This window comes from Scyliorhinus torazame, chromosome 7, assembly GCF_047496885.1.
Source record: "Scyliorhinus torazame isolate Kashiwa2021f chromosome 7, sScyTor2.1, whole genome shotgun sequence".
Lineage (NCBI taxonomy): Eukaryota > Metazoa > Chordata > Chondrichthyes > Carcharhiniformes > Scyliorhinidae > Scyliorhinus > Scyliorhinus torazame.
Window position 1 is genome coordinate 211,780,614 of NC_092713.1, and position 234,560 is coordinate 212,015,173.

Genomic DNA, 234,560 nt, shown 5'->3' on the forward strand with positions numbered 1-234,560 from the left:
AATAATGATTATTATTGTTATATTTTTCTTGAAACGAACTTGGCATGCCAGTTAATTTTGTGCCAGTTCGAAACTGGTGGAAAAGTAATTGGAGAAAATATATTCTTGATAAACATCTGTTTATTTCACAGAGTCTATTCACAGGAAGCACAAACTGTAAATGTAAAAATAAACATTTTCCGCTCGCGTCAGTACACCTAACATTAGAAACAAAAGTTCAACTCCAGCCACAAGATTCTACCGCAGCTTGCTATTCAGATCATTCCCACCTTTAGTGTCGAGGATCATGTTTATTACGGGGTTTGTCGCTCATTTGACTGCGCTACTTATTCTTTTACGTAAGTTTTAACATTTTAAAAATGAATTTTCTTACATGTGTATCATATTCATATAAAGTGTTTTGTTTGTGACTGACTGGCCTCCGAAGGGTTCAGTGCTGATTCACCAAGTGTGTTAAATTCTAAGGCTTTAGTTGCATAAATTACGTTTGCATTCCCTTGAGTTTAGAATGCCGAGGGATGAGTTGAACAATATATTTAAAGCGAGGAAGGGATTTGAAAGGGTAGATACAGATAAACCTTTTGTGTCGGAGAGTAAATCAGAACAAGGAAGCAAATTTAAATTAGAGCTAACCCATTTAAGAGTGTATTTAGGAAGAACTACATCGCGCAGAGAGCAGTAGAAATCTGGAAGTCTCTGCCAATCCTGTATCAGTTGACATTTTCAAGATTGAATTTGTTTATGTTTTATTAGAGTGCCACTTGTGTAAGATGTCCATAAACTTACTAAGAAAATGGACATTTTACTTTGAAAAAGCAGTTTGGACCATGGAGAATTTAGACAATATGTCAGGTGACCTCCTTTTGTGTTTTTGGCACAGGAACAGGGACTAATGCATATCTGGGCATATCGCTGGGTAACCGCTTAAAAGGCAAACAAACTTCCCAGGTACTAACTATCCTTCACCATTTCAAGTGGAGAGTGACAATAGTTGATATAGACTAACAGGTCTCATGAAGATGGAAATGCAAATAAAGGTTTCAGAGCCTGTTCATTATTGGAGTAATGGTAGTCTTATCAAACATTCCCTGTTGTTTGACGATTGTTTAGGCCATAAAGCCATTTGTGTGTATAATGGGAACAATGATATTGTGGTCACATGACAGAAATTGGTGCTGTCCTGATATCTTTTGCTGTATTGGTAAAATAAATATTTAGTCATAGAATCTACAGTGCAGAAGGAGGCCATTCAGCCTATCGAGTCTGCACCGGCCCTTGGAAAGAGCACCCAACCCAAGCCCACACCCCCACCCTACCCCTGTAACCCGGTCACCCCACCTAACCTTTTTTTTGGATGCTAAGGGCAATTTAGTCCGGCAAATCCACCTAACCTGCACATCTTTGGACTGTGGGAGGAAACCGGAGCACCCGGAGGAAACCCACACAGACACGGGAGAACGTGCAGACTCCGCACAGACAGTGACCCAAGCCGGAATCAAACCTGGAACCCTGGATCTGTGAAGCAACTGTGCAAACTACTGTGCTACCGTGCTGCCTGGTCTTCAATTTAAACCAATCAGAAAGCCTAACTTGTGTGTGTTCTTTAAACTTACAGTGCTCAAGGGTTAAAACACTTTTCTAAAAACAAATCCTGTTATGGCTAGCCAAAATCGGAACCATCCCTCCCCCCATCTTTCCCCTGTCCATAACATTAGGTTATGGAAGGATATGGGGCTAAGTGAGTAAATCGAATTGTGCAACAGATCAGCTTCAATCTAACTGAATGGTGGAACAGACTCACTTGCTGAATATCCCAGGTGTGTCCCTTGTTATATTGTGACAATGGCCCATAACTTTCTGGTTCCCCCATGTCTCATTTAGGGGTACCCTCGATAAAGTTCCTGTGTAAGGGTTTATCCGGCAATTGTCCAGAAGCGCTAATGTCCCCTGGACAATTGCGCTGAGGTGGGGACCACCCGACAGAAGCGATTTAATTTGCTAACTTGGATCTGCCAGTTTTACCCTGATTACTACTCTGAAAGAGTTAGAAGTCTTACAACACCAGGTTAAAGTCCAACAAGTTTGTTTGGAATCACTAGCTTTCGGAGCATTGCTCCTGAAGGAGGACTTCTTACTGTGCCCACCCCAGTCCAACGCTGGCATCTCCACATCATGACAACTCTGAACGTTAGAAGGGGAAAAAAAATCACATCTAACTCCAGAGTAACTATTTAAACACCCAGACTGAGCCTCGCACGGGACACTCTGCACACATACGACCCCCCAGCTGATCCCCCAAACCACCCCCATAAGCTACACGACCCCCACTCCCGGTCCAGTCCAACTTCCACCTACAACCCCATCTCCCCCTCCCACCATCTCCCTCCTGGTCTCCCACACCGCCCCCTCCCCCGCCCGCCCCTCTCTGTTGTCTGAACCACTTACATTTCAAACTTACTGTTATATTACATTAGTGTAATATCTTGTTACTCATTTGCTTACGTCCAGAACGGTCTGATGATTGATGTTCAGTAAAACTCTCAGTCTTCAAATTAAGCAAATGCTGTTTATTGAGTAACGATTATAAATTAACAATGAGTTTGTTCACTCTTCTACAACTATAACTGAAGATCAGATGAATAAGATTAAGTATATATAATGTTTAACTACATCTGCTCACTAAGCTATATCTCTAACACCCTGTTCACCCGTCACTCCTGATACAAAGAGGCGGGAATCGGCGCCGGAGAATGGGGAAGCCGGCCTCGGGGGGTGTCCCCCCCGGGGATTCTCCGACCCGGCACCAGGTCGGAGAATCCCGGCCCATATCTCCCAGGAATTCCAATGAAGATTGTGCAAATGTGCACTTTGCCTGATTCAGTTTGAGTCCAAATTTGTCGATTCGTTTAAATACTTTTCTTAAAAGTTTGATGTGTCGTGGACCAAATGGTGATGTCGTCAACATACACCCTCACACCTTCAATTCCTTCTGCCATTTGTTCCATGATACTGTGGAATATCTCAGATGTTGATATTATACCAAATGGCATACGGTTGAAGCAAAATCGTCCAAAGGGCGTGTTGAAAGTACATAATAGTCTGCTCGAGTCGTCAAATTACATTTGCCTAAATCCCTGTGAAGCGTCTAACATAGAACATAGAACATAGAAAATACAGCACAGAACAGGCCCTTCGGCCCACGATGTTGTGCCGAACCTTTGTCCTAGATTAATCATAGATTATCATTGAATTTACAGTGCAGAAGGAGGCCATTCGGCCCTTTGAGTCTGCACCGGCTCTTGGAAAGAGCACCCTACCCAAACTCAACACCTTCACCCAACACCAAGGGCAATTTGGACATTAAGGGCAATTTATCATTGGCCAATGCACCTAACCCGCACATCTTTGGATTGTGGGAGGAAACCGGAGCACCCGGAGGAAACCCACGCAGACACGGGGAGGACGTGCAGACTCCGCACAGTCAGTGACCCAATCGAACCTGGGACCATGGAGCTGTGAAGCAATTGTGCTATCCACAATGCTACCGTGCTGCCCTTGAGAACAAATAAATCTACACTATATCATTTAACCGTAATCCATGTACCTATCCAATAGCTGCTTGAAGGTCCCTAATGTTTCTGACTCAACTACTTCCACAGGCACTGCATTCCATGCCCCCACTACTCTCTGGGTAACAGGGGCACAGCATTCGCCATCTCACTTGTGATTTCTTCGCGCTTTGGTATGGGATACTGTTCCCTTTGTTTATTTTTATTTAAATCTTTCGGATCTATGCAGATTCGAAGATCTCCAGACGGTTTTTCAAAGCATACCAATGAGCTGACCCAGTCAGTCGGTTGTGTGACTCGAGATATAATACCTTGGGATTGAAGTTGGTTAAGTTCTATTTTTAACCTTTCTCGCAAAGGAGCAGGAATTTTCCTAGGCGGATGAATAACTGGTTTGGCATACTTTCTGAGTACAATTTCATACTGGAACGGTAATATGCCCATGCCTCTGTATACTTCAGGGTATCGTTGTAAGATTTGTTAGATTTCTTCATCCATACTTGGTGTAGCTTGAGTTGCTGTGTATATTCTTCGTACAAGCTGCAAGTCCTTGCATGCTTGTGCGCCTAACAATGAGGATTTTTCATTATTAATGATTTCAAATCGTAGTGTCTTCTTTATTTGTTTGTTGGTGACTTTCAAATGGCATGATCCTGTTGAAACGATCTGGTAGCCGTTGTAGTCCTTCAGTCTACATGCAGCTGGAAGTATTTCAGGTTCCCCTGGAATCTTACTGAGATCCAATCTTGACAGTAGATTTGCTGAAGCTCCTGTGTCAAGTTTAAACAGTATGGGATGATTTTGAACTTGAACTACAGAATTCCATTCAGTGTTAGTGTTGATTGTGTTAATTAGATGAGGATTGCTTGACGTTGCTTGAGGTCCCTCACTTCTTTCTATGATTCCAACGAAAAATGTATTTTCGATTGAAAAATTGTCATCATCTGATGAAAGATTCTCTTTGGCTTTTTTCTCCGCTGAATCCACACTCCGAATGTTTCTGTATTTTTGTTTAGGAGTTTGAACTTGGAATGAAGATCTACATTGTGATGCATAATGATTCAGTCTTCTAAATTTTGAACATTGTTTACCATAAGCTGGACATTTCCTTTTTAAATGGGCGCTTCCACATCGGTAACACGTCATGACGTCATCTTTCTGACGCATGAGACACTTACCGGTTTTCTTCCGCCTTGCATTTTCTGACGAAGTGCGCATGTGCAGGGCTCGAGTGCATGCGTGCAAGATCGCTGCCAACCAAAACATGCTTCTTCATCGATTGCGACACCATTTTAAACACTCAACCTTGTGGTGGATTTTCGCGCCTTTTTCACGGTTATAATATTCATTGTATTGGTTTTTACTTTGTTCATGTCCTAAGCATTTTTCTATGGCTGTTTGTAACGTAAGATCTTGCTGTCTTAATAGTCTCTCTCTGAAATTTTCATCATTTATGCCATACACAATGTTATCACAGATTAGCGGGTCATGCAATGCTGCATAGTTACAAGATTGTGCTAGTAATTTTAAATCGGTGACAAAGCTTGGAAATGATTCCCCAGTTTTCTGCAATCTTTTGTTGTGCGTGAATCTTTCAAAAATGTAATTCATTTGAGTTTTGCAGTGGTCATCAAATTTATTTAGTATTACGTTGAATTTGCTTTTGTCCTGACCTTCAGAGTATAAAAATGAATTATATATTTCAATTGCATGCTGTCCTGCCAGTGATAGAAGCTATGCAATTTTCCTAGCATCAGTAGCAGTGGTTAAATCAGTAGCTTCTAGGTATATTTGAAATTGTTGCTTGAACAATTTCCAATTGGAATTTAGATTACCGGTTGTCTTGAGTTGATGTGGAACTTATGCGTGGTCCATCGAGGTGGTTTTCTGCGAAGGATCTGATTGTGTGAAGCTTTCCCTGTTGAATAACTGCTACTAATTTCTTCTTTTCTTGATTTTCCTAAACTATTTAGTTAGTTTTTTTCGAAGCCAAGACCTGGTACCATGTTACATTACATTATTGCAATATCTTGTTACTCAGTTGCTTACGTCCAGGATGGTCTGATGGTTGATGTTCAGTAAAACTCTCAGTCTTCAAATTAAGCAAATACTGTTAATTGAGTAATGATTATAAATTAACCATGAGTTTGTTCACTCTTTTACAACTGTAACTGAAGATTAGATAAATAAGGTTAAGTATTCAAAACGTTTCACTACACCTGTTCACTAAGCTATATCTCTAACACTCTGCTCACTAGTCGCTTCTGATACGAAGAGGCGGGAATCTAATAATAATAATAATAATAACTTATTGTCACACGTGGGCTTCAATGATGTTACTGAGAAAAGCCCCCAGTCGCCACATTCCGGCGCTGTTCGGGGAGGCCGGTATGAGAATCTCCTCAGAGTGTAGCTTAGATACATAGATCTGGGGCGAAATTCTCCCCCAACGGCGCGATGTCCGCCGACTGGCGCCAAAAACGGCGCCAATCAGACGGGCATCGCGCCGGCCCAAAGGTGCGGAATGCTCCACATCTTTGGGGGCCGAGCCCCAACATTAAGGGGCTAGGCCGACGCCGGAGGGATTTACGCCCCGCCAGCTGGCGGAAATGGCGTTTGTTGCCCCGCCAGCTGGCGGAAATGGCGTTTGTTGCACCGCCAGCTGGCGCGGAAATGCGGCGCATGCGCGGGAGCGTCAGCGGCCGCCGACAGTTTCCCGTGCATGCGCAGTGGGGAGAGTCTCTTCCGCCTCAATCATGGTGGAGACCGTGGTGGAGGCGGAAGGGAAAGAGTGCCCCCACGGCACAGGCCCGCCCGTGGATCAGTGGGCCCCGATCGCGGGCCAGGCCACTGTGGGGGCACCCCCCGGGGTCAGATCGCCCCAGGACCCCGGAGCCCGCCCACGCCGCCTGGTCCCGCCGGTAAATACCAGCTTTGATTTACGCCGGCGGGACAGGCAATTTCTGGGCGGGACTTCGGCCCATTCGGGCCGGAGAATTGAGCGGGGGGTCCCGCCAACCGGCGCAGCCCATTCCCGCCCCCGGCCAATCTCCGGTACCGGAGACTTCGGCGGGGGCGGGGGCAGGATTCACGGCGGCCAACCGCCATTCTCCGACCCGGCGGGGGGTCGGAGAATGACGCCCCTGGTGTTGCCATCTAGTGATTGTCTAGCACTTAATTCCAGATATTAACCCCTTCCATACCAGCAGATATACAAATCATGCCATTTACCTTTTCCCATTAACTCTTTAAATAGTCCCTTGAAACATATCTTTTGAGGCAGCTAATGGCATGAAAACGGGCCGATCCTTTCTTCCCTGCCCCCCCCCCCCGGTTACTCCTCGCCAATGCTTCACTGCACTGCCTCACCCAGCCTGAGTGAGGAAGGTTGGGCGAGACGGGGCTTTCGGAATTCCAGCGAGGGTAAATCCATCCAGAATGGCAATCGACCAGAGACTTCCACTCTGAGGAAGTCTATGATACACACCAGCTAGTTAGTAAGCGGTATTCTGTGTACTGTGCTGTCTGCTCACTTACACTTTCTTTGCCACTGCAATGGACACTGGATTTTTACTCTCTTTATTTGGAAAGTTTCAGGTTCAGTCACCTTTGTAAGAGGATCTGAAGTGCGAGGATTCCTGGGACAGTCGGTCACACTGCTGTGCAGCTACTCTGTCAGAGAGAATGGTGAATCTGTGATGTGCTGGGGCAGGGGATGGTGCCCTGCATTCGGCTGTTCAGAGATACTGATTACAACAAATGGGAAAACTGTAACTTTTACAACCTCCCCAAAATACCACCTTGATGGTAAAATAGAGGAAGGGAATGTTTTGTAGTAAACCACTGTTGCACCTATATTAGGTGATGTACAGTAGGACCTGTACTGCAGGTAAGGCAGTAGTCCCTGCCTGCTGGCTCCACCCAGTAGGCGGAGTATAAATATGTGTGTCCTCCGTGCAGCAGCCATTTCACCAGCTGCTGTGGGAGGCCACACATCTTAAAGCAATAAAGCCTCAGTTGTATTCAACTCTCGTCTTTGTCCAATTGATCGTGCATCATGAATCGCTCACTCTGGACAATCTGAGTGAAGAAGGCAGTGGCTGGTATTGCTGCTGTGTAGACATTCCTGGCCATTTTAAATATCAAAAAATGCATTTCAATCTCCTGGTTTTGGAGGGTAAGTTAATTCAATATTATCTATTAATTGTATTTCTGACAGCTAAACAGTTAATCTAAATGTATTGTTGATATCACTGTTAAATATCGATGAATATGGTAAGCGTTTGAAGCCGAGATTTTCAGTACCCGTCCCTCCGATTGACGGTGGGTAAAATATCCAACCCGCCCATCTGCAACAATGCGGAAGGTGAGATTTTTCAGTTTATCTCTAACATACACAGAAGACTCTGCTGATTTTCTGCAGAAAATAGCTACACTGATAGAACATGGGCAGGGGAGATATTTTACACAGGGACAGCTAGGGATTGATGAAGTGGATCCCTGGGTGTGCACTGCATTCCCCACTAAATGTGGAACGGGATATAAATATTTGGGAGCAGCATCAAGTAACAGTGCATTACATATACCTAAAATGATGTGGTAGATGCATATTATGCTATGATATTTACTTTCTTCCCACATTAATATTTTCCGATGGGTGACTTCTGAATTCTCTGCAAAAATCAATGATTTCTTTGCTAATTCCATGTGAAGCTCTGATGTAGTTCCATACTAGCTTTGTTCAGAAAGCCAACAGGCGCTTGGTTTTATTTCCTTCCTGTTGGATGTATTTTAACTGATTTTGCTGGGTTGTCCTCCATTTATATTATTCAGTTTCTCTCTCTCGCGGTAGTTTTGCTTCATTTCTCTCAGTTGCTGCTAGAATTCCAGTTGTACCAAATACAGAGATGGAGATGGATATTCCTTTACGGATTCTGAACATGTGGAAAATTTATGATGGAGAAAACATGATGTGAGGGTTGATGCATGATCAATAACTCCCGAAGCGAGATTGTAGGAACATTGAAGGCTTTATTGAACTAGATGTTTCCCCCAGCAGCGCGGGTACAGAATGCAGCAGCTAGGGAAACACAAACTCTTATACTCTGCGTTTCTGGGCGGAACCAGCAGGCAGGCTCCACCAATGATCTTACAGTATCAGGTACCTCCAACCTCGGTACCATAATACCCCTAATACAGACGACCACATTCACCCCCTGTTAAAAAGGAGTCCGGCGGGGGTGGTAGTCTTGCGTTGTACAGTGGTGGAGGTTATGGCGGTACAGTATTTTGCCTTTTTACATGTCACACAAATTATTTACAGGTATTTATTTACAGCTACATTTCATAATGAAGCTATTAGTCGATCGGGGGCCCTGGTCGTCCTCTGTGATCGTTGCAGTCTCGGCGGTGATGCTGGCGCCGGCTCGGGCATCCGTGGCTCCGGCAGCGTGGCGTCTTCAGCTTCATCGCCCCTAGGTGGGACCAGTGGAAGGACCGATCCCCCTGGGAAAGGGGAAGCAGTGGGTTGCGCCGGTGGGAGGGTGGGTGGGGTTGGTGAGGGGGGTGTGGGTGAGGATCCAGCGGGCGCCAGGTCCCGGAGGGAGACTGAATCCTGTCGGCCGTCGGGGTACGCCACATAGGCGTACTGAGGGTTAGCGTGAAGGAGGTGTACCCTCTCGACCAATGGGTCCGACTTGTGTGCCCGCACGTGTTTGCAGAGCAGAATGGGTCCAGGAGCTGCCAGCCAGGTTGGGAGCGAGGTCCCGGAGGAGGACTTCCTAGGGAAGACAAGGAGACGTTCATGAGGTGTTTCGTTGGTCGTGGTGCACAGTAGTGATCGAATGGAGTGGGGGGACCTCCTGCCAGCGGGAGACTGGGAGATTCTTGGACCGTAGGGCCAGTAGGACGGTCTTCCAGACCGTTCCGTTCTCCCTCTGCACCTGCCCGTTTCCCCGGGGGATGTAGCTGGTCGTCCTGCTTGAGGCAATGCCCTTGCTGAGCAGGAATTGACGCAGCTCGTCGCTCATGAAGGAGGACCCCCTATCGCTGTGGACGTAGGCGGGGAAACAGAACAGGGTAAAGATGCTGTAGAGGGCTTTAATGACAGTGGCAGCGGTCATGTCGGGACAGGGGATGGCGAACGGGGACCGGGAGTACTCATCAATCATGTTCAAGAAGTACGTGTTGCGGTCGGTGGAGGGGAGGGGTCCTTTGAAGTCCATGCTGAAGCGCTCAAAGGGGCGGGAAGCCTTTACCAGGTGTGCTTTCTCTGGCCAGCTTGCACTCCGCGCAGATTTGGCAGTTCCTGGTGACGGTCCTGACCTCCTCGATGGAGTAGGGCAGGTTGCGGGTTTTGATAAAATGGAAGAAACGAGTGACCCCCGGGTGGCAGAGGTCATCGTGAAGGGTCCGGAGTCGGTCCACTTGTGCGTTGGCACATGTGCCGCGGGATAGGGCATTAGGAGGCTCATTGAGCTTCCCGGGACGATACAAGATCTCGTAGTTGTAGGTGGAGAGCTTGATCCTCCACCGTAAGATCTTATCGTTCTTTATCTTGCCCCGCTGTGCATTATCGAACATGAAAGCTACCGACCGTTGGTCAGTGAGGAGCGTGAATCTCCTGCCGGCCAGGTAGTGCCTCCAATGCCGCACAGCCTCTACTATGGCTTGGGCCTCCTTTTCAACGGAGGAATGACGGATTTTGGATGCATGGAGGGTCCGTGAGAAGAAGGCCACGGGCCTGCCCGTCTGGTTGAGGGTGGCCGCCAGAACTACGTCGGATGCGTCACTTTCGACCTGGAAGGGAAGGTGTCGTGTTGGGTGTTCCGCTATACAAACGAACCAACGCGGTTGTAGATGGCACAACTCTGTTTTCTTATTTTGGATAACAACAACTGTAAACTTCTGGCTGTGGTTCGTACTTCTCCAGTTAACCTGTGGACCCAGCCCTAGCACTATCTTAGTGAGGCACTCAGCACATAGTCTATGTCTGAGTGGCACGCTGTGAGCTCTGTGCTCTGAGCTCTCTCCTGCTGCAATGAGCGGGAACTGTGGTGTTCCCTGTTTTATAGTGCGTGTGCTCTCACTGGTGATTGGCTGTGATGTTGCGTGTGTGTTGATTGGTCCGTCGATCTGTCCATCAGTGTGTGTGTGATTGCACCATGATATGTTAATATGGATATCATGACATCTCCCCTTTTCACAAGAATATGCGCCTATATGGTAATAAATATTGGTGTAGTACTGAGTGCAGCTAAATATGTGTGTGCAATATTTACAACATGAGGCTAAACTATATACATAGGAAGGTGTCAGGTGCAACAGAGCAACGAGGTTGTACCACAAACAAAACAAGTGCAATCATCAAATATCGAAAGAGAAACTCCTGGAACGACAAAAAAGAGCACATTAACATTGTTGCACAACAATTCAGTGAGTCCAATGTTCAAACAGGCTCATAAGTCCAGCCTAGTAGGTGGGCAACGAATTCGGGTTGACTGCCTCAAGGGTGGGTCAGGATCCACCGGCTGAGGAATGGGCCTGGCCACAGGTGACAGAGGAATAGGCATAGTGGCAGGAGGCTCCACAAAGTCGACATCAGGGACAACGGGAGGGCGTGGCACCGGTGCATGATCATGTAGCGAGCACGGAAGCAGCCGAAGGGCCTGCCGATTACGCCGGCGAATGGAGCCATCAGGCATGCGAACCAGGAACGAGCGGGGAGCCACACGGCGGAGAACTTCGGCAGTTGCCAACCAGCCACCCTCTGGTAGGTGTATGCGGACGTTGTCTCCAGGCGCCAGGGCAGGAAGATCAGTTGCCCGAGTGTCATGTGTCACCTTCTGCTGAGCACGCTGCTGTCGCATCCTTTGCAGTACTGGAGCATGGTCGGGTTTGGGAACATGAATGGATGGTACAGTGGTCCTGAGGGCGCGACCCATCAACAGCTGGGCTGGTGAGATGCCTGTGGACAGTGGGGCCGAGCGATAGGCCAGCAAGGCTAAACAGAAGTCAGATCCGGCATCAGCAGCCTTGCAGAGGAGCCGCTTCACGATATGGACACCCTTTTCTGCCTTGCCATTTGATTGGGGATGCAGAGGGCTGGACGTCACGTGTGTGAAGACATATGAAGCGGCAAAAGAAGACCATTTTTGGCTTGCAAAACAGGGCCAATTGTCCGTCATGACAGTAAGCGGAATGCCATGGCGAGCGAAGGTTTCCTTACATGCTCTAATTACAGCTGATGATGTCAAGTCGTGCAGGCATATGACCTCTGGATAATTGGAGAAATAGTCAATTATCATGACGTAGTCCCTGCCGAGCGCATGAAAAAGGTCCACACCCACCTTTGCCCAGGAGGACGTTACCAACTCATGGGGCTGAAGGGTCTCAGGGGGTTGCGCCGGCTGAAACCTTTGGCAGGTGGGGCAGTTGAGCACCATGTTGGCGATGTCGTCGCTGATGCCCGGCCAGTACACAGCTTCTCGGGCCCTCCGCCTGCACTTTTCATAGATTTCATAGATTTCATAGAATTTACAGTGCAGAAGGAGGCCATTCGGCCCATCGAGTCTGCACCGGCTCTTGGAAAGAGCACCCTACCCAAGCACACACCACCCTATCCCCATAACCCAGTAACCCCACTCAACCAACACTAAGGGCAATTTTGGACACTAAGGGCAATTTAGCATGGCCAATCCACCTAACCTGCACATCTTTGGACTGTGGGAGGAAACCGGAGCACCCGGAGGAAACCCACGCACACACGGGGAGAACGTGCAGACTCCGCACAGACAGTGACCCAGCCGGGAATCGAACCTGGGACCCTGGAGCTGTGAAGCAATTGCTTCAACCCCGAGATGGCCTTTGTGCAATTGTTCGAGGACAAGCCGGTGCATGCTGTGTGGTATCACGATCCGGTCCAATTTTAGGAGGACACCGTCAATGACGGCCAAGTCGTCCCGAACATTGTAGAATTGTGGGCACTGCCCCTTGAGCCACCCTTTCATCATGTGGCGCATCACACGTTGTAGAAGGGGGGTCAGCCACAGTCTCACGGCGAATACGGGCCAGACTTGCATCAGTAGCCGGCAGATTGGCTGATGTGAAGGCCACATGCGCTTCGGCCTGACAGACGAACCCCCCCGATTCGGGCGGTGTGCTTACTGCTCTGGACAGGGCATCCGCGATGATGAGGTCCTTTCCCGGGGTGTAGACCAGTTGGAAGTCGTACCTCCGGAGCTTGAGCAGAATGCGTTGGAGGCGAGGGGTCATCTCATTGAGGTCCTTTTGTATGATGCTGACCAGGGGACGATGGTTGGTTTCCACGGTGAACTGTGGGAGACCATATACATAGTCATGGAATTTATCTATGCCGGTTAACAAACCTCCTTCTCAATCTGCGTATAGCGCTGTTCTGTGGGGGTCATGGCCCGCGAGACATAGGTGACGGGGGACCATGACGCAGTGTCGTCCCGTTGCAGGAGTACCGCCCCAATGCCGGACTGGCTGGCATCAGTCGAGATCTTTGTGTCCTGAGTGGTGCCGAAGAACACCAATACCGGGGCGGTGGTGAGCTTGATCTTGAGCTCCTCCCATTATTTCTGGTGTGCGGGCAGGCACTGGAACTCCGTAGTCTTCTTCACCAGGTGGCAAAGAGCCATTGTGTGCGAGGCAAGGTTGTGAATAAACTTCCCCAGGAGATTGACCATCCCAAGAAAGCGTAGCACTGCCTTTTTGTCTGCCGGCTGTGGCATGGTTGCAATAGCTGTCACTTTGTCTGCATCCGGACGCACTCCTGATCGGGATATGTGGTCCCCCAGAAACATTAGCTCAGTTTGGCCAAAAGAACACTTGGCTCGGTTGAGGCGCAGGCCGTGTTCCCGTATCCGGGTAAAGACACGCTGGAGACGACTGATGTGCTCCTGTGGTGTGGTGGACCAGATGATGACGTCGTCAACATAGACGCGCACCCCTTCGATGCCCTCCATCATCTGTTCCATGATTCTGTGAAACACCTCGGATGCCGAGATGATGCCAAAAGGGAGTGTTGAAGGTACACAGCTTCCTGCTGGAATGATCCAACTGAATCTGCCAAAAACCCTTTGAGGCAGCAAGCTTGGTAAAAATTTTAGCCTGGGCCATTTCGCTCGTGATCTCTTCCCGTTTGGGTATGGGGTAGTGTTCCCTCATGATGTTATTGTTCAGGTCTTTCAGGTCGATGCAGATCCGGAGTTCGCCAGAGGGCTTTTTTACGCACACCATGGAGCTGACCCATGGCATAGGCTCCGTGACCCGGGAAAGCACTCCTTGGTCTTGGAGATCCTGCAGCTGCTGCTTGAGGCGGTCCTTGAGTGGTGCTGGGACTCTACGAGGTGCATGAATGACCGGGGTGGCGTCCGGTTTGAGCCGTATTCTGTAAGTGTAGGGCAGTGTGCCCATGCCCTCGAAAGCCTCCTGGTTGTGGGCGAGGAGCGAGTGGAGCTGTGCCCTAAAGTCTGCATCTGGGAAATCGGACGTGCCTTCTGGAGACAGAGTGTGTACCCCCTGAATGAGGTGGAGAATCTTGCACGCCTGTGCGCCTAGCAGTGAGTCCTTGGAGGATCCAACTATCTCAAAAGGCAGTGTGACTGTGTATGAATTGTGTGTAACCTCGAGCTGGCAGGGTCCCATTGCCGGGATAACATTTCCGTTGTAATCGACCAACTGACAGCGGGATGGCCGAATCGGTGGTTTGACCTTCAAGGCGTAGAAGGCTGACCATGCAATGAGATTGGCGGAGGCACCAGTGTCTAAACGGAATGTGATTGGTGATCGGTTGACCGTTAGGGTGGCACACCATTCATCGCTCGGATTAACGCTGTGCACTGGCATCGGCTGGTGGGTCCTACTTGGGGACATCCGATTTCTGTCTATTACCGCGACGCGGAAGGCTTCCTGGTCGTCGGTATCACCGGTCTGTACGTCGTCAGGGTATGACTCGGTGTACGGAGGCTGAATGGCCCAAACGTTCCTGCGAGGCTGGCGGAATTGGGGAGCGTTGGCAGGTTGAGCTGCTCGACAGCAGGCAGCGTAGTGGCCCATCTTGCCACAGCGGAGGCATTGTCGAGTTTTGGCTGGACATTGCCGCTTTAAATGTGCGGATCCACAGTTCGCTGCGCCACCGCGCGTGCGCAGTTCGGTCCTGCGTAGAGCGCGCCTGCGCGTCACGTCCCTCTGCGTCAACGTCTCTTTTGGCGCGTACAAGCGCGGGAGGCCTCGGAAAGCGCATGAAATGGCCGCCCTCGTCTGGGCCGGGGGCCGGGAGGAACTCGATCGACTGGACCTGCTCGGCCTCGTAGGATCCCTGCCGTGCCGATTCGGCCGCCTGGAATTGGGAGTACCGGCTGGTCGCGTTTTCATGGAGGATGCAGGCTTCGATGGCAGTGGCTAGGGTGAGGCTCTTTATTTTGAGTAGCTGCTTGCGTAGGGTGCCCGAGGTGACCCCAAAAACTATCTGGTCCCGAATCATGGAATCGGAGGTGGCCCCATAGCTGCAGGACTGCGCGAGGATACGGAGGTGTGTCAAAAAAGATTGAAAAGGTTCATCCTTACCCTGCAGGCACTGCTGGAAGAGGTACCTCTCGAAGCTCATGTTAACTTCCACGCTGAAGTGTTGCTCAAGTTTTAGAAGGACCGTCTTGTACTTCGTCTTGACCTCGCCTTCCGCGAATGCCAGGGAATTGTAGATGTGGATGGCGTGTTGCCCTGCCGTGGAGAGGACGAGGGCGATCTTCCTGGTGTCCGATGCATTCTCCCTGTCTGTGGCTTCTAGGAAGAGCTGGAAGCGCTGTTTAAACAGCTTCCAGTTGACGCCGAGTTTTCCAGCGATTTGGAGTGGCTGCGGTGGGCTGTTGGTGACCATGGCACAGGATGGCGGATCTCTGAAGATGTGCAGGAAGGTCACACAGTTGCTGGGTTCCAATCCTGGTACTATGTAGTGTTGGGTGTTCCGCTATACAAACGAACCAACACGGTTGTAGATGGTACAACTCCGTTTTATTATTTTGGATAACAACAACTGTAAACATCTGGCTGTGGATCGTACTTCTCCAGTTAACCTGTGGACCCAGCCCTAGCACTATCTTAGTGAGGCACTCAGCACATGGTCTATGTCTGAGTGGCACGCTGTGAGCTCTGTTCTCTCAGCTGTCTCCTGCTGGAATGAGCGGGAACTGTGGTGTTCCCTGTTTTATAGTGCGTGTGCTCTCACTGGTGATTGGCTGTGATGTTGCGTGTGTGTTGATTGGTCCATCCACCTGTCCATCAGTGTGTGTGTGTGATTGCACCATGATATGTTAATATGGATATCATGACAGAAGGGACTCATCGATTGCGTGCATCGTGGCCTTTGCGATGTCTGCCTTTATGCAACTGAATGCCTGGTGGGCCTCTGCTGACAGGGGGAAAACCGTGGATTGGATTAGTGGGCGGGCCTTGTCCGCATAATTGGGGACCCACTGGGCGTAAGATGAGAAAAAACCCAGGCAACGTTTCAGGGCCTTGGAGCAGTAGGGGAGGGGAAACACCATGAGCGGGCGCATGCATTCGGGATCGGGGCCTATGCATTCTTCGTGCACTACGTAGCCAAGGATGGCTAGACAATCGGTGCTGAATACGCATTTCTCCTTGTTATAGGTCAGGTTAAGGAGGCTGGCGGTATGGAGGAATTTGCGGAGGTTAGTATCGTGGTCCTGCTGGTCGTGGCCGCAGATGGTGACGTTGTCGAGGTACGGAAATGTGGACACATTAGCTGTCCCCCAGTCGTCTGCAACTCTCCTGTGACCAGAGAGGATTTCAAAATAGCGTCAGCACCCCTGTAATCTCCTCGCGTGCCTCCCACAACAGCCTAAGATACATCTCATCTGGGTTTGGGAATATATCCACTTTTAAGCCCGCTAAAATGACTAACACTTTCTTGCTCTCAATACTAATCTGTTCAACTATATCACAGGTCCTCTCCCTGCTTTCTATATCCACATCATCCTTCTCCATAGTGAACACAGATACAAAATACTAATTTAGTTCCTCGCCTATGTTTTTCAGCTCCATCCACAGGTTGCCACTTTGGTCTCTAATGGACCCTATTCTTTCCCTGGTTACTGTCTTGCCCTTAATCTATTTCTAAAACCCCTTGGGATTTGCCTTTATTTTGCCCACCAATGTTTTTTCATTCTGCCTCTTCGCTCTCCTAATTTATGTTTTAAGAACCCCCCCCCCACCCTGCACTTTCCATATTCCTCTGGGGCATCCACTGTTTTGAGCCTCCTGAATCTGCCAAAGGCTTCCTGTTTTTTCCTTATCCAATGCTGATTATCCCTTGACATTCCAGGGTTTATGGACTTGTTGGACCCAGCCTTTACCTTTATGGGAACATGTCGGCATTGTTCTCACTCTCTTTTCTTTTTGAATGACTCCCATTGCTCTGATGTGGATCTTTCTACAAGTAACTGATCCCAGTCCATTTTGGCCAGATACTGTCTTATCCTATTAAAATTGACTTTCCCCAATTCAGAAACCCTGGGCGTGATTCTCCGAGGCCCGCGCTGGGCTGGAGAATCGCTGCAACCGCGCAACGCCGCCCCGACGCCGGCACGCGATTCTCCGAGGTGAGAACGTCTGGCGCGGCGCTGGTCGCTGCCCGCTATCTGTGGCCGGGCCGCCGATTCTCTGGGCCGGATGGGCCGAGCGGCCGCGCGTAATCGGCCTAGTTCCGCCAGCACCGTCCACACCTGGTTGCTGCTGGTGGGTACTCATCGCGAAGGCTGGGGGCGGCCTGTGGTGGGGGGGAGGGGGGCTCCTTTCACAAGGGGGGCCTCCGATAGGATCTGGCCCACGATTGGGGCTCACCGATCGGCGGGCCGGCCTCTCCCCCCCCCCCCCCCCCCCCCCCGGGCCTACTTCCTTGCACGCCCGGCCCCAGAACCCCGGCGCCATGTTGGTGAGGGGCCGGAGCACTCCGCGAGGCTACCGCGCATGTGTTGGTTGGTGCCTCGCCACTGCGCATGCGCGGGTTGGTGCCGCCCCCACTCCGCGCCCGGATGCAAGGCTGGAGCGGAGAGAAATGCTCCAGCGCCATGCTAGCCCCTTTGAGGGGGTCAGAATCGCTCCTGCCCGCACCCGTTCTGTGCCGTCGTGAAACACGACGGTGGACGCTTAGCACTGCGTGCGGAGAATCGCGCCCCCTATTTCTGGGTGGAAATAAAAAACAAGGGAAAAAACTTCTTGGTAGGGGTAATTTACAGGCCCCCGAGCAATACTTCCAACGTGGAGCATAGTATAAACCAAAAAATAATGAGGACTTGTGAGAAGGGCACAATGCTAATCGGGTGATTTTGATATGCATATTGACTGGACGAATCAAATTGGCAAAGGTAGCCTCGTGGGAGATTTCATAGAGTGTTTGAGGGATTTTTTCTTAGACCAATATGTTATGGAGCCAATCAGGGAGCAGGCTATTTTAGATTTAGTATTATGGAATGAAGAAGGGTTGATAAATAGACTTGTCGTTAAAGATCCTCTTGAAAGGAGTGATCCCAGCATGCTAGATTTCAAAGTCAGATTGAGCGAGAGAAGACAGAGTGTCATACTACAGTTTTAGTGTTGGGCAGAGGTAATTTTACAGGCCTGAGGAAAGAGTTAGCTGAAGTAGACTGGGCACAAATAATTGTGGGTAGGACAGTTGATGGATGTTAAGGAGATATTAAATACCTCTCACTTAAAGTATATTCCTGAGAGGAAGAGGAATTGCAAAAGGGAGAAAAACATTCCATGGTTAAACAAGGAAGTCAAGGAAGACATAAAGGCAAAAACTAGGGAATACTGTACAGCAAAGGCTCGTGGTAAGCTGGAGGATTGGGAGAACTTTAAGATTCAGAAAAAGGCTACAAAAAATAAAATCAAAAGAGCTAAGATGAACTACGAAGTGAAACTAGCAGAGAACATAAACACTGATACCAAAAGCTTCTAAGGGGAAGAGAATAGCTAAAGTAAATGTTGGTCCTTTAGAGGACGTTATTGATGAGGTAATAATCGGGAACACAGAGATGGCGGGGCACTGAACCAATATTTTGCCTATGTCTTCATGGTAGAAGATAATAAATATTTCCCAAAACTACAGTTAATGCAGAGGAACTTGGTGCATTAACCATCACTCGGGAGATGACATTGACTAAACTAATGGGATTAAAGACAGATAAGTCTCCGGGACCTGATGGCCGGCATCCTAGGGCATTAAGGGACGTGGCAGCAGAGATAGTGGATGCATTGGTTATGCTATTTCAGAATTCTCTGGAATGGTCCCGGTGGATTGGAAACACGCTAATGTGACACCCCTATTCAAAAGGGAGCAAGGCAAAAATTGGAAGCTATCAACTGGTTAGCTTGACCTCTGTGGTGAGGAAGTTGCTGGAATCAATCATTAAGGAGGAGGTGACTGAACGTTTGGAAAGACAAAGCTCAATCCACCATTGTCAGCATGGTTTTATGAAGGGTAAGTCATGCTTGACAAACTTGCTTCAGTTGTTTGAGGATGTAACCAGCAAGGTGGATAATGGGGAACCTGTGGATGTGGTATATCTAGAGTTCCAGAAGGCATTTGACAAGGTGCTGCATAAAAGACTGATCCAGAAGGTGAGAGTGCAGGAGATTGGAGTAGAGTACTGGATTGGATTGAGGATTGGATGACTGACAGGAAGCAGAGGGTCCGGATAAGTGGGTCCTTCTCTGGCTGGTTGGCTATAACTAGCAGGATGCAGCAGGTGTTAGTCCCCGGACCTCAACTGTTTACAATCTATATAAATGATCTCCAAGCAGGGACAGAGTGTAACATAGCAAAATTTGTGGATGATACTAATATAGGTGGGAAAGCAGGCAGTGAAGAGGAGATATAGAATGAACAGGGGGCTGTAAATAGGCTAGGAGATTGCGCCAAAATTCTGCAGATGCAGTTTAATGTAGATAACTGTGAGGTTATCCATTTTGGCTGAAAAAAATAAAAAGGCAAATTATCATCTAAATGAAAAGGAGATTCAAAATACGTCTGGGCAGAGGCATCTGGGTGTCTTTGTTTACGAATCACAGTAAGTCTGTATGCAGGTACAGTTTGTAATAAAAAAGACAAATGGAATGTTAGCGATTACTCCAAAAAGCCTCGAGTATAAAAGTAGAGAAGTGATGTTGCAATTGTATAGGATGTTGGTGAGACACATCTGGAGTATTGTGTCCAGTTTTGGTCTCCTTATTTGAGGAAGGATGTGGTGGCATTGGAGGCAGTTCAGAGGAGGTTCACCAGATTGATTCCAGGGTTGAAAGAGTTGATGTGTGAAGAGAGATTAAACAGCTTGGGCTTATAGTCACTGGAGTTTAGAAGGATGAGAGGATCTGATTGAGGTGTATAAAATACTCAGAGGGATTGAAAAAGTAAAGGTTGACCAAATGTTCCCCCTTGTAGGGCAATCAAGAACGAGTGGTCACAGATATAGGTTGAGAGGCGGTAGATTTAGAACTAAAATAAGGAGGAACTACTTCTCGTAGAGGGTGGTGAATTTGTGGAACTCGCTGCCCCATAGTGCGTGGAATCTGAGTCATTAAATGGTTTCAAGAAGGAGATAGTTATATTTCTGATTTTAAAAACAGGTTAAACGGATATGGGGAACAAGTGGGAGGTAGATTTGAGACCAGGAAGAGATCAGCCATGATCTGATTGAATGGTGGAGCAGGGTCGATGGACTGAAGTGCCTACTTCTGCTCCTAATTTCTGTGTTCCGATGTACTCTTCACACACACCACCCCCGAGCAGATTCCCCAAACCACCCTCATAACCGACACAACCTCGATCTGACCCCAACTCTCTCTGCAGCGCAACTCCCATTCCCGGTCCGCTAACCCCTCCCCAGACTGGTCCGGGCTCCCCCTTAACCTGACCCCCAATCCCAGTACAATGCCCTCCATCCTCATATTGACCCCCATCCTCCACTCTGATCCCCACCCCGTCTGACCCACCCCAACCGGACTCACTAACCTCCCGCCCAGACCGTGACCTCCCCCACTTTCCCCCTCCCCTTTCCCCCTCCCTCATCTCCCCCATCCCCATCTCCCCCTCCCCATCTTCCCTTTCCTGCTCTCCCCTCTCCCCCCTCCCACCATTCCCCATCTCCCCCTCCCCCCCGCCTCCATCTCTCCTCGCCCCCACTCCTTTGTCTGAACTACTCACCTTTGAAACTTACATTCTCCCTTCAAATTGTCCCTTGAAACATCTCCTTTAAGACAGCTAATGCCATGAAAAGAGACGGATCCCTTCTTCCCTGCCCTCCGGTTACTCCTCGCCAATGCTTCACTGCACTGCCTCACCCAGCCTGAGTGAGGAAGGTTGGGCGAGACGGGGCTTTTGGAATTCCAGCGAGGGTAAATCCATCCAGAATGGCAATCGACCAGAGACTTCCACTCTGAGGAAGTCTATGATACACATCAGCTAGTTAGTAAGCGGTATTCTGTGTACTGTGCTGTCTGCTCACTTACACTTTCTCTGCCACTGCAATGGACACTGGATTTTTACTCTCTTTACTTGGAAAGTTTCAGGTCCAGTCACCTTTGTCAGAGGATCTGAAGTGCGAGGATTCCTGGGACAGTCGGTCACACTGCCGTGCAGCTACTCTGTCAGACTGAATGGTGAATCTGTGATGTGCTGGGGCAGGGGACGGTGCCCTGCATTCGCCTGTTCAGAGACACTGGTTACAACAAATGGGAAAACTGTAACTTCGAAAATCTCCCTAAAATACCACCTTGATGGTAAAATAGAGGAAGGGGATGTATCGCTCACCGTGGACAATCTGCGTGAAGAAGACAGTGGCTGGTATTGCTGCCGTGTCGAGATTCCCGGCATTTTTAATGATCAGAAAATGCATTTCAAGCTCCTGGTTTTGGAGGGTAAGTCAGCTCAATATTATCTATCAATTGTATTTCTGACAGCTAAACAGTTAATCTAAATGTATTGTTGATATCACTGTTAAATATCGACGGATATGGTATGCGTTTTGAAGCCGGGATTTTCCATACCCGCCCCTCTGTCAGTGGATTGATTGACAGTGGGTCAAATCTCCCGCCCGACCGAAGGTGAGATTTATCTGTAACATACACAGAAGACTCTGCTGATTTTCTACAGAAAATAGTTCCACTGATAGAACATGGGCAGGGGAGATATTTTACACAGGGACAGCTAGGGATTGGTGAAGCGAATCTCTGGGTGTACACTGCATTCCCCACTAAATGTGGAACGTGATTTAAATATATGGGACCAGCATTGATTCTGTAAACTGCAAGTAACAATGCATCACATATACCTAAAATTATGTGGTAGATGCATATTATGCTCTAATATTTACTTTCTTCCCATGTTAATATTTTCCGATGGGTGACTTCTGAATCCTCTGTAAAAATCAATGATTTCATTGATAATTCCATGTGAAGCTCTGATCTAGTTCCATACTGGCTTTGCTCAGAAAGCCAACAGGCGCTTGGTTTTATTTCCTTCCTGTTGAACATAGAACATAGAACATTACAGCGCAGTACAGGCTCTTCGGCCCGCGATGTTGCGCCGACCTGTGAAACCACCCTGAAGCCCATCTACACTATTCCCTTATCGTCCATATGTCTATCCAATGACCATTTGAATGCCCTTAGTGTTGGCGAGTCCACTACTGTTGCAGGCAGGGCATTCCACGCCCTTACTACTCTCTGAGTAAAGAAGCTACCTCTGACATCTGTCTTATATCTATCTCCCCTCAATTTAAAGCTATGTGCCCTCGTGCTAGACATCACCATCCGAGGAAGAAGGCTCTCACTGTCCACCGTATCCAATCCTCAGATCATCTTGTATGCCTCAATTAAGTCACCTCTTAACCTTCTTCTCTCTAACGAAAACAGCCTCAAGTCCCTCAGCCTTTCCTCATAAGATCTTCCCTCCATACCAGGCAACATTCTGGTATATCTCCTCTGCACCCTTTCCAATGCTTCCACATCCTTCCTATAATGCGGCAACCAGAATTGCACGCAATACTCCAAATGTGGCCGCACCAAAGTTTTGTACAGCTACAACATGAGCTCATGGCACCGAAACTCAATCCCTCTACCAATAAGAGCTAACACACTGTGCACCTTGTTAACAACCCTCTCAACCTGGGTGGCAACTTTCAGGGATGTACATGGACACCGAGATCTCTCTGCTCATCCACACTGCCAAGAATCTTACCATTAGCCCAGTACTCTGTCTTCCTGTTATTCCTTCCAAAATGAATCACCTCACACTTTTCTGCATTAAACTCCATTTGCCACCTCTCAGCCCAGCACTGCAGCTTATCTATGTCCCTCTGTAACTTGTAACATCCGTCTGCACTGTCTACAACTCCACCAACTTTAGTGTCATCTGCAAATTTACTCACCCATCCTTCTATGCCCTCCTCCAGGTCATTTATAAAAATGACAAACAGCAGTGGCCCCAAAACAGATCCTTGTGGTACACCACTGGTAACTGGACTCCAGTTGGATGTATTTTAACTGGTTTTGCTGGGTTTCCCGCCATTTATATTATTCAGTTTCTCTCTCTCAGTAGTTTGGCTTAATTTTTCTCAGTTGCTGTTGGAATTCCAGTTGTACTAAACACAGAGATGGAGATGGATATTCCTTTAGGGGTTCTGAACATGTGGAACATTTATATGATGGTGAAAACATGATGTGAGGGGTGAATCATTGCAGCTCCATGACTATGGTGACATTTTGTCAATTCTCCTGACTTAATAGACATCCTCAGATGAAGTTTGACATTGCACAGGATGCTGTTGATCTCCTATTTTCTTTCTCTGTCAGTCTGGCCTCAATAAAAGTTGAGACGGATTCGCACGTAAACAGAAGTTATTTATTTAGCTTGCAAGCTTAACCATCTTACAGAATGTAACAGGACGTCCTGCCTCTTACACTCCAGAAAACGACTGAACTAACAGACAAAGGAATCTCTGCAAAATCAGTTCAAATGGTATCAAGTTTCACATACTCGACGGACATAGGTCAGCCTAGGTCCCTCCTGACCTGTTTAATCCATTCTGATTGGCTCACTTCCAATCCCTTTCTCTGGCCCCTATCAATGCATCCTCACTCTTATAGACACACCTCTTCCTGCTTTTTCCATGCGGTCCCAAATTCCTTTGTCCCTAACTGCAAAAATCAAAGTGGCTTATTTCTACATTACATTAACTAGTATCTCTAAAGTAACTATTTTATATCACATTCGTCATTCCCTCCTTTTATCATTCCATGATAACCGAACTATCCAATCTATAGCTACGGTTCCTCATCTAAAAAGATTCGTCGCTGCATTTCCAATTCCTGTCTTAGCCCCCTTCATCTGCTTCACCCTCATGGATTTTAACAGTTAAATTTTTTTCTCGGTGATTGGGGCGGTGATCTGATCCAGTGCACCCAGCATTCTACCCATCACACATTTAAGGATGGCCAGGCCCACAAAGATGCAGCCGATAGCTACCACTAGATACATGGCCATATTTATCAACCAGTCCTTCCATCCTCCAAATCCCCAGTTACCCCAAGAGCCAGGATCCTGCATCCCGTCCAAGTGATCCCGTATGCGATCCATAAATTTAGTAATGTTAGCAGTCAAGTCCTGAATCCCCATAATACACTTGCCCTGTACTATGGCGCATACCCCACCCTCACGGGCCAGAAGATAGTCAAGAGCATACCGGTTCTGCATTGCAAACAACCGTAGCTGAGACAACTCCTTAGTTATTGCCCCGAGGGCTCCCAAGGTTTCATTTCCCAAAAGGGTAAGGCCGCAAATAAAATAATTCCGATCACTAACAGCCAAGGAACCCCCCACACCGCCCAGTGTCAATACGCTCAGAATGCCCCACCCGGCTGAGTGGCCCCGGTTGGGTGCAAGAACCTGAGGTTTTTTCCAGTTCTCGCAAAATTCAGCAGAGACTGCCCGGCGTGCTAACTGATTATGCAGGTTCCACGCCGAAGGGCAGGGGACTGTGGTAGGGACTAGAGTCCCTATAGCAATTCGGCGGGGAAATGGGGGTGACAAAACGTTGGTCACCGTACCATTAAATAAAAAGTAGTATCCTTGTTCCGTGTGGAGACTAGCATCACAATCAGTATATCGGTTGCGTAAGGACCTCCCAGTAGCCCAGTTTATCCAATTTTGAAATGCCCATTCGGGCCGCCCAGCAATGCGGAAAGCCCTATTCCCGACAGTGATATGAGAGACATTCGCCCAGCCACAAAGGAGCTGGAGGCCAGCGTTCAATGGAACGCAAGTGGTGCTATAACAAACGCATTGGCCAGACGCCTGGGTGATATGGCACCTCCTGTCCGTACAGGTGGGAAACAGACATGTTATATTTGTGTCCACCTCTACCAGCAAACAGCCATATCCTTCACTGCTGAAGCAATTCTCGTACGACCGGGAATCCCTATTGGGAGTGAAGTGGCTAGGTATGTACGCCCTCCACCGTCGCAGCCTATCGTACTGTGAATGGGAATTATCCCGAGGGAGGGGAAGGCAAATAGCCGGTGGTGCTGAATCCGGATCGTAAGGAAGAGTGACTTGCTCGGGCAATGGCTCGGAACGCTGACAATGAACCACCGTTTGGGGAGTGCCCCAAAGCGGTGAAACAGAAAATAACCTAGACACCGCTGCGGGGTTTGGGTATCAGACAACCCGTCCCTGGCCATACAGACGGTGGTAAATCTGGTAGAAGAGATTCATACTACCCGGGTTTTCCTCAGTTTGGCCTTTAATTAACTTACGTGCATCTCCCGGTAACCTACGTTCCAGCTGTACTTCCCTTCTCACACGCCCCGTCCTCTCTCTAGTCCCTTTCTCTTTCTCATGGTCTCTTCCTACACTCTTCTGACAGCTTGATGTTACCTTTATTGTACCACTTTTAACACATCCAAAATCAAATTTACATGTATTCCAAAAACAAGGCAATGTCCATATAATGTTCCCTTCCCATCGCCGGGACCGGTGCAGCTGCTTCATGACTCCCGCATTCTCCTTAACTTTGATGACCTTCCATGAGTCGATACCATGTCCTCGTATATGGGGGCAGTGAAGAACATCACCTGTGCATAGGTGATGTATCCTTGTAGATTGGTTGGGGCTACACAGATACATAATATTCCCCTTTTCCATGTCCATCGCCAATAACACGCCAAGCGAAGTGAGGCCAAATATCAGACAGACGATGCGTAGCCACTCCATCATGCTCCACACCTGTAAAATAGCACTTCTTTTCCCGTGACTGTGGCTGTAACCTTGACTGGCCATTCGGTCTCAAGTAATGGCCAGTATTTGTCCTCCAACTCCCTGTTTCGTCCAATTCTGTCATAGGCCAGGGTAACGTGATGCAGTGATAGTGGCTGTTCAATGTCTAACGTCCACCACTGGGGGGTGATAGAAATATAGCACTGTTGTCTCATCCTCCTCGTCGCTGATCCACCCACCCAAAGTCACTATATTGGAGCTCCTGCTGGTAAACTACCATTTCTGCCGCTTGTTGGGATCGCAGATCATCCTTTTTCATTACATACTCAGTCTTAACCTTTGTAACTGAGCCTCCTTCTTGGCCTACACCCTCCTTCCAGTAAAATCTGACTGCCCTTGCCATCTGGGAAGGGTCGTTCTCTGTCCAATTCATGTTATTACATTTCCCAGCAGTAACCACAGAAGGTGGTAGGCAATGCATTAACATAGCACAGTATTGAGGGGAATTCTGACCATTTTGATACAGCAAATCGCCTGACTGCCCCCGGTAGATTTCATTAAAACGCCCCAGACATTCCTATGGCTCACCAATCTTCCTAGGTTTTAGGTCTAAGATAACAGAAAGATTCATGGGCCCCTGAAATGTGCTATTCAACGCATTCAAGATCTGTGTCCTTCTTTTCTCTATTTGCTCTCTTTTTTTTTTTAAAACTTCAAAATGTTTGAAAATTCAAATTGAATTACTGCAACTTGCAAGCTTAGCTCCGATCTCAACTCAGAACTAAATTTACAATTTGCTTAACACAAACTTGTATAACATTTACAACTTAATTATTTCTTTATCTTAACAATTTTTTCTTTTAACAAGTTTTTTTTTCTGTTACATACATACTGTTATTAGCAAAATCAACTATCATAAGTATTAGCAAAATCAATTATCATCTTCAAATTGACACTTTTTAAAATGGTGTCCATTATCTTCTTTAAGTTTCTATTAATCTCCAGATAAAATGAGATAAACCTTATTTCAAGTAAGGAAAATTTAAGATTCTGGCAATTTCAATCAATTGCTTTCGAAAATAATAACTTTTATCAAAGAGGTGGAGAAACCCACTGGTTTCCTTTAATTAATTCAAAACGTAACTTTGCTGGTGTTCACTGACTCAAAGGAAAGGTATCCGATTACACTGCAGACTGTTATCTCAAGGCCTGAGTGAGAAGCACTGTCTGTTTTCAACTCCGCCTGCTGCTGTTAACCCTTTGAGAGACTTCTGCTTCAACCTCACAATCTCAACTAGACCTCGGAACTTTACAGTCCAAGGAGACAATTTTAGCTTAATCAACTATATATTTAAAACACTCACACATAGAGTTGAACCATCTTCAGATTTAAAAACAGTTATACTGGACTGAACCCCCATTTATTTAAGTCACATCAGCCTCTGAACCCCGATAATAGACTGAACCTTTATTATTTAAAGTCACATCAGCCTCTGAACCCCGATAATAGACTGAACCTTTATTATTTAAAGTCACATCAGCCTCTGAACCCCGATAATAGACTGAACCTTTATTATTTAAAGTCACATCAGCCTCTGAACCCCAATAATAGACTGAACCTTTATTATTTAAAGTCACATCAGCCCAAAACCCTAACCCAAGCCGAAACAACAATATGAAATCCCATCAATTAAAGTGCTAATCCCCAGACTGACCTGTGATTTCGTCGAGGCGGTCTTTCTGTGCCAACCGCGAGTGACCAGACTAATCAGACGATAAGAAGAGGGGAACAATCAATGCTGGTCGTTTTCCATTTCTACATTGAGGGCCCTTTGTTCCCGTCCTCCTGTTCATAATCAGTCTAATTCTGATTTCGCAGTTGGAACAGGATCGCCCAGAGAAATCCCGGTTTTCGGCACCAAATGTTGATCTCCTATTTTCTTTCTCTGTCAGTCTGGCCTCAATAAAAGTTGAGACGGATTCACACGTAAACAGAAGTTATTTATTTAGCTTGCAAGCTTAACCATCTTACAGAATGTAACAGGACGTCCTGCCTCTTACACTCCAGAAAACGACTGAACTAACAGACAAAGGAATCTCTGCAAAATCAGTTCAAATGGTATCAAGTTTCACATACTCGACGGACATAGGTCAGCCTAGGTCCCTCCTGACCTGTTTAATCCATTCTGATTGGCTCACTTCCAATCCCTTTCTCTGGCCCCTATCAATGCATCCTCACTCTTATAGACACACCTCTTCCTGCTTTTTCCATGCGGTCCCAAATTCCTTTGTCCCTAACTGCAAAAATCAAAGTGGCTTATTTCTACATTACATTAACTAGTATCTCTAAAGTAACTATTTTATATCACATTCGTCAATGCGAGACGACACTGTCTCTGCTTCCCATGTTGGGCTGTAACAGAATTATGGAGAGTCATGCCACCCAAAATCTCTTGGTCTCTTCTACACAAGTGAGGTTAAGTCGCACTTATGTTGCAATCTTAATATTACCACGTGTTTCCCTGTCACTTTCTTGTGCTCATGTTGATGAAAACATAGAGTCAAATTCACTCAGTACCAGCACGGTAGCACAGTGGCTAGCACTGTGGCTTCACAGCGCCAGGGTCCCAGGTTCGATTCCCCGCTGGGTCACTGTCTGTGCGAAGTCTGCACATCCTCCCCGTGTCTGCGTGGGTTTCCTCCGGGTGCTCCGGTTTCCTCCCACAGTCCAAAGATGTGCAGGTTAGGTGGATTGGCCATGATAAATTGTCCTTAGTGTCCAAAATGGCCCTTAGTGTTGGGTGGAGTTACTGGGTTATGGGGATGGGGTGGAGGTGTTGACCTTGGGTAGGGTGCTCTTTCCAAGAGCCGGTGCAGACTCGATGGGCCGAATGGCCTCCTTCTGCACTGTAAATTCTATGATAATCTATGATAATCTATGAATTCAGAAACCCTGGCGCCGGGCCACCGATTCTCCGGTGACCGGTTGGGGGCCGCTGAACACGGCCCCCCTGGTGATTCACCGTGCTCGACGGGCCTAGTGCCCGCCGAGTCCCACCGGCACGTTTGCGTGTGGTCCTACCCGACGTGACCTCGGAGTTCTGGCTCCGGGGGCCGTCATGGTGGGGGGGGGAGGGGGATCCGACTCCAGGGGGGGCCTCCACGGTGGCCAGGCCCGCGATCGGGGGCTACCGATCGGCGGGCGGGCTAATTCCGGTGAGGGAGGCGGGGGGGGGGGCCTTTGTTCCCCTGCGCCGGGCCCCTGTAGGGCTCCACCATGTTGCGTGGGTGCCGGCGCCGAGGCGGCAACACACGTGCATCCCTTGCAGGGCTTTCTACGTGCTGGCTCAAAAAGCTCTCCTGGATGCACTTTTAAGAATTCTGTCCCCCCGTTTCACACTTTGCCTATCCCAATCAATATTGGGGAAGTTGAAGTCCCTTACTATTTGTCTACATATCTGCTCTTCTCTCTCTCTCTGACTCCCAGCAACATGATTGCCCCCTTTGTGTTTTAGGTTCCACCCATTTGGCCTCAATTGAAGATCCTACTACAGTATAATCCCTCTGATGCACGATCAATAACCCCCAAAGCGAGATTGTAGGACAATTGAAGGCTTTATTGAACTAGATGTTTCCCCCAGCAGCGCAGGTGCAGAATGCAGCAGCTAGAGAAACACAGACTCTTATACTCCGCCTTACTAGGTGGAACCAGCAGGCAGGGTTCACCAATGATCTTACAGCATCAGGTACCTCCAACCTAGGTACTGTAATACCCCTAATACTGACTACCACATTCACCACCCTGTTAAAAAAAGAGTCCGGTGGAGGTGGTGGTCTCGCATTATACAGTGGTTATGGTAGTACCCGTCGGTGGTACAGTGTTTTAGCTTTTTACATGTCTCACAAATTATTTACAGGTATTTATTTACAGGTACATTTCATAATGAAGCTATTAGTTGATTGGGGGCCCTGGTCGTCCTCTGTGACCGTCACAGTCTTGGCGGTGATGCAGGCGCCGGCTCGGGCATCCGTGACTCCAGGAGCATGGCGTCTTCAGCTTCATCACCCCTGGAAGGACCGATCCCCCTGGGAAGGGGGCTGCCATGGGGTGCGCAGGTGGGAGGGTGGGTAGGGTTGGTGAGGGGGGTGTGGGCGGGGATCCAGTGGGCGCCAGGTCCCGGAGGGGGACCGTATCCTGCTGGATTTACTGGATTTACTGGGCGAATGTAGTGTCCTTTCAACAGGGTCATCGCGGCCTCGAAACCGTCCGCATCCTCGATGAGCGTGTAGATTTCTGGGCTCACCCTTGAGTGGAGAATTTGCAGTTTCTGGTCCTCTGTGGGTGTAGTTGTGGCCGTCCTGATGTATCCATTGAAACACGCCAGCCAGTGTTTAAACGTCACCGCTGAGTTTGCCGCGTGGGGGCTAAGTTGCAGAAACTCCGGCTTGATGCGGAGGTCCATTCTCCAAATCTAGTTCAATAAATTGATGTACGATCAATAACTCCCGAAGCGAGATTGTAGGACAGTTGAAGGCTTTATTGAACTAGATGTTTCCCCCAGCAGCGCAGGTACAGAATGCAGCAGCTAGACAAACACAGACTCTTATACTCCGCCTTACTGGGCGGAACCAGCTGGCAGATTTCACCAATGACCTTACTGTATCAGGTACCTCCAACACCAATGATCTTACAGCATCAGGTACCTCCAAGCTAGGTACCGTAATACCCCTAATACCGACAACCACACTCTCCTCACTGTAATAATCGACTCCTTGCTCAAGATTACAACACCATCTCCTCTTTTATTCTCCCCCTCCCATCCCCACCTCCTGTTTCATCTGAAGATTGTTGACCCAGAATATTAATTTAGTTAATGACAATGGAGGGGTGGAACATTTTAGTTTATTTGGTTTCATACCAAATAGTTGAGAACTGGAACATTCTTGATATAGTTGGTTGGTACCCTCTACCTTGACCTTGTGACTCGGGCTTTTAAAACTTCTTCTATAGAATATGAATGTTGCTGGAAAGGCCAGCATTTGTTGCCCATCCCTAATTGCCCCAGAGAAGGTGGTAGTGAAGTCCTTGTGGTGTAGACACATCCACAGTGCTGATCAGAAGGGAGTTCAGAATTTAATGAGGTCAGGAGCTCAGTGGTCCTGGCGGAAACAAAACTGACGGCCAGTGAGCAATTTATGGCTGATTAAGTGCTGCTTCCATCACTTTGCTGATGATCGAGAGTAAACTGATGGTGCGGTAATTGGCTGGAATGGATTGGTCCTGCTTTCCATGAATAGGACTGAACTGCAGGGGACAAGTCTCGCTTAATAAATTGTAGCGCACAATGACTTATGAGAGAGACGAGTAGTGATGAAGTCGATGAGGCTTTATTAAGCGAGACTTGTCCCCCGCAGTTCAGCAACAGAATGAAGTGGCGGGGAGAAGCTCAGGTTCTTATACTCCACCTTCAGGGTGGAGCCAGGAGTCAACAGCCAACCAGGACCCGGGATCTGTCAGCCAATAGCATCACGGCTTCACAGTCCCACATGACCCCTAATACATACCACCACAAGGACACACCTAGGAAATTTTCCACATTGTAGTATTGCAGCTTTACAGGAACAGCTTGGCTAGGGGTGCGGCATGTTTTGGAGTGCAAGTCTTTAATCCTGCAGCCAAGATGTTGTCAGATTCCATAGCCTTTGCAGCATCCAATGCCTTTAACATAATATCATGCATAGTTAATTGAATTGGCTAGAGTCTGGCATCTGTGATGGTGTGACCTCAGCCAGAGGCCAAAATGGATAATCCACTTGACACTTCTGGCCGAAGATGGCGGGAAATGCTTCAACTTGGTTTTTGCACTAACATGCTGGCCTCCCTGACCATTGAGGACGAGGATATTTTGGAGCTATCTTCTCTAGTTAGTTGTTTAATTGTCCTCCACTGTGCACAACTGTAATGGCAGGACTGCAGAGCTCTGATCTGAGCTGTTGACCGTGGGAGTACTTCCCTCTGTTTATTGTGTTCTGCTTCTGCTGTTTAGCCAGGGGCAATCTATTACATACTGACAGGATGAAAGTGTACATTTTCTGCAGCTAGAAATGATCGGTAGTAAATTACTTTAAGGGAAGTCCCAATCCAGTTTCTAGTGCACAGCTGAAACCTATCTACCCATTAGCACAATTTAGCAATGAATGACAAACTGTATTCTGTCTTACTATGCATAAATTCCACAATTTCCCATCTACCGAAAATGCACCTGGCAAAAAAATTCAAAACTGAAGATGTGTGAAAACAAAGAACAGCATTTGCTCCATGGTTTTGAGATTTATTGTATTCTTCATTTTGAATATTATATCCAAACAAAATTCAGTTCAGAGGCAAGCATCTTACATTAAAAGAAGGAATAAGGGTAAAGAAGTTGATTTATCTTACTCTTTCACGACTAATTGGAGTATCAATTGCAATGACTTGCAGATTGATGCAATCTGTAGGCTGGATGACATAATATGTGGCTTAATACATAGAACATAGAGCATACAGTGCAGAAGGAGGCCATTCGGCCCATCGAGTCTGTATCGACCCACTTAAGCCCATCTAGCCTTTTTTGGGCACTCAGGGCAATTTAGCATGGCCAATCCACCTAACCTGCACGTCTTTGGACTGTGGGAGGAAACCGGAGCATCCAGAGGAAACCCACGCAGACACGGGGAGAACGTGCAGACTCCGCACAGACAGTGGCCCAGCGGGGAATCGAACCTGGGACCCTGGCGCTGTGAAGCCACAGTGCTAGCCACTGTGCTACCGTGCTGGTACTGAGTGAATTTGACTCTATGTTTTCATCAACATGAGCACAAGAAAGTGACACACTTTGTTCTATTACAGGGAACAGCACAATGACTCTTTCACCCTATGGTGTGTCCCCTACCCTGGGTTGGGTCGCGGGATGTTGAAAACGGTTCCCCAAAAATGATCCCCAGCGTGTGTCACTGTTTAGATCCGCCCCCACACACACGGTTGAATATCTAAAGTTGCAATGCATGTTTCCCCACTCCCCGGGTCCTAACCGATAAAATACTGCACTAACCAAATATTTCCTGAACGCCGTCACCACTGGCACAACTCCTCCAATTGAAGAAAGAGCTACATTCGGCCCAACACGCTGCCTCCTTCCTCATACCCTGTTGTGAAAGCAGAAAACAACGAATTGATGAATTGATGTCTCCGCTGTTCTATTGCTTATCCCTACCCCACCAAGACACACAGTGCCTAAATCTGCAGAATTTAAACTCGCCTAGGAAGGCTCTGTGTTTTGTTAATTATTTTCTCTCTCTCTTCATAACTGTGAGTAGACAAACAACATGGAAACACGTTTTACTGGTTTGTAAATAAACTTGGGCTAGCTCCTCTTTCTTTTCCCTCTGTCGTTGAGGGATCCTCCTGGTTTGGGGCCATTCGATTTCAATGCAGCTCCTCCCCGGGCCACTTAGTAACAACTCCAAGTGAATTTCCAATGTTTCCAACCAGTCTGCATTCATTCCCATTTCTGATTGAAACATAACACTGCAGAGCAACATTCTAATTGAACATGCACAGCCATTCCCATCTATTTGTGAATGCAGATCATATTAAATATCTTCATTTCAGTGCATACTGTACCAGTATTTAGAAGATCGACATTTTTTCAAAATACCATGTTACATAATTGTGGGTCACGAGGGCCGGCCATTAGGTACTAGTGGGTCACCAGATAAAAAGTTTGAAAAAAACCTAGACCATGCAAGTAATTTTTTTAAATCTCTAATACAAAAATAATTTCTATTAATTTGCATAGATTGTGATCAATCTGATTTTAGATAGATAAATGAGGCTTTCAAGATACGGTTTATAATCTGAAGAGTAGTCCTGACTTTAAATTAGGTCAAATGGGGCCGCTTGTGGTTAGCTGGTGGAAATGTCAGTGTTATTTGCTAAGTGGACATCTCTCTATTTCTAACAGCCCAGTGAACTATCTTTTGGAAAAGTAAACAGCTTCCTTTGTTGCTAAGACAGTCAGTAGCAGATTCTGTCCATTTAAAGTTGGCATTTGGAGCTTTGATCCTGCAAACTGCAATCTATCTCCTGAACTGTGGGTGCTGCTTAGCTAAACGAGAATGCTTTTGGAGTTGGGTGAAAACAGGGAGTTCAAGGGGTAAATTGTAAAGGGTAGGTAGTAATTCAACTGCATTTCAGGGCTAATTTCAAGATGAATTAGTACAGTCACTAAAAACTGCTCTTTTGATTGGGTGTAGTTTAGTTGCGTTTCTGAAACAGGAGTCGGCCGAGTCACTCACAACTGAAGCTGGTTAACTGAACAACTAGCTTTATCCAGTTTCAAAAGCATTGCTTTTGGGGCCCATAAAAAGGAGGCAGCCTCCGTGCTGCACTGAGTGCTGCTTGGCTAAACAAGAGTGCTCTTGAAGTTGGGTGAAAACAGGGCAAAGGTGAAACTGAAAAGATTGACTGCAGAGCTCAGTCTCAGTCCGGGTAGGAGGGGAGTGCAGCTGAGCTTTCTAAACACCACGAAGGAGCGAGAGAACTGATTTGGTGAGTATTGGGTAAGATTGAGCAATTGTAACTAGATGTTTTCTTGTAGTTGGTAAGATTACAATTGGGAGCAGACCTGTGAGGAAGCAGCAGGGCAGGGTGGAGCAGTGCAATGCAGAACAAAAACAGCAAGGTGAACCAGCAGCAGAGCTCAAAGTGATATCACTAGTCAGGAAGTGACGTGTAGCAGCTGATTGATGAGGAACTATCAGGTGGGTAATTCTTCCCATGTCTCTTTCAGGTACTATAGTTTTGGAATAGCTAGTGTTTAAAGTAGAGGAAGGTCCCGCACAACCAGTACTCCAAATTTAAGGGAGAAACTAGCAGCTCAGTTCAAGGGTATGACAGGAGAACTTATGTTGGAAACCAAACTTTGATTTATGAACTAATTCATAATCATCTGCCATTTCTGCTGCTAACCTCACAGTTTTAAACCTCTGCTCTTCCACATGAGTTCTCACTACATCAGGAATTGAATTTTTAAACTCCTCCAAAAGTATAATTTCTCTGAGAGCTTCATACGTTTGGTCTATTTTCAAAGCCCTTATCCACCTATCAAAATTACTCTGTTTGATCCTTTCAAACTCCATGTATGTTTGACCAGGTTCTTTCCTTAAATTTCTAAACCTTTGTCTGTAGGCTTCAGGCACTAGTTCATATGCACCTACGATGGATTTTTTCACCTCATACATCCCAGATACCTCCTCTGATAGTGATGCAAACACTTCACTAGCCATACCTACCAGCTATGTTTGAATCAGTAATACCCACATGTCTGTGGCCATTTCATTTGTTTAGCTACCTTCTCAAATGAAATGAAAGAAGCTTCTACCTCCTTCTCATCAAACCTTGGCAATTCTTGGACATATTTAAATAGATCCCCACCAAGCCTTCGACTATGACGCTCCTTCACTTTATCCTCATCACTATCCTCAAACTGTACGTTTCCCTTTACATCCGCCAATTTTAACTGACTATCATATTCCATGGTCATTTTCTGAAGTTCAAACTCTCTCTCTTTTTCCCTTTCCTCTCTCTCTTTTTCTTTTTCCTCTCTATCACTTTCTCTCTCCTTTTCTTTTCCCTGTCTCTCTCTTTTTCTTTTCTCCTGATCTAGACCTCCCTTTCTCTTTCTTTTTGTTCTGCTACAGCTATTCTTTCTTTTCTCCTCATTTCGTATTCAAGCTGTTTTAATTATTTTTCATGTTCAAGTTGTTTAATCTGTAACTGAATTTTTGCCATTTCTAATGAGTCAGACTGTATCTCAGGCAATTTTAAATGCTGAGCTACTGCCGAAAGTACCTCTTCTTTTCATATGCTGTCAGGTAATGTTAACTGCAATGTTTTTGCCAAATCTAAAAGCCTTTTTTTAGTCTTTGTGTGTAAGGTACTGCGTGTGACCTTCTCCACCCCCAAAATCTTCCAAACCTCTGAAAGAGCCACTGTCCACAACACACTCACTACTTAAACTGGAATACCACACCTGAAAAGCAAACACAAATATGCTCACCCTTCACTGTCTTTAAGTTCATTAAGCCAACCCAATCACGAAAGATAGACTTTTATCCCGGACGAGCCCCAATTTTTTATGGGCCAGGGTTTAGAGAACACCAAAGTATATCATGGGGTTCACCTGACCCACAACTTTTAATAGATTTTGGTTATGGGGAGCACAAGGGCCCACTTTACAGGTGTGATGCAACAGCGATCTAAAGTATTTTTAAACAAAACAATGTTTATTCTATGAATCCAGTTAACATTTTATAAACACACAGTAAACATCTTATCAACTACCAAAACTGATACCCCCCTCAAAGATACAGTCCTCTATAGGTAACCCTTAGTAACTTTCCGAACAACATCCATAAGTCAACAACCCTTTTTAACAAAGACAGTAGGTTTGCATTCCTTACAGAAACAGATATTACTTTGAAATCATCAAATGATCTGGAGACATTCTTTAGCAGGCAGAGAGAGAGACCAAAATACACCTCCATGGTTTGAATGCAGCTCCCCAACCAAAAACGAAACTAAAACTCAGAGCCAGAAAAACAGCTTCCAGCTCAAAACAAATGTAAAAAGCAGAGCCAGAGCCCAGCTCCACCCACACAATGACATCACTGCGGCCACTTGAGAAAACAAACATTTCTTAAAGTGACATTCCCATGACACTTTCCGTAACCACTCTCTCTCTCTCAGCCTGCTAACAGCCACGGCGCATGTTTCACAATTTTTAAAAGCACAAGTGAACTTCGTTGTCGGGAATTCGGCCCATTAGAGGCCGAGAATCGCGGAGGCCCCGGAGAAGACTGGGTCGGGCCCACTAATGATGTGCCTTTGGTGTTTACTGTACCTGCGTTCTGGAACGCATTGACACCGCTGTCGAGGTGACGGAGAATTGCGATTTGGCGTGCAATCGACGCCTGCCGCGAATTCGGCTCGGAACCGATTCTCCGCCCAATCACGTTTCCCGATTCCGCCGTCAGCCTACGGAGAATATCGCCCTTGATCTCAGGAACGGAGAATCTAGTCGTGCAGCTTTGTATGTCTGTGTGGTACCAGTGTTTCATTTGCTTCAACACCGCTGGGGCAGGGAAGAGGAAGTAGGGCAGTGTTCTCATTCCATATTGTAATTTACCAGGGCAATGTTCTCACTCTCCTGATTACAATTTAAGGGGAAGTGTTCTTATTCTCCTGGGGCAGTGTTATGTCTCCTGATTATAATTTACGGGGTAGTGTTCTCACTCTCCTGACTGTAATTTACGGGGTAGTGTTCTCACTCTCCTGACTGTAATTTACGGGGTAGTATTCTCATTCTCTTGACTGTAATTTACAGGGTAGTGTTCTCATTCTCCTGAATGCAATTTAAGGAGCAGTGTTCTCACTCTCCTGGGGCAGTGTTCGCACTCCTGATTGTAATTACAGGATGGTATTCACACTGTCCTGTTTGTTGTGGAAAGTCAGTGGCTTTGAGAGGTTCTATATATTTCAATAATTGCACTTTGACCTCAATTTTTAATTTAATTACATACAGAATATTTTTGTTGGTTACGAATGCTCTATTTATGAAATGCAAGTGTAATTTCTCAACTGTATTCCAGTTCTATGCAAAAAGACGAGTGTTGATCAAGAGAAGGAGAGTGAGGAGGCAACAGATGCATTCCCTTACCAGCTGAATTGTCCATGATTCTCTCATTTGATTACTGTTCTACTTAAGGCAACCCCAAATCTCCATTCTGTAACAGTCTCGCAGTTTATCATCCTTGTGTTATGGGCCATATGGTGTCACCTTAGCCACAATGCTAAAATCAAAGCCATCACAAAACAACTGATCCAAACAAACTTTATCCAACAGATCATTCAACATTCCAGGGCATCACTCTGGGCTGAGTGAGAGGCAATTGCAAAGGGGCTGGCAGAGTGGCAGTGGGGGAAAGATGAATGCCTTTATCCTGAGGGCAGCTAAGTTCCTGGTCCACGGAGCCACTGCCACTGTCCCAGGGTGACTCCTGAGCAATCGTAGTAATTTGATGGGGCGCAGACTGCTGAACTGCACTGACATGCATGCTGAAAACTACCCCGCACACACAGGGAAATTAGCTACATTTTGAGATGTGCTCGTTTGCTTATCCCAATGAATATGACAATTAAAATTCCTCATTATAACCACTCTGCCTTTGCTACATGCTTGCCTAATACAAGCTATCACTTCACAGTCACAATTGAGGGTCTCCATAAAACTCCTGCTGTGGTCCTTCAATTCTTTTCAATTTTGTAACTCTGCCATAAAATCTCCACTGGTTTACCTCTTATTATATCCAATCTTATAATTGGAGTGATTTTATCCTTGAATATTAAGGCTACTAGAGTCCCTTCACCTTTTCCTCTATCTTTCCAGGAGACCCTATCATCTGCCATGTTTAGTTGCTTAGCATCATATTTTAGTCAAATATGAATAATTGTGGTCGAACTGTAGCTTAAAGTTGTTGCTGAAATGATTCCCAATAATATTTTTTATCTATCACAGGTTCTTCCCCAGTAACAATTCCTCCATTTGCTGATGTGACCCATACTCCCGGCCACGGTAAGCATAATAACTTCAGTGAGATCAAATACATTGGGGGAATTTTGCACCCGCATTCTCTGAGAATGCAAATGACAACGTGGGTGCAAAATAATAATAACAATCTTTATTAGTGTCACAAGTAGGCTTGCATTAACACTGCAATGAAGTGACTGCGAAAACCCCCTAGTCGCCACACTACGGTGCTTCTTGAGGGAGAATTCAGGATGTCCAATTCACCTAACAAGCACGTCTTTTGGGACCTCTGGGAGGAAACCGGAACACCCGGAGGAAACCCACACAGACACAGGGAGAATGTGCAGACTCTGCTCAGACAGTGACTCAAGCAGAGAATCGAATCCAAGTCCCTGGCGCTGTGAAGCAACAGTGCTACCCACTGTCCACCGTGCGGCCCGTTTATCAGGAGAATCAGAAAACAAGATGGTGGCATGGATGTGAATAAATTCTAAATGGCAACCCCGCCATATGGTCCTTCTACATTAGAATTCCCCCTCACCGACATGATGTCACCTCAGTGAAGTTTACAACTGCTTTTTAAAAATGTGAAGCAGTTGTAGTGATCTCTGTATGTGCATGTACATAATGGGTTAATGTGTAATCAGTAGCACCACATGATCACTAGAGGGCCGGATCAACTGGGGTATAAAAAGCAACCACATTGTGTCTCTCCCTCTCTCGGGGGTGCACTGTGACCAGGGCAGTATCAGATTAGTTCAGATGGCTAGTGGAGTTATGTACAGTACTGTAGTTAGATCTTGTTAACCTTTTCACTACAATCAAAGTTAAAGTAAAGAACTCATGCAATTATTGTTATAGTCACTCAATAAACCTTTTGTTACTACTGTACGAGATTCAGAAGACCTCATCACTAACCAAGCATTGAGTAGCACATGTTACCTACCACATAGGTAACAAAACATGGTACCAGGCGTGTTGGCTTTAACAGAGTTAGTTAGATTAGGTTAGACAAGAAGAGAAGAAAATTCAGACCGGATATTTGACTGTGGAAGACTTCGCAGCAGATGGATCCTCGACAACTAAACGATTCGATGGACCACATTCAAGTATCAATGCAACTGAAAACTGACGGTAACTTAAGTAATAACTGGAAAATGTTTATACAAAAGTTCCAAGTATATGGCAGCTAATAATTTAAACACGATCTCTGAAGAAAGGAAAATAGCAATACTACTCGGAAGAGCAGGACATGAAGCTATAGAGATCTAGAACTCCTTTGATTTCTTGGAAGGTGAAGACAAAACTAAATTTAAAGTGATTATCGCAAAATTTGAAGAACACTGTAAAAGTCAGTCTGGTGAGATGCCGGAAAGATTTATCTTTTAGCATAGATGCCAGAGAAACGGGGAGCCCTTCACTGATTTTATTACAGACCTCCAGGTACTAGCACAAGGCTGTAATTATGCTGATTTCAGAGATGCTATGATATTGGATCAATTAATTTTTGGACTATCTGAAAAATATTTGAGGGAAGAACTTTCACAAAAAAAGTATTTAACATTAGAAATCGTTATACAAAAATGCCTTGCTTATGAACAAAAACAAGATTAATACTTTGAGTCTTTACAAAGACAGAATCATTGTCTAGAAAACAAAATCCGTAAAAATGGCGCGAATACTCACCACGAGGCAGAGGCAGAATCTCACTCGATGCAACAGCACTTTTTGATTGGCAGCCATCTTGAGCAAGACTGTTCCGGCCAGTCCGCACATGCGCACTCCCCTAAAAGATGCAAACCGGCGAAACAGTGTTCTACGCATACGCAAGAAGCCGCGCATGCGCAGTTGCGAAAAGAGCGCACAGTAAAGGAAACTCGGATTGCGCATGCGCAATCGAGCCCTGCGCATGACGTCACGAGCGGCATGACGTCAGAGGACCCGGACCATGCCTACTTAAAAAGGAAATGCACGAAAATTGAAAAAAAGAAATTTAAAGCTGCAAAACCCAATTTCCTTCCCTCAAAAGACAGAATAATGCCCAAACTTACACCAGCAGTTGAAAATAACTTTCACAACACCCTGGCACAAGCAATCTGCACCACCCAAAGTGAAGAGCAGAATGACAACTCCGAAACAAAAAGAGTTGATTTGTCTATCGAACAATACACACAGTACTACTCAGACATGGCTGAGTTATTCGGATCTGCTGATCACAGCATCAGCAACACAGTTGCACAGCTCAACACGACTCTACTCATGGTAGATGCCATGGCAGATCGTCGATAAATTGGATGACAGTAACCTGTCAAATACCCAAGAAGAAGACAACGCCACAGAGAGAGCACAGAACGACTCCGTTGGGAGAGCACAGATCGACGCCTCAGCGAGAACACTGCACGACTCCACAGAGAGAGCGATGAAAGACTCCACAGAGAGAGCGACGTAAGCCTCCACAGACAACTCGTTGGCAGATTCCAAAATGGAAACATGAAAACACTCCATAGCGAACGCCATGCATGAACAAGACTATGACGGTCTATCCACCTTATCTGAGCAACTAGCAGCAGACTATGAAAGTCTACCAAGCTCATTTAACCAACAATGAATGTCGACCCACTGTATGTGAGAATAGTGACAATGTGAATGTCTACCCACTGTATGTGAGAATAGTGACAATGTGATCACAATCGACATCCAAGATGTGCAGGATCACAGCGAGACTGACACTTCTCAGCTCGTCTGTGCAGAAGCACTCAACAATCAGAGGAGGGCTACTCATGAGTCCAGAGAGACCACGTCAAATGAAATCGTGAAGATTTTGATTCCAGAAGAGGAGCACCAAGAGTGCAGAGAGACCACATCAATGGAAATCTTGAAGATTTTGACTCCAGAAGAGGAGCACCAAGAAACCACAGGTGATTCAAATGAACCAGAAATAACTCCAGAAGAGGAGCACAAAGAAATCAATGATGATTCAAGTGAACCTGAAATGACTCCAAAAGAGGAGCACCACAAAATCAATGATGATTCAAACGAACCAGAAATGATTCCAGAAGAGGAGCACCAAGGAAGCAAAGAAGAGGAATCAAATCCACCACAAATGACTGATGTCACCAAGATCAATGCAACATCAGATCATTCTCACAATTCTCAAGAAGAAATGCTCAATGTAACAGGTACCACAACGGACACTCACACCAATAACTGTGACAATTACTCAAATCATCCACATGGAACACTCATTGAGTGCAACAAGAACAACAAACAACGCAAGACGCACAGCAGAAACAAGAACAACAGGAACAACAAAAACAATAAGAAGCATAACAGAAACAACAAGCACGACAAGAAAAACGACAAGAACAGCGACAAAAACAATAAAAACAAACAACACGTACGACACGAAAAACAACAAGAGCAAGAGCAACAGCGAAAACAACAAAAACAGAAACAACAAGCATGACAAAAACAACAACAAGAACGATAATAACAGGAACAACAATGAAAACAACAAAGACCGTAATGACAGAAACAATAACAACGAACCAATGACCTGTACAACATGGTACAACTCTGCACATGGAGGACAATGCCACAGCACACTGCAAAACAATGACAAGACTACAAACATGCCATGGCATGACAAAAAATCTCACAAATTCACATCTGCTCTAGAACAAGCAAGCACATCAGTTTTCAAGGCAGATGACACACTAGATCAATACTGCAAGCACAGGAAAGAGTCCAGGTCAGACAACAAAGATGACATACATAATCAATACCGCAAGCACAGGAAAAAGTCCAGATCAGACAACGGTGTAATACAGAATCGCTACCACAAGCATAGAGAAAAAAAAAGAAAGTCTAAATCAGATAACAAAGTGATTTGACCATTCGAACACCTCATGATGACTTGTTGGTCACTCAAACGCAAGAACACTGACGACGTTCACAAAGAAATGACGACATCAACATCACCACTTTGACAACAGAAGAAGAAAGCAACTCAACCAAACAAATTCATAATGTTTGGACTCACAAATGTTTAAATTAAGATTGGACTCATAAATATTAATTGACTTTGTATAATCATCAATATCATCACAACTTGTACATAACATCATTTGTCTACCTGTTTCAAGCAAACGAGAAGAAAAACCTAAGAGACTAAATGTATTAACATTTAACTGATTAACTCATTGATTTTACGTAATGCAGTTGCAAACTGCATCCATTATGTTTGTTCAATTTTCTTTACCACATACAGAAAATATGTAACACAAGAAAACAAAGGGGGATGTAGTGATCTCTGTTTGTGCATGTACATAAGGAGTTAATGTGTAATCAGTAGCAACACATGATCACTAGAGGGCCGGACCAACAGGGGTATAAAAAAGCAACCACATTGTGTCTCTCCCTCTCTCTCTTGGGTGCACTGTGACCAGGGCAGTATCAGATTAGTTCAGATGGCTAGTGGAGTTATGTATAGTTACTGTAGTTAGATCTTGTTAACCTTATCACTAGTATCAAAGTTAAAGTTAAAAACTCATGCAATTACTGTTATAGTTACTCAATAAACCTTTTGTTACTACTGGACGAGTTTGAGTCTTCATCGAGATTCAGAAGACCTCATCATTATCCAAGGATTGAGTAGCACATGTTACCTACCACACCGGTAACAAAACAGCAGTTGGAGGAAAGTCGCCAGGGCATACAAATAAGTATAGCCTCCAAGAGGAGGGGGGCATGGAGGGGAAAAGCCGTGATTCTGCCCCTGTCACTCTCCTGCCACTGCTCGGTGGTAGGACAGTTCCGGGGATGAACCATCTGGGGAGCTCCATTGGGGTGGTTCCCCTTATTTGTGTGTGGGGGGCGGCTTCGCTGGCACTTGTGTGTGGTTCCCCACATCCTTGCAGGGGAGGGGGGGTGTTCCTCGTATCTATGTTGGAGGGGTGGAGATTTCCATGGGGCGTGGAGTGGGGGTGGGGGGAGGGGGGTGGGGGGTTGCCTAGAGTTGTGTCAGGGGATGTTTACCCTTATATGGGGGGACTGAATTCTTTAAAGCGCAGATCAGGGCGCCCTTTAAAAACAGCGGCCCCATTTGTGTGGAGCCCGCGTTGCTGGTTCTATCAGGCCCCGCCTTCTACTGTGGCGATTTTCGCACCTCCCAGTCACCATGCTGTGCACCGAGTGGAAAACTCCCCCCACTGATTTGATTTTTATAAAATAGATATTGATCAAAGAATGAAAACAAAATTAGGCATTATATTTGAGGAGTCTGCTTCGATGCCGGACATTACTCCCTGTGAATTTATCTCAAGATATAATAATTTTGCAGGGTCAGAGGTTAATTAACAGCATGAATTTTAATCTTGTGGTTGAAAAACTATGAACAGGCTGGAGTATCAAAGGAAAGAGGGATGAATGTTCCAATGACTTAACGTGGGTGAGAACTGACCATTCTTGAGAAACTGAGAAGTGGAATTACTTTAAGAAAGGCAGCCAAAAGCTGCATTGGTGGCCATCCAATGAGTTTAAGTGATGTGACTCTATGATCCATCCAGGAACATGTCTACCTGCATTAAAGAAGAAGCTTATATTAACTAGATAGGTTGAGTTGAAGGATCCGTTCACCTTGGCTCTCTGGAATGGTGAAGAATAATCCTTTCAATTGACGGGTATGTTGACAGGAGCTGTCCCATCAAACCCAACCACGAGGAGATAAGGAATAGGAACGGGGCAGAAAGTACGACATCTCTAGCCTGCTCTGCCATTTAATAAGATCATAGCTGATTCTCCACTTTCTGGCTTAATTCCCATATCCCATTGAAATAATAACATGGTAAGCTTTCTACTTTCCGAGCTCCAGAGATGCTTGTTTGCTATTTTGATGAGAAGGTGGCAACTGTTCTGGATTGCTGGATAAGGCCGATTAAAACATTTCTTCTTTTGATCGGTTTCTTTCAGGTAATGAGATTTCCTCTTACTCTAACTCACTGACTGCTTCACCAACGACAAGAAATTCAACTCTATCACCACATTCAATGGTGAGCAGTTCTATTTTCTCAAAATATAACTGTTTTGGTTGCTTCTGTATTTCATAGAATCCCTACAGTGTCGGCGGAGGTCATTTCGCCCATTGAGTCTGCACCGACCCTTTGAATGACCACACTACCTTGGCTCAATCTGTGAATTTGTTTCCCTTCAGTCCGGATGAAATAATCAATCGAACACCAAGTTTCGTTAACATATGTTTATTCTCGGCCGGAGCTACACCACTGTATCTCGGAGAGCTACAACAGCAAGCCTAAGTTAATACATCCAACAGCAGTTTATATACATTTTATGACACTGTTTCATTTCTGAGAACAGCCCCCTGGCATTCTGTTGCTTTCAGTCTTAGCTATAGTTATCGTTAAAGTTAGGCACCATTCCCAAGGCCGTTACTGCAATTTGTCTGGTGCGAAAGCAGAAGTGATTACACAGCTTGCTACAAAGCCTGCCTTGACATTCCAGCACACAAAGCACTATTTGACATTTTATTTTCCCATAAAGTTCTATTCCACCTTGAGCCAAACTCTCATTCCCCCCTGTTATCATTTCATGATAACTTCTAATCCATAGCTACTCGTCTCAGTCGCTCCCATTCTATCTGTACTTCTATCATTTTCTTATGTTCCTCAGCACTTTCTTTCACATCCATTAACTCTTCAAGGCTCACTTCACGTTGCTGCATTAACTGTTGAGAAATTACTGCTGCACTGACACTTTTACACAAGCATTTCATTAGGAAGCTAAGCATAATAATTACAAGTATTACAACTACCAGGATTATTAATCCATGCACTAGGTAAGACCCCCATGATCCGGCAAACAACCAATCTAACCACCCATCTCTTGATATTTCATGCAGTTACTTAACCTCTTTGCGGATATGATCCACGAGGTGGGTGATGTTCTCCGAACTATCGGGGAAGTAGGTGCAACTTTCCGAACCGATCACGGCACAAGTCCCACCTTTGTTTGCAAGGAGCTAATCGAGGGCCATTCGGTTTTGTAGGGCTACGGTTCTCATTGTTACCATTTCATTATTTATCTCAGTCAATGCTTCAGTGGTGTCGTTTGCTACCTCCTCCAGGATTTTTGCTATCTTCCTTATTTCCTTTATTGCAAGAGCTACCCCGATAGGGGGAAGCAGGATCCCAAAGTATCGTTGCGTTTCGGTTATTGCTCTCATTTGTCGTTTCATCATTTGGTAATGGTCGGCTAAATTGGCGAGGTGGTGTATAAAGGGGACTACATACCCCAGATAACAGGATCCCGTCCAATTCTCTGGCAGCCAGGGATATGCCTTGTGGCCACAAATAAAGTACATCCCATTGTACAAAGTGAGTTTGTCCACATCAAACCCTTCAGCCATTAGGGAGTACTTGAAGGTACCTGTCCCGTTAGCGTAGGGGACGCCCAGTGTACACCCATAAAACTGAGGAGACGTATATGCGGGATAGACCTCGGATATGTTGGCCACTACAAATTTGTGCTCGCATTGACTAGCACCTACGAATCTTTAACCACATTCCTTACTAAACATATTATTCCCAGTGGTCTTCCCATGTTGGTGGTATTAGTGAGGGTAAGAAATGGAGGTTGGTGGGATCTGTTATAACTTGGTTGGTACCACATCTCAAAGGTGTTCATTGGATAGCCCCCCTCTTTCCAAGGTCTTGGGGATATGGGGAGAAATTATAAACTAGAAGTTGCCCTGCCGTTTGGGTGTCTTACCATAGATGCAATTCTTATAGTCCTGGGGGGATTGACGAGTACCATTCTGGTAAATATACCATTCTACTGTTTCTGACAGGTTAAGCGGAACAGGTCTGAGGGGGATCCCTCCCTTAGCATGGGTCGGGTTATGTGTACATACCCAGCAACCAGAAACATTCATCTCCTTTGCGTACACATATGACATATACAGATACGTGTTTACATGTAATTCCCTTTTTTTCCGCAGCCTTACCCTCCCTTGGTCAACGCATCCCAAGGGTAAAGTCTTATTTTTGTTTCTGCAGCTACAGTCCCATTTACAGTTGACCCGATGACAGGGTAGGTTGCCCTTAGTAACTCCACTGATGAGTATGGTCCGATTGCATCGTTGTACGTAGGCCGAACATCCGTCCGCAGGGGTCGCGTTCCAAGGTCCTTCTCCTGAGTTTTGACAGGTGCATTGTCAGGTGTCTCCTCGACAGAGGTGATGAGTCCGTCTTCCCTTGGGACCGCAAATTCTTCGCTTGGCCTCTCCTCCCGTTTCCAAAGGTCCCAGCAGGGTTCCGATAATAAGTGTGGCCTTCATTCTTTAAGTGATGCCGGAGTTATTACCTAGGGCCCGAAACAGAGGGTTATTCTCTATTGCATTTTCACAACTTTACAATGGTGGATGTGGATCCAGGCATTTCTGCCTTCCACTTTTACAGCAATGGGAGTAGTGAATAGGACCTGGTGTGGTCCTTCCCATCGGGGTTCTAATCCTTTCCTAACCCAATTACGAATCAGAACATACTCCCCCGGATTAATAGTGGCAGAACTGGACAAGGGAGGTATCTCCTTATAAGCAGCTCGTAGCCGTGAATGGAGGCCTTTTAGTACTTTAGTCAAGGCTATCACATAGTTGGCCATTTCAGTGGTCATATGGTGAAATTGTACTTCCTTATGTTTCCCTTGATCCCAAGGAGTACGCAAGGGTCTTCCGTATAAAATTTTGGCGGGACTCAGTCGTGTCTTTCCAGCTGGGGCTGCACGTATTTGGAAGAGGGCAATGGGCAATAATTTGAGCCAAGTGGCTCCAGTCTCTGCCTGGAGTTTTGCCAGTTTCGTTTTTAATGTCTGATTAGCCCTTTCTACCATTCCCGCTGCTTGGGGTCGGTATGCGCAATGTAATTGTTGTTTTATTCCCAGCTGAGTACAAAATTCCTCATTGATCTGTCCCACAAAATGAGGTCCATTATCAGAGCTTAATCGATATGGAATGCCAAATCTAGGAACAATTTCTCGCATCAAAACTTTTACTCCCGTGGAAGCTTTGTTATCTACAGTGGGGTAAGCTTCTATCCATTTGCTAAATACATCAACAATAACCAATACATGTTTATAACATTGGCATCTTTCCAACTCAATGTAATCCATCTGGAGTGTCTCAAAGGGACCTTCCGGTAGCGGGGTTTTACCCATTTCACAGGGTATTGCTTTACCAGGATTATACTGCTGACATACTAGGCAACGACTGCTAATGTTTTGCGCTATGTCCTGCAGTCTTGGATGGCACCAAGTCTTGAGCAATACATCACCCGTAGCTCGCGCACCACAATTAGTTGCAAAGTGAACACATTCGGTGACCCAGGCTGCTAATGCATCGGGCATACAAGTTTGCCCTGCCAGGGTGACCCACAATTTGTTTACAGGATCATAACAATTCTTCCCATAGTCTTTTTACACAGGCAGGAGCGTCCTCCTGTAACTGAATGACGTCAGTGATGGTCGGCATTGGTTTTTCAGAGGGAGACTGACCTTAAGAGCTTTTAGTCTGAATCATCGTTTTTTGTACCACCATGTATTTTAAGCGAGAAGTCTCTTTGGCTTGGTGATCCGCTTGCCGATTATCCGTGTCCACCAGGGTTTTGCCTGTTGTATGGGCAACGCACTTTATTACGGCTATTTGTTTAGGGAGCATTAAAGCCTGTAGTAATTGTGTAACTAACTGTTTGTGGGATATCTGAGTGCCTGCAGATGTAAGAAATCCCCTGTTCTTCCATATTTGACCGAAGTCGTGTGTGACTCCAAATGCGTATCTGGAGTCTGTGTAAATGTTTCTTTTCTTATTCTCTCCTAACACGCACGCTCGGATGAGTGCAAATAGCTCGGCTTTTTGTGCGGAGAACGGCGTTTCAAATGCTGCTGCTTCCAGGGTTTCGCCCTGCTGATTAACTATAGCGTACCCTGATAATCTATCCCCCCTTTCGCCGACGGAAGCACTGCCGTTGGTGAAAACAGTTACGTCTACATCGGGCAGGGGAGTGTCAGTGAGATCATCGCGCACGGAGGCTTCCTCTCTGAGGAGTGTCAGGCAATCGTGGCCCGACTGTGAGCATTCCGAAGGTGGTTCGGAGAGAAAACTTGCTGGATTGATAGTGGTGCAGTGGCGAAATTGGAGCTTGGGATGATTCAGGAGATAAATCTCGTATTTGTTCTGCCGAGCCATGGTTAAATCTTGGGTTTGGAGCTGTCCGAGCAGTGCCGTGACAGAGTGGGAACTGTAAACCACAATGTCCTGCTGGAAGGTAAGGTTAGCCGCTGACTGGAGGCTGTTGTAAATAGAAGCAAGGATCTGAGTGCAGGCGGGATAGTCAAGAACTGTCAACCAAAGAGAACTGTCATTATTCTGAATATTGCTTTATTAGTTTTAAGAAATTAACATATCTTGTTAGTTGTGCTTTCTTTAATAGAATCGACGAATTCATCTACAGAAAACCTATATGTTAAATAAGTTACTGTGTTTGATATTTTAAAATAAATTAGCCTGGAAATTAAAACTTCAAACAATGTGGAAGCTGGTTTAAAAAAAAACCCAAAACAACTCTGATTAAAAGCAAATCTCATAAGGCCGCGCAGCTCCCCCCCACCCGACCGGAACACCCGACCGCAACACCCGACTTGATGGCTGGCCGTCGCTCAGCCCCGAGGTTCGAGTCACGCGATGTGGAGGCGCTCCTGGACGCGGTGGAGCAGAGGAGGGACGCCCTGTATCCCGGGCACGGCTGCAGAGTTGCCCCACGCCACAGCCGGCGTCTGTGGAGGGAGGTGGCAGAGGCCGTCACCGCTGTGGCCCAAACACCACGGACAGGCACCCAGTGCCACAAGAAGGTGAACGACCTCGTCAAAGCAGGCAGGGTGAGCCTCCCCATATCCCCCCCTCCCCATATCCCCCATATCCCCCCTCCCCCATATCCCCCATATCCCCCCTCCCCCACATCCCCCCTCCCCCATATCCCCCATATCCCCCCTCCCCATATCCCCCCCTGCCCCATATCCCCCCTCCCCCATATCCCCATATCCCCCCTCCCCCATATCCCCCCTCCCCCATATCCCCCATATCCCCCCTCCCCCATATCCCCATATCCCCCCTCCCCCATATCCCCCCTCCCCATATCCCCCCTCCCCCATATCCCCCATATCCCCCCTCCCCCATATCCCCCCTCCCCCATATCCCCCATATCCCCCCTCCCCCATATCCCCATATCCCCCCTCCCCCATATCCCCCATACCCCCCTCATCATATCCCCCCTCCCCCATATCCCCCCTCCCCCATATCCCCCCTCCCCATATCCCCCCTCCCCATATCCCCCCTCCCCCATATCCCCCATATCCCCCCTCCCCCATATCCCCCCTCCCCCATATCCCCCCTCCCCCATATCCCCCCTCCCCCATATCCCCCATATCCCCAAATGAATCCAGCCCTAACCTTAACCTCTGCAATGCACGCGCAACCGATGGCGTGCATTCATATACCTGCCTAACACTGTTGCCTTTTACCCCTGCCACCCCCCCCCCCCCCACAGGAGAAGCGCGCACACAACAATAGGGAGCATGTGAGGACTGGAGGAGGGCCCGCTGATGAGAGGCCACTGACCGTACACGAGGAAAGGGCCCTGGAACTGGCTGGCGGACCTGAGGACCGGGAGGTTGCTGATGCAGAGGTCGGGGCCCCACGAGCAAGTGAGCCACCAACAGCCCGTCCCCATATCCCCCCTCCCCTATATCCCCCTCCCCCGTATCACCTGATCACTGCCTGATGTCTAACCATGCATGCTTCATTGTGTATCGCAGGACCAAACGTCCAGGCACCCATCCCCGCAGATGCACACCGCCCGCAGGATGCCCCTCGGAGACCACAGGAGACGGAGAGACCCGCGCCCTCCAGCATGCGACGCCCGCAGGATGCCCCTCGGAGACCACGGGAGACGGAGAGACCCGCACTCTCCAGCATGCGACGCCCGCAGGATGCCCCTCGGAGACCACGGGAGACGGAGAGACCCGAACCCTCCAGCATGCGACGCCCGCAGGATGCCCCTCGCACACCACGGGAGACGGAGAGACCTGGAGCAACAGGGAGACGACACCCCCGTCACGTGCGGGAGCGACCACCCAGCGATGAGGGGGGCAGCCACAGGCCCCCGTCACATCCGAGCCAGGACACCACTACCCAGGACACCACTATCCAGGACACCCCTACCCGGGACACCACTACCCAGGACACCCCTACCGGGGACAGCACTACCCGGGACAGCACTACCCGGGACAGCACTACCCAGGACACCCCTACCCGGGAAGACGAAATACCGGACAGTGACTCAGAGTGGATGGGTGCAGACGAACCCCCACCCCAAAGTGCCATGGACTCAGAGTGGGACGAAGAGCACGACACAACGCCACTGCTGTCACCAACACCCTCCACCATCGCAGAAACACTCACCACGGTTGGGCACTTTAGTGATGAGGCGTCTGGTACACTCACTGGTGCGCACAACACAGCCGTCCCGGTACAGCAGGTGGAGGTAGGAGCAGCAGAGGGACCGGGCGGTCGGAGGGCAGCCCAGGCCAAGCGAACATCTGCCGCCCAGATGGATCCCGGGTTCCTGCAGTTACCACACCCACACATAGATCCGATGCAACCACCGACATGGAGACGAGCGAATAGGGTGACGGGTGGCTTGCGGCGGCTGCGGTCGCAGGTGGAGGAGTCCACCCGCGTCCAGGAGCTGGGAGTGGTCCCGGTCATGCGTGCCACCCAGGCTGACACCGCACGGGTGGCGTCCGCGGTGGAGGCAATGGGTGCGACGGTGTCAGACATGGGGAACGGTTTGCGAGGCCTGGGGCCTTCCGTGCAGGCGGCGTCTGTGGCCCAGGAAATGGCTGCCCTCTCACAGGAGGCCATGAGCCAGTGCCAGCGCCAGATGGCAGAGGCGCTCAACGCCATAGCCCAGTCTCAGCAGGCCATGGCCCAGTCTCAGCAGGCCATAGCCCAGTCTCTGCAGGCCATGGCCCAGTCTCTGCAGGCCATGGCCCAGTCTCAGCAGGCCATCGCTGAGGGCATCGGCGCCAGTGGCCATGTGCGAGCTGGCGTCGCACTGTTGCAGACAGGGTTCGACAACCCCCTGGGCTCCATGGCTGCAAACCTGCAGACCCCTGTCGATACCAGCACGGGCCTCCAGGACTGGCAGCGCCAGATGTCGGGGGCGCGTCGGATGGCCAGTCCGTTCGCATCCCCCACCCATGTAGAGGCCTGGGGGCCATCGGGCACCCCGAGGGAGGAGGAGGTGGTGTGGTCCGTCCCGGCTCCCTCTGTAGGGGAGGTCCCGGTACACCGCGACACCTCGGACTCCCCCCCCTTCCGTCCCAGGTGCATCGGGTGGGCAACGGGCAGGACAGGCTGGCAGCTCGCCATCCCAGTCGCCCGGGCCGCAGCCTGGCCCATCTAGGCCAGGACGCCTCAGGAAACGGCCGCCAAAGGGATCCGGTGTCAGAGGGCAGGAATCACAGGAGTCCACCTCCAGTTCTGCTGTACCGTCTGGGGAACCACGTAGACGTAGTCAAAGGGCCCGTAAGGCCAAACAATTAGACACTGAGTAAGATGGCACGGGTGCAGGGCACAGATGAGTTTTAGGGGCTAGGGCACGTGCATGAACTCCTTTGATTATTAAAGTCAATGTTACACCTACCGAAGCTGCCTTTGTGCTCTGTCCAAAGTGTGCGGGCGTGTCATGTACGTTGAGCGCAAGTGTGTGTGTGACGGGTGGTCTTACCTCAGCCCCAGGTGAGTCTGCCCCCTTCCCCCTGGGCCGCCATCAACATCCCCCGGGCAGAGGACGGGACCGTGCGCTGCAGTGTCACAGCCGCATGCAGGGATGATCCGGGTGGATGGTGGTACTGTGGCCATGGGTCAGACATAGTCCAACGATGTAGAGCCAGGAGCTCATCGGAGGCGGGTTGTCATCATCCTCCATGGCCTGCGATAGACACGCGTCCACCCGCAACTGGGTGAGCCCGGCCCGTTGTGCCGCCGGTGGATCGGCAATTGGGGGTGGGGGGGTGGTGTGCATGCGGGTGCGGTGTGTGGGGTTGGGGAGGGGGGTGAGGGTGGTGGATGGGTGGGGGGTGTGGGTGGTCGGCTGTTGTCATGGTGTGCGGTCTGTGGCCATACTACCCGATTCCCACGCCCAGCTAGTCAGTGAAGCGGGCGTCTTATCAGTCTGTCCCGTGCCCGCTGGGCCAGCCGGTAACGGTGGACAGCCACCCGTCTGTGTCTACCCCGTCTGCCCTGACCATTGCCCCCATCCCCCTCATCTGGGGAGGACTGGGCCTCTTCCTGCTGCTCCTCCACTCCGCCCTCCTCTGCCTGCGGCACATCGCCCCTCTGCTGGGCTATGTTGTGCAGGACGCAGCACACCACAATGATGCGGCCGACCCTATCTGACCGATACTGGAGGGCACCCCCAGAGAGGTCCAGGCACCTGAAACGCATCTTCAGCACGCCAAAGCACCTCTCGATCACTCCCCTTGTCGCTACATGGGCATCATTGTAGCGGTTCTCCGCCTCATTGCGTGGCCTCCGTATAGGCGTCATCAGCCACGATCGCAATGGGTAGCCCCTGTCGCCCAGCAACCAGCCCCTCAGCCGGGGATGGCGTCCCTCGTACATGCCGGGGATGGATGACCGCGACAACACGAATGAGTCGTGTACACTGCCTGGGTGACGGGCGCAGACGTGCAGGATCATCATGCGGTGGTCGCAGACCACCTGTACGTTCATTGAATAGGTCCCCTTCCTATTAGTGAACACGGCCCTGTTATCTGCAGGTGGCCGCACGGCGACGTGCATCCCATCGATCGCGCCCTGGACCATGGGAAACCCGGCAACGGCAGAGAAGCCCATGGCCCGGGCATCTTGGCTGGCCCGGTCCACGGGGAAGCGGATGTAGCGGTGCGCCATGGCATAAAGGGCATCTGTCACTGCCCGGATGCACCGATGCACCGATGTCTGCGATATGCCGGACAGGTCCCCACTTGGTGCCTGGAATGACCCCGTTGCATAAAAGTTCAGGGCCACCGTAACCTTGACGGACACGGGGAGAGGGTGTCCCCCGCCAGTGCCACGCGGTGACAGGTGTGCCTGCAGGTGGCAGATGTGTGCCACGGTTTCCCGGCTCATCCGGAGTCTCCTCCTGCATTCCCGGTCCGTGAGGTCCTGGTATGACTGCCGGGGCCGGTACACACGGGGCGCCCTCGGGTGCCTCCGTTGCCATGGGGCCACGACGTCCTCCTCCCCCTCCTCGTCCTGTCGGTCAGGTGTCCCTCCAGCCTGGGCGGCTGCCGCCTGCCCCTCTGCGGCAGCCTGCGCCGCCTCTCTGGCACGCTCCTCCTCCTCCTCCTCATCCAGGGCAACATAGACATGAGCGGCTGCCACCACGGCGGCCAACATCGCTGGATGATCTGAAAACATGACGGCCTGGTGGGGGGGAGGGGAACGACGACATGTCATCATTGCCCATATCCCCTCCTCCCCCCAGCCAGGTGGCATGGACCGCATGGGTCCAACTGTTGGAGGCTGGCACCTGGCCAGGTGGACCAACTCATTTGCCCTCCCATCACCCACCCCGGCACGGACCCCCTCCCCAACCCCCAACCTCCACCCCAGCACGGACCCCCCCCAACCTCCACCCCGGCACGGACCCCCTCCCCAACCCCCAACCTCCACCCCAGCACGGACCCCCCCCAACCTCCACCCCGGCACGGACCCCCTCCCCAACCTCCACCCCGGCACGGACCCCCTCCCCAACCTCCACCCCGGCACGGACCCCCTCCCCAACCCCCAATCTCCACCCCAGCACGGACCCCCCCCCAACCTCCACCCCGGCACGGACCCCCTCCCCAACCTCTACCCCGGCACGGACCCCCTCCCCAACCCCCAACCTCCACCCCAGCACGGACCCCCCCCAACCTCCACCCCGGCACGGACCCCCTCCCCAACCTCCACCCCGGCACGGACCCCCTCCCCAACCTCCACCCCAGCACGGAACCCCCCCAACCTCCACCCCGGCACGGACCCCCTCCCCAACCTCCACCCCAGCACGGACCCCCCCCCAACCTCCACCCCGACACGGACCCCCTCCCCAACCTCCACCCCGGCACGGACCCCCTCCCCAACCCCCAACCTCCACCCCAGCACGGACCCCCCCCCCAACCTCCACCCCGGCACGGACCCCCTCCACAACCCCCAACCTCCACCCCAGCACGGACCCCCCCCCAACCTCCACCCCGGCACGGACCCCCTCCCCAACCTCCACCCCGGCACGGACCCCCTCCCCAACCTCCACCCCAGCACGGACCCCCCCCCAACCTCCACCCCGGCACGGACCCCCTCCCCAACCTCCACCCCAGCACGGACCCCCTCCCCAACCTCCACCCCGGCACGGACCCCCTCCCCAACCTCCACCCCGGCACGGACCCCTCCCCCCAACCTCCACCCCGGCACGGACCCCCTCCCCAACCTCCACCCCAGCACGGACCCCCCCCCCCCAACCTCCACCCCGACACGGACCCCCTCCCCAACCTCCACCCCGGCACGGACCCCCTCCCCAACCCCCAACCTCCACCCCAGCACGGACCCACCCCCAACCTCCACCCCGGCACGGACCCCCTCCCCAACCCCCAACCTCCACCCCAGCACGGACCCCCCCCCCAACCTCCACCCCGGCACGGACCCCCTCCCCAACCTCCACCCCAGCACGGACCCCCCCCCAACCTCCACCCCGGCACGGACCCCCTCCCCAACCTCCACCCCGGCACGGACCCCCTCCCCAACCTCCACCCCGGCACGGACCCCCTCCCCAACCCCCAACCTCCACCCCAGCACGGACCCCCCCCCCCCAACCTCCACCCCGGCACGGACCCCCTCCCCAACCTCCACCCCGGCACGGACCCCCTCCCCAACCTCCACCCCAGCACGGACCCCCCCCCAACCTCCACCCCGGCACGGACCCCCTCCCCAACCTCCACCCCAGCACGGACCCCCCCCCCAACCTCCACCCCGACACGGACCCCCTCCCCAACCTCCCCCCCCGGCACGGACCCCCTCCCCAACCTCCACCCCAGCACGGACCCCCCCCCAACCTCCACCCCGGCACGGACCCCCTCCCCAACCTCCACCCCAGCACGGACCCCCTCCCCAACCTCCACCCCGGCACGGACCCCCTCCCCAACCTCCACCCCAGCACGGACCCCCCCCCAACCTCCACCCCGGCACGGACCCCCTCCCCAACCTCCACCCCAGCACGGACACCCCCCCCAACCTCCACCCCGACACGGACCCCCTCCCCAACCTCCACCCCGGCACGGACCCCCTCCCCAACCCCCAACTTGCACCCCAGCACGGACCCCCCCCCAACCTCCACCCCGGCACGGACCCCCTCCCCAACCCCCAACCTCCACCCCAGCACGGACCCCCCCCCAACCTCCACCCCGGCACGGACCCCCTCCCCAACCTCCACCCCGGCACGGACCCCCTCCCCAACCTCCACCCCAGCACGGACCCCACCTCCACCCCGGCACGGACCCCCTCCCCAACCTCCACCCCAGCACGGACCCCCCCCCAACCTCCACCCCGACACGGACCCCCTCCCCAACCTCCACCCCGGCACGAACCCCCTCCCCAACCCCCAACCTCCACCCCAGCACGGACCCCCCCCCCAACCTCCACCCCGGCACGGACCCCCTCCACAACCCCCAACCTCCACCCCGGCACGGACCCCCTCCCGGCACTCCCCCGGTGCCCAGCCTACTCTAACCACCGCCCCCCCCCCCCCGCCGCACACACACACAAGCCGAGACACACCTCTCCTCACGCAATCAGTCTGCGGCCACGCCATTTCCTGCCCAGAGCCAACCCCCCAGGCCGTCACTCACCTCCTCGCTGGTCGGCGTGAGCCTGGAGCACCGGGTCACGCCGATGAAAAGGAGGTTTGATTCACGTCGACGTGAACGGTCATCACGTCGACGGGACTTCGGCCCATCCGGAAGGGAGAATATCGGCAGGCCGAAAATCGGCTGCCTTGCGCAGACCCGTGACATTCTCCGCGGCAGCGGCGCCATTAATGCCCCGCCGACTTTTCTCCCTTCGGAGACTTCGGCGGGGGCGGGGGCGGGGGCGGGATTCACGGCGGCCAACGGCCATTCTCCGACCCGGCGGGGGGTCGGAGAATGACGCCCCAGATCCTTCAAAGACATTTGATAATGGGAATTTGGCAGCAATCCAACTTTTACTCCCAGTCCATTTGAGTGACAAATGTTTAAAAAAAGATTAGAGATGGGAATGGCATCATTCAAAGCTATACGCCTCTTTTTGTCTCTGCAAGAAAATTAACCCTTTCAACAAGCTTTTGTGTATAATCCAGAAGATGTCAAATACTTGCCAAAATCGAATGGCACTTGACTATGTGCTAGCTGAAAAAGGTGGCACCTGCGCCCTGATTGGTGCAGAATGTTGCACTTTCATTCCCAATAACTCTAAAGAAGTTAAAGATTTGGCATTACATATCCAAAAAGAATTCAAAAAACTTGATCCACCCCAATTTATCTCTCTCTGGGATAAAATTTGTGGGTGGCTTGGACACACTGGAATGTCCACAATAAGAATAATCTTATTCTCCTGTGTAGCTGCATTCATCATTTACATAACATACCAATGTGCTAAGTGCATAAAAAACTATTCGCTAAATGCAGGGGACCAACTATCAGAATGATTTAAACTAACCCAACTGTACCCCCAATCGATGAATTTGAGCTGAAATACTATTATTGAAATGTTACTGATCAATCAACTGTTTGACTGTATTATTAACATATTGTATAATTTATTAATACTGAATCAGTAGGATCAAATTTGATTCATTTATTAATTATAATAATTATTTTGAAATGCCTGGTTGTTGGGCCCCGGGGGTTGGCAGGGCTGTATGCTATATTGGGAACTTGCCGGACGGGGAAGTGGCACCGCGGCTGATAATCGTCTGGTAATCAGGGAAATCCACCTCTGGTGCCCCCTCTTTTCCCGGAACTAACTCTTGATTCATCTGTGGGAATTGATTAGCACGGGTTTTAGAACGAGTGCGAGTCGCCGGACCTCCTTGCGACGGCGGAGGTGGTGGTAGTGGCGGTGGGAGCGGTGGATAAAGGGCTTGAATGTAAGGTGGAGGCGGTGGTAGTGGCGGGGGAAGCAAATCCACCATCCTATTCCTGCAACCCCACCCTAAGGGGGCAATTTAGAATGGCCAGTCCACCTAACCTGCACATCTTTGGACTGTGAGAGGAAACCGGAGCACCTGGAGGAAATCCATGTAGACACGGGGAGAAAGTGCAAAATCCATACAGACATTTACCCGTGGTCGGAATCGAATCCAGGTCCCTGGCGCTGTGAGACAGCAGTGCTAACCACTGTGCCACCGTGCTGCCCCCTTGTTACTCCTTTCTCTGATGGGCAGTCTTCGCACACAGTGTAGGATAAGGAAATGTTGAAGATAAGTGAGAGATTGGGGTGTTTGTGATTTAGCCTCGGTATTATACTGCCTTGGGAAATGATGTGAGAGCTGTCTGAGGGATCAAGGATGTGCGGTATATTCTGGGTTATTCAGCTGCTTCAGAAACAGTAGAGAGAGAGTTGATGAGGGAAAGGACTGAGGATTTATTTGATGCAAAGTTTTGAATACTAAAAGGACATATAGCTGCAATAAACAGCAGTGTGTGAAAGGAATGGATTAATGAGTATTTGAGCCTGTTTTTACAGATGAACAGCTTATTGCAGCTTTTTTTCCAGAACAGGATGTTTTAATTCTGTTAAAACCAACTAGAAATTTAGTATTCAGTGACGTATTGTTGCAATGAAGGAACCTATATCAGTAAGGCAGCTCCTTTTAAATTTCAGGAGTTTAAATTTATTTAAATTAAGCTAGAATTGTGCACTGTAGGTTAACAAGGGCTGCCCCACCCACTCACATAACTGGTTGGCAGTTAAGTGTCAGTCACTTAAATCTACCTTGATCTAAAAGCAGGTGGGGGAGGGGAGTCAATTCAGGACAATTTAAAAAGAGCAACTTGTAAACTCACTCCCAGTGAGTTCTCCCAGTGAGCCAGAGAAGACACAGCCAGAGTGAGACAGAACCAAGAGTAAGTTTGGGAATTTGAATCTAGGTGGGAATTCAAAGCTGGGTGGGGAGGAAGTGCTTTTTACCCCTGGTAAGTAGTGTTTCTGTTTTTCTGTTTCTTTTCACTGGTATATTTATTTATTTTTTTCTTCGTTGTTTATTTATTTATTCAATTTTTGGGGGGGAAATTGTAATTGTTGAAGTTAACTGAAGGTTTAAGACATGGCAGGAAATCTCAGACCCGTGTCATGCTCCTCGTGTGCGATGTGGGAGCTCAGGGACACGTCCACTATCCCTGGCTCTTTCACGTGCAAGAAGTGTGTCCAGTTGCAGCTCCTGTTAGACCGCTTGACGGCTCTGGAGCTGCAGATGGACTAACTTTGGAGCATCCGCGATGCTGAGGACGTCGTGGCTAGCACGTTTAGCGAGTTGGTCACACCGCAGGTGAAAGGTACTGAGGGAGATAGAAAATGGGTGACCAAAAGACAGAGCAAGAGTAGGAAAGCAGTGCAGGTGTCCTCTGCGGTCATCTCCCTGCAAAACAGATATATCGCTTCGGATATTGTTGAGGGAGATGGTTCACCAGGGGAAGGCAGCAGCAGCCAGGTTCATGGCACCGTGGCTGGCTCTGCTGGGCAGGAAGAAGAATGGCAGGGCTATAGTGATAGGGGACTCAATCTATGAGTTTAATCTAATGTGGCAGGGGGATGGGAACCGATGCAGGAAGTTGGAAGGTAGTAAAACAGGGACAGAAACAAAAGGCAGTAAGTGGGAAAGTGTAAGGCAGAGAAGCCATAGTCAAAAATCAAAAAGGGCGACAGTACAAGGTACAGTGACTGAGGGGAGCTCAGTGAATAGGACCATGAATACTAAAAGGAATAAAACGGGAAGTGAAAACATTAATGGTAAGCGATGCGACAGGTTGTTACATGAAGATATGGGTTCAACGACAAGGAAAATTAGGAGAAAGGTTAAGAGGAAATATAACTGGGAGAGGTTACTGATCGAGGTGTTAAGATTCAGAACAGAGGTAAAAAAGCCAACATAAGTGTACTTTACCTGAATGCTCATAGTATTCGGAATAAGGTAAATGAGTTGATGACGCAAATCATCGTGAATGACTATGATTTAGTGGCCATTACTGAAACATGGTTAAAGGATGGTCACGACTGGGAGTTAAATATCCGAGGGTATCAAACTATTCGGAAGGACAGAGTGGATGATCAGGGAGGTGGTGTAGCTCTGTTATTTAAAGATGACATCCGGGCAACAGTAAGGGATGATATTGGTGCTATGGAGGACAAGGTTGAATCAATTTGGGTGGAAATCAGGAATAGTAAGGCGAAAAGGTCACTGATAGGAGTAGTCTATAGGCCACCAAATAGCAACAGGATGGTAGAGCAGGCAATAAGCAAAGAAATAACGGATGCATGTAGAAATGGTACAGCGGTTATCATGGGAGATTTTAATCTGCATATCGATTGGTTTAACCAGGTTGGTAAAGGCAGCCTTGAGGAGGAGTTTATAGAATGTGCCCGGGATAATTTCCTGGATAGAATGTAATGGAACCTACAAGGGAACAAGCGGTCCTAGATCTGGTCCTGTGTAATGAGGCAGGATTGATTAATGATCTCATAGTTCAGGATCCTCTTGGAAGGAGCGACCACAATATGGTGGAATTTAAAATACAGTTGGAGGATGACAAGGTAAAATCAAACACTAGTGTTTTGTGCTTAAACAAAGGCGATTACAATGGGATGAGAGAAGAACTAGCTAAGGTAGACTGGGAGCAAAGACTTCATGGTGAAGCAGTTGAGGAACAGTGGAGAACCTTCCGAGCAACCTTTCACAGTGTTCAGAAAAGGTTCATACCGACAAAAAAGAAAGACGGTAGAAAGGGGAAAAATCGACCGTGGATATCTAAGGAGGTGAGGGAGAGTATCAAATTGAAGGAAAAAACATACAAAGTGGCAAAAATTAGTGGGAGACTAGAGGACTGGGAAGTCTTTAGGGGACACCAGAAAGCTACTAAAATAGCTATAAAGAAGAGTAAGGTAGACTATGAAAGTAAACTGGCTCAGAACATAAAAGCAGATAGTAAAAGCTTCTACAAATATATAAGACAAAAAAGCGTGGCTAAGGTAAATATTGGTCCTTTGGAAGATGAGAAGGGAGATTTAATAATAGGAGACGGGAAAATGGCTGAGGCGCTGAACAGGCTTTTTGGGTCAGTCTTCACAGTGGAGGACACAAATAACATGCCAGTGACTGATGGAAATAAAGATATGATAGGTGAGGACCTTGAGATGATTGTAATCACTAAGGAGGCAGTATTGGGCAAGCTAATGGGGCTAAAGGTAGACAAGTCTCCTGGCCCTGATGGGATGCATCCCAGAGTGTTAAAAGAGATGGCTAGGGAAATTGTAAACGCACTAGTGATAATTTATCAAAATTCACTAGACTCTGGGGTGGTCCCAGAGGATTGGAAAGTAGCAAACGTGACACCACTGTTTAAAAAAGGAGGTCGGCAGAAAAAGGGTAATTATAGGCCAGTAAGCTTAACTTCGGTTGTAGGGAAAATGCTGGAATCTATTATTAAGGAGGAAATAGCGGGGCATCTGGAGGGAAATTGTCCCATTGGGCAGACACAGCATGGGTTCACAAAGGGTAGGTCGTGTCTGACTAATTTGGTAGAATTTTTTGAGGACGTTACCAGTGCAGTAGATAACGGGGAGCCAATGGATGTGGTATATCTGGATTTCCAGAAAGCTTTTGACAAGGTGCCACACAAAAGGTTGCTGCATAAACTAAAGATGCATGGCATTGAGGGTAAAGTGGTAGCATGGGTAGAGGATTGGTTAACTAACAGAAAGCAGAGAGTGGGGATAAATGGGTGTTTCTCTGGTTGGCAACCTGTAACTAGTGGTGTCCCTCAAGGATCAGTGTTGGGCCCGCAGTTATTCACAATTTACATAGACGATTTGGAGTTGGGGACCAAGTGCAATGTGTCAAAGTTTGCAGACGACACTAAGATGAGTGGTAAAGCAAAAAGTGCAGAGGATACCGGAAGTCTGCAGAGGGATTTGGATAGGTTAGGTGAATGGGCTAGGGTCTGGCAGATTGAATTCAATGTTGCCAAGTGTGAGGCTATCCATTTTGGGAGGAATAACAACAGAATGGATTATTAATTAAACGGTAAGATGTTAAAACATGCTGCTGTGCAGAGGGACCTGGGTGTGCAGATGCGCGAGTCGCAAAAAGTTGGTGTGCAGGTGCAACAGGTGATTAAGAAGGCTAATCGAGTTTTGTCTTTCGTTGCTAGAGGGATGGAGTTCAAGACTAGGGAGGTTATGCTGCAATTGTATAGGGTGTTGGTGAGGCCGCATCTGGAGTATTGTGTTCAGTTTTGGTCTCCTTACCTGAGAAAGGACATATTGGCACTGGAGGGAGTGCAGAGGAGATTCACTAGGTTGATCCCAGAGTTGAGGGGATTAGATTATGATGAGAGATTGAGTAGACTGGGACTGTACTCATTGGAGTTTAGAAGGATGCGGGGGGATCTTATTGAAACATATAAAATTATGAAGGGAATTGATAGGATAGATGCGGGCAGGTTGTTTCCACTGGTCGGGGAAAGCAGAACTAGGGGGCATAGCCTCAAAATAAGGGGAAGTAGATTTAGGACGGAGTGTAGGAGGAACTTCTTCACCTAAAGGGTTGTGAATCTCTGGAATTCCTTGCCCAGTGAAGCAGTTGAGGCTCCTTCTTTAAACGTTTTTAAGAAAAAGATAGATACCTTTCTAAAGAATAAAGGGATTCGGGGATATGGTGTACGGGCCGGAGAGTGGAGCTGAGTCCACAAAGATCAGCCATGATCTAATTAAATGGCGGAGCAGGCTCGAGGGGCCAGATGGCCTACTCCTGTTCCTAGTTCTTATGTTCTTATGTTCATTTTGTAAAGAAAGTTCCTGTTCTCTGATTCTATTTCTCTGTTTCAGGCACCAAAAGTGCTCCTCTGCACCCTGATTTCTCCAATTCTGTTGGCTCTTCGTGTTTCAGTTTTAATCTGCTTCATTGCAATCAACGTGCTCCTGTGTCGATGGAAGTGTGCGATGCCACCATCCAATAAACTGCCTTAATCCTCAAAACACTGATAAGAATTCCTTTACACACCCATGATGGTTTTAGTGTAGAATAAAGATGCTTTATTTCACCAAGATAAGATCTTTAACTATTCTAGTTCATAGAAACTTTTATAGAAACGTATGGATTCCTCAATATCATTCAAATTACTGATCAGCCCTGGTGTAAAGGAATTTTCTGACTGCAGGGCTGTACTTGTCTTTTACGAGTATTTGTACTCCTATCGCCATACCCTTCAGTAATAGTTCAACAACAGAGCCAAATTCCATCAGATAACTTCTACTTTGTCGAAGACCACCACATGGTATTTTATAAATGGAGAATGTTGAATGCTGAGCAGGTGCTAGGGGAATGAAGGGAGGTGAGTAGAGCTGCCTGGTCATGTAGATGTTTAGAGCGTGCCTTTGAAAGCGTGGAGAGTGGTGGCAAGAAAGGTAGGTTTTGAAAAGAGTTCCAGAATGCAGAGTAATGATGGCTGAAATCTCTGTCATGAAGTGGCAGAATGGGGGGACATGGAGCCTCGAGTCGGAAGAACACAGACATTATGATGGACTTCAGAGCTGGAGGATGTTGCAGGGCTATGGTGGGATGTGTCCATGGAGAGATTTAGTTTTTATTTTATTTTTTAAAATATATTTTATTAAAGTTTTCAAACAGAATTTTTCCACTTTACAAATCAACATAAAAATAGTACAATAACTGATAAATAACATTATTTAAATAAAATAGTGAACTAACAAAGTAATAAAAAATAGTGCTCCCCCCCCCTTCCCTCTCCCCCCCCCCCCCCCCCCCCGCTCTCTCCCCCCCCCCCCCCCCCCCCCCCCCCCCCCCGGGCTGCTGCTGCTGACGATCTATTTTCCCTTAACGTTCCACGAGATAGTCAAGGAACGGTCCTGGAGAACCCCTGAGCCGATCCTCCCAGCGCAAATTTCATTCATTCTAGTTTTATGAACCCTGCCATATCGTTTATCCAGGCCTCCACGCCGGGGGTTCCGCTTCCTTCCACATAAGTAGGATCCTTCGCCGGGCTATCAGGGACGCAAAGGCCAGAATATCGGCCTCTTTCACCTCCTGCACTCCCGGCTCTTCCGTTACCCCAAATATAGCTAACCCCCAGCCTGGCTTGACCCGGACCTTCACCACCTTTGAGATCACCTTTGCCACTCCCCTCCAGTACTCATCCAGTGCCGGACACGACCAGAACATGTGTGTGTGGTTCGCCGGGCTTCCCAAGCACCTCCTGCACCTGTCCTCCACTCCAAAGAACCTGCTCAGTCTTGCTCCCGTCATGTGTGCTCTGTGTAGAACCTTGAATTGTATCAGGCTAAGCCTGGCACACGAAGACGAGGAATTAACCCTACTTAGGGCATCAGCCCACAGACCCTCCTCAATCTCCTCTCCCAGCTCTTCTTCCCATTTTGCCTTCAGCTCCTCTACCAGCGCCTCCCCCTGATATATTTCAGACACTTTGCCCTCCCCGAACCATACCCCGGAAATCACTCTTTCTTGGATCCCCTGTGTCGGGAGCAGCGGAAATTCCCTTACCTGTTGCCTGGTAAACGCCCTCACTTGCATGTATCTAAAATTGTTCCCCGGGGGCAACTCATATTTTTCCTCCAGCACTCCCAGGCTCGCAAACGTCCCGTCTATAAACAAATCTCTCAGTCTTCTAATGCCTGCCCGTTGCCAGCTCTGGAACCCTCTGTCCATCTTTCCTGGGACAAACCTATGGTTGTTCCTGATCGGGGACCACACCGAGGCCCCCGTCACCCCCCTGTGTCGCCTCCACTGCCCCCAGATCCTTAAGGTTGCCACCACCACTGGGTTCGTGGTATACCTTTTCGGGGAGAGCGGCAGCGGCGCCGTCACCAGCGCCTTTAGGCTTGTTCCCTTACAGGACGCCATCTCCAGCCTCTTCCACGCCACCCCCTCTCCCTCCCTCATCCACTTACAAACCATCGCCACATTGGCGGCCCAGTAATGGTCGTCCAGGTTCGGCAACGCCAGTCCCCCTCTGTCCCTGCTATGCTGCAGGAACCTCCTCCTTACCCTCGGGGTCTTCCCTGCCCACACAAAGCTCATAACGCTCCTGTCTATTTTCTTGAGAAAGGCCTTCGTGATCAGAATGGGGAGACATTGAAACACAAAAAGAAACCTTGGGAGAACCATCATTTTTACCGCCTGCACTCTGCCCGCCAGTGAGAGCGGCAGCATATCCCACCTCTTGAAATCCTCCTCCATCTGCTCCACCAGCCGCGTCAGATTAAGTTTGTGTGGAGTTCCCCAGCTCCTAGCTACCTGGATCCCCAAATACCGGAAGCTCCTTTCCACTCTCCTTAACGGCAGGGCGTCTATTCCTCTTCCCTGGTCCCCAGGGTGTATTACAAAAAGCTCACTCTTCCCCATATTTAGCCTGTATCCCGAAAAATCTCCAAACTCCCTCAATATCTGCATAACCTCTGTCATCCTCTCTACAGGATCCGTCACATATAGCAGTGGGTCATCAGCGTAGAGTGACAATCGATGTTCCTGTCCCCCTCTAACCACCCCCCTCCATTTCTAAGAGTCTCTCAACGCTATGGCCAGTGGTCCAATTGCCAACGCGAACAGTAATGGGGACAGGGGACACCCCTGCCTTGTTCCCCTATGTAACCGAAAATACTCCGATCTTTGCCGGTTTGTAAATACACTTGCCACTGGGGCCCCATATAGGAGTCTGACCCAACTGACAAACCCCTCCCTGAACACAAACCTCCTCAACACCTCCCATAAATACTCCCACTCTACCCTATCGAATGCCTTCTCCGCATCCATCGCCACCACTATCTCTGCCTCCCCCTCCGCTGGGGGCATCATTATCACCCCCAACAGCCGTCGAACGTTGACATTCAGTTATCTCCCCTTTACAAACCCTGTCTCGTCTTCATGCACCACCCCCGGGTCACAATCCTCAATCCTCGTCGCCAGCACTTTTGCCAGCAGCTTGGCGTCTACATTTAGGAGTGAGATAGGCCTATATGACCCGCATTGCAGCGGATCTTTATCCTGCTTCAGGATCAGAGATATCGTCACCTCCGACATTATCGGGGGTAGAGTGCCCCCTTCTCTGGCCTCATCAAAGGTTCTCGCCAGCAGCGGGGCCAACAAGTCCACATATTTCCTGTAAAATTCCACCGGGAACCCGTCTGGTCCCAGGGCCTTCCCTGACTGCACATTCCCCAGCCCTTTAGTCACCTCATCCACCTCAATTGGCGCCCCCAGGCCTGCCACGTCCTGCTCCTCCACCCTCGGGAATCTTAGTTGGTCCAGAAACTGTTGCATTCCCTCTTTTCCCTCCGGGGGTTGGGACTTATATAGACTCTCATAAAAGGTCTTAAACACCTCATTTACCTTCCCTGCTCTCCGCTCCGTAGTTCCCGTTTCATCCCTAACTCCCCCAATCTCCCTCGCCGCTATCCTCTTGCGCAAGTGGTGGGCCAGCAGCCGGCTCGCCTTTTCCCCATACTCATATCTCATCCCCTGTGCCTTCCTCCACTGTGCGTCTGCCTTTCCTGTGGTCAGCAGGTCAAACTCCGTCTGAAGTCTTTGCCTCTCTCTATACAGTCCTTCGTCCGGGGCCTCCGCATATCTTTTATCCACCCTCAAAATCTCCCCCACTAATCTCTCCCTTTCTTTGCCCTCTTGTTTCTCCTTGTGAGCTCTAATGGAGATCAACTCTCCCCCAACCACCGCCTTCAGCGCTTCCCATACTACCCCCACCTGGACCTCACCATCGTCATTGGCCTCTATATATCCCCGCACCCTTCCACAGACCCCTTCATCCGCCAATAGTCCCACATGCAGTCGCCAGAGTGGGCGCTGCTCCCTCTCCTCTCCTAATTCCAGATCCACCCAGTGCGGGGCATGGTCTGAAACGGCTATGGCCGAGTACTCCGTTCCTGCCACCTTCGAGATCAGTGCCCTACTCAAAACAAAGAAATCTATCCGGGAGTATACCTTGTGAACATGGGAGAAAAAGGCGAATTCTTTGGCCAGCGGCCTAGCAAATCTCCACGGATCTACTCCCCCCATTTGCTCCATGAACCCCCTAAGCACCTTGGCCGCTGCCGGCCTTCTTCCAGTCCTGGATCTAGACCGGTCTAGCCCTGGATCCAGCACAGTATTGAAATCCCCCCCCCATTACCAGGCTTCCCACCTCCAGGTCCGGGATACGTCCCAGCATCCGCTTCATAAATCCCGCGTCATCCCAGTTCGGGGCATATACATTTACCAGCACGACCTCCTTTCCCTGCAATCTACCACTCACCATCACGTATCTACCCCCGTTATCCACCACTATATTCCTAGCCTCGAACGACACCCTTTTTCCCACTAATATCGCCACCCCCCTATTTTTTGCGTCCAACCCTGAGTGGAACACCTGTCCCACCCATCCTTTCCTTAACCTAACCTGATCTGCCACCTTCAGATGTGTCTCCTGAAGCATGACTACATCCGCCTTCAGTCTTTTTAAGTGCGCGAACACTCGGGCCCCTTAATCGGCCCATTCAGGCCTCTCACATTCCACGTGATCAGCCGTGTTGGGGGACCCGCGCTTTCCTATCGGCCCTGCAACTCCCTCATTCCCCATCCCCATCGTGTCCCCCCAGCAAGAGGAGAAAAATTCCCTGTCTATCGTTTCAATACTATAAACCTCCCATTCCCCAATTTACATTTCTGTACAACAACCTCGTTGTCTCCCCCCTAACATCAGTCTCTCAGTTCTAGTCCAGTTTCTCTTCTTGGATGAAGGTCCATGCCTCATCCGCCATTGCGAAGTAGTGGTGCTTGTCCTGATGCGTGACCCACAATCGCGCCGGCTGCAGCATCCCAAATTTTATTTTCTTCCTGTGAAGCACCGCCTTGGCCCGATTGAAGCTCGCCCTCCTTCTCGCCACCTCCCCGCTCCAGTCCTGATACACTCGTATCACCGCATTCTCCCACCTACTACTCCGTACCTTCTTGGCCCAGCTCAAGACAGCCTCTCTGTCCGTGAAGCGGTGAAATGTCACCACTATTGCCCTTGGTAGTTCTCCAGCCTTTGGTCTTCTCACAAGGACCCGGTGAGCCCCTTCCACCTCCAGGGGGCCCGAGGGGACCTCCGCTCCTATTAGCGTGTGGAGCATCGTGCTCACATAAGCCCCAACGTCAGCTCCCTCCATTCCTTCGGGGAGACCTAGAATCCAGAGGTTCTTCCTCCTCGAGCTGTTCTCCAGGGCTTCGAGCCTTTCGATACATCTCTTATGTAGCGCCTCATGCGTCTCCGTTTTTACCACAAGGCCCTGTATCTCATCCTCATTTTCGGCTGCCTTTGCCTTCACCCCATGGAGCTCTATTGCCTGGGCCTTTTGTGTTTCTTTCAGCCCATCGATTGCCACTAACATCGGCGCCAGCACCTCCTTCTTTAGTTCCTCCACACACCGTCGGAGGAATTCCTGCTGCTCAGGGCCTCATGTCGTCTGGGCTCCATCCGCCGCCATCTTGCTTCTTCCTTCTCTTCTCTGCCGCTGCCCCAAAGGATCCTTCGCAATCTGGCCACTGCCACTGGTCTTTTCCATACACACCCAGGGGGACACCTTCCTTTGTCACCCCACACTGGGTTTGGTCAGAAAAAATTTCCGTTGGGGCTCCCGAAAAGAGCCCAAAAGTCCGTTAAAACGGGAGCTGCCGAAATGTGCGGCTTAGCAGTGCATCGCCGCAACCGGAAGTCCCCATGGAGAGATTTATAAAGAAGATTGAGCATTTTAATTTTAAAGTGACAGGAAACAGAAGCCAGTGGAGGTCAGCAAGGACAGGATGGTGATGGAGAGGAGCAAGGTATAGGATTGCATATGAGCAGTGAGGTTCAGTGAGGCTCAGTGAAGGGTTTAATGACCAGGAAGCCAGCAGTAGGGAGAACATAGGTTTTAATTAAAATAACTAAGTCTGCCCACGGCAACAAACTATTTATCCTTCACAATCCTCATTGGAACAACCAACGTGCTGGTCCCTGTTCGGGCCGGCTTTTAAGTTCAATCTTGCAAGTCCCAGCTGAGTGGGCCTTCGCCCACTAATGGAGAAGCTTGTATTCCCCGGACCCCATGGGGAGATTAATTGTAGCATACCCATAGGCCTCATGGGGGTTATTACATATTACACCCTCCGAGCTCCCCCTCTGCAACCATCTGAGGAAGCCTTCTGCACTGCTTCTCATATGGTCTGGCTCACAGAATCTCAGAATAACACAGTGCAGAAGAGGCCCTTCGGCCCATTGAGTCTGCACCAACATAAGAAAAATATGACATGTCTACCTAATCTCATTTGCCAGCACTTGGCCCACAGCCTTGAATGTTATGATGTGCCACGTGCTCATGCAGGTACGTTTTAAAGGATGTGAGGCAACCTACCTCTACCACCCTCCCAGGCAGCGCATTGCAGACTGTCTCCACCCTCTGGATAAAAATACTTTTACTCAAATCTCCCTTAAACCTCCTGCCCCTCACCTTGAACTTGTGTCCAATCGTAACTGACCCTTCAACTAAGGGGAACAGCTGCTCCCTATCCACCCTGCCCATGCCCCTGGGGAGATGGAAGGTCGGCACGGTGGCACAGTGGGTGACATGGTAGCACAGTTATTAGCACTGTTGCTTCACAGCACTAGGGACCCGGGTTCGATTCATTCCCGGTTTGCGTCACTGTTTGTGATGTTCTCCCCGTGTCTGCATGGGTTTCCTCCGGGCGCTCCGGTTTCATCCCACAAGTTCCGAAAGACATGCTTGTTATGTGAATTGGACATTCTGAATTCTCCCTCAGTGTCCCCGAATGTGGCAACTAGGGATTTTCATAGTAACTTCATTGCAGTGTTAATGTAAGCCTACTTGTGACAATAATAAAGATTATTATCTAGTACACCTCGATCAGGTTGCCCCTCAGTCTTTCTCTGCTCCAGCGGAAGCAACCCAAGCCTATCCAACCTCTTCATAACTTAAACGTTCCATCCCAGGCAACACACTGGTGAATCGCCTCTGCAACCTCTCCAGTGCAATCACATCCTTCCTATAATGTGGTGACCAGGATTGCACACAGTACTCCAGCTGTGGCCTCACCAAAGTTCTATACAATTCCAACATGACCTCCCTACTTTTGTAATCTATGCCTCGATTGATAAAGGCAAGTGTCCCATATGCCTTTTTCACTACCCATTAGCCTGCTTTTTTATCTTCAGAGATCTATGGACAAACACTCCAAGGTCCCTTTGCTCCTCAGAACGTCCCAGTATCAGGCTATGAATTGAATACTTCCTTGTCACATTACTCCTTTCAAAGTGCATCACCTCACACTTTTCAGGGTGAAATTCCATCTGCCACTTTTCCGCCCATTTGACCACCCCGTCCATATCTTCCTGTAACCCAAGACACTCAACCTCACTGTTAACCAGCCGACCAATCTTTGTGTCATGCGAAAACTTACTAATCCTACCGCTCACATGGTCACCTACGTCATTTATATAAATGAAAAACAATTGGGGAGACAATACAGATGCCTGCGGTATGCCACTGGTCACCGGCTCCAGTCGCAAAAGCAGACATCTGTCATCACGCTCTGTCTCCTACAGCTAAGCCAATTTTGAATAATAAATTCTGATTTAAATTCTGTCAGCATGTCTGAGTGATTGATGAACTGCGAGAGATATTGAAACTTACAGGATACTGCGAGGCCTGGGCAGATGGACATGGAGAGGATGCTTCCACTTGTAGGAAAAACTAGAACCAGAGGACATAATATCAGGCTAAAGGGAGGATCCTTGAAAACAGAGATTAATAGGAATTTCTTCAGCCAGAGGGTGGTGAATCTGTGGAACTCTTTGCCACTGAAGGCTGTGGAGACCAAATCACTGAGTGTCTTTAAGAAAGAGATAGATAGGTTGATTAATAAGGAGGTTAGGGGTTATGGGGAGAAGGCAGGGGAATGGGGATGAGAAAAATATCAGCCATGAGGCGGAGCAGACTTGGTGGGCCGAGTGGCCTAATTTGGTCTTATGGTCCTATAAACAAGCTCAATCCTGTCTTCAGCCAAAATCCACCTCCCTTTTCTATAAACAGATTTGTATGATTAGATTTTTATAATCGGGTGGTGTTTAACGGTTGGTAGGACGTCTTTTTCTAGCTATTCTCTGGAGGGTTATTGCTGGGATTTTGGCCCCGGACATGCCATCACCTGTCTGGGTGGGCCTTCAGTGTCCATCTCAGAGCCTCAGTCATCCTCATCTTGATGGTCTGGGTTTTGGGCCACAGTGGGTTGCACACCTTGGCTAAGGATTGGTTCCTGGGGCGGTGGAAGTATCGGTGTCCCTGGTCGGGCATCCTCTTTTGTGGGCTCTTGTTTCTTCAGGTAGTCAATGTGTGTGTGCAGGGTCTTCCCTTACGCCTTAACCTTGTAGGATATGGACCCCTGGGAGACAGAGTGCACCATGTCGGAAGTTGCGGATGTAATCAACGGCTGAAAGTTCTGCCCTGGTGTCCTCTGGTCATGATACTTTTGCAGCGCGTTTTTCCCAGATTTGGGAATTTCTAGTTGATAGGGTTCTGAGGCACCCGCCCATCAGCAGCTCCGCTGGTGCCACCCTTGCTGTGCCAAGTGACATGGTCCTATAGTTGAGAAGGATTCTTGCGAGTCGAATGTCCAGGAAGCCCACGGTCTGCTTCCACATGTTTGGACTGCCCATTCGGCCAGACCATTGGATGATGGGTGATACGGGGCAGTTCGGATATGTCTGATTCTGTTCATATGTGTGAATGTGGAGAACTCTTCGCTTGTGAACGATGTCCCATTATCGGTGACCAGCACTTCAGAAATCCCTTGAGCGCAGAATAGCACCTTAAATCTCAATGGTGGCCCTTGATGTGGTGGAGGCCATCCTATATACGTCGAGTCACTGAGAACCCAAAAGGGCTTCCAAATGGATTAGAAACATGGTGCATAAAAGGCCCAGCGAAGTCCACATGCAGCCTTACCCAGGAACGCCCTGGCCATTCCCAGATGTGAAGGGAGGCCGAAGGTGGGAACCTCGGGTACACCTGACAAGCTGAGCAACTTTGCACAACTCTCTCAATGTCCCCATCTATCTCTGGCCACCAGGCATAACTTTGTGCCAGCACCTTCATTTCTGAAGCGCCTGCGTGACGGTTGCGTGACTATTGTGTAAGTCCTGCAGGATCAATTCCTGGCGGTAGGATGACCACATGTGCTCCCCACAGGAAGATGCCGTCTTTGACACAGTTCCTGCTGCTTTTGGACATAAAGCTGTAGGGCTGGGGTGTTCCCCTGTATTCCGTCAAGCTGTAACACGTGGCGGGTTTCACCAATTTGGAATTCTTCTGCGACCATGCGCGTATCTGTATGGTTCTCACTGGCATATCCACAAAATTTAAAGTCACCATGACTTTGTCCGCCACGGGGGAGAAGGGGGACTCGTTGGCAGCAGAAGACATCTGAGGGTGTCAGTGTGGGCTATCTGGAGCCCTGGGCAATATTGAAAAAGTATTCATACACTGCCAGCAAAAATGACCAGAGCTGAATTTGGGACGAGGCTATGGGGGAATCCCCTTGTCCTCCTTAAAGAGGTTTGTGGTCAGTGATCATGAAGTGTCACCCGGAAACATACTAATTAAATCTTTTTATGCCGAATATCACCGCCAAGCCGCCTTTTTCAATCTGGGATGCGCGGCGCTCTGCATCTGCCAGAGTTCTAGATGCGAATGCTATGGGGTGCTCTACGCCATCGTCCCATACATGAGATGTCATAAGCGGAGGCGTCGCAAGTAAAGACGATCGGCCGGGATTGACCATAGTGGGCAAGCAGCTGGGAGGGTGACAACCGCTTCTTCACTCCTGTGAATGCCTTCTCCTGAGGAATTTCCCAGGCTGATTTCTGGTTCTTCCGTAACAAAATGTCAAGGGTGGCCAAGTTTTGAACGTGCCCCTTTTCAGTGCCCCCATAATGAGCACATTGTCCAAATACACCTCCACCTTGGGTAATCCGTGGAGTATGCCTTCCAACACCCTTTCAAAGCTTGCAGGGGCTGAAGAGAGCCCAAAACGGAAGTGAGTGTATTTGAATAGCCCCCTGTGGGTGTTTATAGACCTCTATGGGAGACATAGGAAAACGTACCAGGCGGGACGCCTTGTTCACAATTAGTTTATAGTCCCCACAGAAGCGAACAAACTTGTCTGACTTCATCACTGGGACCCCTGGTACTGCCCACTCTACAAATCGCATAGAGTGTATGATGTCCAAACTTTTCAGGCACTGCAACACAGCATCCACCTCGGTGAGCAAGGCGTAAGGAACAGGCTGTGCCCTTAAGTACCTGGGCAAACCTCTGGGCCCACACAGGTGCGAGCCTTGGCTCTCTTTATCATGCCAAAGCCCTTATGGACTACCTCTGGATATTTGACGAGGACCTCATACAGGTAGTCAATACCCATCCGGAAAACCTGCTGCCAATTGAAGCCAAACACTCGTAGCCAGTCGCGCCCCAACAGGTGAGGTCCCAGCCCTTGCTTCACGACCAAAGGTAGCCTGACAGTTTGTTGCCCGCAGGTTACCGGGGTCATGGTGGTTCCTATGATGCTCAATGTTTCACCAGTGTAAGTCAGCAATATGGCCTTGGTGTCACGCAGGCTTAGTGGCAAGATTCCTGTGTGGAGTTGGCGGAAAATCTGTTGACCAATGATGGAGATGGCAGCCACTGTGTCCACCTCCATCATTAGGAGGTGCCCATTCTCCTGCAGTGTGACCTGAATCGGCACCACCTTTGGGGCTGTGATGCAGTTTGGTTGTGTCAGGTTGTCCTCCTCAGGTGGGGCGATTTGCAAGGCCCTAGCTCGGAGTGACCTCATCACCTGTCCAGGGTGACGCACTCTCTGCTGATTCTGATGGCCTTGATTACCATGTGTTCAATGCCCACATGGCAATGTTGCTAAAATTACCTTCGACCTCCGGGGAGCAGTCCAGCTGCCCCGTGGCGGCTCCAGAATATTTAACAAAAAAAATTAATTTAGAGTACCCAATTTTTTTTTCCAGTTAAGGCGCAATTCCGCGTGGCCAATCCGCCTAACCTGCACATCTTTGGGTTGTGGGGGCGAAACCCACGCAAACACAGAGAGAATGTGCAAACTCCACACGGACAGTGACCCAGAGCCAGGATCGAACCTCGGACCTCGGCGCAGTGAGGCAGCAGGGATAACCACTGCGCCACCGTGCTGCCTGGCTCCAGAATATTAAGCCCTACTGTGGTGTTGTACCTTTGATTGTTGCTTTGGAGGTGACCTGGCCGTTCAGGCACTACCCTGGGATGCCACTGGAGGTCAAGCGACACTATTGACACTATAGTCCACGGAACCTTGGAGTTCCTGCATCCTTTTCCCACATTTTCGTGGGGCAGCGCTAGCTCACTGGCCCTTTTATATATCCAACGTGGGATCCGACCACAACTTCCTTTTGTAGGGCCTTGTGGTTAATTCCACACACAAGCCGAACCCTCAGCATCTCGGCAATGGATGAACCAAACTGACAATGCTCCACCAGCTGTCAGAGTTGGGTTAAGAAATCTGTTACCGACTCCCCCTGGAGTTTGTGCAGTCATGTTGAATCACTACCGTTGCATAATGGCTGATGGTTTGGATCATAATAATTAGACACCAGTGCATCTAATTCATCAAATGGAGCAGCCGGGTACGTGAGGCTTTTTATAACACCAAATGTGGGGGCTCTGCCAACTGACAGGAGGATTAACTTTTGTCGGTCCTCTCCCAAGATGCCATTTGTCATGTGTAGACTGGCCGACATGAACGATGCACTACAGAACGTCTAGTTTAATTAATTAATTATGAAACAACTGCGTGATAAAGATAACTAGAATAAATAAAATAACAAACTACCAACACGAACTAACTATTATCGAGCTCCTGCAAAATACGTCTATCCTCCAACATGACTTAATCACAACGCCCCAGACACAGACACAGGATCACGTGGTGCGTTTACACTGCCACCTGGTGGTCAGAGGTCATGTATAATATTATGCACAGAATTGCTTTATGCATATCATCAAGCCATTGGCCCTGAAAAAGTACCTCATCCGCTCTGTGTACTGAGTCCAATCTTCCAGACTGCCTCAAAGGGCTCCAGTTTCCCCAAAAGTGGCATTTTTGAAAGCTAGCTCCACATGCTGCTGCACAGCAATCTTCTGGAGTGGCTGGGGCATTCTTAGCTAGTGTTCAGATTTTCCTTTTTCCTCATCGCCAGTTTAATGACCAGGAAGCTATCAGTAGGGAGAGCATAGATTTTAATTAAAGTAACATAAAGTCTGCCCACGGCAGTGAACTATTTACTTTACACAGTCCCATTGGCACAACTGACATGCCGGTCCCTGTTCAGGCCGGCTTTTATGTTCAATCTTACAAGCCCCAGCTGGGTGGCCTCTGCCCACTAGCGGAGGAGCACGTATTCCACAAACCCAATGGGGAGATGAATTATGATTTCCTCATGAAACTTGTACGGGTTATTACAGAGGGAAAGGATGAACATTATTCCTTCTTGCATTAAAAATGGTCAGGATTGACTATCAATAGGAAATCAGGCCACCTGATCAAGGATAAAGCTATATTTTAGTTCGGGCTCCTGATCCCATTGGCTGTTAGCAGGAGGTCAGGTAAAGTATATCTTTCCAGAATAAGGGAAATGACTGGTGCAATCATGCTGTTGTTCATATTGTGCAGCATGGTAGCACAGTGGTTAGCACTGTTGCTTCACAGCGCCAGGGTCCCATATTCGATTCCCGGCTTGGGTCATTCTCTGTGCGGAGTCTGCACGTTCTCCCTGTGTGTGGGTTTCCGGTTTCCTCCCACAATTCCCGAAAGACGCGCTGTTAGGTGAATTGGACATTCTGAATTCTCCCTCTGTGTACCTGAACAGGCGCCGGAATGTGGCTTCACAGTAACTTCATTGCAGTTTTAATGTAAGTCTACTTGTACCAATAAAGAGTATTATTGTTATATTGTTTTGAGAAAAACACTGACTCAGTAATTTCATCAACTAACCAATTAAATAACTCCTTATGACTTGCCTTTGATGTAAGCTAAATATTGTGTACTGAAAGTTCTGAAGGTTTTATTTGGCACAGGATCTATCCTTGGTCGCTCCTATTTCTCCCCAACATGGTGCCCCTCAGAACCATCATCTGAAAACACAGTGTAAGTTTCTACATGTATGGTGACAACACCTAACGTGATTTCATCACCATCCCTCTCTACCCTTCCACCTTCTCTAACTGTCAGCCATCCAGTACTAAATGAGCAGAATTTCCTGCAATTGAAGATTGGGACGATTGATGTCATTGTCTTCAATCGCTCTCCATGACAACTGTCTGAGGTGAAATCAAATGATCTCATACTTGATCCCAAGAGGAGCTTATGGGCACATATCGCACCATCACTAAGAGTGCCTAATTCCAACTCCATAACATTGGGCATGGTTCAACTAACTATTTCTAAGTTATTTTGGGTGGATTGGTGGGCTGTTTCACGCCAGCTACAATGGCGAGATCGTGGCCTGTATTCATCTCCATTTAGTTCCAAAAATGAGCCGCCAAGTGAATCTCGCTATGCTTGGCCTCTTCAGTGTCTGATTTGCCTGACTCGCACCTCAGCTGTTTGGCGCTAACCAGGGGGAGATGTTTTTAAACACTCCCTCAGCACTCACTCCCCGTCAAGAAATGAGGATTGCAGGGCGGAGACCTGCTCCTCACTTTGAGGATGCCGAACTGGCCAGGCTTCTCGTCGCCGTGGATGAGAGGTGGGGCACCCTATTCCCCCAAGGGGTTCGGAGAACCAACAGCAGGGTTGGCAATGCCGCCTGGGAGGCAGTGGCAGCTGCAGTGAGTGTGGGCAACATGACCAGGAGGACTGCCATTGGAAGAAGACAAATGAGCTGCAAGGGTAAGTTACCACCTCTCTTATGGCATCAATTCCACCTACCATCCCTCAATTTCCCAAACCACCCGCTCTTCTCCCACAATCCACTGGCTGACAAATCGCCTCTTCCCTGCATCCGATCTTCAAACTTGTTCCTCAGATACACCTGGCACCCACCAGCACAACCCCTTTATGCCCAGGCATAGTGGCCACACATGCCACCTGGTATAGACCCTCTTGACCCATTAAGCATGCGGCTCACAATGCCGCCTCTTTGTTCCCGCAGGTGAAGCTAGCCCATAATAAGAGGGAAAAGGCGAAGACGGGTGTAGGAGTCCCAGAGACCCCAGAGGGGTTCCTCATTCAACCCCTATGAGGAACTTGCTTGGAGGGCCCAAGGGCCTGTTCCTGCGCTGTATTGTTCTACCAGGTTGAGGGGTTGCCCAAGGAGAGAGCAGTGACCTTTCACCGGACCCAGTACTACGAGCGCCTTTGGAGTACAGCGGGGAGGACATCAAAGTAAAAGTGCAGAACCTGAGGGACTTTAAAGTCCTCCAAGACATAGATGAGGTCAGCAGTCATTAGAACAAGCGTGGGTGGAGAAACAGGATAAATACCAGCTCCTTCGTAATGAGATCTTCAAATTGACGGGAGGATCCACAGTCAAATTCTTTGCTTTTGTTATGGAGATAATGAGGGCCTCTTTGATACCCCTGGCATGTCAAACCCTTACCATTCCATCCTCCAGCTCCTCTTTGGGCTTGTTCTCCAGCCCCACCTGATCCTCTTCCTCCTCCTCGGATGAGGCTGTATGTCCCTCCGCCTCCTCCTCCTCCAGCATGTCACCCCTCTGCAGTGCCAGATTGTGGAGGCAACAATAGCCCACTACAAAGCAGGAGACGCTCTGTGGGGTATATTATAAGAGCCCTGCCAGAACGGTCCAGGCATAGGGACAGCATTTTGAGCAGCCCTATGCGAAGGGGCTGTTCTGTGCTGTATTTTTCCATGTTCTATGTTCTATGCACCGCTCAATGACCACGCAGTTGGCAGCGTGGGCCTTATTCTAACGGGTCTCCGCCTCAGTCTCAGGCCTCTGCGCTGGCGTCATCAGCCGTGCCTCAGTGGGTATCCCTTGTCCCACAAGCCAACCCACCATAATGGGGTGGTTCTTGAAGACACTGGGAATCTCCAAGTGCTCCAGGATATCGCTGTCCTGCACGCTCCCAGGTAATTAGTGAACACGTGCATGGTCCTCAGGCAGTGGTCACACACGATCTGAACATTCAGGGATTGAAACACCTTCCTGTTAATCTAGGCCACTCCCTGATACCCTGGTGCTCACAGGGAATATGCATGCCATCGATGGTCTCCTGGACCTGCGGCACACCGGTGATGGCGGGGAATCCTGCAACCCAGACATCTTGGTGGGCCTGGTCCAGGTTGAAGGCAATGTAGTCTGATGCCCGGGCATGCAGAATATCCATCACCTCCCGGATGCAATTTTGGGCTGAAGATTGCGATATGCCAAAGAGGTCCCCCACTCGAGCCCTGGAAAGAACTGGTGGCGGAAAGGTTTAATGCTGCAGTGACCCTTAAGTAGGGTGCTCGTTCCAAGAGCTGGTGCAGACTCGATGGGCTGAATGGCCTCCCTCCGCACTGTAAATTCTATGATTCTATGATACTATGACCCTCACAGACACCTGGAGCAGGTGTCCTCTTCCTCCAAGGGGTGCAATGTTCACCAGATGGGCGGTCAGGTCTTCAGGGTGTGCGGCGGCCCTCTGCACATGTGGTGCTGCTTCCAGCCAGTGGTGGCCTTTGTACCATCTTCGGCATCTGCCCATCATGGCTTTGACAAGCACAACGAGGGCAGCCTCTGTTGGTTCTACATGAGCAAAATATTCCTATCTGGAAGGAATTGGAGAATGAGAGAGACCAACATTCAGTTAGGGCTTCCACCCAGGACTCTTAAATCCCCCAAGTCTCCCCCACCCTTACCATGACTGCCAACCTTCTCTCAGAGTGCCATTCAGTGAGTCAGTTGTTCTGGCAAACCTCGCTCTTCACACTCACTCCCAGCCAGATAAGAAACCCGTAGACATCTGCCAGCAACATTAGGGAGGTCTGCTCAGCTGTCCTCTGCTCATCCAGACACTTATCCTTTGGCCTTGAGATGGTCCTCAGTGGTGAACCTCTGCTCTTTAGTGATTGATTGTTGGCAGCTGCCTCTGTGGTGCTGATGCTCCTGGAGTGCAGGCACACTGTTCAGGCACCAAAGGTGTCAAGCATCCAGTTCACTAACCAACCTCTCAGATCTGGCACCTGTGCCTTTGAGGAGGCACTTGAGAGTTCAGGAACATGAAGTGCAATCACAACTAACACAGCTATTCTCGCATTTGAGATAGCCTTCAGCTGTGAAGCTAGAGGCTGGTCACCGTCAAGGGTAGAAGTCGCAGCAGTCTGTCCTGGAAGTGTTTGGAAGGACAGACATGCAGAAGCTGTGGTTGCCCCTGTTATGGGTCTCCACAATATTTAAATATGGCTTGAAGGCCTCACAGATGCAAAGCCCCTCACGCCCGCGGCCCAGGGGCGACCCGGACCTGGTCCTCTCTAGTCCCTCAAACAACCTCAACCCCCTTGAAGGACCTCACATTCCCCCTGAGCACTGGGGCAGCAGCTGCATGCTGGTAAATGGAAACAGCTACTCACCTCCTCACTTCCCATCAGTGGCCAATCGGCCAGCTTCACGTTTTTGTTAAAGGAGTACTAAACAACACCCGAGTGACTTCACACTGAGGATTGAGTGACACCCAAGACACCACTGCATTCTCGCTAATGAGATTGAAATGAATGCAAATTAGGCTTAATGAATTTCTCACCATTTTTGGGTGAGATACGGAACTCGCCATTGGGAGCGAGTCGGGTGAATCACAAAACAGTTCACGCCCTGGCGCGAATCTCGATTTTGGTCTTTCACACTATTCACCCGGCACGCCCAAATTAGTGCCGTGCGCAAAGCGGTGGCTGAATCAAGCCTGTTGTCCCACTCTTACTTGGCCACAAGCATCTGCTGCTGTAACACGCATTCATACGCCTGTTACCTCTGGACTTGACAATTCCAAAATAGGGGGACACCAACCAAATAAAATCCTTCAGGAATTTGCTCCTTTTTAATCAGCTCTCGTTGATTGGGTAGTCATAAAGAATTATTTTGTTGGTTCGGAGATTACCAGGTCAGTGTTTTCTTCAAAGCAATGGGGAGGTGGTGGCATTGTGGTATTGTCACTAGACTAGTAATCCAGTTATTTAGGGTAATGCTCTGGGGATCTGGGTTCCAATCCCACCACAGCAGATTGTGAAATTTGAAATATGTAATTAATTGCAATGATCATGAAATCATTGTCACATTTGTAAAACACAGCTTCACTGATGCCCTTTAGGGAAGGAAATCTGTCATCCTTACAGAAATGTGGTTTACTCTTAAATGCCCTGTGAAACGCCCTAGTGGGCTATTCAATGACGCTAAAAATTCCCAAAAGGACCACTCGACATCGACAGAGGCCAGGAAATGACAATGGCAAACTCAGCCCTGTCGACCCTAAAAGGCCTTTAGTAACATCTGGGAACTAGTGCCAAAATTGGGAGAACTCACATGACTAATCGAATTCATGGAATCATACCTCACAAGTAATGACACCAACATCACAATCCCTGGGTATGTCCTGACCGACCAGAGATGGTGACATAGTGGTATGCAGTCAGGAGGGAGTTGCCTATGAGTCCTCAACATCAGCTCCAGATCCCATGAAGAGTGCAGGAAGACATGTCAGGAGCAGTACCAGGCATACATAAAAATGATGTGTCAACCTGGTGAGGGTTCAAACCAGGCTACTTGCATGCCAAACAGCATAAGCAGCAAGCGGTTACAGAGATAAGCAATTCTACAGGTCAGATTTTGGTTCTGCAGTCCTGCCACATCCTGCCATAGATGCTGCTGGACAACAAAACAAGTCATTGAAGGAGGGGGAGGTACCACAAATATCCAAATTGTCAATGATGGAGGAGCCCAGCACATCAGTGCAAAAGATAAGGCTAAAGCATTTTCAATGATCTTCAACAAGAACTGCTGAGTGGATGATCCATCTCGGTCTCCTCTCCTCCGGAAGTCCCCAATACAACAGATGCCAGTCTTCAGCCAGTTTGGTATAACCTTGTATGATATCAAGAAATGGCTGAAGGTATTGGACGCTGCAAAGACTATGGGCCTTGATAATATCCCAGCAATATTACTGTAGACTTGAGCTCCAGAACTTGGCGTGCTCCTAGCAAAGCTATTCCAGCACAGCTATAACACTGGCAGCTGCCTGGTAATGTGGAAAAATGCCCAGTTGTGCCCTGTACAAGGAAGCAGGACAAATCCAATGGGGCTAACTACTGGGGCCGTCAATCTACTCTCGATCATCAGTAAAGTGGTGGAAGGCGTCATCAACAGTACTATCAAGCAGCACGTACTCAGCATTAACCTGTTCAATGACCCTCAGTTTGGGTTCTAGACGGGCTACTCAGCTCCTGACAGATTGCAGTCTTGTTCAAACATGGACAAAAGAGCTATATTCCAAAGGTGAGGGAAGAGTGACTGCCTTTCATATCAAGGCAGCATTCAACCGAGTTTTAATCAAGGAGCCCAAGCAAAACTGGAATCAATGGGAATCTGGGGGAAACCTCTCTGCTGTTGGAGTCACACCGAGGACAAAGGAAGATGGTTGTGATTGTTGGAGGTTAATCATTTCAATTCCAGGACATCATTGCAGGAGTTCCTCAGGGTAGTGTCCTAGGCCCAACCATCTTCAGGTGCTTCATTCCATCATATAATCAGAAATTAGGATTTTTGCGGGTGATTGCAGTGTTCAGCAACACCTGCGACTCCTCAGATAATGAAGAAGTCCATGTACAAATGCAGCAAGACCTGGACAATATCTAGGCTTGGGCAGACAAATGGCAAGTTGCATTCATGCCACACAAGTACCATCTCCAACAAGAGAGAATCTAACCTTTGCCACTTGACATTCAATGGCATTACTATCGCTAAACCCCCACTATCAATATCCTGGGGATTACCATTGTCCAGAAACAGAATTGGACAAGCCATATGAATACTGTCACACCAAAAATAGGTCAGAGGTTTGGAATCCTGTGGTGAATAACTCACCCCCTTATTCCCCAAAGTCTGTCCATCATCTACAAGGCACAAGTCAGGAGTGTAGTAAAATAGGGGCACAGCCAATCATGTACATGTAATGATATGCATAAGCAATTATGTATGTTAATATGTTAGACCTCCAACTAGCAGGTGGCAGTAGAGCGACATCATGTGAACCTCGGGGAGTCTGAGTGAGGAGTCATCGTGGATAGTTGTGTTTAGTATTTGCTCTTCTATTCTAGTTGTTAACAGTTTACAGTTCGTTAGTTGTATTAGTATTGTTTTCTACTCACATTATTGTAATTTAATAAATCTTAACTAGTCACAAACTTGATGTTCTTTGGTGCACTGACTCAATCATTGCAATGCATGAGAATGTAACATGGTACCAGAAGTGGTGATCTACGATTTGAAGATCTGAAGTTAAGAACTTAGGAAACGGTACTACTAAATAAAATCTACTAATCGGTGTTCAACTGGTCACCAAAGAAAAAGATGGATAGCTAGAAAACACCACAAAGTCTTTGTGTAACTTGTAACGTAGGTACAAATTGGCACACAGTTTACCTTGCAGGTACCGGCTCTAGGCTTACAAGCACAGCATTTTGAGCATAAAATAGCGTAGCTGTTCACTGTAGCAGGTCCACACCTTTAACCTGTTTGTATTTGAGCGAGAGGCAGATGGTGAGAACTTTGATGCCATTGTTAAAAAGTTCTATCAGCATTGCACCCCGAAGAAGAAGAACAACTTTTGAAATGTACATTTTCAGAATGCGTACGCAGCAGTCAGGCGAGTCATCAACAGTTTTCTCACAATCTAAAATTAAAGTCTCAGACTTGAAATTTTGCCACATTAAAATCATTAATGATCAGGGATCAAATTGTGTTTGGCATAAGAAATGATAAAGTGTGTGAACGTCTTTTGAAAGAGAATGATATCCAGTTCAAAGACACAATAAAAATTTGCTATCCCAGAGAGTTAGCTGTGCAGCAAATCAACATGTTAAACATGAGAAGTTTAGCCGCAAAAATTGGGAATGAAGCCGATGCTATAGATGTTGTGACGCACCCAAAAGTAAAACGTAGTCTCAATAATGGTGGCCATTTTAAGTGGTTGCCAGATGCCACCATTTTGTGTAAACGGTATGAAAATAGACACTTACAGAGGCAATGTCCCACCTTTGGGAAAATCTGTGCGAAGTGCAAAAGCAAAAACCACTTTGCCAAGCAGTGTTTTTCCAACAAAAATAGTTGACTCACAAAAATCTATAAACACTGTTGAAGAAATTAATTTAGAGGATACATTTTTCATTGATGTCATTACGAGAAGACAGGGCCAAAGTAGCCAAGCAAAATGAAATGTCTTTGATGACCATAGGAAGTAATAATAAATAAGTATGTAGTGTAAATAAAGATAACTGGACAGTTTCTTTACTCACAAATCAAACATTTAGAAATGTCAAAGTTGACACATGAGCGAGAGCGAATCTCATCAGTATCACGGATATTGAAGCGATGAGAATCTAGCCCAAGATTTTGAACAGACAAGTATATTTAAAAGATTACAATGATCAAAGGATTATTTCTTTAGGCTTATGTAAACCTGTAGTTCAAGTCAAAGATAGAATCCATAAAGTGAAATTTTCAATTGTAGCCACGGATCGTGAATCGTTACTAGGTGTGGAAGCTTGTGAAATACTTTAGTTTGTCAAAAGAGTATATAGTGCTGACTATGCTTTGAATGCGCACAGTGGAAGGCATTCAAAGAGTTTGTGTGTATATTGACAATATAATAGTATGGGGTCCATGAAGAAAGAACACAACGACTGACTCATCAATGTACTACAGAGCATTAAGAAGTGTGGGCTAAGGTTGAACAAAGCCTAGTGTCAATTTGCCGTTAAAGAAATTATGTTTCTGGGGGACAAGTTGTCTGCTCAAGGCATACAACCTGATCAAATGACAATACAGGCAATAATGAATATGCCACGACCGTCAGACAAGTAACCTATTCTGAGGATATTAGGAATGATCAACTTTACAGGCAAATGTATTCTGAATTTGTCAGCCAAGACAACGTGTCTGAGAGAAGTTATTAGAACATAGAACACAGAACGTACAGTGCAAAAGGTGGCCATTTGACCCATTGAGTCTGCACCAACCCACTTAAGCCCTCACTGAAAGATGGAGAGGATTGGAAGCCAGTTGCCTATGCATCTCGGTCCATGACAGACTCTGAGTGTCAATACATTCAAATTGAGAAGGAATATCTTGGACTAGTCAATGGCTTGGAAAAGTTTCATAGCTATGTGTATGGCCTACGAACCTTTCCGGTAGAAACAAACCATAGACCGTTGGTAGCTATCGTCAAAAAAAACCTAAGTGAGATGTCACCACGCATCCAGAGAATGATGAGGAAGCTCCAGCAGTGTGATTTTGATCTAATTTACACTCTAGGCAAGCACATTGTGGTTGCAGATGCACTAACAAGAGCTACAGCCGTGCTGGAAGACAATCATATTGAAGAAGCTGTGCAAGTGCATGTCAATCTGATAAGAGAGACACTGCCAGTGTCTGATAAAAAAAATCAAAAGTAATAGCGGCAGAGACCAAAAACGATGGTAATGAAGAATCTCAATGAGGGATGGCCAAAAGGGTTGTGTTCAATGTACCACAGCATCAGAGCATAACTAAGTGTAGCCAATGGATTCCTATTAAGGTAACAAAGAATAATAATCACCATCACAATTACTGATGAACAGGAGGATAAAAACAATGTTGCCACATCTTTCAAATCAACGAGCAAGTCACAAAATAATATCTCCTTATGTGGTTCAGTGTCAAATTCTGCTTGAAAACGCCCCTGTGAAATGCATTGAAATATTTGAGTCCAAAACATTTGCCATGGTCAAAAATTCCATCCAAGGACCCACATGTGCCACAGGAACTGATAGGCACAAGAAATAATGAAAGGTCTTCAACATAAAATAACCAAGAAAGGAGGAAGCTATGTCTGCACTTTTGGAGTTGACTATTATTCATTGACCATGAAACACTTTGGCAAATCTGCAAATGTGAAAGGCGTTTTCTAAATTCAAGTTTGTTCTTCGTGTGGGATAATCGAGGATACTTAAACTCAACCCATATCTGAGAAGGTGTCACCAGCATTTACTTGGATACAGTTTCTGAGTCCCAGCAATGAAGGACGGTAACTGAGACTAATGTTAGCACCCCTGAATTTCGTTCGGTCAGTTTTACACTCATGTCTTGCTGGAAACTTTCACGATTCACCAGCAGGGGGAGTAACATGTAAATTCCTTAGCATAAGTTAATTTAAGTATTCTTGTTTCGGTCAAACTATCTACGTTTCTGACACACATCCGTGTTCACTCCTGTCCCTTTTCTCTGGAACCATCATTGTAACAACTTTAAAACAACTCTAGAGACTCAAAGCAAAAACACTCGGCGGAATTCTCCATTCCAGAAACCAGGGACTGGATTCTCCGGTCGCTGACGTCGGAGAATCCAAATTCCCAACATAATCGGGGGTGGCGCCGCTTCCGCGATGCTCCGCCCCTCCAAAGCAGCGTGCTCGAGGAGTATGCCGTGCCATGTATCCACGGCCTCAGGCCGTTTCCTGAAGCCCGCCCCCCGATGCTCCGCCCCCCCGACCAGCCGTGTTCCCGACGGCGTGGGACATGTGTGGTCTCACCCGTCGGGAACTCGGCATGGTGGCTGCGGACTCAATCCAGCGCCGTCACAGTCAGGGAGGATCGATGCACGGGTAGGGGTGTACATATTCGGGGCTGGGGGCACTGTGGTGGGGCAGTCCGGGGTGCGCATGCCGGCTGAAGGGGGCGACTATTTCGGGTCCGCGAGTGGTATCTGCCATGAAACATGCGTAGCCACGGACCTGGCAATTCTCCAGGGCAGCTAGAGCCGGGTGTTCTACGTTGCCTGGCTGCTAGCCCCCACCCCCTGGAACGGAGAATCGGTGCCTGTTTCCTGACAATTCTTCCATCGTGAAATGTCACCGTTTTCATGCCAGCGTGGCGACTTAGTCTCCAGAACAGAGGATCCAGCCCACATGTTGACACCGGGACTTAATCGGTGGACTTTTGCGACAGCAAAATTGGCGCCGTTCCCAGACCAATTCACCGACCGTTGGGCTAGCACGGTGCCATGTAGAACACGACCGATTCCAATGAAAAGTGGTGTCTGATTCGCTAGGGTCGGGATTGACACTCGAGAAGCTGACAAGCTGCAGTCACATATGAGCATTCCACTCCCCACACAAACCCATCCCAGTCTACAGGATGGCAGGAAGGAGAGTGGCACCCTGTTTCACGGATGCTGAACTGGAGACCCTATTTGACACAGTGAAGGAGAGGCTGGCCACCCTGTACCCCAAGGTGGGGAGGCGGTTGCCACCCGCAACCATACACCAGGCCTGGGCGCAGGTAGGAGAGGTCGTGAGTGCTGTGGGCAACCAGGACCGGCCAAAAATGCCCTAAAGGTTTGGACGACTTCCTCAGAGCGACCAAGGTAAGTAGGCAGCACTATGCCCCTGGCACTAACCCCCATCCCACACACTCATAACCCCACCATTCCCACCCTCCCCTTTCCAGAGTGGGAGGGGAGTGACCAATTCCTGCCCTGTACAACCTTCCAGCACCCATACCGGCCGCTATGACCAGGTGCCCTGACCATGAAGGCCGCCAGCTACCTATCTCCTGTGCTGCATGCATCCAACTGTGTAACACAGTGGGTTTTCTGTCTCCTGTGCACCCCCCCCCCCCCCCGGACGGAGAATGCTGCGTACGACCACCATGAGAGGGAGTAAACTGGAGGGGGATGCCAAACCTGCGGCCCCTGACCGCAGCTGAACAGCGGACACTGGACTGATTGGTGGGTCCAGGGAGAGGGTGGTCACCGAGGCAGAGGTCGGCATTAGGTGACCAAGTGAGACCTTGCTGAGTTGCAGTTCCCCATTGCACGTGTCACCACCCGCACCACGCCCCCCCCCTCCCCAAGTAACAAGGCTAGCAAGCATCAAGAGACATTGAGGTGCAAATAGCCATATCAGAATGTTTGTTTATCAGAGGTCAGTGGGGTGATACAAATGACGCCTTCTAAAGGAATTTGAGAGATGTAGACAGTTGAATCCACAGGGTGGGATATCAAAAAGACTGAACAACATATCTGCAAGCACCCTCATTAGGGGAGGAGGCTAGTTCTCCATCTAACAGTCCGATATGCCAGTTCCATCCATGATCCAAGCAATGGAGGCCTGTTCCACCTAAGATTTAGAGCCACGGCAGATTACCGATATTCTCCTCTAAAAGACACAGTTTCATGCCTTCGCTGAAGAAACATTATCTGAGACTTGGTCACCTAAGTGGTATTGTGCGGTAAGTATTAACTGAATTTGACCTGTATAGAGCCACTAAAATTAGATGTTGTTTGGGGAAGAGGGGTGTACCAGTGAGTTCAGGGAAAAAGGGTTTGGGGAAGATGAGGGAACTGCACATAAAGCGATGTGTTTAGTTATCAGTACACCTAAGTATCATAGTGTATATTAGTCATTTTGTTGTGTTTTTTCTTTTATTTTAATAAATGTTCTGTATTAATTATTTAAACAACGACTGGACTGGTTCCTAACTGGGTTGTACATTGCTGCTTACATTATTCCAAACAAGCTATCCTTTTGAGACACTCTCGTAGGTAACATCAGTGGGGTTCTTGACATGATAATGCCGCTCAGGCCCCCCTGTTGTTATTGTTTATCCATGGTAAAGCAGATGAACTTACCCCTGTCCAAGCAAACATGGCTTTTTGGACCTAAAATGAGCTGATTGATTTATTCTGCTACAAGTTGCTGCCTGAAATGAGTTCAAAGCTTGAAAATCATGGGTTGTGTAACAACACCTGGTAATACAATACTGCAGAGTTTGTTACAGGTCTGCATGGAACACAAGGCATTGCTTTTGTCAAGATTTTCATTGTGATCCTCAACAAATGGAAGTGATTATCCCTCTACCTGTCATTTGAAAATGAAACGAAATGAAAATTGTTTATTGTCACAAGTAGGCTTCAAATGAAAAGCCCCTAGTCGCCACATTCCGACGCCTGTTCGGGGAGGCTGTTATGGGAATTGAACCATGCCGCTGGCCTGCCTTGGTCTGCTTTCAAAGCCAGTGATTTAGCCCTGTGCTAAACAACCCCTGGTGGGGACAACTGTGAGTGAGTGTAGTCTGACCAATTTGACCAGAATCCTCTGCTTGCTTCTTCCAAAAGCACAGATTTGAAAGGCCCCCATGAGAAATTCATTATCACTACTATCATAACCCACAATCACAGTGTCTCAAAATGCTAATACCATGATTGATCCAAAGACTGCTTGGTAACAATTAAAAGAAAATAGTGGAGTGCTGGAGAAATGGACGAGAAATACAGCAAAGACCCTTAGCACAATTTACAAAGCATTTAAAAAAGGCTGCTTATATTCAATGAAAGAGATATTTCTTGCCAACTTTCCAACAATTGCTTCACTTTAATTCTACTGTTGACCAGATACCATTTTGCAGCTTTATGTGGTGAAGAAAAGATATGGATCTTTTTTATGAAAATGCAGTTAAGAATCAAAATGAGTAATTCTCATAACAATGAAGTATGACTCAAAAGGTCATTTAAAATAATTTCACAGTGTTTTGATTTGCCTATCTGCATTCAACGAATTGTTTTCTGTTATTTCCACCACCTCCAGTATGATGCGACCACCAAACACGTTTCCCCTTTCACTCCCTTTCAACATTCCCAACGGAACGTTCCAACTGCAAAACCCTGGCCCACTCCTCAGTCACCCCAACCCCTTTCCTATGGCACCTATCCATGCAAATGAAGGAGATGTAATACCTGTCCTTGTACCAGCTCTCCCCTCACTGTCCAAGGCCTCATACACTTCTTTGAGGAGAAACTATGATTTAGGGGTACTTTCTTCAATTTAGTATTCTGTCTTCGCTGCTCTCAGTGTGGTCTGCTCTACACAGGGGACAGCAAACACAATGAAGTTCAATTGAAGCTTGAGGAACAGCAGCTCATCTTCTGTTTAGGCTGTATACAGCCTCCTGGACTCAACTTTGAGTTTGACAACTTCAGACCATATCATCTCTGCCCCATTTTGTTTCTTTTTCTTTGCATGTTTTGGTTTTTCTCTTATTTTATTCCTTTTGCTTGGAAATCAGGAGCACGCCCCAGGCACATCTTTTGTTTCTTTTCTTGCTCCATCGCCATTCCCTTTGGCCTGGGAAGACTTTTGTCATTAAATATCTCCCGACTTGTGTTGACTTTTAACTGCCCTTTGGAAAGATCTAGCAAGCCACTCAGTTCAAGGGTAATTAGGGGTGGTCAACAAATGCTGACCTTGCCAGTGAAGCCCACATCCAATGGAAGAATAATGAAAAACACATATCCCTTGGCAGCCTATTGGAAATCCACTGGATCAGATTTAAACCCTTTGTGATCATTATGATTTATTACATTTCATAACACTATTTTTATCAATTCTATCCATCTAGATTGTTACACTTTACTGTACCTGGATGTATTTGATTGCCACATGAAACATACACGATTCGGAAGTGACTTGACAGGGTAAACAGGGGAGTGGTCATTCCCTCTGGCTGGGGAACTGATAGAAATTGACTTTTCTAGTCAGCTACAACCATGAGAGTAAGGGAAGATGATAGAGGTAAAAGGGTTAAATGAGAACTCAGTAAGAATAATTAACTATAATCATATTAAGCATTACTTGAGTGCAACAAAAGCTGGGAATCCACTAAGGGTTAATCCAGATCATACGCTTTAATTTCTTTCTTAAATTTAGATTTCACATCAGCAAGGTCAGTGACGTCAACTGATGCTGCATTTCTTGAGGTAAGCCTTCAGGGTGCCTTTGAAGCACTTCCTTCATCCTCCTCTTGTTTGAGAACCTTCTTTGAGCTGGGTGAAGAAGGTTTGCTTCGGCATTTGGGATTCTGACATCCTGAGCACATGGCCGGCCCAGGGGAGTTTGTTTCGGATGAGCATGACCTTGAAGCTGGTGCTCTTGGTTCCTTCAAGGTTGCTGACGTTAGTGCGCCTGCCCTACAGCTGATGCGGAGAATCCGGTTCGGACAACATTGATGGTACCCCCCGCATCTCCAATGGCCTTGAGATAGCGACTGTATGTAATCCAATTTTCTGAGTCATGTATAAGAGTTGGGAGGATGACTGCCTTGTACGTGAGGATCTTGGTGTCAGAACAGAAGTCACGCTCATCAAAGACTCTTGTCCTTAGGCTACTGCTGGAGGTGCTAGTGTATTCAATAAGATGTTGGATCTGCACATCGATGTCAGCCTCAGATGAGAGTTGGCTCCCAGGGAGGAGAAATGTTCCACTTCTGGCAGGGTTTCTCTGTTGATTTTGATGGAGGGAGAGACTAGATTTTGCCCTGGGGCAGGTTGGTAAAGGACTTTAGTCTTCTTGAGGTTGAGGCTGAGACTAATTCTTTGGTATGCATCGACGAAAGTTTCAAGCATGGCTTGGAGAGTCTCTTCTGAGAGAGTGGAGATGGTGATGTCATCTGTATACTGAAGTTCCATGAGCGATGTTAGTGTTGTTTTCTTCTTGGATTTCAATCAGTCGAGGTTTAAAAGCTTTCCCTTCACCCTGTAGATGATGTCCATTCCACTGGGAAGCTTTTTCTTCGCAAGGTGAAGGATGGTGGTAATGAAGATTGAGAAAAGGATGGGGGTGAATGACACATCCCTGCTTGACTCCAGTCTTGACATCGAAGGTTTCTGTCTTACTGCCATCAGTAACGACATCTTGCATCTTGTCATGGAGAAGTTGGAGGATGGAAATTTCTCTGAACAGCTTGGCTTTGATAGGGTCTTCCATAGCACTTCCTGATTGAGCCAGATTGATGAAGGCCATATACAGTGGTTGGTGTTGCTCCCAGCATTTCTCTTGAAGTTGCCAAGTAGTGAAAATTATGTTTGCTGTTCCACGGTTTGGTTGGAAGCCACACTGCCTATCTGGAAGGATTTCTTAATTTAAAAAAAAATCTTTTTTCTTCTTTTTTAAAATACATTTAGAGTACCCAATTCATCTTTTCCAATTAAGGGACAATTTAGCATGGCCAATTCACCTACCTTGCACATCTTTGGGTTGTGAGGGCGAGACCCACGCAAACACGGGGAGCCAGAAGGATTTCTTCAGAGACTGGGAGAAATTGGCTGGCAAGGATTTGGGTGATGATCTTCCCAGTGATGGAGAGTAGGGAGATACCTCGGTAGTTCCCACTGTCCACTTAGTCTCTTTTCTTGAAGATGACGGCAATGACGGTATCCCTGAGGTCGGCAGGAATTTCTTCTGTCCCAGATTTTCAGCAACAGCTGATGGAGGTGACGGGCTGCCTCTTCTCCTCAAGTTTGAAAAGCTCCTCTGAAATCCCGTCTACTCTTGCGGCTTTTCCATTCTTTACATGTTGAATGCTGGCTTTGATTTCCATAGTTTTTCTTTGTACCTGATGAGCTCTGCTCTTTGCCTTGCTGATTATGTTGTTTTTCCAGGTGGGGAGAGCTTTCCTCTTATTGTCGGTGAGGGCTTGGATGGTTTGGCCGTTCTCGTTGAACCAGTCTTGGTGTTTTCTGGACTTGTAGCTGATGGTTTCTTCACAGCTTGAGATGATGGCTGTCTTCAGCTCTTTCCAGTTTTCCTCCATTCTGTTAGAATGGACACTTTGGAGATGACATTGTTGGAAGATCACCAGCATGCTTGGCTCTTGAAGCCACTCAACATTGATCTTTTTTCTGATCTGTTTCTTCATCTTCCGCTGCGTCTAGTGAAGTTTGATGGATCTAGAGGAATGGATGAGCTGGTGATCTGCCCAGCAGTCAACTGCACTGACCATCGCTTTTGGGCTCAGGTTCGGACAATGCGAAGTCGTTCATGTGCCAGTGCTTTGATTGTGGATGTCTCCAGGAAGTCTTGAACTTGTCTTTTTGGCAGAACAGTGTGTTAGTGATGGCAAGCTGGTGTTGGAGCCACAGTTCCCAATTCCTATTGGGAGTCCTTTCCAACCATGGCATTGAAGTCTCCAAGGAGGATGATCTTATCTTCCTTAGGAATGTTGGCGAGTATGTGGTCCAGGGTAGGGTTGAAGCCTTCTTTGGACTCATAATTGGCATGAAGAGTAGGAACGTAGGCACTCATGACCATTGGCTACTCTCTCTTGGCAGGTTGTAGATGGAGGATTGTGATGTGCTCATTGATGTTGATAGGGAGCTCTGAGATTCAGTGGACAAATTTGTTCTTGATGGTGAATCCAATTCCATGTGTCCTGGGCTGATCCTTGGATTTTCCTCTCCAGAAGAAGGTGTAACCACTGCCATCTTCCTTCCACTGCCCTTTGCCTGCTCTTTGGCTCTCTTGCCAGGCAGTGACATCAATGCTGTTCACGGGCAACAAGAGCTGTTCTCCGTTCCGGTCGATTGTTTTGCTCATTATCCACGAGTTTTCGTACATTCCAAGTTCTGAAATTGAGTTTAACCTTGATTTTCTGTTGCAGTTGGATGAGCCAGCTGGATGTGGTTTTCAGCCAGGTCGGGGACCAAACGGACTATTTTTAAGGCACCATTTTTTGCCCTTTCCCCATGCGGGGATGAGCAGAGTGGATCCTGAAGACGGCGTCTCAGTCGTGAAGAAAGCTGCTGAATCTCTCTCCTGCTCTTATTGCAAAAGCGAGACGATTGAATCAAACTCCACCACTTACGTGCTAGTCCTGAAGCTAGAGATTTCCAGATCTCACGGTCCTATCCCCGTCACCTCTTGCCGATCACCGCAGGACTTGTCTGTGTGGGAAATGTGTTGGTTTCCTCCAGGTAGATGCCTGCTGTGGGAGATCTTTTAACGTGGGACGTCATTGCACATCAGCAGACACACAATCCTTGACACAGGGAAGGTCCAGTTCCTGTCACAAGGGAACATCAAAGACTGGGGAGCTTCCTATTGCTGCAGCCTCCATCCGCGATCGCAGCCATTGAGGACAAATATCTTCTGTCTTATCCACGTTTGAGGACTTGTTTTGGATTTCATTTTGCCTGGTTCCTCCCCTCCGGCCCTACCACCATGGGTGACCCTGTCAGGATTTTCAGACTACCTCGGGATTAACAGAACATTCATGCCCCTCCACCATGGCAAGGTGGCAATCCAATGAAAGGAATTGACATTGTATCTCAACACCTAATATTATCTTGCTGTAAATTATCTGCTTACCTTTTATTGCTCAGTAACCATCCTTGACAGTTGGAGACCACTGAGAATTAAGTATTATCTATGAGAATAATCTAAAATATGACAGCTGGAACATTTAGGTTAAGAAAGGCAAAAATGTTTCCAAATATTAAAATTGGTCCTCGAGGAACCTTTCCCATTTCCTCAGCTGTACATCAATATAAAAAGAAGGAATATGTTTCCTCCTGCAATGCTTTCTCTTCCTGCTCCTGTACTGTTATCTATGGGGTTCCCCAAGAATTCCCTTGCGCAGGTCAAGGAGACACAGCCTGAGTGAGTGAGACACATCCAGAGTGGGGAATTTGAAACTTGGTAATTTGGTGCAGTGAGTTAATTCGGTGCAGAGTGGGAGAAGGTGCTTTTTCCCTAGTGTTTTGTTCTCTCTCTTTCTTCGGTCTAATTTTGGGAGCCGTTCGGAGGAGGAGGAGCAGTCTCTGTGAGTATAAAAACCTAACGGTAACTTCCTGTTTTCCAGTGTTTTTTTCCAAAAGTGACGTCAGAGGGAAGCTGTGATCTGATTGGTTGATAGCAAATCTGCCCCAAATTTAAAAAAAACACAGCTAAACTTGTAAACTTAAATTAAACTAATTAATTAATTAGTGCTGGCTGGTCAGGTGATGTGCTTGAGCTGCTTGATGTGGGAGCTGGCAGATCCCATTGCGAGCTGCAGCAACCATATCTGCAGTAAGTGTTGGCTGCTCGAAGAGCTCCGGCTCAGAGTTGATGAGCTGGAGTCTGAGCTTCAAACACTGAGGCACATCCGGGAGGGGGAGACTTACCTGGACACTGTGTTTCAGGAGGCAGTCACACCTGTCAGAGTAAGTAGTTTAAATCCGGCCAGTGGCCAGGGACAGCAGGGTGTGACTGCAAGTCAGGCAGGTAAAGGGAACCAGCAGTCAGGAACCCAGGAGCCTCAGCCCTTGACCCTGTCCAACAGGTACGAGGCTCTTGCTCCCTGTGTGGATAGTGAACAGGGCTGCAGGAAGGATCAGTCAGCTGACCAAGGCACCATGGTTCAGCAGGCCATTCAAGGGGAGGGAGAAAATAGGCAAGTTGTAGTTGTAGGGGATTCTATTATCAGGGGGATAGATAGTATCCTTTGTGAGCAGGATAAAGAGTCCCGCATGGTATGTTGCCTTCCCGGTGCTAGGGTGCGGGACATCTCTGGCCGGCTTGAAAGGATACTGGAGAGGGAGGGGGAGGATCCAGTTGTTGTGGTACCAACAACATAGGCAAGTCTAGGAAAGAGGACCTGTTTAGAGATTATAAAGAGCTAGGATTCCAATTAAAAATCAGGTCCTCAAGAGTCATAATCTCCGGATTACTGCCCGAGCCACGTGCAAATTGGCATAGGGAGGCAAGAATAAGGGAAGTTAACACGCGGCTGAAAGAGTGATGTGGGAAAGAGGGGTTCCTTTTCATGGGACACTGGCATCAGTTTTGGGACAGGGGGACCTATACCGTTGGGATGGTCTCCACCTGAACCGAGCTGGGACCAGTGTTCTAGCGAAAAGAGTAAATAGAGTGGTCAATAGGGTGGTCAATTCAAGGAAAGCATAGAAATGTTCAATTGTGGGTTGGAGTAAGAATTGACTATCCATGAGGAAATCCAGGATTGCAGAGGAAGCCCTATCCTGTTTTTAAATTATTTTTTCATTCGGTTTTGGTGTCGCCGACTGGGCCAGTATTTGTTGCTGATCCCCAATTGCCCTTGAACTGAATGGTTTGCCAAGCCATTGCTGTGGGTTTGGAGTCACGTGTAGGCCAGGCCAGCTAAGGTCATCTTATTTAAAGAAGGATGTAAATGCGTTGGACCCAGTTCAGAGGAGGTTCACTAGATTGATACTGGGGTTGTCTTATGAAGAATAGTTAGATAAACTGGGCTTGTTTACACTAGAGTTTAGAAGAGCGAGGAGTGACTAATTGATGTATGTAAGATCCTGAACGATATTGATAAGGGGGATGTGGAAAGGATATTTTCACCTGTGGTGAGTCCGGACCCACTGGGAACTGTTTTAGAATTATGGGTCGCCCATTTAGGACACAGATGAAGAGAATTATTGTCTCTCAGAGGGTAGTGCGACTTTGGAATTCTCTGCCTCAGAAGGCAGTGGAGTCAGAGCGATTGAATATTTTTAATGCAGAAGTAGATAGATTCTTGTGGCCAGGGAATCAAAGGTCATGGCATTAAATGGCAGAGCAGACTTGATGGGCTAGTTGGCCTACTTCGGCTCCTATTTATATGTCCATATCTGGCACCAGAGAGAACGAGAAAGCCCACTCAAATTATAAATTAAAATCACTCATCCTTGATTGTGCAGCTATCAGATTATCAGTCATCTCTGTTGGGAGAGAGCACCTTTTAAAAAACTGGAACTTGCACCCCTAGCCAAGCTGTTCCAGTTTAGCTCCAACACTGGCATTTACCCGGTAATGTGGAAAATGGCCCAGGTATATCCTGTACACAAAAAGCAGGACTATTTCAACCTGGACAATTATCGCCCTATCACTCTACTCTCAATCCTCAGCAAAGTGATGGAAGGGATCATCAACAGTGCAATCAAGCGGCACTCAGTTAGCAATAGCCTGCTCAATGACACTCAGTTTGGGTGCCACCATGGTCACTCAGGTCCTGGCTTCTTAATTGGCAGAAGTAGGCCAATTAGCCCATCAATTGGCCTTGGTTCAAACATGAACAAAAGAGCTGAACTCCATAGATTAAGTGAGAGTGAGTACCCGTGATATCAAGGCAGCATTTGATCAAGTGTGGCATCAAGTAGCCCTAACAAAACTGGAGCCAGAGGGAGTCAGGAGACAATCTCTCTGCTTGTTGGAGTCATACCTGGCACAAAGGAAGATGGCTGTGGTTGTTGGTGGTGAGTTATCTCAGTCCCAGGGACATCGCTGCAAGAGTTCTTCAGTATAGTGTCTTAGGCCTAACTGCTTCAGCTGCTTCATCAACAATATTCCTTCCCACACTTGAGGCAGCTGAAGGCAGACGTGGCCATGTTGCAGGAGACGCATTTGAAGCTGGGAGACCAAGTTAAATTGAAGAAGGGATGGGTCGGGCAGGTGTTTCATTCAGGACTGGACTTTAAAACAAGGGAGGTGGCAATACTGGTTAACAAAAAGGTGGCATTCGAGGTGGGAAAGATAGAGGCAGACCTGGGGGGTAGATTTATTATGGTTAGTGGGAAGCTGGAGGGAATGGCTGAGGTGTTGGTGAATATATACGCCCCAAACTGAGATGATGTCACGTTTGTCAGGAGTGTGCTGGGGAAGATTCCGGACCTGGACTCGCACTGGCTGCGTATGGGGGGAGATTTTAACACGGTTCTAGATCCGAGACTAGACCGGTCGAGTTCCAGGTCGGGAAAGGTGTCAGCAATGGCGAAAGAGCTGCGGGGTTCATGGAGCGCATGGGAGAGGTGGATCTGTGGAGATTCGGGAGACCAAGGAGCAAGGAGTATTCATTTTACTCCCATGTGCATCAGGTTATATATATATCCAGGATAGACTTTTTTGTAATGGACAAAACGCTGTTAGGTGGGATGGCGGGCACTGAATATTCAGCAATCGTGGTGTTGGATCACTCTCCACACTGGATAGACCTACAAGTGAGCACAGGAAAGACCCAGCGTCCACAATAGAGGTTAGATGTAGGGCTGCTAGCGGAGGATGAGATCTGTGAGAGGGTGAGGGAGGTCATTCGGGGGTACATAAAAAGCAATATAAAGAGCGGTGAGACCGCGGCAGGGGTGGTTTGGGAAGCACTGAAGGCGGTTATCAGTGGGGAATTCATCTCGATTCGGGCCCATAGGGAGAAGACTGAACGGGCGGAGTTGGACAGGCTGGTCGGGGAAATTTTACAGGTGGACAGGAGATATGCGGAGTCTCTGGATGAGGAGCTCCTGAAGGAGCATCAGAGACTTCAAATGGAATTTGGGCTCCTGTCTATAGTTAAGGCAGAGGGGCAGCTGAGGAGGGTAAAAGGGGTGGTGTACGAATATGGGGAGAAAGCTAGTAGGATGATAGCACATCAGCTGAGGAAACAGGAGGCAGCGAGGGAAATTGGGAAGGTAAAAGATATGAGGGAAAGGTGGTGGTGGACCCGTAAATGATGTGTTTGGTGAATTCTATAGTCAACTTTATAAATCGGAACCCCTAGCCGGGGAGGAGGGTATGAAGCGATTTCGGGGGGGGGGGGGGTTAAAGTTCCCGAAGGTAGATGAGGAGCTGGTGGAAGGCCTGGGGGGCCCAATTGGGCCCGGGGAGGTGATAGACGGATTGGGGACGATGCAATCGGGTAAGGCCCCGGGACCTGATGGATACCCGGTGGCGTTCTACAAAAAAGTTTCTGGGTTACTGAGGCCGCTCCTGGTTAAGGTTTTCAATGAGTCAAAGGAGTTGGGAGTGCTCCCCCCAACTTTATCACAAGCATCGATCTCTCATTTTTACACGGGATAAGGACCCAGCCGTGGATCATACAGGCTGATCTCCCTTTTGAACGTAGACGCTAAATTGCTGGCAAAGATCTTGGCCACACGTATAGAGGACTGTGTAAGCGGAGAGAATCAGACGGGATTTGTGAAGGTAAGGCACCTGGGGCGTCATTCTCCGCCGGCGGGAGTCTCCGTTCTGCCAGCACCGGGGGGTTTCCCGACGCCGTGGGGCTGCCCCACAATGGGAAACCCCATTGACCGGCCGGTGTTACGGAGACTCCCGCCGGCCGGTCGGGGCAGAAATGTGGCGGGGCGGGTAGGAGAATTTCGCCCCTGATGTCCGACATTAGATGGCTCCTAAATGTTATAATGATGCCAGGGGAGGAGCTCGAGCTTGAGGTGGTAGTAGCCATGGATGCAGAAAAGGCCTTTGACCGGGTGGAGAGGAAGTATCTATGGGATATTCTAGGCAGGTTTGGGATCGGGCAGGGATTTGTGGATTGGGCCCGGTTGCTATACCAGACTCCGGTGGCGAATGTAAGAACCAACTGGGTCCAGTCAGAATATTATTAGTCTTTGTAGGGGGACAAGACAAGGATGTCCACTCTCCCCACTGCTGTTTGCCCTGGCCATGGAGCCCTTGGCAATGGCCCTTAGGTCATCGAATGTCTGGCGTGGGATAGTGAGAGGGGGGGGTGGAGCATGGGGTCTCGCTCTACGCGGACGATTTACTCCTTTATATCACAGACCCGTTGGGGGGGATGGCTGGAATTATTGGGGCACTGGAAGAATTTGGGTGGTTTTCAGGCGACAAGCTAAATATGGGAAAGAGCAAGGTGTTTGTGATTCAGGCATGGGGGCAGGAAAGGAGATTGAGGGAGTTACCTTTTAAAGTGGTGGGGAGGAGTTTCAGCTATCTGGGGATTCAGGTGGCTAAGGATTGAGGGCAGCTTCACAAGTTAAATTTGAGTATAGCGGTCGATCAGATGAAAAGGGATTTCCGCAGATGGGACATGCTCCCGCTGACACTGGCGGGGAGGGTCCAGACGGTGAAGATGACAGTCCTCTGAGGCTGCTTTTTTCAATGTCTTCCGATTTTTGTCCCGAAGGCCTTTTTCAGGAAAATGAATGCGGTGATCTCGGGTTTTGTGTGGGCTGGTAAAACCCTGAGGGTGAAGAAGGCACTCCTGGAACGGGGTCACGGGGAAGGGAGCTGGATCCTCCCGAGTTTTATTAACTATTACTGGGCAGCCAACATATCGATGGTCAGGAAGTGGGTAGTAGGGGTGGGGTCGGTTTGGGAGCGAGTAGAGGCGGCATTTTATAAGGGCACGAGCTTGGAGGCTTTGCTAACGGCCCCCCTGCCATTCTCGCCGGCTCGGTACTCCACAAGCCCAGTGGTGGTGGCAGCCCTGAGGGTATGGGGGCAATGGAGACAGCACATGGGATTGGAGGGGGCGCCAGTGTGGTCACTGATTTGTGTCAATCACCATTTTGCTCCGGGGGGGCTGGATGGGGGCCTTTGGAGGTGGCAGCGGGCAGGGATTGAGAGATTTGAAGATCTCTTCATTGCGGAGGGTTTCGCGAGCCTGGAGGCATTGGAGGAGGAGTTTGAGTTGCCGGCTGGGAACGGATTTCGGTACCTGCAGGTACAGGACTTTGTTCGGAGGTAGGTTCCAAGCTTTCCTCGCCTCCCCCCCGAGGGGACTACAGGATAATGTGTTGTCAAAAGCGGGAGTTGGGGAGGGGAGTGTCTCAGAGATATACAAGGAATTGATGGAGTGGGAAGGAGTCCCAATCGGGGAGGTGAAGAGGGAGTGGGAGGAAGAGTTGGGAGGGGAGTTAGAAGTCGGAATATGGGAAAAGGCCTTGTGGAGAGTTAATATATCCTCGGCTTGTGCCAGGCTTAGTCTAATCCAGTTCAAGGTGATTCATAGGGCTCATATGACTGTGGCCCGGAAGAGTAGGTTTTTTAAGGAGGTGGAGGACAGGTGAGGACGCTGTGGGGGAAGCCCGGCGAATCATGGCCTGGATTCTCCGATACCGCGCTAGGTCGGAGAATCGTCAGGGGGGGCGCGCAAACCCTGCCACACCACTACGACGCCGGGACTCCGATTCTCCGACCCGGGAAAAACCTTGCCAACGGGGAGCGCCGCGCGGGTCACAGATGGCCAGAATTGGCGTGACGTGCTGGTCCCTGGGCCTGCTGCGAATCTCTGGGCCGGATGGGCCGAATTCCCGCCGACGTGGCCGCAGCTCACGACAGCGTAAATCAAAAATCCGTTTGAACAGTGGCAGGGAGCCAGGGAGGGGTTCAGGGGGTGGGGTTTGCGTGGCTAGGTGCCAGATGCCAACAGTGGCGACCATGTAGCCCATGGCACCTGGTTGCAGAGGGGTGATATGCGCAATGATGATATGTCGTCTACCCCCACCCCCTGCAGACCTTTATGTTTGGCCATCACCCAGCGAAGTTGGCTGCCGTGGTGGGGGCCGCTGCCCTGCATGTAGCCCTATAGGAGCTGGAGCAGAGGAGTGCCAGAGAGGGGGCGGAGGCTGCTGCAGAGGAGCATGCTGCAGAGGGGCAGGTGTCAGCTGCCCAGGCTCGAGGGCCGCACGCCTGACAGGACGTGGAGGAGGAGGAGGAAGAGGCGGTGCCACAGCGACAGAGGCGCCAGATGAGGTCCCATGTGTACTGCCGCCATATGTCCTTCCAGGACGCCTTGGACAGGTCATGTAGGAGGAGACTCCGGATGAGCCAGGAAACCGTCGCCCATATCTGCCACCTGATGGCACACCTGGCATCGTGTGGGATTGGGGGTGGACATCCTCTCCCAGTGGCCGTCAAGGTGACGGTCGCCCTGAACTTCTACATGATGGGGTCGTTCCATCGCCGAGTGGGGACCTGTCCGGCATCTCCCCGGCATCGGTGCACAGGTGCATCCGTGCAGTGACCGACGCCCTGTACGACATCGCGGAGTGTTACATTCAGTTCCCTGTGGACTACGCCCACCAGGATGCCAGGGCAACGGGCCTTGCCGCGGTTGCCAGGATTCCCAAGGTCCAGGGTGCGATCGATGGATGGGGTGCACGTTGCCATACGCCCACCATCAGATAACAGGGCCGTGTTCATGAACAGGAAGGTGGCCTACTCCATGAATGTACAGGTGGTCTCTGACCACCGGATGAAGATCCTGCAGGTCTGCGCCTGTTACCCGGGCAGTGTACATGACTTGTTCATATTGGCACAATCTGTCATCTCCACCATGTTCGAGGGACGCCACCCCCCGGCTGAGGGGCTGGATGCTGGGTGACAGGGGTTACCCGTAGTGGGTGTGGCTGAGGACGCCTGTATGGAGGCCACAGACTGACGCGGAGACACTCTACAACGGTGCCCAGGCAGCGACCAGGGATGCGGTTGAGAGATGCTTTGGGCTGCTGAAGATGCACTTCAGGTGCCTGGACCGCTCTGGAGGGGCCCTCCAGTACCCGTCGGAGCGGGTCGGCCACATCGTTGAGTTCTGCTGCGTCCTGCACAATATAGCCCAGCAGAGGGGGAGGGGGAGGATCACGACGAAGGGCACGCCTCCCCAGCTGAGGAGGGTGTGGAGGGGGGGAGGCAATGTACGGGACATACGGGCTGGACAGTGACGGGAGGCTGCCCACGATACCGGCTGGGCCAGTGAGTACAGGAGGAGTTGATAGTTGCACGGTTCACAGACTAGTGGGGGGGATTCCCTGAGCATGGACACGGACGGCACAGTACGGCATCACCCCACCCCCTTCACCCCCACCACCCTCACCCTCACCCCGCCCACCATCAACCACCCGCATGCACACCACCCCTCCATTGCACATCCGGCACAATGGACAGGGCTCACACGGTTGCCAGTGGAAACGGGTCTATTACATGGCGTGGAGGGTGATGACAACCCGCTCTGCGATGAGCTCCGGGCTCTACATCGTTAGACAATGTCTGACTCATGGCTATAGTACCACCCTCCACCTGGGTCGTCCCTGCGAATTGGACACTGCAGAACACAGACCTGTCGGCTGGCTGGGGGCAGGGTGGCGAGGATGACCCAGGGAGGTGGGGAGCGCACGCCACACTCACCTGAGCTCAACGTCTTATCACCCCTCGCCCACACTGGCGCACCCTTCCCACCCCACCCCCGCACGCATCGGAGAGAGCATAAAGGCAGCTTCCGCAGGTGTAAAAGTGATTTTTATGACAAAACATTCATACACGTGCCCTAGCCCCTATAACTAGTCTGTGCCCTGCACCCGTGTCCACTTACTCAGTGTCTAATCTTCTGGCCTTACGGGCCTTATGATTACGTATAGGTTCTTCCCCAGACGGTACAGCAGAACTGGAGGCAGACTCCTGTGACACCTGCTCTGTGACTAGGGTCCCCTTTGGCGGCCGTTTCCTGGGGCGGCCCTGCCTGGATGGGCCAGGCTGCGCCTTGGGCGACCGGGATGGCGTGCTGCCATCTGTTCTGCCCTTTGCCCACCAGATGCTCCTGGGATGGAAGGGGGGGGGTGGGAGAGTCCGAGTCGTCGCGGTGTTCCGGGACCTCCCCTGCCAGGGGACCCGCAATGGGCCCCAGCACCTCCTCCTCCCTCGGGGTGCCCAATGGCCCCCGGGGCTCTCCATGGGACGGGGGTGCAAGAGGATCCAGCAGCCGAGGCATCCCTGGCACCTGGCGTCGACAGTCCTGGAGGCCCGCCCTGGTATCGACAAGGGTCTGCAGGTTTGCAGCCATGGAGCTCAGGGAGTGGACCATTCCTGTCTGTGTCTGGGCGACGCCGGCCAGCACCTGGGCAATGGCGCCGATGCCCCGAGCGATGGCCTGCTGAGACTGGGCCACGGCTTGCTGAGACTGGGCCACGGCTTGCAGAGACTGGGCCATGGCCTGCTGAGACTGGGCCATGGCCTGCTGTGACTGGGCCATGGCCTGCTGAGACTGGGCCACGGCTTGCAGAGACTGGGCCACGGCTTGCTGAGACTGGGCCACGGCCTGCTGTGACTGGGCCATGGCCTGCTGAGACTGGGCCATGGCCTGCTGAGACTGGACCATGGCCTGCTGAGACTGGGCCATTGCCTGCTGAGACTGGACCATGGCCTGCTGAGACTGGGCCATTGCCTGCTGAGACTGGGCCACGGCTTGCTGAGACTGGGCCATGGCCTGCTGAGACTGGGTCACGGCCTGCTGTGACTGGGCCATGGCCTGCTGAGACTGGGACATGGCCTGCTGAGACTGGGCCACGGCCTGCTGAGACTGGACCATGGCCTGCTGAGACTGGGCCATGGCCTGCTGAGACTGGGCCACGGCTTGCTGAGACTGGGCCACGGCTTGCTGAGACTGGGCCACGGCTTGCTGAGACTGGGCCACGGCGTTGAGTGTCTCTGCGATCTGCAGTTGGCTCTTGCTCATGGCTGCCTGTGAGAAGGCAGCCATGTCATGGGCCACAGCCCCCCTCTGCACAGAAAGCCCCAGGCCTTGCATACTGCTACCCATGTCCAACACCGTCGCCCCATTGCCTCCACCGCGGACACCACCCGTGCTGTTTCGGCCTGGGTGGCATGCATGACCGGCACCACTCCCTGCTCCTGCACACGGATGGACTCCTCGACCTGCGTCCGCAGGTGCTGCAAGCCGGCTGTCAGCTCCTCCACTTGTCCCAGAGTCCCTGACTGCATTGGTCTATGGGTGGGTGTCGGAACTCCAGGAACCCGGGACCCGTCTGGGTAGCAGCTAGATGCTGGGGCCGGGCTGCCTTCCGACCGTCCGGCCCCTCGGCTGCTCCTACCTCCACCTGCTGTACCGGGACGGATATGTTGTGCGCACCAGTGAGTGCACCAGAAGCCTCGTCACTAAAGTGACCTACTGAGGTGAGAGTCTCTGCGATGGTGGGGGGTGTAGGAGATAGCAGTGGCGTCACTTGGAGATCCTCATCAGATACGAAGTCCGGCATTCCCTGGGGTGGTGTGTCCTGTCCATCCGTCCCCTATGTTTGGGTGTCCTGTGTGTCCGTCTCCTGTATTTGGGTGTCCTGTGTGTCGGTGTCATCGGTGTAGGTCCCCTGTGTCGTGGTGTCCCGCCCATCTGTCCCCTGCGTCTCCGTCCCCTGTGTTGTGACTCGACTGCGACCGGGGGCGGGGGGTGCTGTTGGTGTGGCTGCCCTCTCCGTCGCTGGACGAGTCCTTACGGCGTGGCCGCACTGGCACAGGATGGGGGCAGCATACGCCTGATGGCCCGGGTTGGTCCCTAACTTGTGGTCGGCCTGGGGGTGGTCGGCATCCACTGGGACAGGTGGATCGGCCTCTGGTCCTGCAATACACAATACAGCATGCATGGCTAGACACGCAGACGGGGCTGAGGGGGTGGTGGGAGGAGGGGGGGAATGGGAGATGGGAGGAGGTGGGGGAAGGGGGGATGGGTGGGGGCGAAAGGGGATGGGAGAAGGGGGGTTGGGAGGGGGGAGGGGATGTAGCCACCTGAGTTAGCCACTTCCCGACTTAAAATGGAGAACCGCAAAGGCTGAAGGGAAATTCAGCCAACACAGGCAAAGACTAGCAAATACAGAAATCATGTATATTGGAACCTGCAAAACAACCAGACAGCACTGAAATCAGCAGCCACCTGCATAGTAATGCAGCAGCCATCTGCATAGTAATGAGCGATTCCAAGGCACAATCACAAAAGTTAAGGTAAACAAGGCCAAGCCAGACCCCTCGGCGCCAGCAGGAGCCAAGACAAAGGAAGGCCAACGGACACTTAGGGACCGCCTAGCGATCAGGGAGCCGCTCCAGCGTTGGAGAAATCGATCCAAGTGATCGGAACGCAGTCCAATCACTTGGAACCAGGTACGGGGTCCGCCCCTTTATAGAAGGACTATAAAGTAAAGCCCCCAAGTTCAAATCGTCCTTCTTTGGCAGGGTCACTCAGCAACTTGAATCAACCCTTGACAGTGACCTGCCTCGCTGCCATCAACCAAGTAAGTCTCAAGTCAACGCTCGCTACGAGATAGGCGCTCCTAGCTACCAGTCCATACCAGCTTTTGAATCCTGCAGACTCAGGACCTGAACAAAAGGCCATTTGTTCCCCTGACCTGGTGGGCCAGTCCGAAGCTAAGTATAGGCCTTTTAATGATAGGAATAGCCTAGAAAGTAGAGTTTATGCATGAGTAGCGATTTACTGTGTATATTAAATGTGTTTTGATTTGAATCTTACTAATTGGTGTGTTGAGTCATTGATCATTACTTGAACTTGAACCTCGTGGCAGTATCATAAAGATACCTGGCAACTCTAGAGCAAAGGTTAAACAAACAGAGCAAATTACGAATTAAGAGCCAACCAAAGGTTAGCAACAGGGAATGGAGGGGGTGTGGGGGAAGGGGGGATGGGAGAGGGTGAGGGAAGAGGGAGGGGAGGAGCTGGGGGACGGGGTGGGGGAGGAGGTGGGGGCCAGGCAGGGGGGCGGTCTCACTTGGTGGTGCGCCCCCGATCTCGGCATCAGCAACCTCCCGGTCCTCGGGTCTGCCTGCGAGGTCCAGGGCCCACTGTTCATGCACGGTGAGGGGGCGCAATTCAGGTGGACCCCCTCCGGTCCTGGCATGATCCCGGTTGTTATGGGTGCACTTGTCCTGGGGGGGTGCACAAAAAGACCTACAGTGTTAGGCGGACATATTCTTGCAGCCCAGCGGTTGGGTGTATGTTGGCATAGATTCACAGGCCATCCTGCCAATGCAGCTTGCAAAGGTGGGTGTAGCCATGTGGGTCTCAGCTAGGGTTGTACCGCCCCCCCTATGCAGAGGGGGGTGGCGGTGCCACATGTGCAGGGGGTTGGTGCCATGGGCACAGTGGGGGGTACTCACCCTGGCTGCCCTGACTAGGTCATTGACCTTCTTGTGGCACTGGCTGCCTGTTCTGGATGTTATGCCCACGGCGTTGGCAGCTTCTCCCACCTCCCTCCACAGACGCCGGGCGGTGTTGGCTGCGAACCTGCGGCTGTGTCCGGGGTACAGGGCCATCCTCCTTTGCTCTACAGCATCCAGGAGCATCTCCATGTCACGGTCCTGGAACCTCGGCCATGCGCGGCAGGCGGTCCTCTTCCTGCGTTGGCCTGTGTCTGTGCTTGTCATCTATTTAACAGTGACATGGTGCGGCGTCAATTACGCATCTGTGACGCCGTTTCGGGCTACGTGTCGCGCTTCCGATGACACCCGTGCTGGACCTTTCCGTGGTGCAGAAAATGCGCACTTTTGCTTGGCTCGACGTCGGAGTCGCTCGCGCCGGTTTTGACGCCGGGGTCAGAACTTGGCCGCGATATCGGAGAATCCTGGCCCATGTACATATGTTCTAGGTGTGTCTGAAGCTAAGGGGATTCAGGCAGGGATTTGCGGACGTCATGTCAGAGGTCCTGGAAAGGAGGGTGACTCCGAGTCCGGAAATGGCAATATTTGGGGTATCGGAAGATCCGCGGGCCCAGGGTGGGAGGGAGGCCGATGTCCAGGCCTTCTCCTCCCTGGTGGCCCGGAGACGGATTTTGCTGTGATGGAGGGACTCGGAGCCTCAAAAGTCAGGCGTATGGGTTAGCGACATGGCAGGGTTTCTCAGTCTGGAAAATTCAAGTTCGCCTTGAGAGGTTCAACCCAAAGGTTCGCCCGGAGGTGGCAGCCGTTCATCGACTTCTTTAAGGAAAATTGAACGTCAGCAGTAAGTGGGGGGAGAGGGAAAGGGGGGGCGGGGGAGGAAAATGGGAGGCATCGTAGTGTAAGACAAGGACAGTGAACTTAATATACGGGTAGTCAGGAGATAGGGCAGGGGGGAGGGTATTAGGGTATGTTATTTTAATGTTGTTGCGTGTGTCAGCCTGCTCGGCTGTTCAAAAAATGTTAAATTGTTAAACTGTGAAAATTAAAAATACTTCAATAAAATATTTTCTAAAAAAAACAATATTCCTTCCAACGTAAGGTCAAATGTGGGAATGTTCACTGATGATTGCACAATGTTCAGCACCATTTGTAACTCCTCAGACCCAGAATCAGTCCACATGCAAATGCTGCAAGATCGGGACCATATCCAGGCTTAGGCTGACAAGTGGCAAGCAACATTCGTGCCACAAAGGGGCCGGGCAATGACCATCTCCAATAAAAATAATCAAACCTTCGCCTTTGACATTCAATGGCATTACCAACATTGAATCCCCCACGATCAACATCCTTGGAGTTACCATTGACCAGAAGCTGAACTGGACTAGCCATATAAATGCTGTGGCTACAAACGCAGGTAAGAGGCTAGGAATCCTGCAGCGAGTAACTCATCTCCTGACTCCCCAAAGCCTGTCCACCACCTACAAGGCGGTGATAGAATACTCCACACCTGTCTGGATGAGTGCTGCTCCAACAACACTCAGGAAGCTCAACATCATCCAGGACAAAGTAGCCCACTTGATTGGCACCCCAACCACATACATTCGCCCCCTCCACCACCAGTGCACAGTAGCAGCAGCGTGTACTATCCGCAAGATGCACTTGTTGTATCTGCCCAATTCAGATACTTTGACCAGTTTATTTACTCAAAGAGTTTACCCAGATGTCTTTCATAGCGAAGAAAACAAAGAACAACACAAGAATAAATCAAACTAACTTTATTTAACAACAACAATATTGATTGAAGATTCCCAAAGGTTCGTTATACTAGCCGTAAAGATGGCTTCGGTTGAGCCATGGGTCCGATTCTCTGAGGCTTTCAGGTCCATCGATGCGAAGGTGGGTCTGGTCAGATGTCTCGATTGCCTCTGCATGGGCTCTTCACTGCTGGTGTACCTTGGGCACCTATTTTTATCCAGCTTCCCTCCCCGCCTTTCCAGAAACTACTCTGGCTTCCTGCCAATGAGGTCTTGGGAGGGGGTTCCAACACCCAGTGGAATTCTTGATGTCCTCTTGACAGGACACCGGAGCCCGCCCCCAGAGTCTGGCTCGACCTGGGCTACTGACTATAGACTGGTGCATATCAATAGGGTGCGATGATTTCCTGATGGATGATTGACAAGGCAGGTCCAGACATGTTCTGGCAGTTTGTCTGTCGGCTCTGTATTTGTCTTTGAATTCCCAACAGCTTGCCTGAGGTTTGACTGCAGTTTGATTTATAGTGCCCAATTCTTTAATTTAAAATATCCAATTTAATTGGGCTAAAAACTAGGCCCTTTCAGGTTACCGCACACTGCAGGAACTCACCATGCGTCCTTTGACAGCATCCTCAAACCCACAACCTCTACCACGTAGAAGGACAAGGGCAGCAGACACATGGGGACCCCACCACCTAGAAGTTCCCCTCCAAGTCGCTCACCATCCTGAATTGGAAATACATCGCCGTTCCTTCACTGTCGCAGGGTCAAAATCCTGTAACTCCCTCCCTAATAGCACAGTTCATGTACTTACACCACATAGACTGTGGCGGTTTAAGAAGGCAGCTCACCAGCACCTTCTCAAGGGCAATTAGGGATGGGCAACAAATGCTAGCCTAACCAGCAATGCCCACATCTCGCATTGAATGAATGATAAAAAAAATGCACACTTCATAGCTTCCCCTGCAACTTATTAAGTGCTGTTGATTTGGTATAAAATAAAAAAATAATTGAAAGAGATATAGATTTATTTATAAATGTTAAGTCTGCATTGATGAGTATTCTGATCTGTATTATGAAATGGCTGTGGTAAACACTGCAACATGAAAGCATTGTAAAGGTTGTGGTTTCTAACGTGTGCATATTATTCATCTTATCACCGTGTTGTAGAAATTTATACTGCTGCTAATTGCATTTGGTTTTCGAAGTGAATATGAGTAACATATCTCTTCTTTGAGGTCTGCGTGCAAAAGGTCAAGTTACTTCATATGGTCAAAGATCAAGTTAATTATATGACTGTCAGGCTTCAATTTTTATTTTACTTGCATTTTACTATGATTTTAATGTAAGTATATCTTTGAATTCTCAGTACTTGTTAACACTTTCTTCACCTTTGTCCATCATCTTTTGATATAGTGCTACTAACATTTAAAAAATCTTTTCTTCATGGCTCCTTCATCTTATTCTTCAGCCAAATTTCATTTCACGACTGAATTATACATAATTGCCATCAGTGGCTCTGTGTGTTTTAGCTGGCACAGGGCAGGGAGCATAACGTAGCTCCTTGTTGATTGTTTCTTCATTCTGGCATGTAGTACTTGTTTGATGAAGATTAAGCAACCTCAAATTGGAGCCTCACAAATCTCTGTTAAGCTCAGTTTTAGCAACCTATCAAATTTTAGCAATGATCAAAGTTTAAAAAAAAATTGGTGTAACCAATTATTTTTTTCCAATTAAGGGGCAATTCTGTGTGGCCAAGCCACCTACCTTGCACATCTTTTTGGGTTGTGGGAGTAAGACCCACGCAGACACAGGGAAAATGTGCAAACTCCACACAAGTAGGGACCCGGGGCTGTGATCAAAGCAGGTCCTCAGCACCGTGAGGTAGCGGTACTAACCACAGTGCCACCTTGCTGCCCCAGCGATGATCAAAGTTGATCAAAGTTCAAGATATCTTTCTCAGATTATCTGCATATTGGTCTATTTCTCGTTACCTTTGGTTGGATAGTACGTTATCCTTGACTCCAGTGTTACTCCTGACTTTAAGTCTGTGGTTAATGCTAATTATGTTGAGGGTGGTGAACGTTTCCTGTGACATTGTCAACACTGTTACAATAGAGTGCTGGAGGCAGTGTAGCTCGATCCCTGATTATGGTGAAGTCACTGGATCTCTTTGTCAACTTCTCCACCAGGATGTCGAATAGTGCTGGCAAGAGTCTTCAACAGACTCAAACAAGCACTCAGAGTCCCAGTGGCATTGCAATACAGCACCCGTACTTAACAGCAAACCACCTCCCAGCATGGACTTGGTGCAGTCTGCATCCAGAATGGCAGACTAATAGCCTTTGCTTTAAGGGCTCACACTGACACAGAGACTTGTTATGCACAAATTGAAAAGGAATGTTTGCTTTAGTCGTCGCCTGTCAGAAGTTTCATGACTTCATATATGGTTGACCTGCAACTGTTGGAACAGATCATTACCCACATTTAAAGAAGCCTCTTCACACTGTGTCTGCACAGCTGCAAAACATGAAGCAAAGCAATGTTGCAATTTCAAAGTCATCTATAAACATGGCAAGGCACTGTACTTGGCACATGCCCTCTCCAGAGCCTTCTTACCCTCCACAGGCCAGGCACATCACGAGGAGGATATGGAAATTATGATAATAAAGGTGCTATCCTCTCGTCGAATTCAGGAACTCAAACAGGCCGTACAGGCAAATATCACATGCAGTAAATTGAATAACGTCATTAATGGGGCTGACCAGAATCCTCAAGGGAGCTTCTCCACGAGCTCCGCACATTCCTCACCATCAGCTATGTACTGTCTGTATTGGATGGACTTATCCTATGTGGCCAACTATTCATCATCCCTACTGCTCTCCCGTGGAGAACCGAGTGAAGATCCTAGCGGAGTGGAGTAATGACACAATCTCTCCCTCAGTGTCAGCAAAACTAAAGAGCTGGCCATTGACTTCAGGAAGCAAAGTATTGTACACACCCCTGTCTGCATCAATGGTGCCGAGGTGGAGATGGTTGACAGCATCAAATTCCTAGGTGTGCACATCACCAGAAATCTGCCCCACTCCACCCATGTCGACACTCCTACCAAGAAAGCACAACAGCGCCTATACTTTCTCTGGAAACTAAGGAAATTCGGCATGTCCACATTGACTCTTAACAACTTCTAGAGGTGCACGATAGAAAGCATCCTATCTGGCTGCACCACAGACTGGTATGGCAACTGCTTGTCACAACACCGTAAGAAACTACAGAGAGCCGTGAACACCGCCCAGTCCATCACAAGAACCCGCCTCCCATCTATTGACTTTGTCTACACCTCCCGCTGCCTGGGGAAAGCGGGCAGCATAATCAAAAACCCCTCCCACCCAGCTTACTCATTCTTCCAACTTCTTCCATCGGGCAGGAGATACAAAAGTCTGAGAAGACGCACAAACAGATTTAAAAACAGCTTCTTCCCCGCTGTTAGCAGACTCCTAAACAATGCTATTATGGATTGATTTGATCGCTTCACACATCTTCTCTACAGAGTAGTACTACACCCCTGTATGCTTCACCCAATGCCTGTGTCTATGTATTTACATTGTGTATTTTATGTTTGCCCTATGTATTTTCTTTTCATGTTCGGAATGATCTGTCTGAACTGCATGCGGAACAATAGTTTTGACTGTACCTTGGTACACGTGACAATAAACAAATCCAATCCGGGGTACTACACACAACAACTACGCCAAGTACCCAAAAGAGAAAATGCTGGAAAAGCTCAGCAGGTCTGGCAGCATTTGTAAGGAGAGAAAAGAGCTAAAGTTTTGAGTCCAGATGACCCTTTGTCAAAGCTAAAAGACGTAGAAAGTGGGAGACATTTATACTGAAGGGTGAGGTGACTGAAAGATGAGTGATAGCCACAGAAACCAAGGGAAGAGTGTGCTAATGGCAGTCCCCAGAGAGAAAAAAGGTGTGAAAGGTCAAACAGCAGAAAAACTAAGATCAGAGGGTGAACTGTGACACATGTAGATGTGGGGGGAGGAGGGACAAGGGTGGGAGAGAGGTAAAATGCGAAAAAGGGGGGGAAGGGAAGCAAAGGGGAGAAAAGGTAAGAAAGGGGCTTAAGTAGGGGGAAACAGTGGGAGAAAAAATATAAAGAAAGTTAAGAAAGACATAAAACATAAAAGACAGTTAAAATGAAATGGAATGAAAACAAAGGGGCCGAGGTAGGATACCCTGGGTTGGAAGCAACCAGATACAGGGCTTAAGAATCACTGTGCTGGCCCTTCATGTTCCCAGACATGGAAAGGGAAATCTCCAGATGTGCACCATGCAACACTCTCAAGCCACATCAAGGAAAGGAGCCCTTGCATTTATATGAGTTCCAGGACTACCCATGTGTGGTTGTATGCATTAGGGGTCATGTGGGACTGTGAAGCCGTGATGCCATTGGCTGACAGATCCCGGGTCCTGGTTGGCTGTTGATCTCTAGCTCCGCCCTGAAGGCGGAGTATAAGAACCAGGAGTTCTCCCCGCAGCTCCAGTCTGTTGCTGAACTGCGGGGAACAAGTCACGCTTAATAAAGCCTCACCGACTTCATCTCTATTCGTCTCTCGTAAGTCATTGTGCGCTACAATTTATTAAGGGTGCTTAAAGGACTATGGAGCTCAGGATCGTCCCGGAATGCCTGAGGATCAGCCCCCACGCAGTGAACTCAGCAGCAATTTTTAAACACGGGCAGACTTGTTTCGAAGGCTACCTCCGAACGGCCCCCGGCCGGATCACAGAAGACCAGAAACTGCAGGTCCTGCATTCGAGGGTAAGCCCGGAAATTTTCCCTCTCATAGAAGACGCAGAGGATTTCCAGACGGCGTTCGCAGCACTAAAGAGCGTCTACGTTCGCCCAGTGAACCAGGTCTACGCACGCTACCAACTCGCAACGAGAAGGCAAAGTCCCGGAGAATCGCTAGACAAATTCTACGCCGCGCTGCTAATTTTGGGACGGGCCTGCAGCTGCCCGCCGGTAAACACGGCTGAACACACGGACATGTTAATTCGCGATGCGTTTGTGGCAGGTATGAACTCTCCCCTAATCCGCCAAAGACTGTTGGAAAAAGAGTCGCTAGGACTCTCAGAGGCACGGGCCCTTGCAGCTTCCCTAGATGTGGCTGCGCAAAATGCCCGCGCGTACGGCCCCGACTGCGCGGCAGCCCCTTGGGCTCCGTGGACCCCCGTCGTGACAAACCCCCCCCCCCTCACAGGCTTGCGCGGTTCAGACGCCAGGTCATCCCGGGGGGGCTCGCTGCTATTTCTGCGGCCAGGCGAAACACCCCCGGCAGCGCTGCCCGGCCCGCGCAGCGACTTGCAAGAGCTGCGGCAAAAAGGGCCATTTCGCGGCTGTGTGCCGGTCCTGGGGGTCGCCGCTGTCCCTGGAGAAGAAAGAGTCCAGCGCATCCCAAACGCTCCCTAACCCCCCCAGCGCCCCATGTGCGACCCGCAGGCGCCGCCATTTTGGGTCCCGGCCACCACGAGAGGAGGATGGGCGCCGCCACCTTGTGAACCCCAGCCATGTGCGATGCATGGGGGCGGCCATTTTGTCCACTCCCGCCGCCATCTTGGGACCCCCCAGCCATGTGCGATGCATGGGGACGGCCATTTTGTTCACCCCCGCCGCTATCTCGGACGACGACAATGGACCCCAGCATCGACGGCTCCACGGGGTTCGAAGAAGACGCTGAGATACTGCGACCACGTCTGGCCTCGGTGACGCTGGACCAAGCACGGCCCCGGATGCTCCAGACGACGACAACAACGGTGCTGATCAACGGACACGAGACACCATGCCTGATCGACTCCGGGAGCACAGAAAGCTTCATCCACCCCGACACGGTAAGACGCTGTTTTTTGACCATCCGTCCCAGTACGCAGAAGATTTCCCTAGCTGCAGGATCCCACTCCGTACAGATCAAAGGGTTCTGCATAGTGACCCTAACGGTGCAAGGGAGGGAGTTTAAAAACTACAGGCTCTACGTCCTTCCCCAACTCTGCGCGCCCACATTACTGGGATTAGACTTCCAGTGCAACCTGTAGAGCCTAACATTCCAATTCGGCGGCCCAATACCCCCACTCACTATCTGCGGCCTCGCAACCCTCAAAGTTGAACCCCCATCCTTGTTTGCAAACCTCACCCCGGATTGCAAACCCGTCGCCACTAGGAGCAGACGGTACAGTGCCCAGGACCGGACATTTATTCGGTCCGACGTCCAGCGGTTGCTGAAGGAAGTCATAATCCAGGCCAGCAATAGTCCCTGAAGAGCACAGGTGGTAGTAGTAAAGACAGGGGAGAAGCAAAGGATGGTCATAGACTATAGCCAGACCATCAACAGGTACACACAGCTAGATGCGTACCCTCTCCCCCCAATATCCGACATGGTCAATCGGATTGCCCAATATAAGGTCTTCTCCACCGTGGACCTCAAGTCCGCCTACCACCAGCTTCCCATCTGCCCAAGTGACCGCAAGTACACAGCCTTCGAGGCAGATGGCCGACTATACCACTTCCTAAGGGTCCCATTTGGCGTCACAAACGGGGTCTCGGTCTTCCAACGGGAGATGGACCGAATGGTTGATCAACACGGGTTGCAGGCCACGTTCCCGTATCTCGACAACGTAACCATCTGCGGCCACGATCAGCAGGACCACGACGCCAACCTCCAAAAATTCCTCCAGACCACAAACGCCTTGAACCTCACATACAACGAGGACAAGTGCGTGTTTAGCACAAACCGGCTAGCCATCTTGGGATATGTAGTGCGCAATGGGATAATAGGCCCCGACCCCGAACGCATACGCCCCCTCATGGAATTTCCCCTCCCCCACTGCTCCAAAGCCCTGAAACGCTGCCTGGGGTTCTTTTCATATTACACCCAGTGGGTCCCCCAGTACGCAGACAAGGCCCGCCCCCTAATACAGACCACTACCTTCCCCCTGTCGACAGAGGCTCGCCAGGCCTTCAGCCGCATCAAAGCGGATATCGCAAAGGCCACGATGCGCGCCATCGACGAGTCCCTCCCCTTCCAAGTCGAGAGCGACGCCTCCGACGTAGCTCTGCCGGCCACCCTTAACCAAGCGGGCAGACCCGTGGCTTTTTTCTCCCGAACCCTCCACGCCTCAGAAATCCGCCACTCCTCAGTGGAAAAGGAAGCCCAAGCCATAGTGGAAGCTGTGCAACATTGGAGGCATTACCTGACCGGCAGGAGATTCACTCTCCTCACTGACCAACGGTCGGTAGCTTTCATGTTCGATAATGCACAGCGGGGCAAAATTAAAAATGACAAGATCTTAAGGTGGAGGATCGAGCTCTCCACCTTCAACTACGAGATCTTGTACCGTCCCGGAAAGGTGAACGAGCCGTCCGATGCCCTATCCCGTGGCACATGTGCCAACGCACAAATAAACCGTCTCCAAACCCTCCACGAGGACCTCTGCCACCCGGGGGTCACTCGGTTCTACCATTTTATAAAGTCCCACAACCTCCCCTACTCCGTGGAGGAGGTCCGTACAGTCACCAGGAACTGCCACATCTGCGCAGAGTGCAAACCGCACTTTTTCAGGCCGGATAGAGCGCACCTGATCAAGGCTTCCCGTCCCTTTGAACGCCTCAGTCTGGATTTCAAAGGGCCCCTCCCCTCCACCGACCGCAATACATACTTCCTGAACGTGGTGGACGAGTACTCTCGTTTCCCTTTCGCCATCCCCTGCCCCGACATGACAGCGGCCACAGTTATTAAAGCCCTTAGCACCATATTCACACTGTTCGGTTGCCCCGCATATATCCATAGCGACAGGGGGTCCTCCTTCATGAGTGATGAGCTGCGCCAGTTCCTGCTCAGCAAGGGTATAGCCTCGAGCAGGACGACCAGCTACAACCCCCGGGGGAACGGGCAAGTAGAGAGGGAGAACGGCACGGTCTGGAAGACCGTCCTACTGGCCCTACGGTCCAGGGATCTCCCAGTTTCACGGTGGCAGGAGGTCCTCCCGGACGCTCTCCACTCCATCCGATTGCTGCTGTGTACCACCACTAATCAAACGCCTCATGAGCGCCTCCTTGTCTTCCCCAGTAAGTCCTCCTCTGGAACATCGCTGCCGACCTGGCTGGTGGCCCCAGGACCCATCTTGCTCCGGAAACATGTGCGGGCGCACAAGTCAGACCCGTTGGTCGAGAGGGTTCACCTCCTCCACGCGAACCCGCAGTACGCCTTCGTGGCGTACCCCGACGGCCGACAGGACACGGTCTCCCTGCGAGACCTGGCGCCCGCCGGTAACACGCACACCCCCCCGACACCGATCACCCCCTCCCTGCCACCGGCGCACCCCGCGACCGCCCCCTTCCCGGGAGGATCGGTCCTCCTCCCATGCCCGACCAGGAGTGAAGCAGAAGCAGACACCGTAAAGCTCCCGGAGACGACAACGCTGGAACAAGCACCGGCACCACCACCGGGGCTGAGGCGATCGACAAGGAAGACCAGACCGCCCGCTCGACTCGTGGCATCGGTGTAACACACGAATGTTGTGGACTTTAACGAGAATGTTCTTTTTTTCTTCTTACGAATATTGTAAATAGTTCACAAACCCTGTACATAGCCCAGTGTAGGGCAAAGTGTAGGGCACTGTAATGACATGCAAAAGTTTTTCCTCCCAGGACCAGCCTTGTAAACCCCTACCACCATGCGAAGCACCACCCCGCCGGGTTCATTTTTAACAAGGGGTGAATGTGGTAGTATGCATTAGGGGTCATGTGGGACTGTGAAGCCGTGATGCCATTGGCTGACAGATCCCGGGTCCTGGTTGGCTGTTGATCTCTAGCTCCGCCCTGAAGGCGGAGTATAAGAACCAGGAGTTCTCCCCTCAGCTCCAGTCTGTTGCTGAACTGCAGGGAACAAGTCACTCTTAATAAAGCCTCATCGACTTCATCTCTATTCGTCTCTCGTAAGTCATTGTGCGCTACACCATGGTCACTCGCAGCAGATGACATCTTCAAGTGGAATAGTAAACAACATTTAGTCTTAGATGATTTGTATTCTGGGTTGTTTGAACTTGACTACCTGCCCAACATGATGAGTACCACAGTCATCATTAAGCTGAAGAAACACTTTACCATACACGGTATCCCACAGAGACTAATGACAGACAATGCTCACCAATTCATCTCTGCTGAATTTCGTAACTTTATATGCACATGGGACTTTGAGCATATCATGAGCAGCTCCCTATATCCACAGTCAAATAGTTAGGCAGAAAGGGTAGTACTCTCAGTCAAACATCTTCGATAGAAATGTGCATGGGATCGCACGCACAGACTACCATACTGCAATCCTTAGCCTGCAAAATATATCACGAAAGGTCCTGTCCTCCTTAGCACGATCACCTTTTTACAGGTGTACTAGGACCACGATTCCCACTGCCAGAGTTCTGACAAAGCCCAAATTGAAACCGGTGTGAATGATGCCCACCTGCAACATAAATTGCTAAGTGCACTTTGATCAAGATGCTCACAGACTCGGCCCACTAACACAGAACAAACAGTCAGGATTAAGATTACATGTGACCATGACCATATAATGAAATGCAGTAACAGTGTATATAAGAACATAAGAACTAGGAGCAGGAGTAGGCCATCTGGCCCCTCGAGCCTGCTCCACAATTCAATGAGATCATGGCTGATCTTTTGTGGACTCAGCTGCACTTTCCTGCCCGAACTCCATAACCCTTAATCCCTTTATTCTTCAAAAAACTATCTATCTTTATCTTAAAAACATTTAATGAAGGAGCCTCAACTGCTTCACTGGGCAAGGAATTCCATAGATTCACAATCCTTTACGTGAAGAAGTTCCTCCTAAACTCAGTCCTAAATCTACTTCCCCTTATTTTGAGGCTATGCCGCCTAGTTCTGCTTTCACCCGCCAGTGGAAATAACCTGCCCGCACCTATCCTATCTATTCCCTTCATAATTTTATATGTTTCTATAAGATCCCCCGCATCCTTCTAAATTCCACGAGTACAGTCCCAGTATACTCAAACTCTCCTCGTAATCCAACCCCCTCAACTCTGGGATTAACCTAGTGAATCTCCTCTGTACACCCACCAGCGCCAGTACGTCCTTTCTCAGGTAAGGGGACCAAAACTGAACACAATACTCCAGGTGTGGCCTCACAAACACCTTATACAATTGCAGCATAACCTCCCAAGTCTGAAACTCCATCCCTCTAGCAATGAAGGACAAAACTCCATTTGCCTTCTTAATCACCTGTTGCACCAGTAAACTAACTTTTTGCGACTCATGCACTAATACACCCAGGTCCCTCTGCACAGCAGCATGTTTTAATATTTTATCATTTAAATAATAATCCCTTTTGCTGTTATTCCTACCAAAATGGATAACCTCACATTTGTCAAAATTGTATTCCATCTGCCAGACCCTAGCCCATTCACTTAACCTATCCAAATCCCTCTGCAGACTTCCAGTATCCTCTGCACTTTTTGCTTTACCACTCATCTTAGTGTCGCCTGTAAACTTGGACACATTGCACTTGGTCCCCAACTCCAAATCATCTATGTAAATTGTGAACAATTGTGGGCCCAACACTGATACCTGAGGGACACCACTAGCTACTGATTGCCAACCAGAGAAACACCCATTAATCCCCACTCTGCTTTCTATTAATTAACTAATCCTCTATCCATGATACTACTTTACCCTTAATGCCATGCATCTTTATCTTATGCAGCAACCTTTTGTGTGGCACCTTGTCAAAAGGCTTTCTGGAAATCCATATATACCACCTCCATTGGCTCCCCGTTATCTACCGCACTGGTAATGTCCTCAAAAAATTCCACTAAATTAGTTAGGCACGACCTCCCCTTTATGAACCCATGCTGCGTCTGCCCAATGGGACAATTTCCATCCAGATGCCTCGCTATTTCTTCCTTGATGATAGATTCCAGCATCTTCCCTACTACCGATGTTAAGCTAACTGGCCAATAATTACCCACTTTCTGCCTACCTCCTTTTTTAAACAGTTTTGTCATGTTTGCTAATTTCCAATCTGCTGGGCCCACCCCAGAGTCTAGTGAATTTTGGTAAATTATCACTAGTGCATTTGCAATTTCCCAAGCCATCTCTTTTAGCACTCTGGGATGCATTCAATCAGGGCCAGGAGACTTGTCTACCTTTAGCCCCTTTAGCTTGTCCATCACTACCTCCTTAGTGATAACATTCACCTCAGGGTCCTCACCTGTCGTAGCCTCATTTTCATCATGTTATTTGTGTCTTCCACTGTGAAGACCGCCCCAAAAAACCTGTTCAGTTCCTCAGCCATTTCCTCATCTCCCATTATTAAATCTCCTTTCTTATCCTCGAAAGGACCAATATTTACCTTAGCCACTCATTTTTGTTTTATATATTTGTAGAAACTTTTACTATCTGTTTTTATATTCTGAGCAAGTTTAATCTCATAATCTATCTTACTCTTCTTTCTAGCTTTTTTAGTAGTTTTCTGTTGCCCCCTAAAGATTTCCCAGACCTCTAGTCTCCCACTAATCTTTGCTACTTTGTATGCTTTTTCCTTCAATTTGATACTCTCCCTTATTTCCTCAGATATCCACGGTCGATTTTCCCTCTTTCTACCGTTCTTTTGTTTTTGTTGGTATAAACCTTTGCTGAGCACTGTGAAAAATTGTTTGGAATGTTCTGCACTGTTCCTCAACTGTTTCACCATAAAGTCTTTGCTCCCAGTCTACCTTAGCTAGTTCTTCTCTCATACCATTGTAATCTTCTTTGTTTAAGCACAAAACACTAGTGTTTGATTTTACCTTCTCACCCTCCATCTGTATTTTAAATTCCACCATATTGTGATCGCTCCTTCCGAGAGGATCCCTAACTATGAGGTCATTAATCAATCCTGGCTCATTACACAGGACCAGATCTATTTTTTTTCACAAACAATTTTACTGAGGTATTTTAGGCACATAGAAAAAGTGCCATTGTACAGTATAAAAAAAAAGAAGTCAAGGCAAAAATTAAACATAGTGCAACCACGGCTCTGTTCACGCAAGGACCTGCCTCAATATCCCCCTACTCTACTCTACTCTACCCCAGCCCCCCCCTCCCTCCCTCCCGCCCCCCTGCTGACGCTTACTCCTCTGCGAAGAAGTCAATAAATGGCTGCCACCTTCGGGCGAACCCTAATAGCGAACCTTTCAAGGCGAACTTGACTTTCTCTGGTCCAAGAAAGCTCGCCATGTCCGAGAGCCACACCTCAGCCCTCGGGGGCTTTGAGTCGCTCCATGCTAACAGTATTCGTTGCTGAGCTACCAGGGAAGCAAAGGCCAGAATGTCGGCCTCGCTCTCTTCCTGGACTCCCGGGTCCTCCGAAACCCCAAAGATTGCCAACTCAGGGCTCATTACCACCCCAGTTTTCAATATCCGGGACATGACATCTGCGAATCCCTGCCAATACCCCCTGAGTTTAGGGCCCGACCAGAACATGTGTGCATGGTTAGCCGGCCCTCCAGCGCATCTAGCATACTTGTTCTCCAGCCGGAGGAATCTGCTCATCCGGGCCACCGTCATGTGGGCCTGCACGACCTTAAACTGATCAGGCTGAGTCTGGCGCATGTTGCGGTCGTGTTTACTCTGCTCAGGGCTTCTGCCCAGATATCGTCCTCCATCTCCCCCCCCCCCCCCCCCCCCCCCCCCCCCCCCCCCCCGAGCTCCTCTTCCCACTTAAGCTTCAGGTCCTCGGTCTGCGTATGCTCAGCTCCCATTAGATCCTTGTAGACGTCTGAGATTCTACCCTCTCCCCCCTTGAATCTACCCTGTCCTGCCTCCCCTTTCTATGCCTCCCCCCCCCCCCAATCAGATGCCTACTTATGTGTTGTAAATCATTTTGCCAATTGTACAGAGCTGCTGCTATTGAGTTGGTGCATAATACCTTACCAGTTATTTTATTTTAAAGTAAGGCTGGAGAGCAACCTCTCCACCCTGTGCCCTGGTGTGGCGGGGGGACCTGTTGGAATTCTTGACTCTTGAGAAGGTTAAGTTTGAACTGAGGGGAAGGATGGAGGGGTTCTACAATTCATGGGCATTATTCATCATGCTCTTTCAAGAACTGGTTAACATCGAACACTGGTTGGGGGTGGGGGGTTGGGAGGGTTGGGGGAGGGGGGCTGTGTGTGTTGATGGCGACTATGGGTGATCCCTAATTCCTTTTTGTCATTTGTTTGTGTGAACATGCGGGCTAATGTTTGGGGTTTGGTGGGAGGATGTGATCGTTGTTATTGATATGGGGATTGACATATTTGTTACTGATTATTGTTTATTATTGGTGGGTGTAAATTTGGGAGAAAATGTAAAAAAGGAGGAGAATAAAAAATATTTTTTTTAAAAAGAGAATGATTTCACTTGGGCATAGCAGCATGAGCAGGAGAGGCTCCATAAACAAAGCTCTTCCAATCATGCCCGTGCTGACATTTTTTGAACCAACAAGGAACAGTAAAATATCTACTGACACATCAAAAGATGGTATAGGTGCAGTATTGCTGCAACAAGAAGGTGGAAACAACTGGAAACCAGTGGCATATGCTTCACGGTCAATGACGAAGTCTGTGTGCAGATATGCACAGATTGATAAAGAATGCCAAAGACTGGTAGTTGGTTTGGAAAATTCCATATATATATATGGCCTACCCACATTAGCATTGAGATGGATCATCAACCACTGGTTGCAATCATTAAAAAGAATCTCAACGAAATGTCTCCACGAATACAGTGTCCCATGATGAACCTTCAAAGATACGACTTTGAGTTGATATGCATACCTGGCTAACATATAATGGTTGCAGTTGCGTTATCCAGAGCTCCAACAGCACACAATGTCAACTCTACTGGAGAAGGTGTGCAGGTTCACATAGACATGATCACTGATGCACTGACAGTATCAGAAGCAAACGCAAAACAAATTGTCAAAGAGACAGCAAAAGATCAGGTGTTGCAGATGGTAATACAAAACCTTAACAATGGTTGGCCTAAAGGTTCATGCACAAAATATCATGAAATCAGATCTGAGCTAAGTAAATGAGCTTCTATTAAGGCAACAAAGAATTGTGATTCCGCAGTCAATTCATGAGGGGCACCTTGGGATTGAGAAGTACAAATGGAGAGCCAGAGATACTGGGCGTGATTCTCCGTTTCTGAGACTAAGTGTTAAAGCCAACGCAGAATTCGTGGACTTTCACGACAGAAAAACTGACGCCACACCTGGACCGATTCCACTACTATTAAGGAACTAGCACCGGTACCCCGATTCCAATGAGAAATGGTGCAGGATTCACCAGGTCCGTGACTGATACTCGGGAGGCTGACAAGCTGCAGCCATAAAAACACATTACACTCCCCACACACAGTCATCCCAGCCAACAATATGGGACTGACTGGTTGTGCTGGAGTGGTCCATACAGATGATGGGTTGGCTGGGGCCAGAGGGCACCCAGGGGGGTGCCCTGGGGGGACAACTATACGACCCGTGGCACTAAGTTCAAAGTTAGCTGTTCTATGAATCATAGAATTTACAATGCAGAAAGAGGCTATTCGGCCCATCAAGTCTGCACTGGCCCTTGGAAAGAGCACCCTACTTAAGCCCACGCCTCCACCCAATCACCCAGTCACCCCACCTAACCCTTTGGACAATAAGAGGCAATTTAGCATGGCCAATCCACCTAACCTGCACATCTTTGGACTGTGGGAGGAAACCGGAGCACCCGAAGGAAACCCACGCAGACACGGGGATAAAGTGCAAACTCCACACAGACAGTCACCCGAGGCTGGAATTGAAGCTGTGCTAACCATTATGCCACCAGTTGTGTGATAATGCATACGAAATTGACGTTTGCAAGACATGGCATACCTAAAACTGTGGTGAGTGATAATGGTCCATGTTTTAATTGCAAAGAATGGTAAGAGTTTGCAATGCAATATGATTTTAAACACATTACTTTGAGTCCATTATACCCACAATTGAACGGTAAAGCAGAGAAGAGATTTTAAATAATAAAGCAGCTATTAAAAAAGGCTATGGTCAGCAAAACTGATCGGTATCTAGCTCTACTGACTTATACAACTTAACCTTTAAACTGTGGTTTGTCACCTGCAGAGTTACTGATGAATCGCAAGCTACGTACCACATTGCATTCCACACAAAGACAAGGCAGAACAAATGTCTGGTATCTCAGAAGCACAAACAGAAGGAATAAAATGACAGAACAACCAGGAGTCTTAAACCTTTGTTACCAAGCAATGTTGCAAGGATTGAGGATCCTGATGGATTATCTAGAAAAGCTACTGTACTACAAGAGGCAGGTCCAAGATCATACACGGTAATGACAGAACAAGGACAGATCTTGAGAAACAATCGTCCAGCACTATTGAAAACAAAAGAACCTGCTCGACGTTGGTGTTAATGAAGACTTCTATCAACCTGAGCCGACACAAACATTGGAAGAGTCAGTCTTGAATATACAGAACGATGTTCAAAACAGTGACACAGCCTTATCAGATACACCGACCGGTGTTCAAAGTAATAACATAGGTTCACCAAGCATACGAAGGTTGAGAATATCGAAAAGGAAGATAAAGAACCCAGAGCGGCTGAATCTGTGATTGGACAATAACATTTGTGAATTGTGTAAATTACGTTGTTACTCATATCATGTGTATTGCTAAACATAAATGATGCGTAGTATGTTTAAAAATATCAAGGAAAGGAGATGTAATGATATGTAGTAACAGTGCACATAAGAGTGTATATAACAGTGAATATAACATGTGTATATGGCCTCCGACCACTGGGTGTCAGAAAAGAGAGATATGACACTGGAACTGGACAAAGTTACAGGAGCTGTTAGTAGCATGGTTAGAAGCTCCACAGTTTGGTTAGCAATAGTTTAGTCCACCCACAGTTTATTCAACACTAAATAACTAGTCTTGAACGAGATGTTCTGTCATACACTGATTTGTTATCATAGTACACGAACATAACAGACCAGTTGTCGGTGGTACACAGTAATGTCTCTCTGCTGAACTGTTACATTCTGGCCTCAGATAGTGCCCACTATGTATACAATCGGCGTCACATTCTGAAAGTAGCAGAACCAACACCAACAGATGACACAACACTTTATTCATGTGGCCTATGACACCCAGCCCCCTGCACCAGTGGACATGCAGACTCCTACAGAGGCCAATCCTGCACCTGACGAACACAGATGAAATGTCTCATGTTATTAACATTGAGAACACTGGCCACAGAAAGACGACAACAACATCAATTGGTGGGGCATCATGGTGGTTAGCACTGCTGCCTCACACCTCCACGGACCCAGGTTCAATTCTGGCTTGTGTCACTGTCTGTGCGGAGTTTGCATTTCCTCCCCGTGTCTGCGTGGGCTTCCTCCGGGTGCGCTGGTTTCCTCCCACAGTCCAAAGATGTGCAGGTTAGGTGGATTGGCCATGCTAAACGGCCCCTTAGTGTCTAAAAGATTAGGTGGGTTACGGGATAGTGTGGAGGCGTGGGCTTAAGTAGGGTGCTCGTTCTAAGGGCCGGTGCTGACTCGATAGGCTGAGTGGTGCCTTCTGCACTGTAAATTCTATGGCTCTATGAATCACACGCTCAGGGTACCTGAGCAGGCCGATTACAAGATTTCACTAATTTATTACCGCTTAGCCTGGAACTGACTTTCGAATTTCAGTATCTCTTTTCAATAGAAAAGGGGGGGGGTAAAGGATTCTTGATGGGCTATGCAACTTAATCCGTGCCTCAATATATAGTTATGCATTGTCAGTTTGTTTCATTTGTGTCACACAATAGTCTCTACATAGTTTCCTCTTGCGCACACTGTTAGATCTCATGCCATCAGGTGTCCCACCTAATCGGGGAAGATGTAGACTGAGTGGTCATGTGGAAATGTGGCGACACAGCTACAAAAGAAGTCACATGGCAGGAGCTTGGGAGCTGTCCCCGGGAGCGCAGGCAGAGCACAAGTGCAGCTGTTGAGTTCAATTGGAAGTCCTTGTTTTCGATAATTTAGGGAACCCACAACCTTCTACGACTCGGATTTGAAGCATTGGCCTGTAACTTCCTCAGAGTGGTCATCTCCAGCAGATTGTCACTCATGGCAGACTGACCGTCGTTTAAATTCCCAAGCTCCTGCCTGCCTCACCCAACCTTCCTCACTCAGGCTGGGTGAGGCAGGAGCAGCGAAGCGCGCCCCTGGCTACATTGGCGAGGAATAACTGGGGCGCAAAAAATACAGGAATGCATCCTTTTTACAGCACTAGCTACTTTAAATAAAGTGCTTAAAGTGGCAATTAAAAAAAAATATTTTGAGTACCCAATTATTTTTTTACCAATTGAGGGGCAATTTAGCGTGGCCAATACACCTAGCCTGCACATCTTTGGGTTGTGGGGGAGAAACCCACGCAGACACGGGGGAGAATGTGCAAACTCCACACAGACAGTGACCCAGAGCCGGGATCGAACCTGGGATCTCGCCACCGTGCTGCCCTTTAAAGCGGCAATTTAAAGGTGGATTGGAAGTAAATGGGAGATGAGGGAATGGGGTGGGGCTTGGACTGGAGGGAGAGGGGCAGGGAAAGGGGTGGGTTGGGTTGGAGTGTGGGGAGAGGTGGGGTTGGAATGGAGTGGGGAGGGGTCGGCCTTTGGGGGGGGGGGGGGGCGTTTGGACCAGAGGGGCAGGTTGGCGGGTGGTGTTCAGTCTAAGGGGGTCGGAGGGTCAGACCAGAGGGATGGAATGGACTTATGGACCGGTAAGGAGGGGTTTGGACCAGGGGTGGGTGGGTAGGACTGGCGGGACAGTCAGACTGGAACGTGGGTGGTGGATCTGATAAGGTGTGGGGTGTATGGACAGGGATCTGGTGGTCATGCCAGAGGTGGGGGCCTGACCTGGATAAAGGGTTCAGGCCAGGGTGTGGGGTCAGAATGGGGGTTGGGGGTTGGGGGAGGGGAGGGTGTCAGGGAGGTCGGATCCGACCGGAGTAGGGTTCTGACCAGGAATGATGTGGGGGAAGGCTTGGGTCATGTCATTTTGGACCAGGATAGGGCATTTGATGGAGTGGTGGTTCTAGACTTGGGATCATTTATATTCTCCTGTGAAAAGAGGGTGTTAATTTAAGGTCTAATCTGAAAGATGGCCAGCTCCAATACTGCAGCACTCTCTTGGAGTATCAGATTGGATTATGTATTCAAATTCCTGGAATGGGGTTTAAATCTAATCTGAGTCAGAAATAAGCCTCTCACTAAAGAACCACCCTGACACTATAATTAGATTTAAACTAGGATTCCAATGGTGATGACTAGATGCAGGTTAACAGCACTCCTGCTGGCATAGTGGATTTGTCACAGAATTTGTCATGGGTGGCACGGTGGCACAGTGGTTAGCACTATTGCCTCACAGCACCAGGGACCGGGTTCAATTCCAACCTTGGGTGACTGTGCGGAGCTTGCACTTTCTCCCCGTGTCTGCGTGGGTTTCCTCAAGATGCTCCAGTTTCCTCCCACAGTCCAAAGATGTGCAGGTTAGGTGGATTGCGAAATTACCCCTTAGTGTCTGTGGTAGTATCAGGTATTGCGGTACCCGAGAGGCTGTAGACCATTGGGTAAGCCTAGCAGCTTACCATTGGCTGTTTGGTATGTGGCTCCGCCCTGACAGGCGAGGTATAAGAACAGGTGCCGTCCCAGCAGCCCTCATTCTGTACCGAAGCTGCTGGGGAACAGATCTAGTCTATTAAAGCCTTCAGTTATGATACAACCTCGTCTTCGAGTCTAATTGATCGTGCATCAATTTAATAGACTACTCTTGAGCTGAAAGAATGGATCTCCGAATCAACACGGAGTGTCTACAACTCAGCCCCCACGCGGAGAACCCGTCTGCGATATTTAAGCACTGGCTGGCGTGTTTTAAAGGCTACCTCGAGACGGCCGGAGGCAACCCCTCAGGAGAACAGAAACTGCATCTCCTGCACTCAAGGGTCAGCCCTGGAATCTTCTCCCTCATCGAGGAGACGGAGGACTATGATGATGCGAACAAACTGTGAAAGGGACATTATATACGCCCTGTAAACCAGGTCTACGCACGTCACCTGCTTGCAACTCGACGGCAAAGCCCCGGGGAATCGCTGGAGGACTTCTACCGTGCGCTACTGGTGCTGGGCAGAAACTGTGGCTGCCTGCAAATTTTGGGCAGCGAGCACACGGAACATCTAATCCGGGATGCCTTCGTAGCAGGTATGAGCTCTTCAGAGATCGGACAAAGACTTTTAGAAAAGGACACCCTGGGACTGAAAGAAGCACGGGCCCTGGCTGGGTCCATGGATGTTGCCTCCAGAAACGCGCAGTCCTATGCGCCCGACCGCGCGGCGGCCCCCTGGGCTGCGTGGCATCCCGCCGCGGCAGCCCCACTGACCTTCCCCGTGTCCCCGCAGGCCTATGCTGTAAGACGGCCTGCTAGCTCCGTTGGGCCCCGTTGCTTCTTCTGCGGGGAGGCGTAGCACCCCTGCCAGCGCTGCCCAGCCCGCACCTCCACCTGCAAAGGGTACAGCAAGAAGTGCCATTTTGTGGGGGTCTGCCAAGCACGAGCCGTGGCCACGGTCTCCAACGACTCCAGACCGCCGCGGCAACCTTCCCTTCGGGCCCCAGGCAGCCAGCACTCACCGCCACCCCCCTATCCGAGGACCACTCCCGACCCACGGCCGCGGCCATCTTGCCCCTCGGATGCTGGACGGATGGGCGCCGCCATTTTGTCCATCCCCGCCGCCATTTTGTACATCCCTGACCACCATGTGCGATCCATGGGAGACGCCATCTTGGATGGGGCCCCAGGCCCCCAGCACAGCCGACTACATGCTGCCCGATCACAGCCCACAACTGCTCCATCTGGCCTTGGTGACGCTGGACCAAAATCGACCTCGGACACTCGCAACAGCAACGACAACGATCTTCATCAATGGCCATGAGACGTCTTGCCTGATCGACTCTGGGAGCATGGAGAGCTTTATACACCCCGACACGGTAAGGCGCTGTTCACTTGTTACCCACCCTGTAACCTGAAGAATCCCCCTGGCCTCCGGATCACATTCAGTGGAGATAAAGGGGTTCTGCCTAGCAAACCTCACTGTCCAAGGCAGGAAATTCAACAATTTCCGCCTTTATGTCCTGCCGCACCTCTGCGCGGCTACACTCCTGGGGTTGGACTTCCAATGTAACTTGCAAAGCCTCACTTTTAAATTTGGCGGCCCTATAGCCCCCGTTACTGTCTGCGGCCTCGCTACCCTTAAGGTCGACCCGCCTTCCCTGTTTGCGAACCTCACCCCGGATTGCAAACCCGTCGCCACCAGGAGCAGACGGTACAGTGCCCAGGACCTTCATCAGGTCAGAGGTCCAAAGGCTACTGAGGGAAGGGGTCATTGAAGCTAGCAACAGTCCCTGGAGAGCTCAAGTAGTGCTGGTAAAGACCGGTGAGAAACATAGGATTGTCATTGACTACAGTCAGACCATCAACAGGTTTACGCAACTTGATGCATACCCTCTCCCCCGCATAGTACTGCGTTGTAATGTTCTATGTTCTATATCCGATCTGGTGAACCGGATCGCGCAATACAACGTCTTCTCCACGGTGGATCTCAAGTCCACCTACCATCAGCTACCCCTCCGCACTAGTGACCGCAAATACGTTGCCTTTGAAGCAGATGGGCAGCTCTATCATTTTTTGAAGGTTCCCTTCGGTGTCACTAACGTGGTCTCGGTCTTCCAACGTGAGATGGACCGAATGGTTGACCGGTACGGCTTACGCGCAACGTTCCCGTATCTTGATAACGTCACCATCGGCGGCCATGACCAGCAGGACCATGATACCAACATCCAAAAATTTCTCCAGACCGCGGAAATCCTTAACTTAACGTATAATAAGGATAAATGCGTCTTTAGCACCGACCGCCTAGTCATTCTCGGCTACGTAGTGCAAAATGGAGTTATAGGCCCCGACCCTGAACGCATGCGCCCCCTTATGGAGTTCCCCTTCCCTCACTGCCCCAAGGCCCTGAAGCACTGCCTCGGGTTTTTCAGCCATTACGCACAGTGGGTCCCCAACTACGCAGACAAAGCCCGACCCCTAATCCAGTCCACAACCTTCCCCCTGTCGAGGGAGGCCCGCCAGGCCTTCTGCCGCATCAAAGCAGACATTGCAAAGGCCACGATGCGCGCCATCGACGAGTCCCTCCCCTTCCAGGTCGAGAGCGATGCGTCCGACGTAGCTCTGGCCGCCACTCTTAACCAAGCAGGTAGACCCATGGCCTTCTTCTCCCGTACCCTCCATGCTTCAGAAATTCGCCATTCCTTGGTCGAAAAGGAGGCACAAGCCATAGTAGAAGCTGTGCGATACTGGAGGCATTACCTAGCCGGCAGGAGATTCACTCTCCTCACTGACCAACGGTCGGTAGCGTTCATGTTTGATAATGCACAGCGGGGCAAGATAAAGAACGACAAGATCTTGCGGTGGAGGATAGAACTCTCCACCTACAACTACGAGATCTTGTACCGTCCTGGGAAGCTAAACGAGCCTCCCGATGCCCTGTCCCGCAGCACGTGTGCCACCGCACAAGTGGACCGCCTCCGAGCCCTCCACGAGGACCTCTGCCACCCAGGGGTCACTTGCTTTTTCCACTTCATTAAGGCCCGCAACCTACCCTACCCCATCGAGGAGGTCAGGACAGTCACCAGGGACTGCCAAATCTGCGCGGAGTGCAAACCGCACTTCTACCGGCCAGAGAGGGTGCACCTGATAAAGGCTTCCTGTCCCTTTGAACGCCTCAGCATTGACTTCAAAGGCCCCCTCCCCTCCACCGACCGCAACACGTACTTCCTGAACGTGATTGACGAGTACTCCCGGTTCCCGTTCGCCATCCCCTGCCCCGACATGACCACAACCACCGTCATCAAGGCCCTCCAGGGTATCTTTACACTGTTCGGGATCCCCGCGTACATACACAGTCATAGGGGGTCCTCCTTTATGAGCGCCGAACTGCGTCAATTCCTGCTCAGCAAGGGCATCGCCTCAAGCAGGACGACCAATTACCACCTCCGGGGAAACGGGCCGGTAGAGAGGGAGAACGGAACGGTCTGGCAGACCGTCCTACTGGCCCTGCGGTCCAGGACTCTCCCCTTCTCCCGCTGGCAGGAAGTCCTCCCGGAGGCCCTCCACGCCATTCGGTCGCTGCTCTGTACATCTACCAATCAGACACCTCATGAACGTCTCCTTGTCTTCCCCAGGAAGTCCTCCTCCGGGACCTCGCTCCCAACCTGGCTAGCGACACCCGGACCCATCCTGCTTCGGACGCACGTGCGGGCGCACAAGTCGGACCCGTTAGTCGAGAGGGTCCACCTGCTGCACGCTAACCCCCAGTACGCCTATGTGGCGATCCCTGACGGCCGGCAAGATACAGTCTCCCTCTGGGACCTTGTGCCCGCCGGAACCCCACGTGCTCCCGAACCATTGCCCCCACCCCCTCCCCCCCACAGCACCTCACTGGGAGAGTCAGTCCTCCCGCCGCTCATACCTAGGGCATCCCACCCACCGACGCCCCCTACAGGCGCCCCCTCTCGCGTCAACCATTTGCCCCACCAGCGCCGCCTAGGGGTGACGAAGCTGCCATGGACAACAAAGTCACGTTCCCGGAGTCGCAGACGCCCGGACCCCCACCAGAACCAGCACAGAGGCTCAGACGATCCAGGAGGATGACCAGGCCACCCAACCGACTGATTACTACACTGTAAGTGTAACTGTACATGAACACTGACTATATACATCTGCTACACTTGTAAATACTCACGGTACCTCCATATCTGATCATACCATGTTCAATGCAATTGTAGCCACGGGCCACCTCCCCCCGCCGGACTCTTTTTTAACAGGGGGTGAATGTGGTAGTATCAGGTATTGCGGTACCCGAGAGGCTGTAGACCATTGGGTAAGCCTAGCAGCTTACCATTGGCTGTTTGGTATGTGACTCCGCCCTGACAGGCGGGGTATAAGATCAGGTGCCGTCCCAGCAGCCCTCATTCTGTACCGAAGCTGCTGGGGAACAGATCTAGTCTATTAAAACCTTCAGTTATGATACAACCTCGTCTTCGAGTCTAATTGATCGTGCATCAGTGTCCAAAGGTTAGGTGGGGTTATGGGGTTGCAGAGGAGTGGGCCTAGAGATTGCTCTTTCCGAGATTCGGTGCAGACTCGATGGGTCAAATGGCCTACTTCTGCGCTGTAGGGTTTCTATGATTTCAGAGATCCTGGGCTGGATATTCTGTTTGGGAGACTAAGTCCCCACGTCAGCGTGGAAACGGTGGTCATTTACGCCAGGAAAACTGGCACAAAACAGCCACCGATTCCATGTTTTGCTTGGGGCGCGCATGAAGGCAGCATAGAACTCGCAGCTCTAGCTGCCGATACAGCCCTGAGCATTTCCAGTTCCGTAGCCGTGCATGTGCACTGCGGCGGCCTGCAGCGGCCACACCGTGCTTCATGGCGGACTCAGCCCGCGGACCCGGACCGCAAAAGTAGTGCCTTCCTTCGCCCGCTCGCCCACCCACAGTGCCCCCAGCCCCGAATGAAGCCTCCCACCCCTGCCCGTGGATCGGCCCTCTCCCGAATGTGGCGGCGCTTGACTGAGTCCGCAGCCGCCATGCGAGCTTCCTGGACGGTGTGAGCATACGTAACCCACGCCATCGGGAACTTGGCCAGTCGGGGATGGAGCATCGCAGGGCGGGCCTCAGGCAATGGCCTGAATCCGTGGATACGTGGCGTGGCGTACCCCTAGAGTATGCCGCTTTTCAGGGGAGGAGAATCCGCAAACCGGTGCCCCTTCCGATTTCGGCTTCAAAACGGATTTTCCGCCCCGTCGCCGAAACCATTTTCAATTGTAATAAACACCCATCTGGTTCATTCATATCCTGCCACCTTTAGCTGGTCCAGCATATATGTGACCACAAATCTGCAGCAATGTGCTTAACTTTTAAAATGTACTCAGTTCAAGGGTAAATAGGGATGGGCAATAAATGTTGGCCTAGCCAGCGATGCGCATGTCCTATGAATGAATAAAAAGAAATACTCCCACAATTCAAATTCACTATAAAATAATATTACATCTCTCACTCAATGGCTTAATATCATTTACATCCTTGGTTCAAGTTGTCTAATTAGCGCCATCACATTGCATTGTGGGACAGACCATCATTTCAAGCATTGTTCGTGATTACAGCACAACAACAACAATATGGAGATATTCTGAAACCACTGATTCAAGAGGTAATTCCCGATTTGACTGACTGATTTTGCTAACTGGTACTGATACTGCAAAATGCAGTGTTTTAGAGTGTCCTCCAAATAAAGCCCGGTGAGTCAACCAGAATGATTTTTTCTACTCGGTCGCGATGAAAATGAAAGGCAATGGTGCTTATCAGAGGAAATTGTTAATGTCGTTGCTATTAGCTGCTCATCGTCTAGTGCAAGATGAGTGTTGGGAAATGTGGCACCCTGGAAATTTAAAAACTCATACCCGAGTTACAGGCACACAATGTTTCCCAAAACATTTAAACACTTGGAGAACTTCCACTCCAACTGTCCAAATGGCCGAGCAGGACACTCAGGTTTATCAAACTGCTGAGGAAAAGTCAATTAAGAAGAATACTAGATGGACCAACTGGCATTGACGGAGGCACTGGAAACAACGAAGGCATACTTCGACAACTCAACCCTGCTATGACCTCCTCAGCTTTAGTGAGACCACACCCGGAGTACTGTGTGCAGTTTTAGTGAGACCACACCCGGAGTACATGAGAAGTTTTAGTGAGATCACACTCTGGGTGCTGTGTACAGCTTTAGTGAGAACACATCCGGAGTACTGTGTGCAGTTTTAGTGAGACCACAGCCGGAGTACTGTGTGCAGTTTTAGTGAGACCACACCCGGAGTACTGTGTGCAGTTTTAGTGAGATCACACCCAGAGTACTGTGTATAGTTTTAGTGAGACTACACCTGGAGTACTGTGTACAGTTTTCCTGAGTTCACACCCGGAGTACTGTGTGCAGTTTTAGTGAGATCACACCGAGAGTACTGTGTATAGGTTTAGTGAGACCACACCCGGAGTACTGTGTACAGTTTTAGTGAGATCACACCCGGAGCACTGTGTATAGCTTTAGTGAGATCACACCCGGAGTACTGTGTACAGCTTTAGTGAGATCACACCCGGAGTACAGTGTGCAGTTTTAGTGAGACCACACCCGGAGTACTATGTATAGTTTTAGTGAGATCACGCCCGGAGCACTGTGTATAGCTTTAGTGAGATCACACCCGGAGTACTGTGTACAGCTTTAGTGAGATCACACCCGGAGTACTGTGTACAGCTTTAGTGAGATCACACCCGGAGTACTGTGTACGGATTTAGTGAGATCACACCCGGAGTACTGTGTACAGTTTTAATGAGATCACACCAGGAGTACTGTGTACAGTTTTAGTGAGACCACACCTGGAGTACTGCGTACAGTTTTAGTGAGATCACACCCGGAGTACTGTGTACAACTTTAGTGAGATCACACCCGGAGTACTGTGTACGGCTTAAGTGAGATCACACCCGGAGTACTGTGTACAGTTTTAATGAGATCACACCAGGAGTACTGTGTACAGTTTTAGTGAGATCACACCCGGAGTACTGTGTACAGTTTTAGTGAGATCATACCTGGAGTACTGTGTGCAGTTTTAGTGAGATCACACCCGGAGTACTGTGTACAGCTTTAGTGAGATCACACCCGGAGAACTGTGTGCTGTTTTTGTGAGACTACACCGGGAGTACTGTGTTCAGTCTTAGTGAGACCACACCAGGAGTACTGTGTACAGTCTTAGTGAGACCACACCAGGAGCACTGTGTACAGTATAATGAGATCACACCCGGAGTACTGTGTACAGCTATAGTGAGATCACACCCGGAGTACAGTGTGCAGTTATTGTGAGACCACACCTGGAGTACTGTGTTCAGTTTTAGTGAGACCACACCCGGAGTATGGTGTACAGTTTTAGAGAGATCACACTCGGAGTACTGTGTACAGTTTTAGTGAGATCAAACCCGGAGTACTGTGTGCAGCTTCAGTGAGATCACATCCGGAGTACTGTGTGCAGTTTTTGTGAGACCACACCGGGAGTACTGTGTACAGTCTTAGTGAGGCCACACCAGGAGCACTGTGTACAGTATAATGACATCACAACCGGAGTACTGTGTACAGCTTTAGTGAGATCACACCCGGAGTACAGTGTGCAGTTATTGTGAGACCACATCTGGAGTACTGTGTACAGTTTTCGTGAGACCACACCCGGAGTACGGTGTACAGTTTTAGTGAGATCACACTCGGAGTACTGTTTGCAGTTTTTGTAAGATCACAGCCGGATTACTGTGTGCAGTTTTAGTGAGACCACACCTGGAGTACTGTGTACAGTTTACTGAGATCACACCCGGAGTACTGTGTGCAGTTTTAGTGAGATCACACCGAGAGTACTGTGTATAGTTTTAGTGAGACCACACCCGGAGTGCTGTGTGCAGTTTTTGTGAGACCACACCCGGAGTACTGTGTACAGTTTTACTGAGATCACACCCGGAGTACTGTGTATAGTTTTAGTGAGACCACACCTGGAGTACTGTGTACAGTTTTAGTGAGACCACACCCGGAGTATGGTGTACAGTTTTAGTGAGATCACACTCGGAGTACTGTTTGCAGTTTTTGTAAGATCACAGCGGGAGTACTGTGTGCAGCTTTAGTGAGACCACACCTGGAGTACTGTGTATAGTTTTAGTGAGATCACACCTGGAGTACGGTGTGCAGTTTTACTGAGATCAGACCCGGATACTGTGTGCAGTTTTATTGAGATCACACCCGGAGTACTGTCTGCAGTTTTTGTGAGATCACACAGGGAGTACTGTGCGCTGTTTTACTGAGATCACACTCTGGGTGCTGCGTACAGCTTTAGTGAGACCATACCCGGAGTACTGTGTGCAGTTTTGCTGAGATCACACTCTGGGTGCTGCGTACAGCTTTTGCGAGAACACACCCGGAGTACTGTGTACAGCTTTAGAGAGATCACACCCGGAGTACTGTGTACTGTGTTAGTGAGATCACACCCGGAGTACTGTGTGCAGTTTTAGTGAGATCACACCCGGAGTACTGTCTGCAGTTTTAGTGAGACCACACCTGGAGTACTGTGTACAGTTTTAGTGTGATCACACCCGGAGTACTGTGTCCAGTTTTAGTGAGACCACACCTGGACTACTGTCTGCAGTTTTAGTGAGACCACACCTGGAGTACTGTGTACAGTTTTAGTGTGATCACACCCGGAGTACTGTGTCCAGTTTTAGTGAGACCACACCTGGAGTACTGTGTGCAGTTTTAGTGAGATCACACCCGGAGTACTGTGTCCAGTTTTAGTGAGACCACACCTGGACTACTGTCTGCAGTTTTAGTGAGACCACACCTGGAGTACTGTGTACAGTTTTAGTGTGATCACACCCGGAGTACTGTGTCCAGTTTTAGTGAGACCACACCTGGAGTACTGTCTGCAGTTTTAGTGAGACCACACCTGGAGTACTGTGTACAGTTTTAGTGTGATCACACCCGGAGTACTGTGTCCAGTTTTAGTGAGACCACACCTGGAGTACTGTGTGCAGTTTTAGTGAGACCACACCTGGAGTACTGTGTACAGTTTTAGTGTGATCACACCCGGAGTACTGTGTGCAGTTTTAGTGAGATCACACCCGGAGTACTGTCTGCAGTTTTAGTGAGACCACACCCGGAGTACTGTGTACAGTTTCACTGAGATCAAACCAGGAGTACTGTGTACAGCTTGAGTGAGATCACACCCGGAGTACTGTGTGCAGTTTTAGTGAGATCACATCCAGAGTACTGTGTACAGTTTTAGTGAGACCATACCCGGAGTACTGTGTGCAGTTTTAGTGAGATCACACCCGGAGTACTGGGCGCAGTTTTAGTGAGATCACATCCAGAGTACTGTGTACAGTTTTAGTGAGACCATACCCAGAGTACTGTGTACAGATTTACTGAGATCACACCCGGAGTACTATGTACAGATTTAGTGAGATCACAGCAGGAGTACTGTGTACAGTTTTAGTGAGATCACACCCGGAGTACTGTGTGCAGTTTTAGTGAGATCACACCCAGAGTACTGTGTACAGCTTTACTGAGATCACACCCGGAGTACTATGTACAGATTTAGTGAGATCACAGCAGGAGTACTGTGTACAGTTTTAGTGAGATCACACCCGGAGTACTGTGTGCAGTTTTAGTGAGATCACACCCGGAGTACTGTGTACAGCTTTAGTGAGATCACACCCGGAGAACTGTGTGCTGTTTTTGTGAGACTACACCGGGAGTACTGTGTTCAGTCTTAGTGAGACCACACCAGGAGTACTGTGTACAGTCTTAGTGAGACCACACCAGGAGCACTGTGTACAGTATAATGAGATCACACCCGGAGTACTGTGTACAGCTATAGTGAGATCACACCCGGAGTACAGTGTGCAGTTATTGTGAGACCACACCTGGAGTACTGTGTTCAGTTTTAGTGAGACCACACCCGGAGTATGGTGTACAGTTTTAGAGAGATCACACTCGGAGTACTGTGTACAGTTTTAGTGAGATCAAACCCGGAGTACTGTGTGCAGCTTCAGTGAGATCACATCCGGAGTACTGTGTGCAGTTTTTGTGAGACCACACCGGGAGTACTGTGTACAGTCTTAGTGAGGCCACACCAGGAGCACTGTGTACAGTATAATGACATCACAACCGGAGTACTGTGTACAGCTTACAGCTTTAGAGAGATCACACCCGGAGTACTGTGTACAGTTTTAGTGAGATCACACCCGGAGTACTGTGTGCAGTTTTAGTGAGATCACACCCAGAGTACTGTGTACAGCTTTACTGAGATCACACCCGGAGTACTATGTACAGATTTAGTGAGATCACAGCAGGAGTACTGTGTACAGTTTTAGTGAGATCACACCCGGAGTACTGTGTGCAGTTTTAGTGAGATCACACCCGGAGTACTGTGTACAGCTTTAGTGAGATCACACCCGGAGAACTGTGTGCTGTTTTTGTGAGACTACACCGGGAGTACTGTGTTCAGTCTTAGTGAGACCACACCAGGAGTACTGTGTACAGTCTTAGTGAGACCACACCAGGAGCACTGTGTACAGTATAATGAGATCACACCCGGAGTACTGTGTACAGCTATAGTGAGATCACACCCGGAGTACAGTGTGCAGTTATTGTGAGACCACACCTGGAGTACTGTGTTCAGTTTTAGTGAGACCACACCCGGAGTATGGTGTACAGTTTTAGAGAGATCACACTCGGAGTACTGTGTACAGTTTTAGTGAGATCAAACCCGGAGTACTGTGTGCAGCTTCAGTGAGATCACATCCGGAGTACTGTGTGCAGTTTTTGTGAGACCACACCGGGAGTACTGTGTACAGTCTTAGTGAGGCCACACCAGGAGCACTGTGTACAGTATAATGACATCACAACCGGAGTACTGTGTACAGCTTTAGTGAGATCACACCCGGAGTACAGTGTGCAGTTATTGTGAGACCACATCTGGAGTACTGTGTACAGTTTTCGTGAGACCACACCCGGAGTACGGTGTACAGTTTTAGTGAGATCACACTCGGAGTACTGTTTGCAGTTTTTGTAAGATCACAGCCGGATTACTGTGTGCAGTTTTAGTGAGACCACACCTGGAGTACTGTGTACAGTTTACTGAGATCACACCCGGAGTACTGTGTGCAGTTTTAGTGAGATCACACCGAGAGTACTGTGTATAGTTTTAGTGAGACCACACCCGGAGTGCTGTGTGCAGTTTTTGTGAGACCACACCCGGAGTACTGTGTACAGTTTTACTGAGATCACACCCGGAGTACTGTGTATAGTTTTAGTGAGACCACACCTGGAGTACTGTGTACAGTTTTAGTGAGACCACACCCGGAGTATGGTGTACAGTTTTAGTGAGATCACACTCGGAGTACTGTTTGCAGTTTTTGTAAGATCACAGCGGTAGTACTGTGTGCAGTTTTAGTGAGACCACACCTGGAGTACTGTGTATAGTTTTAGTGAGATCACACCTGGAGTACGGTGTGCAGTTTTACTGAGATCAGACCCGGATACTGTGTGCAGTTTTATTGAGATCACACCCGGAGTACTGTCTGCAGTTTTTGTGAGATCACACAGGGAGTACTGTGCGCTGTTTTACTGAGATCACACTCTGGGTGCTGCGTACAGCTTTAGTGAGACCATACCCGGAGTACTGTGTGCAGTTTTGCTGAGATCACACTCTGGGTGCTGCGTACAGCTTTTGCGAGAACACACCCGGAGTACTGTGTACAGCTTTAGAGAGATCACACCCGGAGTACTGTGTACTGTGTTAGTGAGATCACACCCGGAGTACTGTGTGCAGTTTTAGTGAGATCACACCCGGAGTACTGTCTGCAGTTTTAGTGAGACCACACCTGGAGTACTGTGTACAGTTTTAGTGTGATCACACCCGGAGTACTGTGTCCAGTTTTAGTGAGACCACAACTGGACTACTGTCTGCAGTTTTAGTGAGACCACACCTGGAGTACTGTGTACAGTTTAAGTGTGATCACACCCGGAGTACTGTGTCCAGTTTTAGTGAGACCACACCTGGAGTACTGTGTGCAGTTTTAGTGAGATCACACCCGGAGTACTGTGTCCAGTTTTAGTGAGACCACACCTGGACTACTGTCTGCAGTTTTAGTGAGACCACACCTGGAGTACTGTGTACAGTTTTAGTGTGATCACACCCGGAGTACTGTGTCCAGTTTTAGTGAGACCACACCTGGAGTACTGTCTGCAGTTTTAGTGAGACCACACCTGGAGTACTGTGTACAGTTTTAGTGTGATCACACCCGGAGTACTGTGTCCAGTTTTAGTGAGACCACACCTGGAGTACTGTGTGCAGTTTTAGTGAGACCACACCTGGAGTACTGTGTACAGTTTTAGTGTGATCACACCCGGAGTACTGTGTGCAGTTTTAGTGAGATCACACCCCGAGTACTGTCTGCAGTTTTAGTGAGACCACACCTGGAGTACTGTGTACAGTTTTAGTGTGATCACACCCGGAGTACTGTGTCCAGTTTTAGTGAGACCACACCTGGAGTACTGTGTACAATTTTAGTGAGATCACACCCGGAGTACTGTCTGCAGTTTTAGTGAGATCACACCCGGAGTACTGTGTACAGTTTTAGTGAGATCACAACCGGAGTTATGTGTGCAGTTTTGGTGAGACCACACCCGGAGTACTGTGTGCAGCTTCAGTGAGATCACACCCGGAGTACTGTGTGCAGCTTTAGTGAGATCACACCTGGAGTACTGTGTACAGTTTTAGTGAGACCACACCCGGAGTATGGTGTACAGTTTTAGTGAGATCACACTCGGAGTACTGTTTGCAGTTTTTGTAAGATCACAGCGGGAGTACTGTGTGCAGTTTTAGTGAGACCACACCTGGAGTACTGTGTATAGTTTTAGTGAGATCACACCTGGAGTACGGTGTGCAGTTTTACTGAGATCAGACCCGGATACTGTGTGCAGTTTTATTGAGATCACACCCGGAGTACTGTCTGCAGTTTTTGTGAGATCACACAGGGAGTACTGTGTGCAGCTTCAGTGAGATCACATCCGGAGTACTGTGTGCAGTTTTTGTGAGACCACACCGGGAGTACTGTGTACAGTCTTAGTGAGGCCACACCAGGAGCACTGTGTACAGTATAATGACATCACAACCGGAGTACTGTGTACAGCTTACAGCTTTAGAGAGATCACACCCGGAGTACTGTGTACAGTTTTAGTGAGATCACACCCGGAGTACTGTGTGCAGTTTTAGTGAGATCACACCCAGAGTACTGTGTACAGCTTTACTGAGATCACACCCGGAGTACTATGTACAGATTTAGTGAGATCACAGCAGGAGTACTGTGTACAGTTTTAGTGAGATCACACCCGGAGTACTGTGTGCAGTTTTAGTGAGATCACACCCGGAGTACTGTGTACAGCTTTAGTGAGATCACACCCGGAGAACTGTGTGCTGTTTTTGTGAGACTACACCGGGAGTACTGTGTTCAGTCTTAGTGAGACCACACCAGGAGTACTGTGTACAGTCTTAGTGAGACCACACCAGGAGCACTGTGTACAGTATAATGAGATCACACCCGGAGTACTGTGTACAGCTATAGTGAGATCACACCCGGAGTACAGTGTGCAGTTATTGTGAGACCACACCTGGAGTACTGTGTTCAGTTTTAGTGAGACCACACCCGGAGTATGGTGTACAGTTTTAGAGAGATCACACTCGGAGTACTGTGTACAGTTTTAGTGAGATCAAACCCGGAGTACTGTGTGCAGCTTCAGTGAGATCACATCCGGAGTACTGTGTGCAGTTTTTGTGAGACCACACCGGGAGTACTGTGTACAGTCTTAGTGAGGCCACACCAGGAGCACTGTGTACAGTATAATGACATCACAACCGGAGTACTGTGTACAGCTTTAGTGAGATCACACCCGGAGTACAGTGTGCAGTTATTGTGAGACCACATCTGGAGTACTGTGTACAGTTTTCGTGAGACCACACCCGGAGTACGGTGTACAGTTTTAGTGAGATCACACTCGGAGTACTGTTTGCAGTTTTTGTAAGATCACAGCCGGATTACTGTGTGCAGTTTTAGTGAGACCACACCTGGAGTACTGTGTACAGTTTACTGAGATCACACCCGGAGTACTGTGTGCAGTTTTAGTGAGATCACACCGAGAGTACTGTGTATAGTTTTAGTGAGACCACACCCGGAGTGCTGTGTGCAGTTTTTGTGAGACCACACCCGGAGTACTGTGTACAGTTTTACTGAGATCACACCCGGAGTACTGTGTATAGTTTTAGTGAGACCACACCTGGAGTACTGTGTACAGTTTTAGTGAGACCACACCCGGAGTATGGTGTACAGTTTTAGTGAGATCACACTCGGAGTACTGTTTGCAGTTTTTGTAAGATCACAGCGGTAGTACTGTGTGCAGTTTTAGTGAGACCACACCTGGAGTACTGTGTATAGTTTTAGTGAGATCACACCTGGAGTACGGTGTGCAGTTTTACTGAGATCAGACCCGGATACTGTGTGCAGTTTTATTGAGATCACACCCGGAGTACTGTCTGCAGTTTTTGTGAGATCACACAGGGAGTACTGTGCGCTGTTTTACTGAGATCACACTCTGGGTGCTGCGTACAGCTTTAGTGAGACCATACCCGGAGTACTGTGTGCAGTTTTGCTGAGATCACACTCTGGGTGCTGCGTACAGCTTTTGCGAGAACACACCCGGAGTACTGTGTACAGCTTTAGAGAGATCACACCCGGAGTACTGTGTACTGTGTTAGTGAGATCACACCCGGAGTACTGTGTGCAGTTTTAGTGAGATCACACCCGGAGTACTGTCTGCAGTTTTAGTGAGACCACACCTGGAGTACTGTGTACAGTTTTAGTGTGATCACACCCGGAGTACTGTGTCCAGTTTTAGTGAGACCACAACTGGACTACTGTCTGCAGTTTTAGTGAGACCACACCTGGAGTACTGTGTACAGTTTAAGTGTGATCACACCCGGAGTACTGTGTCCAGTTTTAGTGAGACCACACCTGGAGTACTGTGTGCAGTTTTAGTGAGATCACACCCGGAGTACTGTGTCCAGTTTTAGTGAGACCACACCTGGACTACTGTCTGCAGTTTTAGTGAGACCACACCTGGAGTACTGTGTACAGTTTTAGTGTGATCACACCCGGAGTACTGTGTCCAGTTTTAGTGAGACCACACCTGGAGTACTGTCTGCAGTTTTAGTGAGACCACACCTGGAGTACTGTGTACAGTTTTAGTGTGATCACACCCGGAGTACTGTGTCCAGTTTTAGTGAGACCACACCTGGAGTACTGTGTGCAGTTTTAGTGAGACCACACCTGGAGTACTGTGTACAGTTTTAGTGTGATCACACCCGGAGTACTGGGTGCAGTTTTAGTGAGATCACACCCCGAGTACTGTCTGCAGTTTTAGTGAGACCACACCTGGAGTACTGTGTACAGTTTTAGTGTGATCACACCCGGAGTACTGTGTCCAGTTTTAGTGAGACCACACCTGGAGTACTGTGTACAATTTTAGTGAGATCACACCCGGAGTACTGTCTGCAGTTTTAGTGAGATCACACCCGGAGTACTGTGTACAGTTTTAGTGAGATCACAACCGGAGTTATGTGTGCAGTTTTGGTGAGACCACACCCGGAGTACTGTGTGCAGCTTCAGTGAGATCACACCCGGAGTACTGTGTGCAGCTTTAGTGAGATCACACCTGGAGTACTGTGTACAGTTTTAGTGAGACCACACCCGGAGTATGGTGTACAGTTTTAGTGAGATCACACTCGGAGTACTGTTTGCAGTTTTTGTAAGATCACAGCGGGAGTACTGTGTGCAGTTTTAGTGAGACCACACCTGGAGTACTGTGTATAGTTTTAGTGAGATCACACCTGGAGTACGGTGTGCAGTTTTACTGAGATCAGACCCGGATACTGTGTGCAGTTTTATTGAGATCACACCCGGAGTACTGTCTGCAGTTTTTGTGAGATCACACAGGGAGTACTGTGCGCTGTTTTACTGAGATCACACTCTGGGTGCTGCGTACAGCTTTAGTGAGACCATACCCGGAGTACTGTGTGCAGTTTTGCTGAGATCACACTCTGGGTGCTGCGTACAGCTTTTGCGAGAACACACCCGGAGTACTGTGTACAGCTTTAGAGAGATCACACCCGGAGTACTGTGTACTGTGTTAGTGAGATCACACCCGGAGTACTGTGTGCAGTTTTAGTGAGATCACACCCGGAGTACTGTCTGCAGTTTTAGTGAGACCACACCTGGAGTACTGTGTACAGTTTTAGTGTGATCACACCCGGAGTACTGTGTCCAGTTTTAGTGAGACCACACCTGGAGTACTGTGTGCAGTTTTAGTGAGATCACACCCGGAGTACTGTGTCCAGTTTTAGTGAGACCACACCTGGACTACTGTCTGCAGTTTTAGTGAGACCACACCTGGAGTACTGTGTACAGTTTTAGTGTGATCACACCCGGAGTACTGTGTCCAGTTTTAGTGAGACCACACCTGGAGTACTGTCTGCAGTTTTAGTGAGACCACACCTGGAGTACTGTGTACAGCTTTAGTGAGATCACACCCGGAGTACTGTGTACAGCTTTAGAGAGATCACACCCGGAGTACTGTGTACTGTGTTAGTGTGATCACACCCGGAGTACTGTGTCCAGTTTTAGTGAGACCACACCTGGAGTACTGTGTGCAGTTTTAGTGAGACCACACCTGGAGTACTGTGTACAGTTTTAGTGTGATCACACCTGGAGTACTGTGTACAATTTTAGTGAGATCACACCCGGAGTACTGTCTGCAGTTTTAGTGAGATCACACCCGGAGTACTGTGTACAGTTTTAGTGAGATCACAACCGGAGTAATGTGTGCAGTTTTGGTGAGACCACACCCGGAGTACTGTGTGCAGCTTCAGTGAGATCACACCCGGAGTACTGTGTGCAGTTTTAGTGAGATCACACCGAGAGTACTGTGTATAGGTTTAGTGAGACCACACCCGGAGTACTGTGTACAGTTTTAGTGAGATCACACCCGGAGCACTGTGTATAGCTTTAGTGTGATCACACCCGGAGTACTGTGTACAGCTTTAGTGAGATCACACCCGGAGTACAGTGTGCAGTTTTAGTGAGACCACACCCGGAGTACTATGTATAGTTTTAGTGAGATCATGCCCGGAGCACTGTGTATAGCTTTAGTGAGATCACACCCGGAGTACTGTGTACAGCTTTAGTGAGATCACACCCGGAGTACTGTGTACAGCTTTAGTGAGATCACACCCGGAGTACTGTGTACGGATTTAGTGAGATCACACCCGGAGTACTGTGTACAGTTTTAATGAGATCACACCAGGAGTACTGTGTACAGTTTTAGTGAGACCACACCTGGAGTACTGCGTACAGTTTTAGTGAGATCACACCCGGAGTACTGTGTACAACTTTAGTGAGATCACACCCGGAGTACTGTGTACGGCTTAAGTGAGATCACACCCGGAGTACTGTGTACAGTTTTAATGAGATCACACCAGGAGTACTGTGTACAGTTTTAGTGAGATCACACCCGGAGTACTGTGTACAGTTTTAGTGAGATCATACCTGGAGTACTGTGTGCAGTTTTAGTGAGATCACACCCGGAGTACTGTGTACAGCTTTAGTGAGATCACACCCGGAGAACTGTGTGCTGTTTTTGTGAGACTACACCGGGAGTACTGTGTTCAGTCTTAGTGAGACCACACCAGGAGTACTGTGTACAGTCTTAGTGAGACCACACCAGGAGCACTGTGTACAGTATAATGAGATCACACCCGGAGTACTGTGTACAGCTATAGTGAGATCACACCCGGAGTACAGTGTGCAGTTATTGTGAGGCCACACCTGGAGTACTGTGTTCAGTTTTAGTGAGACCACACCCGGAGTATGGTGTACAGTTTTAGAGAGATCACACTCGGAGTACTGTGTACAGTTTTAGTGAGATCAAACCCGGAGTACTGTGTGCAGCTTCAGTGAGATCACATCCGGAGTACTGTGTGCAGTTTTTGTGAGACCACACCGGGAGTACTGTGTACAGTCTTAGTGAGGCCACACCAGGAGCACTGTGTACAGTATAATGACATCACAACCGGAGTACTGTGTACAGCTTTAGTGAGATCACACCCGGAGTACAGTGTGCAGTTATTGTGAGACCACATCTGGAGTACTGTGTACAGTTTTCGTGAGACCACACCCGGAGTACGGTGTACAGTTTTAGTGAGATCACACTCGGAGTACTGTTTGCAGTTTTTGTAAGATCACAGCCGGATTACTGTGTGCAGTTTTAGTGAGACCACACCTGGAGTACTGTGTACAGTTTACTGAGATCACACCCGGAGTACTGTGTGCAGTTTTAGTGAGATCACACCGAGAGTACTGTGTATAGTTTTAGTGAGACCACACCCGGAGTGCTGTGTGCAGTTTTTGTGAGACCACACCCGGAGTACTGTGTACAGTTTTACTGAGATCACACCCGGAGTACTGTGTATAGTTTTAGTGAGACCACACCTGGAGTACTGTGTACAGTTTTAGTGAGACCACACCCGGAGTATGGTGTACAGTTTTAGTGAGATCACACTCGGAGTACTGTTTGCAGTTTTTGTAAGATCACAGCGGGAGTACTGTGTGCAGCTTTAGTGAGACCACACCTGGAGTACTGTGTATAGTTTTAGTGAGATCACACCTGGAGTACGGTGTGCAGTTTTACTGAGATCAGACCCGGATACTGTGTGCAGTTTTATTGAGATCACACCCGGAGTACTGTCTGCAGTTTTTGTGAGATCACACAGGGAGTACTGTGCGCTGTTTGACTGAGATCACACTCTGGGTGCTGCGTACAGCTTTAGTGAGACCATACCCGGAGTACTGTGTGCAGTTTTGCTGAGATCACACTCTGGGTGCTGCGTACAGCTTTTGCGAGAACACACCCGGAGTACTGTGTACAGCTTTAGAGAGATCACACCCGGAGTACTGTGTACTGTGTTAGTGAGATCACACCCGGAGTACTGTCTGCAGTTTTAGTGAGACCACACCTGGAGTACTGTGTACAGTTTTAGTGTGATCACACCCGGAGTACTGTGTCCAGTTTTAGTGAGACCACACCTGGACTACTGTCTGCAGTTTTAGTGAGACCACACCTGGAGTACTGTGTACAGTTTTAGTGTGATCACACCCGGAGTACTGTGTCCAGTTTTAGTGAGACCACACCTGGAGTACTGTGTGCAGTTTTAGTGAGATCACACCCGGAGTACTGTGTCCAGTTTTAGTGAGACCACACCTGGACTACTGTCTGCAGTTTTAGTGAGACCACACCTGGAGTACTGTGTACAGTTTTAGTGTGATCACACCCGGAGTACTGTGTCCAGTTTTAGTGAGACCACACCTGGAGTACTGTCTGCAGTTTTAGTGAGACCACACCTGGAGTACTGTGTACAGTTTTAGTGTGATCACACCCGGAGTACTGTGTCCAGTTTTAGTGAGACCACACCTGGAGTACTGTGTGCAGTTTTAGTGAGACCACACCTGGAGTACTGTGTACAGTTTTAGTGTGATCACACCCGGAGTACTGTGTGCAGTTTTAGTGAGATCACACCCGGAGTACTGTCTGCAGTTTTAGTGAGACCACACCCGGAGTACTGTGTACAGTTTCACTGAGATCAAACCAGGAGTACTGTGTACAGCTTGAGTGAGATCACACCCGGAGTACTGTGTGCAGTTTTAGTGAGATCACATCCAGAGTACTGTGTACAGTTTTAGTGAGACCATACCCGGAGTACTGTGTGCAGTTTTAGTGAGATCACACCCGGAGTACTGGGCGCAGTTTTAGTGAGATCACATCCAGAGTACTGTGTACAGTTTTAGTGAGACCATACCCAGAGTACTGTGTACAGATTTACTGAGATCACACCCGGAGTACTATGTACAGATTTAGTGAGATCACAGCAGGAGTACTGTGTACAGTTTTAGTGAGATCACACCCGGAGTACTGTGTGCAGTTTTAGTGAGATCACACCCAGAGTACTGTGTACAGCTTTACTGAGATCACACCCGGAGTACTATGTACAGATTTAGTGAGATCACAGCAGGAGTACTGTGTACAGTTTTAGTGAGATCACACCCGGAGTACTGTGTGCAGTTTTAGTGAGATCACACCCGGAGTACTGTGTACAGCTTTAGTGAGATCACACCCGGAGAACTGTGTGCTGTTTTTGTGAGACTACACCGGGAGTACTGTGTTCAGTCTTAGTGAGACCACACCAGGAGTACTGTGTACAGTCTTAGTGAGACCACACCAGGAGCACTGTGTACAGTATAATGAGATCACACCCGGAGTACTGTGTACAGCTATAGTGAGATCACACCCGGAGTACAGTGTGCAGTTATTGTGAGACCACATCCGGAGTACTGTGTACAGTTTTCGTGAGACCACACCCGGAGTACGGTGTACAGTTTTAGTGAGATCACACTCGGAGTACTGTTTGCAGTTTTTGTAAGATCACAGCCGGATTACTGTGTGCAGTTTTAGTGAGACCACACCTGGAGTACTGTGTACAGTTTACTGAGATCACACCCGGAGTACTGTGTGCAGTTTTAGTGAGATCACACCGAGAGTACTGTGTATAGTTTTAGTGAGACCACACCCGGAGTGCTGTGTGCAGTTTTTGTGAGACCACACCCGGAGTACTGTGTACAGTTTTACTGAGATCACACCCGGAGTACTGTGTATAGTTTTAGTGAGACCACACCTGGAGTACTGTGTACAGTTTTAGTGAGACCACACCCGGAGTATGGTGTACAGTTTTAGTGAGATCACACTCGGAGTACTGTTTGCAGTTTTTGTAAGATCACAGCGGTAGTACTGTGTGCAGTTTTAGTGAGACCACACCTGGAGTACTGTGTATAGTTTTAGTGAGATCACACCTGGAGTACGGTGTGCAGTTTTACTGAGATCAGACCCGGATACTGTGTGCAGTTTTATTGAGATCACACCCGGAGTACTGTCTGCAGTTTTTGTGAGATCACACAGGGAGTACTGTGCGCTGTTTTACTGAGATCACACTCTGGGTGCTGCGTACAGCTTTAGTGAGACCATACCCGGAGTACTGTGTGCAGTTTTGCTGAGATCACACTCTGGGTGCTGCGTACAGCTTTTGCGAGAACACACCCGGAGTACTGTGTACAGCTTTAGAGAGATCACACCCGGAGTACTGTGTACTGTGTTAGTGAGATCACACCCGGAGTACTGTGTGCAGTTTTAGTGAGATCACACCCGGAGTACTGTCTGCAGTTTTAGTGAGACCACACCTGGAGTACTGTGTACAGTTTTAGTGTGATCACACCCGGAGTACTGTGTCCAGTTTTAGTGAGACCACAACTGGACTACTGTCTGCAGTTTTAGTGAGACCACACCTGGAGTACTGTGTACAGTTTAAGTGTGATCACACCCGGAGTACTGTGTCCAGTTTTAGTGAGACCACACCTGGAGTACTGTGTGCAGTTTTAGTGAGATCACACCCGGAGTACTGTGTCCAGTTTTAGTGAGACCACACCTGGACTACTGTCTGCAGTTTTAGTGAGACCACACCTGGAGTACTGTGTACAGTTTTAGTGTGATCACACCCGGAGTACTGTGTCCAGTTTTAGTGAGACCACACCTGGAGTACTGTGTGCAGTTTTAGTGAGACCACACCTGGAGTACTGTGTACAGTTTTAGTGTGATCACACCCGGAGTACTGTGTGCAGTTTTAGTGAGATCACACCCCGAGTACTGTCTGCAGTTTTAGTGAGACCACACCTGGAGTACTGTGTACAGTTTTAGTGTGATCACACCCGGAGTACTGTGTCCAGTTTTAGTGAGACCACACCTGGAGTACTGTGTACAATTTTAGTGAGATCACACCCGGAGTACTGTCTGCAGTTTTAGTGAGATCACACCCGGAGTACTGTGTACAGTTTTAGTGAGATCACAACCGGAGTTATGTGTGCAGTTTTGGTGAGACCACACCCGGAGTACTGTGTGCAGCTTCAGTGAGATCACACCCGGAGTACTGTGTGCAGCTTTAGTGAGATCACACCTGGAGTACTGTGTACAGTTTTAGTGAGACCACACCCGGAGTATGGTGTACAGTTTTAGTGAGATCACACTCGGAGTACTGTTTGCAGTTTTTGTAAGATCACAGCGGGAGTACTGTGTGCAGTTTTAGTGAGACCACACCTGGAGTACTGTGTATAGTTTTAGTGAGATCACACCTGGAGTACGGTGTGCAGTTTTACTGAGATCAGACCCGGATACTGTGTGCAGTTTTATTGAGATCACACCCGGAGTACTGTCTGCAGTTTTTGTGAGATCACACAGGGAGTACTGTGCGCTGTTTTACTGAGATCACACTCTGGGTGCTGTGTACAGCTTTAGTGAGACCATACCCGGAGTACTGTGTGCAGTTTTGCTGAGATCACACTCTGGGTGCTGCGTACAGCTTTTGCGAGAACACACCCGGAGTACTGTGTACAGCTTTAGAGAGATCACACCCGGAGTACTGTGTACTGTGTTAGTGAGATCACACCCGGAGTACTGTGTGCAGTTTTAGTGAGATCACACCCGGAGTACTGTCTGCAGTTTTAGTGAGACCACACCTGGAGTACTGTGTACAGTTTTAGTGTGATCACACCCGGAGTACTGTGTCCAGTTTTAGTGAGACCACACCTGGACTACTGTCTGCAGTTTTAGTGAGACCACACCTGGAGTACTGTGTACAGTTTTAGTGTGATCACACCCGGAGTACTGTGTCCAGTTTTAGTGAGACCACACCTGGAGTACTGTCTGCAGTTTTAGTGAGACCACGCCTGGAGTACTGTGTACAGTTTTAGTGTGATCACACCCGGAGTACTGTGTCCAGTTTTAGTGAGACCACACCTGGAGTACTGTGTGCAGTTTTAGTGAGACCACACCTGGAGTACTGTGTACAGTTTTAGTGTGATCACACACGGAGTACTGTGTGCAGTTTTAGTGAGATCACACCCGGAGTACTGTCTGCAGTTTTAGTGAGACCACACCTGGAGTACTGTGTACAGTTTTAGTGTGATCACACCCGGAGTACTGTGTCCAGTTTTAGTGAGACCACACCTGGAGTACTGTGTACAATTTTAGTGAGATCACACCCGGAGTACTGTCTGCAGTTTTAGTGAGATCACACCCGGAGTACTGTGTACAGTTTTAGTGAGATCACAACCGGAGTAATGTGTGCAGTTTTGGTGAGACCACACCCGGAGTACTGTGTGCAGCTTCAGTGAGATCACACCCGGAGTACTGTGTGCAGTTTTAGTGAGATCACACCGAGAGTACTGTGTATAGGTTTAGTGAGACCACACCCGGAGTACTGTGTACAGTTTTAGTGAGATCACACCCGGAGCACTGTGTATAGCTTTAGTGAGATCACACCCGGAGTACTGTGTACAGCTTTAGTGAGATCACACCCGGAGTACAGTGTGCAGTTTTAGTGAGACCACACCCGGAGTACTATGTATAGTTTTAGTGAGATCACGCCCGGAGCACTGTGTATAGCTTTAGTGAGATCACACCCGGAGTACTGTGTACAGCTTTAGTGAGATCACACCCGGAGTACTGTGTACAGCTTTAGTGAGATCACACCCGGAGTACTGTGTACGGATTTAGTGAGATCACACCCGGAGTACTGTGTACAGTTTTAATGAGATCACACCAGGAGTACTGTGTACAGTTTTAGTGAGACCACACCTGGAGTACTGCGTACAGTTTTAGTGAGATCACACCCGGAGTACTGTGTACAACTTTAGTGAGATCACACCCGGAGTACTGTGTACGGCTTAAGTGAGATCACACCCGGAGTACTGTGTACAGTTTTAATGAGATCACACCAGGAGTACTGTGTACAGTTTTAGTGAGATCACACCCGGAGTACTGTGTACAGTTTTAGTGAGATCATACCTGGAGTACTGTGTGCAGTTTTAGTGAGATCACACCCGGAGTACTGTGTACAGCTTTAGTGAGATCACACCCGGAGAACTGTGTGCTGTTTTTGTGAGACTACACCGGGAGTACTGTGTTCAGTCTTAGTGAGACCACACCAGGAGTACTGTGTACAGTCTTAGTGAGACCACACCAGGAGCACTGTGTACAGTATAATGAGATCACACCCGGAGTACTGTGTACAGCTATAGTGAGATCACACCCGGAGTACAGTGTGCAGTTATTGTGAGACCACACCTGGAGTACTGTGTTCAGTTTTAGTGAGACCACACCCGGAGTATGGTGTACAGTTTTAGAGAGATCACACTCGGAGTACTGTGTACAGTTTTAGTGAGATCAAACCCGGAGTACTGTGTGCAGCTTCAGTGAGATCACATCCGGAGTACTGTGTACAGTTTTCGTGAGACCACACCCGGAGTACGGTGTACAGTTTTAGTGAGATCACACTCGGAGTACTGTTTGCAGTTTTTGTAAGATCACAGCCGGATTACTGTGTGCAGTTTTAGTGAGACCACACCTGGAGTACTGTGTACAGTTTACTGAGATCACACCCGGAGTACTGTGTGCAGTTTTAGTGAGATCACACCCGGAGTACTGTGTACAGTTTTACTGAGATCACACCCGGAGTACTGTGTATAGTTTTAGTGAGACCACACCTGGAGTACTGTGTACAGTTTTAGTGAGACCACACCCGGAGTATGGTGTACAGTTTTAGTGAGATCACACTCGGAGTACTGTTTGCAGTTTTTGTAAGATCACAGCGGGAGTACTGTGTGCAGCTTTAGTGAGACCACACCTGGAGTACTGTGTATAGTTTTAGTGAGATCACACCTGGAGTACGGTGTGCAGTTTTACTGAGATCAGACCCGGATACTGTGTGCAGTTTTATTGAGATCACACCCGGAGTACTGTCTGCAGTTTTTGTGAGATCACACAGGGAGTACTGTGCGCTGTTTTACTGAGATCACACTCTGGGTGCTGCGTACAGCTTTAGTGAGACCATACCCGGAGTACTGTGTGCAGTTTTGCTGAGATCACACTCTGGGTGCTGCGTACAGCTTTTGCGAGAACACACCCGGAGTACTGTGTACAGCTTTAGAGAGATCACACCCGGAGTACTGTGTACTGTGTTAGTGAGATCACACCCGGAGTACTGTGTGCAGTTTTAGTGAGATCACACCCGGAGTACTGTCTGCAGTTTTAGTGAGACCACACCTGGAGTACTGTGTACAGTTTTAGTGTGATCACACCCGGAGTACTGTGTCCAGTTTTAGTGAGACCACACCTGGACTACTGTCTGCAGTTTTAGTGAGACCACACCTGGAGTACTGTGTACAGTTTTAGTGTGATCACACCCGGAGTACTGTGTCCAGTTTTAGTGAGACCACACCTGGAGTACTGTGTGCAGTTTTAGTGAGATCACACCCGGAGTACTGTGTCCAGTTTTAGTGAGACCACACCTGGACTACTGTCTGCAGTTTTAGTGAGACCACACCTGGAGTACTGTGTACAGTTTTAGTGTGATCACACCCGGAGTACTGTGTCCAGTTTTAGTGAGACCACACCTGGAGTACTGTCTGCAGTTTTAGTGAGACCACACCTGGAGTACTGTGTACAGTTTTAGTGTGATCACACCCGGAGTACTGTGTCCAGTTTTAGTGAGACCACACCTGGAGTACTGTGTGCAGTTTTAGTGAGACCACACCTGGAGTACTGTGTACAGTTTTAGTGTGATCACACCCGGAGTACTGTGTGCAGTTTTAGTGAGATCACACCCGGAGTACTGTCTGCAGTTTTAGTGAGACCACACCCGGAGTACTGTGTACAGTTTCACTGAGATCAAACCTGGAGTACTGTGTACAGCTTGAGTGAGATCACACCCGGAGTACTGTGTGCAGTTTTAGTGAGATCACATCCAGAGTACTGTGTACAGTTTTAGTGAGACCATACCCGGAGTACTGTGTGCAGTTTTAGTGAGATCACACCCGGAGTACTGGGCGCAGTTTTAGTGAGATCACATCCAGAGTACTGTGTACAGTTTTAGTGAGACCATACCCAGAGTACTGTGTACAGATTTACTGAGATCACACCCGGAGTACTATGTACAGATTTAGTGAGATCACAGCAGGAGTACTGTGTACAGTTTTAGTGAGATCACACCCGGAGTACTGTGTGCAGTTTTAGTGAGATCACACCCAGAGTACTGTGTACAGCTTTACTGAGATCACACCCGGAGTACTATGTACAGATTTAGTGAGATCACAGCAGGAGTACTGTGTACAGTTTTAGTGAGATCACACCCGGAGTACTGTGTGCAGTTTTAGTGAGATCACACCCGGAGTACTGTGTACAGCTTTAGTGAGATCACACCCGGAGAACTGTGTGCTGTTTTTGTGAGACTACACCGGGAGTACTGTGTTCAGTCTTAGTGAGACCACACCAGGAGTACTGTGTACAGTCTTAGTGAGACCACACCAGGAGCACTGTGTACAGTATAATGAGATCACACCCGGAGTACTGTGTACAGCTATAGTGAGATCACACCCGGAGTACAGTGTGCAGTTATTGTGAGACCACACCTGGAGTACTGTGTTCAGTTTTAGTGAGACCACACCCGGAGTATGGTGTACAGTTTTAGAGAGATCACACTCGGAGTACTGTGTACAGTTTTAGTGAGATCAAACCCGGAGTACTGTGTGCAGCTTCAGTGAGATCACATCCGGAGTACTGTGTGCAGTTTTTGTGAGACCACACCGGGAGTACTGTGTACAGTCTTAGTGAGGCCACACCAGGAGCACTGTGTACAGTATAATGACATCACAACCGGAGTACTGTGTACAGCTTTAGTGAGATCACACCCGGAGTACAGTGTGCAGTTATTGTGAGACCACATCTGGAGTACTGTGTACAGTTTTCGTGAGACCACACCCGGAGTACGGTGTACAGTTTTAGTGAGATCACACTCGGAGTACTGTTTGCAGTTTTTGTAAGATCACAGCCGGATTACTGTGTGCAGTTTTAGTGAGACCACACCTGGAGTACTGTGTACAGTTTACTGAGATCACACCCGGAGTACTGTGTGCAGTTTTAGTGAGATCACACCGAGAGTACTGTGTATAGTTTTAGTGAGACCACACCCGGAGTGCTGTGTGCAGTTTTTGTGAGACCACACCCGGAGTACTGTGTACAGTTTTACTGAGATCACACCCGGAGTACTGTGTATAGTTTTAGTGAGACCACACCTGGAGTACTGTGTACAGTTTTAGTGAGACCACACCCGGAGTATGGTGTACAGTTTTAGTGAGATCACACTCGGAGTACTGTTTGCAGTTTTTGTAAGATCTCAGCGGTAGTACTGTGTGCAGTTTTAGTGAGACCACACCTGGAGTACTGTGTATAGTTTTAGTGAGATCACACCTGGAGTACGGTGTGCAGTTTTACTGAGATCAGACCCGGATACTGTGTGCAGTTTTATTGAGATCACACCCGGAGTACTGTCTGCAGTTTTTGTGAGATCACACAGGGAGTACTGTGCGCTGTTTTACTGAGATCACACTCTGGGTGCTGCGTACAGCTTTAGTGAGACCATACCCGGAGTACTGTGTGCAGTTTTGCTGAGATCACACTCTGGGTGCTGCGTACAGCTTTTGCGAGAACACACCCGGAGTACTGTGTACAGCTTTAGAGAGATCACACCCGGAGTACTGTGTACAGTTTTAGTGAGATCACACCCGGAGTACTGTGTGCAGTTTTAGTGAGATCACACCCAGAGTACTGTGTACAGCTTTACTGAGATCACACCCGGAGTACTATGTACAGATTTAGTGAGATCACAGCAGGAGTACTGTGTACAGTTTTAGTGAGATCACACCCGGAGTACTGTGTGCAGTTTTAGTGAGATCACACCCGGAGTACTGTGTACAGCTTTAGTGAGATCACACCCGGAGAACTGTGTGCTGTTTTTGTGAGACTACACCGGGAGTACTGTGTTCAGTCTTAGTGAGACCACACCAGGAGTACTGTGTACAGTCTTAGTGAGACCACACCAGGAGCACTGTGTACAGTATAATGAGATCACACCCGGAGTACTGTGTACAGCTATAGTGAGATCACACCCGGAGTACAGTGTGCAGTTATTGTGAGACCACACCTGGAGTACTGTGTTCAGTTTTAGTGAGACCACACCCGGAGTATGGTGTACAGTTTTAGAGAGATCACACTCGGAGTACTGTGTACAGTTTTAGTGAGATCAAACCCGGAGTACTGTGTGCAGCTTCAGTGAGATCACATCCGGAGTACCGTGTGCAGTTTTTGTGAGACCACACCGCGAGTACTGTGTACAGTCTTAGTGAGGGCACACCAGGAGCACTGTGTACAGTATAATGACATCACAACCGGAGTACTGTGTACAGCTTTAGTGAGATCACACCCGGAGTACAGTGTGCAGTTATTGTGAGACCACATCTGGAGTACTGTGTACAGTTTTCGTGAGACCACACCCGGAGTACGGTGTACAGTTTTAGTGAGATCACACTCGGAGTACTGTTTGCAGTTTTTGTAAGATCACAGCCGGATTACTGTGTGCAGTTTTAGTGAGACCACACCTGGAGTACTGTGTACAGTTTACTGAGATCACACCCGGAGTACTGTGTGCAGTTTTAGTGAGATCACACCGAGAGTACTGTGTATAGTTTTAGTGAGACCACACCCGGAGTGCTGTGTGCAGTTTTTGTGAGACCACACCCGGAGTACTGTGTACAGTTTTACTGAGATCATACCCGGAGTACTGTGTATAGTTTTAGTGAGACCACACCTGGAGTACTGTGTACAGTTTTAGTGAGACCACACCCGGAGTATGGTGTACAGTTTTAGTGAGATCACACTCGGAGTACTGTTTGCAGTTTTTGTAAGATCACAGCGGTAGTACTGTGTGCAGTTTTAGTGAGACCACACCTGGAGTACTGTGTATAGTTTTAGTGAGATCACACCTGGAGTACGGTGTGCAGTTTTACTGAGATCAGACCCGGATACTGTGTGCAGTTTTATTGAGATCACACCCGGAGTACTGTCTGCAGTTTTTGTGAGATCACACAGGGAGTACTGTGCGCTGTTTTACTGAGATCACACTCTGGGTGCTGCGTACAGCTTTAGTGAGACCATACCCGGAGTACTGTGTGCAGTTTTGCTGAGATCACACTCTGGGTGCTGCGTACAGCTTTTGCGAGAACACACCCGGAGTACTGTGTACAGCTTTAGAGAGATCACACCCGGAGTACTGTGTACTGTGTTAGTGAGATCACACCCGGAGTACTGTGTGCAGTTTTAGTGAGATCACACCCGGAGTACTGTCTGCAGTTTTAGTGAGACCACACCTGGAGTACTGTGTACAGTTTTAGTGTGATCACACCCGGAGTACTGTGTCCAGTTTTAGTGAGACCACAACTGGACTACTGTCTGCAGTTTTAGTGAGACCACACCTGGAGTACTGTGTACAGTTTTAGTGTGATCACACCCGGAGTACTGTGTCCAGTTTTAGTGAGACCACACCTGGAGTACTGTGTGCAGTTTTAGTGAGATCACACCCGGAGTACTGTGTCCAGTTTTAGTGAGACCACACCTGGACTACTGTCTGCAGTTTTAGTGAGACCACACCTGGAGTACTGTGTACAGTTTTAGTGTGATCACACCCGGAGTACTGTGTCCAGTTTTAGTGAGACCACACCTGGAGTACTGTCTGCAGTTTTAGTGAGACCACACCTGGAGTACTGTGTACAGTTTTAGTGTGATCACACCCGGAGTACTGTGTCCAGTTTTAGTGAGACCACACCTGGAGTACTGTGTGCAGTTTTAGTGAGACCACACCTGGAGTACTGTGTACAGTTTTAGTGTGATCACACCCGGAGTACTGTGTGCAGTTTTAGTGAGATCACACCCCGAGTACTGTCTGCAGTTTTAGTGAGACCACACCTGGAGTACTGTGTACAGTTTTAGTGTGATCACACCCGGAGTACTGTGTCCAGTTTTAGTGAGACCACACCTGGAGTACTGTGTACAATTTTAGTGAGATCACACCCGGAGTACTGTCTGCAGTTTTAGTGAGATCACACCCGGAGTACTGTGTACAGTTTTAGTGAGATCACAACCGGAGTTATGTGTGCAGTTTTGGTGAGACCACACCCGGAGTACTGTGTGCAGCTTCAGTGAGATCACACCCGGAGTACTGTGTGCAGCTTTAGTGAGATCACACCTGGAGTACTGTGTACAGTTTTAGTGAGACCACACCCGGAGTATGGTGTACAGTTTTAGTGAGATCACACTCGGAGTACTGTTTGCAGTTTTTGTAAGATCACAGCGGGAGTACTGTGTGCAGTTTTAGTGAGACCACACCTGGAGTACTGTGTATAGTTTTAGTGAGATCACACCTGGAGTACGGTGTGCAGTTTTACTGAGATCAGACCCGGATACTGTGTGCAGTTTTAGTGAGATCACACCCGGAGTACTGTGTACAGTTTTAGTGAGATCACAACCGGAGTTATGTGTGCAGTTTTGGTGAGACCACACCCGGAGTACTGTGTGCAGCTTCAGTGAGATCACACCCGGAGTACTGTGTGCAGCTTTAGTGAGATCACACCTGGAGTACTGTGTATAGTTTTAGTGAGATCACACCTGGAGTACGGTGTGCAGTTTTACTGAGATCAGACCCGGATACTGTGTGCAGTTTTTGTGAGATCACACAGGGAGTACTGTGCGCTGTTTTACTGAGATCATACTCTGGGTGCTGCGTACAGCTTTAGTGAGACCATACCCGGAGTACAGTGTGCATTTTTGCTGAGATCACACTCTGGATGCTGCGTACAGCTTTTGCGAGAACACACCTGGAGTACTGTGTGCAGTTTTAGTGAGACCACACCCGGATTACTGTGTACAGTTTTAGTGAGATAACACCCGGAGTACTGTGAGCAGTTTTTGTGAGACCACACCCGGAGTACTGTGTGCAGTTTTAGTGAGATCACACCCGGAGTGCTGTGTATGTTATAGTGAGATCACACCCGGAGTACTGTGTACAGTTTTAGTGAGCCCACACCCGGAGTACTGTGTACAGTTTTAGTGAGATCACACACGGAGTACTGTGTACAGTTTTAGTTAGACCACACCCGGAGTACTGTGTTCAGTATTAGTGAGATCTCACCCGGGGTACTGTGTACAGTTTTAGTGCGATCACACCCGGAGTACTGTGTTCAGCTTTAGTGAGATCTCACCCAGAGTACTGTGTACAGTTTTAGTGAGATCATACCCGGAGTACTGTGTGCAGTTTTAGTGAGATCACACCCGGAGCACTGTGTATAGCTTTAGTGAGACCACACCCAGAGTACTGTGTGCAGTATTTGTGAGACCACACCCGGAGTACTGTGTACAGTTTTTGTGAGATCACACCCGGAGTACTGTGTACAGATTTACTGAGATGACACCCGGAGTACTATGTACAGATTTAGTGAGATCACAGCAGGACTACTGTGTACAGTTTTAGTGAGATCACACCCGGAGTACTGTGTGCAGTTTTAGTGAGATCACACCCGGAGTACTGTGTACAGCTTTAGTGAGATCACACCCGGAGAACTGTGTGCTGTTTTTATGAGACCACACCGGGAGTACTGTGTTCAGTCTCAGTGAGACCACACCAGGAGCACTGTGTACAGTATAATGAGATCACACCCGGAGTACTGTGTACAGCTAGAGTGAGATCACACCCGGAGTACAGTGTGCAGTTATTGTGAGACCACACCTGGAGTACTGTGTTCTGTTTTAGTGAGACCACACCTGGAGTACGGTGTACAGTTTTAGTGAGATCACACTCGGAGTACTGTTTGCAGTATTAGTAAGTTCACAGCCGGAGTACTGTGTGCAGTTTTAGTGAGACCACACCTGGAGAACTGTGTACAGTTTACTGAGATCACACCCGGAGTACTGTGTGCAGTTTTAGTGAGATCACACCGAGAGTACTGTGTATAGCTTTAGTGAGACCACAGCCGGAGTGCTGTGTGCAGTTTTTGTGAGACCACACCCGGAGTACTGTGTACAGTTTTACTGAGATCACACCCAGAGTACTGTGTACAGTTTTAGTGAGACCACACCTGGAGTACTGTGTACAGTTTTAGTGAGACCACACCCGGAGTACGGTGTACAGTTTTAGTGAGATCACACTCGGAGTACTGTTTGCAGTTTTTGTAAGATCACAGCCGGAGTACTGTGTGCAGTTTTAGTGAGATCACACCCGGAGTACTGTGTATAGTTTTGGTGAGACCACACCCGGAGTACTATGTGTAGCTTTAGTGAGACCACACCAGGAGTACTGTGTGCAGTTTTTGTGAGATCACACCCAGAGTACTGTGTACAGTTTTACTGAGACCACACCAGGAGTACAGTGTACAGTTTTAGTGAGATCACACCCGGAGTACTGTGTATAGTTTTAGTGAGACCACACCCGGAGTACTGTGTACAGTTTTAGTGAGTTCGCACCCGGAATACTGTGTGTAGTTTTAGTGAGACCACACCCGGATTACTGTGTACAGTTTTAGTGAGGTCACACCCGGAATACTGTGTGTAGTTTTAGTGAGACCACACCCGGAGTACTGTGTACAGTTTTAGTGAGGTCACACCCGGAGTACTGTGTGTAGTTTTAGTGAGACCACACCCGGAGTACTGTGTACAGTTTTACTGAGATCACACCCGGAGTACTGTGTATAGCTTTAGTGAGATCACACCTGGAATACTGTGTGCAGTTTTAGTGAGACCACACCCGGAGTACTGTGTACAGTTTCACTGAGATCAAACCAGGAGTACTGTGTACAGCTTGAGTGAGATCACACCCGGAGTACTGTGTGCAGTTTTAGTGAGATCACATCCAGAGTACTGTGTACAGTTTTAGTGAGACCATACCCGGAGTACTGTGTGCAGTTTTAGTGAGATCACACCCGGACGACTGTGTACAGTTTTAGTGAGATCACACCCAGAGTACTGTGTACAGATTTACTGAGATCACACCCGGAGTACTATGTACAGATTTAGTGAGATCACAGCAGGAGTACTGTGTACAGTTTTAGTGAGATCACACCCGGAGTACTGTGTGCAGTTTTAGTGAGATCACACCCAGAGTACTGTGTACAGCTTTACTGAGATCACACCCGGAGTACTATGTACAGATTTAGTGAGATCACAGCAGGAGTACTGTGTACAGTTTTAGTGAGATCACACCCGGAGTACTGTGTGCAGTTTTAGTGAGATCACACCCGGAGTACTGTGTACAGCTTTAGTGAGATCACACCCGGAGAACTGTGTGCTGTTTTTGTGAGACCACACCGGGAGTACTGTGTTCAGTCTTAGTGAGACCACACCAGGAGCACTGTGTACAGTATAATGAGATCACACCCGGAGTACTGTGTACAGCTATAGTGAGATCACACCCGGAGTACAGTGTGCAGTTATTGTGAGACCACACCTGGAGTACTGTGTGCTGTTTTAGTGAGATCACACCCGGAGTACTGTGTAAAGTCTTAGTGAGACCACACCAGGAGCACTGTGTACAGTATACTGAGATCACACCCGGAGTACTGTGTACAGCTAGAGTGAGATCACACCCGGAGTACAGTGTGCAGTTATTGTGAGACCACACCTGGAGTACTGTGTTCAGTTTTAGTGAGACCACAACCGGAGTATGGTGTACAGTTTTAGAGAGATCACACTCGGAGTACTGTGTACAGTTTTAGTGAGATCAAACCCGGAGTACTCTGTACAGCTTTAGTGAGATCACACCCGGAGTTCTGTGTGCAGTTTTTGTGAGACCACACCGGGAGTACTGTGTACAGTCTTAGTGAGACCACACCAGGAGCACTGTGTACAGTATAATGACATCACAACTGGAGTACTGTGTACAGCTTTAGTGAGACCACACCCGGAGTGCTGTGTGCAGTTTTTGTGAGACCACACCCGGAGTACTGTGTACAGTTTTACTGAGATCACACCCGGAGTACTGTGTATAGTTTTAGTGAGACCACACCTGGAGTACTGTGTACAGTTTTAGTGAGACCACACCCGGAGTACGGTGTACAGTTTTAGTGAGATCACACTCGGAGTACTGTTTGCAGTTCTTGTAAGATCACAGCCGGAGTACTGTGTACAGTTTTAGTAAGACCACACCTGGAGTACTGTGTATAGTTTACTGAGATCACACCCGGAGTACTGTGTGCAGTTTTAGTGAGATCACACCGAGAGTACTGTGTATAGTTTTAGTGAGATCACACCGAGAGTACTATGTGTAGCTTTAGTGAGACCACACCAGGAGTACTGTGTGCAGTTTTTGTGAGATCACACCCAGAGTACTGTGTACAGTTTTACTGAGACCACACCAGGAGTACAGTGTACAGTTTTAGTGAGATCACACCCGGAGTACTGTGTATAGTTTTAGTGAGACCAAACCCGGAGTACTGTGTACAGTTTTAGTGAGGTCACACCCGGAGTACTGTGTGTAGTTTTAGTGAGACCACACCCGGAGTACTGTGTACAGTTTTAGTGAGGTCACACCTGGAGTACTGTGTGTAGTTTTAGTGAGACCACACCCGGAGTACTGTGTACAGTTTTACTGAGATCACAACCGGAGTACTGTGTATAGCTTTAGTGAGATCACACCTGGAATACTGTGTGCAGTTTTAGTGAGACCACACCCGGAGTACTGTGTACAGTTTCACTGAGATCAAACCAGGAGTACTGTGTACAGCTTGAGTGAGATCACACCCGGAGTACTGTGTGCAGTTTTAGTGAGATCACATCCAGAGTACTGTGTACAGTTTTAGTGAGACCATACCCGGAGTACTGTGTGCAGTTTTAGTGAGATCACACCCGGAGAACTGTGTACAGTTTTACTGAGATCAAACCAGGAGTACTGTGTACAGCTTGAGTGAGATCACACCCGGAGTACTGTGTGCAGTTTTAGTGAGATCACACCCGGAGTACTGTGTGCAGTATTACTGAGATCACACCCGGAGTACTGTGTGCAGTTTTAGTGAGATCACACCCGGAGTACTGTGTACAACTTTAGTGAGATCACACCCGGAGTACTGTGTACAGTGTTAGTGATATCACACCCGGAGTACTCTGTGCAGTTTGAGTGAGATCACACCCAGAGTACTGTGTATAGTTTTAGTGAGACCACACCCGGAGTACTGTGTGCAGTTTTTGTGAGACCACACCCAGAGTACTGTGTACAGTTTTAGTGAGACCACACCCGGAGTACTGTGTATAGCTTTAGTGAGATCACACCTGGAATACTGTGTGCAGTTTTAGTGAGACCACACCCGGAGTACTGTGTACAGTTTCACTGAGATCAAACCAGGAGTACTGTGTACAGTTTTAGTGAGATCACACCCGGAGTACTGTGTACAGATTTACTGAGATCACACCCGGAGTACTATGTACAGATTTAGTGAGATCACAGCAGGAGTCCTGTGTACAGTTTTAGTGAGATCACACCCGGAGTACTGTGTGCAGTTTTAGTGAGATCACACCCGGAGTACTGTGTACAGCTTTAGTGAGATCACACCCGGAGAACTGTGTGCTGTTTTTGTGAGACCACACCGGGAGTACTGTGTACAGTTTTAGTGAGATCACACCCGGAGTACTGTGTAAAGTCTTAGTGAGACCACACCAGGAGCACTGTGTACAGTATACTGAGATCACACCCGGAAAACTGTGTACAGCTAGAGTGAGATCACACCCGGAGTACAGTGTGCAGTTATTGTGAGACCACACCTGGAGTACTGTGTCCAGTTTCAGTGAGACCACACCCGGAGTATGGTGTACAGTTTTAGAGAGATCACACTCGGAGTACTGTGTACAGTTTTAGTGAGATCAAACCCGGAGTACTCTGTACAGCTTTAGTGAGATCACACCCGGAGTACTGTGTGCAGTTTTTGTGAGACCACACCGGGAGTACTGTGTACAGTCTTAGTGAGACCACACCAGGAGCACTGTGTACAGTATAATGACATCACAACCGGAGTACTGTGTACAGCTTTAGTGAGATCACACCCGGAGTACAGTGTGCAGTTATTGTGAGACCACATCTGGAGTACTGTGTACAGTTTTAGTGAGACCACACCTGGAGTACGGTGTACAGTTTTAGTGAGATCACACTCGGAGTACTGTTTGCAGTATTAGTAAGTTCACAGCCGGAGTACTGTGTGCAGTTTTAGTGAGACCACACCTGGAGTACTGTGTACAGTTTACTGAGATCACACCCGGAGTACTGTGTGCAGTTTTAGTGAGATCACACCGAGAGTACTGTGTATAGTTTTAGTGAGACCACACCCGGAGTGCTGTGTGCAGTTTTACTGAGATCACACCCGGAGTACTGTGTATAGTTTTACTGAGATCACACCCGGAGTACTGTGTATAGTTTTACTGAGATCACACCCGGAGTACTGTGTATAGTTTTAGTGAGACCACACCCGGAGTACTGTGTACAGTTTTACTGAGATCACACCCGGAGTACTGTGTGCAGTTTTAGTGAGATCACACCGAGAGTACTGTGTATAGTTTACTGAGATCACACCCGGAGTACTGTGTACAGTTTTACTGAGATCACACCCGGAGTACTGTGTATAGTTTTAGTGAGACCACACCTGGAGTACTGTGTACAGTTTACTGAGATCACACCCGGAGTACTGTGTGCAGTTTTAGTGAGATCACACCGAGAGTACTGTGTATAGTTTTAGTGAGACCACACCCGGAGTGCTGTGTGCAGTTTTACTGAGATCACACCCGGAGTACTGTGTATAGTTTTACTGAGATCACACCCGGAGTACTGTGTATAGTTTTACTGAGATCACACCCGGAGTACTGTGTATAGTTTTTGTGAGACCACACCCGGAGTACTGTGTACAGTTTTACTGAGATCACACCCGGAGTACTGTGTATAGTTTTAGTGAGACCACACCTGGAGTACTGTGTACAGTTTTAGTGAGACCACACCCGGAGTACGGTGTACAGTTTTAGTGAGATCACACTCGGAGTACTGTTTGCAGCTTTTGTAAGATCACAGCCGGAGTACTGTGTGCAGTTTTAGTAAGACCACACCTGGAGTACTGTGTATAGTTTACTGAGATCACATCCGGAGTACTCTGTGCAGTTTTAGTGAGATCACACCGAGAGTTCTGTGTATAGTTTTAGTGAGATCACACCGAGAGTACTATGTGTAGCTTTAGTGAGACCACACCAGGAGTACTGTGTGCAGTTTTTGTGAGATCACACCCAGAGTACTGTGTACAGTTTTACTGAGACCACACCAGGAGTACAGTGTACAGTTTTAGTGAGATCACACCCGGAGTACTGTGTATAGTTTTAGTGAGACCACACCCGGAGTACTGTGTGCAGTTTTAGTGAGGTCACACCCGGAGTACTGTGTGTAGTTTTAGTGAGACCACACCCGGAGTACTGTGTACAGTTTTAGTGAGGTCACACCCGGAGTACTGTGTGTAGTTTTAGTGAGACCACACCCGGAGTACTGTTTACAGTTTTACTGAGATCACACCCGGAGTACTGTGTACAGCTTGAGTGAGATCACACCCGGAGTACTGTGTGCAGTTTTAGTGAGATCACATCCAGAGTACTGTGTACAGTATTAGTGAGGTCACACCCGGAGTACTGTGTGTAGTTTTAGTGAGACCACACCCGGAGTACTGTGTGCAGTTTTAGTGAGATCACACCCGGAGTACTGTGTGCAGTTTTAGTGAGATCACACCCGGAGTGCTGTGTACAGTTTTAATGAGATCACACCCGGAGTACTGTGTATAGTTTTAGTGAGACCACACCCGGAGTACTGTGTGCAGTTTTAGTGAGGTCACACCCGGAGTACTGTGTGTAGTTTTAGTGAGACCACACCCGGAGTACTGTGCACAGTTTTAGTGAGGTCACACCCGGAGTACTGTGTGTAGTTTTAGTGAGACCACACCCGGAGTACTGTTTACAGTTTTACTGAGATCACACCCGGAGTACTGTGTACAGCTTGAGTGAGATCACACCCGGAGTACTGTGTGCAGTTTTAGTGAGATCACATCCAGAGTACTGTGTACAGTTTTAGTGAGGTCACACCCGGAGTACTGTGTGTAGTTTTAGTGAGACCACACCCGGAGTACTGTGTGCAGTTTTAGTGAGATCACACCCGGAGTACTGTGTGCTGTTTTAGTGAGATCACACCCGGAGTGCTGTGTACAGTTTTAATGAGATCACACCCGGAGTACTGTGTGCAGTATTACTGAGATCACACCCGGAGTACTGTGTGCAGTTTTAGTGAGATCACACCCGGAGTACTCTGTACAACTTTAGTGAGATCACACCCGGAGTACTGTGTACAGTGTTAGTGATATCACACCCGGAGTACTCTGTGCAGTTTGAGTGAGATCACACCCAGAGTACTGTGTATAGTTTTAGTGAGACCACACCCGGAGTACTGTGTGCAGTTTTTGTGAGACCACACCCAGAGTACTGTGTACAGTTTTAGTGAGACCACACCGGAGTACAGTGTACAGTTTTAGTGAGATCACACCCGGATTACTGTGTGCAGTTTTAGTGAGATCACACCCTGAGTACTGTGTACAGTTTTAGTGAGATCACACCCGGAGTACTGTGTATAGTTTTCGTGAGACCACACCCGGAGTACTGTGTACAGTTTTAGTGAGATCACACCCGGAGTACTGTGTACAGCTTTAGTGAGATCACACCCGGAGTACTGTGTACAGCTTTAGTGAGATCACACCCGGAGTACAGTGTACTGTTTTAATGAGATCACACCCAGAGTACTGTGTACAGTTTTAGTGAGAACATACCTGGAGTACTGTGTACAGTTTTAGTGAGATCACACCCGGAGTACTGTGTACAGTTTTAGTGAGATCACACCCGGAGTACTGTGTGCAGTTTTACTGAGATCACACCCATCGTACTGTGTACAGTTTTAGTGAGACCATACCCGGAGTACTGTGTACAGTTTTAGTGAGATGACACCCGGAGTACTGTGTACAGTTTTAGTGAGACCGCACCTGGAGTACTGTGTGCAGTTTTACTGAGATCATACCCGGCGTACTGTGTACAGTTTTAGTGAGATCACACCCGGAGTACTGTGTGCAGTTTTAGTGAGATCACACCCGGAGTACTGTGTACAGCTTTAATGAGATCACACCCGGAGTACTGTGTACAGTGTTAGTGAGATCACACCCGGAGTACTGTGTGCAGTTTTAGTGAGACCACACCCGGAGTACTGTGTGCAGTTTTAGTGAGATCACACTCTGGGTGCTGCGTACAGCTTTAGTGAGACCATACCCGGAGTACTGTGTGCAGTTTTGCTGAGATCACACTCTGGGTGCTGCGTACAGCTTTTGCGAGAACACACCTGGAGTACTGTGTGCAGTTTTAGTGAGACCACACCCGGATTACTGTGTACAGTTTTAGTGAGATAACACCCGGAGTACTGTGAGCAGTTTTTGTGAGACCACACCCGGAGTACTGTGTACAGCTTTAGTGAGATCACACCCGGAGTACTGTGTACAGTGTTAGTGAGATCACACCCGGAGTACTGTGTGCAGTTTTAGTGAGACCACACCCGGAGTACTGTGTGCAGTTTTAGTGAGACCACACCTGGAGTACTGTGTACAGTTTTAATGTGATCACACCCGGAGTACTGTGTCCAGTTTTAGTGAGACCACACCTGGAGTACTGTGTCCAGTTTTAGTGAGATGACACCTGGAGTACTGTGTCCAGTTTTAGTGAGATGGCACCCGGAGTACTGTGTACAGCTTTAGTGAGATGACACCTGGAGTACTGTGTACAGCTTTAGTGAGATGACACCCGGAGTACTGTGTACAATTTTAGTGAGATCACACACGGAGTACTGTGTACAGATTTAGTGAGATCACACCCGGAGTACTGTGTACAGTTTTAGTGAGATCACAACCGGAGTAATGTGTGCAGTTTTGGTGAGACCACACCCGGAGTACTGTGTGCAGCTTCAGTGAGATCACACCCGGAGTACTGTGTGCAGCTTTAGTGAGATCACACCTGGAGTACTGTGTATAGTTTTAGTGAGATCACACCTGGAGTACTGTGTGCAGTTTTACTGAGATCACACCCGGCGTACTGTGTACAGTTTTAGTGAGACCACACCTGGAGTACCGTGTCCAGTTTTACTGAGATCACACCCGGAGTACTGTGTGCAGTTTTACTGAGATCACACCCGGAGTACTGTGTACAGTTTTAGTGAGACCATACCCGGAGTAATGTGTGCAGTTATAGTGAGATCACACCCGGAATACTGTGTACAGTTTTACTGAGATCAAACCAGGAGTACTGTGTACAGTTTTAGTAAGATCACACCCGGATTACTGTGTACAGTTTTACTGAGATCACACCCGGAGTACGGTGTACAGCTTGAGTGAGATCACACCCGGAGTACTGTGTGCAGTTTTAGTGAGATCACACCCGGAGTACTGTGTGAAGTTTTAGGGAGACCACACCCGGAGTAATGTGTACAGTTTTAGTGAGATCACACCCGGAATGCTGTGTGCAGTTTTACTGAGATCACATCCGGAGTACTGTGTGCAGTTTTAGTGAGATCACACCCGGAGTACTGTGTACAGCTTTACTGAGATCACACCCGGAGTCCTGTGTACAGTGTTAGTGAGATCACACCCGGAGTACTGTGTGCAGTTTTAGTGAGACCACACCCGGAGTACTGTGTGCAGTTTGAGTGAGATCACACTCTGGGTGCTGCGTACAGCTTTAGTGAGACCATACCCGGAGTACTGTGTGCATTTTTGCTGAGATCACACTCTGGGTGCTGCGTACAGCTTTTGCGAGAACACACCTGGAGTACTGTGTGCAGTTTTAGTGAGACCACACCCGGATTACTGTGTACAGTTTTAGTGAGATAACACCCGGAGTACTGTGAGCAGTTTTTGTGAGACCACACCCGGAGTACTGTGTACAGCTTTAGTGAGATCACACCTGGAGTACTGTGTACAGTGTTAGTGAGATCACACCCGGAGTACTGTGTACAGTTTTAGTGTGATCACACCCGGAGTACTGTGTCCAGTTTTAGTGAGACCACACCTGGAGTACTGTGTCCAGTTTTAGTGAGATGACACCTGGAGTACTGTGTCCAGTTTTAGTGAGATGGCACCCGGAGTACTGTGTACAGCTTTAGTGAGATGACACCTGGAGTACTGTGTACAGCTTTAGTGAGATGACACCCGGAGTACTGTGTACAATTTTAGTGAGATCACACCCGGAGTACTGTGTACAGATTTAGTGAGATCACACCCGGAGTACTGTGTACAGTTTTAGTGAGATCACAACCGGAGTAATGTGTGCAGTTTTGGTGAGACCACACCCGGAGTACTGTGTGCAGCTTCAGTGAGATCACACCCGGAGTACTGTGTGCAGCTTTTGTGAGATCACATCTGGAGTACTGTGTATAGTTTTAGTGAGATCACACCTGGAGTACGGTGTGCAGTTTTACTGAGATCAGACCCGGATACTGTGTGCAGTTTTATTGAGATCACACCCGGAGTACTGTGTGCAGTTTTTGTGAGATCACACAGGGAGTACTGTGCGCTGTTTTACTGAGATCACACTCTGGGTGCTGCGTACAGCTTTAGTGAGACCATACCCGGAGTACTGTGTGCATTTTTCCTGAGATCACACTCTGGGTGCTGCGTACAGCTTTTGCGAGAACACACCTGGAGTACTGTGTGCAGTTTTAGTGAGACCACACCCGGATTACTGTGTACAGTTTTAGTGAGATAACACCCGGAGTACTGTGAGCAGTTTTTGTGAGACCACACCCGGAGTACTGTGTGCAGTTTTAGTGAGATCACACCCGGAGTACTGTGTATGTTATAGTGAGATCACACCCAGAGTACTGTGTACAGTTTTAGTGAGCCCACACCCGGAGTACTGTGTACAGTTTTAGTGAGATCACACACGGAGTACTGTGTACAGTTTTAGTTAGACCACACCCGGAGTACTGTGTTCAGTTTTAGTGAGATCTCACCCGGAGTACTGTGTACAGTTTTAGTGAGATCACACACGGAGTACTGTGTACAGTTTTAGTTAGACCACACCTCCCGGAGTACTGTGTTCAGTTTTAGTGAGATCTCACCCAGAGTACTGTGTACAGTTTTAGTGAGATCACACCCGGAGTATTGTGTGCAGTTTTTGTGAGATCACACCCGGAGTACTGTGTTCAGTTGTGCAGTTTCAGTGAGATCACACTAGGAGTACTGTGTACAGTTTTAGTGAGATCACACCCGGAGTACTGTGTACAGTTTTAGTGAGATCACACCCGGAGTACTCTGTACAGCTTTAGTGAGATCACACCCGGAGTACTGTGTGCAGTTTTAGTGAGATCACACTCGGAGTACTGTGTACAGTTTTAGTGAGATCACACCCGGATTGCTGTGTGCAGTTTTTCTGAGATGACACCCGGAGTACTGTGTGCAGTTTTAGTGAGATCACACCCGGAGTACTGTGTATAGTTTTAGTGAGATCACACCCGGAGTGCTCTGTACAGCTTTAGTGAGATCACACCCGGAGTACTGTGTACAGCTTTAGTGAGATCACACCCGGAGTACTGTGTGCAGTTTTAGTGAGATCACACTCGGAGTACTATGTACAGTTTTAATGAGATCACACCCGGAGTACTGTGTGCAGTTTTAGTGAGATCACACCCAGAGTACTGTGTCTAGTTTTAGTGAGACCACACCCGGAGTACTGTGTGCAGTTTTTGTGAGACCACACCCAGAGTACTGTGTACAGTTTTAGTGAGACCACACCCGGAGCACTGTGTATAGCTTTAGTGAGATCACACCCGGAGTACTGTGTATAGTTTTAGTGAGATCACACCCGGAGTACTGTGTACAGCTTTAGTGAGATCACACCCGGAGTACTGTGTGCAGTTTTAGTGAGATCACACTCGGAGTACTATGTACAGTTTTAATGAGATCACACCCGGAGTACTGGGCGCAGTTTTTCTGAGATCACACCCGGAGTACTGTGTATAGTTTTAGTGAGACCACACCCGGAGTACTGTGTGCAGTTTTTGTGAGACCACACCCAGAGTACTGTGTACAGTTTTAGTGAGACCACACCCGGAGTACAGTGTACAGTTTTAGTGAGGTCACACCCGGAGCACTGTGTATAGGTTTAGTGAGATCACACCCGGAGTACTGTGTACATCTTCATTGAGATCACACCCGGAGTACTGTGAACAGTTTTAATGAGATCACACCAGGAGTACTGTGTACAGTTTTAGTGAGAACACACCTGGAGTACTGTGTATAGTTTTACTGAGATCACACCCGGAGTACTCTGTACAGTTTTAGTGAGAACACACCCGGAGTACTGTGTACAGTTTTAGTGAGAACACACCCGGAGTACTGTGTACAGATTTACTGAGATCACACCCGGAGTACTGTGTACAGATTTAGTGAGATCACAGCCTGAGTACTGTGTGCAGCTTTAGTGAGACCACACTCGGAGTACTGTGGACAGTTTTAGTGAGATCACACGCGGATTACTGTGTGCAGCTTTAGTGAGACCACACTCGGAGTACTGTGTACAGTTTTAGTGAGATCACACCCGGAGTATTGTGTGCAGTTTTTGTGAGATCACACCCGGCATATTGTGTTCAGTTTTAGTGAGATCACACCCGGAGAACTGTGTACAGTTTTAGTGAGATCAAACCCGGAGTACTATGTACAGTTTTTGTGGGACCACACCCGGAGTACTGTGTACAGTCTTAGTGAGACCACACCAGGAGTACTGTGTACAATATAATGAGATCACACCCGGAGTACTGTGTACCGCTTTAGTGAGATCACACCCGGAGTACAGTGTGCAGTTATTGTGAGACCACACCTGGAGTACTGTGTACAGTTTTAGTGAGACCACACCTGGAGTCCGGTGTACAGTTTTTGTGAGATCACACTCGGAGTACCGTTTGCAGTTTTTGTAAGATCACAGCCGGAGTACTGTGTACAGTTTTACTGAGATCACACCCGGAGTACTGTGTACAATTTTAGTGAGATCACACCCAGAGTACTGTGTACAGTTTCAGTGCGACCACACCTGGAGTACTGTGTACAGTTTTAGTGAGATCACACTCGTAGTACTGTTTGCAGTTTTTGTAAGATCACAGCCGGAGTACTGTGTGCAGTTTTAGTGAGACCACACCCGGAGTACTGTGTACAGTTTACTGAGATCACACTCGGAGTACTGTGTGCAGTTTTAGTGAGATCACACCCAGAGTACTGTGTACAGTTTTAGTGAGACCACACCTGGAGTACTGTGTACAGTTTTAGTGAGATCACACTCGGAGTACTGTTTGCAGTTTTTGTAAGATCACAGCCGGAGTACTGTGTGCAGTTTTAGTGAGACCACACCCGGAGTACTGTGTACAGTTTACCGAGATCACACTCGGAGTAGTGCGTACAGTTTTAGTGAGATCACACTCGGAGTACTGTTTGCAGTTTTTGTAAGATCACAGCCGGAGTACTGTGTGCAATTTTAGTGAGACCACACCCGGAGTACTGTGTACAGTTTACCGAGATCACACCAGGAGTACTGTGTACAGTTTTAGTGAGAACACACCTGGAGTACTGTGTACAGTTTTAGTGAGATCACACCCGGAGTTCTGTGTACAGTTTTAGTGAGATCACACGCGGATTACTGTGTGCAGCTTTAGTGAGACCACACTCGGAGTACTGTGTACAGTTTTAGTGAGATCACATGCGGAGTACTGTGTGCAGCTTTAGTGAGACCACACTCGGAGTACTGTGTACAGTTTTAGTGAGATCACACCCGGAGTATTGTGTGCAGTTTTTGTGAGATCACACCCGGCATATTGTGTTCAGCTTTAGTGAGACCACACTCGGAGTACTGTGTACAGTTTTAGTGAGATCACATGCGGAGTACTGTGTGCAGCTTTAGTGAGACCACACCCGGAGTACTATGTACAGTTTTAGTGAGATCACACCCGGAGCACTGTGTACAGTTTTAGTGAGATCACACCCGGAGTTCTGTGTACAGTTTAAGTGAGACCACACCTGGAGTCCGGTGTACAGTTTTTGTGAGATCACACTCGGAGTACCGTTTGCAGTTTATGTAAGATCACAGCCGGAGTACTGTGTACAGTTTTAGTGAGACCACACCCGGAGTACTGTGTACAGCTTACTGAGATCACACTCGGAGTACTGTGTGCAGTTTTAGTGAGATCACACCCAGAGTACTGTGTACAGTTTTAGTGAGACCACACCCGGAGTACTGTGTACAGTTTTAGTGAGATCACACTCGGAGTACTGTTTACAGTTTTTGTAAGATCACAGCCGGAGTACTGTGTGCAGTTTTAGTGAGACCACACCCGGAGTACTGTGTACAGTTTACCGAGATCACACTCGGAGTACTGCGTACAGTTTTAGTGAGATCACACTCGGAGTACTGTTTGCAGTTTTTGTAAGATCACAGCCGGAGTACTGTGTGCAGTTTTAGTGAGACCACACCCGAGTACTGTGTACAGTTTACCGAGATCACACGAGGAGTACTGTGTACAGTTTTAGTGAGAACACACCTGGAGTACTGTGTACAGTTTTAGTGAGATCACACCCGGAGTTCTGTGTACAGTTTTAGTGAGATCACACCCGGAGTACTGTGTGTAGTTTTAGTGAGACCACACCCGGAGTACTATGTACAGTTTTAGTGAGATCACACCCGGAGCACTGTGTATAGCTTTAGTGAGATCACACCCGGAGTACTGTGTACCGTTTTAATGAGATCACACCCGGAGTACTCTGTACCATTTTAGTGAGAACACACACGGAGTACTGTGTACAGTTTTAGTGAGATCACACCCGGAGTACTGTGTGCAGTATTACTGAGATCACACCCGGAGTACTGTGTACAGTTTTAGTGAGAACACACCCGGAGTACTGTGTCCACTTTCAGTGAGATCACACCCGGAGTACTGTGTGCAGCTTTAGTGGGACCACACTCGGAGTACTCTGTACAGTTTAAGTGAGATCACACCCGGAGTATTGTGTGCAGTTTTTGTGAGATCACACCCGGCGTATTGTGTTCAGTTTTAGTGAGATCACACCCGGAGTACTGTGTACAGTTTTAGTGAGATCACACCCGGAGTACTGTGTACAGCTTTAGTGAGATCACACCCGGAGTACAGTGTGCAGTTATTGTGAGACCACACCTGGAGTACTGTGTACAGTTTTAGTGAGACCACACCTGGAGTACGGTGTACAGTTTTTGTGAGATCACACTCGGAGTACCGTTTGCAGTTTTTGTAAGATCACAGCCGGAGTACATTGTGCAGTTTTAGTGAGACCACACCCGGAGTACTGTGTGCAGTATTTGTGAGACCACACCCGGAGTACAGTGTGCAGTTATTGTGAGACCACACCTGGTGTTCTGTGTACAGTTTTAGTGAGACCACACCTGGAGTACGGTGTACAGTTTTTGTGAGATCACACTCGGAGTACCGTTTGCAGTGTTTGTAAGATCACAGCCGGAGTACTGTGTGCAGTTTTAGTGAGATCACACCCAGAGTACTGTGTATAGTTTTAGTGAGACCACACCCGGAGTACTGTGTGCAGTATTTGTGAGACCACACCCGGAGTACTGTGTACAGTTTTACTGAGATCACACCCGGAGTACTGTGTACAGATTTACTGAGATCACACCCGGAGTACTGTGTGCAGTTTTAGTGAGATCACACCCAGAGTACTGCGTATAGTTTTAGGGAGATCACACCCGGCGTATTGTGTACTGTTTTAGTAAGATCACACCGAGAGTACTGTGTACTGTTTTAGTGAGATCACACCCGGCGTATTGTGTACTGTTTTAGTGTGACCACACCGGGAGTACTGTGTGCAGTTTTAGTGAGATCACACCGAGAGTACTGTGTATAGTTTAAGTGAGACCACACCCGGCGTATTGTGTACTGTTTTAGTGTGACCACACCGGGAGTACTGTGTACAGTTTTAGTGAGACCACACCCAGTACTGTTTGCAGTTACAATGAAACAGCACACTGAGCTGTTTTGCCCTCCATATAATGAAGGCGATACTTGCCTTGTGTCTTGAACTTCACTCTGTTGTTAGCTGCGTGAGTGTCTCAAAATCCCAATAACTTGAAACACTGGTACATGGTGCTGCACATTTGTTTGGAATAATGTGCAGAGACTGACCAGTCTCTATGCAAACAATTAATAAAGTATATTTATTAAAGTAAAAGAAAAGGAAAAAACACATGACAAAAGAAGAATGTACGCTATGATACTTAGGAAATTAACAATTAAACACGCAGTTTTATCTGAAGTTGGCTCTTGCTCCCAAAATATATTCATGTTCCCTGAACTTAAGAAGACATCTTTTTTTCAAGCAACATCCCATTTTAGTAACTCTATAGGTCAGATCCAGCTAATAATTACCATACAGTACTACCCTTTTGGGAATCAAGCCTGAGAAGACGTCTCTTCCTGGGTCAGTGACGGCACAAAACTGCGTCTTTTAGAGGAGAATATATGAGATTTGACAAGCTCTAAATGTAAGATGGAACATGGTTACGTGGCTTGGATTATAATGGAACTGGCCTCTCTGACTGTTGGATGGAGAACTCCCCTTTCCCCAATGAATATGCGAGCAGTTATGTTGTTCAGTCTCTTTGATATTCCCCTCTGTGAATTCTGCTGTCTCCCTCTCCCAAATTCCTTGCCTTAAGCATTTATCATTTGTATAGCCCCACTGATCTCTGGTAAACAATGTTTATGATATGTTCAATCACACCTCAATGTTTCTATACTCCTGCCAATCTTGTTACTGGGCAAATCACATCTTAAGATTCCTCTAAATGCCTGCTAGTCTTGTTACCTGTCTGTTTTTTATTTTCATCTGAAGTTCACTGTTAATCTTGTTGACGTTTCACATCCCTAACACTTGGTTCAATACAGGGAAGGTTCACTGGAGGGTTTCTGGTAAGAATGGGTTGTCCTATGTTGAGAGACTGAGTAAACTGGGCCTATGTTCTCTGGCGTTTAAGTAAATGAGAGGTGATCTCATTGAATCATACAGGATTATAAAGGAGATTGTTGGACAGACTCTGAGAGGTTGTTCTCCCTGGCTGGGGAATCTGAAACATGGCGGCACAACCTTAAGGTAATGAATCAATCATTTAGGACTGAGACAAGGAGACATTTCTTCAGTGAGAGGGTTGTGAAACTTTGGAACTCTCGACCTCAGATCATTGTGGATGTTCCTACATTGAGTGTATTCAAGTCTGTGATAGATTTTTCATTTCTCAGCAAACAATAGATGTGGACAGTGGAATTGAGGAAGAAGGTCATCCATGATCGTATTGAAGGATGGATTAAGCTCGAGGAGCTGAATGGTAAACCCCGCACCTATTTCTTATGTTCTTATGCTCTTAAATTCTCTCACTGTCTCACTCTCTTCTTTTTTGTTGCTGCCTTCTTCTTCTTCTCAGATTAGAAGGCACTCTTCAGAAGTGCAGCAAAATCACATGAACCAATGAGACCAGTGACTTGGCAGATAACTCACTCTGCCCAACATTTTCCTACTTACCGATCGCACCACACAGCCTGCTGCTTTATTCTTCAGTGAGGGTGACTTTTAAAAGGGTGTAGCGTAATTTCCAGGCACCCATTACGTTACTCCCATTTTGCGAGAGATTCGCAACAGATATAATGAGTGGACATGTGCAAAGTATACTGGGGTCCGAATTTCAGCGAATCGGCAAATGCACCTTCCAGCTCAGTGCAGAATGAAGCCATTGAACCCATCAAATCTGCACCGATCTCTGAAAGAGCACCCTATTTAGACACACGCTGTTACCCTTTCCCGTAACCCAGTAACCATACCTAACCTTTTGGACACTAAGGGCCAATTTAGCATGGCCAATCCACCAAACCTGTACATCTTTGGACTGGAGGGGGAAACTGGAGCACCCGGAGGAAACCTATGCAGTTACGGGGAGAACATACAAACGCCACACAGACAGTCAGCCGAGGCTGGAATTGAACCCGGGGCATGGTGCTGTGAGTCAGCAATGCTAACCACTGTGCCGTCCATCCTCTTCAACTTGCAAAAAGTAAAGATGCATATTAGAGTGATTAATCTTTCCCTTGAAAGGAACTGGGAAGTCAATTAATTGTTTGTAGCAGTTGGCCATTGATGGCAAAGCCACTGCAGAAAATATATTCTTGATAAACACATGCCTTATTTCAAGGGACTGTACATTACAGGAAGCCCAACCCGTGAACCTGTAAAGGAAACTCTTTCCACTCTCGTCAGAACAGAACTAACACTCGAAACAGAAGTTCAACTCCAGCCACAAGATTCTGCAGCAACTGGAACTGCTCAGCATCATGGTTCCAGATGGGGTTGTCGCTCATTTGACTGCACTATTCGTTTTTTTAGGTAAGTTTCAGAATTTAGTGATGACATTTTCTTACATTGTATCATGCTCATATAAATGTTTCCAATACAATGTAAAAAAGTGTTCATGCGTGTGAGACTGACTGGCCTGGAAAGGGATACAGTACAGATTCACTAGAACGGTTGGTTAAAGGGTTAACTAATGCGGGCCTGGGGTGCTGTGTTTGTACTGGCTTGAGTGTTTCATGTCAGCGGTGATGTACACGAGGTGTTAAAGTGAGTGAGGGATTCGATGGGGCAGATACAGAGAAACGAGAGAATTCAGAACAAGAGGGGCACAATCTTAAATTGGAGCCATCCTATTTAGGAGTGAACCCAGGAAGAATGTTACCACACAAAGGGCAGCATAAATGGAAAATCGCTACCTGGATCAAGTGAAACTTTCTAGGTTGAAATCGATAGATGTTTGCTCCTGAAGAATATCGAAGGATATGGGGATTAATTGAAGTGTGGTACATACCAGCCTTGAGCTAACTGAATGGAACAAACTAGGTCGCTGAATGCCCGATTTCTCTTTGTATCTGTCACTTATGTTCCTGCCACGGCAACTAGTTAGTAAGCGGTATTCTGTGTACTGTGCTGTCTGCTCACTTACACTTTCTCTGCCACTGCAATGGACACTGGATTTTTACTCTCTTTACTTGGAAAGTTTCAGGTCCAGTCACCTTTGTAAGAGGATCTGAAGTGCGAGGATTCCTGGGACAGTCGGTCACACTGCCGTGCAGCTACTCTGTCAGAGGGAATGGTGAATCTGTGATGTGCTGGGGCAGGGGACGGTGCCCTGCATTCGCCTGTTCAGAGACACTGGTTACAACAAATGGGAAAACTGTAACTTCGAAAATCTCCCTAAAATACCACCTTGATGGTAAAATAGAGGAAGGGAATGTATCGCTCACCGTGGACAATCTGCGTGAAGAAGACAGTGGCTGGTATTGCTGCCGTGTCGAAATTCCCGGCATTTTTAATGATCAGAAAATGCATTTCAATCTCCTGGTTTTGGAGGGTAAGTCAGTTCAATATTATCTATTACTTATATTTCTCTTATATAAAGACAGATTATAGATTGATTGTTGATATGTTTGTTAAATATGTCGAGGGATATGATCGGTTTACACGATGCAGAAGGTGGCGCCGGACAGCTTCAATTTGCTGGGATTCAATGGAAAAGAGTTTGTGCTTTTGTTACTGTAATAGGATATGGACAGGTGGGATATTTTACACTGGGCCCTGTCAACCCCACAGCTAGAGATTGGTGAACTGAATCCCTTGGTTTACACTGCATTCCCAGCTGAAATTAGAATGAGATTTACAACATTGAGTCTATCAACTGGATGTAACAAATGCATTAAATGTGCAGAAAACTATGTAGTAAAAGTATATTATGATTTACTTACTTTTGCAATAATATTTTCTGATGGGCGATTTCTGAGTTAATGTAAATTATTTCATTAATGGTGCTACAGCCGGTTGAGGAGGAATGAGCTGGCCCATATATTTTAATCTTCTTTGTTGGTCGCAACAAAGGTTTGTTTAAAGTTCCTTCACCCATGGAGACCTTTTCCACTCGGAATGTATTTACGTTTCAACAAGGAGCCAATCAAACTATGTTTTATCGAGTTAAAGAAAGAGTAAGTTGATGAGTTCCTGAAACCTGAGGAAAAATAATAAAAGACACAACACACACACAATTCAGAAAGTAAGAGTCCAAATACAAGTTTAAAAGAATGCACAAACGAGTTGAAGACTTGTCCCCGAGGGGTAGATGGTGGCATGTTGCGGCCATTAGTTAGGTGATTTCAGTAGAACTCACTTTGGCAGTTTTGAAGTCTTTTGGAGGCACTTTTTGGCCTGTCCCGAGAGGGAGAGATGATCAGCCTGTCTCTGCAGGAGTAACATTTCAAAAATTAATTTAAGGGATGTGGGCTTGGTTTTGCCAGCATTTATTGCCATTCAGAAGGAGGTGGTGAACTGCCTTCTTAAACGCTGCAGTCCCTGAGGTGTGGATACACCCACAGTGCTGTTAGGGAGGGAGTTCCAGGATTTTGACGCAGCGACAGTGAAGGAACGACAATATATTTCCAAGTCAGGGGGGTGAGTGACTTGGAGGAGAACCTCCAGTCGGTGGGGTTCCCAGGTATCTGCTGCTCTTGCCCTACAAAATGGTAGTGGTTGTGGGTTTGGAAGGAGGCTGTCCTGTTCGAAGAAGGCCATCCAGTTTCTTCCCACTTGCAGTCTGTCTCCGTTAAAACATAGTGTCTCCAGTAGGGGCAAGGCCTACTTTTCACCAGCAGTATCCTGAGAAGCTTGGTATTTCCTCTTGCTTCCCACTGTTAGTCTTAAAGATAGTCGTGTTCATTAAGAGAGAGACAGGCACAGAGAGAAGTCTCCTTCTCACTTTGTTGTCATTGTTCTTCTGCACTGCCTGCCACTGCTTTTCAGAACCAGTTTTATTCTCAGAAGGAAATCTGAATTACTGCATCGGAAGCCTGTTTTGCTTCAGTCTCAGAAACTTTCCACACATTCTGAAATATACATCAACAGGAGATGGTTTTTGGATCTCTGATGGGGTACAGTTGGCTGGGGGAGATTTCCATTGTCTTCACAGCTCCAAGGTCTCAGGTTCGATTCCCGGCTGGGCCACTGTCTGTGTGGAGTCTGCATGTTCTCCCTGTGTCTGCGTGGGTTTCCTCTGGGTGTTCCGGTTTCCTCCCACAGTCCAAAGACGTGCAGGTTAGGTGGATTGGCCATGCTAAATTGCCCTTAGTGTCCAAAAAAGGTTAGGTGGGGTTACTGGGTTACGAGGATAGGGTGGAGGTGTGGGCTTAAGTAGGGTGCTCTTTCCAAAGGCCGGTGCAGACTCAATGGGCTGAATGGCCTCCTTCTGCACTGTAAATTCTATGAAATTCTATGATTCTCCATCCCGCCTCACCAGATTCCTAGTGCGGCGCACCCCTGGGATTCTCCGTCTCGCCAGCCAGCCAATGGGGTTTCCCATTGTGGGCAGCCCCACGCCATCAGGAAATCACCGGGCTGCGGGCGCAATGGAGAATCCCAACAGTCGAAGAATCCAGCCAATGGTGATTTTAATTCCAGCCTTTTGAATTTATTCTGCCTTCCTTTCAATTACCGTCCACCAGGTTTATTTGAAATCACAAGCTTTCAGAGCACTGCTCCTTCATCATGTGAAGTCTTCACCTGATGAAAGAGCAGTGCTCCGAAAGCTTGTGATTTCAAATAAACCTGTTGGACTTTAACCTGGTGTTGTGAGACGTTTTACTGGGCCCACCCCAGTCCAACGCTGGCATCCCCACAGTATTCCTTTCAATTGTCCCTGCTTGAAGTGGGTCCCTCTCACTCCAACATGAAGCTCTGGTGTAGTGTCATACTGCCCCAAAGAAAATAGGTGCTGGTCTAATTTGTCTCACAGAGGGTTCTTAAAGTCAATGGATGCTTCAGTTTTATTCCGTTCTTGCTGAATTTTGCTTTGTGCTTTTGACTGGGTTTGCTGGGTTGTTCTATTTTAGAATTATTCAGTTCCATTTCTCTCTCTGTTGGTAGTTTCATTTTTCTCAGTTGCTGTTGGAATTCCAGTTGTACCAAACACAGAAATGGAGATGGATATTCTTTCGGGGTTCTGACCATGTGGAAAATTTATGATGGAGCGGAACATGACATGAGGGGTGAATCATTGCAGCTCCATGACTATGACATTTTGCCAATTCTCAAGATTTTATAGGCACCCTCACAGGAAGGTTGGAACAGAATGCCAATCTTCCCTGTCTCCACTTCCCATGTTGGGCTGTAACAGAATTATGGAAAGCTCTGCACAATGATCTCCATGAAACCCAAAATCTCATGGTCTCTTCTACATGGTGAAGCTTAGTAGATTATGGTGTAATTTTTTATTGTGACAAGTATACTTTTACTGTGGAACAGAGACATTAGACTGGATAGAACTGAACGTTTTCACTGGGTGGCAGGGCTGAATGAAAAACACTACACATAGTTCCCATATGATCGGGGGAGATGTAGTGGTATCGTCACTGGACTAGTAACCCAGAAACCCAAGGTAATGCTCTTGGGACCTGGGTTCAAGACCCACTGCAAATGGTGAAATTTGATTTCAATGGAAATCTGGAATTAAAAGTCTAATGGTGACCATGAAACCATCATCAATTGTTGTAAAAAAAAACATCTGGTTCACTAATATTCATAGAATCATAGAGTTTACAGTGCAGAAGGAGGCCATTTGGTTCATCGAGTCTGCACCGGCCCTTGGAATGACCCCACCTAAGCCCACACCTCCACCCTATCTTTGTAACCCAGTAACACCACCCAACCTTTTTGGACACCAAGGACAATTTAACATGGTCAATCCACCTAACCTGCACATCTTTGGACTGTGGGAGGAAACCGGAGCACCCGGAGGAAACCCACGCAGACTCGGGGAGAACGTGCAGTGCACAGACAGTGACCCAAGCCGGGAATCGAACCTGGGAACATGGAGCTGTGAAGCAACTGTGCTAACTATTGTGCTACCATGCCCCCCACGTAATTTAGCAAAGGAAATCTGATATTCTTACCTGGCCTGGTCTACATGTGACTTCAGATCTATTAGCAACTTTTAAATGCCCTCTGAAATGGCTGAGCCATTAAGTTCAATTAGGGATGGGCAACAAATGGTAACCCAGCCAGCGACGCGCACATGTCATGAATGAATTTTAAAAAATCATCAGAGCTTTTCACAAAGTCCCCATGCCTTCGTGAACAGAAACTGTTCAGGTTGCGACAGACCACAGAAATATTATTTTACACATTGCTTTTGAGCGAGGGTTGTGAGACTATGAAATGTGCAACCAAATGTAGTGATTGAAGTGGAATCCATGTTGATAGAAATGTATACTTAGAGAGGTTGTTATGTGGAGTAATGAGATCTGGAAATGAGGCAGGTTTAAGAGATAGGATTATTGCTGATTAATTGACTGGCAACAACAAGAACTGGCTGTGCCCGCATTCTGTTTATAACTGCAATAATCTAGGGAACAAATCTGATGTCCGGTGTCAGTCCTTGTATATCCGAAGGGGGTGAATCATCGTGTGAACAATGGCTGTTCGGAGAACAAGGCTATCTTCAGCATCATGGTTGCTAACATCATTAAAGAATACATTAACATTACAGGGACATCTTGAGCTGGACAACTGAACATCCAGTGCTGTCTCTTCACTGTTATGCTGTTCAACAAGAAACATAAAAACAAAGACTTGATTGACTATTATCCTCATGTACATAAGTCTTAGTTAGAATTTAGGACTGAGTAACATAGTTATTGAAGATTGTAGTAGGTAGAGTCGCCATAGTCGCAGATGACCATAGGTTGCTTTCCCCATTGAGGGGGAGAGCTGACTGGTGGTGATTAACATAGAATTTACAGTGCAGAAGGAGGCCATTCGGCCCATCGAGTCTGCACCGGCTCTTGGAAAGAGCACCCTACCCACCGTCCACACCTCCACCCTATCCCCATAACCCAGTAACCCCACCTAATCCCCATTACCCAGTAACCCTACCCAACACAAAGGGCAATTTTGGACACTATGGGCAATTTAGCATGGCCAATCCAGCTAATCCGCACATCTTTGGACTGTGGGAGGAAACCAGAGCACCCGGAGGAAACCCACGCACACACAGGGAGGATGTGCAGACTCCGCACTGCCAGTGACCCAATCCGGGAATTGAACCTGGGATCCTGGAGCTGTGAAGCAATTGTGCTATCCACAATGCTACCGTGCTGAGGATCACCACGCCTCAGGCGAGGGGCAAGGTTGAAAAGGTGGGCCTTCATGAAAACTTTGGTACGGGAATATGACTTGTGCTGCTGGCCTTGCTCTGCATCACAAACCAGCTGCCTAGGCAAATGAGCTAAACTGGCCCCCTCAGAAGACTCCTTTATAGAGTGCAGAAAGAGCCCATTCGACCCATCGAGTCTGCACCGGCCCTTCGAAAGAGCATTCCACCCAGGTCAATTCCCGCTTCCACCCCTACACCCATAACCCTTTAATCTAACCTGCTAATCCCTGGACGCTAAAGGGCAATTTAGCATGGCCACTCCACCTAATCTGCATCTGTGGGAGGAAACTGGAGGACCCGGAGGAAACACAAGCAGACACGGGGAGAAAGTAGAAACTCCACGTTGAACTGCACTCTTTTTTTTTGTAAGAAATTTAGAGTACCAATTTTTTTTTCCAATTAAGGGGCAATTTAGCGTGGCCAATCCACCTACCCTGCGCATCTTTGGGTTGTGGGGGTAAAACCCACACAGACATGGGGAGAATATGCAAACTCCACACAGACGGTGACCTAGGGCCAGGATCGAACCCGTCTCCTCAGCGCCGTAGGCAGCAGTGCTAAACACTACATCACCGTGCCCTCTGAACTGCACGCTTGATGCCATAGAGATTGGAGAGCCATGTGACTGCAGTCGATGGCACCCTGCACATGTGGAAAGCCAGAAATCTGGGCATATCCCATGGTTCTTGTATCCTGGCTGGCCTGATCGTGATTGAATTGGATGTAGTCGTGTTCCCTTGCGAAGAGTACGTCAAACACCTGCTTGATGCACTTATATGCGGAGGCTTGCGCTGTATCGCAAAGGTCACTTGTAAAGCCCTAGAAGGAGCAAGCCACATGAAAGTGGAGGGAGGCTGTGACTTTCACAGGCAGGATGCCCTCGAAATCACTGTGGCACCAACTACTGGGGGAGGTGGGACCAGTACAAACCGGACGGTCTGCACCTGGGCAGGACTGGAACCGATGTCCTGGGGGGGGGTTTACTAGAGCTGTTGGGGAGGGTTTAAACTAATGTGGCAGGGGGGTGGGAACCGATGCAGGAAGTTGGAAGGTCGTAAAACAGGGACAGAAACAAAAGGCAGTAAGGGGGAAAGTGTAAGGCAGAGAAGCCATAGTCACAAATCAAAAAGGGCGACAGTACAAGGTACAGTGACTGAGGGGAGCTCAGTGAATAGGACCAGGAATACTAAAAGTAATAAAACGGGAAGTAAAAACATTAATGGTAAGCGACGTGGCAGGTTGGTACATGAAGACATGGGTTCAACGACAAGGAAAATTAGGAGAAAAGTTAAGAGGAAATATAACTTAGGAGAGGTTACTGATCGAGGTGTTAAGATTCAGAACAGAGGTAAAAAAAACCAACATAAGTGTACTTTACCTGAATGCTTGTGGTATTCGGAATAGGGTAAATGAGTTGATGACGCAAATCATCGTGAATGACTATGATTTAGTGGCCATTACTGAAACCTGGTTAAAGGATGGTCACGACTGGGAGTTAAATATCCAAGGGTATCAGACTATTCGGAAGGACAGAGTGGATGGTACGGGAGGTGGTGTAGCTCTGTTAATTAAGGATGACATCCGGGCAATAGTAAGGGATGACATTGGTGCTATGGAGGATAAGGTTGAATCCATTTGGGTGGAAATCAGGAATAGTAAGGCGAAATGTCACTGATCGGAGTAGTCTGTAGGCCACCAAATAGTAACATTATGGTAGCGCAGGCAATAAACAAATAAATAATTGATGCATGTAGAAATGGTACAGCAGTTATCATGGAGGATTTTAATCTACATGTCGATTGGTTTAACCAGGTCGGTCAAGGCAGCCTTGAGGAGGAGTTTATAGAATGTATCCGCGATAGTTTCCCAGAACAGTATGTAACGGAACCTATGAGGGAACAAGCAGTCCTAGATCTGGTCCTGTGTAATGAGACAGGATTGATTCAGGATCTCATAGTTAGGGATCCTCTCGGAAGGAGCGATCACAATATGGTGGAATTTAAAATACAGATGGAGGGTGACAAGGTACAATCAAACACTAGTGTTTTGTGCTTCAACAAAGGAGATTACAATGGGATGAGAGAAGAACTAGCTAAGGTAGACTGGGAGCAAAGACTTTATGGTGAAACAGTTGAGGAACAGTGGCGAACCTTCCAAGCGATTTTTCACAGTGCTCAGCAAAGGTTGATACCAACAAAAAGGAAGGACGGTAGAAGGAGGGAAAATCGACCGTGGATATCTAAGGAAATAAGGGAGAGTATCAAATTGAAGGAAAAAGCATACAAAGCAGCAAAGATTAGTGGGAGACGAGAGGACTGGGAAGTCTTTAGGGGGCAATAGAAAGCTACTAAAAAAGCTATAAAGAAGAGTAAGATAGATTATGAGAGTAAACTTGCTCAGAATATAAAAACAGATAGTAAAAATTTCTACAAATATATAAAACACAAAAGAGTGGCTGAGGTAAATATTGGTCCTTTAGAGGATGAGAAGGGAGATTTAATAATGGGAGATGAGGAAATGGCTGAGGAACTGAACAGGTTTTTTGGGTCGGTCTTCACAGTGGAAGATACAAATAACATGCCAGTGACTGATGGAAATGAGGCTATGACAGGTGAGGACCTTGAGAGGATTGTTATCACTAAGGAGGTAGTGATGGGCAAGCTAATGGGGCTAAAGGTAGACAAGTCTCCTGGCCCTGATGGAATGCATCCCAGAGTGCTAAAAGAGATGGCTCGGGAAATTGCAAATGCACTGGCGATAATTTACCAAAATTCACTATACTCTGGGGTGGTCCCGGCGGATTGGAAATTAGCAAATGTGACACCACTGTTTAAAAAAGAAGGTAGGCAGAAAGCGGGTAATTATAGGCCAGTGAGCTTAATTTCGGAAGTAGGGAAGATGCTGGAATCTATCATCAAGGAAGAAATAGCGAGGCATCTGGATAGAAATTGTCCCATTGGGCAGACGCAGCATGGGTTCATAAAGGGCAGGTCGTGCCTAACTAATTTAGTGGAATTTTTTGAGGATATTACCAGTGCGGTAGATAACGGGGAGCCAATGGATGTGGTATATCTGGATTTCCAGAAAGTCTTTGACAAGGTGCCACACAAAAGGTTGCTGCATAAGATAAAGATGCATGACATTAAGGGTAAAGTAGTAGCATGGATAGAGGATTGGTTAATTAATAGAAAACAAAGAGTGGGGATTAATGGGTGTTTCTCTGGTTGGCAATCAGTAACTAGTGGTGTCCCTCAGGGATCAGGGTTGGGCCCACAATTGTTCACAATTTACATAGATGATTTGGAGTTGTGGACCAAGGGCAATGTGTCCAGGTTTGCAGACGACACTAAGATGAGTGGTAAAGCAAAAAGTACAGAGGATATTGGAAGTCTGCAGAGGGATTTGGATAGGCTAAGTGAATGGGCTAGGGTCTGGCAGATGGAATATAATGTTGACAAATGTGAGGTTATCCATTTTGGTAGGAATAACAGCAAAAGGGATTATTATTTAAATTATAAAATATTAAAACATGCTGCTGTGCAGAGAGACCTGGGTGTGCTAGTGCATGAGTCGCAAAAAGTTGGTTTACAGGTGCAACAGGTGATTAAGAAGGATAAATGGAATTTTGTCCTTCATTGCTGGAGGGATAGAGTTTAAGACTAGGGAGGTTATGCTGCAATTGTATAAGGTGTTAATGAGGCCACACCTGGAGTATTGTGTTCAGTTTTGGTCTCCTTACTTGAGAAAGGACTTACTGGCACTGGAGGGTGTGCAGAGGAGATTCACTAGGTTAATCCCAGAGCTGAAGGGGTTGGATTACGAGGAGAGGTTGAGTAGACTAGGACTGTACTCGTTGGAATTTAAAAGGATGAGGGGGGATCTTATAGAAACATATAAAACTATGAAGGGAATAGATAGGATAGATGCGGGCAGGTTGTTTCCACTGGCGGGTGAAAGCAGAACTAGGGGGCATAGCCTCAAAATAAGGGGAAGTAGATTTAGGACCGAGTTTAGGAGGAACTTCTTCACCCAAAGGGTTGTGAATCTATGGAATTCCTTGCCCAGTGAAGCAGCAGAGGCTCCTTCATTAAATGTTTTTAAGATAAAGATAGATAGTTTTTTGAAGAATAAAGGGATTAAGGGTTATGGTGTTCGGGCTGGAAAGTGGAGATGAGTCCACAAAAGATCAGCCATGATCTCATTGAATGGTGGACCAGGCTCGAGGGGCCAGATGGCCTACTCCTGCTCCTAGTTCTTATGTTGTTATGTCCTGCAGAAGGATGCATAAGTGAGCCACCAGATCCCTTGGCGGGCGACCAATCTCTGGGGTAACTCCGGTGTCAGTGGAGCAGGACCAGTCAACCCTTCCTCTTCAGGGTTTGTTCCGCCTCTGGAGAGTCAGACACCTCCATCGATATCTTCTCTCTATGCACCAGTTGAATGATAGCCAGTTCCACAGGCTCTATCTCTCCCTCATACTAATCACTGCAAAAGTAAACAGAGAGAATTAATTAGCTTTTGCCTCAAAGGGTTCACTCTTTGCCCATTCACCCTTGGTTGCTGCATCTCAACGGCCACCACATTGAGGACCTGCCCTTCAGTTTCTTCCAGAATGGACAAGACCCCTCACTACCCTTACCCGATGCAGCTTCACCGAATGGCCACCGTTGTGGCCACTCTACTGCATCCAGAAATCTCATGTAAGACACAGGCCTCAAGCTTCACTCCAAGGCCTTGTGCGAAACCCGGTCAATGGAGGGGCACCTGTTAAAACACATCTAATGGGCCAGAACACACTCTTCAGCCATTGTGCCCTTGCCAGCAGCTGACATGCCTCACCAACTTGCCCTTGTCAGCAATAAGCCTGCAGACTACCCCTAACTGCCCACAACATATGAGTGGATCCATCAGTCCATGATGACTGGCCACCCACCCATTGCATTTGGCCAAGGGTCTATCCCAGTGTTAGGGCCTTCCAAGAAGGCAGAAGCCCATAAGCCTCAGGGATGGTCACTTTAGGCTTGATTGTCTTCCCTTTCTGGCGCTGAGTCCTCCCTCTTCTGGGCCTATCACTTCCCTCGTTCAGGCCCCGAGGGCTTCGCGTTTTGTATTGGTTGCATTACCTCTTCAACCCTGGTGCCTTGAACCTACAGCCCCTGTTCCTTCAACCTCTGTGCCTTCATCCTTCAGGTCTGGTGCATTGACCACGTCAGCACTGGTGCCTCTGCTGCTGCTGCCCTTGTCTTTTCCAGAACTGACTTGGCCTTTTTCAGTCCCCCCCAGTGACTCTGCTGGTTCCTCCTTGCCCTCGTCAGTTGGCCCCTTGCACTTGCTGCTACTCACTTGTCTTTGCCAGTACCCCACGAGGCCTCTGTTGGTTCATTCCACCTTTACCTGTACCCTCCGAGGTCTTTGACTGTTCCCCCTCACCTTTGCTTGTACTCTTCGAGGCCTCTTCCAGCTCCTCCTCACTTTCGTGCATACCCTTCGAGGCCTCTGCCCGTTCCCCCTCTCCTTTGCTTGTACCCTCTTTGACCTCTGCCCGTTCCCCCGCTCCTTTGCTTGTACCCTCTTAGGCCTCTGCCCATTCCCCCTCTCCTTTGCTTGTACCCTCTTAGGCCTCTGCCCGTTCCCCCTCTCCTTTGCTTGTCCGCTCTGAGGCCTCTCCCATTCTCCCTAACCTTTGCTTGTACCCTCTGAGGCCTCTGCCTGTTCCCCCTCACCCTCGCCGGTACCCTCCAAAGCCTTTGTCGTTCACCCCTTGCCTTTGCTAGTGCCCTCTCTCTCCTCTGAAGAAACAATGCCTGTGGTGAGCTGTGCACTCACCTCCAAACTCCCTCAGAGGTGAGCTCTCCCATCTCCAGTCTTGAAAGTAGTTGTAATTTGCAGCATCTTGACATCATGCCTCTGTCGAATGTGCATGGATGAGTGCTGCAGAGAGGCCTGATAATGATATGTTACTGTATTGAAAGTTGGGCAGCATGGTAGCACAAGTGATTAGCACTGTGGCTTCACAGCGCCAGGATCCCAGGTTCGATTCCCTGCTGGATCACTGTCTGTGAGGAGTCTGCATGTTCTCCCCGTGTCTGCGTGGGTTTCCTCCCGGTGCTCCGGTTTCCTCCCACAGTCCAAAGACCTGCAAGTTAGGTGGATTGGCCATGATAAATTGCCCTTAGTGACCAAAAAAGGTTAGGAGGGGTTATTGGGTTATGGGGATAGGGTGGAAGTGACGGCTTAAATGGGTCAGTGCAGACTCGATGGGCCGAATGGCTTCCTTCTGCACTGTATGTTCTATGTTCTATGAAATGAGGTTCCTGACATTGCGCGGTGGAAAATCCATTATATCACTTGCAGGAAGAGTCCTGATCACAGTGAAACTTTGTGCTGACATAAAACACGATTTGGGCCTCTCGTGGGATTTTCCAGTCCAGTCACCAATCCCACCCAATAAGAACAGGAGTGGAAAATCCTGGCTGTTGTAGTGTGAAGGTCCTAGTCAGAGATAAAATCATTACCGAGAACTCACCTTATTTCGATGAAGAATTCCACAAAATATTTGCCACGGTCAGCATTAGCTTAGTTGAATAGTTGATCAGCTTGCCACAAAAAACATGAGATAGTTGTTGTCAGGCCTCTGACAATCCTTTTTAATCATGATTTTAATTTAAGATAAATGAGAGATGGGGCTGCCTGAAGCATCTGGTTGGTATTCTGTTCCTCTCCCTTGTAACTAAGACTTTTTAGTTTTTTACGGGATGCGAGAATTGCCAGCATCTATTGCTATCCCGATTTCCCATGTGAAGATTGTAGTGAACTGCAGTCCCTGAGGTGCGAGTACACCCACAGTGCTGGTAGGAAGGGAATTTCAGGATTGTGACCCAGCAGTCAGAAAATGACATGGTGCTTCGTGCCAAATCAGGATGGCATGTGGCTTGGAGGGGAATTTGCAGGGGATGGTGCTTTCAGGCTCTGCTGTCCTTGTCTTTATAGGTGGTAGAGGTCGACGGATTGGAAGGTTGTGTAAAATGAGCTTTAGCAAATTGCTGTAGTGCTACATGTAAATGGTACAGACTGATGCCACTGACCAGATCTCGTAGCCATAGTATTTATATGACTGGTCCAGTTTAGTTTCTGGACAGTTGCGACATCCAAGATGTTTGGAAATTCAGTGATATAATGCCACTGAATGTCAAGAGGAGGTGGTTGGATTCTTTCTTATTGGAGAAGTTCATTGCCTGATACGTATATGGTGCAAATGTCATTTATCAGCCCAAGTCTGAATGTTGTCTGTGGGCTGGATTCTTCTGCCCCGCTCGTCGCAAGAATGCCATGGGTGAGAGGTGGACAAGGAGAGGTCCATTGGCCTCGGGCGGGATTCTCCGGTCGCTGGGCGAACGTGCCGGAGAACCCAGTCCTATGTCTTTCTGCATTTGGGCATGGATTGCCTCGGTATCCGGGCGGTTTCATATGGTGTTGAACATTGTGTAATCACAAACATTCCCCACTTCTGACTTTATGATGGAGGGAAGATCATTGGTGAAGCTGATAAAGGGCCCACAGCAGGACCCTGAGGAAACCCTGCAGTGATGTCCTGGAACTGAGATGATTGGCCTCCAGCAACTTTTGTACTAGGTACGACTTCAACCAGTAGAAAGTTTCTCGCTGATTCTCATTGACTCAAGTTTTGCTAGCGCTCCTTGATGCCACACTCGATCGAAAGTTGCCTTGGTGTAAAGGGCTGTCACTCTCACCTCTCAAATTCAGCTCTTTTGTCCTTGAATCAAGCTTGCAATGAGATCAGGAGCAAATTGGCAGAACCCAAACTGAGCATTAGTGACAAGATTATTGCTGACGAAGAGACGCTTAATAGCATTGCCAAGGGCACCTTTCATTACTTTGCTATTGTCTGAGATTAGAATGAGGGGACAGTAATAGGCCTGATTGGATTTGTCCGGCTTTTTGTGAAGAGGACATATCTAGACAATTTTCTGCATTGTCAGGGGGTTGGCAGTTAGCATTGGAACAACTTGGCCAGGGTAGCAGCTAGTTTTAGAGCACATATCTTCATGCCACAGCTGGGATTTTGTCGGATCCGATAGCTTTTTGTATTTTCCGTGCCTTCAGTCATTTCTTAATATTATGTGGAGTGAATCAAATTGGTCGAAGACTGGCATCTGTGATGGGTGGGGTATTCTGGAGCATCTGGATTTCAATGAATCATCCATTTGCATTTCTGATGAAGACGGTTAAAAATGCTTTAGCCTTATCTTTTGCGCTGATGTCCTCGACTCCTTGATTATTTAGGATGAGGATGTTTATGGAGCCCCTTTCATTGGCTAGTTGTTTGCCAACCACTATTCATGAATGGTCATGGCAGAATTGCAGAACTTTGATCTGATCAGTTGGTTGTGGAGCCACATCATTCTGTTTATCATGTGCTGCTTCTGCTGTTTAGCCAGGGTCAATCCACTATAGACTGGTGGGCTGAAAGTGTACATTCTGTCCTGTTAGAATGATCTGCAGTAAATTATTTTGGGAAGTCTCAGTCCAGATTCCAGTCCACAGGACAAGCCTGTCTACCAGTCAGCATCAATTAGCAATGAATTGACAAACAGTGTTTTCCGTTTTACTGAACAAAAAATTCACAGCTTGTGTTCAGAAAATACACCTGCTTAAAATTTCAAACCAGTGTCGTCTGAAACTAAAGAAATACAGGATGCGCTACATGTTTTGGGGGTTTACTTTCTTCCTCATTTTGAATCTGTTGTCACGAGATTCCAAACAGAGGCAAACATCAACTTTGAGACAATAGAACAAGCTTTAACTTACTCTACTTTCCCACATCTAACTGGTCATTTTAAGAATTACATTTGAATATGGATACAATATGGGCAGTGGCTAAGGAGTGACTGCCAATGACTAATCAATGTGAGCACAAGAAAGTAACATTACTTTTCTATTTCAGGGACCACCACAACGACTGTTTCACTTTCTAGTGTGTCCGATACTACAGACCATGGTAACTTTTCCACTTCAAATGCAACTGAAGGTCAGTTTACATGTCCAAATAATACAAGTTATCTTGTTTTATCCCTAATAAAAAAGTATTTCAAATGTATTTGCGTAGATTATGAACAATCCGACTTCAAAATAATCCAGGTAACCAAGAGTATGCTTTGAAGAAATGCTTTCCCCCCAAATATCTAGGCCTAAAATCCATTATTTTAAATGAGGTCAAACATTGCAAATGGACGGGTGAGGACATTTGCGGTTAACTCACAGAAATGTCAACATATTTGCTAAGTGGGCTTCTCTCTTTGCACTAGTCCAGTGAGATATATTTAGAAAAGGAAACAGCTTTCTTGGTGGTTGGTTGCTGAGGCAGTCAGTTTCTGCCAATTTAAAGTTCCAATTTGGAGTTTTGTATCTACCAACTATGAACTATCTTTTGGTAATTGGTGCTAATTGGACTAATGGTTCTTTTCATCATGAAGACATTGAGGTTGAATTAGCTGTTCTCTCTTTTGATCGTAATTGATTATAATACCAAACCTGAATTTGCATATTAGCACACTTGGTACAATGAAACTAACTTTATCTATGTTTGTTTTGGAAAGTCACTGTTCTGCGATGTTTTATGCATTGCAATAATTACATTTTGAACACTGCTCTTAAGTTATTAATTAGAAAATGATTCTTGGCTTCAAATGCCCTGATTGTGAAATGCAGCAGGTATAATTTCACAGCTGTGCACCAGGTCGTTGCAAAAAAAACAACAAAAAATGTTAACTAAGAGGAGATTGTCATGATATTCAGATAAACATCATGGTGCAAACACACATACACCCTGATGGACAGATCAACGGACCAATCAATATACACACAATATTACAGCCAATCACAAGCAAGAGCAGACACACTATAAAACGGGGAACACGACACTTCCCGCTCATTCCAGCAGGAGACAGCTCAGGGCACAGAGCTCACAACAAGCCACTCAGACATTCACCATGTGCTGAGTGCCTCTCCAAGATAGTGTTAGGGCTGGGCCCACAGGTTAGAGGGTAATGAATGAACCACAGTAACCAGTTTACAGATGTTAATATTGTTAGTAATAAAACTGAGTTGTACCTTCCGCAACCGTGTTGGTTCGTCTGTGTAGCAGAGCACCCAACACGACATAGTACCAGGATTGGAACCCAGTAACTGTGAGACCTACCTACGCATCTTCAGGAATCCGCCACCCTGCGCCATGGACACCATCAGCCCGCCGCAGCCGCTCCAAATCGCTGGAAACCTTGTCGTTAACTGGAAGTTGTTTAAACAGCACTTCCAGTTCTTCCTGGAAGCCACAGAAAGGGAGATTGCTTCGGACACCAGGAAAATCGCCCTCCTCCTCGCCACGGCAGGGCAACGCTCCATCTACATCTACAATTCCCTGGTGTTCGCGGAAGGTGAGGACAAGACGAAGTACAAGACGGTCCTTCTCAAACTCGAGCAACACTTCAGCGTCGAGGTAAATGAAAGTTTTGAGAGGTACCTCTTCCAGCAGCGCCTGCAGGGTAAGGATGAGCCTTTTTAATCTTTCCGAACACACCTCCGTATCCTCGCGCAGTCCTGCGGTTACGAGGCCACCTTCGATTCCATGATTCGGGACCAGATAGTTTTTGGGGTCACCTCGGGCACCCTACGCCAGCAGCTCCTCAAGATTAAAAGCCTCACCCTAGCCACCACCATCGAAGCCTGCGTCCTCCATGAAAACGCGACCCAGCCGCTACTCCCAATTCCAGGCGGCCGAATCGGCACGGCAGCGGTCCTACGCGGCCGAATCGGCAAGGCAGGGGTCCTACGAGGCCGAGCGGGTCCAATCCATCGGGTTCCTCCCGGCCCGCGGCCCAGACGAGGGCGGCCATTTCGCGCGCTTTTCGCGGCCTCCCGCGCTTGTACGCGTTCAGCGGGTACACGCTCTGTCTCCAGAAGGCACGTCAGACTTCCCAGATGCTGAATTTAGGGCACAGCTCCACTCGCTCCTCATCCACAACCAGGAGGCATTCGAAGGCATGGGCACACTGCCCTATACTTACAGAATACGGCTCAAACCGGATGTCACCCCGGTCATTGACGCACCTCGTAGAGTCCCAGCACCACTCAAAGACTGCCTCAAGCAGCAGCTGCAGGATCTCCAGGACAAAGGGGTGCTATCCCGGGTCACGGAGCCCACGCCATGGGTCAGCTCCATGGTGTGCGTTAAAAAGCCCTCTGGCGAACTCCAGATCTGCATCGACCCGAAAGACCTGAACAACAACATCATGAGGGAACACTACCCCATTCCCAAACTGGAGGAGATCACGAGCGAAATGGCCCGGGCTAAAATTTTCACAAAGCTTGATGCCTTGAAGGGTTTTTGGCAGATCCAACTGGATCAGTCCAGCAGGAAGCTGTGCACCTTCAACACTCCTTTCGGCAGGTTCTGCTATAACAGAATGCCGTTTGGCATCATCTCGGCATCCGAGGTATTTCACAGAATCATGGAACAGATGATGGAGGGCATCGAAGGGGTGCGCGTCCACGTTGACGATGTCATCATCTGGTCCACCACACCACAGGAGCACATCAGTCGTCTCCAGCGTGTCTTCGCGCGGATATGGGAATATGGCCTGCGCCTCAACCGAGCCAAGTGTTCCTTTGGCCAAACTGAGCTAAAGTTTCTGGGGGACCATATATCCCGGTCAGGAGTGAGTCCGGATGCAGACAAGGTGAGCGCTATTACAGCCATGCCGCAGCCAGCAGACAAGAAAGCAGTGCTATGCTTTCTAGGCATGGTCAACTTCCTGGGGAAGTTCATTCCCAACCTTGCCTCCCACACAACGGCTTGTCGCCACCTGGTAAAGAAGTCCACGGAGTTCCAGTGGCTGCCCGCACACCAGAAGGAATGGGAGGAGCTCAAAATTAAGCTCACCACAGCCCCGGTATTGGCGTTCTTCGACACCTCTCAGGATAGGAAGATCTCGACTGATGCCAGCCAGTCCGGCATTGGGGTGGTACTCCTGCAATGGGATGAAACTGCATCATGGGCCCTGGTCGCCTATGCCTCGCGGGCCATGACCCCCACAGAACAGCGCTATGCGCAGATCGAGAAGGAGTGCCTGGGTTTGTTAACCGGAATAGATAAGTTCCACGACTACGTGTATGGTCTCCCCCAGTTTACCGTGGAAAGCGACCATCGTCCCCTGGTCAGCATCATACAAAAGGACCTTAATGAGATGACACCTCGCCTCCAGCGCATTCTGCTCAAACTCCGGAGGTACGACTTCCAACTGGTCTACACCTCGGGAAAGGACCTCATCATTGCGGATGCCCTATCCAGAGCAGTGAGCACACCGCCCGATTCGGAGGGGTTCGTCTGTCAGGTCGAAGCGCATGTGGCCTTCACATCGGCCAATTTGCCAGCTGATGATTCAAGTCTGGCCCGTATTCGCCAAGAGACTGCGGCTGACCCCCTTCTACAACATGTGATGTGCCACATGACGGGAGGGTGGCTCAAAGGACAGTGTCCACAATTCTACAATGTCCGGGACGACTTGGCCGTCATTGACGGTGTGACTGGATTGTGATTCCACACAGCATGCACAAGCTGCTCCTCGACCAACTACACAAAGGCCATCTGGGGGTTGAAAAGTGCAGATGGAGGGCCCGAGAAGCTGTATACTGGCCGGGCATCAGCGATGACATTGCCAACATGGTGCTCAACTGCCCCACCTGCCAAAGGTTTCAGCCGGCGCAACCCCCTGAGACACTTCAGCCCCATGAGTTGGTGACGTCCCCCTGGGCGAAGGTGGGCGTGGACCTCTTTCATGCGCTTGGCAGGGACTACGTAATCATCATAGATTACTTTTCGAATTATCCAGAGGTCATACGCCTGCACGATTTGACATCGTCCGCTGTCATCAGGGCATGCAAAGACACCTTCGCTCGCCATGGCGTTCCGATTACTGTCATGTTGGACAATGGGTCCTGTTTTGCAAGCCAAGAATGGTCTTCTTTTGCTGCTTCGTATGGCTTCACACATGTGACGTCCAGCCCTCTGCATCCCCAGTCAAATGGCAAGGCGGAAAAGGGTATTCATATCGTCAAGCGGCTCCTCTGCAAGGCTGCTGATGCCGGATCGGATTTCTGCTTAGCCCTGCTGGCCTATCGCTCGGCCCCACTAGCCACTGCCTCTCACTAGCCCAGCTGTTGATGGGACGCGCCCTCAGGACCACTGTGCCATCCATTCTTGTCCCTACACCCGACCATGTTCCAGTACTGCAAAGGATGGGACAGCAGTGTGCTCAGCAGAAGGTGGCACATGACACTCGGGCAACTGATCTTCCTGCCTTGGCACCTGGAGACAACGTCCGCATCCACCTACTAGAGGGTGGCTGTTCGGCAACTGCCAAAGTTCTCCGACACGTGGCTCCCCGCTCGTTCCTGGTTCGCATGCCTGATGGCTCCATTCGCCGGCGCAATCGCCAGGCTCTTCACCTGCTTCCGCACTCGCTACGTGATCATACACCTGTGCCACGCCCTCCTGTTATTCCTGATGTCGACTTTGTGGAGCTTCCCATTCCTCTGTTGCCTGTGGCCAGGCCCATTCCTCAACCGGTGGATCCTGACCCACCCTTGAGGCAGTCAACCCGAATTCGTCGCCCACCTACTAGGCTGGACTTATGAGCCTGTTTGAACATTGGACTCACTAAAGTTTTATGCCACAATGTTAATAAGTTTCGCTTTTGTCGTTACAGGAGTTCGTTTTCATGCTTGATGCTTACACTTGTTTTGTTTATGGTACAACCTCGTTACTATGTTGCACCTGACACCCGCTGTATATAGTTTAGCCTCATGTACATGTTGGAGATATTGCACACACACACATTCAGCTGCACTCAGTACACATCTATATTTATTACCACGTAGGCACATATTCTTGTAAAAAAAGGAGGGATGTCATGATTTTCAGATAAACATCATGGTGCAAACACACATACACACTGATGGACAGATCAACGGACCAATCAATACACACGCAACATCACAGCCAATCACAAGCAAGAGCAGACACACTATAAAATGGGGAACATGACACTTCCAGCTCATTCCAGCAGGAGACAGCTCAGGGCACAGAGCTCACAGCAAGCCACTCAGACATTCACCATGTGCTGAGTGCCTCTCCAAGATAGTCTTCGGGCTGGGTCCACAGGTTAGAGGGTAATGAACGAACCACAGTAACCAGTTTACAGATGTTAATATTGTTAGTAATAAAACTGAGTTGTACCTTCCGCAACCGTGTTGGTTCGTCTGTGTAGCAGAGCACCCAACACGACAGAGACCTCAAAGAGTTGTATCATAAACTAAATGCTAAGCTGAGATGAGGTAAGAAATAGGGGGCAAGATTCTCCACTCCCGCGCCGGTTGGGAGAATCGCCTGGGCCGCCAAAATTTCCCAGGACGCCGGTCCGACGCCCTCCCGCAATTCTCCCAAGCGGCGGGAATGGCCCCGTTGAGTTCCGTGGGCCGCAGGCCGGAGAATCACCGGAGACACCCAAAATGGCGATTCTCTGGCACCCCCGCTATTCTCAGGCCCGGATGGGGCCAAAACGGCGGGTTTCCCCCGGCGCCGTCCACACCTGGTCGCTGCCGTCGGGAACAGCGCGGGAACGCTGGGGGGGGGGGGGGGGGGCGGCCTGCGGGGGGGAGGGGGGGGATCCTGCACCAGGGGGTACCTCAAATGTGGCATGGCCCGACGATCGGTGCCCACCGATCGTCGGGCCGTCCTCTCTGAAGGAGGACCTCCTTCCTTCCGCGGCATCGCAAGATCCGTCCGCCATCTTCTTGCGGGGCGGACTCGGAGAGGACGGCAACCACGCATGCGCGGGTGATGCCAGTTATGCGGCACCGGCCGCGTCATCTATACGGCGCCGCCTTTACGCGGCAGCAAGGCCTGGCGCGTGTAGACGACGCGGCCCCGATCCTAGCCCATTGTCGGGGCCGGAATCGGTCAGGATCGGGGCCGTTTCGCGCCGTCGTGAACCTCGACGCCGTTCACGACGGCGTGGGCACTTCGGCGCGGGAGTGGAGAATCCCGCCACTGATGTTAAGCTGTATCTACTATTTGGATAAGTAACATATCTAATATAGACCACCCCAGCTACCAAAAGCAGACGCCAATAAAATATTGTTCCAGCAAATTCCATAAAATTGTTTACAAATTACAGACAATGGCACAGGGCTAAGTCGCTGCCTTTGAAAGCAGACCAAGGCAGGCCAGCAGCACGGTTCAATTCCCGTACCAGCCTCCCCGAACAGGCACCGGAATGGGGCGACTAGGGGCTTTTCACAGTAACTTCATTTGAAGCCTACTTGTGACAATAAGCGATTTTCATTTCATTTTCATTTCATTTCAATGGGCATGATCCAATGGCCACGCTGAGCCAGAAAAGCAGCTCGCTATGGGGCAGCATGGCCAATAAAAGCCAGGAGATGCTGCTCCTGAGACCTACCTGGCTTGCAACGTCTCACGAGATCTAACGCGATCTCACAAGACATTGTGATGTAAATCCTGCCCATTGTGGACGGGATCACTTTTTGGCAAATCTGCATATTAGAGCGAGTCAGCTAGTCTCACTCTAATGTGCAGATTCCCAAGCTACCTGAGGCTTTAGGATTCATCCCTTTTGCCTCAAAGACCTCGGGTAAACGCTGTGCAGTGCTGGTCTCCACAAATAGGGACCAGGTGGAATGGCACTTGTGGGGGTCTCCCAGGGAATTGGAGGCCTCCAGCTGCATGCCCTTTGGGCAGAGTTGTGCCCTGGGAGTACATCCTGGGCACTCTGGCAATGCCACCTGGGTGCCCAGGAGGCACTGCCAGCTGGCATTTCTTTTGCATGTTTGATCAGGCTGGGGGTGCCCTTTGTGATTGTTGGGGGGGGCCGCCATGCTGCCATGCCGCCATTTAAAAATGGTGTCCCGATCTCCCAGTACAATGGGGGGTTCTGGCGAGTGGAGTACACCACTGTAGAAAATGGGGCCAAGTGCAGAATCGGTCACGTGTTCCCACCATTCAGGCCCCTTATACAACTTGAGTCGCGTTGAATAGCCATGTGGTTTTCGGCACTGCGAGCAACAGGAAACACGATGCTAAATGTGCGTGTTATGGGATTTTGTTCCCCTTTGGGAGAATCGTGCCCATGGATGTCCCTCATTGTGTGGACACTATTTAGGGCTTTGTCCACGTTTAATCATCAAGCCATTGTTAATCAGTCCCTCCCCATTTCCCCCCCCCACCCTGCAATATTCAAAGTTCTACCTGATTCTGCTACTCAAGCAGAGGATCAAGACTGCATACTATTGGTGTGAATTCTCAATGCTCCAGGCATTCCTTTCATTTACATTATTCTATTGCCCTCACTTGCAGGATTAGCTAATTAACTAGACTTGGGTAGAAATTATAGAACAGCACCAAAGAGCTAGAATTTCTGGAGAAGAACTTGGGAATGGTGCTTTGTGTGTTATGGACCCCTGGGCTAGAGCCCGGTCAATTCCAGCCCCACTTGACCCGGAGTCACAACACAGGCGAAATTAACTTTTATTTTAAAATACCCAAGGCCTTTGGTTACTCAAGAACTACTGTTATTGTAGGTTTGTAAATTTAAACACAATTAACTTTTTATTACTAGCAGTAATTGAAATTAATTAGGCAACAATGCAACTGGTTAACTATTATCTAATTCCCAACCCCCCCTTTCTAACACGTCCCACTCTACACAAACACAGACAGCCAACATAGAGGGAAAGGGTAGTGGAAAAGGAAGAAAATAATGATAAAAAATAAAAGATAGGGATTGTTGACTTAAAATGGATATCTTCCAGTTAAATTCTTTCTCTAGTTTAGGCCTTCAGCTGGATGTTATCTTTTCCTTCAGCTTGTACTGGTCTTCAATGTAGACTAACAGAGGCAGCAGGCAGGCAGCAGCTGAAAGAGAGGGAAAAAACACAACTTCTTACTTCGAGAGTCTCAGGTCTTCTGGCAGGTTCTCCTCGAGACATCATCTGGCCGGAACCAGTCGCTGATTGTCATCGGGCAGAAATTGCCCCTGGCCAACCCAATGGTTGCCAATTGAATTGAACCTCCCCAGTCTGCTGGGTGCCAGAAAGTTTTAGCTCTGTGGCCCGAAATACAAAACTTCATAGCATAATGTCCCAGTTGTAAACTTTGAGTTCTCTGTTTCCTCTGCTCGACTTAATTGTATGTATCAATTAACAATCCATGGACTAAAATCAATAAAGATAAGATACAGGCGGGGTGGCACAGTGGTTAGCACTGCTGGCTCACGGCGCCAAGGACCCGGGTTCGATCCCGACCCCAGGTCACTGTCCGTGTGGAGTTTGCACATTCCGGCCGGGTCTGTGTGGGTCTCAACCACAACAACCCAAAAGATGTTCAGGCTAGGTGGATTGGCCATGCTAAATTGCCCCTTAATTGGAAAAAAATAGATAACATATAGGAAATGGGAATCAAGAAAATCAACAAGACGGACCCTTGCAATTGGAAAAGGAGAAGACGGGACATTTCCTAAATTGTAGCCCAAGAATGAACAATTAAAATAAACCAATTTTGGCTCTTTCATCCTCCAGGGTTTCAAAATAGACCGGTGGAGGTTGCAGTTTTGCCTCCTGGCTGCTGCTTACTCATTTTTTTTACCACAAATTTACTTCCTGCACGCAGGCTTTCTAACTTCCACATTACACAAAAGCCTGTGGGCTGCAGCAACCGCTGCAAAAATTGAATTCAAATATTTTTATACCTCCAAGAAATTCTGTTGCATACATTCCATTCTGTGTATTTTAATGTGTGAGTGACTCATACACCAGTGCGAGGTCTAAATTAAAATTTTTATGAAAATTGCCCTCTTAAAAAAGGTGTCGTTTCTATTGTAAGTTAACTGGATAAATTGAAATTAGATCTTAGACCATATGAAATCGGAGCAGGAGTACAATATGGCTCATCGAACTTGCTCCAGCATTTAATATGGTCGTGGCTGATTTTTGGCTTCAGCTCTGGTTTGCCATCCAATCCTCTTGAATCACTGAGAGACCAATAATTTGTCTATCGCAGCTTTACTTATATTCAGTGATGCTGCATTCACAACCCTCTGCGGTAGATTTTAACAGACATCTTATTAACCTTGGGGGTGGGGGGGTCAGCTCAGTCGACAAGTGTTAGAGGTACCATATTTTGAGTGAAATATTAAACTGAGGGACCATTTGCTTCTTCAGGAAAGAAGGTGGGGTGGGTGCTCTGATACCTCTTGAGGTAGGGTGACCTGCTGTTCTTTTACCCCATTTACCCCTCAACCAGCACCAAAAAACAGACTAATTGGTTATCCACTTCACTCTTTTGTCAGGCTGTTTACAAACCGGTTGCCACATTTGCCTGAAGAATAACATTAAATACACCTCCAATGTAATTCATTGGTCGTTAAGGGTATAATTACGGAATCATGAAGAAATGTAAATGTATAAATGGAGGTTATTTTTTTCCCTCTTGGGATTGCTTCATACATGGTGCCCTCTCATTCACTTTGAAGTGAAAATTATCCATGCGTGAGATTCAAAAATGAGCGTAGCCATTTACTTGACCGCAGGATGATTACATTAAAACCTTATCCTGTCCTCATGCAAAGGTTGCACAAACACATCGCGAGAGAGTTTACTAAATAGTGACCAGAACAGAGAGCCTTTCCTGGTTTTCCACGCCCTCACTCGGGTTTGGCAAACTTCCAGGAATGTCCTGAAATCCCCAGGTATTGAGGATTGATCTGCAGGGCACCCCTCAGAATAATCCTGGTGGCATTATTCTGAAACCGATTTTTCTGAATCACAGATAATGTGCCATTCAGAATAATGCTTGTCCTGGACCTTGGTCAGACTCCCAAGCTGCTGCTAAGATCTGGTTAGGGACCAATGACGTTTTATTTAAAGCAGACAAAGTTTGAGAATCAAGGCACTTGCTCAGTGAAGAAAGCCACGGGGCAGCACGATGGCACAGTGGGTAGCACTGCTGCCTCCCGGTGCGAAGGTCCCAGGTTCGATCCCGGCTCTGGGTCACTGTCTGTGTGGAGTTTGCACATTCTCCCCGTGTCTGCGTGGGTTTCGGCCCCACAACCCAAAGATGTGCAGGCTAGGTGGATTGGCCACGCTAAATTGCCCCTTAATTGGAAAAAATGAATTGGGTACTCTAAAATTGAGAAAAAAAAGTGAAGAAAGCCACAAGATTCCTCAAGTTTTGAACAAACAGAATTGAAGTTTACAATACAAGGTCAGAAAGATAAAAGCAATGTACAATATCAATCTTATACTTTAACACACAGATTTAACATGACGTACATGTGAATTAACAGGAAAACGCATTGAACACATCACACTACACAATAAATGCCTTATGCAACTAAAACAGATCCCATGGATTTCTCAATAACCCATCCAGACAAGAGTGAAACTGAGTCGAGCATCCTCACTGGAGCTCTATTTCTCTCCCAAGAGATTCCAACCTTCACATTGGAAAATCTCATCTCGGAATTATTTCTAAATTTCACTCCATTTTGGACAGCTTCTACTACGGCCCACCTCGCAGGATTTCAATCTTGTTATCTGAGATTTCTGAGTACAGTCACATTAATTACAGGCACAGTATCAGAATGTCAGCTATGCCAAGCAGAACCCTACTGCTCCAAAGGGATACTTATGCCCAAACGGCCGACAGCATGGAGTCACTAATCTCCGACTGCCTTCTTCACTTAGCTTCTTCTGCTGCCCTGTTCCAGTGTGGAGACTGTTTCCCTCTTCCTCTTTTTTTTAAACCACAGTATAACAGAGAACTGTCTCTGTTCGTTACAATTCACTTTCTGGGTCCTCTCCCTTGTCACTTCAAAATGAGAGGGCACCAGGTGTGATAGAAATGAATGCCAAGAAGGAATTTTTTAATAATAGATTTCCAATTCTTCATGATTCTCCAAGCTCTCAGTAGCCAATTAATTACATTGGAGGTGTATGTACTATTATTTTTCAGGCAAATGTAGCAACCAGTTTGTGAATATCTCTGCAAAAGAGTGAAGTGACAACTAGTTAGACTGTTTTTGGTGTTGGCTGAGGGGTAAATGTTACAAGTATGTGTGAATATTCAGCTGTGCCCATCCATTAAATATCAATTTTTGCACCTAAAATTGCTTATTGCTAAGGTTACCAGCCACTTGTGGTTATCCTTCATTGCTAATTTATAGCTTCCTGCCATTGAAAAGTAAAAAAAAAACTGAAATAAAAACAGAAAATGCTGGAAAAACCCAGCAGGTCTGGCAGCATCTGTGGCGAGAGAAACTGAGTTAAGGTTTTGAATCTGCATGACTCTTCTCTCCACAGATGCTACCAGATCTGCGGAATTTTTCCAGCATTTTCTGTTTTTATTTCAGATTTCCAGCACCACAGTATTTTTACTTTTCAATGGCAGGAAGCTATAAATTAGCAATGAAGGATAACTACAGGTGGCTGGTAAACTTAGCAAGAAGCAGTTTGAGGTGTAAAAATTGATATTTAATGAATGGGCACACAGCTGCATATAAAAGAAAATTTGAATTTATCTTGTGCCTTTTGCATCCTTGGGCCATCCCTTCTCCACTAGTAATGTCGTTTTGAAGTGACTGAAAAATTATGAAAAATCTAATCATGCAAATTTGTTTATAGAGAAAGGAGGTGGATTTTGGTTGAAGATGGGTTTGGACTTGTTTTGATGCCTCTCGCAGCTCGTCAATCACTCAGACATGCCGACAGAATTTAAATCAGAATTTATTAATGTAATGTAAAAGTGTCAATCCCACATTTGCATCAACATGACAAAATAATAAGCCTAGGTTTCTTTAAGAATGCTTCCTTTAAGGGATATTTCATTATACATACTTAACCCTTTCTCATAGTACAATCAACTGAAACGATTTTGGACTGAGGTATAAAACAATGTGTTAAGTAGATTTCATTTGATCAGAGCTCATTCGAAATACATTTGCGCATGTATTTGCATATCTGGGGCACGATTCTCCGACCCCCCACCGGGTCGGAGAATCGCCGTGGGCCATTGTGAATTCCGCCCCCGCCGCCCGCCGAATTCTCCGAAGGGAGAAAAGTCAGCGGGGCGTCAATCGCGCCGCACGCCTCGGAGAATGGCACGGGTGGGCGCGAGGCAATGGATTTCGGGGCTGCCGATATTCTCCCGTCCGGATGGGCCGAAGTTGTGGTCACGTCGGCGTAAATCAAAATACCTTTAAATCGGCGTCAACCAGTGCTCAAGGTTGACGCCGACCAGCGTGGAGGTGGGTGATGGCCTGGGGGGTTGGCCGCTGGAGAGGCGATGGCGTGGCCGCAGTCTGTATGTGTGTGGGAGAGGTGTGTGTAGGGTTGTGTGTGTGTGTGTGCGGCGGGGGTGGGCTTAGAGTGGGGTGGGCTTAGAGTGGGGTGGGCTTCGGGGGAGTGCCGGGAAGGGGGATGAGTGCGGGGACGGGAGGATGACTGCCGGGGAGGTGGCCGGGGGGGGGTCTGTGCCGGGAAGGGGGACGGGGAGGTGCGTGCCGGGGAGGGGGACGGGGGGGTGCGTGCCGCGGAGGGGGACGGGGGACGGGGGTCCGTGCTGGGGAGGTGGCCGGGGGGGGGTCCGTGCCGGGGAGGGGGACGGGGAGGTGCGTGCCGGGGAGGGGGACGGGGGGGGGTCTGTGACGGGGAGGGGGACGGGGGGACTGGGGTCCGTGCTGGGGAGGTGGCCGGGGGGGTCCGTGCCGGGGAGGGGGACGGGGAGGTGCGTGCCGGGGAGGGGGACGGGGGGGGGTCCATGCTGGGGAAGGGGACGGGTGTCCGTGCCGGGAGGGGGACGGGGAGGTGCGTGCCGGGGAGGGTGACGGGACGGGGAGGTCCATGCCAGGGAGGGGGACGGGGGGACGGGGACGGGGTCCATGCCGGGGAGGGGGACGGGGAGGTGCGTGCCGGGGAGGGGGACGGGGGGGGGGGGGGGGGGTCCGTGACGGGGAGGGGGACAGGGGGGGGCGTCTGGGACGGGGGGACTGGGGTCCGTGCTGGGGAGGTGGCCGGGGGGGGGTCCGTGCCGGGGAGGGGGACGGGGAGGTGCGTGCCGGCGAGTGGGGACGGGGACGGGGTCCGTGCCGGGGAGGGGGACGGGGGGACGGGGACGGGGGGTCCGTGCCAGGGAGGGGTACGGGGAGGTGAGTGCCGGGGAGGGGGACGGGGAGGTGCGTGCCGGGGAGGGGGGGTGTGAGGGCAAGTGAGTTGGTCCACCTGGCTAGGTGCCAGCCTCCAACAGTCGGACCCATACGGTCCATGCCACCTGGCTGGGCGGAGGAGGGGGTATGGGCAATGATGACGTGTCGTCGTTCCCCCCCCCCCCCACCCCCATCCACAGGCCGTCATGTTTTCTGGTCAGCCAGCGATGTTGGCCGCCATGGTGGCAGCCGCTCATGTCTATGTTGCCCTGGATGAGGAGGAGGAGGAGGAGGAGGAGGAGCGTGCCAGAGAGGCAGTGCAGGCTGCCGCAGAGGGGCAGGTGGCAGCCGACCAGGCTGGAGGGACACCCGCCCGACAGGACGAGGAGGGGGAGGAGGACGTCGCGGCCCCACGGCAACGGAGACACCCGAGAACGCCACGTGAGTACCGGCCCCGGCTGTCGTACCAGGACCTCACGGACCGGGAATGCAGGAGGAGACTCCGGATGAGCCAGGAAACCGTGGCACACATCTGCCACCTGCTGGCACTCCTGTCAACGCGTGGCACTGGCGGGGGACACCCTCTCCCCGTGTCCGTCAAGGTTACGGTGGCCCTGAACATTTATGCCACGGGGTCATTCCAGACGCCAGGTGGGGACCTGTCCGGCATAATGCAGACATCGGTGCACCGGTGCATCTGGGCAGTGACAGACGCCCGATATGCCATTGCGCACCGCTACATCCGCTTCCCTGTGGACCGGGCCAGCCAAGATGCCCGGGCCGTGGGCTTCTCTGCCGTGGCCGGGTTCCCCATGGTCCAGGGCGCGATTGATGGGATGCACGTCGCCGTGCGGCCACCTGCAGATAACAGGGCCATGTTCACCAATAGGAAGGGGACCTATTCGATGAACATACAGGTGGTCTGCGACCACCGCATGATGATCCTGCACGTCTGCGCCCGTTACCCGGGCAGTGTACACGACTCATACGTGTTGTCACGGTCATACGTCCCCGGCATGTACGAGGGACGCCATCCCCGGCTGAGGGGCTGGTTGCTGGGTGACAGGGGCTACCCATTGCGATCGTGGCTGATGACGCCTATACGGAGGCCACGCAATGAGGCGGAGAACCGCTACAATGATGCCCATGTAGCGACAAGGGGAGTGATAGAGAGGTGCTTTGGCGTGCTCAAAATGCGTTTCAGGTGCCTGGACCTCTCTGGGGGCACCCTCCAGTATCGGTCAGATAGGGTCGGCCGCATCATTGTAGTGTGCTGCGTCCTGCACAATATAGCCCAGCAGAGGGGCGATGCGCCGCAGGCAGAGGACGGCGGAGTGGAGGAGCAGCAGGAAGAGGCGCAGTCTTCCCCAGATGAGGGGGATGGGGGCAATGGTCAGGGCAGATGGGCTAGACATAGGCGGGTGGCTGTCCACCGTTACCGGCTGGGCCAGCGGGCACGGGACAGGCTGATAGACGCCCGCTTCACTGACTAGATGGGCGTGGGAATCGGGTAGTATGGCCACAGACCGCACACCATGGAAACTCCTGACCACCCACACCCCCCACCCATCCACCCACCCAGCACCCTCACCCCCCTCCCCAACCCCACCCACCCCACCCGCATGTACACCACCCCCCCATTGCCGATCCACCTGCGGCACAACGGCCGGGCTCACACAGTTGCTGGTGGACGCATGTCTATTGCAGGCCATGGAGGATGATGACAACCCGCTCTGCGATGAGCTCCTGGCTCCACATCGTTGGACGATGTCTGACCCATGGCCACAGTACCACCATCCACCCGGACCATCCCTGCATGCGGCTGTGACACTGCAGCGCACGATCCCATCCTCTGCCCGGGGGGAAGGGGGCAGACTCACCTGGGGCTGGGGTAAGACCACCCCTCACACACACACACTTGCGCTCAACGTACATGACACCCCCGCACGCTTTGGACAGAGCACAAAGGCAGCTTCTGTAGGTGTAACATTGACTTTAATAACGAAAGGAGTTCATGCACGTGCCCTAGCCCCTAAAACTCATCTGTGCCCTGCACCCGTGCCAACTTACTCAGTGTCTAATTGTTTGGCCTTACGGGCCCTTTGACTACGCCTAGGTGGTTCCCCAGACGGTACAGCAGAACTGGAGGTGGACTCCTGCGATTCCTGCCCTCTGACACGGGATCCCTTTGGCGGCCGTTTCCTGGGGCGTCCTGGCCTAGATGGGCCAGGCTGCAGCCCGGGCGACTGGGATGGCGAGCTGCCAGCCTGTCCTGCCCGTTGCCCACCTGATGCACCTGGGACGGAAGGGGGGGAGCCCGAGGTGTTGAGGTGTTCCGGGACCTCCCCTACAATGGGACCCGGAACAGGCCCCAGCACCTCCTCCTCCCTCGGGGTGCCCGATGGCCCCCAGGCCTCTACATGGGTGGGGGATGCGAACAGACTGGCCATCCGACGCCCCTCTGACATCTGGCGCTGCCAGTCCTGGAGGCCCGTGCTGGTATCGACAGGGGTCTGAAGGTTTGCAGCCATGGAGCTCAGGGGGTTGGCAATTCCTGTCTGTGACTGTGCGACGCCGGCTCGCACATGGGCAATGGCGCCGATGCCCTCAGCGATGGCCTGCTGAGACTGGGCCATGGCCTGCTGAGATTGGGCCATGGTCTGCTGAGATTGGGCCATGGCCTGCTGAGACTGGGCCATGGCCTGCAGAGACTGGGCTATGGACTGCTGAGACTGGGCTATGGCCTTCAGAGACTGGGCCATGGCCTGCTGAGACTGCGCCAGGCCTTCAGAGACTGTGCCACGGAGTTGAGCCCCTCTGTCATCTGCCGCTGGCGCTGACTCATGGCCTCCTGTGAGAGGGCAGCCATGTCCTGGGCCACAGACGCCGCCTGCACGGAAAGCCCCAGGCCTCGCAAACCTCTCCCCATGTCTGACACCGTCGCACCCATTGCCTCCACCGCGGACGCCACCCATGCGGTGTCGGCCTGGGTGGCACGCATGACCGGCACCACTGGACGAGGGTGGACTCCTCCACCTGCGACTGCAGCCGCTGCAAGCTGGCCGTAACCCTCTTCGCTCGTCCCAGGTTCGGTGGTTGCATCGGACCTATGGGTGGGTGTGGTAACTCCAGGAACCCGGGATCCATCTGGGCGGCAGATGTTCGCTTGGGCTGGGCTGCCCTCTGACCGCCCGGCCCCTCTGCTGCTCCTACCTCCACCTGCTGTACCGGGACAGCTGTGTTGTGCGCACCAGTGAGTGTACCAGATGCCTCATCACTAAAGTGCCCAACCGAGGTGAGTGTCTCTGCGATGGTGGAGGGTGTTGGTGACAGCAGTGGCGTTGTGTGGTGCGCATCGTCCAACTCTGAATCCATGGCACTTTGGGGTGGCGGTTCGTCTCCACCCATCCAATCTGTGTCACTGTCCTGTATTTCAGTTTCCTGGGTAGGGGTGTCCTGGGTAGTGGTGTCCTGGGTAGTGGTGTCCTGGGTTGTGGTTTCGTGGCTCGGCTGTGACGGGGGCCTGTGGCTGCCCCTCTCGTCGCTGGGTGGCACACGCCTGCATCGCTGCCTCCGCATGAGACGGGGGCGCCGTCTCCCTGTTGCTCCAGGTCTCTCCGTCTCCCGTGGTCTCCGAGGGGCATCGTGCGGGCGTCGCATGCCAGAGGGTCCGGGTCTCTCCATCTCCAGTGGTTTCCGAGGGGCATCGTGCGGGCGTCGCATGCCGGAGGGTCCGGGTCTCTCCGTCTCCCGTGGTCTCCGAGGGGCATCATGCGGGCGGTCTGCATCTGCGGGGATGGGTGCCTCGACGTTTGCTCCTGCGATACACAATGAAGCATGCATGGTTAGACACGCAGGCAGTGATCTGGTGATATGGGGGAGGGGGGATATGGGGAGGGGGGATATGGGGGAGGGGGGATTTGGGGGAGGGGGGATTTGGGGGAGGGGGGATATGGGGGAGGGGGGATATGGGGGAGGGGGGATATGGGAGATATAGGGGAGGGGGATATGGGGGAGGGGGGATATGGAGGAGGGGAGATATGGGGGATATGGGGAGGGGGATATGGGGGAGGGGGGATACGGATATCTGGCAGGGAGGGGGGGCCTCACCCTGGCTGCCCTGACGAGGTCGTTCACCTTCTTGTGGCACTGGGTGCCTGTCCGTGGTGTCAGAGCCATAGCGCTGACGGCCTCTGCCACCTCCCTCCACAGACGCCGGCTGTGGCGTGGGGCGACTCTGCGGCCGTGTCCGGGATACAGGGCCTCCCTCTTCTGCTCCACTGCGTCCAGGAGCGCCTCAATGTCGCGGGACTGGAACCTCGGGGCTGAGCGGCGGGCGGCCATCCGGTCGGGTCTTCTGGTCGGGTGGGGGGAGCAGCACGTTTTATGAGCCGTCACGCCGTGCGGCGTCATGCATGCCGCACGGCGTGAACCACGTGAGCCAGCGCGGATAGCGTCACGTCGCTGCTAGCCCATTCCGGGCCGGAGACTTTGCGACGTTTGGGGCGGCGCGATGCAGGTGGGATTTGCGCCGTTTTGGGCGCCGGTCGGCGGACATCGCGCCGATACCGGAGAATCTCGCCCCTGATATCTATGTTATTCTGATTGAAGGATTCCTTCCTGTTATCTTCCATTACATAAAAGCCTACATCCAAAGGCAGCACCTATTGGTGAATTTATTCTCTGATTATTCTTGCTATCACGTACCTGTTAAAAATCTCTTAAAATAATGCTCAGCAATGCCCTTATTCTTGTTCTTCTCATGGTGTGCCTGTAGTTTATAACAAAATGGAGTTAATTTTATTTTCAAATTGACAAAAGTTTCCTGGCCTCCAAGGTTTAGCCGTGGAAATATGAGGTCCCAAGACTTGGTCATGTCTCCATGAACTTATTGGTCCGTGATTTCAGTGTTAGGATGGAGGTGTTGGGACCTGAGACCTTGTGACAACATTGACTTTCACAGCTCATTTGAAACAAAGTTTATGGGTTGGATTCTCCGGTCCTCCAGCCATGTGTTCTCGGCGACACACCATTCGCTGGTGGTGGGATCTTCTGCTCCTGCAATGGGATTTTCCACTGAAACCAGCCAAAGCTGCCAAGAAACTCACGGGTGGGGGTGCGCTGCCGGTGGGAAAAGAGAATCCCAACGGCCAAGGAACTCCGTCCTATATTTATGTTTAAGAAATATTTTTAAGATGACTCTTGCACAATAAATTTGACAATAGAATATGTTGTGGAGCATTCCTGTGGAATATTCCTTAAATGCAATGCTTTATTTTTCACACTATAACTTTACACATTACTTGGGATATTATTCAGACTGATATTCTTTCCCTTCATGTATCACAGAGTTTCTGAATTTCACTTTTACAACCTCTTCTGATGAGACGAGCATCTTTTCTCAACCAAGTGTGAGTATACATTAAAGGTTCAAGAGCTTAAGACTAGTCCAAGTTATTCTAAAATATCAGAACATTTTTATTGCAGATATTGCAATATTTCTTTCTATTGATGTTGCAACAAATCAGTCTTTCAACATTGATGTTTTAGTTCTCTGCTGGGTGATTTATAGACTGACCTTAAATGCCACTCCATGTAGAAAAATATCAACCAGTGGGGGTTTGGAAAGCCTAGTATAAATTTTGGCAAATTTGAAGAAATTCATTACAAATCTGAATGGATATTCTAGAGATCAATATAAACCTTTCTTTGGTGCACCTTACCCATGATCAGCCAAACCGGTGTGAAATATTGTGCAGCTCAAATTTCTGGAATCTGTTACACTAAATTAAAAAGCATAGCCATGGAAGCTGACCCCCACCTTGAAAACTAGCTACAATGCCAGGTTATGGCAGGTTTCCACTAATTGCTTTCATTTTTGGGCCTTTGAGGAAGCTCCAAAAAGTAAGCTTTCTTTGCTACAAGGACACCAAATAGCAGCATTGTAGACTCTTTTATCGTGATTTCCTATGATACTGATTGCTTTACATCAATATAACTGTAGCTTTTAAAGTCATTTTCAGTTATTTGAAATCAAATTACTCACTAGGCACCGATTAAAATGTTTATTTTTGTGGAAATCCCAATTCATCTCTGTTATTAAACTGCAACAAATTATCATTTAAAATATATCACTGAATTTTTTTTAAAGGCAAAGATACATTCTAAAAAGCTATACAGGCTGAGCATCCCTTATCCGAAATTCCAAAAACCGATTAATTCCGAAATCCACACTTTTTTTCGAGTGCCGTCACGAGTGGGAAATCCAGCAAGGGTCTCTGGCAATGCGCAGCTCCCAAAACGCGCCACACATGTGCAGTTTCCAACACGCGTCACACATGGGAAGTTCCTAACACGCTGTTCCGCACATGCGCAGTTCCTAACACGCTGCACATGCACAGTTCCCAATGTATCACACATGTGCAGCTCCCAACGTGTGCCGCAATGCTCTCTGGTTAGTTCCAGAACATGTTGTTCTAAGAAACTATCTCAAAACCATTCAAAAAATTCCTCATCCAGGCTACTACTCCCAACTGATTTTTCCAGTTTATATGTTGATTAAAATCATCCATGGTTATTGCAGTCCCTTTATCACAAGCACCCAATAAATATTGTACGCACCCATGAGAAATAAATATGGGATATCCAAAGCGAAAGTACCCTGGATGACTAATGATATTGATGATAAATAAAAAAGAGGCATATGATGCATACCAGAATAATAATAGCAATAGAAATCAGGAAGAGTATCTTAAATGCATGAATGAGGCTAAGGCTGGAATAAGCAAGGTTAAGAGAAAGCATGAGGAGAGAATGGTACGCTATTCTAAAACAAATAGTAAAATGTTTTTCAAACATATTAATGGTAAAAGATTAGTGAAGGATAGAGAGGGGCCCATAAAGGACAAGCAGGGTAAACTGCTCATTGAAGCTGAGTGTATGGCAGTGGTACTAAATGAGGGCTTTGCTTCTGTCTTTACCAAATAGAAGACGATGGCCCAGTTGAAAATGTGAGTGCTGAGCAACTGAGCAGTATATACAGAACTTTTCCAGGCCTCTCTGAACACAGGAATAGTCCCAGGAGATTGGAGGATTGCAAATGTGATGCTGTTCATAGAATCATAGTATTTGCAGTACAGAAGGAGGCCATTGAGTCTGCATCGGCTCTTGGAAAGAGCACCCTACCCAAGCCCACACCTCCACCCTATCCCCATAACCCAGTAACCCCACCCAACACTAAGGGCAATTTTGGACACTAAGGGCAATTTAGCATGGCCAATCCACCTAACCTGCACATCTTTGCACCGTGGGAGGAAACCACACACACACGGGGAGAACGTGCAGACTCCGCACAGACAGTGACCCAAGCCGGGAGTCGAACCTGGGACCCTGGAGCTGTGAAGCAATTGTGCTAACCTCTATAACACCGTGCTCCCCCGTACTGTTGTTTAAGAAAGGGGCAAAGGATAACCCAGGAAACTATAGATGTACCAGCTTGATATCAATAGTGGGAAAACTGATGGAGGCCATGATACATGATGAGATAAATATACACTTCGAGAAAAATAAGTTAATATTAGACAGTCAACATGTGTTTGTCAGGGGCAGGTCATGTCTGACAAATTTAATTGGGTTCTTTGACGAGTTGACAAAGGCGGTGGATGAAGGTAGTGCCGTAGATATTGTATATTTGGACTTTCAGAAAGAATTTGCCACATGGCAGGTTAGTTAGCAAATTAAAAATGATTGGCATGGGTCCTTGGCAGCATGGATTAGAAGTTGGCTAAGAGATGGGAAAAGAGAGTAGGTATAGATAGACATTTCTCAGACTGGAGATGAGTTGAAAGTGGTGTTCCCCAGGGTTCAGTGTTGGCACCGTTGCTTTTTCTGATTTATATAAATGATTTATAAGTGAGCATTGAGGGCAAAAACTCTAAATTTGCAGATAAGCTAGGGAGAATAGTGAATTTTGAGGATGGCACTGAGCGACTTCAGAGGGATATTGACAATTTGGCCAAATGGGCACTCACCTGGCAGATGAACTTCAATGGAGTGAAATGTGAGGTAATGCATTTTGGTGGAAGAAACATGGGGAGACAATATAGGCTCAATGGTACAACTTTGGGGGGAGTACAGGAGCAGAGGGACCTTGGGGTTCAAGTGCAGAATTCTCTGAAGGTGGTCAGGCAAGCTGAAACAGTTGTTAAGAAAGCTTATAGGATCCTTGGATTTATAAATAGAGGCATAGAGCATAAAAGCAAGGAAGTGATGCTACATCTCTGCAAATCATTGGTCAGACCACATTTGGAGTATTGTGTTCAGTTCTGGGTACTTTATTTTACGGTAGGATGTTAAAGCCCTGGAGAGAGTGCAGAGGAGATTTACTAAAATGATACCAAGAATGAAGAAATTTAGAAACAAGGAAAGATTGGACAAATTAGGCGTGTTCTACTTGGAAGAGAGAAGATGACGAGGTGACCTTATTGAGGTGTTCAAAATTATGAACAGTTTCGACAGGGTAAAGAAGGATATGTTGTTTCTACTAGTTGGTTTGTCAGTGACTAGGGGTCACAATTTCAAGATGATCAGCAAGGGAGCTAGGAGTGAGATGAGGAGAAACATATTTACTCAGAGAGTTGGTAGGGTTTGGAATGTGCTGCCTGGGAGAGTGGTGGGGGTGGGTTCCATAGGATGTTTCAAAAGAGAGCCGGATAGATATTTGAAAGTGATTAATTTAGAGGGCTACAGAGATAGGGCTGGGGAATGGGACTAGTTAGGTAGCTCTTTTGGGAGCTGGTGCAGCTGCAGTGAGCTGAATGGCTTCCTTCTGTGCTGTAAATAAAAAAAACAGATTTATTTACTTCAATATGTGCCATCAATTATTTCGCATTTTTGTTAATGCTACATGCATTCAGATACATAACCTTAAGTTCTGTCTTTTTGTTATCTTTGTAACATTTAGTCTTGACTGTTGGTGTAGTCTTAGGCTGGAATTCTCAGGTTGTTGCGATTTACTTTTCCCGCTGGCAATGCTCCTCCGCTTGTGGGTTTCCCAGCGGTGTGGAGTAGCTTCAATAGGAAATCCCATTGACAAGCGGTGGGAAGATAGAATCCCACTGCGAGCGAACGGTGTGCTGTCGAGACACACTCGGCTGGGTAACCGGAGAATCCGGCCCTTAGTTTTGTTTCTCTCTGTCCTTTTTTGCCTTTCTCTGACCCTCATTTCGCATATTACTATTTTGGTCTGCTGCCTTGACTCTACTGCTTGATTTGATACATTTACCCAAGCTTGATCCCTCATCCCTCTTGTTTAGTTTAAGGCCCTTTCTACATCCTAGTTATGTGGTTTGCCAGAACATTAGTCCCAGGTTTACTGTCCCAATGATACAGCTCCCATTTTCTCTTGTACTGATTCCAGTGACCCACAGACTGGAACCCACTTCTCCCACAGTAATCTTTGATCCATGCATTCATCTCTCTAATCTTACTGGGGCTAAGACAATTTGCACATGGCTCATGAAATAAATGAGAGATTATCATCTTTGAGGATCTGCTTCATAATTTGGGTGCGTATCTCCTCATACTGACTACACCGAATCGTTTTCCTTGTCCAGCTCAGGTTGTTGGTACCTACATGGGACACCACAACTAGAACTTACCCCTTCCACTGCAAGTTCCTCTCCAGTCCTGAGCAGATGTCCCGAACCCTGGCACCAGGTAGGCAAAATACCCACCTGGACTCTCGCTCTTTGCTGCAGGAAAACCTCTGTAAATTCATGTTTATGTTTCTTCACATTGAAGTAAATTAAATTAAATTCCTTTTAACCTTTTCTTCTGTTATAGGATAAAATGTCAAGAACTATTTTAGTTTGGACTGGTGTTAGCTTGGCAATTCTTATCATCCTCACTGGAATAACTACATTTATCCTCAAAGAGAAATGTAAGTGATGATCTTAGTTACTGATTTACTGCAGTGTGCAGTTTCAGCACTTGGACATGATAAACCATCTTCAACTGAGATGAACTGGAATGAGAGATTATTTTGCAGACGTGACAGAATGGTCAACTGACACCACTACATTTGCAAAGAAGTTGTGTAGTGTAGGGTCATATGTTACAGGAAGTCCCTCTGAATTATGACAACCTTTGGCCAATATTGAACATTAGTCATGCAGTTTCTTTATGTCCGGTCAAACAGAAGATTAGGAGTTTGCTTGACAAAATAATAAGTTCATAAGATATAGGAGCATTATTAGGCCATTTGGCCCATCGGGTCTGCTCCGCCATTCGATCATGGCTGACCTCATCCTGGCCTTAACTCCACCGTCCTGCCCATTCTCCATAAGCCTTCAACCCATTACCAATTAAGAATCTGTCTAACTCCTCCTTAAATTTACTCACTGATCCAGCATCCATCACACTCGGGGGTGGTGAATTCCACAGATTCACAACCCTTTGGGAGAAGTAGTTATTCCTCAACTCTGTTTTAAATTTGCTACCTTTTATCTTAAGACTATGACCTCTCGTTCTAGAATCCTCCACAAGAGGAAGCATCCACTCCACTTCACTTTATCCATCTTGTATACCTCACTTTGAGCTCTCCTCATTCTTCTAAACTGTAGAGTATATGCCCAAACTGTTCAATCTCACTTCATACAACAAACCCCTCGGGTGGGATTCTCTCAGCCCGGGGCCGGGCCGGAGAATCCCCGCGACCAGCGGCAATCGCGCCACGCCGCCCTGACGTCGGCTCTGCGGAGAATTGCCGCCATTGGTGCCGGCATGGTTGGCGCGGCGCTGGTTGGAGGCCACTCTACGCAGCCGGCCTGCAGATTCTCGGCCTGAGATGGGCCGAGCGGCCGTCGTAAAAACGCCGAGTCCTGCCGGCGCCGTCCACACCTGCCCTCAGCCGGCGGGGACTGGGCATGAAAGGGTCAGGGGGGTGGCCTGTGGGAGGGGGGGGGGGAGAGGGGGGTCCAACCCCGGGGGGGGCTCCAATGTGGCCTGGCCCGCAATCGGGGCCCACCGATCGGCGGGCTGGCCTCTCTGGCTGGCGGCCTCCTTTCTTCCATGCCGGCCCCTGTAGTCCCGTGCCATGTTGCGTCAGGGCTGGCGCGTTGAAGGAAGCCACTGCGCATGCGCGCGTTGGCACCGGTGCCACTGCGCATGCGCGGATTCCGCGGCGCCCAGTTCGCGCCGGGATCAGCAGCTGGAGCGGCGTGAACCGCTCCAGTGCCGTGCTGGCCCCCTGTAGGGGCCAGAATTGCTGATCCTGAGGCCGTGTTCATGTCATTGAGAAACGCAATGGCGTTTCCGACGGTATCAACACATAGCCTCAGGATCACAGAATCCCGCCCCAGATCTTTGGAATCAACCTTGTGAATCTCCTCTGAACTCCAATGCCACGACATCTTTCCTCAAATAAGGGGACCAAAACTGTGCACAATACATCAGGTGTGGTCTCACCAATGCATTGTATACTTGCAACAACACTTCCTTACTTTTATACTCTATTCCTTTAGCTATAAATACCAACAGTCCATTTGTTTTCTTTATTATCTGCTGTAACAGCATGCTAGTATTCTGTGACTCATGAACAGGGAACCCCAGATCCCTCTGCTACGGAGCACCCTGAAATCTGTCCCCATTTAAATAATAACTTGCCTTCCCATCTTTCCAATCAAAATGCATGACCTCACACTTATTCATGTTAAGCTCCATTTGCCACATTTTGGCCCACTCTCCTAACCTATCTATATCCATTTGTAAGGCTCTTATTTCCTCATTGCAACTTACTGTCCCACCTATTATTATGTTGTCTGCAAATTTGGCTATATAACCTTCCATCCCTGTATCCAAGTATTTTATATAGATTGTAAATAGTTGTGGCCCCGGGGCCGAATACTGTGGCACCCCACTAGTTACATCTTGCCATCCAGAAAAAGACCCATTGTTCCGACTCTCCGTCTTCTGTCCATCAGCCCTTCTTCTATCCAAGCTAATAAATTACCCCTAATTCCATGTGATCTAACCTTGTGAATTAACCTTCTGAGTGTTACCTTATCAAATGCCTTCCGGAAGTCCAGATATACTACATCTACAGGATCCCCATTATCCACTTTGCTTGTTACATCTTCGAAGAACTCTAGCAAATTAGTTAAAAATGATATGCCCTTCATAAAACCATGCTGACTCTGATGGATAGCATTTTAATTTCCCAAATGTCCTGATATTACTTACTTGATAATTGATTCCAACAATTTCCCAACGACAGATGTTGAACTAACTGGTCTGTAATTTCCTCCATTCTGCCTCCCTCCCTTTTGAATGAGGGTGTTACATTAGCATTTTGAAACCCCCTGGAACTTTCTCTTGTCCAGGGAATTTTGAAATATTATAACCAATGGATCCACTATCTCTGCTGCCAGTTCCTTTAATATCCTAGGATGTAGGCCATTAGGCCTGGGGGACTTGTCTGCCCTCAATCCCAATAGTTTGTTGAGTACCATTTCCCTATTGATGTTGATTGTTCTAAGTTCCTCCCTTTCTATTACCTCTGAATTCCCCGTTCCTGTAGGGATAATACTAGTGTCCTCCACTGTGAAAACTGAGGCAAAATATTGATTTTGCACCTTTGCCATTTCCGTGTTCCCCACTATTAACTCTTCAGTTTCATCTTCCAAGGGACCAACATTTACTTCAGTGACTCTCTTCCCTTTTAAGTACTTAAAGAAGCTTTTGCTATCCTTTTTGATATTTTGCACTAGTTTTCTGTCGTAATTTACCTCAGCTCTTCTTATTACTTTTTTAGTATCCTTTTGTTTATGTTTGAAAGTTTCCCTATCTTCCAGCCAGCCACTGGCCTTTGCAATATGACGTACCTTAGTTTTTGTCTTTATATTGTCCTTAACCTCCTTGTTTAGACATGGATGTTTTTTTTTTACCCCTCTTACCATCTTTCTTCCTCACTGGGATATATTTTAGTTGTAAGGAATTGAGTATCTCCTTAAACAACTGCCCGTCAGCTATCTTACCTGTCCACCCCACTCTACTCGGGCCAAATATGTTCTCATGCTTATGTCATTTCCTTTGTTTAATTGAAGAACGCAAGTGTGGGACTCCGCTTTCTCACCCCAAACTGAACTGTGAATTTTACCATACTATGGTCACTATTCCCGAGAGGATCCTTAACTATGAGGTCATTAATTAATCCCTCCTCAATACACAATACCAAATCCAGAGTAGCCTGGCTCCCTGACTGGTTCCCCAACATACTGTTCCAAGAAACAATCTTGAATACATTCAATGAACTCTGCCTCCAGGCTACCTTGTCAATATGATTCTTCCACTCTATGTGCATATTAAAATCACCTATGAAAGGAGGGATGAGGAGGGGTATGAAGGTTGAGGGGTGAATGGTGGGTATGAAGGGGCCTCCGGAAGGTAGGAGAGGGGGTGACGGGTGGGGGCCTTGAAAGGAGGGGGGCCCGAAAGTGGGTGTGGGTGTTGCTAACTTTTGGTTGGTTCAATTGGCTCTGTTTTATAACCTTTGCTCTCGAGTCGCCAGGTATCTTTATGATACCACCACGAGGTTCAAGTTCAAGTAATGATCAATAATTCAATACACCGATTAGTAAGATTCAAATCAAAGCACATTTATTATACACAGTAATCGCTACTCATGCACAAATTCTACGTCTAAGCTACTTCTACGACTAACAGGCCTATACTTAGCTTCGGACTGGCCCACCAGGCCAGGGGAACAAATGGCCTTTCGTTCGGGTTCTAAGTCTGCGGGATTCGAAGTTGGTACGGATTGGTAGCTAGGAGCACCTATCTCGTAGCGAGCATTGACTTAAGACTTACTGGAACTCTGCGGCAGCTGAACCGGTCACGGTCAAGGTTGGTTCGCGTTGCAGAGTGACCCGGTCAAGAAGAACAATTTGAACTTGGGGGCTTAATTTTATAGTCCCCAGGGGCTTCCCGCCTTTCGGGGCGGACCCTGTACCTGGTTCCAAGTGATTGGACTTCGTTGCCCAATTCCTTGCCCAGTGATGCAGTAGAGGCTCCTTCATTAAATGTTTTTAAGATAAAGATAGATAGTTTTTTGAAGAACAAAGGGATTAAGGGTTATGGTGTTCGGGCCGGAAAGTGGAGCTGAGTCCACAAAAGATCAGCCATGATCTCATTGAATGGTGGAGCAGGCTCGAGGGGCCAGATGGCCTACTCCTGCTCCTAGTTCTTATGTTCCAATCGCTTGGTTCGATTTCTCCAATACTGGAGCGGTTCCCTGATCGATGGGCGGTCTTGAGGTGTCCGTTAACCTCTTTTGTGTTGGCTTCTGCTGGCGCCGGGGAGTCTGGCTTAGCTTTGTTTGTCCCAAATGTTGCGATTGTTTCCGGGGATCGCTCATCAGTATGTAGATGGCTGCTACATTATTATGCAGATGGCTGCTTATATCGATGCTGTCTGGGCTTTTGCAGAGTTTAATACACAGTAAACTTGCACCAGCTGGTTTCTGTCTGTGTTGGCTGAATTTCCCTGCAGCCTTTGCTGTTCTCCATTTTACATCAGGAGTTGGCCAACCCAGTTGGCTACAGTCCCTCCTTGTGATCCTAATGCGAAGAGTGACGGATCACATAACTGTGTTGGTTTTCATTCCCTGACCCGGCAAGCACTTTTCTATGGCCTCTACACTGACCATAACTATGCAAAACATTTTTAACTGACAATTCTGAGGGGCGCTATGTCAAACAGGGACATGCATTACAAAACAAGAAAATGGGAACCTCTAACTATCCTTAATATACTACACTCACTCAAACATTTCATCACACTAACTTCCTAAAACATACAAACAAAATCATAGCAGTTTTATACACATTTTCTGGCTTGGCAGTCAAGCTCAGGATTGTACAATTGCTCATGGACATTTCTTTATTTACAACAAATCGCAAACGAATGCTCTTTATTATAGATCGCGGGGGTCGGGGGTCTGGTCGTATCCGAAAATAGGGGATCTTATCCTATATACCGGGGTGCGAGCGCGGTAGGCTCTCCTTCTCCATTTTCTCAGACGAATAGTCTGCACGATGCAGCAGAATATCGCCAAAACCAATAGGGCTTCTATCACGTAGGACAGGGAGTACCAGGTTATAAACCTGTCACACCAAGATGGTGTGGTGTCGCTTGTGATTGGGCTCTGGGTACTGTGGGGAACTGAATCATTAACGGCTCGGGGAGTTGAGGTCAGGGGATTCGCGTTCGCGCACAACCAAATGTCCATTAGGGTTATGAGCCACGCGGAGGATGTCCTCATGGTTCTTTTTCTTCCACTCTTTTCATCTCTTCTCTTCTCTTTGGTCCTGGAGCTTCTGGAGTTCAGTGTGATCAAGCATAGTGTCTGTTACTATCTTGGTTTAATATCTCGTATGATAGTCTGTCTGTCCTTTAGTGCCAATTACTCCCTTTATAATTGGTCACTATGTGTGACTCCCTCATTTTCTTTTCAAAAACCGAATTTCAGGACAAGACACACTTACAAATAATGAACCAGTGCGAGCCGTCTCGCAGATTGTGAGATTTACCATCCAAATGTTTGAGGATGTAAATAGCAGAGGGTTGGCAACCTAAGGGTTACCTGAAAACAAAACAAAACTTTTTGAACAAAACTTTGCCGAAATGAGGTGCGTATGGGCCGCGACGGGTACGATTTGGATGGAGTCCCCGGGTAGGACGGCAACCAATGCCGTGTGTGCCCTACCCGAGCGTAGCTGACCAGAGGGGGGGGTTCCCAGGCAGGGCGGGGCCCAATGCCGTTTCTCCACTGCCTGGGCAACTGACAATTAGGGCAAGAGATGTAGTCATCGTGGGGGGGTCTGCCGTATAAGTTCTTCCTTCGAACCAGAAGAGCAGTTACGAACGGGGGTCTGCGTTTTAGTCGACAGACAAGTTCCTCTGAACTGGCGTCTGGGACATTAACAAGTCTCTGTGGACAAACTAGTTCCGCTGAACTAGCGTCTGGCCAAACTAGTTTCTCTGACTGCCAGTGGGCGTCAGAAGGGTGGTGTCGCGGGCCCGTGGGAAAAACAAATTCCGGTCTAACATACAACATTTAACAATACAAGTACAGACAACATCAAACATGCTGCAGGTTCCATCAGAAAGGACACCGTTTTCTCCCAAGCGGTTCCTTTTAAAACATCATCTGGACACCTCAGTTATCGGTTGCGAACAGGGTCGCAAAGGGGTTCGCGTTTTGGGAGTCAGACTCAAGGTCGTCATCTACTCCCGGATGCCAAACTCTCGAGTGTATCAGGGCTGATAGGGCTGCATGGTGTGATTTTGGATCGCTCTCGTCGTTCCGGACGAGTCTGTACGAATTATCTCTGTGCCAATAGGTGGTGTCTAGTTCTGTGGGGACGGAATCGGGGTCGTCATTGTAGGTCAGTGGTCGGTGGTGGGGTTTGTTTAGGAAAGTGATCATGAAGGGATCACTCGAATCATGGTCAGATTCGCTGGGTGTGGGGCCTATTGCATGGGGATAATAGGGAGGCATGCTGTGGCTATTGTCCGCGTCACAGTCGCTGTCGCTGCTGCTGCAGTCTGTGGGCGTTCCGGGGCGGAGTGTATATTTCGGGGGTGGAGTCGAGGTTGTGTCCGTGGCTGGGCTGGATGTGTTGGGGGAGGGTAGGGTTACTTTGGCTGTGGGCGGGGCGTGGTCTGCTGCGTCGAGCATTACGTGGAGTGCGTGGTTAGACTGTGTTCCATATGCCTTCATCTGGTTGATATGGAACCGCGCAGTCTTTCCATTGGGGTACTTTATTTTGTAGACGGAAGTGCTTACTTTGTCCGCAATGGAGTACGGACGCGAATACTTTGGTGACAGGAATGTGCTGGGGTTGTATACGGAGAGCATGACTTGCTGTCCTACACTGAACTCAGTCGCATGCACTGTCTTATCGAAACAGGCCTTGTTCTGTTTCTTTCTTGTGTCCAATTTCACTGCGGCTGCTAGCTGAGCCGGGGCTGGTCAAGTCTAATCCTAATAAAAATTCTGTGCCTTTCATGGGGCGTCCGGTCATGAGAGTGTGTGGGGTGTAACCTGTGGATGTGGAAACTGTATTTCGCAAAAACATCAGCGCAAAAGGGAGGACTGAGTCCCAAGTGGTGTTGTTTTGCTGGACCATTTTTCTGAGGGTGGATTTTAGGGTCCGATTCATGCGCCCCACGATACCACTCGACTGTGGATAGTATGCCATGTGGAATTTTTGGGTAATGCCAAATATCGTGAGGACGTTCTTCATGACACGTCCCGTAAAATGGGAACCTCGGTCGGATTCAATGCTGCGGGGGAGTCCCCATCTCGTAAAGATGTGGTGGGTGAGGATCTTGGCTGTGGTCTTTGCCGTGTTTGTTCTGGATGGGAATGCTTCCACCCATTTTGTAAACGTGTCTATCACCACGAGTACATATTTATAACCATTCCTGCAAGAGGGCAATGGTCCAATATAATCAATCTGGAGGTTAGTCCAGGGGACATTAACGGGGCGGGTGTGACTGAGCTGAGCCTTTTTGGCGTATCTGTCCAGGTTGTTCTGGGCACAGATAAGGCAATTTTCAATGTAGTGATTTACATCGTCCTTTAAACTCGGCCACCAACAGAGCTGCCTGAGGTGGGCTGTAGTGGGATTGATTCACTGATGTCCATGACCGTCAGGGAATAACCAAATCAGTTGACTCCTGTCCTGTTCAGGAAACACGTAAAGGGTGTCTTTTAACACCACACCGTCATGTGTGTTGTAAGAGCATTTTTAAACCTCTCATAGGGGGCTGGATTGTTTCCTTTCAAACTCTCCCTGAGATTGCTGTCCTGCTTCTGGGCCTGCACTAAATCTTCGATATTAGTCTGCGAGGCCTGAACTGCATTCACTGGTGCGCTTTCAGGGGTGTCCAAAAATATCCATGCCTGGAACCTGCTTTAGCCAGTGCGTCGGCTTTTACATATCCAGGGGGGGAGGAACAATGATGACTACGAACTTTGACTATACCAAAAGTCCTGTTCTGTGCTCGCTCTAAAATGTGATGGAGCAATGGGGCTGAAGGGAGGGGTTTTCCGTCTGCGGAAACAAATCCTCGTGCTTTCCACAGGGGTAGGAATTCTGTAAGGCTGTTGCAGACATAGAGACTGTCCGAATATATGTCTGCTGGGCTGGGGAAGGAATCTGGGTGTTCCACTATGTATGCGATGGCCGCTAGTTCTGCCGCCTGCGCGCCTAAGTGTCCTGGAAGTTTTATTGCTATTTCTTCTAGGGAGCGTCCCTGCGCGTCCTCGACGTAAATACCGCATCCTGTTATGCGCTTCCCTTCTAATATTGTGGAATATCCATCCACATATATCTTTATGGGTTTGCACGTGTCTGTGTGCTTGGGCCTCTGGGGTGAACTACCTATCTTTCTGGGGGGTGTTTTAGCAATAAAGGGGCCTGTGTTGTGGTGTGGAGATATAATTTCACATTCATGGGGGGTTCCGGGGTACTGTAGGTTGTCGGCTAAAAAAGTGTGGGTCTTTGTCCTTTTAACAGTGATGTCCGTCCCTGCAAAAGAAGGGTCCATCTGGCTGCTCTTATCTGACTAACTGTACCGTCCTTGAGTCGTCCGTCCAGTAAAAGTTGGGTGGGGGTGTGTGCTGTGAGGATTGTGATGGGGTTTAGTCCGGTAATGTACAGAAAATACTGTACTGCCCAGAATACTGTGAGCAGGTGCCTTTCACAGGCTGAAAATCCCTGCTCCACAGCATCTAAAACTCTGGAGGCGTAAGCCACGGGCCTTAACTGTTTGTGCCGTTCCTGAAGGAGCACAGCCGAAAGGGTGCGGTCTGTGCTTGCTACCTCTATCGCAAAGGGGGAAAGCGGGTCTGGAACTTGTAGTGCGGGGGCTGCTATGAGTGCTTGTTTCAAAGAGTCCACAGCATCCGTATGCTGCGGAAGCCATTCCCAGGGGGCTCCTATATTTAGGAGGTCTGAGAGGGGTGCTGCCTTGCTGGCGAAACCGTCAATGTGGTTTTGGCAGTAGCCAACCAGTCCTAAAAATGACCGGAGGGCTGAAACGTTTTGGGGAAGGGGCAATTTAGCAATCGAGTCAATGCTTTTGTGCTCGATCTCGCGTTTACCATGTGTGATAATTGTACCCAAATATATCACCTTATCTTCCAAAATCTGGGCCTTTTTGGGGTTAACTTTACATCCAATTGCTTGTAGGAGTTCCAGGAGTTCGGACAGAAGTTCAATGTGCTCTTCCTTGGTGTCTGTCTGCAGTAGTAGGTCGTCTACGTACTGGACCAGACATTCGGGGCGTGAAAATTTGGCTAAATCATTTGCCAGCTGTCGGTGGAAAATGGAGGGGGAGTTGTGGAATCCTTGTGGAAGGCATGTCCACGTGTACTGTTGATTTTTAAAGGTGAAGGCAAATTTGTACTGGCACGCCTTTGCCAATGGAATGGACCAGAGTCCATTACTGATGTCCAAAACCGTAAAGTATCGGGAATTGAGTCCCTGCTTGAGCATGGTCTCGGGACTTGTTGCTACTGTGGGGGCTGCTGCGGGGGTGATTTAGTTGAGTTCCCGGTAATCGATGTTCAGTCGCCATGATCCATCGGGCTTTCTCATTGGCCAAATCGGGGCACTATTAGTGGAGGCTACTGATCTAAGTATGCCCTGCTCTAATAAGCTGTCGATTACCTTTGAGATTTCTCCCTCTGCCTCTTGGGGAAATCCATACTGTCTTTGGGGTCTAGGGTCATGTCCTGTGATTTGTACTGAACCAGTCATCCGGCCACAGTCGTGCTTGTGGGTCACGAATGCTGTCCTGTTCTTTTGTAACACTGCCCTAACCTGCTTGTCCGTGCTAAGTGTAGTCGGGTTAAACCAAAATTTGCCTACTGCGCTAATTTTGTTGGCGTATTCTCCTATTGTGAGCGTTGCGGGGGCTCTTGCAGATTTTGCCATTTTCCAGACACACTGGTTGACTGGATCGAATGATAGGTTGTGGCAAATCATAAAATCGATTCCCATAATGTGTTCTGCTGCGTGGGGCAGGTCAATTAAAACTACGGGATGCTTGGTGGTGATGTTGCCGATTTGAATGGGTACAGGGGCTGTGATGTGTTCCTGCTGTGAGTGGCCTGTAAAGCCGCTGAGGGTGATAGTGGCTGTAGTGGGCCACGTGTCCTTTTGGAACATGGTGGAGGAATTTATTGTGGTGCGGGTCCCTCCTGCGTCCCAGAGAAACTCGATGGGCTGTCCCCGTATTTTCGCTGCAACTACCGGTCGTCCGAACCTGTCCCAAAGGGTGTCGCAGACCCAACTGGGGGAGCCCGAACACCGTCAGTCCGTTCCGTTCACGTCCGTCTGATCTGAATGGGTGCTCACACTGTGTATGGGCTCTGTCTTATTCTTACTTAGAGTGCCTGTCTGCTGGGCTCTCTGTGGCTTTCGTGGGGCATTGCATTCCCTTGCAAAGTGTCCCAACTGTCCACAATTGTAACACTCCTGTGACTTTTGTGGGGGGCTGTTCTTTCCTTCATTTACCCATGCGGGGTTCTGGTGTGTTTTAACGGCTTGTTGTCTGGGGACAAATGGGCGCGGTCTACGTCTCCAAAAACTGCTGCAAAATGGATCCACAGGCATCCAGCAAACGCTGTGGGGTGCTCGGTTTTCTTTTGCCTGCATTTATTGAGACCATCTACAGGGTCACCCCGGTTATACCCGATCGCGTCTAGGACCGCGGTATGCATTTCTGCAAGGGTGCCTCCTCCTACATTCTGAGGGTCGGGAAGGGCTGCTACGACCGAAGGGTCTAGACTCAAAACTGTGAGCTTTACATGCTCTCACTCATCCAGGCCGTACATGGTCGCCTGCTCTTTACTCTGGCAAAGAAGTGGTGGGGGTTTGAGGTGGGGAGGAACGCTGTGATTTTCTCGCACGCGTCCCATAATTGGGTCACTGTTAAGGGGGTGGTGTACAGAAATTCCGTATCGTCCGATGTGGCTGTGCGGTGGGTGGTGACTGGGTTCATTGGAGCCTGAACTATCTGCTCTGTGTGGGGTTGGGGCACTTTTCTCTTCTGGGGCTTTCCCTGCGCACATGTTCCCTGAACATATCTCTGCGCTGTCTCATTCAACTCTTCCCAATCAGGGCCGTCTTCCTCATCTAATTTTGCTCCAAAGGTTTCCTGGAATCCTTTTTGGACTGAAAGCAGTGATTGCAGCACTGCAATCTGCTTCCGGCACTTTGTGTGGTCTAGTGAGCTTTGTCGTTGCTCTGTGGTGGCAGCATGGAGTGCTCTTAACGCTGCCTTCAGGTCACTACACTGCCTCTGCAATGCTTCTACCTGCTTCTCAGTTTCTGCACGTTGTGCGTCCTGATAGGCCTTTTCATGCTGGGACTGGAAGCTGCTTAAGTGCGCCAGACAAGACCAGTGTGCCCACTTGGCATCATCCACCTCTCTGTCTTTTGCTGCCAACTTCCTCCTTAACTCTAAGTTCTCTCTTTCTACCTCACTAACATCGACCTTACTCATTCGATGTATGCCTTCTATCTCTTTCCGGAGCGTCCTAACGACCCCCTCTGTGCCTCGCGATTGTGCCAAGCAGGACACGATTGCCATCGGTTTGCGAGCTTTCCCTAAGCTGTTCTTGTGGATCCTGCTCAGGTTCTCCCACCAAGTATGTCCTATACTCCCGGGACCTGTTTCCTCGTTGCTACAGAATTTGCTCCAAAGGGGCCATCCTTTCTCTTTGAGGTACCTCCTGATTTCTTCCTCCCATACGGGACACTGTTCTACTCTACTGCTGCTGGTCGCTGCGACCGCAAATTCTTCTGGGTTCATGAGGTGCTGCACCGCCTGCATTGCCATCTTTCTTATCTGAATGCTTCTTTTAAATTTGGAACAGGGGAGCTAAGGCGGTGCTGTAAATACGGGTATGGCTTTCGCTAATTTCCAAAATACAAACTCCCGACAGTTTTGTCGCAACAAAAAATCTATCAGTATTACCTTATCGCCCTGTTAGTTACGCATGCATACACACACTTCCGAATTATGAGGATTGATCAGAACTGCTTGAACACTTGTGTTTTTCTGTTCCCAATTGGATTTCTAATTCAAATCTTTGGTTTCTCCCGGAGTGGTTAAGCCACTTCTAGTTCGGGTCGCATCAGGATGTCGCCAGTAATATGTTGCTAACTTTTGGTTGGTTCAATTGGCTTTGTTTTATAACCTTTGCTCTCGAGTCGCCAGGTATCTTTATGATACCGCCACAAGGTTCGAGTTCAAGTAATGATCAATAACACAATACACCGATTAGTAAGATTCAAATCAAAGCACATTTATTATACACAGTAATCGCTACTCATGCACAAATTCTACGTCTAAGCTACTTCTACGACTAACAGGCCTATACTTAGCTTTGGACTGGTCCACCAGGTCAGGGGAACAAATGGCCTTTCGTTCGGGTTCTGAGTCTGCGGGATTCGAAGTTGGTACGGATTGGTAGCTAGGAGCGCCTATCTCGTAGCGAGCATTGACTTAAGACTTACTGGATCTCTGCGGCAGTTGAACCGGTCACGGTCAAGGTTGGATGGCGTTGCAGAGTGACCCGGTCAAGAAGAACGATTTGAACTTGGGGGCTTAACTTTATAGTCCCCAGGGGCTTCCCGCCTTTCGGGGTGGACCCTGTACCTGGTTCCAAGTGATTGGACTTCGATCCAATCTCTTGGTTCGATTTCTCCAATACTGGAGCAGTTCCCTGATCGATGGGCGGTCTTGAGGTGTCCGTTAACCTCTTTTGTGTTGGCTCCTGCTGGCGCCGGGGAGTCTGGCTTAGCTTTGTTTGTCCCAAATGTTGCAAATGTTCCCGGGGATCGCTCATCAGTATGTAGATGGCTGCTACAGTATTATGCAGATGGCTGCTTGTATCGATGCTCTCTGGGCTTTTGCAGTATTTAATACACAGTAAACTTGCACCTGCTGGTTTCTGTCTGTGTTGGCTGAATTTCTCTGCAGCCTTTGCTGTCCTCCATTTTACATCGGGAGTTGGCCAACCCAGGTGGCTACATGGGAAGGCCTGAAAATGTTGGCCCTCAGCGACCCCAGAGCGGAGTGTCCTCACTTGGGGGTGGGGGGGGTGGGATAGTGGCCATTTGTGTGTGGGGGGTGACATTGCCCGTGGTTGTGGGGTGTGGGGGACCCTCAAGCTCACTTAGAGATCGGGGCAACCTTTAAAATGGTGGCTCAGTCTCTGAGGAGCTGGTTTGACCAGTGAGTTCAGCTCCCCGGTGATGAAAAAAATTCCAAGTGTGGGCTAAGCCGGTGAGAAACTCTCCACGGTGCAAAAAAAGTGACTAAGTATGGTTACATAGCGGTGGGGAACTCGCTGACAGAGCCAAGGAGAAACTCCCTGGCAAACCCACCTGAAATGACACTTGGACATATTTCCGTTAGATCATGCCTTTGCTTCAGAATAACATATAAAACTAATTGAAAAAGAAAAGGACTAGCTGTGCAACTCAAAATAAAATATCTTCCAAAATTGGAAACTGTAAACTTGTTTGACATTTCTTTTCCAATGTCTATTTTATTTATTTTTGTCTTTTAGTGAAGAAAGTCACAAAAAGTAGCAGGTAAGAATATCTATTTTAGAACACTTTTTTTAATGCAAATTTAACACTGATGTTTTTCCATTCTTACAAAATATTTATTAATTATCTGTTTGTATCTACAGTGAAAAAATGGCTATTGGAATGCACATACATCAAGCAGTGGAAGAAAATGTGTATAATATTGAATAACTGACCTGGTTTTTTACATTGGTTGGCAGGATTAATTAATTAATTGACTTTACAATACTGCATTGAATGGAGAAGTATCTGACAATACTTGATTAACCAAGGATAATGAAATATAGTAAGCATTAAAGAGTAATTATTGGTGAATTATTGGATTTAATTATGTTTGCATTTTGTTTTATTGAATGTGATTTTACTCTTCGTGATGCTATTTTGACAGTGTAAAGACTTTTAAATTAGAAAACATCAGATAACATGATGAATTTTTTCATCACCATTTAAATTTTTCTATCAAATTCTCCATGTTCCACTCTGTGTCAAACATGGCTTAGTTGGTAGTGTGCACCACTCAGTTAGAGAGTTCTGGGTTTGAATTCCACTCTTGGACTTGAGCACAAAAGTCAAGGCTATCACTCCAGTGCAGCACTGAGGAAATGCGGCACTCTTGAAGATACTATCTTTCGGCTGAGACATTAAAACAAGGCGTTGTATTCCCTCTCAGGTAGATGTAAAAGATCCCATAACACGGTTAAAGAGGAGTAGGGGAGCTATCCTCAGTGTGGATAACAGCATAAAATTACAAAAGGATATTGATAGACTAGGTGAATGTGCAAAATTGTGGCAGATGGATTTCAATGTGAGCAAGTGTGAGGTTATCCAATTTGGACCAACAAAAGGTAGATCAGGATACTTTCTACATGGTATTAAGCTAAATTCAATGGATGTCCAAAAAGACCTGGGGGTTCAGGTGCATAGATCTTTAAAATGCCGCGAAAAAGTGCAGAAAATAATCAAGAAGGCTAATGGAATACTGGCTTTTTTATCTGGAGGATTGGAGTATAAGGATGCAGAAGTTATGCTACAGCTATACAAAACTCTGGGTAGACCCCATTTGGAGTACTGAGTGCAGTTCTGGGCACCAGACAGTAGGAAGGATATTTTGGCCTTGGAGGGAGTGCAACGTAGGTTCATAAGAATGATACCTGGACTTCACAGGTTAAGGTATGAGGAGAAATTATACAAATTAGGCCTGTTTTCTACAGAGTTTAAAAGGTTAAGGGGTGATCTGATCAAAGTCTTCATGATATTAACAGGAAAAGACAGGATAGATAAAGGGCTGGATTCTCCATTCGGGAGACTATGAGCTGAATTCTCCGCCATTGGGATTCTCCGTTTTGCCGGCAGCCCGGGGATTTCCCGACGGTGTGGGTCTGCCCCACAATGGGAAACCACGGGCGCAATTCTCCATCGGGAGACTAAGTCCCGACGCCGGATTGAAAACCGGAGTGTTTCACACCGGCGCGGAGGCCGTTCCCAGCCCCCTATTCTCCCGCCCCCAGGGGGGCTAGGAGCGGCGCCGCGTCATTTACACGGGTGGATGTCACCCCCACCCCTAAGTACAGGGGTGACCCAACGCCCCCCCCCTCCAGGACACCTATAATAGGAGGATTCCCATGGGGACCCATGACCAAAGGAACTCTTCCACAGGGAGTCCAGTAATGGTGGACCCCCCCACCATGGACCGCTGATCAAAGGGACCCCCCCACAGGGGTGCCTGTAATTTTGGGACCCCCACAGGGACTGGTAGAGGAGGCGTCATGCAGTGCATTGTTGGGGAGGGGGTGTCCTTGGATGGGCTCAAATGGGCTCTAACAGTCTGGCCCTGGCATGGTGGACCTCGTGGTGGGCCAAGGAGGCAACCCTTGGTCCACCACACCAGGGCCAGGTTGGTAGATACCACAAGTGATCCACACCCATGTGATTCCCAGCCGCGGGGACCAGAGATTCACTGAAGGCCGGAGCCTAGGCGCCAGGCCCGCTAAATAGATGCAAATGGATCATTAACATCCATTTGCATTTATTTACTCACTCACCGGCATGCATTGTGGACCTCGTTCGTGCCACCAGTGGGAAGTCGGAGCATTGCATTCGGGCTCCGGTCCCGATTTTCCCCAGATGCCCAATTCACTGTCCCATCGGGGAATGAATGCATTACGAGCATCCCAGGATGGAGAATCCTGCCCAAACTGTTTACACTTGTTGGAGATTCTCGACCTCGGGGGCATAGTCTAAAAATTAGGGCCAGACCATTCAGGAGAGATGTACACACAAAGAGTGGGAGAGGTTTGGAACTCTCTTCGACAAATTGCAATTGATGTTAGATCAATTGTTAATTTTAAATCTGAGATAGATAAGATTTTGTTAACCAAAGGTATTAAGTGATATGGGCCAAAGACAGCTTTATGGAGTTAGGCCTCAGATCAGCCATGATCTCATTGAATGGTGGAGCAGGCTCGAGATGCTGAATGGCCTACTCCTGTTCCTATGTTCCTACATTTCTGGAACACATTATCTGGTCATTATCACATTGCTGATTATAGGAGCTTGCTGTATGCATATTGTTTGCTGCATTTCCAATGTAGTTACTCTACTTTCTCTAGTCCTCCACTGCTGTAACTTGCCTATAGGAGATGCAACATTATGAACTAAGGTTGGCTCGCCACCTGCTCAGCCTCCACTCACAAAGAATGGGAAGTTGGAACATGGGGAATTAAGAGTACATGCCTTTATTTAGTGGATATGGTACACCAGCAGATTGGCCAATACTGGTCTGCATATACTCCCATTAAAATGTACTTGTATCAATATCAATAGCTGTAATGTATCCAACATTGCAAACTAACCTCTTAGGATGAAATGTTACAGAAAATGTTAAATCATCCTGACATTGATAAAGCAACCCACTTGATTGCTCCCCCTTCCACAATCATTCAAACTCTCCACCAATTTAATTTAATTATAGGCCTCTAAAAAAAGAGGAAATTCTTTTGACCCAAAAGAAGGTTCAATAATGAGGGGGGCATAATTTTAAGGTATGGGGCAGACAGTTTAGAGGGAATTTGAGGAAATATATTTTTCACCCAGAGGTAGCAGAAGCAGGAAACCTCACAATCTTAAGTATGTGGATGTGCACTTCAAACATCATAACATTCAAGGCTACGGGCCAAGTGCTGGAAAGTAGGATTAGTATAGATTTAGTGTAGTTTTGTTGATGCAAACTCGATGGGTCAAAAGGCCTCTTTTGCCCTGTATGACTTTCTTATTCTAAATATAGTGAAGATTGAACCACATCAACAAATATTTAGATAACTTTCCTGTCAGTTACCCCTCAGCACTGGATAGCAGGCATTTACTACAATTGTAAAACACAATGATCAGCTTGTTCCAGGGATTTTGTATTTTCACTATAGAGAAATATTTGGAGAATCTGCATCTTTGTCATGTCAAAATAGCATTGTAAATATGGCGGTCAATCAAGAACAAAGAAAATTTGGCTTTATAAGCTGAGAGTTATGGCTTCTGAGAAGCGGCTTTGAAGAAATTAAGTGAAAGTTCTGAGAGACCGTAAAAGATCAATTTTAACACAAAGAAAGCATTTGGAAAAATAATGTCTTACAATATTTTGGAAGACTGATATCCGTTGAAGAAAAATCATTCATGCCAAAAACTATATGTTATATGCATGTTCTCACATTGATACTTTGTGTTAATCTGTAAATAAAGTTAATTTTAGCCTATATCTTTTCTGACATATGATTTTTCTATGATTAAGTAGGAATCCTAAGTAAATTCCACTGTTTAGTGTTGCTACATAAATGGGTAATTGTTAAACTTAGGTAGCATTACATAGAATTTATAGTGCCAATATAGCCCATTGGGTCAAATGTGTGCCAGTGTTTATATTCAACACTGGATTTCTTTCACCCTGCCTCCTCCCCGACTATTTGCAGATCCTCCTCTTCCTTTCTCCCGTATGTATTTATTTAGCTGCTGCTTAAATATGTCTGATACTTGCTCCAACTACTCCATATAGTCCCAACCACTGAGTAAATAATTGTCTTCAAACTTCTTTCAGAAATGAGTGCCTGCTTATATTGATTAGCAGTGTCCCAATTAAAATGTTCTTCTTATACCCAGCTTGTTCATTTTAACGCACAATACCTTTCATTTTTTTTGCATGGTTATTGTGCATTCTGGGCTGCTGTGCAGCCATGCATGGGAGTTCAGGAGGGAGCATTTTTGATTAAGTTTGAGTTTTGGACTTCCCCAATATCTTCTCCACATCTACCTAGCAAATCTCCTCATAATGTTGAATATCTCTATTAAGTTACCCTCAGCCTCCTCTTTTCTACAGAAAATTCAGTCTTCTCGGAGTTATAACCTCTCAGTTCTGATAACAGCTTTGAAAATCTTTTTTGCACCATTACTAGTGCTTCCAATGCCCTTGCCACTTGCGCAGAGTACTCGAAATATGATCCAAGCAAAATACATTTGAGCTTGAACAGAACTTCAAGAGAGTCAGGGGGCCGAGGTGAGTGAAGTGGCCATCACTAAGGAGAAAGTGCTGGGGAAACTGAAAGATCTGAAGGCGGATGAATCACCTGGACCAGATGGACTACACCCCAGGGTTTCAAAGGAGTTGGCGGAGGAGATTATGGAGGCATTGGTGGTGAACTTTCAGGGATCACTGGAGGCAGGGATGGTCCCAGATGATTGGAAAATGGCATATGCAACACCCCTGTTTAAGAAGAGAGAGAGGCAGAAGACAGGAAATTATAGGCCAGTTAACCTGACTTTGGTTGTTGGTTAGATTTGAGAGTCTATTATTAAGGGACGAGATTGCGGAGTACTTAGAAGTGCATGGTAAAATAGGGCTGAGTCAGCACAGATTCGTCAAGGTGAGGTCATGCCTGACAAATTTGTTAGAAATCTTTGAGACGGTAACGAGGAGGTTAGACAAAGAACCTGTGGATGTGATTTATTTAGATTTCCAGAAGGCCTTTGACAAAGTGCTGTACAAGGAGGCTGCTAAATAAGATAAGAACCCATGGTGTTAAGAGTAAGATACTGGCATGGATAGAGGATTGGCCGACTGGCAGAAAACAGAGAGTGGGGATAAAGCAATCCTTTTCAGGATGACAGCTGGTGGCTAGTGGTGTTCCGCAGGGGGTCAGTATTGGGACCACAGCTATTCATGATATATATTAATTATCTTGAAGAAGAACTGATAGCATTGTTGCTAAGTTTGCAGATGATGCAAAGATATGTACAGGGACAGGTTGCGTTGAGGGAGCAGAGAGGCTGCAGAAGGACCTGGACAGGCTAGGAGAGTGGGCAAAAAATGGCAGATGGAATATAATTTAGAAAAGCGTGAGGTTATGCACTTTGGTAGGAAGAATAGAGGCATAGACTATTTTGCAAATGGGAAAAGGCTTCAGAAATCAGAAGCACAAAGGGACTTAGGAGTCCCAGTTCAGGATTCTCTTAAGCTTAACATGCAGGTCCAGTTGGCAGTTAGGAAGGCAAATGTTAACATTCATGTCGAGAAGGCTAGAATATAAGAACAGGGAGGTACTGTTTGAGGCTGTACAAGACTCTGGTCAGACCCCATTTGGAAAACTGTGATCAGTTTTGGGCCCGTATCTAAAGCTGGCCATGGAGAGGGTCCAGAAGAGGTTCACAAGAATGATCCCCGGAATGAAGGATTTGTTATATGAGGAGGGGTCCGCACTCAATAGAGTTTAGAAGGATGAGGGGGGATCGCATTGAAACTTACAGAATACCAAGAGGCCTAGTTATAGTGAATGTGGAGAAGGGAAACTGGAACCCGAGGGCACAGCCTCAGACTGAAGGGATGATCTTTTAAAACAGAGATGAGGAGGAATTTCTTCAGCCAGAGGGTGGTAAATCTGTGGAATTCATTGCCACAGAAAGCTGTGGAGTCCAAATCACTGAGTGTCTTTAAGACAGATATAGATAGATTCTTGATTAATAGGGGATCAATGGTTATGGGGAGAAGGCAGGAGAATGGGAATGAGAAACATATCAGTAATGATTGAATGGTGGAGCAGACTCGATGGGCCAAATTGCCTAATTCTGCTCCTGGGCGAAATTCTCCCGAAACGGAGCGATGTCCGCCAACTGGCGCCCAAAACGGCGCCAATCAGACGGGCATCGCGCCGACCCAAAGGTGCGGAATGCTCCGCATCTTTGGGGACCGAGCCCCAACATTGAGGGGCTAGGCCGGCGCCGGAGGAATTTCCGCCCCGCCAGCTGGCGGAAACGGCCTTTGTTGCCCCGCCAGCTGGCACAGAAATGACATCTCCGGGTGGCGCATGCGCGGGAGCGTCAGCGGCCGCTGACAGTTTCCCATGCATGCGCAGTGGAGGGAGTCTCTTCCGCTTCCGCCATGGTGGAGACCGTGGCGGAGGCGGAAGGGAAAGAGTGCCCCCACGGCACAGGCCCGCCCGCGGATCGGTGGGCCCCGATCGCTGGCCAGGCCACCGTGGGGGCACCCCCCAGGGCCAGATCACCCCGCGCCCCCCCCAGGACCCCGGAGCCCGCCCGCGCCGCCTTGTCCCGCCGTTCAAAAGGTGGTTTAATCCACGCCGGCGGGACAGGCAATTTATCGGCGAGACTGCCGGAGAATCGAGCGGGGGGGGGGGGGGGGGGGCGCCAACCGGCGCAGCCCGATTCCCGCCCCCGCCGAATATCCGGTGCCGGAGACTTCGGCAACCGGCAGGGGCGGGATT

The 234,560-nt window shown here is 48.6% G+C and overlaps 2 protein-coding genes and 1 long non-coding RNA gene across 4 annotated transcripts; 2 read left to right on the top strand and 1 right to left on the bottom strand.

The window, feature by feature from the left end:
- Positions 1–248: 248 nt before the first annotated feature.
- Positions 249–124,423, top strand: LOC140427438 (hepatitis A virus cellular receptor 1 homolog). Of its 2 annotated transcripts, none has more exons than XM_072512965.1 (5): positions 249–338; positions 21,180–21,533; positions 38,508–38,564; positions 44,490–44,569; positions 122,738–124,423. In XM_072512965.1, the coding sequence occupies exons 1-5, from the start codon at positions 287–289 to the stop codon at positions 122,744–122,746; spliced, it is 552 nt and encodes a 183-aa protein (XP_072369066.1). In that variant the 5' UTR covers positions 249–286; the 3' UTR covers positions 122,747–124,423. The 2 variants fall into 2 exon arrangements, with proteins under 2 accessions (XP_072369066.1, XP_072369065.1); XM_072512964.1 differs by lacking the exon at positions 122,738–124,423 and adding an exon at positions 62,767–62,962.
- Positions 23,504–28,262, bottom strand: LOC140426829 (uncharacterized). The gene is made up of 2 exons (XR_011948301.1): positions 27,459–28,262; positions 23,504–27,356 (listed from the first exon to the last, which is right to left on the bottom strand). It is a non-coding gene; the product is annotated as an uncharacterized lncRNA (long non-coding RNA).
- Positions 124,424–175,896: 51,473 nt separating the features above from the next.
- LOC140426830 (T-cell immunoglobulin and mucin domain-containing protein 4-like) lies at positions 175,897–228,127 on the top strand. Its single transcript, XM_072512059.1, has 7 exons — positions 175,897–175,966; positions 176,634–176,987; positions 190,795–190,878; positions 209,474–209,535; positions 213,968–214,064; positions 227,778–227,802; positions 227,904–228,127. The coding sequence occupies exons 1-7, from the start codon at positions 175,915–175,917 to the stop codon at positions 227,968–227,970; spliced, it is 741 nt and encodes a 246-aa protein (XP_072368160.1). The 5' UTR covers positions 175,897–175,914; the 3' UTR covers positions 227,971–228,127.
- The last annotated feature ends 6,433 nt before the right edge of the window (positions 228,128–234,560 follow it).

Excerpts from the sequence above, each read along its gene's own strand:
- LOC140426830 (XM_072512059.1), top strand. The coding sequence starts at position 175,915 with ATGGTTCCAGATGGGGTTGTCGCTCATTTGACTGCACTATTCGTTTTT. Across the intron at positions 190,879-209,473 it reads CACTTCAAATGCAACTGAAG|AGTTTCTGAATTTCACTTTT; the intron begins GTCAGTTTACAT and ends CATGTATCACAG. Across the intron at positions 209,536-213,967 it reads GCATCTTTTCTCAACCAAGT|GATAAAATGTCAAGAACTAT; the intron begins GTGAGTATACAT and ends CTTCTGTTATAG.
- LOC140427438 (XM_072512964.1), top strand. The coding sequence starts at position 287 with ATGTTTATTACGGGGTTTGTCGCTCATTTGACTGCGCTACTTATTCTT. Across the intron at positions 21,534-38,507 it reads CAAGCTCCTGGTTTTGGAGG|GTTCTTCCCCAGTAACAATT; the intron begins GTAAGTCAGCTC and ends TATCTATCACAG. Across the intron at positions 44,570-62,766 it reads CTCTATCACCACATTCAATG|GCACCAAAAGTGCTCCTCTG; the intron begins GTGAGCAGTTCT and ends TCTCTGTTTCAG.